We start from the raw sequence: 288,358 nt of genomic DNA, 5'->3' as shown, positions 1-288,358 counted from the left end.
AAATAAATAATTTGATAACTTACGAGTATCTTTTTCTTTCTTTTTATTCAATAATAATTCAAATAGCCCACCATGCTGATGAACCCAAAAAATATTTTGAATTTATTGTATTCTGCATTTAATGACCCAGCATATAATATCCAAAGTCAAATAACAGATGAAGAACGATCTTTTGTTTCGTATTTAACAGACCTAATAAAAGTTTCATCGAATACTAAAATTTTTGTTGAAAATTACGAAACTTTATGTTACTATGATGATAGCGTAGAAGCTAATGCTATAAGCGTGGAAGATGAAGTAGAAGAAGATTTCGATGACTATGAAGAAAAAGAAATTTCTGACCAATCAGAGGATGTCGATTTGGATTATAAACAACGAGCAGTTACTTTTTGGCGTAAAAGTAGTACTAAAAAAAGGAGAAGTTTTGATTCAGTAAAGAAAAATTTTAAGATGGTAAAACATGAGAGAATGCTGTACAGATGGGAAAAAGAAATAGAAGAAGGAGGATCCAGATTAGAAAAGTTACGCAATATTTCAAAATACGTTTTACAGCAATTCAATAATGCTACTGAAAATCGTTTACCTGTTCATGATATCGATTTAAAAAGATGGGGGTTATTGGCAAAAGAAAGTGTACAATTAGCTTCAAAATATTTTAAAGCGTCGCCAAAATGGGTGCATAATTTTAAAGTGAAACATGGAATAGTTTCAAGAAAAATTAATAAGTTTGTTACTACTGCACAGTTGACAAATCAATACGAATTGAAACAAGCAGCTTCTGAATTTGTAGACGAGGTATGGTCAGAAGTGGAAGCAAGAGGTAAAAAAAATATTTATAATTCTTCAAAATCAGGAAAACTAACATCTGATATTGTAACTGAATGGTTTAAAAACGTTTTTTTACTTGCAGCTGATACGGATAGTTTGTTAATTTTAGATTCTTGGACTGGACAAAATGAAAAAGTGTTTGAAAAATTGGATACAGGTATGAAAAATATTCAAATTAAAACTATATCTGCTGGAACTACGGGAATGATACAGCCTTTAGATGTCTATGGATTTAGACCTTGGAAAAATTTTGTAAAAAACTTTTCAGATATAGTTATGTTGTACAATTTTAGCATTAACTTACATTTACGTAATAACATTTTAAAATTACAATCTCTTACGCATAACCAGTTTTCTTCACCACGATTTACAAACATGTTCAAATATGGATGGTACAAAAGTGGTTACGTACTTGAAAAACCAAATAGTTGGCAAACCCCTGTTCAGTATTGTTTTCAACATACTGATGTTAAATGCCACTTTTGTATGCTATTTAGGATTGTCACATGTGCATGGTGCACCAAATGTCTTTGTATAAACCACTTTTTTGCTCTTGACAATGTCGATAAACCACACTATTGTAAGCAATACGTTAATTCCACATAAATATTAAAATAATAATAGTAATTTCATTATCAATATTTTATATTTTGTAACGAGTAGGCTCGTTAAGGGGTAGATGAGCGGAATTTGAAATAGCGCGCCATGCGCAAAAGACCCGCGCAGCGAGAAAGAGAGAGAGAGATAGCTACGACACGCGGGCTCGAGAGAGTACACGTGAGACCGGCAAGCGGATAGCACGCGTTCGAGGTTCCATTGTCTTTCTATCTCTTTTTTTTGTCGTTTCGTGTGCGTGAAGAAATCGGGTAAGGTGTAACAATTATCGCGAAGAGGAAGTGTGGTGATTGAGGTTGGTGTCCAGCGGCGGCTATCGCGTCAAAGTGATCGGATTGGGAGACACCATCCGAGCAAGGGAATCCGGCTCGTCGCGAATCGTCGCCCACAGTAAACAAGGATTAAACCATAGTTCGCCTGACTTCGACGACCTTGGGCGACGACCTTCGCGAGATTAAACTTGGATTATAAGGCGAAGCTGTCTGCAGCAGCGTTCGCTCGCGTAAGTCCACCTAGATATTGTAATATTTGCGTGAGGAAGACTGTGCAGGCTGCGCGCCGACCGAAATCGTATCACCCGTCTCTCTCTCGCGCGTACGTTTAAGGAGACCATGCGCCGCGAATCTCTCGGTCAATGCGGAATGCGCGCTAGTGTGTAAACAAATAACGAATAAAATCCGCTCTGATTGTATTGAGTAAGACGGCGAATTTATTCGACAATACCAGATTTTCTCTACGTTCCCTTCTCCTTCGCAACGTTTTCTGAGAATCTACAACCATCGCTCTTCTTTGTTGTTTCGTGCTTTCGCGCTCGTTTTCAGGCTGAGCGTCCAACACAGAGCTGGCCAAAAGAGGGAAATAGCGGTGACAGAAATCTTGTTAGCGGACGACGATTCATCTACGAAGAAATCAACAACCGTTACAATTTTAAATAATAGTACATTTTTTATTGTTTCGTGTTACTTTTGTCTTCACTAATTTTATGATATTTAAACGAACTCCACTTACTATAAAAAATCTTTTAAAATTCCAAACGGCCCTTTTCATGGCCAAATGATGTGTCGATAACCTCCACGCGGTGCACATTGGGTCACGCTAATGTCGACGGTTCTTCAAAAAGTAATTTCAAATCACAGTTACTGTTATTCTCAAAATATTTGAGGTCAAAAGATTTTTTTCAACTTTTTAAACCTTAAAAGAAATACAAAGATAATACAAGAAAAGTATAGTCGTTGTTACAAAAAAAAGCTTGTGAATGAACATTTTATTTGAAGAAGCTTACTTCCAACGAGTTGGCTGCGGTTTTATTTATTTCTATGAAATTTACAGGTTTTAACACATTTTTTATACAAAAGTTTTATTACAAAGTAAAATTTTGTTGACCTTTCTCTGGTTATGATCTTTATTTTCCTATAGAAAAGCAGCTGATGAAACTCGCTCTACCCAGGGCTAGGTGAGTTAGCCTGCTTAGGGGTTGATAGAGATGGTGTATAAGGGATATAGTGATTTGTGGGGATCGGTTATATCAGGTTATAAATGGGTTAGCCTATCCGGGTTGAGAAGTTAACTTTCTTGTGAAAAAATAATTAATCAAACTCGCTCTACCCAGAGTTAGGTGGGTTAGCCTGGTTAGGGGTTATTAGGGGTGGTTTCTACCCGTTAACAGTGGATTCGGCCAAAATAAAAAAACACGGGTTCAATATTTTTTAGTGCTCTAACGATGTGCCAAGTTTGGTTAAAATCGGTGAGTGACACTTGGGTAGGGTTACTTGTTAGTATCGACGTGACATGCCCACCCCTCGGAGTCCTTTGCTGATAAAGCAAGGGACTAGCGCTCTCCGAGCGCTGCTGTAATAGTTTTTGTTTGTGTTTCGTTATTTCTCTTTTTTTTATCATTTTATTACATATACATATTTTTTATTTATTGCTTGTGTGTGTTGTTTTACGTTTTTGTTTGTTGTGTGTAACGGTCCTATCTATGAGCTAGTTTATTATGTCACTGAATCACCGCAACCCGTCAAACGCATCTATCTGTTTGTGACGAGAGCAAGCAGTACGCTTGCTCCTCGTCTGCCCTCCTTCTCTCTCTCCCTCTTATCGCTCGGCATGGCGACGTGATCAGCGTTGGGCGCATATATGTATTGCGCCTAACCACTGGCCTTTTATGTTTTTTCCAGCCGCCGAAGATTGCCGAGCAAGATTGAGAGCGCCCGAAGAAGCAAGAGCGCAGCGACTATGAGGCAGAGAGAGACAGAAAGAGAGAGAGAGAGAGTTAGCGAGCATGCTAGAGTGCGCGCCTATGCACGCACTATGCAGGTTTGGGCCGGCGTGTGACGTGCGACCAATTGGCGCTTTTGTTGCACGCCGCCTAATAAGTGGGCTTGGTGGGAGAGCCCGGCGAGAGTGCGAACGCTGACCATGCGTCAAGTCGCGTGAGCTAGTTTCCGGGAGAAAGTTAAGGAGAGAAGTCGGAAGTAGCGAAGAAAAGAAGCAGCGCAAAGAGAGAAAAAGAAATACACGTGCAGCAGTGACCAGACCAGGGCGAGATGAGGTTACGTGTGGCGACAACACCTGCAGCAGGGCATTCAGTGTCACCCTCGCCACCGTGCACGGCACGACTTCCAGTGGGTTCACCACGGGCTACGCCGAGGAAGACGTCCAGCCAGCGGCCAGGTCAACTCTCCGTTGCCGGCTCATCGCCAAGGACAAAGGTCAGGTTATCTCTCTCCCGGTATTTCTCTCTCTCTCATGGTGATGCGCGGCCGCGTAGGAACGATAGGTAGCTAGGCAATCCCTTGCCGGCTACGCTCATCGTAACGCGGTAGTGAGGTTTCGGTGTATCTTTTCTTTTTTTTTTTTTACTTGTAAGGAGGCGAATGGTCAAGGCGATTTAGTCGCCGGGCAATTCGTCCTCCCGCGTTAGTTTAAGTTGTTCTGTACATGTGCGCGTGATGTAAACTTTATTATAACCGATTTTGTATTTGTTTGTCTGAATAGATTTAAGTTGTATGTTCTAATTAAGGAAAATCATTTATTCATTCGACCTATCCTCTTGTTCCCCGATTGTTAAAGAGCGAAAGTGCCTCTCTTACTCTCCCCTTAATAAATTGGTGACGTCAGTGTCGAATAAGGCGCTGCCCTCGTTACATGTTTACAGAAATTAGCTTATTAAACGGCGCCACCTCACCGATCATTCGATTGTGACGTCACAAAGTAATAGATATAGATATAATAATTATTGTTATTTGAAAAAAATATTTTAATTAGATGCAGTTTTGATATAACAAAGTATTTCTTATATAGATTTTAGTACGTAGATTTAGAATATAGTAATCCGAATTGCGTATAATTATTAAATAATAATGAATTTTAATATGCAAAGTTAATTTATTTATTACTCTATAAATATGAATTATTAGAAAAATGTAAATAGTCCATATTCAAAATGAATAACTAAGGAACATGAGTAAGAATTAGTTTCATTAATAACAGCTTAATAATAACTGTTATCAATAAATAAATAATTAATAATTTATTTAAACAATAAGTTGTATATAGAACGAAAGCGTTAATTTTATACTTAATAATGACAGCTTTATAATCTATAAATCTTAGATAATTAATCTAGTAATTGTTTTCTAATATTACAGAAAAAACCGTTAGAAATATGAAAATTTGTTATAATTCAAATGTTATTAACTAATTTGAATATTTCTTTTTAGAAATTACTTCTAAAATTAATAAACGATAAAGTTATGTAAAAATTTAATAATTCTCTATTTTAAATATTGTAATATTACATTAATTAACTTTATTAGTTAATAACTTTTGACGATACTATTTGTGATAATTGTAAATTGTACTAAATCAACCAATAACTAATTCTGTAAAGTTCACATGTGTTGAAAGTTCAGTATTGATGTTTATTTACTTGTAAATTAAGAAAATTCATTTCTCAAAATTCGAGAATGTTTCTCGAATATTCGAAAACTTCTCGAAGAGAACTCTCCTGCGAAAATAGGTAGGAAAATCTGTGTATAAATACGCCCACTATTGCACAGGCTGGTATTCACTTCTAGCCTTGCAAGGTGAGCGCATGAGATTGAATAAACTTGGCTAATAGCTAAATTCTTTCTCTCATTGTGATTATCTGAGCAAGACTTTCCCTTTCCTATAATTCGAGCTCAACTTACAGAACATTCGTACAATAAGAAACCAGAGCATAGTCTGACTTTCCTTGAAACCTTATTCACAATCGCATATATTTGATTTATCAATTTATTTTATTGACAATTAGATTAATTTTATTAGAAACGAATTCTTACTCATTAACGCAACTAAATACGAGAGTACGAATTATTATTTATAAGTTATACGAACACAACATGTGTCTCTCTTTCGCTGAAATCTAAACAGAATCTCCTTGCCGATACATTTGGCGCAAGGAGCATTATGGAGCATAAAGTGTTCAGGATGGATGCATTCGGCCTCCATGGCCAGTTGTTGGTTCGTCGGTGTGGCTGCCACACCTGCTCGGCAGTAAAAGCAGCCTCGCCAGTGTGCGGTATCCTATCCGCAGCGGCGGCACGGATGGAACGGAGCTCCCCCGAACCCCTTACCACTGTTGGTTTCTTTGAATAGAAAGCTTAGGTGTAAGTGCCCGTGTTGAGCTTCTCTAAAGATATACTCGGTTAGCTGGTGGTATCTCCAGTCTTCTTCTTCGTCGAATTGTGGTAACTTGGGATGCTCCATGGTCATCTAAGCTTCCCGGTTCTCCCACCGTTGCATCAATCGGTCCATAGTGGCTGTTGATGTCCTGACCTTCTGAATCTCTTCCAGGATCTGGTGCAGGACCAGTTTGCCCTTTTGTGTGGTGGGCCGAGTGCGGTGGTTGCGATGCCCTTCATGGTGCTGATGACTGATATCTATGATACTCGTATATCTGATATGACAGGAGGTATGTTTAGTTCTTTTAAACCGTTTTTTTAGAAAGTGGAGAGTCGTGGTTCAGTGTCTTTTCTTTCGGATTCTAGGAGTGGGATTACTTGTACGGCTATGGGTATGGAGTGAGGAGTGTCGTAATTAATCGGTGGCCTAAAATACTTTCCGTCAAGTAATGTCTGTGCAGATTATTCTTATTTGAGGGTTTAAGGGCTGATTCAGTTCTTGCATCGGTATATTTTCGAACCTATGGCCTTTGTCACTGTACACTCTATATGCGTAGAGTATGCAACTTACTGCTATTGCGGATGCGATAACGATTAAAATGGTTACTCCTAACGCTAAATACGCGTGTAATAGTTTCACACGGTCCGAGTGTTCGTATCTGTTCTGATTATTATTTATTTTTGGGCTTTTAATTATTATTTCGTTTGTAGTTATCAGAGAAATTTTTGGAATCACAAAATTTTCTGCCCTTAGTTTTTTCTTAGCCCACAAATCAATATGGTGGTCCGTTCTAAGTTCGCACAACTGGAGAATCTGTATTAATCCAGTACTATTCAAGAGAATGGTCTGTGTGCCATTACAATTTACGAGTACATCAAAAGAAGTATTGGGGGCCACAGTTTATAACAAAACATTATTTTGTAACGTCGGTATAAGGTAGTAGTCAGTTTCGGAGCTAGCCTCAAGTTAGAAAAATTTGACTCTTCCGGTGATGTTAACAGATTAAACTCGCAGGAATTATTGTTTGATTTGCGTATAGTTAGGTGCGGGCACAGGTAAAAGGAAAAAATACGTTTACACTTGATATCAATGAAATTTTCGCTTACAAAGGCGTGGGTAGTTTCTTCCTCTGTCACAGTCAGGTAATCACTTTGTTGTCTAATGAATTTAGCGACTCGGTTAGTTTCGTTAAGATACTGAAATACTAGTAGTGAATATAATTTGAAACTCTGCGTATTGCTGCTTGCGACAAGGGGAAAAATTACTTCGACAATGATGTTCTTACGAAAGTAAACTACATTAACTTCTGCAACTTGCTGTAGTGTTATGAAATTAATTTTTGACATATGTATTGGCAACTTTGAATTAGTAATTACCCTGATAGTTTTTATTGCGTTTAGCAAAAATTGCGGATTGAAAGAAAATTATTTGTTTTGCAGGATTTGACGTACTTCAGTTGATATGTAAATAAATTTATGTAACATGTCGTTAATTTCGGCTCAAATAAGACTAATGTGTGTAGAATATACTGGGCTCATTGCGCTAGTAATGAAATCTGCGCGAGTTTTTCTAAAAAGCAAAAGATTTGTTCTGATTGTAAATTATTTTCGCTGATATAAGATAAGTCATACTCGCCCATGTGTTCGGATAAATCACTTTTGCGCATATACAAAACATCTTAAAGGGCCTTATCGGCATGTTCGAGTAAAAGGCTGTCTGGCGATGCTAGGGAATCCCCCCCCCCCCGTTGGGTGTGTCAAAAGTGTACGCGTTGAGAGAGGTGCTGACTGCTTCGTTGATGTGTTGGAGTTTTTTTGTTTCTTCGTAGGCTGTGTATATAGAACTTTTGATGAAATCGTTTATCTCGATTGTCTTGCAAGCTGCAGATATTTTTTCCAGTGTTTGGGTGTAATTATAATGTGAGTTAAGTACTGAGTTGACGTCAAGAGCAGTGATAATATTCCATTTTTCTTGAATAAATCGTATGTTAGGTCCTTTTTCAAAAACGATTCCAGGTTGACTATCATATTGTTTTGTAGCTGGCTGGTTTTGGTATATAACAGTAGTTACTAGACTGATGAAAAGTACTCTGGGTAACAGCATTTTGCTAATTTTAGCTGGAATAGTTGTTGTTATTGAAATTTTTGTCTTGCGTTGACAGCAATTTTGTTGAAAAGCTCAATACATTCCCAATTGTCTATTTGGTCAAAAATGTTTATTAGTGTGATTGGGGAGGTGTTATTATTTCTACGGAGCAGGAATGGTACCACTCGTGGGAACGTGTCCGAAGGATCATTAATATTAAGTTTGAGTAGCTCGCTGAGCATTGTATTTTTATCTTGGACGTTGTGGTGATAACTAGTGGTGTAATGTGTTTGTGTACGCGCGTTTTATTTTGTGTATTTCTCAAAGATGCCTCTTATCTCTGATATATACTTCATGACTATGTGTAAGCAGTTAGAGTAGTGTTTGTGAAATTGTGTTAAAGAGCGAATGTTTTTTATTCGGAAAGGTAAAAGGCTGCTTATGAGGGGTGGTTTAGGAAATGAGTTGGGGTACTGTCGGACGACATGATGTATGCAGTCTGTGCATTTAATGCATCGTATGACGTATGGTGGTTTATGAGAGCCAATGATTTTAACGTAGACAAGGTTATATGATAATTGTTGTTGTATGGGTAGGGTTCTATGACAGTTCGTGCAAGTAGGTGAAAAGTTATTATTGACGTAATAAGTAACTTCTGCTTCCATTATGTTTGGCTTGTTTTGTAATGTGTTTTCAGTAGGAGGTACTTTGCTGGGGGGTAATTGTTCATTAGTGTTATTTTTGTGCATTTTTTGTGGAATTTTACGGAAGGAAACTGATAACAGGTGAGGTCTTTCGGTGTTTGTGATTATAGAGTTTGTTAGAAGTCGGTGGCTACTGCAATATCTTGTAGTTACTTGTCGGTATCCTAACAAAGAAAAATAATGCAAAACAGTTGTTTTTTGTGTGTAATGTTTAGTGCTGTCATTTTCTAAAAGACTCTGATATGGGGCGGATTGAATTTCTTTTGATGCGATTGATGTCTATTAGATTTTTTTATTTGTAAACGTATAAAAACGTAACGTCTGATTTGATGTTTGAGGTCCTTAATAAAAATGTAAATAGTTAATTTTTCTCTCTGAGTTTCGTTTTCTGTTACTTCAAATAAGAATATTTGCGCAGCCTTTCCCATGACAATGTATTTTTGTAAATATGCGTAATAAACACAGAATAACTGTGTCCAAATACCATTGCGGTTTCTTCCTGCATTTTTGTTGACACACTTAGTCTCTTTTTTTCTATTATTAAGTCTTCAAGTAATTTTTTTTTGGTTCTGTGATCCATGCTTTCAGACATATAGTTATTGTTGATTTTTATGTTTTGTTGATTAATGGTGGTTGATTAATTTCTGGTTCCCATAATACTGGATAGATCTGTCTCTGTGTGTATCTTAGTTTCTGGGTTAGTTGATTGATTTAAAGATAGCGGTTCGTTTTTCGAGCTGTGTTGCCGACGGGGCTTCCTTACCTTTCCTTACCTTTCTTAACTTTTCTTACCTTAAACTTGCTTAGCTTTTCTGTGTTTGTTTCTCTTTCAGATTCACTAGCTAGGTAATGTAGCAAGTTAGTTAAAGAGTTCCAGAATGCGCCAAGCAGGTGTATGTTAAAGCCATAGAGGGAATGAAGGGCATAACCATGTATAATGGTATCAAGGACAAATTTAGTTGCTCTAAAGATCATAAAGATGGCCAAAACAGCGGCGCTCGCTGATCCGAACGTAATGAATCGACTCCATAGCGATTCCCACGTGGAATTCGCAATACGGTTCAGAGTATCCTCGTCAAGTAGTTTAGATACGGATATTCCCGGAGCTAGATTGGATTTTCCAGCGAAACCGAGCGCGATTTGATTAAGGACCGCGTTCCGTTCTGTAGGGAACATAATAAACATACGAAGCTGTTTGATGTCGTTATATGTGTAGATTCTGCTTGTTCCCGTGTTTATGGAGCTATAATATTCCCAACTTTGCTTGGTCTGAGGTTTGATTACATGCGCAGCTTTTTGGCTAGTGACGTCGGGAATGACCTTAACCCATGTGTCACCGAATTTATACATTACTGACATTTTAGTATCGCAAGCAGTTTTGGTTCCGTATTGTTTTATTATATGCGTACGAGGTGTGATAAACATCGGAGTCTCACCGCGCGTGACCGGTAATTGTTGGTAGCACGTTTCGGCCTTTCTAGCCTTGACTTCTGCAGGTACGCACTTGATAATGTGTACTACTTCACCCGCCATCATGGCCATGTATCCGGGTTCTCTCATTAAATAATATGCTAAAAGGTCCGGTGATAAAATGGCAATATTTAATGCATTCTTAATAACTTTTCTTTCTAATTCGCATTGCTGTAGTAGTACGTCATGGTATAATTTTTGCAGATGATTTTTAATATGTTTTTCGACGAACAATATTTTAGAATTTACATAAGTGAAAAGATCCAGATCGTGCATATTTTTAACTTTGTTAGAAATGAAATGTTCAACGAGCCGATTTTCTAATATGAATAATCTCGGGTGTTCTGTTTTAATAATTTCAAAACTGCACTGTATCATTCTACCGAGGTCTTTGAAAGCAAAAGATATATCCTCAGAATCTAATACATAAAGTGGTCTTCGTTCATTGCCGATCTCTGTTACCTTAGTGACGGGTCCTGAATATAGATTAGTATACTTGCTGGGTTGGCATGCCTGAGACTCGGTTCGGTCCCAGAATGCGTATCCGAATATGCTATCAATGCAAGGGTCTTCGGTAAATCGACATGAAGTTCCAGATTCGAGTTTAATTTTATTTGTTTCATTATTTTATTTTATTTTATTATTATTTATAATTTTATTTTATTATTATTTATTATTATTTATTATTATTTATTATTATTTATTATTATTTATTATTATTTATTTATTATTATTTATTATTATTTATTTATTATTATTTATTATTATTTATTTATTATTACAGTTATTATCACTATTTTATTATTTAAAAAAACTATAATGGAATCAAGACAGTATGTTACGTATTAAAAACAGTCTTGAAGAAAACAGAAACCTAGTTTCTCTGAATTCATAAGATCGAATTTCGAACAACAAATTACAAGGACGCTTGAACAATGGAAGTTGACTAAGAAACAATTAATGGTTTCCTCGTCCAAACGCTTCTTTTTATTAAAATGACATTTTACCGTCACACATTTTTCAATATATGACAAAACTAAAGAATATCTCTCTCGAAAATAGACATTCTGTAACGGAATGCGTAAGGCCCTATCAGTCGGTAACGAACCGACATTACCGCCCGCAAAAGCAGGAGCCGCCGACCGGTTCCACTACCAAGCTGACTGTCTGAGCGTCGACACCTTCAAAACCTAACCTATTGATTCGCTCCCGCACTCGCGCAACAAGTGCTTTCCAGTCTACGACGGAATTCTTCGCCGACCCGTTACCCGGTCGATCTCTGCCAGCAGCAACCCAATCCACCCCCTCGTCGCCGGATCATCGCGGTAGACGATCACCGGCACCGAGCTTCCAGAAGTTGCGACTAGCGCATACGCGATTGCGGCTCTTTCGAGCGCCGTGAGACCCCCCTTTTTGTACACCGTAATCCGTCGTGTCCGCACCCTCGCCGAGGCACACGACGGGACTTGCGCCGAGAATGAAGAGAGAGTGTGCGCGCATGAGATCATTTGTAAGAGTAATCGAAGCTCTCCTCGTTCATTTGTCCGCGCTAGTGTTTGCGGCTCGACCTCAGGAATTCCCCTTTATTCTTCTTAGTGACAATATATAAGATATTCTACCCAATTGCCCTCGCGTTATTCTTTAGACTCCCGCTCCCTGAATGACATTTAGCCGTGCAGCAGAGCGGATGTAAAGTCGGAATCGGTAAGTGTTCCGACGTTATAACGGCATCCGTCTCTCGAGATATAACAAAATAGGCCCGTTATAACTGGCGCCCACGCGGTAGAATAATCGTAAAATTTCGGTTAAATCCAAGATCGAGTCGTCGCGTTTCAAACAGAGCCGCGAAACGTAAACAAGCGCGAAAGTAGGAGAGAATATAAAACATCTCTCCGGCAAAGGACAAACAGCGATGAGAACACCCGAGCACAATCGAGAGCGAAACAGAAACTCAAGGTACGCGTGCAAAGACGCGACAGCGGCGCGCACTTTCAGACGTGCGCGTAAAGCCACAGTCTATAGTGAAGACTCGTAGGTACTCTTATAAGCTAAAGGGTGCTTCTGCATTAGCGGTGATGCAGTGTGAGCATCAAAATTAAATAGTGAGTGCGGTATGCAAGTATGAATGATTTTTTTTTTTCTATATGAAAAATTATTTTCATAGAGTTTGCGATAAGAGTCTATAACCAGGTGTTACTAATTGTTAATGCTAAAAAGTCATTACTGTTTCAAACTCAATGTACTCAAAAATTTGTAAGGTCGAGCAACCTTTACTAATACTAACATAGGTTAATAACAAACAGTAACAACAAACAAAATATTAACAATTTAGTGTATATAAATCAAAAGAACGCAATTTCGTTCAACTGGTAATAAAATTACAATAAAGAATAAATTGTCGATATTTAGTTTTTTTAGGCATTAACTATATTGATACTTTAATTATAATTATTAACATATAATTATTATTTTTACCCAACATCACTCGAAAATTTTCAATAAACGTACTAACAATAAACCGTTGACTAACGTTCAGCGAATGATTACAAATAACAATAGTTAATTATTATTTATAACTAATTATACAAATTTTCACAACACCTGGTGAAATAAATTAATTAACCCATTAACGTCCAAAATGTCAAAATTTCTTGCACGTTTTCAAAGTGATTTTTTCCTATGTAATTGGCGTTGAAAAAATTCTTGAACCACATATTCTGATGTAAAATTGCATGCTCTTTCAGAATCCATTGCCAGAATCATGATAAAACTCACAGGAAAAGAGATATGCTCGATTGAAACATAAAAAACACCTAAATTTTCGAAAAAAAAAATTTTTAGGATTTTTTTTCGAAGTGTTACGGTGAAGATATCACCTTGCGACCGTGATCAAAGGTAATCATGGGATTTGAAGTTTAACAGGGAATTTTTTTGTTTACCTTGAACCATCGCTTCTTTACAAAATGGCGGAAAAAACGAATTTTTTTTTTTTCAATCTTCATCAACTTTTTTCTCAAAATCTATGGTCTTTAGAAAAAAATTCATAAAAACAAAAATGCCTTAGAATCGCTCGAGGAACATTCTCAAATTTTTTCAGAATTTTTTGAGACAATTTTTGATTTTTTCGGAAACTTGGGAAATGGAATTTTCAAAAATGTCTCCAAAAATTCTGAAAAAATTTTAGCATGTTTCTTGAGTGATTCTAAGACATTTTTGTTCTTATGAATTTTTTTCTAAAGTCCATAGATTTCGAGAAAAAAATTGATAAAGTTGAAAAAATAAAAATTCGTTTCGGCCGCTATGTTCACTTTATCAATTTTTTTCTCGAAATCTATGGACTTTAGAAAAAAATTCATAAGAACAAAAATGTCTTAGAATCACTCGAGAAACATTCTAAAATTTTTTCAGAATTTTTGGAGACATTTTTGAAAATTCCATTTCCCAAGTTTCCCGGAAAATCAAAAATTGTCTCAAAAAATTCTGAAAAAATTTGAGAATGTTCCTCGAGCGATTCTAAGGCATTTTTGTTTTTATGAATTTTTTTCTAAAGACCATAGATTTTGAGAAAAAAGTTGATGAAGATTGAAAAAAAAAAAATTCGTTTTTTCCGCCATTTTGTAAAGAAGCGATGGTTCAAGGTAAACAAAAAAATTTCCTGTTAAACTTCAAATCCCATGATTACCTTTGATCACGGTCGCAAGGTGATATCTTCACCGTAACACTTCGAAAAAAAATCCTAAAAATTTTTTTTTTCGAAAATTTAGGTGTTTTTTATGTTTCAATCGAGCATATCTCTTTTCCTGTGAGTTTTATCATGATTCTGGCAACGGATTCTGAAAGAGCATGCAATTTTACATCAGAATATGTGGTTCAAGAATTTTTCCAACGCCAATTACATAGGAAAAAATCACTTTGAAAACGTGCAAGAAATTTTGACATTTTGGACGTTAATGGGTTAATTCACCCCATTTTATTGCAACATTTTGTTCCTTTTATATTAAATATTCGTAAAACTCAGTGCAATTTATAGCAACAATTTAAAAAAAAAAGACATAGATAAATAGACTCTTATACGCAAAAGGCTTAAACGTCTCTAACGAATCTCGCGGTTAGTAATAAGAAACTGAGAGTCGTTCAACCCTAAAAAAGTAAAATAATAAAAACCATTATGGATGGAATAATCAACGCAACCGAAGTTTGGTTACTGGATTAGGACGAGAAAACCCTCAACGAGCGACTCCAACAACTGGAAATGCGAAGCGGCGGGAGAAGACTATGCAAAATAGACAGGTTTCAACAGTGGATGTTAGGTAATTATACTGCATCCGACTTCGTCGACGACGCAAACACGACAGAAGCGATGTCCAGGAGAGTCACTCTCCGACAAACGTTCTTCGAAGAACTAGAAAAGGAAGGCTCAACTGAAGCTTCACTTGATGGAACACTAACCCTGATAAAACAGTTGTTAGAAGACGAATAAATAGAGGAAAACTTGAACAAAACAACAGCACCACGAGTCGAGCAAAATGAAACACCGAACTCACCAAGCTTACAACAGATCACCAAAAGTATGCAACAATAAGCACATAACAGCACGGAAAACCACGAGGCGGACGAAGATATCGTCATATTGCACGACGACAACAACCGCCCGTTCCAAATCCTAAGAACATTCGGAGCCCTGATCAATACAATCAGTAGAAAGATTGACGAGCTCCAGAATAGCTACAACGGTATCAACAGGGAAATAATTAAGCTAAATTCGAATGGACCGAATCCCAACAAACCGCGTTCGACAGACTAAAAGCAATAATGATTTCAGCCTCAGTCTTATAACGCCCGACACATCTATAGCAAAATGCTATAGATTACCAAAAATACATAAAGTAAATGTGCCACTACAATCAATAATTTCATCAATTAATAGCCCTACTCAAAAATTAGCCAAATTCTTATACGAGGTTTGTTCAAAAAGTACCCGGAATTATCGTTTTTCCAAAAAAATATTTATTTATTCGTTTACATCTGTGACGTCGGGGTCACTCTCAGGTACGCTTGGAGCAAGCGTAAACTCAGGGTTGCTCTGATTTGGCTATCGTGTAACACACAAGCCGGGACGAGCAATATTGTTGCGTTGAGAAAACTGTATGCTAACGGGGAATGTAATAACCAAATGTTATTACGAACACACCAGACTCACGCTTAATGTGTTCTTAAGGGACTTTAATGGAAATTCACCAGACTCACGCTTAATGAATTTCCAAAAGAAAGGCGGATTACTTAAAGAAAGAAAAGGATAGCCAGGTTTAAGATTTTACTTACTTTTATTTTATCAATTTAGTTATTATTAATGTTGCGTTCTCTCTCTGCTCTTTGGCCTCTTTCTCTCTCTATATGCTCTGAATATACTTGGGTGATTTGATGCTTGCTCCGGGACTCGCTCACTGGTAAAAACTTCTTATTACGGACTTCCTGGTGCTCACTCCGCACTTACTCTATCTGAACTTGACTTCCTCTAACTTAACTGACTGAACTGAACTTAACTTCCTCTCCAGCCTTGTACAGAGCTTTTTATAAGCCGTGGGTGGTTGGGTGGAAATCCCTTTCCTCAGGCCCATGAAGCGATAACGGCTAAATTTTGTATTGGTCGGAAATTTTCTAATCATATCCAAAATTTCTTTATTGGTCTGTGGGCGTGAATTTTCAGAGAGAGAAAGGGCGGTCCCTTTTTAACTTGGGCCCTTTTCTCCAGAGATGGCTCTCGGAGTGCCACTTTTAAGAGCAAGAGTAACGCTATAGCTTATAATTACTTATACATAATTGTACTAAACTTAATTAATTATGACGAAACATAGTGACTATTATGAACATTCAGAAAAATTCAAACCTTTTACGATTTATTATAAAATACATTATTGTTCTATTTTATTGGTTATTCGGTGACAAAAAGGTGCGCATTATAATGGCTTACAAAATTGATGAAAATCTATTTAATATTACGGATATTTTCTTAAAAATCGGTGGGAAAAAAAAAATAGATTGCATTTTTATGGTCCCCTTCCATTATCGGCGTGTGATAACACTTCACGATGTATACGCGATGATCGTAGGCCCCTGTCAACACATACGTGTGGGACAAAGCAGGATAGAGCGTTGATTGTAAGCTTGAGTACGCAGGCTCGGGCCACTATCAAAGTTTATATTTCGAATGCGTTTTCATCGTGGGAAATCAGGAAGGTTCCCACTCCGTTCGTCATATTTAATAATTAAATATAAAAAAACTAAGTTACGGCTAGCCGTCACACCCCCACACTTAAACGATTGCTAGAGGAGTGCAACGAGGAAGAGCAATCGAAATTTTTATTCTAATTATAAAGATCTTGTCGTATCATGCTGTAATCAAGGTTTTATCATTATTTTTATTATTTTATTAATCTCGAAGATCTTACCCTAACATGGGAGGAACCCAAACGATGGTTTAACTGCTTGAGATTGTGATGCTGGAATCGAATTACTCTGGTTGTGTTGTGTTATTTCATTTTCTGTTGTATGTAGAGTCGGATATAACTCCTGTCCAGGAGCGGTGGCAATATTTGCTGGTGATTCTACATCCCTTTTCGCTTCTGTGGGTTTTGGTGCTAAATGTATCAGAAACGTAGTTAAACTGTTCCATATGGCCCCAATCAGATGAAAAGACCATCCATAAATGCTATGTAGAGTTATTCTATTGATGAGGACTTCTATTAATTTTTTTGTAGTTTGGACAATTAGTATAATTGCAAGTATACCGGCACTGAAAGTACCAAAGGTCATAAATTTCATCCACATTTTGCTCCAGGTATTGACTATTAACTGCTCCATTACATTCTCGTTCATTAACCTTCCAATTATTCCATTACTGTCTCTTATGGTGTGTCCACGAATTTCTCTGGTTACATCATTTATTACTGCAGGTTGCTCCAAGGGGAACAGGATTCTGTTCATTAAATCTTGTAGATCCTTTTCTGTATATATTCCGCTGGTGGCTAGTGAGGGAATATTCTGGTACTTCCAAGTTAATCCAGAAAAAGGCTTAAGAGTGGTGGGAGTTTTTGCTTCTACTGCTCTTGGTAAAAACTTATACCAGTCATCATTAAAGTAAAAAAATGTGGGTAGGAGAGCATTACAATCAACTACTGTCCCATAAGCCTTCAAAATATGTGTTTTTGGAGATAAAAATTTGGTATGGTTGTTATGGATTACTTTTAGTTCAGCATAACATTCGTCTCCTTGCGATACCTTCACATCAACGGGTATACACTTAACGATGTGTACTACCTCTCCTGCTGTCACAGCCATGTATCCGGGTCCTTTCATGAGATTATAGGCAAACTGATCGGGAGATTGACTAGCAATTGCAAGTGCATTTTTCATAATTTCTCTTTCTTGCTTACAGCGATGTACGACAACATCCTTGTACATACGACTTAATTGTACTTTTATGTGACGTTCTACATATACAAATTTAGAATTTACATACGCAAATATATCTAGGTTGTTCATTGATATTTTCTTACTTAGAAAAAATGCATTATTTTCGACAATATAAACAAATAATTTTGGGTGTTCAGTAACTATAATTTCGTAACCACATAGATTACGTTTAGATTTGGATATTAACGCAAAAGCAATGTCTTGTGTTACTAACGAGTATAATGTTTGTTCTATTTCACCTTCAATTTGATTAGCTGTTCCTTCATACAATATTTGATACCGATTAAATTTGCATACATCTTTAGGTACACTTTCCCAAAAAGTGTATCCTCCTTCAGAATCTACACAATGTTCACTACCTAAAATACATCTAACGCCACTACGTAATATTATTTGGTTATTATCTAAATCGACAGAAGCGGTATATTCTTGTAAAGTTACTTTTATTTTAGCTTGGACAACTACGGAATTCCAGCTTCCATAAGCATCGGAATAACTACCATAGGTACATTCTCCATTATGATCTACACTTCCTGCAAGTATAGCGGGTCTAACCGTGGTTTGATTAACTTTAATATCTCGAAATACATGTGAATTGTCAAAATAAAATGTACCGCTTTTGTGTAAATCATAACACGTTTGTTGGCTTACATCCATTAAATATTCTATTGCGCCATTCTCTATTATCGAATTATGTGAATGCATTCCACAATAATAAACAGTTCGGTCTACTTGGACTTTACATTGAATCACTTGAGCAGTTTCATAGTTATTTAACTGTAACAATTGAATGTACTTTCTTGTTGCGTTTATTTTTGTAGAAGGCATTTCACATTCTTCCACACTTAATAAAGATATAGTGGTTATATTAAGAGATCTTGCTCCGCAGTCGTATCCTATGATGGCTGTAACTGGATTAGTTATTGTTAAAAATATCAGTGATAACAGAGAAGAATGCATCATGTTTTCGGTTCTGTAATCAGAAAATATTTCATTATATGTTCCTTTTGATCTTTTGTTTGTTTCATAATATATATATATTTTGTTTTATGATTTATCTCATTTTATTTTATATTATATTATATTTTTCCTCTCTACCCCTTTTTCTATTTCGGCTTATTTTCTTTGGTTGATTTGTTTATATGTGAAATTCGGAGTCTATTTGAATGAACTATTTTTGTGCCCTTTTTAGTCTCTATTTTTACATTATGTTTTGGAAGAATACCAACTATTTTATAAGGCCCTGAGTAATGATCCCCGAATTTCCCTGGTTTAGGTCCGGATTTTAAGAAAACGTAATCACCTAAACTAAAGTCTTTTGGATTTATATGTCTATCGTAATATTTTTTTGATTTTTCTTTAGAGCTAACTAAATTTTCGTAAGCTAATTTTCGTATACTACATAAACGCGCAACTAAATCTATTATATATCCTTTATATGTAGGTAACGTATCGCTTTCACGAAGGGGATTATTTGAGGGCATTCGAGCTAAGCGGCCAAATACATTCATACGGCGTATGTTTGGTACTTTCTTGTACACAGGTATTGTAGTTTAGGATAGCTAGGTCGAGCCAATCATCCCAATCGTTGTCAAGATCGGTGTATTGCTTTAAGTACTCAATTAACACGTGATGAGATCTTTCTAGGGAACCGTTCGACTGAGGCATGAATGCTGTGGTTTTTAATTTCTTTATTTTGAATCACTTGGAAATACGCGTCATTAGCGAACTCAAAAAATTTCTGCCTTGATCAGTAAGCACAGCTTTCGGACATCCAAAAACACAAATGAATTTCTTAAGAAATGCATCCGCTATTGTTGATGATAAGGTGTCTGCTAATGGGACAGCTAGACAAAATTTACTTAATTGATCCTGTAAGGTTAAAATGTATTCGTTTCCTTTTATTGTTCTTTTTAGAGGGCCTACAATATCCATAGCAATTTTATCAAACACTGTAGCACATGTATCAGTTATTATCATAGGTTGTTTGGTTTGTAAACGAGTTAATTTCTTTAATTGACATTCTAGACACTGTTGGATTCGCCTTTGTATATCGTCTTTTAGATTTTCCCAATAATATTCTTGTCTAATCCGGTGAAAGGTTTTTGAAACGCCACGATGTCCTCCAATTGGGGATTTATGGAATTCATAAAAGATTCCGTCGCGTTGTTCTAAGGGTACATACTTTAACTTATCTGTACAAATTATTAATTTTATTCCACTATTTCTAAAGACACTATCTAATAAATACTCTATTTCTATCCAACTTAAATTTTCTACATGTTTACTCTGAGCAATACAGACTTCAGTTTGATTAGTATTAATTAGTAAGTCTCTTAATATTTTTAAAGTAATATGTATATAATCCTTAATATAAGTTAACGATTCTGGGCGGTCTCCTCGTATGCAGAGTCCAAATTGATGATAATTCTTCTTCTTCTTTTCTTTTGAGACTTCACCCACTTGTAAGATTACCTTAGTATTAATTTTCTTATTTTCTATTAATTTTCGAGCGCCTTCATCACAAGGTTGTCCATTGCTGCTTATAAAATAAGCAACATTGTCGTTGCGCACATGTATGGCTTCTTTAACCTTAACTATATTAGCGGTATCGTTGTTGTTATTTACGGACTCATCCGAACTATTATTCATTGAGTCCTCTTCGGAATCGGGATCTTGTATATTGTGAGGTAGATTCTGATTGGGTTGCACAGGTATTTTGGGTATAACTCGTGCCTCACCTTCAAGTTCACTATCGTCTAGATCACTTTCTACGTAATCAACTATCTCATTTCGAGTTCTTTCGGGGTAACGTTTTGAAACAACTTCGACAGATTCAGGTATAGGCAACTTCTCTACGGGAGGTGTTCTTGGGTGTGGGATAATATTTTTATTATCATTATTAATAGGAATTTTCCGGGGTCGTCCGCGTGGACGTTTTATTGGTTTGATTTCTTCAGTTTCCTTTTGAACAATCAAAGGATCAGATGACTGTTCCAATCGTTGTCTTTGCCTTCTAGTAACTACATTTATTTCGGGTATTTGATGAGTTTTGTCTGCTTCGGTGATTACAGATATGTAACTATTATTTTCTTGTGTTGGTATTTTCCGTCTTCTAAAAGGAATGTAAGTGTCTCCTATTTTTATTGTCTTTGTGTCAAAATTAACACTTGCTTTACTAGTAAAAAGGAAATCAGATCCTATTATACCTTCGCAATTTACAGGAAAGTCATTTTGTACAATATGGAATTTCATTGATATCTCAAATAATTTCAGTGTTATTGATCCTAAAGTTCTATAGGTTAAACCATTAATATCTATTAAGTCAATTTGATCGGTCTCATCACGAATTCCTAAAGCATACTTTTCCTTTATTAGACTCTGTTCAGATAAACTATTAATCATATACTGTGTCCATCCGTATTTTGGATTATATATATTCAATAAAGGAGGTTCCTCATCAACGAGTGGCGTATATAAATTATAAATTTTTCTATATTTTTTCATGTTACTATCACTAACAACAGGTTTTATTGCGTTACTTTCGTTTATGCTATTGTTATTATAGTTTATCTTCGTACTGGTGTTGTATAAAAAATTTTTACCTATGATTCCGTGATATGGCATTTGACAATTTGCAACAACATAAAATACTATTTCATTCCCGGCTATTGTTAACTTGACAAATCCACATTCTTGGTAATCATCTTCAGCAAAAATACTCTGCATGGGTAAGATATTGGACATTTGGATAGGTATATCGTCCGGTACACAACAGGATTTAAGGATATTGGTAGTGGAAGTAGAATCAATTAAGAATTGAACCTCTTCACTTGTCTGTTTGCTGATATAAGAGTAAACTAGATTTTTAATTTCTCTATCATTCTGACGTATATGTTTTACATTAATTGGTTCTATCGGATTCCGAGATAATGCATCGGCTGTCGCATTGGCTTTACCTGGGCGATAAATTATCTCATAGTCATATTCAGAAATTTGGAAACGCCATTTCAAAACCCTGGTATTGAGGTCGGCTGACTTAAACCAAACTAAAGGTTGGTGATCAGTAATAATGGTGATTTTCCTTCCGAAGACATATGATTTGAATGCTTTGATACTGTGAATAATTGCGAGTGCTTCTTTTTCGTAAACCTCGTAATTCAACTCCGGACCACGTAGTACTCGAGAGGTGTATGCGATAGGTTGGTCTGATCCAATAGTGCCTTGTGAAAGTATTCCTGCTATTGCAATTCCAGAGGCATCCGTACGGATTATGTAATCTTTATCAAGATTTGGGAATTGTAATAATGGAGCGCTACACAGCAACTCTTTAAGTTCACAAAATGAACTTTCGATTTTATCTGTCCATTCAAACACCGTATCTTTTTGCAAAAGTCTGGTCAAAGGTTTAGCAATTTTCGCAAAATCTTTAATGAATCTACGATAATAGCCACATAACCCTAAAAATTGACGTACAGCTTTAACCGACTTTGGTCTTGGGAATTCCTTAACTGCTTCAATTTTTTTCGGATCTGGTTCTAGACCATTTTCACTTATTATATGACCTAAGTAATTAACTCGTCGCATTAAAAATTTGCATTTTCCAATCTGCAATTTCAATCCTGCTTTTCGTAATCTTTCTACTAACATTCGGAATTTGCGATCATGTTCTTCAAGTGTATTTGCATATATAACTATATCGTCTAAATACACGAACAGATCTAACCCTTGAAGTCCGCGGAGCAACGTATCCATTAAACGTTGAAAAGTCGCGGGTGCATTCTTCAATCCGAATGGCATACGCACAAACTCATAGTGACCGAAAGGAGTACTGAAAGCCGTTTTATGCGCATCTTTTGGGTGCATCTTGATTTGGTAAAATCCCATGGCGAGATCAAGTACGGAATAGAATCTAGCACCTCCTACTTGGTCAAAAATTTGTGTAATGTTAGGTATTGGATACGAATCAGCGATTGTTTTTTCGTTCAATCCTCTCATGTCCAACACCATTCTTCCATTACTGTCTGTTGCCTTAGGTACGATCCATATGGGGATGTTGTATGGTGAAGTAGATTCTTGTATTATACCAGCTTTTAGTAATTTTTCGACATGATAGTTAATCTTATCCTTCATCGCGTGAGGAAATTGATACTGTCTACTATTTACTGGTACATCATCGATTGTTCTTATCTCATGCAAGACAAGATCGGTTCCCGGTAACTTGTCGCTAGGAAGATAGAACACATCTCGTACTTCCTTAATGAGATTAACAATGTAACATTTTTCAGTATCGTTCAGGTGACCTAAATCTAAATAATCTTCTATGTTTTTATTACTATCTTCGTTGGTTTCATCTAAGATTACGTCGGCTATCCCTAAATCATTATCTACATCTTCTATATCTAATTCTTCGTTAACGCTGTCTTGTGCAATACTATAAACGTGTCTGACGGCCGAATTAAACGGTACTCCAAAATCTAAGGGTATCAATTCGTTTAATATTCTGTCAAACTCATCAGGACTAAGCTGCACTTTATTGACTTGTGGTCTTGGCATGATTTTTCCGAGATCTCGTTCTAATAATAGAGGTACAACAAAGTTTTCTCCTCTAAAATTATTAAATCCAAAGTCTATGATGGCTTTAGCTTCTTCGAGAAATAAAGCGCCTAATATTCCTTCGTAAGTCATTCCAAAAGCATCATCGACTACATGAAAGATAGTGTAAGTGTCAAATATCCTTATTTCGGTTGTACCAAGAGTTGATATTATTTCTTTTCCTATTCCTCGGACTTGTGTTTTTTGCGTGTTATCAATTTCGTTTCCAGGTGACAGAAGACGTTTCTTTATTAGATTGACTTCGGACCCGGTGTCTATTAGGAAATATTCTTTGGTACTAGTTGCTGGATTTAAAACTTTGACTTTTGGAGAAATCTTTTGTATTGCATTTATACTAACTTCTTCTATTCCTTCTGTACTATGTAAATAACAAAAATTACTACATTGTACATTATTTTCTTGAAATCGTATGACATGATCTCCTACAATAAATTGTCGTGTTGCGAAATTTATTACAGAATTGCTTTCTGAAAAATATGTAGCCCCTAAAACTACTTCACAAGGTATTGGAAAATCATCTGGTACTAATTGAAATTCCGTCGGTAAACCAAATATTGATAGTGTAATTGTTCCTAATGTGATAAAGACCTCTGACCCTATTCCCTTTGACTGTTTGCATCTAGTACTATTTATATGTTCTGTGTAACTTTGAATCATTCCTATTTTCATTATATTAGCTTCTGAGCCTGTATCAATCATAATTTGAAATTTAATATCACCTAAGAAGTTTGCGTTAATTATTGGGACTTTGGCTGAAATTTTTGGTTCATTTGTTACGGTATAAGACTGAGCGATACTTCCGTCTCTTGTAATTGATGCGCTTGATTCGAATTGGTCCTCTGCATCGCGCTCTGATGAGAGGACTGCTGCCCGTTTCCCTGAAACTGATGGCGATATGGTTGTCTTTTTGGACAATTAGCGATATAATGGCCTGGTTGCTTGCAATAAAAACAATTAGTGTTTGGAGTAACACTATTACTATTATAGCATTCTTTTGCTGAATGGCCTGACTTGCGACAAACTTGGCAAATAACTTCTGTATCACGGTTGATGCTTAAGTTTTTGCGACACTCTTTCGCTGAGTGGCCAGGTTTATCACAAATTTGACAAATAACCTGATTTATCATTCTTATTTGTGTTCGAGTTCGGCAGTCTGCAGCTATATGGCCGTTTCTATTGCATATTTGACATTTGAGATGTGTTCGACAATCACTAGCAACGTGACCTTTCCTATTGCAAATTTGACATGTTGTAATATTATTCCTTAACTTGGAGAAGCATGAATTTTCTTCATGACCGACCTTTTTGCAGAAATTACATCGTTTATTATTACTTTCTCTAATTATACTATTGCAATTTAGGTCGTTGTGCCCTTCTTTATTGCAATTTTGACAGAGGGTTATTGATCTGAAAGAACGAGAATTATTAGAGGCTCGTGCTCGCAATGTTGATTGCAATTCCAGGTCTTTTTCGACTTTTATGGCATTCTTTAGCGCATTCTGGATAGTAGTGTCACTAGGTAAATTTAGCCGAATTTCGGGCTTTAGTCCTCTTCTAAAGCATTCAAATATGTTTTGTTCAATTATCTGTTTTTGTGTAGGCGTTAAAGATTCTAAATTCTCTTCTTTCTTTTTGGCTTCAATAATTTTACTACTTAACAGTCGTAACCTATTTCCAAAAGTTAATACCTTTTCCTCGTTTCTTTGAAACTCATTGCCTAATTCACCTAATAATTGATTTAGTGTTTGGATAGGACCGAATATGTCAGCTAAATGATTTAATAATTCATCTACAGTGGAAAATGTTAGTCCTACTACTGTAGCACGTGCTTCTCCTTCTAATTTCGATCTTAAGCGTTTGGTTAAATTTTCTTCTATGTTTGGCGGTATTATACTTAATGCCTCTTTGCATCCTTCTACAAATTGGGTCCATTGGTTTGGTCTTCCATCAAATGTTGGTACTACACTTAATGCATCATTTAACGATACTACATGTCCTGGTAATGCTTTGGTTTCGGCGTATATTTCTGCTTCGCTATTGATTTTCGGCGGCATTTTGTTATAATTAATAAAAGGGATCGGTAAATCAATAATAGAGTCGCTTAAGGTATGTGAAGTGGACGCAGTTTCGACTTGGTGTAAAGATCTGTTTCGATTAAAATCTGGATCTAAAGCAGGACTGTCTTGAATATCATTTAAGTCAGGGAGTGATTCTGTTGATCGCTTTAGATTTCCGCCAACTTTACTAATTGTCCAGCTGACACTCGAGGTTCTCGACTGGCTGCGTGTAAGTCGCTTATCCTTGCTTTCGCTCATTAATAAATGTACTTATATAACTTATATACTTAAATATGCATTTATATATGTCAGACAAAGGGAGAAGAGAAAAAAAAAAAATGAAATTTGTACTAGAAGGTATAAATTTATTTGGTGTTTTATTTTGCTAAATATTACAAGTACTTATATATTTTTACATAATTTTATGTTGACAAATTGTTAAGTAATTACAGCTTAATTAAGGAATTCTTATAATCTTTTATTAATCCGAAAAATTTGTCTATTCTAGATATCGGCTCACTAGCAGAGGATAAATTGGGAGAAGCCTTACAATTTACATTCTTTTTTGTTATAAGTGGTAAAGGCGGACTCAAAAGAGCTTTAGGGATAGAAGGAGGCTCTGAAGATTTCTTTTGTGTCTTAATTTTTTTAATCGCGCGCAAGGATCTTTGTAAAACTTCGTAAACCTCCGGGTTTACTTTTGTACCATCCTTCAGTATTTTAAGTTTTTCGTCACTTTTTGCAATTTTAATAACGGCGTCTTTAATATTATGCTTTTTTTTTAATTTTTGATTTTCGCAAAACGGTATTTTGTATTCCCTCCTAAATGTTTGTTGACAACGAACACACTTTTCCGGGATAACAAAATGTCGACATAAACATCTTCGAAATTGGGCGACCTTTTCTTCTAATGTTGTAGGCGAGTTACTTGATGAAGGTGCAGATTGTTTGGGTGGACCCTGTACCTCGTCTTTTGGTGTTGACCAAATCTCTATCGGACGAGCTAACTCTATTTTATTCTGCTTAGATATCTCTTTTAATCCATTTTCATACTTGTCCTTTGGCAATCCTAACTCGTGTTTTCGAATCTCTCTCCCGAGAGCTCTTCGTTGTGTTTTAGTTAGCCGTTTTCTAGTTGTTCTATATCCTAGTTCCACTAGAACAATATCGAAACAAAGACACCAAACTTATATTAATACTATATTTCAATAATTAGAATGATTTTAAAAAAAAGTCTGAACTTCATACTTTTACTAGAAATCTCAATCTAATTTATCGTAATAAAACCTTATCTATTTCTGTGTATAAACTAAGGATTATCGCGAATTATTTTACTTATAATTGTAAATTTTCAAATGACTTTGCTAATTTATCTACTTTATTTGCTAAAGCCCTTTTTGAAATCGTATTCCTATTAATTAATTTGTTATTAATTTTTACTTGCTTCCTAAGATTTTTAACTTGTTTCTTTAGGGCAGTATTTGTTTTTATTAAGTCTACACAAATATTTCCCAAACTAGCTATCTGTTCAATTCTATGCTTATTTTCTAATTCAAGTTTCGCGACACGTGCGCTAAGACTACGACCGTTATTATTTATTCTTGTGATATCGGAACTATGATTATTAACCCTATCAATTACGGATATTTGACTGTCCTTTAAATGTGTAATATCTTCGATTAATTCATCTACCGTGTCGACTACTTCGTTAGAAAAAGTATTAAAACTTACGAACGGTGGCATTACAACTAAAAGAAAGACCAAAAATCTTATCTATCTAAACAACGAAATTTTATTAAAACTTATTCGTTTGTAGAATTATGAAAACTGTATGTGAACGTTTTATTAAAATCTTATTTTTACAGATATATTGCGGCAATTCATTTCTTAGATATAAATTTTGATTCCTACAGAAAGATATTTATCTTTATTTTTACTTAAACTTTCTTAATTAAACCTTTCATTCTTTGATACTATTTGTTTTTAAAATTATTTATTTTACTTATAACAGGCAATTTTCTTATTTAAATTTTTCTAGTTTGCAAAATTATTTATTTCAAAATTTCTACTTTTATATTATTTTTCTCAGCAAGATTTCCTAAATTTCTTTTAAACACAATACTCTTTTATTTTTACTCCGAGTTTTATTTATTTATTTATTTTTAAGTTTTCTTCCGCAGGATTTCTAATTTCTCTAATTAATTTTTATTGCTAATGTATTTCTTTCCGACTCAGACAAGATTCGTAATATTATCTCAAAAAATTTTCCTGTATGTTATTTTCAATCTTTCTAAATTAACCTTTTTATTTTTAAATACAATTTTTAGAACAAAACATAAATTCAAAACCCTCTTTTTTCTATAATAAGCATTTATTCTTATTTCTCTCTTCAAGGCACAAAAGAAGACTTTTCTTTGGACAAATTTTCTATTCTGATTTATAATTTTACTTTCATAAAAAATGATTCTTCTCTGAAAATTTTTTCAAATTTCAAATATTTTTCAAACTCTTTTCTTAAACAACTTAATTTTCTTTATTTTTCTCTAACTCTTCTATTAATTTACTCATTCAAATTTCAATATTTTCTAAATTATTTCACTATTCTTTATTACAAAATAAATTCCCATTAATTTTCCCAAAATTTTCCTAAGTTCAATCCAAATAAACTCCAATTAATTTTCACTTTCAATTTAACCTATCTCCTTGTTTAACACAAAACTTATTTTCTATTTTCTCAATTAAATCAGTGATTTTCTGACTAATAAATTTGTATTCTTATTCAAAAAAAAAATTTTATTACTTTATTTTATTCTTCACAGATTTCAAATTCAATAAAATACTTTAAGTAGTATCTATTCTTAATTTTCTTTTACTCTAACTGATCACTGATATAATTTAAGAAAGGAAAACCCTAACAGTTTTCTTTGCAACAATTTAATCCCTCCGGGGCCTCCAAAATTTTTATGTGACGTCGGGGTCACTCTCAGGTACGCTTGGAGCAAGCGTAAACTCAGGGTTGCTCTGATTTGGCTATCGTGTAACACACAAGCCGGGACGAGCAATATTGTTGCGTTGAGAAAACTGTATGCTAACGGGGAATATAATAACCAAATGTTATTACGAACACACCAGACTCACGCTTAATGTGTTCTTAAGGGACTTTAATGGAAATTCACCAGACTCACGCTTAATGAATTTCCAAAAGAAAGGCGGATTACTTAAAGAAAGAAAAGGATAGCCAGGTTTAAGATTTTACTTACTTTTATTTTATCAATTTAGTTATTATTAATGTTGCGTTCTCTCTCTGCTCTTTGGCCTCTTTCTCTCTCTATATGCTCTGAATATACTTGGGTGATTTGATGCTTGCTCCGGGACTCGCTCACTGGTAAAAACTTCTTATTACGGACTTCCTGGTGCTCACTCCGCACTTACTCTATCTGAACTTGACTTCCTCTAACTTAACTGACTGAACTGAACTTAACTTCCTCTCCAGCCTTGTACAGAGCTTTTTATAAGCCGTGGGTGGTTGGGTGGAAATCCCTTTCCTCAGGCCCATGAAGCGATAACGGCTAAATTTTGTATTGGTCGGAAATTTTCTAATCATATCCAAAATTTCTTTATTGGTCTGTGGGCGTGAATTTTCAGAGAGAGAAAGGGCGGTCCCTTTTTAACTTGGGCCCTTTTCTCCAGAGATGGCTCTCGGAGTGCCACTTTTAAGAGCAAGAGTAACGCTATAGCTTATAATTACTTATACATAATTGTACTAAACTTAATTAATTATGACGAAACATAGTGACTATTATGAACATTCAGAAAAATTCAAACCTTTTACGATTTATTATAAAATACATTATTGTTCTATTTTATTGGTTATTCGGTGACAAAAAGGTGCGCATTATAATGGCTTACAAAATTGATGAAAATCTATTTAATATTACGGATATTTTCTTAAAAATCGGTGGGAAAAAAAAAATAGATTGCATTTTTATGGTCCCCTTCCATTATCGGCGTGTGATAACACTTCACGATGTATACGCGATGATCGTAGGCCCCTGTCAACACATACGTGTGGGACAAAGCAGGATAGAGCGTTGATTGTAAGCTTGAGTACGCAGGCTCGGGCCACTATCAAAGTTTATATTTCGAATGCGTTTTCATCGTGGGAAATCAGGAAGGTTCCCACTCCGTTCGTCATATTTAATAATTAAATATAAAAAAACTAAGTTACGGCTAGCCGTCACACATCAATGTGGTCTCCTTCAAAGTAATCCCCTCCAGATATAATACACTTATGCCAGCATTTTTTCCGATCTTCGAAGCACTCTTGATACTCACTTTTTGGTATGTCGTTGAGCACTCTAAGTGATTTGGCCTTTATTTCTTCAATCGAGGAAAAACGCCGTCCTTTCATGGGTCTCTTCAACTTTGGGAACAGGAAAAAGTCACATGGAGGCATATCTGGTGAATATGAAGATTGGGGCACGATTACGGTATTGTTTTTGGCCAAAAAATTACGAACAAGCAACGACGAGTGAGCAGGTGCGTTATCGTGATGCAAAAGCTCTTAATTGTTTTTCCATAAATCGGGGCGTGTTTTTCGGATTGCTTCACGCAAACGTCGCATGACTTCAAGGTAATACTCCTTATTAACCGTACGACCTTGTGATAAGAACTCATGATGCACCATGCCCCTGCAGTCAAAGAAAACTGTAAACAAAACCTTTACATTTGATCGAACTTGACGTGCTTTTTTCGCTCTTGGTGACGTCGAATGCTTCCAGGTGGACGATTGTGCTTTGGTTTCGACATCATAACCGTACACCCATGTTTCATCACCAGTTATGACCCTTTCAAGCAAACTTGGATCGTCGTTGACGTCGTTTAACAGCTCCTGAACGATGTTCATGTTTTGTTGGTCAAAGTTCAGTAGTTTTGGAATGAATTTTGCTGCCACCCGTTTCATGCCCAAAACATTTGAAAAAATGTTATGATATGAGCCAATTGATATGCCAACTTCATCAGCAACTTCTCTAATTGTGATTCGGCGATCATTCAGAACCATTTTTTCCACTTTTTTCACATTTTCATCGATTGTTGACGTGCTGGGTCGACCGGAGCGTTCGTCATCTTCAAAGTCTTCGCGGCCATCTTGGAAACGCTTATACCACTCGTAAACACTTGTTTTTTTCATAGCAGACGCACCATAGGCTTTTTGTAACATTTCACACACTTTGTTACACTTCATTTCATTTTTTACGCAAAATTTAATACAAATTCTTTGATCCATTTCTTTTAAAAAACGAAAATCGCCGAGCTCATAAAAACACGTCAAACCTTAGCGACTACCGCAGACAAAGTAAACAGTGAATATAGCTGAAAATTTTATCATACTTTAGGGGCATGGTAACCAACACAATAAAAAAAAAGTTTGACAATCGGACTCTCCAGACCCGCAACATTAAAAAATTCCGGAAAATTTTTGAACACACCTCGTATAGTGCTCTTAAAACAGTTATAAATAAACCTAACTCTCACATTTTAAACAGTGGACAGTTAAAACAGAAAATGAAAAATATTTTTATTCCAAACGATCGCGTTTTAATATCATTAGATATAAGTTCCTTATTCACGAACATATCTTGTGATTTAGTCTTGAAGAGATTAGACAAACGTTATGAACAAATTGGAAATTGTGAGATTCCAATGAAAGACATTCTGAGAGGTATACAATTTTCACTTAATAACACAAATTGTTTTTTTTTACAAAATTTATTATAAACCAATATTTGGAAGCCCGATGGGCTCCGCTATCTCTCCTTTATTGGCTGATATTGTAATGGAAGACTTAGAGAGATAATTGCTGAACGTGTTATGGAATAAATATCAAATTAATCCTGTTTTCTACGATAGATATGATGATGATACTTTGATGTGCGTTCCGAAAGGTAAAATTGATTTAGTTCTCGAGACGTTCAATTCTTATCGTAATATAATACAATTTACGTTTAAAATTGTAATGAATAATTTCATTCCATTTCTCGACTTAAAATTGATCAGAAATAATAATAAATTCATCAAAAAGTTAATATAGTTTCAAATTTAGTTGACCGAATGCTTTTACTTACTGACGAAAAATTTCGTTCACGAAATTTAAAAATAGATATTAATATCCTGAAAAAGAAAAATTATCCATCTGAATTCATTAAAACACACATACACAAACGGATTAGCAAATATAAAAAAGGGAAGAATAATTCTAAAAAATTAATAAATCAAAAACTACCTATAGTCGCTGTTCCAAATAATTGCAGCATCTTTAAAAAATGTTCTTCTGTGTTAAAAAAACATGACATTACTCCAATCTCTTTATTACAAAAACCATTATAAGAGTTCGTTCGTTTAGGAAAAGACAAATCTGATTTATTAGACATCATTGGTATTGTCTACAGTTTTAACTGGAAATAATGTTCAGCGGTCTACATAAGTTAAAGTAAGCGATTCTTAAAAATTAGATTAAATGAATACAAAAAAAAACTTTGACTCAGTTATAGTAATAGCTACACATAGAAGAACTCTCACACACGAATTTGACTTGGACAAAGCTAACATATTGGATTATGAAAAGAATTATAAGAAACACAGAATATCCGAAATGTTGCACATCGGCTTACATAAAAAAATTTTAAATGGAAAAGAGGATATACGATATCTTAGTCGTATCTATAAGACTTTATTAAGATCGATAAGGAAGGGATGATAGATGAAGAATATATATTTGTGTTGAAATACTTGATTTCTTACTGTATTGTAACGTGACTGGCTACGAGCTATTCGTTTTAGCCTATAATATCTTGACTACTAGAGAAATCAGGTACACATATGTACATAAAATTATATGTCATTAAAATTACATTTGTAACTTTATTGTTAATAATTTGTTGTTTTTCTGTTAGTAAAGCCTGAAGAGGTCAGCAAATGTGCTGACGAAACGTTGCTAAATATAATTTAAGTGAATATAATTTAAGTGAATTTCCAGCTCCTACTATTTCCCTTTTTTCCATTATTACAAATTTTATCATTTAAGAAAACTATAAGGGAATCAGCGTTACGCATTAAGTATAGTGTGGATTCATCTCTCAAATTCAACACTCAAAGAGTCATTTGTTAGTGGAAACCTTGGAAATCTGTAGGAAATTAATATCGACCCTTGAGAATTCTGGAGATCTTAATCTTTGAAAGTCTTGAGAGATAGCATGATTTGGACAGAAAATTTATTTTCCATCAACCCAAAGATCAGAAATACAAATCCATGAAAACTTGGGCCTTAAGCCACCCGCTACTACCCCGTTTGGCATAAAAGACCTCGCGTGCTCTACAAAGCTTTCTCTCCCTCTCTTTCTCGGTCCCTCTCTATCTCTATCTCTCTCTCTCTCTCTCTCTCTCTCTCTCTCTCTCTCTCTCTCTCTCTCTCTCTCTCTCTTGAAGACGCTCCAGTACAACACTACTAATAACTTAGCATAGAAGCAGAAGGAGGCAAGAAGTACTATCAGCAATCAGGAGAAAAATTTATTAAACCCTTCTCTCGTTTTTCCTATTTCCGAATCTATCTATCGGCTTGCGCAAGGATCACTAAGCTCTTAGGTATTTCTGTTTTTTTCTGATTTTATGTTTAGCCAGCACCAGGCATAATTGCGAAGAAACAGAGTAGCATTGAAACAGGAGATGCTATCCTCAATCCTGATTTTATATATCGGTACTTACCAGGTATAGAATTGCGGATAGAGAATATTAAAAGCACACACCATGGTCTCTATTTTATAACTAAAACTCACCTTGGTTCATACGCAAAAGCATAAACCAAAAGGAACACATGAGGATTACGTTTTATGACTCAGACTTTCTGAGCATAACGCACGCGGACGTAACAAACTTTTTGGAGGCCCTGAAGGAATTGTTATAAATAGAGATTTTTAGGGAATACATTTTTCTTTTAAAACGCAAAAGAAAAATATTTATGACTACAACAGTAGTCGATTCAATCAATCGAGACATTCGCGATTCGGTAGCATTCGCGATGCTAGAGCAAATGTCTAAGAGAGAGAGGGGGCGCGCGAGAGTTCAATTTTTCAGTTAAGCTTAAGCTGTTACTTATGAGAGAGTACCGTCAAATAGTTTTCTATTGTGTTCCTGCCGTTTTGCCGATCAAAAGTTGTTTTTCTGGTTTTTTTTTGATACATGTGCGAATGATCGCGAGTAGTTAATAAGGGCAGCAGTAATCACAACAGCAAGTGAACAGCAGCATTAAGCGCAGCAACAGCCAATTTGTACGGAGGAGAACCAGCGCAGCCCTTCCAGGGAAAGAATTCGTTTTTCTTCAATAATTACGGCTGATCACCATAATTGCACCACAGGGTAGGTGCACTTCTCTTTTTCTGCGAGACAAAATATTTACGAGAATATTTTGTCTATCGCGACCGTTTGTGTGTTCGCGCCAAGCGTTAGTTTTCGCGGTCAAATTTTGAATTCTCTCTCTCTCTCCCGTATTATTGTTACATATTGTAAATCCTATTCGCGTGCGAAAGTCTTTCGGCCAATCAAAGACTGTAGTTTATTAGACATAAACGATCTTGATTTTGTTCGTCGCATTTCGTTATTTCGTTTCCTTTTAACGTATCTGTCACCGGTTAAATTTATAAATAAAAACAATTAAAAGAGATCTTTTCGATTATTTCGATTCTCTCTTTTGGTTGTTACTAACTACAATTATTAGCATTGTCGGGTAGCGAAAGCCCATCGGCACCTTCCGCCGCGAAGCGAATGTGCCTTCCGCACCTTCCTCCTTCAAATAACTAATAGTGCGACGTTATTTAGGCTGATCTTTCATACGCAAATCGCGAAGTTGGGAATGAAATAAACGAACATGTTACGAGAGTGGTCCGATAAGTACTTAGCCTACAAAAGAAAAACGAAAATTTTGGAAAAGTGGCGTTTTATTTTTCAACATAGTCTCCTTTTAGTTCGATACACTTGGCCCAGCGATGCTCCAACTTCTTTAACCCGTCTGAAAAATACGTTTCCTCGAGGTCTGAAAAGTAGGCTTCCGTGGCAGCGATTACCTCCTCATTTGACTCAAATTTCTGCCCGGCGAGTTACTTTTTCAAGTTTGGAAACAAAAAGAAGTCGCACGGGGCTAAATCTGGAGAATACGGTGGATGGGGCAGCAGGTCGTAGCATAATTCGATCAATGTGGCCATGGTGACGGCGGAGGTGTGAGCCGGTGCGTTGTCATGGTGGAAGAGCTTTTTTTTCTTCACCAAATGGGGCTGTTTTTTCTCGACGTCGAATCGGCCCTATAATTCGGCTTAGTACAGCCCTGTGACCGTTTTGCTCCTCTACAGGTAGTCGATGTAGATCACACCTTGTGAATCCCAGAAAACGGTGGCCACCACCTTTCCGGCCGATGGGGCAGTCTTCGCCTTCTTCGGAGTATTTTCGCCGGGTAAAGTCCACTATTTCGACTGTTCCTTGGTCTCTGGTGTATACCAGTGGATCCATGTTTCGTCGACTGTCACGAAACGACGCAGAAACTCCTTCGGATTGCGCTTAAACAGCGTCAGACATTGCTCTGAAGTTGTCTCGCGGTTGCGCTTGTTGTCCGGAGTGAGCAAACGCGGCACCCATCGCGCCGACAGCTTTCTCATGCCCAAAATTTCATGTAGGGTATGACCCACGCGGTCTTTTGAGATGCCTACGATCTTAGCTATCTCGCGCACCTTCAATCGTCGATCTGCCAATACGAGATCGTGAATTTTTGTCACGTTATCCTCCGTGGTAGCCGTTTTCGGAGCACCTGGACGTGGCTCTTCAAAAATCGACGTGCGACCACGTTGAAACTCGTTAAACCAATTTTTGACGGTCGCCATCGAAGAGTCACCATACACAGCATCCATATGCTTTTTGATTTCGCTGCGCGATTTCCCTTCCAAGAACAAGAATCAAATCACCGACCGATACTGCTCTTTTTCCATTTTTCAAAATTTCTTTTGCGAGAGTGGCGCCATCGGGCGGTGAGGCTAAGTACTTATCGGACTACCGTCGTACATGAATAAAGATTTTTTAATAAATGACGCTAGAGACTCAGTGATAAGATCAAATTTTAAATCGGTCGAAAAATTATTAAATGATTCAGCTGATGTATTTGTGCCATCACAAACAGTTAATCAATTTTTAGGAGATCTTAGGAACAAATTTCAACGCGACAACGAAAAAGTTTTAAAATTTGTAAACCGTATAAGGTTACTAACTGCAAAAATTTTCGAAGCTAAAAGGGAAACAAGACAAAATCCTTCCAATACCTCCAAAAAATTTGGTTAGTAGGGCTGGCGAAAAAAAGAAGGTTAGCCGCGAGACTTAAAACGATAAGCAGCGCAAGTATTATAGCACTCTCTCTCCACTCTCGCTCTTTCGCCAGTCCCACTATCCAACTACTACCACATATTTACTCATCCCCAAATGCATGCGAGAATAAAAAATCTTTTCCAACTGTAGCCATAAAGGTGAAACAGAGACAAGTCTCGCATATTTTTGAGAGATCTGTAAGCAAATGTGCTTCCTTTAATTTAAAAGAAATTTAAAAAATTGAAAAGAAATTAATTAAAATAAAATAATTGTATTATGGATAGGATGCACATGTCCGTTGCAGCTCTCCATTTTCCTGAGATGTTCGCAATCTGGCTATTCCGGATGGCGCGGTTGTAAACTCGCTCTGATTATTATGGTACACTTCCAAATATCCGAAAATTGCCAGATGCGCGAGATGAATACTGTCGTTCACGAAGAAAATTTTCTTTTCTCAGCTGTACGCGATTGTTCGTGGCATCTGCACTCCATGTGCGTAGCACGAGAGTAGAGAGCAATAATTTATAACATTTTTTTTGGTTGCTGTAAAAGTGAAAGTTCATTTGGAGATGCGGTCCTTTGTCGCTTAATAGGTTTTTTCTTGCGGATGGGGAAAACCCAGAATATGAACATGTGTGGCAGTTCCAGCGGTGTGCGCGCGATGCAAAAAAAGGGTATGGTCGTCCAGTAATTGTCGTGCAGGTAAACGTTTGGAGGGAAATTCGACTCTATAACCCTTGCAGCTCTAATTGGCCCCACGAACAGGCCCAATGCTGGAGAAAACTCTCTGATCCTTCTTCAGGAAGGAGTAAGCAGTCAGTAATACTCGAGAACTTGATCCTTGCACCTCATTGCTTTCTCTTTCAGTTACCTAGTTACTCTCTCAGTTAACTTGCTGCCTTCATTTCTTTACTTCGTTGTGATAGCTAATAGTAATAGCCTTCACTGGTAACGAGTGTGCTGAATGTGAGTGCGAGTTTTTGGCTTCACATCACGTTCTGTGGACAACAGTTGCGTGTGAGCACAGTGTCGTGCTTTTTATTCTGTGGTAAGTGACTTGGCGAACCCGCGATCGCAACAAGGGCTACCAGCACCAGTTGGCCTAGCTGAGGATATGCGTGATATCCTCTGAAGCGTCTCCGATCCTGGGCAGCTTAAACAGCAGCAACTCGGCCCTACTCTTAGGGGTAGCATAGTGCTGGCCGTGCCCGTGATCAAGACGTTGGCACTGTGCTGCTCTAGGAAACGACCTTCCTTCTCGCACAAGGTGCAATTAGCGTCGTGTGGTAAGCGAGTATATTTAAATTGAATGGCCATTCACAGGCAAAGCGAGCCTGCCGAAATTTATTAATTGTAAATAAGTAGCGTAACTCTTTGTACAATTGTCAATTGTGTTTGCTCATATTTAGATGGCTTTTCCCTACTTATGACTGGAGTTTTTATGCCGGATAAATACGAGCCTAATTATACTTGATAAAAATCTAATAAAAATAAATAATGTTCTTTATTTATTCAATATTCACGCGGCATATCCGTATTAAATTTCATAAAACTTGATTTACATAAGACTTAGAAATTTTTTCTTATAGGTGATTTGAACTTCTGTGCTGATTATATTTAACTTGGAATTTCTACTAAAATAATTGTCCAACTTGTTCAGCGATTTATAATTCTAATTTACGAGCTAAGTGTGTGGCCTGTTTTTTCCTGGTTTCTTTTTATTTCGAGTCGCCGTTACATATATTGTAATGGGGTGTGAATTCCGTTTTAATTTCTTTGTCTCGCCCGATGCGCAGTCGGAATGCGCGCGGCAAGATCGAAATAATGAATTTTGTTAACTTACCGAAGAGTAGGAGAGGACGGGTATCAGTCAACCAACTTAATAATAGCAAAGATAACAGTAAATTAATGTTTCAATCATTCATGGGATAGTTTATTCATCATGTAATCTACAACGCATTTGGCCTGCACATTTACGCTTATACGGTATGCGCGACAATCTTACATACCGTCATTTCGTTTATAATCGTTCGTTTATTCGTTTGCATGCTCGCTATCGATATTCTTGTATTCACAGATGTAAGGGGAGAGCTAAGATGTTACGCACGGTAGCTTCTCGAAAACCATAACGCGAAACTTGTCAGCTTACCTTATATGATTATTCGCACGGTCAAGGGGAGTAGTTCGATGACGTCTTTTAGCGCGTGGCTTAGGTTGCCACTTGTCCAAATTATAGACGAGGCTCTCTCTGTCGTCCTGCTACTTCCATCGAACAGATTCTGCGGTCTCGTGGCTGGCCTTCGATGGCGTCTTGGCTAACCACTCGAACTCGCAGCAATAACAAAGATTATTAGTCGTCTAATGTTCACACTCCTTGTGGGGTTCACATGCACGTCGTTGCCGGTGCTAGAGGCACTCCTGGGTTCGGACACGCTATTCGCAACTTTCGGGTAACTGCTCAACTCTCGCGTTGATGCTCCTGGACTCCTGTACGTTGTTACCGGTGTCAAAGGCGCTCTCCCATTGATCCTTTTCTCTTCGCGCGCGTTCCTTCCCATTTCGGACCGAGTTCCCGTTTTCGACTTACCCGGGCCGGTAGGTTCTGCCCTCGCAGGCAGCCGCGCGATCGAAACGGTAGCGCAAACTGAACGTTTACCGTCATAATATATAGAAGTCAATCATCGACGTTACAAGTGCATTTGAAAGCTCTTTTCAAGAAAAAAACTTCTAAGTTTTGAATAATTTCGTTTTGGGAGGGCAAAAGCAATTGACCCGTACTGTACTTTGATAATTATTTTTTATTTTAACAATTCTTCGCAAAGTACCGAAAAATTTTTATTCATTTTCCATGTGACATAATTTTTTTTACGAATAATATTGCTAAAGTTATTGTCGCATCTTTCTTTGAAGATCGCGATAATTTCATTAGATTTTTCCAAACTTGATTTTAAGATTTCAGTTATTTCATCTTACCTAATATTATTCTATTTATCAATCTATCAACTTTATTGCAAAAATTATTTATTGTCTCAACAGTAGTTTTAAAATCGTTTTGCAATTTAATCTGATCTGCATGAAATGCATTTAATTCATTTATCACTAGTCTTTTCTAATTCTGCGTTCTTTTTTATTGTACAGTTTGTTCTTCGACAACTAATTATTCACTAAGTTCATTGAAAATTGCTTCTAAAGTGTATTCTGTAGAGTCTATAACGGGATGGATTAGCTGGTACAAAATGGGTTTATTAAAGAACAAACTCCCACGATGCAGAGCTAACCGCCGCTCCGTTAAATACGTATGAGTATACGTATATTCGCCTTTACGTTTGATACTTTCGTTCAGATGTCTCCTTTCCAACAGAGTTGAACTCACCTTAAGTCACCTGACTTGTGATACTCTATGTATCTTAGGTGTGAGTGACCTATTGTTTGTTCCAACTATCCCCTAAATGAAATCGGTTTAAAATTGAACCGGTGACGGATCCGTTAAATTAAAAGAAAACGAAATAACGTAATGCGGCGAATAAAATAAAAATCGTTTATGACTAGAAAACTACAGTCTTTGATGGGTAAGTCTTTGATTGGTCGAAAGACTTACGCACGCGAATAGGATTTGCAATGTGTAACAATAACACGGGGAGAGAGTGATAGAATTCAAAATTTTACCGCGGAAACTAACGCTCGGCGCGAATACAAAAACAGTCGCGATAGACAAAATACTCTCGTTAATATTTTGTCTCGCAGAAAAAGAGAGGTGCATCTACCCTGCGATGCAATTACGGTGATCAGCCGTAATTGTTGAAGAAATTTCTTGTCGTCCAGCGAATTCTTCCTGGAAAAGCTGCGCCGGTTCACCTCGCTACCAATCTGCTGTTGCTGCACTTAATGCTGCTGTTCGTTTGCTGCTGCTGTGATTATCTCTTACGATCACTCGCGCACGTATCAAAAATTCCAAGAAACAACTTTTGATTAGCAAAACGGCAGGAACACAATAGAAATCTATTTGGCGGTACTCTCTCACAAGCGAAAGCTGAGGCTTAACTGAAACTTTGAACTCTCGTGCGCCTTCTCTTTCTTTAGACGTTTGCTCTAGCATCGCCAGCAATGAGCATTCGATCAGCCATCCTAAACTTCTTTTTTTCTTATTCGTAACGCATCTAGGTCTGTTATAAACTTGTGGCTGTTCTATCATCATACCGTGTCCGAATTCCGCGTTTCAAGTTCGTTTTGTTTAAAAGAGGGAAAATAAGAAAATTCTTAATTGTACAATATATAGCTATTATGTGGTCATCAGTATATTAAATTGATGTTAGCCTCGGGAACTACTGATTATTTATTTTCGAGTACAATTCGATATGTAGCCTAGTAGTAAGAACAAATGAAAGAGGTATTTTAACAATTATAGTTTATATTCTCTATAACAGGCGGCCGTTTAGTCGCAAATCCTGGGTAATTGTAGTTACGAATACGACCAAACGGTGCTTTGTTAGCTGTATGCTTCAAGCACACCTACTCACCTCGCTCCGGTGTACGCATGCGCCGAGTTCTCTCAGTGATCCAACTTAGGTGCGCGAACTCTCCGCAAGGGGCGCTGATGCGCTTGCTTGCCAGCGCTCCGTCGGCCGCTGCAGACAACTCGGTCGACGAACAGCTCCTTCTATGCTTTCGCGATCCGTGCTGGATTACCGGCGCGTTCGAATCAAATGTAAACAATAACACCGACACCGGACAAAGGGTAGACGAAATAATAAGAACGTCTCTTATTGATTTCTAACCACTTGATTGAACCAAAACTAAACCTGTACAAGGGACGATTTGCCGAGAGTCTAACGCACGCTATATCGGCACAATAATTCGAATGGGGAGAGAGAGAGCAGATTTCGCGGACGTCGTGGAGTAATCGCACGCACGCTACTTATAAACTCATCGCGCACGCTGCGCGGGATCGCACGCAAAACGTAACAAAAAGTGCTGTGCACCTACCGCTGAATCGATGAGGATACGGTGGCCAACCGTATCCGACTATACTAAAAGTACGTGCTGCCTCCTCAACTGCCTCTTCAACCGCCTCTCGTTGCCGAAGCTACGCACCCGTAGATGTTGACGAGGTTGAGCTCTCTGCTGCCGGCGCCGCACACGTTGAGCAGTGTGCGCACTCGACACTCCACTCACTAATTATCCACTCGATCTCCTTGCTTATCACTCGGAAGAAAACACGCGGTCGCTTCGAACGTTAAACGCTGCGATGTCGCCGGACTGAAGGACACAGTCATATTGGCTCGCTACCTCTCCCCTCCATTCATTGCCCCTAACGCACCCTCTCTCTCCCTCTAACCCAAGCCGATCACGGCTATTACACTTAGCCTCGCTTGACAGTCTACGCGAGTCCTAACGATTTTCGGCAATCGTTGCATCTCATACTATTTGTTAAAGAATTGAGAAAAATGTAGACATGTCATAAATTGTCAAATCCTAATTAGTTTATTCTTATTTAAGCTCTGTAAGTCCATAGGTTATATGGTAAATTTAGTAAATTATAATTCTTGTTTGAAACAAGAAATGTTAAATTCTTTATTATAGCTAGACAATGTCTAAAGCGTACAGCTGAATTAAAATTTCAGGAGCAAATTGAACACAATATAAAGAGTTAACTTTATGTTACTGTTATCGTCAGCAGAATATTTTGACACTTAAGCATTTGGTTCAGACCAGTAATATTTAAATTAAAAAAGAATTAAAAACAATAAATATCAATCTATAAAATTTTAATAATTAAACATACTTTGACACTGTTTCACATTTACTTTCAAGATTTTCAGTGTTAGACTCTGTTTGGACCGAAGTCAACTCTTACCATACTGTTCAATTTGCTCTGGAAATTTCGATTCGGTATTACGCTCCAGATATAATTATCTTATATTTATTGACTCATTTATTGTCAGCTGTTCTAGCTATAATAAAGAAAATATTTCAAACAAGAATTATAATTTTCTAAATTTACCATATGACCAATATGAATTTACAGAGCTCAAATAAGAATAAACTAATTAGGATTTGATAATTTATAATATGTTTCCATTTTTCTTAATTCTTTATAAAATAGTATAAGAATATAAATTATATTTGTTACAATACCTCTTTCTTTGGACTTTTAATCTTACTACTAGGCTACATATCGAATTGTAAATATATAATCAGTACTTCCCGAGACATCAATTTAATATGCTGATGACCAAACAATAGCTATATATTATATAATTGAGAATTTTCTTATTCCTTAAGAACAAAAGAAACAAAAATTATTTCTCGAAATTTATTTGAAACTTTGAATATCAAGATGAAAATCCTTACATGATCAGACCACAATAAAACTGTATTTTCATTTTTTATTTTTACACAAAACTAATTCTAATTTTTCAAAAATTCTTTTCAATTATAAACAGAGCTTTTTTCTACAGAAAATTTTAGTGTGATTTTTTTTCTTTGATTTTACTAAATATTTTTCACTAGTACAATATATCCTAATCAAGTGATTTTTTTCTTCTTCTAAATATTTTTCATTGATAAATTCTACAATTAACAAGATTTTGTAGTTATGTTTAATTTTTGAATAATACAAAAAAAAATATTCTTTTCTTTTACAATACAAAATAGGATATGATTTATTTCTCTCTATTTTTCTCTCTCTCAAAAGGATTTTCAAAATTTCAAAGTAAGGCTAGTGACAAAATTCATATAATAAATGGAATTCATACAGACAGCAGGATTTCTAAAGAGTATTTTTAACCAACAACAATCCCCAACGGGTCCTCCAATGTTATGTCTTACTAAGTGTGAGACGGGAAAATCCTTTTTGGGTTGTGATTTCTTACTTTACCCGGGTAACGAAAGATTGGTGTTGATTATAAATACTTATTTTCCTTGAATCTAAAATTCAATAATCAAGCGCCAATCCTTTCAGAAGGCTCAGTGACTACTTGATAAAAGATTCCACTTAGACCTATAAAGATCCTAATGATCCAAGTTCTGAGCGATAAACTAATGTATCAAGTCTATCCAACTCGTTTTTAAACGAGAGAACCGAGCAATACGGAATTGGGAAGATGAATTGTGAAAGGGGAAGATATGTGAAAATAAATAATTGAAATAAAACTTACTTTTAGGTTTATTTTAGGTGGTGCAACGGTAGTCGATTTAATTAATCGAACCGTTCGCGATTCTGCTTCTCGCGCGTTAGTTCGAACTATTGAGAGAGAGAGGGGGCACGCGATCATTTGAATAAGTAGTTATGCCTCAGCTGTTTACGCGAGTTTACCGCCGATTTGTGTTTTGCACTTTGATTCGCAAAAATAATTAGTTTTCCGAACAAATACGTGTGTGGGTGCAACAGTAATATTGCAGCAGCAAGCAGCGGTGCAGAAGCAGCAGATTTGCAGTATATAAAGACGAATTGAGGCAGTGCAGCTGATTAAGCGAGGTGCAGCGGCAGTTGATAATTTTGCAACAACAATTACGGCTGATCACCGTAATTGCACCGCATGGTAGGTGCACCTTCCGTCATATTAAGCGAAACAAAATACATTCGGTATTTTGTCTATCCGTGATAGCGTTATATTTTTTGTATTCGCGTCGTGCGTTAGTTCGCGGTAGAATTCAAATCTACTCTCTCTCTCTCTCTCTCTCTTTCTCATCGAACATAATTAAATTGTAAAATCCTATTTTCGTGCGTCAGTCTTTCGGCTCAACAAAGACTGTAGTGATTTTTTATTAAATAAAGTCTGTTAAATTTATTCGCCGTTTTCGTCGTTTGATTTTCCTGGTAGTTTAAGTATTTGAAACAGGCTTAGGTTTTAATCCAATTACATCTAGGGGATTAAGAAGATTAAGAGTAAAGTCGCTCACATTTAAAACTCATCAAGTGTAGCAAGACACGTGACTTAAGGTGAGTTCAACTCCGATCGATAGAAGACAACTAGGATAAATCATCTGACGTTAAGGCGAATACACGTATTATCATACGTGTTTAACGGAGCGGCGGTTTGCTCTGCATCGTGGGAGTTTGTTCTTAAATAAATTTCCCATTTTCAGATTTATCTCCCCCGTTACAGTGGAGTCCTTTAAAAAAGATAATTCAACTAATTGTAAAATTTGAGCCTTGCACGCTCGCAAATTGAAACTAAAAAGTAAGTTTCCAAAAAAAAAGAAGAATCCTTGGACTTCTAGTGAGAGAGAGAGTAAGTCCTGCGAGCGTGGCACTTCTTGCTGCAGGTGGCATAGCAGTGGAAAACAGTTCGCGCCTTACTTAGCACATTCCCTCGGGATGCGCTCTCTTTCAAAATAAGGCCGCAAGGGGCTCTGAAGGATTTGAACATGAAAACTTCAAAACTGATTGGTGGAAAGGGTACTCCCCGTTCAGATGGTCGAAATGCCCTTGTCCTTAGATCAGGAAACGAACTATAATAGGTGCATTCTCGGTTTAATAAGATTAAGTTTTCCGCTGACCGGAAGTCTCTAGACCCATATGTGGGGTCCCTAGGTACCCCAAAAACGATGTTTAACTTTGAGAATTTTTTCCTCAGGGCTAAAAAACACGATCGACATTGAGCTTGCGGCATTCTACTCTACGTTCAGTCTAGTTTAGGTGTGATTTTTTTTAAAGTTATTCGATTATAAAAACTAACCTAAAAATTGGAAAAAACACTTTAACTCGCACTTACTTTTCGAAGGGGGCTGCAAGTAATTTTCTTTTTTTAGCTACGCTCATTGAACTTCAGAAATATTTAGCATTAATCAAAAAGTGAAATTTCAATCGGGGTCAATAAGTAAAATCGAGAAAACCCGGTTTTTAGTGATTTTTCGTTATTTATCGCTACTAGCGCTTCGCCGTTAAATTACACAGCAAAACTAACTTCACCGTTATATTCTACGTAAAAAAATACAAGAAAAACATGTACCATACATGCAACATTAGCCTACGTGCGACATCAAAAAACGACAATCAAACTCTCAAACTACCAATTCTAGGGTAATACGCATGGATACCCAAATATTGAGAGATAAAATGCTAATTTTCAAGTACGTTGTACGAGATGGGGTCAATAAGTCTTTACAAAATCCAAGAGATGGTGCTCGTCACGCTTAAATTATGATGTTTTTGACAAGCAATGCTACTAATTAGATATCGTACAAAGTTTCAGCTCGATTCATTAAGTCGTTTTTTTGTGAGCGTTGGTTGAAAAAATATTAATGGCTTATTTGAAAACAGTTTCGAACGGTGATGAAACATTTTCATTTAAAAGGCCTTACACCAAAAGAAATCATAGTTGAGTTGAACGCCGTTCATGGCAAGTCTGCCCCAGTGTTTAAGACTGTTTATAACTGGGTAAATGAATTTAAACGCGGCCGTACAACAACCAAAGATGAACCTCGTTCAGGACGCCCCGTAGATGTGAGTACGCCCGAACAGATCAACAAAATCCACGATATGGTGTTGAGTGATAGAAGAGTAAAATTGCGAGAATTAGTTGAGGCTTCAGGGGTATCAAAGGGTACAATCATTTTAATTTCGCATAAAAAATTGGGGATGAAAAAAATATCAGCAAGATGGGTGCCGCGTTTGCTCACTGTGGAAAACAAACGAACCCGCGTGGTCACCTCTGAGGCTTTTTTGACACTCATACGTCGTAATCCAGAATACTTTTGACGTCGACTTGTAACTATAGACGAAACATAGGTACACCATTACACTTCTGAAACTAAAGAACAATCAAAAAAATGGATTACCGCAGGAGAACCAGCCCCAAAAAAGGCAAAGACAGTAAAGTCGGTTGGCAAGATTATGGCCATAGTTTTCTGGGATGCGTATGGAATCATCTACATCGACTACTTGGAAAAGGGCCAGACGATCACTGGATAATATTATGGGTCATTATTAGGTGTGCTGAAAGAAAAAATCAGAGAAAAACGTCCTCACTTGAACAGAAAAAAATACTTCTTTCTTCAAGACAATGCTCGAGTTCACACGTGTGCAGTTTCGATGGCAAAAATTAACGATGTAAAGTTCGAATTAATTGATCATCGACCATATTCACCTGATTTGGCTCCCAGTGACTTTTTCTTATTTCCTAACCTAAAAAAATGGCTTGCCGAATAACGATTCATGTCGAATGAAGAAGTCATCGCCAAAACAAATGCCTGTTTTGAGGGTTTTCAGAAATCATATTTTTCTAATGGCTTTAAAAACTGGAAGGCCGTTTAATAAAATGGATGAACCTTCAAGGAGATTATGTTAAAAAATAAAAAAAAAAATTACATATGTAAAACTTCTTTTTCCTTCTTTTTGTAAAGACTTATTGATCCCCTCTCGTAAAATTGCCGACTGCTCTATATCTGAAGAGAGATTAAAAGTATTCACAGGTTATAATTTGGACAATATGCTCACCCTTCGTGATATGATGATAAATATGTGAGTTTCAGAAAATTGTAATATACTGCAAGCTTTAGTGATGTTTTTAATGAAATGAAGAACCAGGAATTCTGATCTCTGCATATCTGCTATATTAGAAATAAATAAAAAAATAGTACAAAAAATCCATTGCTTCTGTTCTTGAATGTTTCAGAGAACAGGTTCTACCAAAGCATTCCGGTAATTATTGTCATAGTAGAGTATTTTTATTAAGTCAAACATCACTTGTTTCAAACAGACTTCACAATTTAGAAAATAGACTTGCTTTGATATGTGACAGCACATACTTACGTCATAAAAAAAGTAATAATAACATTTACCAGCGGAAATCTTATTCTGGACAGAAAAAAACAGCACTTTGTAAACCATTTACAATTACTACTACTAATAGTTTTGTAGCCAAAGTGAAAGGACCATTCAATGCCACTGTTAATGATGCTCAAATTTTGAAAGAACTTATAGACTCTTCTGAAGGACTCAAAAATATCCTTAGAAAAGGTGATATTTTTATTTTGGATAGAGGCTTCTGCGATGTTGTATCGTATTTGAAAGACAAAAGTTATGCAGTACTGATGTCAGCTCTGAAAGGAAAAAAAACGACTGACTGTGGAAGAATCGAACGAATCTAGATTGGTAACTAAACTTAGATGGGTTGTTGATGCCGTGCATGGGATACTTGGTCAAAAGTTCAAACTACGACTCCATCAATTCCATAATTCCATGCTGCATAGTGCCGGCGTGTATTGCCAAATTGCTTGTTTTCTTAATAACGTATTTGAAAAACGTTTGAATTCTGATCAAGGAAAAGTAGATATGGTCATTGATAGGATTAACAACACAAAACACTTGACGGACAGCCTTGCAAAATTCATCGAAGAAAACAACTTAAACCAAAAATCTAGACCATTCATTACAACAGTATCAAGCGATTTGAATGACTTCTCAAATCTAACTATAGATGTGCTAGAGATACTCTTTACTGGGACATATCAATTGTCGCAGGCTGTTTGTTATTTGGCGGAAATGCTAGGAGAAAACGATTCATTGAGTTTCAAATATTCTAAAGAGCAAACTGGACTAAGTAGATTTAAAATGAAATGTAACAGCACAACCTACAAGTCTTATGTGGAATTCCAATAAAAAATTAATGCTCTTGTGGCTGTGCTAACGGTCGAAGAACCATTGGCTGCTGTTCACATGTGACAGCAATTATTTATTCATTGAGCTATGGAAGCTATCTGTCGACAATTCCTAGACCAGCCATGCAATTGTCAACTTTATTCGACTTTAAAAGTTTTTTACCTATTATTGAGGAAGACAGCGATAAAGATTGAATAGACTTTATTCTTAAAAACAGATGAATGAATTCTTATTTGTGTAAATATTGTCATATACTGAAAATAGATGATGAATTTATGAAAACATCGAGTAAAATTATACTTATTCCAATGTACATATTGAACTAAAGAAAATATTTTAATTTTCTACATCAGAAGCTATATAGACTGTGATAAACAAAGAATAGCAATAAATTACCTTGCTCGATAACGCTTGCTCGGTACATCAATGATGGTTTGTCTTCAACTTTTGATTATTGCTTTTAAAAATATTACTCCTAATTTATTTGGGATTATGACTGTTGCTACCTAATTCAGAAATTGTCATGATTAAATATAAGTCGTCCTTTGGAATGCACGCATAGAGCAAGCGCCCATTATGTAGAACTGTTTTATATTTGAAGCTTCGAGGGTAACCACGATGTACAGGTAATACTTTATTTCAACGATTTTCTTTATGTAGAACGTAATAACGCAATTGCTTTTGTTATAGAACTCGCCGGGGAAACTGTAAAAGTGAAAAATGGCGATTTTCGATGGTTTTTGTTTTGCGTCTAGCATTTTCTATGAAGTTTCTAGGGCTAAAAAATGTACGAGTATACCATTACATTCTACGAGAAAAATTACATCGAAAACATGTATCATACTTTTATTTTGATTGCTACGAGGGGGAGGGGTCAATAAGTCTTTACGAAAAGAAGGAAAAAACAGTTTTGCGTATGTAATTTTTTTTTTTATTTTTCAACATAATCTTGCAGGTCCATACATTTTATTAAACGGCCTTCCAGTTTTTTTAAGCCATCAGAAAATAGGCATTTGTGTCGGCGATGAATTCGACATGAATCGTTATTCGGCAAGCCATTTTTTGAGGTTAGGAAATAAGAAAAAGTCACTGGGAGCCAAATCAGGTGAATATGGTCGATGATCAATTAATTCGAACTTTAAATCGTTAATTTTTGCCATCTAAACTGCACACGTATGAACTCGAGCATTGTCTTGAAGAAAGAGGCATTTTATTTGTTCAAGTGAGGACATTTTTCTCTGATTTTTTCTTTCAGCTAACCTAACAATGACGCATAATATTGTCCAGTGATCATCTGGCCCTTTTCCAAGTAGTCGATGTAGATGATTCCATACAAATTAGAAAACCGTGGCCATAATCTTGCCAGCTGACTTTATTGTCTTTGCCTTCTTTGAGACTGGTTCTCCTGCGGTAATCCATTGTTTAGACTCTTCTTTGGTTTCAGGAGTGTAGTAGTATAATCATGTTTCGTCGTCAGAGTTACGAGTTGACGCCAAAAGTTTTCCGGATTACGACGTATGCGTGCCAAAAGAGCCTCAAAGGACACCACGCGGGTTCGTTTGTTTTCAACAGTGAGCAAACGCGGCACCCATCTTGTTGATATTTTTTTCATCCCCAATTTTTCATGCAAAATTGAAATGATTGAACCCTTTGATACCCCTGTGGCCTCAACTGATTCTCGCAATTTTAATCTTCTGTCACTCAACACAATATCGTGGATTTTGTTGACCATTTCGAGCGTACTCACTTCTACGGGGCGTCCTGAACGAGGTTCATCTTTGGTTGTTGTACGGCCACGTTTAAATTTATTTATCCAGTTATAAACAGTCTTAAACACTGGGGCAGACTTGCCATAAATGGCGTTCAACTCAACTATGATTTCTTTTGGTGTAAGGCCTTTCAAATGAAAATGTTTTATCACCACTCGAAACTCTGTTTTTTTCATTTTTCAAATAAGCCAATAACTATTTTTTCAACCAACGCTCACAAAAAACGACTTAATGAATCGAGCTGAAACTTTGTACGATATTTAGATAGTAGTATTGCTTGTCAAAAACATCATAATTTAAGCGTGACGAGCGCCATCTTTTTGATTTGGTAAAGATTGATTGACCTCCACCCCCCGTATCATGTAACCGAGTGTCAATTGAATCTGATACACGTTGAAAAATGTTTTGAATTCTGAAGACTCAATCATACACTAATTGTCACAAATAATTATTTCTGATAATATCTTCATAGAAGCGATCTTTGATCAAATGTATTCGATAGCACCGGTTTCTTCTTGGAATAAAAATTTTGCGTTTCACGAATAGTTGCATTCGGGCTTCAAAAGGTACATCTTGCAGATCTTCCTTTCCCTTGCATTTAAAACAATAATCATGAGTAGTAATTGTCCTTGGAAATGGCATAACTATTTCTTCTACTTCAATTTTTTCAATTGGTTCATAGACGCTAACAAATGAATCGGTGGTTTGTTGGCTGGAATAGTTAGATGTAAATTGAGAACTCCCAGGATCATTGTAGGTTTTTTGTGATGAAGATGTGCCCACATCCACATTTTGTGAACTTTCCACCGAGATACTCCACATTTGCTCTTCGATTTCACGTTTCTCCTGATTTTAGCCTGATTTAGAATTATCTGAAGTCGTTACTGAAGAAGTGGTTTCGAGTTTTGATGGATTTCATTGACTCTGAATCAACTCTTCTTTCTTTATAATACTTTTATTTAAGCGACATATTGAACGACATTTGGAATAAATACTATTTCCACTTTGCGCATGTAGGCCTTTCGATACGTCTTCAATTTGTTTGCGAATTTCGATTTTTAAATGAAATCTGTTCATGTGTCGCAAGCATTTATTGCACTTATTACATTTTGATTGATCTCTAGTTCTTTTAGGTATTTTGAGTGGGGATTGAGCATCGTCAGACAACATATTTAAAACCTGCAAATAAAAAAAAGTTTATTCTATTTCATGAAAATCATTAGGAATGCGGAGAGAATGAAAACGATGATTTTTCTCAAAAAACGTTTTCAATAAAATAACTAACAATTAATAGAAAAAATCATATGTATAATGTATAGATTTAGAATCATTAAATTTTTTTATTTTAACATTTAGTAATTTGCGAAAATGTATTATAACTGCTTTAAAAATAAAACCAATTAAAAGTAAATTATAGTTCAACAAAATCATTGCTAACATAACATTCAAAAGAACATCTTATGACGGTCTTGCTTTATAGGGCATATTCTGATTATGGAATATTTAAGAAGTAGATTTGAAAATGACGAAATAGATGAATATTAATTGAAAATGGAAGATTCAAAAACAACAATAATTATATTAAAATGATAAAAAATGCTTTATACAATTTATGCACGAGTTTAATATCATTTCTTTCGTTCGCTGGTACATAACAATTGGGATATGTTAGTTAAAGGTGTTTTAGTAATTCGAATAATTACTAATATTTAAAATAAATATTAATATAAAACTTTAATTATAAATTATCTTTTCTGAATAAAAACGATGTAGAACCCCAAAACCGTTTCATTACTGGGACGCTTACCTTATAAAAACTATTCATGCGATAATTTATGTCAAAATCGATTGTTGAAATAAGATCAATTTATTTCTAATTGATAAACAAAAGTTTGACGAAGATTTATCAAAGAACTTGTAACGAGGTGAATGCTCCGTTTTTATTCCGATAATTCGTTCGACGCGCAATCGTACTGACAAGGAAACCCCCCCAACCCGACCTCACCGATTTCAATAATCTTTTGATATGTTATAGTTCATCAAAAAATAAGACATACGTATTTTTTTTTATCGGCGGAAAAACACTTTGAGGGGGTGAAAACAACCCTCAAAGTTCACCCCCAAAAATATATTTTCCAATGTATCTCAGCATCTAATTGATATTTTACGACCAAACAAATTTCATATCACTTCTCATGTGAAAAGCAAACTAGCACATGCAATTCCGACCACAAGGGATGCAACCCTTATTTTTTTTATTTAAAATACTATCTATTTCATGGCTATTTTTATGAAAAAAATTAAAATAACCCGAAAAAAATTGGAAAAAATATTACCCTACATAAAATACAAAAATAAAGTTAATCTAGTCAAGCTTTTTTTCAAACTACCCCCTTAAAGTTGAAAAACCACCCCTAAAAAATTGTTTTCAATACATTACAGGTGGTGTTGATAATTTAGTGTAAAATACGTTAAGCATCATTTATACTGTACAAACACAACTATCTCGTGCAGTTTCGACCACAAGGGTTGCAACCCCTAATTTCTGTCATCGAAATTTTTACCTTCTTTGTACCTATTTTTGAAGAAAAGTTCATAATGAGCTTAAAAAAATTAGAAAAAATATTACCATGGATAGAATAAGAAAAAAAAATTTACCTGTTCAAACTTATTTTCAAAACCACCCTCAATGTTGAAAAACCATCCTAAAAAAAGTTTCTGACATATCGTTGCAATCTCTTCTAAATCAAATAAGCTATGATTCCATAGCTATTTTGTTGCTCTCTTTTAAATTTTTTACGTTCTATCGTTTATTAATTCTATCAAAAAATAAATAACTTTTATTATATAAAAAAACAAGTCAAGAATAATATAATATTATAAGTATACCTAGAAGATAAGTATAGTTTCTCGGATGCGCAAAAATTTTGGTATATGAATGATAGTATTATCAGAATTTTATTTACGTCCTACTATCAGCGTCTCTGACGATTGTCTGTTATTTTCATGATTGATAAATATGAGTAAGTAATTCTTCATCAGTAGCCAACACAACTTTCTTGTTGTTGGATGTATTGTATCGACTATTGAACTAACAGCATAATAAATAGTAATAAGAATATAAGATTATAAGTACAAATAATAATAAGATACTATTTCGTTAATTCGTATTTCGTAGTACCTGCTACGTAAGTATAACTATAAAATTATTTTTTATATACAAATAATTTTACGGCTTTTTAATATTTGTTATTAAAAAAATTGAAATTACACTGATTATGAGGATTTATTAATTAATGATGTTTATAATTATTGTTTACTTATTGATTTGTTTATTATTATTTTTTATTAATTAATATGTTTACTTTTTAATTTATTAATTAATTTTTTTCATGAATGTTTTCTATAAGTTTGTTTATCATTATTGTTTACTTATCAATTTGTTTATTTATTTGTTTTTATCCTAATTTGTTTATTTGTTATTCAGTTTATTTCTTATTCCCCAGCGATATCAGGAGAGACCTATACAGAGGAAAAATAAGGAAAAAAAGGGGACGGATGGATGGACGGACGCACGGAGAATTTCGCGTCTTCTGTTTAATATAATAGAAGATATATAAGATATATATATATATTTTTTTTTATTTCAGATTAAAAAATGAAAATTAACGCTCTGAACGTTTTAAATTTATTATTAGCTTACTTTCAAACTCTACAAATACCTGAAAGTGAGACAAATTATAAAGAGATTCAATTGTCGGAAAGAATTAAAAGCATTTTAATAGATTCCGTGAATGATTTCAATGAAGTAGATATGATCGTTGAAGATACATTCGATTTTCAAGAAGATTACAAAGATCATGCTGCAAAAATAGTAGAAGATGAAGTTCAACACCATTTTCCTGACGATTTCGAAGCACCCACCGACCATTGTACCAAAGACAATGAAGATGTCAGTTTTGAATATAAGCAAAGAGCCGTAGAATACTGGAGAAATGGCAAAAAAAAAATTTAAGTGTTGAAAGTGTACGTCAAAAATTTAAGAAAGTTTCATCTGTGAGTCAGTTGAAACGTTGGGCTCATACAGTCAACAAAGGTGGTACTTAAAGAGAAAAAATTGCAAGAATTTGTCAGTACACTTTTGATAATTTTAAAGCAGCAGTAGACGCTGGTTACATCATTCATGATCGTGACATACGTCGATGGGCATTGCAAGCTCAAAAGATTATAGGATCAGAAGATGTAAGATTCAAAGCTTCGGATAACTGGCTTTGTAAATTCAAGAAAGCTCATAGAATAGTATCCCGGAAAATAAATAAGTTTATAACCAAGAAAACACTAGAAAGTAATTCAGAACTAACGATTAAAGCAAATACTTTTATTGCTGATGTTAAAGCAGGCATAAGAATAATTGGAATTCATAATGTGTTTAATTCTGATCAGAGCGGATTCCAACTGGAAATGCACTCCGGAAGAACGCTAGCGGTTGAAGGAGAAAACCAGGTACAGTGTTTAGTACAGTTAGTTTCTTCAACAACCCACAGTTATACTATACAGCCACTCATATTAGCCGCAGGAGAATTACTGTCACTACTCTTTTTAGTTTTGAAGGAATCTAGCGGTGAGTTTGGACCCATTGTTGAAACCACTTTATTTAGACCCGAAAATGTTTACGTAGAAGCATCTAAATCTGGAAAGTTGACTACAGGTATACATAATCCCATCTAGTTACAATTAATGTCATTATAAATGATTTTACAAATAAGATTTTTGATTTTAGATCTCTTTAAAATATGGCTGCAAAAAGTATATTTCCCTAATGTAGGTTCCAATACGATGCTATTGCTTGACTCCTGGAGCGGTCATTGTGACAGTGCCATAGAAACTGTAACTCCACGTGATAAAATTATAAATTTTAAAAAAATACCGACTGGCACAACGGGAAAAATTCAGCCACTTGATGTTTTTGGATTTCGCATATGGAAGAACTTTGTCCGCCAATATTCAGATACCGTAATTTTGATGAATTATGATTTGGATTTACATAAAAGAAACAACATCATTAAACTTCAGTCGTTAGTCCACAATCAATTATCTTCACCAAGATATACTAATCTTTTTAAATATTCCTGGTTCAAGAGTGGTTACCTCACTAAAAAACCAGAAAATTTTGACAATCCTGTTGCTTACAGTTTTGGAGATTCCTGCAATATACATTGTGACATAGAAGGATGCAAAAATGTGGCTATTATACGTTGCGGTTGGTGCAAAAAATCATTATGTTTCGAGCACTTCTATGAAGAATATCATTATTGTAAGAAGTATGAACAATAAATCCGTCCTAATTTTTTTGATTGTTTTTAATTGGTAACTGAATGAATTATAGTAACGCATATAAAAATCAATTAAATATATATTACTTGGCAGTTTACAATTTTAGTCATAAGAAAGGAGAAAAACTCAACCAACAAAAACAATGGCAATGCTATCAACCCTCCTAATCACCGAATGGCGATGGTAATAAACCTCCCCCTAATAACCCTCCTAATATCCCCCAATGGCATTGCTTACAACCCCCCATTAACCTCCTAATAACTCCCCCCCCCCAATAAGACCCTCCCCCTAATAACCCCCTAATAACCCCAGTAGTTAGCAGGGTTGATAACGTTGCCATTATGTTATTCGGTGGGTTGCAAGCATTGCCATAAGGTTGCAAGGGGGCTCAGCTATGTCTTCGGGCTATTAGTGGGGGGCTAACGGCATTTTCATTGGAGGTTTTTAGGGGGTTATTAGGGGGGGTTGTAAGCATTCTGATAGTGCGGGTTAGTGCGGGAAATTGCCATTGGGATATAAGGGGAGTTTTAGAAATTGCTACTGGGTGATGGATCATTTTTCCGGACAGATTCGGAATCGGCGCAACAAAATACTTTGGAAAAACGTTGTCCCAGTTCTGGGTCTTGTTAGGTGATATAATCTTGAATTGGTACATATTTTTCGTATTCTATCCACGATAATAATTTTTCCAATTTTTTAAGCTCATTATGAACTTTTTTTCAAAAATAGGAATGGAGAAGGTAAAAATTTCGATGACATAAATTAGGGGTTGCAACCCTCGTGGTCGAAACTGCACGAGATAAATGTGTTTGTGCATTATAAGTGATGAGCAACGTATTTTACAGTAAATTATCAACAGGACCTGTAATGTATTGGAAACAATTTTTTGGGGGTGGTTTTTCGAAATTAGGGGTGGTTTTAAAAATGAGAAGTAAATTTTTTTTTCTTATTCTATCCATGGTAATATTTTTTCTAATTTTTTTAAGCTCATTATGAACTTTTCTTCAAAAATAGGTACAAAGAAGGTAAAAATTTCGATGACAGAAATTAGGGGTTGCAACCCTTGTGGTCGAAACTGCACGAGATAGTTGTGTTTGTACAGTATAAATGATGCTTAACGTATTTTACACTAAATTATCAACACCACCTGTAATGTATTGAAAACAATTTTTTAGGGGTGGTTTTTCAACTTTAAGGGAGTAGTTTGAAAAAAAGCTTGAATAGATTAACTTAATTTTTGTATTTTATGTAGGGTAATATTTTTTCCAATTTTTTTCGGGTTATTTTATTTTTTTTCATAAAAATAGCCATGAAATAGATAGTATTTTAAATAAAAAAAATAAGGGTTGCATCCCTTGTGGTCGGAATTGCATGTGCTAGTTTGCTTTTCACATGAGAAGTGATATGAAATTTGTTTGGTCGTAAAATATCAATTAGATGCTGAGATACATTGGAAAATATATTTTTGGGGGTGAACTTTGAGGGTTGTTTTCACCCCCTCAAAGTGTTTTTCCGCCGATAAAAAAAAATACGTATGTCTTATTTTTTGATGAACTATAACATATCAAAAGATTATTGAAATCGGTGAGGTCGGGTTGGGGGGGTTTCCTTGTGAGACGCGCGCGGTGATATTAAAATATTCAAATTCATTAATCGGAGAGCAGGAGGGGACGGAAATCAGTCAACCAACTTACTACTAGCAAGAAATGATAACAGTAAAATTATATACAGACTGGTTTATTTACCACGTAATCTACAACGCACTTGGCCCACGTATTTATGTTTACGCAGCGCGCGCGACAATAACATGCATCGTCGATTCATTTACAATCGTTCGCTTACTCATTTGCATGTTCGCTAACGATTTCCTTGTATTCGCCGGTGTGAGAGGAGAGCTAAGATATTATGCGCGGTCAGTTATTAAAAACAATAACGCGAAAGTGGCCAGCTTACCTTATGCGATTAGTCGCGCTGTCAAGGGGAACAGTTCAATATCGTAGTTTAGCATGTGGCTCAGGTTGCCACTATTCCGTTTAAACACGAGGCCCTCACTGTCGTCGTGCTACTTCCGTTGGACGGACTCAGCAACCTCGTGGCTGGCCTCCGATGGCGTCTCGGCTAGCCACTCAAATTCGCAGCAGCAACGAAGAACTATCAGCCGGTTAACGTTCACGCTCCTTGTAGCGTTCACACGTATGCACGTCGTGGCCAGTGATAGAGGCACTTCTAGATTCGGCCACGATATTCGCGACTTTCGGATAGCCGCACAACTCTAGCGCTAGTGCTCCTGGACTCCTGCACGCTGTTACCGGTGTCAGAGGCGCTCTCCCAGTGCTTCTTTTCTCTTTTTACGCGTTCCTTCCCATTTCGGACCGAGTTCCCGTTTTCGATTTGCCCGGGCCGGTCGGTGCTGCCCTCGCGAGCAGCCACGCGATCAAGACGGTAGCGCAAACCGGACGTTTACCGTCACAAATTATAGAATGTGAAAAAATTAGATACGTATATGCATGCATGTATGCAAGCATTTATACGCTCACACTAATAAAGGAACAATTGTTTCTGACTTTCATGACACAAAGCAAAAGTAACATAAAATATCATAATTTATGAATGTCATAAAAATAAAGAATTATTTCCAAAGAAGTAGATACCAAAAAGTAGGATAAAAAATCGTGTATGCATGATCTGATTTCCAAAGAAATTATTGAAGAATACATTCCTTATGATCTTCTTTTTATTTGAGAATTTAGTTAAGAATTTCACGATGCTTTTAGCGGAAAAATGGAAACTAACATTTTAAGTTCATACTGAATTTTTCTCAGTTTCGCAACCTCATCTTATCAGCTCAATTTCGAAATGTTCTATGCGAAAATGAATTTTACTAACGCAAAGAAAGCTTATTTCCTTTGATGAAGTAATTTACAAGCTACTTAAAAATGTTCGCCTAAATCTATCTTAAACTGTCATAGATCATGTAATATGCATATAGCTTGGAAAAGAATGGAAGGTCTCTTCGTTTTTTAACATTCCATGCAGAAATTTATTTTGAAATAAGTTTCATTGAAATATCTTTAAGTATATTTTATAAATCTTACTTCATCGAAGAAAAAAAATTTTCCAACAACCGTTTTGGTAAAATTAGAATATTCTGGAGTAACTCGAAGATGAAATTCAAACTTACAGCTGCATAATTCAGATAAGAATGATGCTACATAGATAATCTGTTTCCTTGCTCAAAATGTTTATTTCATGGAATAAACTAAATCATAAAAATATTAAAACTCTGCATATAAAAATTGATATTTTTTGCTTAAAAATTAGTAAAAAGAAAATTGAGACGATTGGATAACGATCCTCCTTAATATCTGAGATGTTTTTATTTACTTTTGATGATTCTTATTTACTATATTGCTGTTCCTTATTGATTTAAACATTATTTCAAAAGACCTACTATGATCTTGAATGTATTGTTTAGCGAAATCAAAATTAAAAATGTAAATAAAATATAATATCATAACATTAGGAAAAGTAAGATTATGGTAAAAGATATATAAAAAATATATATAAGTTATTGAAAAAGTTAATAATTAGTTTAGTCAGAGATAACAATTCAGTATAACTGTAATAAATAGCTGAACCTAGCAAAATACATAGTTTTTAATATATTAACTGAAAAGTAGATTCAGTTGACTATCAATTTCAAGATCCCTCGCATAAAACTTTAATATTCATTATTATATTTATAAGTGATTTCTTATACAACTTAGAACATTGCGATAGAAAAATTCAAAATTACTGACAAAAAATAATTAGCAACTTCTTTTATTGTAACATACTTCTTCTTTTTTGTGTAACATATTTTTTAGATACCTTTACTATTATTCGAAATGTGATTATAAATGTGAATAAATTTTGGATACGCAATATAATTATTCAAATATACAAGTATTCATAAAGATCATTTGAAATAATTTAATACCAATAACTTTTTAACAAGTTAGAGTATTTAATCAGTTACACCATTAGTAGTGAACAAAAGTATTTTATAAGATGAAAAAACAAACGGATAACTGTTTTATGAAATTCTCTTGATATGCAAATTAATTAATATTTTTTCTATAACATACAGTGCACAAATACAAATATAATTCCAGTGTTAATTAGAGTACACATATAAATATTGAATAATGAATTTGTTGTGAAAAATCTTTACCTGTATAGTTCGACTGACGACTACTGGGAAATTCTTGATAACTTATAGCTTTAAATCTTATTTAAACATTTTTACAAGATTGTGATAATATTATTTCGAAAGAAATAAAATTGACACAATTTTGATTTGCTTAAGCTTTTCCATGAATTGCTTTTGATTTGCTTAACCAAATCCACATGGAATCCATGTAAATTCACATGGATATCTAGCTGGATATCTATGTAGAAATCTATTCTGGATTTTCAGCTGGATTTTTTTAATAGGGTTTCAAACTAGCTATTGAGCTTACGAAAATCCAACAACCTGAAACAACTTAAATATTAATCATAATGATTATATCAAAAAACCATAGGTATTCAATACAAAAATTATCAAAAGGTAAGTTATTACTTAATACTTACCGAAACAAGTTTTGGTTTTCTCATTCTAAACATTAACAGCAACAGTAAAATGCTGCTTTTATTGCATGAATAAATAATTAACTAAGAACAATGAGTCGTTACAGAGGACATATTCTTTTTATAAGAATAAAAAACAGAGCGTGGTTACATTCTGTGTGTATGTCACGATCGTATTTCTCTTGTGTCAGAAATCATGCCACTTTGTTAGTGTCACAACTCAAAACCGTTTTATTGTGAACACCCTTACAAATACGAATGACTGATGCTTTCTGAAAGGACCTCCCTTACCCCAGCCTGCAAAGTGTAATGGACAGTGAAAAAAAAAATACCATTCGAAACATCTCTAATTGAACCCTCCAAAAATGCTCAATATTTTAATTGAACCCCTTCAGTTGTCCCAAAAAAAATTAAAAACTATGATGATTTTTTCGGTTTTTGCAACTGCGATATCTTTAGTAATACTTAATATTTTTGCAAAAGAAACAAGGCAAAAAATTGAACCTTTGCTCACTTTTTCAAAATTATTAATATATATGTCAAAAACAACAATCTAACTTTCTTGTATGTTCTTTTTAAATAGATTATTGGGTTATTGGGTTATTTGGAAAGAACATACAATAAAGTTAGATTGTTGTTTTTGACATATATATTAATAATTTTGAAAAAGTGAGAGGGGTGCAATTAAAACGAGCAAAGGTTCAATTTTTTACCTTGTTTCTTTTGCAAAAATATTAAGTATTACTAAAGATATCGCAGTTGCAAAAACCGAAAAAATCATCATAGTTTTTAATTTTTTTTGGGACAACTGAAGGGGTTCAATTAAAATATTGAGCATTTTTGGAGGGCTCAATTAGAGATGTTTCGAATGGTATTTTTTTTTTTCACTGTCCATTACACTTTGCTGGCTAGGGTAAGGGGGGTTCTGAAAGGTTGGCATACACACACAGTAAATTCGGACCGATGCGAAGACAGCCCGACACAAATAATATTTTATAAAAAAATGATCACATCTCACGTATGTCTAATTGTACTTCTAGAAAAAAATAATTATTTGTTATTGTACCATTATATTTCTCATAAAAATTAAAAATATCCTTATCGATAATTCACCTCCTATTTATTCAAATAAAAGACATAATTAAGCAAAAATAAATTCACAGAAAAATTGTACCTTCTGTAAACTAAATTGTAACATCAGTTCAATGCTATAAATTTGATTCTAAAAGAAATAATAGGACAATTACAAATTACCACTAATTGTTACAACTTACAAGGATGTCATCCGGAAATGCACTTTGTGCAGGCGTAGAGCTTTAAACAGCGGCAAAATTTTGAAACCAACAATATTACATACATAAATATATATAAATTCAATTGATGATTCAGTATAGAACTCATTTAACTTAAAAATAATTTTAAATCATTTAAAAATAATTTTCTTTCATCTAACTAATTATTTTTATGTCATAAACCTCGAAATTTATTGGCAAAGAGAAAGATAACAGCTATACCAATTTGATTTCATGCTAATGCTTACTTATTCCAGATATAGCAATTTCAGGACAACTGTACCTCATTCATCGAACATCCGACTTAATTGTACCGCAATTAGTTTTTCAAACAATTAATTTGTTGCTTACTATTTATCAATTATTAATGAAGAATTTTCGATGCAGATTCGAGGTTAGGTATGTACGTTGCGCCGACGCCGTCGGAAGCGGGGAAATTCAAAATATTGCAGGTGTAACTTTCAATGGGTTGAATTTTCGTTCAACTATCGATATTTGGAAATAACGTTGATAGAATCACTCGCGGACACTGTTTATTCAAATTGTATAGATCATTATCATATTATGTCTCCCGAAAATCATTGGCAAAGAGAAAGATAACAGCTATACCGATTTGATTTCATGATAATGCTTACTTTTTCCAGATATAGAAATTTAAGGACAACATCGAACATCCGAATTAATTGTACCGCAATTAGTTCTTCAAAGGAGTATCTTGCGCGCGGATACAGGAACTCTTAACTCTAACTAGTGTAAATTAAAAATTATCATCAAGATTATGAAGAGAGATTAATTTTATTTTTTAAATATTTTGAAATCAAAAGAAAGTAAAACGTTAAATAGGAAAATATATGATTGATTCTGGAAGCAAAAGTTACATGTTAAAAAAGAACGTTTATTTATTAATGTCTTCTCTAAAATAGTAATACAATTTACATTTCTCGTCAACTTCGTCACATGTATTAGCTCAAATCACAAATATTGCAAACATCAATTAAATAAACATAGATCATTCAATGCAAGATCGAAAACATCTAGTTTAGAGCTCCAACTTATTTCTGATGAGCTCGAAGTATCAGATCTTTCAAGTATAAGTACATATTAAAATACAAGAGCTTTCAAGTATAATTATGCTAATTTTATGTGGAACAGTTACGAATTGGAGGGCTTCAGAGAACAGAAGCGTTTGAAAAAGAATTGGAATTTTATTTAGGAAAAAGATGGAGGAAAATTTACATGCTAATTAGGTATTGTATTTAAATTAATTCAAAACTACTCAACACTTTTACATACATTTGCAAATGTTTCACAACTATTTGCATCACATTTTTCCAGGGAAAGTGTAGCTAGGTACCTATAAGACTTAAAGAAGTAGAAGACAAAGATTCATTACTGTTAATGGCATATATTTATCATCTTAATCACGAATTAAAACGTGAATCGCGCAACACAATAAATAGGATTGCTGATACTTTAGATGATTGATAACAGACTCAATATACTCATTTTTATGAATACTCATATCCAACTTATCCATTATCACATTTATTTTATCATTTAGCTGGATCTGAACAGCTGGATCTGTCATTGCTATGGTATTGAATCACATCTTCAATTGTTCATTCAGCAGTTTCTATTGTCTGCACTCGCTGTATAGAATTTTTATGTTGTCCGATAGAAGTTGCTGTTTAAAACTGTCTTAGCTTCCTTCGGTTGTTTTCATAATACTTGATAAGATATGCTATCTTTATTTGACTCAAAAATATATTGTTGATTAATACATCTTATGAATTATGTTCAACAGATAATTTTCTAGTTATCGTTACATATTACAGACAAAACCACCGTAGTTGTTTTACTTACATTTATCAAATAAATACTTTCTTAATCTTTATCAAAGGTTTACCGCTGCCATCAAAAATACTTGAAAATCATTGTTACTTACTGACTTAGGTTGACCAAAATATAATTTCTTTTCTTAATATATTTAGAAATGAAAATTATGAAAAATTAATATTAAACGAGTACAATTATTTTTGATTTTGCTTACAAAGAATACTTCGAAAACCCTTTAGAAAAATGTCAAGCTAACTTATCACCTCTTCTGACTTTCAAGCCAAACAAAATTAAAAAGCGAAATGTGTACACGGAATAAGAATGACCTATTTTGGATGGGTGATCAGATTGTCCATCACTGGGCAGCTGTGGACATGTCATTTTTGATCCTGCGACGATATGACGCGTCAGAATACTATATAAATATAAGAGATGGAAACTGGCATAAAAATTTCTGGAACGATTCTATTAAGTCTGAGTAATGAGTAACTCGTCTCCTGAACTTTACTCGCGTATTGGCAATATAATATATTTTATATTTTAATATTTTATAATTATCAAATAACAATAAGAAAAGCATGCTAAAAGAAGGTATAATATTAAAATAATGTTTATACACAAATAATAATTTTTTTATTTATTATATTTCTATCCTAAGCTCGTATGTAGTTTACATTAACAGAATTTTTAAAATCAACATAAAAACGTGCTCGTAGTCATTAACGTTCCATTTTATATCTAATTTTACAGAATTATAAATCATTCAAATTGACTATACATTATAGCACTAAACTGTAAATGTCTGTTTTGAACTTCGGAATGACTCAATGTCTTTTTAAATTTGTACAAATCATTTTTCATTTCCCAACTATTATTTTCTAATTTGTAGCAATATGCTACATAGTATTCTATTCCACCAGCCAAATACTCTATTGCACCATTTAATAAAAATAATTTTTTGCCAATAGTCAACTTCTTGGGAATGTCGTCTAATCTGGATGTGCACTTGTCAGAATCTTTGGAAAATATATTATTGTATGCATCATTAGTGTCTATGAACATGTAGCAATTTAAATTTTTGCTAAGAATGGCTGTATTTGATTTGCAATTTGTACAAAACAATTTCTTACCATCAAAATAAGAGGTGAGTCTTTCTTCCAAATTACTAAATTGATATTTTGTCACAATAGTTATATTCGGCAATGGAACACCAAAATGTTTATTTATTTCTTCCTTCTTGCAGACTGTACATCTCAAAATGTGCAAAATGGAATCATAATCTTTTATTAAATTGGACAACAATTCGCTCACATTTGCAGCATAGTTAATTATAGAAGTGAGTCCAACTTATTTTTCTTTATTTAGATTTGCTAAAATATAAGCTCTATTATCCTAATACAGCATACTTCATAACAGTATTAGCGTAGCAAAGATATTGAGTTGCTAAAGTTTCATTTTTACTTTTTTCTAAAAAATCTTTGAACATCTGAACATTTCTATATAAATTACTTAGTACTTCTGTTATAGAATCAAATGGACAGGTATTATATAATGTTAATAACGTACCATTAACAGACCTAGGCTTTAAACAATTTCCATTCTGCATAACAACTTTACTAGGACATTTCATACTAGGTCTTTGCATAATTAATTTTATTTCTAGTTCAGCTTTAACATATAGTCCTCTTGATTTAGTTTTTATTAGCATACTATCTTCGTTATTTTTGATTTCTTTTGTATTTTTATTATTTACATTTAAACTAACTTCATCAGCTTCAATATTTATAATAGAACTAGAAGAAATACAAATGTCTGTTTCAAAGTTTTCATACTCAATAACTGATGAATATGAATATTCCTCTACACTTTTAGAGTAGTCATGATCCCCAATTTCTGTCGATTTAATACTAATTTCTTTATTAACTTGATTATTGTGGCTATTATTTTGTTCTTCTCCTTTGATTTCACTAGTATTGATGTCATCTATAAATGACTCGAATGATTCTTCCATTTTTTTCTTGTGGGATGTTTTCCACATTTCAATTTCATTCAAGAATCTTGTGTCTATTTTATTAATATTTGTATTGTGCATTGGCAATTTTTTTTATCGATTACTGCTTGTGCAATGATAATATCGGAATTTATTTGCTTGCAATGATTCACAAATACTTTATCTGCCCTTGAAGTTCTATTATTATTTCTCAAATTGGCTTTTACGTCACCAAAATAGGTCTCCGACCGTGCAGACGTTGCAACCAATTTTTTTTGGCCAAAATATTGATTCATAACATTAGTTATGCATGGGAACATTTTGCATAGTTTACATAGTTTCTTGGCAAAATCCAGATGGAAATAAGAATTATCTTGCCACAATAAATCCTCCTGATCTGCTGTCTTGCTCAGATCAATATTTCTATCAATTGAATTGATAAAATTAGAAATAAGACTACTTCCTGGGTTATTGTGATCTGATTCTAATAAGTCTGGCAATTCATTTTTATCTAAACTTTTTAACTTTTCCTCCACTTTTTTCTCACATTCATAAAATTGTATTTTTTTAACAAGATAATGTAATGCTTCTTCACATTTTTTGTCATTCAATTGCCTTTTTGCAACAGTGAGCATCTTTATCAAAAATACTGAAAATTCTTCTAAATTATCAATAGTCGTCATGAAACCAATGCATCTTACGTATAATTGCTTTAACTTTGGAGCACTGGAGGAGAAGCAATCCCACCTGGACACCGCGCGTAACAAATGTGCAATATCAATTCTCAGTTGCGTATGTAAATTGAAGCAGCATTCTTTATTTAACAATATTGTTAAACAATAGTCGTTATATGTCGAAAACGGTATAGAATCAAACGACAAACTAACTGCATTGAGTAAGGCTCTACCCATATCCGTCACCAGATCTTTTGGAATTTTAGCTCCACTTCTGAGTCACTCCTGGAGCCAGTATGACAGAAAAGTATTGTCATTTTTCGCGGATATCACTTGTGCCAGTGGTACAATGATGTTATCCACATGTGTGACTATCACGGACAGAAAATTGTCTTGGCTGGGCCCATAAATTCTATCAATTTTCTTTGCAAATGATCCAGGTACATCGATGGAAATCCCATTTCCCAGTTGCAGCAGTTGGTTATGTTGTGCTACTTAATGGGGTGACCAATACATGTTATGAAATGGGTCATATCCAATTGCTCTAATAAATTTGCTTATCTTAACATTGTTTCCTAACTGATCAATAGATTGGAATAAGTTGATACCTCTTTTGATTCCTAGCTCTTCCATAACAATTTCTTGCTTAGCTTTTTGTAAAACTGATGTCTTATAAAGTAAGCAGGATTCAGGATCTCCAAATTTCATTGTCTTGTTGACCTCTTGTCTTCTCCACTGCTTAGGTTTAACTAATTTTAATTGCTCTTTGATCAATTTTCTGCGTTGACCAGCCAACTTCCTCTTCTGGTTGTAAGGAATGCCTCTGGTATCAATAGTCGTCACATGAAAAATAACGTTTTCTGTTTCTGTCGGTTCTTTTAAACATTTAATGATTATTTTTCCCAAACACTCTCTACACGCTCCAAAAATTGTAATATAAGAGATTGATACTCCCACAGCATGTCTCTTAAAATTATAAACGCATGGAAGAGCAATCACTTCATAAATTTTTAACACAAGAACATCTGGCCAACCACTTTGCAGAACTCCGACTTCTCTACCATTAGAATAAACTTTTTTTATAGGCCTTATCTTGCTCCACTCTTCAGTAGCCAAAAGTACATCAAACTCAATCTGATTCTTTTTTTTTAATATTTTATTTTTTTCAGGCATTTCACTTGTATATTCACTTTTTACGCTTTCATCACTCACTTCCTCAACTTCCTTAATTTCTACACTTTGTTCCTCACATATGTTGACGTGGAAATTTTTAATACGTCTATATTTTGACAGAATATTACTCCTATCATATTTCACTTGTACATATACATTTAAAGGACTAATTTTATCATTAACTGACTTGGCAAATTCTTTCCACACACTGTTATTTTTTTATTTTAATAAATTATTTTCATAAATATCGAATTTTAATAAACTATCCAATAATTACGTAAATTTGACTGCTGGCTTTGGCCAAACCATTGTATAAAAAATGTTCTTTAGCTATATTCTAATATAAATTAATAAGTAACAAACTAATATGTAGAAATAAAATGAAATTGTCTATAGCTCTTGGATCGTGTGTTGATATCTTTTGTTTCACCACATTTTCTAGTTTCAATAAAACATTTGACATTTGACCTCCCAGAGAGAGAGAGAGCAGATAATAGAAACAGCTGAATGAACAATTGAAGATGTGATTCAATACCATAGCAATGACAGATCCAGCTGTTCAGATCCAGCTAAATGATAAAATAAATATGATAATGGATAAGATGGATATGAGTATGGAGGTAAGAGCATTAATTGAGTATTTACACCCGTTGCATAGAAATAAATGTAAAATAAATATTGAAGAAATTTGTAAAGTTACATTTTGATCTTATAATAAATAATTATTCTTTTTCAGCTGTTTTATCACCAACATTCCTGAAGAAGAATGAAAAGGTCAGATTTGTATATTTATTCAAATAGAATTGGCTCATTGGTTCTATTTAGATTTCTATTGCACAGAAGAATATCCTAAATTAAAATCATGTGGGATAAAGCAGTTCACAGCTCCTGTATTTAGACATATTCCATTTTTTAAACCACATGCTAGTAGATAAGCAATGTATATTCTGGGACACAAATGAGCCGACAAAGGATGCCGCCAATGTATAAGGATACGTGTGTGTTCTGGGACACAAAGGAGCCGCCCGATGAAGGTGTCACGGTAGTGACACCTTTTAATTTATGATCAGACCCCGTGCTGAGTGTATAAAAGGCATTTGATGTACCTTTGACACCTTCCGCGTGCCAGTGGGCTCCAGGCTGAGTGTTTAAAGGGCATTTGCTGTTCGTTTGACACCTTGCGCGCGCCGCCAATGTATAAGGGATATGTGTATGTTCTGGGACACAAAGAGGCCGCCCGATGAAGGTGTCGCGATAGTGACACCTTTTAATCGCGATAAGGTGAGACCCCATGCTGAGTGTTTAAAGGGCATTTGATGTTCGTTTGACACCTCCCGCGTGCCAGTGGGCCCCTTCGACAGTGCCCCCCCCCCCTCACCAACCCACCCACCCACAGAGGTTATTAAGGTAGAATGCTGTAGAAGTCGGTAGGGTGTTTGGTAAACTATATGATGGTCTCTCTCTCTCTCTCTCTCGCTCTCCTTCGATAGTAGGGCGCTTATGCTGGCTGAGTGTGGACCCTCGGAGAGGGGGTAGCGTCTCAAGCTTGCTAGGCGCGTACACCGTATAGTGTGGATGCTGTTCTCTCTCTCTCGCTCTCCTTAGTAAGCTTATGCTGGCTGAGTGTGGGCTCTCGGAGAGGGGGTAGTGTCTTTAGCTTGCTAGGCGCAGCCACCACCCACCCACCCACCTCCTACCTTTCGTCTGACTACTCCCTCTTCAACCTACAGCGCCGAAACCGCTGCTTTCAGCGCCACAATAGTGCTTAAAAGCCGTGCTCTATTGGAAATGGCGCAGTCTTTCGAGACAGCCCGCTTCACTAGCTTTCTTGGCAGTGACAAGCAGTAGTAGTAGTAGTAGTACTAGTAGTAGTAGTAGTAGTAGTAGTACTAGTAGTAGTAGTAGTAGTACTAGTAGTAGTAGTAGTAGTAGTACTAGTAGTAGTAGTAGTAGTAGTAGTAGTACTAGTAGTAGTAGTAGTAGTAGTAGTACTAGTAGTAGTAGTAGTAGTAGTAGTACTAGTAGTAGTAGTAGTAGTAGTAGTAGTACTAGTAGTAGCAGTAGTAGTAGTAGTACTAGTAGTAGTAGTAGTAGTAGTAGTACTAGTAGTAGTAGTTGTACTAGTAGTAGTAGTAGTAGTAGTACTAGTAGTAGTACTAGTAGTTTTTTTTTTTTTTTTTTCGGGGGCGAGAGGAGAAATGCATTGACGCAAGAAGGCGGGACGGCCAACACTGTTGGGCTCGTGGCGAGCGCCACATTACCAACTAAAACTCCCCTCGTGGCTCATGGTTTAATCCACCTTGGTACTGCGTTAGCATTGCTTCAAGATGGGCCACTTTTAGGTCACTTACCGTCCTATCGTCCGGTGACCTACGCCTTATTGCGAGCATATGCTCGCTCGTACTTAACCGACATCCACGGTGGTGGGGGGGCTTATAGGCCCTCCCTGTCCCATCCCATCGTGGTCGAACGTCGGTTCTCCCCCTGCCGCAGCGGTGTGTCAGCTGCGGCCACGACTGCGTGCTCCAGACCTGTGCGGGGACACCCCGGTTGAGCGCGCCACCGCCCACTCCCTGGTCCGGGCTCTGGAGCTTAGTCACGGGGCCAGGTCCTGGGCGTCGAACAGCGCGCCCCGGGCGTCAATCTTCCATGCCTGTCCCTTTCTCCGGGAACAGACCAGCGCCGAACCGCTAATCCTGCTGCTGCTCCAGTCGTTTCGTTTTGAGGACACTCCTGACGAACGATTCGATCACCACCCACTGTTCCCGACCCTGGAGCATTGTCGGAACCACGTTTTCAGGTGTGATCCGTTCGCCAAGACTATCCTCCATCTCCCATTTACGCGCCGCCCAGCGGTCGCACGCGAAAAACGTGTGCTCCGCGGAGTCCATCAGCCCATGGCAGTACTGGCACCACGGGGATGCCACCCTACCCATACGGTGGAGATACTCCGCAAACGCGCCGTGCCCCGACAAGAGCTGCGTCACGTAGAACGACAGTTGCCCGTGCCGTCGTTCGAGCCAGGGCCGGATTTGGGGAATAAGGCGATGTGTCCATCGACCCCTCTCTCCCCCCGGTCCCACTCCTCCTGCCAGCTCAGCAGAGTTTCGGCTCTGTACTGAGTCTCTTCTTGCCGGGCCTCTCGGCATCTGTCGTGGAACCTCCGTTGCCTTTCTCGAGCGAGCCACACGGCGGGGATGACCCCCGCGATGACCATGACGGCGTCGACCGAGACCGTACGGTACGCCATGGCCACCCGTAGCGCTCCAATGCGCTGCACCGAGGTGAGGTGCCTCCTGCAGTTTTTTTTCTGCAGGGCCTGCGCCCAGATCTCCGCGCCATAGAGGAGTATCGAATCGGCGACCCCAACCAGCAGCCTCCTTTTGTCTTCCCTCGGTCCGGCCATATTGGGCATCATCCGGGTCAGCCCCGCGAGGAGCTTTGACGCTTTTTCCTGCGTCCTCCGGAGATGCTCGCCAAAGCCGAGCCGCGAGTCGATCCAGACGCCGAGGTACTTTGTGCACCGGACGCTGGTGACCGTCACTCCCTCGACGTTTACCCGCAGGTCGCCAAAATCTCTCCTCCCCGTAAGCACCACCACCTCGGTCTTTTGGTACGCAAGCGCAAGTCCATGCGCCCCGAGCCACCGCACGATCCTCCGTATGGCCCACTCGATTCTCCTTTTGAGGTCTTCCCTTGTCCTGGCTCTCACCACGAGCGCAATGTCGTCGGCGTAGCCCACCAAGCGGGTGCCGGGGGGCATCTCCAGTCGCAGGAGTCCGTCGTACAGGATGTTCCACAAGTCGGGACCGACCGCGGAACCCTGTGCCACGCCACACGTGACACGCCTCTCCTGGCGGCCCCCTGTAGTGTCGTACCGGAGCACCCGGTCTCGAAGATAGTCATCGAGGATTTTACACAGGTACTCCGGCACTTCGTGCTGCTGGAGGGAGCCCATTATGTCCCTCCATCTCGCCGAGTTAAACGCGTTTTGCACGTCCAGCGTGACCAGCGCGCACGCGTCCCGACTCTTATGTGGAGCACTCCATGCCTCGAGTACCTCCCGCTTGACCGCGTCGACCGCCATCACCGTGGACCTGCCATCGCGGAAACCGTACTGATTATCCGCCAGGCCCCTGCCAGCGCCCACGGCAGCCCGAAGCCTGCCGCGGATGAGCCTCTCGAAAATCTTCCCTGTGCAATCAGTCATGCACAGGGGTCTGAACGACGCCGGTGTGACGGGTGGTCCCTTGCCCTTGTCCAGAAGGACAAGGCGTTGGACTTTCCACCGCCCACTGAACATACCCATGCGCAAACATGCGTTGAACATGTCCAGCAGGATGTGCGGTTCCTCCCTCGCCACGATCTTTAATATTTCATTTGGGATCCCGTCCGGGCCCGGGGCTTTCCGGTTTGCGAGATCCCCCGTCGCCGCCAGTAGCTCCCTCCTCGTGAAAGGGGGGGCCTCCTCATCCACGACCAGCTCTCGAGTTCCCCGCTCAGGGTCGTCGGGGAAGAGAGAGTCTACGATTTTCCGCATATCTTCAGGGCCCATGGGTGCCACCGGTGCTGTCTTGCCAAGCCGCTTGGTAGCGATTTGGTATCCCAGCCCCCACGGATCCCTGTTGATATCCTCCCTCAGCTCCGACAGACACCGCTTCTTGCTGTCGCGAATGGCGGTTACGAGGCTCTTTCTTGCACTCTTGTACCGCCCTATCGCGGCCACTTCACGGCGTCTAGATCTTGTGGCCCTTCTGCGAAAACGGTGACATTCGTCCCGGAGCTCAGCGATTTCCGGCGTCCACCAGTACGCTGGCCGCTTAAAGGGCCTGACGGCCCTCCGTGGCATGCAGGCATCGCACCACCCCGTTATGAGGCCCATATTCCGCTCCACCAGCTCCTCGACCTCCTCTCTGCTGCTGAGCAGGTTCAAGTCGGCCGGGACCGGTGCCGCTGTCAGGGCCTCACGGAGCACCGCCGCGTCCAACTTCGCGACGTTCCAGCCTTTGATGGTTTTATGTCTGGCATGTTGTAACGCCTGTCTCTCGCAGATGCTGAACATAATGCTCTGGTGGTCACCGGCCGTATACCTTTCAGACACCCTCCAGTCGGTGACCTTACGGGCAATCGTCGGTGTCGCCAAGGTGACGTCGACGATCGATCCCCGCGTGCCCGCTCGTCGAAACGTGGGGGCGCTACCGTGATTGAGGACAATGAGGTCAAGCCTTGCGGCCATTTCCATCACTGCCCTCCCCCTGTAGTCGGTTACATCGGCACCCCAGTCAACGGCTTTGGAGTTGATGTCCCCGGCCACAACCATGTCTTCGCTAAGCCCGATGACGGCGTCTTCGAGCGACGCGAGTCTCTCTCTGAAGACTCCCCTCGAGATGTTCGGGGAGATGTAGCAGCTGACCCACGCTCTTTGGCCACACTTGATCCAGACGAAGCCCTCCCCGGCACCTTTATCGGTGACAAGGAGCTTGCCTCTGCTCTGGATCTTGATGGCCGCTGTCCCAGTCAGGTCTTGAAACCAGAAGGCGTGGTTTTCGTTCCTGTATTGCTCGCAAAGCAACAACAGGTCCGCGCCACACTCCCTGGCATTCTGGTCCAGCAGTTCCTGGGCCAACCGCGACCTCTGCAGGTTGGCCTGGAGAACGGCAATCATTTTTTGGCCGTACTTCTCCGTGCCGCCGCCGCGTAGGCCGCGCACTTGGCGCTACCGCGGAAGTGGGACGCCTCCTGTGGCGGCTCCATCGCCAGGCAGAGGCAGCAATTCGGCGCTTCTTGGCAGTCACTGGACTTGTGTCCAGGGCTGCCGCATCTCCAACATAGTTTGGACCGGTCTGGCCCCGCGCAATTTGCCGAGCCGTGACCGTATCCGAGGCACTTAAAACACCTCATGGGTGTCTGCCTGATTCGCATCGAGCAATGAATCCACCCGATACGAATCTTTTTCTTTGCGACAAGGGCTCGCGCCAGTCGCGAGTTCAGCGTGACTCTCACAGTCCGCTTCCCTCTCAGCATATTCGGCGCGAGCCAAATGTCCATCCCACGAGGCGATTCCTCGCCTAACTCCTTCCTGATTGCCGCCTCCACTTCCTCCTTAGAGGAGGTTGGAAGCACCTCCAGCACCTCTACGGTCAGGTGCGGCTCCAACGACTTTACCGCCGCCTCTCCTTCCAGAGCTTGTTGTACTGCCTCCTGGAATTTGAGGCGGACAGTCGGGTCAGAGTTGCCCCCAAGTTCCACCAGCACTCCCCCTTTCTGGGTTTGCCTGATGGAGCGGACTCTCACGCCCAACCTGTCGAGGTCCACACCCTCCGTCATCCTCTTCAACACCTCCGTGTAGGTCTTGCCGGTTGCAGGAACTGCGAGCACCGCGTCCGGCTTGATCCTCACGGAGGCGCTCTTCTTCTTTTTCCTATTGTTTTTTCCTCCTGGGGCTGCCCGGTTACTCGGGTGGTTATTCCTAGGAGGGGCGTCCTTCTTTACCTTTTTCGCCTTCTTCTTTGTCGGCACTGTCGTCCAGCCCGGCTCGTCTTCCTGTTGCGAGGCCGTGTCCGATGGTGGCTCCTTCATGTCCATTGACGTTGACGTGCCAGCCTCGGACGGCATTGCGCCTTGGTTCCGCCGCGCCGCCACCCTGGCCTCCTCCTGCTTCTGCTTCTTGGGCTTCGGTCTAGCCGAGGGTGCCGCGCTGTCCTTCGGACTCGGCGTCTCCTGCCGACACCTTTTGATCTGCGCTGCGTCCCTGTTGGCCCTACTGTGCAGTCGTGCAGACAGCACCTCTACGATGGCCCTTGTCTCCTCTATGCCATCTTTAATCTCCTTCTTGGTGTTCCCGTGCTTACAAATGAGCTTAGTGAGAACACCAAGAATGTTGGAAAGCTTTCCAACGAGCTCAGCTTGGGAGTCGGACTCCAGAGTTTCCTCTTCCCTGTCTCTGGGCTCCGTTTCCTCCGTGCTCTCCTCGACGCCGGGTTTGATCTTACTCCCGGTATGATTTTTCCTACCTGTTGTTGCCTGCGGAGCTTGGTGTTTTTGTCCTGCAGGGGTGGGTGGGAGACCCAATGCACCTTGCGCTCTAGGTGCGTTTTCTTCATTATTTTCCTCTTCCATGTTTTTTCTTTTTCCTCCCAAAACCTACTTCGTGTATAGTGTGTTGTGTCATGTATGTCAGAAAACCTCCAGTAAACTGGAGGCCCTTTCGGCTCCCGCCGTCCACCCCCGCAGTATTCCCTCACCCCCGCGGGGCAGTGGCCTCGGCATAGTACTAGTAGTAGTAGTAGTAGTAGTACTAGTGGTAATAGTAGTAGTAGTACTAGTGGTAGTAGTAGTAGTAGTACTAGTGGTAGTAGTAGTAGTAGTACTAGTAGTAGTAGTAGTAGTACTAGTAGTAGTAGTAGTAGTAGTAGTAGTAGTACTAGTGGTAGTAGTAGTAGTAGTACTAGTGGTAGTAGTAGTAGTAGTAGTAGTAGTACTAGTAGTAGTAGTAGTAGTATTACTAGTTATCCTACGTGCATTTTCATTACAATGGCTTCTATTTCTTATTTTGAAAATACAGTACGCGATTTATGGAAAACCTATTACAACTCAGACGCTAATAAGGATGATTTTATTAGATGGAAAAATATAATAATTACCGCTTTGAATTCTCTTGAAGAATATATGTTACGGCCTAGCTTAAGTAGAGCAATACGACAGAGATGTCAAACATGCGCTACTCATTTGAATTCAATCGAAATTAATTTAAATAATTCCATAAAAGTCGGAGGAAATATTAATTCATTACGAGTCATTCCAAACCAAATAGAAGGGGACGGAGTTATTTGGCAAGAAATAAATTCAGCATTTGAAAAACATATCATTACTGCATTCATAGCCAACCAAGAACATACAGATATAAAGTCATTCTTAAAAGCAGCAAATAAACTATTACAACTACAAATACCAAAATATCTTTCAATTCATAATGCTCTAAAAATAAATATAGAAATGTCAGCTTAATTTACCGTAATAAAAGATAATGTAGAGGACATTTAAGTAAAGTATTTTAACACCGAAAATGTTTCTATTTATAGAACGACAGATCTTAAATTATGGTTTACAGAAAATATTGAAGATGTTATACTTAAAAATTAAGAAGAATTTCAAGAAAAAGATTCCGGTTGGACATTAAAAACTATCATCGGTATTACTGTTAATATAAATAAATGTAATCCTTTCAAACCTGGCTCATATATTCAACTACCAAAACAAATAGCAGATAAAAAAGCAATTATCAACGTTCAAAATACAGATAATGAATGTTTTAAATAGGCTGTGCTTGCCTGTCTTCATCCAGCTAGATTTCATAGCGAAAGAGTTCAAAATTATATGCCCGTTGCGAATGAATTGAAATTCGATGATATAAACTTTCCGGTTGAGGTAAAGAATATTCCTAAATTTGAAAAATTAAATAGTATTTCAATGAATCTATACATACTAAAAAAATACGGTTTTAAATTCGAAGTCTCGCCATATTATATATCAACTTTAAAACAAGATAAACATGTAAATCTTTTGTTACTACAAAGCGATTATATAGATGAGAATGAAACAAAAAATCTAATAGATCAAATAATAATTAAAATTCCACTATGTATGGATTAAAAACTTATCTGCTCTTGTTAGAAGTCAAGTAACGAAACATACTGCACAAATTTATCTCTGTGAACGCTGTCTCCACTATTTTAATAATAAAGAAAAATTGAATATTCATGAGACAGATTGTTCAAAATTAAATAAATATAGAGTTAATCTACCTAATCATTATTATCGAAAAGAAATGGTTCCGTTTATTATATATGCTGATTTAGAGTGCTTATTGAAACCAGTAAATAATGGACGATCCTTCCAAGATCATGAAGCCTTTAGTGTGGGGCTTTATATAAATTGTAGTTATGATGATTCCAAATCAGTCTTTAAGATGTATAGAAAAAAACTGAATGAAGAACAATCACCCGCACAATGGATTATCAAACAATTTCAGATTTTGTTAGATGATATGAATCGAATATATAAGAATTTAATAGAAATGAATCTTTCATGGCGTAATCAAATGGATTTCAAGAGGAGCAAAATGTGTCATATTTGTAGAAAATATTTTCAACATGATGAAACAAGAGTTAGAGATCATTGTCATTTGACGGGCCGATTTAGAGTTACTCTCCTGTGGATCGGCTATATAACAAATTCTTTTGTCATTCACGTTGTAATGTCCGTCTTTAGTGATATTATACCCTATACCAGGAGGACCACGATTACCCTCCTTCTTTTTCAATATACGTCCAAACACATCAACACTCATTTTATTACTGAGGAATATTTAGGATTCTCTTAATATATATAGCCAGCTTCACGAAATTCTTCAATGATTGAATGAATTTCATTAATATGGCTAGGATTACCAGCGGTTTTTACGGCGATAAGCAATCTCAATCGATCAACGAGCTCGTTAGGATCATCCCAATATACATAATCAAATAATGTTCCTTATCTTGTTATTTTATAGTTAGGAAAAAGACCTCTTCCATCAATAGTCAATTTTCGCTGCTTAGCACTACCACTTAAAGATAAATTTGGACCAATATACTTTTTGAATTTATTTACACGCTAATTGCGATATTCTCCATTTGTTTCATATCTCTTACGATGAGCGTTAGTGATTTCAAGAATTTTTATATAATTTTCAATATCCAATGAACTGATTAATTTAGAATTAGGTTCTTTACGAAAGAGAAGTTCCATTAATCCAGGCGTCTTGCTGAATGCTTTATCATTCACAGTCACATTATCGTTTTGGAAGGAAATTGGAGAATTGCCTATGATATATGTATTTTCATGCAAGTGAACGCCAAATGTCTTGTCTAAATTACTTTTCTGTTGCGGTTCATGCAATAGTCGAATATAGTTTCCTACAATCGAGTCATCCAATAGCTGTTTTTGTTGTTTTGTAGTTACATTTGAACTAACATTGTCTAAATTTATTGCAGTTCTATCAAGTGTTGATTCACTAGTCTTACTAAATTCGTCTTCATCACCATCATCAGTAGCATCAGCAATAGACATAGCGGATTCAAATGTAGAATCAAGCGGATGTAATGTAGAATTTAAGTCATTAACAGTACTATTGAAATATCGAGATTTATAGGGAGTGTCAGCTGTTGTTTTTGACTTGAAAACTTTATCGAACGTAATTTTCTTCTCCTTGTTCATTTCCTGTTCAGGATTATCGTTAGTTTTATCAATAGCTACCTCCACAAGTTTCTTCAATGGATCAACCATAGGTTTAAAAGTTTCATTCAATGTATTTTCAAAATTAGCCATGTTGACGCTGGCAATTTCTAAAGTTAAATAATCTTCATTCGTTCACTCCGCTATATTTATAGCAAAAGAATCGAATCCTTTTCTATACCGTCCATGATTGATTGGTCTATCTCTATCAATAACTATAAATCCATGATTATCGTCTCTCCAACATTTTGAACAAATTGCTTTAAACTTCTCAAAAGTCATATCTGAGTTAACATGATCGTTGTAAATATGTTTAATATTTACGTCATCTTGTCGAAACAAAACTAGTAAATTCACATTATCTTGAATGAGATGCTTCGGTATACGAGCGTATGATTGACAGAGATAGAAACTATCTACTTTTTTATGTCTTCCCATACAGAAGAATGCTCTCACGTTGTCCTGCTTTTCAGTGGCTATATCGTCAAAAATCATAATGGAATTTGCATTAGCTTTATCCGGTGAAACAACTGCGTCATGCTCGCTGAATGCATAATACTGTATACCATCAATCGGTTCCAATAAGTCTTTTAAAAACTTATACTTTGGTTGATTGAGGGACTTTGAATAAACATAAATGTTTTCAAATCTAAGTCCATTAGGATGTGTGATTAGTGTTAGAAAACAGTTAGTTTTCTCACAATTACTAGGACCACAGAAAACTGCTCGTATACTGTCAGGCAGTAGTTCACCATGTCTTTTTTCTCGTTTTTCCGTCTCAACCACATTATCAAAATTTATGACTTGCAACTTAAGTGGTTGCTCTTTGAAGTCCATATTGTTTTCTAATCACCGATCGAACGACGAATGAGACTACTAACTATAAAAAGACTGTTTATATATTTTTTAGTTTCATTAAGACTTTGTCTTCTGATGAGGTATGATCATTTGTCACAAAAGAAAGACTGGTGGTGCTGGCTTATTGTTAGTGAATAAGATCATTAATAACTTACCATTCGAAGCTCATTTACCTGGTTATCAGTATTGCGGGCCGGGAACTAAATTAAAAAAATGACTTGCTCGTGGTGATCCTGGAAAAAATCCGCTAGACGCTGCTTGTAAAGATCACGATATTGCTTATTCTCAGAATCGAGAGAACATTGAGGCGAGAAACGAAGCCGACAAAATTCTAGCTAAACAGACCTGGGATAGAGTGCAAGCGAAAGATAGTAGTTTTGGTGAGAAAGTTGCTGCGTTTGCTGTAGCCAACATAATGAAAGTTAAAACTAAACTTGGTATGGGTGTTAAAATTTTAAAACGTGGAAAGAAACGAGGTAAGGGATTAAAAAATCGCCAACAACAACAACAGCGACGAAAGACACATGTAAAAAGTAAAAATCTATCAATTGCATTGAAAAAAATTATTAACGCTACCTCGAGAAGTGTTGTACCTAGTAATAAATCACTCTTAGTCATTCGTTAGGCTATAAAAGGCGCTAAAGAAGCTGTGAAGAAGGCTGGAGGAAAAAGAAAAATAAATATTCCTCGTATTCTATCAATTCCTCGTAAAGTGGGTGGAGCTCTTCCTTTTTTAATTCCATTATTTGCCGCTTTGAGTGCCACTGGAACTTTAGCTGGAGGAGCTGCTTCAATATCATAAGCCGTTAACAGTGCTAAGGCTGCTCAAAATTAATTGAAAGAAGCTCATAGACACAATAAAACTATGGAAGCTATTGCTATTGGTAAACGACTTTATTTGAAACCACATCGTAAAGGTTATGGTCTTCATCTGAAACCATATTCAAGTAGAAAAGGTTTAAAAAAAAAAAGCTCGAAATAACTTTACCTAATCGAGCACTGACAGATCATGATATAAGAAAATATATTAAAATACTAAAAATTGCAAATTTTCAAAGTGTTTTTATGCGTGATGCTCTACCGACCGATGGACCTCGATATCATTAGACAGCTATTGTAAATTTGGATAATAAACGGGGGCCAGGTACTCATTGGGTAGCATATAAAAAGAAAGGCGATGAGGTTATGTATTTTGATAGTTGTGGTAATCTACAGCCGCCTATAGATCTATTGCTTTATCTCAAAGTTAATAGAATCATGTATAATTATATTAGATATCAAGATTTTAATACATATAATTGCGGCCATCTTTGTCTCAAATTTCTTTTAAACAAACTATAGAAAAGACAACTAGTATAAAAAATACTCATTCGACAAATGACTATCATTTGATATGAATCTGTCATGGAGAATACACTAACATTGAGTATCTCGGGAACATCATCCGTTCTCGAATCATATTATTTTCCACCGATCGAATTGATAGAAAACAAAAAATACGTTCTTGGTCTAGTTGAGCAATTGACATTTAATTCAATACCAAACAATGACGTTGGTTATAATAAATTTTACATTGAAGGTCTAGAAGCTATCACTTTACCGACTGGTAGTTACGAAATAGAAGGTATTGAAAGCTTTCTCATAGACGCATCAGCACCTAAAGGTATATCGTTTAGCCTAAAACCAAATAATAATACTTTACGTAGTGTCATTCAGTGCAGTCAAAAAATACATTTTGAACCAGAAGATTCTATTGGATCAATTTTAGGCTTCACTAAACGCACGCTCGTTGAAAATGAAACACATAGTTCTGACTTACCCGTCACTATACTCAAAGTCAATGCTTTACGTGTAGAGTGTAACATTACTACAGGCTCTTACATAAACGACCGCAAAGTACATACTATACATGAATATTTCCCAGCAGTCCCACCTGGATATAAGATTATAGAAGTTACTTCTCACGTCATTTACCTTCCAATCGCTGTGAGGAGCATTGATCATTTTCAAATTCGTATAGTTGATCAATACAGAAACCTAGTTAACTTTCGAGGAGAAGTCATCACAGTGCGAGTACATATAAAGACCATATCTTAGTAATGGGTATCATTTACAATATGAAGAGCGGCCGAGGCTATATTAAAAGACAAAAATGTCGAAGAGCAACCATTCAACAGCGAGCTATCAGACCGCTCACACCTCAGAACATTCAATTCCTGAAAAGCTTGAGACTAGAAGTTGTCGAAAATCGTGGAAGAAAATATTGTGCATATTAGTGTGTTGTATAAAATAACAACAACAATATGGAGGGAATTCTAGACATTCATTCAGCTGTCGCTTTCGATGAGTCTATAGCTCATTATGAAGTTCATGCGCATCAGCCTTATTCATTATCATATTTCAATAATAGCGATGAAATTTATATATCAATTCAACATCAAGATTTTTCTCTGTTTCCATCGCGCAGTATGATTCATATTTGTGGTAGGCTGACCAAGCCGGACGGTACTACGCCAGTGGAGAACACTTTATTAGTCAACAACGCCCTCTGTCATTTGTTCGAGGAAATACGATATGAAATAAATGTTATTGAAATTGATAAAGTGAAAAATGTAGGCTTAACATCTCTCATGAAAAATTGGCTTTCACTCAATCCATGTCAGAGCTCTATCGCTGAAAATGCCGGATGGAATGGTGATAACAATGAAGTTTTAATATGTAATGCTCTAGGTTTTTTTGATGTTACTATACCTCTTAATATGTTGATGGGCTTTGCTGAAGATTATCGGAAAATTGTAGTCAATGTCAAGCATGAACTTATTCTCACAAGATCAAGAGATGATTTGAATGCTATTTTGTGTGCTCCAATAGGGAATCCTGCTGCTTCAGAAAAAACAAAAATTACTTTAATTAAGGTTGAATGGTTGATGCCATATGTGATGGTTGCAGACAAAGAAAAAATCAAATTACTCAATCAGATCGGACGAGATCGTGCAATTACAATGAGTTATCGTACTTGGGAAATGTATGAGTATCCAAAATTACCATGTACATCAAAGCATGTTTGAAGTGTTAAGACTTCCAATCAATTGGAAAAGCCTCGCTTTGTTATTTTAGCTTTTCAAACTGATCGTAAAAGTTCGGCGAGTGTTAATTCTAGTAATTTTGATCATTGTAATATTAGTAACGTGAAGCTATTCCTCAATTCACAATGCTATCCGTATGGAAATCTCAATTTGAATATCAATCAAAATCAATATGCTGTTCTCTACGATATGTATACTAATTTTCAAAACGCTTATTATGGTAAAGAAAACGAGCCGTTACTCAATAAAAAAGATTTCATTAATAAAGTGTCGCTAGTAGTTATAGACTGCTCCAAACAAAATGAAACATTAAAAAGTGCGCCAGTCGATGTTCGCCTAGAATTTGAAACTCGGACTGATTTTCCTGAAGATACTGCAGCCTACTGCTTAATATTACACGATCGTATTGTACAATATAACCTAATTAGTGGTGATGTTAAAAAATTAGTTTGAAATTAACAAGACATTATGTAATCAATGTATACAATGCTTTTTAATAAAAAAGAAAATAAATTATATATATTGTTGGAATTTAATAAAAACTACCTATAACCACACTATATAGTGACTATGACGCCCTGTACTTTCGATTGGTGAGGTATGGTGACTATGGCGCCCTCTACTTTCGAATAGTGAGGTATAGGCTTTATATAGAACAAACACGTGCCTCTTATAACGGTTTTGGGAACTAGTAGAGTTCACATTAACTTCAGCATCTTTTCAAATGGATTTCGTAATAGATTTTCAAGGCTTTCAAAGTCTAAACGAGACTTTTGTTTGTAAAGAACTCGCATATCTACCATTAGATGTAGATACTGTTCCAACTGTGTTTTTCTTCGAACCACCATATCATTGGTTTCAACTTTCTTTCAAGTGTCGAAAAGTGAATCATTTCTTAAAAACGTGTCATCATGGTTTATTATGAAGATCCGGTCTTATTCCATACAAAAATTTAGCACGTGTACTAAACAATCATTTAAATAATTCTAGAAATATTTATGTAAAAGGATTAAAAAAGAAACAATGGTTACAAAAAATTTTACCTGAAAATTAAGTATTTTTATTTATAAATTTTTTTTGTTAGAAATTAAAATCATTATTAATTAAAAACTTTTTTTCCTTTTTTAGAAAAATTTTAGAACTTGAAAGCGAGATGAGATGTCCACCAATGAGCGCATTATCTTACCCATTAGAAACAATATGTACATATCATTACAATAAACCAGCTAACTTTGTATGTGCCGTTACAAATGCACAAAGATTGTTTTTTTGGATAAAAGCTAGACTGAAGCAATCTGAAATGGAAGGTATTGATGAAGTTGACAATATTAATATAAAAATTCAAATCAATATTTCAATATAGCGGTGTCAACTACTGAAAATAAAGATTATAGACAGACTGTATTATATTCAATGTATAGTTGAATGAACAATAAATTAATAATTAAACGAAAATTCTATTAGTTTTATTAATTAATATTCGAATAAAATTAACTGTGAGGTTGAAAGGTTCCCGAAATCTAATGAAAATACTATAGCGCTTGCTTAGAGAGAGAGAGAGAGAGCAACATATAGCTTAGCAAGCTATATGCTACCCTCTCTCCAAGGGCCCAAATACCCTACTATTAAAGGAGAGCGAGAGAGAGAGAGAGAGAGAGAGAGAGCAGCATCCATACTATACAGCGTATGCGTCTAGCAAGCTAGAGACGCTATCCCCCTTTTCAAGGGCTATATGGCGCACGCTCCTAGCAAGCAGCTAGAGACGCTACCCCCTCTCCAAGAGCTATACGGTGTACGCTCCTAGCAAGCAGGTAGAGACGCTACTCCCTCTACTAGGACATGCATCTAGTTAGCATGTTTACTGTTGAAGGAGAGTGAGAGAGGAAGGGAGGGAGGGAGAGAGAGTGAGAGATATTTTTTTTTAATTTAAATCAATTTATTTAATTTTATTAAATTACATTAAATTTAATTAAATTAAAAAAATTTTTTAATTTAAATCAATTTATTTAATTTTATTAAATTACATTAAATTTAATTAAATTAAAAAAATTTTTTAATTTCTTAATTATTTTTCCTACCACATGGTTTGGTAGGTCGTGTAGGTTTCCTGTTAAAACAAGAAAATACACTAGGGACCGGGATTATTTTAATAGATTTTACCTTAGATACCACTTTCTGCGAGCTCGTGGGATTAGCGGTAGGTAAAATCATGCTGCTGCTGCTGCTGCTGCTGCTGGTAGCGATGATTGCCAGTGGAAGGGCATTTTCGATGCTACTCATGGGGTGTCTATCCACAGTGTCAGTAGCAACATTCATCTAAAAAATAATATTCATTTTTTTAAATTTAGTTATTAAATAAAAAATGTATTTATCTATAATAATAACTAATTTTACCTTAAGAAATTTCTTCTTTGGTGGAAGAGATGTAAACGCTGCTAACGGAACAGCGTTTACACATCTTTTTTTGGCTGCTTTTACGGCTGTTGTTTCGCTCGCAGCCCTCGCAGCCTTTTCGGCTGCAGACTTTGCAGCCCTCGCCGTCTTCTCGGCCGCAGCTTTAGCAGCCCTTTCAGCCCTTTCAGCTGAATATTTTGCAGCTTTTGCTGTCCTTTCAGCCGTGGCCCTTTCGAGCTCAGCGACCCTCTCGCTTGCGGCCCTTTCGAGCTCAGCGGCCCTCTCGCTTACGGCCCTTTCAGCTGCAGCTTCTTCAGCTGCAGCTTTTTTGGCTGCAGCTCTTTCGGCCGCAGCTCTTTCGACCGCAGCTCTTTCGGCCGCAGCTCTTTCGGCCGCAGCCCTTTCTATCCTCTCAATATCGCTCTGTAACTAAGAAAAATATATATATACTTATTTAAATATACTTATTTAAATATAATTATTTATATATATTCTTTGCAACGATTGCCGAAAATCGTTTGACTCGCGTAGGTTACGAAGCGGCTGAGCGTAGCAGCCGCGATCGGTTTGAGAGAGAGAGGGCGCGTAGGGGCAATGACCGGGAGGGGAAGGTTTGCTAGTCAGCATGACTGTGACCTTCAGTCAAGCTACATCATAGCTATTGTGTTCGAGCCGCCAACGTACAGGATAATTTCAAGTGAGATCCAGAGAAGTTTGGTGCGGTATTTGAAAGTGCCGAGGTAGAAGCGTGCATCGCGCGTCGGGTGCATAGACAGTGGACAACAACAATTGGTGGAGCGAGCTGTGTGTCCGCGTCGTGCAAGGTGTGTGACACCGTCTCCGAGGACTGTCGCTGAGAGCTGAGCGCCGAGTGCGAGCATCACTTTACGAGGGCGACCCTAGCTCCAACGTGCCTAGCCTCTGCGAATCCTGCAGCCACGCAACGACGACAGCAGAGCAACAGACGCGGAGGCAGCTCGTCAACAATAAATTAGACGGGTGCGGTTGGCCACCGTATCCCCATCGGTCTCGTGGTAGGTGTTTACCTCTGTTTATCGGTATTGGCGTGCGATCCCGCACAGCGTATGCGGCGATATTGGATAAAACGTGCGAGCGATTAGTCCGCGGCGATCGCGATTTTCTCTCTCTCTCTCCCCACGATTATATTGTCGGGTGAATCAGTGTGCGCCAGTCTCTCGGCAACTCCCTCCCGTGTATTAGATTAAATTCAATAAAGTGGTCAGTGGTTATTCTTACTAAGATATTGTTTTGACTTTCCTTTGTCTGAGCCGTGTTATTGTTTACGTTCAATTCGAACGCGCCGGTAAAATAGCACGGATCGCATAGGTATCGTGAGAAGCGACTTGCTAACCGAGTTATCAGGAGCGGCCGACGGAGCGCTGCTACGCAAGCACATCAGCGTCTCCAAGCGGAGAGTTCGAGAACCCAACTCCGATTGGTAAGGGAACTCTGCGCAGGCGCACTCTCGGACAAGGTGAGTTAATGTGCTTCTAGCACATAGATAACAAGGCGTCGTTTAACCAATCGGATAGATACATTCAAGAGGAATTACAGGTTAAACGGCAGCCTGTTACAACTTACCTTTATAACTACTTCTAATAAATGTTGAATATGTCGCCTATGCGACGGCTCCGTCACGATTATATTTAGCTGAAAAGAAAAAAGAAAAAGATTAAAAATAAATATATTTGATATTATATAAAAAATACTTACCACTCTTAAAATCGCAATCAATAAACAATAACATATGCTAGTTGGTAAACTAGCTAGCAGGATCGGCGGAGTCTAAAAAAATAAATAATTTATTATAAAAATTATCTTAAATAATTAATAGAATATATACATAAAATACTTACATTAACCATGAAAATAATCATGGCATTTACTGTACTTATTATTTGTACACTGTCCATTTTTTTAATTTTTTTATAAAAACCAAAAAAACAGTTACTAAAAAATACTAAATGCTTCGTCGATGTATTCTTCTTGAGCACTACCGAACGATTGACTCCGGAAAAGATTCTCGGAAAAATCAGGATGATTCCTACTCTCCAAAAGAAACTCTAGTCAAATTGATAAAAATCTTTAAAGGAAGAAGAACATTGATTTCGCTTTAGACGCTTAGCATGTTGGAGGATGTTAACGCAACTAAACAAGGCTAACTCAAAAACCTTATCTCTAAGGCAAAAAAAAGGCAATAAAATGACTAACAGACAATTCGTCATTAAGATTACTCTATCTCCAATCACCTGCTGCGTAATACATACTTTTGAACGCATCTTCATTGAAAAAGGAACATCGAATGCGTTTTAACCCTCAGCACGAGGTAAAGCGTTATTGGAGAGAGTGCAAGCTGGTGTGCGTGGTCGAAAGTTTCCTAAATTATATGTGGCCCTGAAAAAGGATAGTGCTCGCTGCTAGAACGCATCTTCATTTAAAAAGGAACATCGGTTGTGCTTTAGACTCTTAGCAACAACTTCTACAGCAACCTACCTTAACAACCTCTGTAGGTGGGTGGCGAGTGGGTGAATGGGGGGGGGGGGGGCACTGTCGAAGGGTCCACTGGCTTCTGTCTCAGGACATACGCATATACTTTATGCATTGGCGACGCATCTTCAATGCATACGCTACATCGATTACCTTTTAGGTACTCAGCGGGAGGTGTCAAAGGTACATCAAATACCTTTTAGAGAGAGAGGACATACGAGATATAACATATACTATCGGGCGAGTGAGAGAGAGAGAGAGAGAGAACAGCATCCACATTATACGGCGTACGCGCCTAATAAGCTAGAGACGCTACCCCTTCTCCGAGGGTCCGCACTCAGCCAGCATAAGCGCCCTACTATCGAAGGAGAGCGAGAGAGAGGGATAGAGAGAGAGAGAGAGAAAACAGCATCCGCACTATACGGTGTACGCGCCTAGCAAGCTAGAGACGCTACCCCCTTTCCGAGGGTCCACACTCAGTCAGCATAAGCGCCCTACTATCGAAGGAGAGCGAGATAGAGAGAGAGAGAGAGAGAGAGAGAGAGAGAAAGAGAGAGAGTCCATCATATAGTTTACCAAACACCCTACCGACTTCTACAGCATCCTACCTTAACCACCTCTGTGGGTGGGTGGGTGGGTGAGGGGGGGGGGGGCACCGTCGAAGGGGCCCACTGGCACGTGGGAGGTGTCAAACGAACATCAAATGCCCTTTAAACACTCAGCATGGGGTCTCACTTTATCGCGATTAAAAGGTGTCACTATCGCGACACATTCATCGGGCGGCCTCTTTGTGTCCCAGAACATACACATATCCCTTATACATTGGCGGCGCGCGCGAGGTGTCAAACGAACATCAAATGCCCTTTAAACACTCAGCATGGAGTCCACTGGCACGCGGAAGGTGTCAAAGGTACATCAAATGCCTTTTAGACACTCAGTATGGGGTTTGACCATAAATTAATAGGTGTCATTACCGTGACATCTTCATCGGGCGGCTCCTTTGTGTCCCAGTACATACACGTATCCTTATACATTGGCGGCATTCTTTGTCGGCTTCTTTGTGTCCCAGAACATACATTGCTTATCTACTCATGCTAATCACGTTGAAGCAATTATAGATTAACGGTGTGAATATAACCAAATTTGCCAACGCACATTTGGCCGTGTTTAGAGCAATAGTTTTAAACGAGGATTTGACCAAAGTTTTGCTTGTTCAACGTTATTGGGCTAAAAGTAGCAGGGGCTTTCCTAAAAGAAAAATGAATGAGGATGAAAGCCCTTCTCATTGTGCTGTTCGTGAAGTTTTAGAAGAAACGGGCTTTGACATCACTAATTGAATTAATAAAAATGAGTATATTGAGTCTGTTATCAATGACCAACTTAACACGTAAAGAATTCAAGAGTGTAGAATGGTTTGATTTGGATAATTTACCTAATAATAGAAAGGATATGACACCAAAGGTGAAAATAAGAGTGGGACCAAGTACATTTTTCATAGTTTGCCCTTTCATCAAGTAAGTATATAAATGAAAATGTTTGAATGGTGGTTCGATTCACTCATACCTGATTATAATTATTTTGTAGGCGCATGAAAGGTTGGGCCCAAGAAAAACTTCAAAAAGAAAAAAGTGCATCAACAACTCCGGTACTAAAAATAAACTATAACAAAGGTACATTTTCTAAACTCTCATTTACGTATGAGGATTAAATTTCTATTGATTTTAATTCAATTTCGCTATAAATCTCTATTTGTAGAACGATGGAATAGATATAAAATATCAAGGCCAAGGTAATACGGCTCCTGTGCAAAATCGCCAAAGAGCTCACAACTATAAAAATACATCTACTAAAGGAGGACCATTCAAACGCACCTTGATTGGTGAACAAAACAGAGAGCAGTCTCCAGCATCTCTAGCAAAACAATTGATAGAAAGCTCATTAAAGCACAAGTCTAACGCTTTCTTAAAAAATGCAACAAATTTGGCAGTTAAGCATCCAGAAAACATTAGTAAGTAAAAAGTGTATTCTAATGGTAGAGAAGTCGAAGTTCTGCAAAGTGGTTGGCCAGATCAAAAAATAACAGTGTGTGGAAAGAAATTTCCAAGTCAGTTAATGATAAAATTAGTCCTTTAAATGTATATGTACAAGTGAAATATGATAGGAGTAATATTCTGTCAAAATATAGACGTATTAAAAATTTCCACGTCAACATATGTGAGGAACAAAGTGTAGAAATTAAGGAAGTTGAGGAAGTGAGTGATGAAAGCGTAAAAAGTGAATATACAAGTGAAATGCCTGAAAAAAATAAAATATTAAAAAAAAAGAATCAGATTGAGTTTGATGTACTTTTGGCTACTGAAGAGTGGAGCAAGATAAGGCCTATAAAAAAAGTTTATTCTAATGGTAGAGAAGTCGGAGTTCTGCAAAGTGGTTGGCCAGATGTTCTTGTGTTAAAAATTTATGAAGTGATTGCTCTTCCATGCGTTTATAATTTTAAGAGACATGCTGTGGGAGTATCAATCTCTTATATTACAATTTTTGGAGCGTGTAGAGAGTGTTTGGGAAAAATAATCATTAAATGTTTAAAAGAACCGACAGAAACAGAAAACGTTATTTTTCATGTGACGACTATTGATACCAGAGGCATTCCTTACAACCAGAAGAGGAAGTTGGCTGGTCAACGCAGAAAATTGATCAAAGAGCAATTAAAATTAGTTAAACCTAAGCAGTGGAGAAGACAAGAGGTCAACAAGACAATGAAATTTGGAGATCCTGAATCCTGCTTACTTTATAAGACATCAGTTTTACAAAAAGCTAAGCAAGAAATTGTTATGGAAGAGCTAGGAATCAAAAGAGGTATCAACTTATTCCAATCTATTGATCAGTTAGGAAACAATGTTAAGATAAGCAAATTTATTAGAGCAATTGGATATGACCCATTTCATAACATGTATTGGTCACCCCATTAAGTAGCACAACATAACCAACTGCTGCAACTGGGAAATGGGATTTCCATCGATGTACCTGGATCATTTGCAAAGAAAATTGATAGAATTTATGGGCCCAGCCAAGACAATTTTCTGTCCGTGATAGTCACACATGTGGATAACATCATTGTACCACTGGCACAAGTGATATCCGCGAAAAATGACAATACTTTTCTGTCATACTGGCTCCAGGAGTGACTCAGAAGTGGAGCTAAAATTCCAAAAGATCTGGTGACGGATATGGGTAGAGCCTTACTCAATGCAGTTAGTTTGTCGTTTGATTCTATACCGTTTTCGACATATAACGACTATTGTTTAACAATATTGTTAAATAAAGAATGCTGCTTCAATTTACATACGCAACTGAGAATTGATATTGCACATTTGTTACGCGCGGTGTCCAGGTGGGATTGCTTCTCCTCCAGTGCTCCAAAGTTAAAGCAATTATACGTAAGATGCATTGGTTTCATGACGACTATTGATAATTTAGAAGAATTTTCAGTATTTTTGATAAAGATGCTCACTGTTGCAAAAAGGCAATTGAATGACAAAAAATGTGAAGAAGCATTACATTATCTTGTTAAAAAAATACAATTTTATGAATGTGAGAAAAAAGTGGAGGAAAAGTTAAAAAGTTTAGATAAAAATGAATTGCCAGACTTATTAGAATCAGATCACAATAACCCAGGAAGTAGTCTTATTTCTAATTTTATCAATTCAATTGATAGAAATATTGATCTGAGCAAGACAGCAGATCAGGAGGATTTATTGTGGCAAGATAATTCTTATTTCCATCTGGATTTTGCCAAGAAACTATGTAAACTATGCAAAATGTTCCCATGCATAACTAATGTTATGAATCAATATTTTGGCCAAAAAAAATTGGTTGCAACGTCTGCACGGTCGGAGACCTATTTTGGTGACGTAAAAGCCAATTTGAGAAATAATAATAGAACTTCAAGGGCAGATAAAGTATTTGTGAATCATTGCAAGCAAATAAATTCCGATATTATCATTGCACAAGCAGTAATCGATAAAAAAAATTGCCAATGCACAATACAAATATTAATAAAATAGACACAAGATTCTTGAATGAAATTGAAATGTGGAAAACATCCCACAAGAAAAAAATGGAAGAATCATTCGAGTCATTTATAGATGACATCAATACTAGTGAAATCAAAGGAGAAGAACAAAATAATAGCCACAATAATCAAGTTAATAAAGAAATTAGTATTAAATCGACAGAAATTGGGGATCATGACTACTCTAAAAGTGTAGAGGAATATTCATATTCATCAGTTATTGAGTATGAAAACTTTGAAACAGACATTTGTATTTCTTCTAGTTCTATTATAAATATTGAAGCTGATGAAGTTAGTTTAAATGTAAATAATAAAAATACAAAAGAAATCAAAAATAACGAAGATAGTATGCTAATAAAAACTAAATCAAGAGGACTATATGTTAAAGCTGAACTAGAAATAAAATTAATTATGCAAAGACCTAGTATGAAATGTCCTAGTAAAGTTGTTATGCAGAATGGAAATTGTTTAAAGCCTAGGTCTGTTAATGGTACGTTATTAACATTATATAATACCTGTCCATTTGATTCTATAACAGAAGTACTAAGTAATTTATATAGAAATGTTCAGATGTTCAAAGATTTTTTAGAAAAAAGTAAAAATGAAACTTTAGCAACTCAATATCTTTGCTACGCTAATACTGTTATGAAGTATGCTGTATTAGGATAATAGAGCTTATATTTTAGCAAATCTAAATAAAGAAAAATAAGTTGGACTCACTTCTATAATTAACTATGCTGCAAATGTGAGCGAATTGTTGTCCAATTTAATAAAAGATTATGATTCCATTTTGCACATTTTGAGATGTACAGTCTGCAAGAAGGAAGAAATAAATAAACATTTTGGTGTTCCATTGCCGAATATAACTATTGTGACAAAATATCAATTTAGTAATTTGGAAGAAAGACTCACCTCTTATTTTGATGATAAGAAATTGTTTTGTACAAATTGCAAATCAAATACAGCCATTCTTAGCAAAAATTTAAATTGCTACATGTTCATAGACACTGATGATGCATACAATAATATATTTTCCAAAGATTCTGACAAGTGCACATCCAGATTAGACGACATTCCCAAGAAGTTGACTATTGGCAAAAAATTATTTTTATTAAATGGTGCAATAGAGTATTTGGCTGGTGGAATTGAACACTATGTAGCATATTGCTACAAATTAGAAAATAATAGTTGGGAAATGAAAAATGATTTGTACAAATTTAAAAAGACATTGAGTCATTCCGAAGTTCAAAACAGACATTTACAGTTTAGTGCTATAATGTATAGTCAATTTGAATGATTTATAATTCTGTAAAATTAGATATAAAATGGAACGTTAATGACTACGAGCACGTTTTTATGTTGATTTTAAAAATTCTGTTAATGTAAACTACATACGAGCTTAGGATAGAAATATAATAAATAAAAAAATTATTATTTGTGTATAAACATTATTTTAATATTATACCTTCTTTTAGCATGCTTTTCTTATTGTTATTTGATAATTATAAAATATTAAAATATAAAATATATTATATTGCCGATACGCGAGTAAAGTTCAGGAGACGAGTTACTCATTACTCAGACTTAGTAGAATCGTTCCAGAAATTTTTATGCCAGTTTCCATCTCTTATATTTATTGTAACGGGGTAAGTACTGTTTAATTATTTTTATTGAGGCGGTCGCGTAAATACGTTCGTAATCACCTATATCAAACAGGGAAGTCGGAGAGCAAGGGGAAACAGGTGTCAGTCAACCAACTATCTACGGGTCTACAGGAGTCGAATCAATACGGAATAAACACGTCGAAAAAACTTGTTAACATCACGAACGAAAACTCTTTATTATCTTTCAAATGCTACACTAGAATTGGCCCGCGTGTGTATGTTTACATCGGCGCCCGCTCAACAACAACGTGCAGTGTCGGGACGCTCGCTGCTCTTTGTCCGTAGAGCTATTACATGCACGCTTCGCATCGGATACGGAAGATTAATTAACATGCATGCAATCGCGGTCGCGAGATTAAGCTGGCCAGCTTACCTTTATTTTGCAGACGCACGAAGACGAAGGGAATAATTCGCACTGCGGGAAAGTCTGATCGTTCTTTTTGTCGCGGATTGCGAATTCGCGCGCACGTGGTTTCGCCCTCGATGGCGAAACCTCACACACACACGCTCCCGATGCCGCAGGTAACGATGCTCTTCAACTGGCTCAGGTCTGCACGCCGTGTAGCTCGATGACAATTACTCGGGACTCTCTGGTACACGCATCGGCAATTGGTTCGCGAACCTCGACTTTTCTAGCTTCCGCACCGATAGCTAGTTCTCCACTGGTTCGTTTTCAATCGCGCGCCGAATTCCGTCATTACATTTTTCGTCTACCGGTAAGTGCTGCCCCCGCAGGCAGCTACTAGGTTAGGTAATTAGCGCTAATTTGACGTTTACCGTCACATTATATAGTATTCTGACGCGTCATATCGTCACAGGATCAAAAATGACATGTCCACAGCTGCCCAGTGATGGACAATCTGGTCACCCATCCAAAATAGGTCATTCTTATACCGTGTACACATTTCGCGTTTCAATTTTGTTTGGCTTGAAAGTCAGAAGAGGTGATAAATTAGCTTGATATTTTTCTAAAGGGTTTTCGAAGTATTCTTTGTAAGCAAAATCAAAAACAGTTGTACTCGTTTAATATTAATTTTTCATAATTTTCATTTCTAAATATATTAAGAAAAGAAATTATATTTTGGTCAACCTAAGTCAGTAAGTAACAATGATTTTCAAGTATTTTTGATGGCAGCGGTAAGCCTTTGATGAAGATTAAGAAAGTATTTATTTGATAAATGTAAGTAAAACAACCACGGTGGTTTTGTCTGTGATATGTAACGATAACTAGAAAATTACCTGTTGAACATAATTCATAAGATGTATTAATCAACAATATATTTTTGAGTTAAATAAAGATAGCATATCTTATCAAGTATTATGAAAACAACCGAAGAAAGCTAAGACAGTTTTAAACAGCAACTTCTATCGGACAACATAACAATTCTATACAGCGAGTGCAGACAATAGAAACTGCTGAATGAACAATTGAAGATGTGATTCAATACCATAGCAATGACAGATCCAGCTGTTCAGATCCAGCTAAATGATAAAATAAATGTGATAATGGATAAGTTGGATATGAGTATTCATAAAAATGAGTATATTGAGTCTGTTATCAATCATCTAAAGTATCAGTAATCCTATTTATTGTGTTGCGCGATTCACGTTTTAATTCGTGATTAAGATGATAAATACATGCCATTAACAGTAATGAATCTTTGTCTTCTACTTCTTTAAGTCTTATTAGGTACCTAGCTACACTTTCCCTGGAAAAATGTGATGCAAATAGTTGTGAAACATTTGCAAATGTATGTAAAAGTGTTGAGTAGTTTTGAATTAATTTAAATACAATACCTAATTAGCATGTAAATTTTCATCCATCTTTTTCCTAAATAAAATTCCAATTCTTTTTCAAACGCCTCTGTTCTCTGAAGCCCTTTAATTCGTAACTGCCCCACATAAAATTAGCATAACTATATTTGAAAGCTCTTGTATTTTAATATGTACTTATACTTGAAAGACCTGATGCTTCGAGCTCATCAGAAATAAGTTGGAGCTCTAAACTAGATGTTTTCGATCTTGCATTGAATGATCTATGTTTATTTAATTGATGTTTGCAATATTTGTGATTTGAGCTAATACATGTAACGAAGTTGACGAGAAATGTAAATTGTATTACTATTTTAGAGAAGACATTAATAAATAAACGTTCTTTTTTAACATGTAACTTTTGTTTCCAGAATCAATCATATATTTTCTTATTTAACGTTTTACTTTCTTTTGATTTCAAAATATTTAAAAAATAAAATTAATCTCTCTTCATCATCTTAATTTATTTATTTATTTATTTATTCATTTATGTCCAGAGTAAATATACATTAATAATAATTAATAATATACATATACATTACATTACATGTAATCCAGCAGAGGAATTTCTTCCTGTACGCTGGTCTGGCATGTTTAATAAATTAATACTAATACTTAAAACTAATTAATAATTTGTATAAAGATATTCTTGATTTGTTGTTCTAATCCCATGTTCTATTTAGCATCTGGCTGTAGTGAAATATCCTGTTGTTGCATTCTTGGTTCTTCTGTAGATGACACGTTCTATGCTTGTTAATCTTGCTGGACATGTTAGTCCTACTGCGCAAGTTTCTCTATAGTGTGGAAAAATTTCTTTGTGTTGTCTGCTCGAGACACATTTGCAAGTTGAGGTGAACACTATGTCATCGACAACTACAATGTCTAGGTGTTGTGGTTGATATTCTAGAGGTGATGCTGAGTTCCTGAAAATTTGTGTTCCTTGCATACCTCTGTCAAAGTTTAACAGGGTTTTATTGTTGCCTAGATAGTTTATGTCTCCATAGGTCATTCTGATACAATTTGGTTGTTCTATCAGTTTTCCAGGGGCTGGCATCGGTTTTCTTGACAGTGCTCTATAATTATTTTCATTTGCCATCTCATCAATGGCATCGAAAACTGTTTCTATGGACATTTTGTTATTACTGTTTATGTTATGTTCTTCGAGTGTGGACTTGGTAAATTTTATTCTGTTAATTTGTGTAGCTGTCGTTGTTTTCATATTATTCAAGAGGCTGTTAGCTAGCTTTGTGATCCTGTTGATGTCTTGTGTTGATCCTTTCAGCATTTTTTCATAGTTATACTGAGTGATTCTTTTGTGTGATCTTTTATGAGATAAATTGCAATTGTTATTTGCACAAATAAATGTTCTAATATCTAGTATTAATTTGTTGTGGTCTACTGCATCCTCATGGACTTCCGATGTCGGATACAGAGTACCATAGAGATCAATTAATTGTTTTATATTTTTGCAGTTTAATCTATTTGCCATATTGGGTTTCCTTTGATCCATTTTTTAAGTTTGTTTTTCCTAGTTGTCGTGTTGCTAATTGTTTTCAAGTCATTAGGTAGTTTATTGTATAACATAATTGCTCTTACATAACTGTTTTTTATGCTGATAGTTAGTGTTCTTTTTGGGTGTTGGATTGAGGCGAATCTTGTTTTTCTTTCTTTTCCAATATATTTGTCCTTAAAAGTATCGTAGTGGAATAGTAGAGATTCCAATGAAAAGCATTGATCTAAGTTAAGTGGGTATTTATGTGTCACAAATTGGTTTTTATAGATTATTTTTAGTAGTCTGTTTTGTAAGTTTTGTATTACTTTAATTCGACCTGTGTACGCTCCTCCCCATGCTATAATTCCATAGGTCATTATGCTGTGAAAGAGTGCGTAGTAGATCATTTTTAATGTACTAGTATTCATTATTTTTGATAGCTTATATAGGACAAATGTTAGATATTTTGTTTTTTGGTAAAGGATTTGTAGATGTAAATCCCATTTCATATTACTGTCAAAAGTAACTCCAAGATATTTTGTGTTTTCAACTCGGTGTATTGGATGTCCTAAGATTTCAATTTTCAGGTTTTTTGGCGTACTGTCATGATAATTTCCAAATTCCATGTACGTTGTCTTGTCTATATTCAAAGATAGTTTATTAAGAGCAAGCCAAATTCCCACTATTTTTAGATAACTGTTCATATTAGTTTCAGCTTCTTTCCAATTATTACCTTTTGCTATGATTGCTGTATCGTCTGCAAAAGATAGAATGGATTTTTCTGGTAGAATCGTTAGTAGATCATTTATGTATAGTAGGAAAAGTAGCGTACCCAGTATAGTTCCTTGAGGAACACCCATTTTTACTATTTGTTTATCGCTACTTGCATTATTTACCTTCACACATTGTTTTCTATTTGTTAGGTAGCTTTTGATAAGGTTATAGGCACTACCCCTAATACCATAGTTGTACAATTTTTGTAACAGTATCTTGTAGTCAACTGTGTCGAAGGCTTTGGCAAGATCCAGAAAAGTTATTACTATAGGTTTACTTGCATCTAATTGTTCATAAATGTTGTTTGAAATATAATTTAGTGCATGTTTTGTGCTTCTGTTTTTTCGAAAGCCAAATTGATTTGTGGAAAGTAAATTACAGTTGTCAATGAAAGATTGAATTCTTCTATGTATTATTTTTTCAAAGATTTTAGCTATGTTGGAGATTAGAGAAATAGGTCTGTAGTTATTTGCTAAATGTTTTTCTTTTGATTTGTGGATTGGTATAATATCCGCTTCTTTTAAAGCATCAGGCCAAGTTTCATTAATAATTCACTTATTTATAGCAAGTGCAAGTGGTTCAGATACGTAGTGGATTAAGATTTTAATAATAATGAATTAATTCCATCAACTCCTCCTTTTTTGTTTTTTAGTCTTCTAATTATTTTTTTTACTTCTTGTTCATTTGTAAAATTTAAAAATATTGTTTTCGGGTTTATTTTTGGGAGGTTCAGCGTTGCATTTTGCGGTTGTATTATATTATTTCTAAGTTCCGTTCCGATTTCACAAAAAAATGTGTTCATTTTGTTTGCAATTTCTTCTGGATTGGTGATTCTATTATTTTTGTCCGTGATGTAATCAATAGTTTTGTTATTCTGAGTATTTCTCCCTAGTTTGTTGTTGACAACTGACCATAATTTCTTAGGATCATGTTGCACCATTTCTATGATTTTTTTATCGTAATTTTCTTTTGCTATTATAATTATCTTATCTAAAATTTTGATAAAATTTTTATAGTTATTTTTTGTTGTTGTATCGTGAGGATTATATTTCCATTCAAGATATAGGTTTTCTTTAGTTTTACATGAGTTTATTATGCCTTTGGTGATCCATTTTTTTCTTGGCTTCAAGCTATTAATAGTTTTGTTAGTGACATTTTTCTTTTCTGCCTGTTTAAGGCAATATTGTATTTTCATGATTAAGTTATTGATAGATTGATTTGTATCATTAGTTTCACTATTTTCATTACAGTTTATAGTTTGAGCTATATGTTGAAGTTTCGGTAATTAATTTGTTTTTTATTATGTGAGTGATTTATGCTTTTTGTTTGGTTCTGCAACGCCATTATTAGTGGATAATGGTCATTGAACGGGGTGTTGACGTTGAAAGTTTTGTATGCCTTATTTTCCATTTTTATAAAGAAATTATCTATGCATGTTCCACTGTTGTTGTTGTCCAGCGAAGGTCTGGTAATCGTATTAAATCCTGGATGGTGCCCTATTGAAAAAATCCAGCTGGAAATCCAGGCTGGATTTCCACATGGATATCCAGGTAGATTTCCAGGTGGATTCATATGGATTTCATATGGATTTCATATGGATTTCCAGGCTGGATTTCCATATGGATTCCAGATGGATTTTTTTGAAAATCCAGGTGGATTTATCAATCTGGATTTGACGTGAAGTAAAATTTCAAATAATAAATAAATAACGTATTGGTTATCAGTATATAAAATTTTACTAATAGGTTCTATGGAGGATGAATTATAAAAAAAAAAAAAAAAAAAGTGTCTTGACCAAGGCTTGAACCCGGGATCTTTATATTATCAGACTTGTCCTTTACCACTTTGCTATCGATGACTGTTGGGATGCATTCGTTTTCTTTCCTATATCATGTGCAACTTGAAAGTTGCGAATAAGCCATATTTCTACTTATTGTATTGTTCATCTCTGATTATATGCATGAGTTTCAAATTAAGGACGTCGTCTGGTCCATTTCAAATAATGACAGAATTTACTGAAACTCAAACTGATCATCGTTTGAAGTCTTCTGTACTCACACCAGTTTTTTTGGGACATATAGTATAGTACTACATAAAGAGAAATATGATGTTTAACATGTGCTCTTATGAGACGGCATCGAAATTATGCGTAAAATAATAAGTGCACTTATGGGGCAGTGTCAAAACTATAAGAAAAAAATGTAAGCTGCTAACGCCGAGACAGCGATGATGACTTAAGAGAGCCTTCTTATAATAAGGAAAAAAAAGTAAAAATAATGAGCGTTAGACTCGCAGGGTACTTCGGTTGTGGCTCTCGTGGTTTACCTGTCTGAGTTGTAGCGCTGTTACAGATTACGGTTTTCTTTCTAAAGGAAAAAAATTAAAATAATAAGCCTAAAACTCGCAGGGTATAGGGTTAGAAAAGAAAAGCACTAATCTGAAACAACGCTACAACTAAGAGAGGTCAAACTCGAGAGCCAAAATCCAAGTACCCTGAACCCTGCAAGTTTTAAGCTACATATTTTTTCTCACGCTCCCGGTGAAATATAAAATTTTACGCTCGATATTCTTACACGCATTTTCCATTAAGAAAAAAAAATAGAGCCGACGCTACACCTACGCCGGCTATTTCCGGGAGCCGATACCAAACTACCCTGGACCCGCCGAGTTTTACGCTCATAATTTTCTATTTTTTCCTGTAGAAAAAAAAACATTAATTTGAAACAACGCAACGACTCAGAGAGGTAAACCACGACAGTCATAACCCAAAAATCTTGTACCCTGCGAGTTTTACGCTCATGATTTTTACTTTTTTCTTAAAAAAAAACACTAATCTAAAACACCGCTGTAATTTAGACATGCAAACCACGAGAGCCAAAATCCAAGAACCCTGTACCCTGCGAGTTTGGTGCTCATATTTTTTTTATATTATACCTAATATTTCGTAAGTATATGTTATATTTTCTGTAGGTATTTCTATGAAAGCAAATAATTTTTGAATAAATAGAGCTAAATTTCTTAAAATTTTGTTGTTGATCTTGATCAACAATTAAAAGCCGAGATCAAATTCTTCAGAGTGAACAAAATTTGTTCAAGAAGAAAGAAAAACTCGTGTAAAAGTCTGGAGCATAAAACTCGGCGGGTCCAGGGTGGTTTGGTTTCGGCTCCCGGAAATAGCCGGCGTAGGTGTAGCGACGGCTCTATTTTTTTTTTTCTCAATGGAAAATGCGTGTAAGAATATCGAGCGTAAAATTTAATTTTTCACCGGGAGCGTGAGAAAAAATATGTAGCGTAAAACTTGCAGGGTTCAGGGTACTTGGATTTTGGCTCTTGAGTTTGACCTCTCTCTGTTGTAGCGTTATTTCGGATTAGTGTTTTTCTTTTCTAACCCTATACACTGCGAGTTTTAGGCTCATTATTTTAATTTTTTTCCTTTGGAAAGAAAACCGTAATCTGTAACAGCTCTACAACTCTGACAGGTAAACCACGAGAGCCTGCGAGAACCGAAGTAACCTGCGAGTATAACGCTCATTATTTTTACTTTTTTTTCCTTATTTTAAGAAGGCTCTCTTAAGTCATCATCGCAGTCTCGGCGTTAGCAGCTTACCTTTTTTTCTTATAGTTTTGACGCTGCCCCATAAGTGCACTTATTTTTTTACGCATAATTTCGATGCCGTCTCATAAGAGCATATGTTAAACATCATATTTCTCTTTATGTAGTACTATACTATATGTCCCAAAAAACTGGTGTGAGTACAGAAGACTTCAAACTATGATCATTTTGAGTTTCAGTAAATTCTGTCATTATATGAAATGGACCAGACGACGTCCTTAATTTGAAACTCATGCAAATAATCAGAGATGAACAATACAATGAGTAGAAATATGGCTTATTCGCAACTTTCAAGTTGCACGTGATATAGGAAAGAAAGAGAATGCATCCCTACAGTCATCGATAGCAAAGTGGTAAAGGACAAGTCTGATAATATAAAGATCCCAGGTTCGAGCCTTGGTCAAGACACTTTTTTTTTGTTGTTTTTTTTATAATTCATCCTCCATAGAATCTATTAGTAGAATTTTATACACTGATAACCAATACGTTATTTATTCATTTTTTGAAATTGTACTTCACGTCAAATCCACATTGATAAATCCACTTGGATTTCCAAAAAAATCCATCTGGAATTCATATGGAAATCTAGCTTGGAAATCCATATGAAATCCATATGGAATCCATATGAATCCACCTGGAAATCCACCTGGATATCCATATGGAAATCCAGCCTGGATTTCCAGCTGGATTTTTTCAATAGGGCGTCCTTTTTCCATTAACATTTGCAAGAATTCTTGATCCCAAGGATCTTGGCTTAAAATGTCGCAGTTGAAATCGCCTATTAGTATTGAATTTTTTTTCTTTATGTGTTGAGTTATGTATGTTTTGATCGATTGTATGAATTGTGGTTTGTGTAGGTCATGTGATCTGTATATAGCTGCTAACAGTATAGTTTTTTCATTTTCTAACTGTATTGTAGTTTGTAAAATTTTTAAATTTTGTATTTGAATTATTTCTGTTGATTCAATTATGTCGTCTCTGATATAGGTCACCACGCCATCAGCCTTATTAATACTATTGTTGTTATAGTACATACTGTATCCTTGAATATTGAAGACTAGGAAATGTTGTAAATTCCATGTTTCAGTACATATTATAACACTTGGTTTTTTTTTGTAGGTTGTTTATAAATGTTAGAAGTTTAGTGTAATTGGCATTCAAACTTCTGATATTGACACAGATAATAATTTCCTTTTCTGTTATTATGTGCTCATTTAATTCGTCAGTGTTATTAATAATAATTTCGTTGCTAATATTTTCATCGATGGGATGCATTTTTATTTGTATTTCGTATTATTGTTACCATGTAAGTTGAGCGAGGATATGGAGGCTAATGACGCTAATGATGCGCCGCTTGATAGAGCAGGACGCGCGTTAATTGTTGGTTTTTCTGCAGCCGGGCGTTCTATTTTTCCGAAGTAGCGTTGGTGCGTTGGCATTATCGGATAGTCTGTCATTTCAATGTATTTGTTTATTTTTGCTTTTAAAATTTCACAAGATTGGCTGTCAATTGCACTGTGTTTAGTATCAAATTTAGTTTTGTATTTAGTATTGTGGTATGTGCAATTAGGACATGTTTGTGTTTTATTGTTGCATTGCCTACCAGTATGATTACCACCGCATTTGTAACACGTGGCTTCATTTTTACATCTGCTTCCACTATGTCCAAACCTAGCACAGTTATAACAAGGGCTTGTATTTATAATGTCATAGACTTTGCAGTTTTGGCAACCAACAAAAAGTCTGCTTTTATTCTCTCTAATGTGTTTGTACAAATTAGCTGATACCTCCATTATAACTGTCGTAGTTTGCAATTTCAGTCGTGATGTCGCCGTCAAGCGGTGCGGAAGCACAACCGCCCGACGCATCACTACAAAAACAATTCAAGTGTCATCCGAATACAAAAGTAGGTGCAGTTGTGTGTTTAGTGTGTGGAAACTTTTATCATACAAGTGAAATTGTGGCAAAAATATATGCAGGAAATGCAATTAAATTGATAAATAGTTCATTCATAATATGCCAGGAACATCCAAATTTTGCACTAACCTCAAACTTACCATATGGTAACTTGAGTGAACAAGCAAGCGCTTTCATAGCACACTTCAAACTTGTAAGTAGAGAGGAAATAAAACAAGAAATACTAAATGAGCTCGTGCATGAGAAACAAATAATGAATGAAAACGATGAACATAGGGATTTAACACAAGTAAGTGAATTAGATGAAATACAACAACTAAAAGCTGAAAATAACTTATTGAAAGAACTCTACAAAGAAACAAAGGAAAAAAATGAATTACTAAATGAATTACTCATCAAAGAAAAGCAAAATAGGAATTAGTTATTAACAAAAGAAAAGAAAAATAAACCAAATAACATATTTAAAAATTCATATGCAGAAACATTGAGTTTACCAAAGCCTAAGCCAAAAAAGGTACCAAGATTTATTGTCAAACGAACTAATAAAAATGATACCACTAATTTAGAAAAAACCGTAGCTCATTATGTGATCAAAGATAAAACAATACAAACAAAAAAAATTAAAACAGTAAATAACGATACTGTCATAATTAACTGCATGAATGAAGAGAGTATTAACACTATAGAAAAAACATTACACAAAAAAATACACACGTTTGCTAAAATTGAAAAAGAGCAAATTAGGAAACCAACAGTTAAAGTTACTGGCATCAGCAAATCTTTCACTCAAAATATGCGAGACATTGAGTCAGATATAAACCAAAGAAATTTCCACAATTATGATGACAAAGGTAAAGTAATACACTCATACACAAATGAGAAATTGCAAACTACGACAGTTATAATGATAATCTTGATGATAATTTTTAATTTACAGTAGTTAGAGTTAAGAGTTCCTGTATCCGCGCGCAAGATACTCCTTTGAAGAACTAATTGCGGTACAATTAAGTCGGATGTTCGATGAATGAAGTACAGTTGTCCTTAAATTGCTATATCTGGAAAAAATAAGCATTATCATGAAATCAAATCGGTATAGTTGTTATCTTTCTCTTTGCCAATGATTTTCGGGAGACATAATATGATAATGATAGATACAATTTGAATAAACAGTGTCCGCGAGTGATTCTATCAACGTTATTTCCAAATATCGATAGTTGAACGAAAATTCAACCCATTGAAAGTTACACCTGCAATATTTTGAATTTCCCCGCTTCCGACGGCGTCGGCGCAACGTACATACCTAACCTCGAATCTGCATAGAAAATTCTTCATTAATAATTGATAAATAGTAAGCAACAAATTAATTGTTTGAAAAACTAATTGCGGTACAATTAAGTCGGATGTTCGATGAATGAGGTACAGTTGTCCTGAAATTGCTATATCTGGAAAAAGTAAGCATTAGCATGAAATCAAATTGGTATAGCTGTTATCTTTCTCTTTGCCAATAAATTTCGAGGTTTATGATATAAAAATAATTAGTTAGATGAAAGAAAATTATTTTTTCTGACGAGTTAAATGAGTTCTATACTGAATCATCAATTGAATTTATATATATTTATGTATGTAATATTGTTGGTTTCAAAATTTTTCTGCTGTTTAAAGCTCTACGCGTGCGCAAAGTGCATTTCCGGATGACATCCTTTTGTAAGTTATAACAATTAGTGGTAATTTGTAATTGTCCTATTATTTCTTTTAGAATCAAATTTATAGAATTGTACTGATGGTACAATTTAGTTTACAGAAGGTACAATTTTTCTGTGAATTTATTTTTGCTTAATTATGTCTTTTATTTGAATAAATAGGAGGTGAATTATCGATAAGGATATTTTTTATTTTTTATGAGAAATATAATGGTACAATAACAAATAATTATTTTTTCGAGAAGTACAATTAGACATACGTGAGATGTGATCATTTTTTTCTATAAAATGTTATTTTTGTCGGGCTGTCTTCGCATCGGTTAAATTCGGAGAATGGATAGAGTAATTTTTCCATATGATTGCTCATAAAAACTTGTAACGGGGATTCAGACTTCCCCGAGGAGGGTGTTTCTAGGTAGCTACTCAGCTTGTTGGTAGCTCGCTATGGGGTCATGCGGGACTCAGCCCAGTGGCTCAGCTATGCCACCTGAAGGCATCCTTGCCTTCGGCCCGCGGAGAGCGTTGCACATCAGGTAGTAGCAGACAGTGGGAGTCAGCGCATGTATAGTGCAGGAAAGGAGGATGCCGAAAGGAAAGACACAGTGGTTAGCAGAAATAGCGTTTACTAAAACGAAGGCAATAACAAAAGCATACAAGTAACATGCGCCGTGAGAGAGACAAGCTGGAAGTGAGCAAGAGAGAGACTTATGATTGAGCAGGCATTTACACGTCGGCTTCGCAGTAGCCTCGGACTTGTTTCTGATGCACGCGGATATTCAGCCACGAGGCAGCTCCTTCGGCCTGATCAACGGTTGTCAGCACACACGCACGCGCACGCAGTTCGCAGGATGCACTTGGTGCCTCGATCTTTCACTCAATTGCGCACACTTTGCACTCTCGGTCTTTATCGACGGAAAACACTGGCGGCGCAGCACAGGGCACCTACCGGTCGCACGATGACGGCCAGGCTTGCGTTCCTCGCGAAGGCGGGCAGCTAATTGTTTCTCGCACGATGAAGAGGTCCCCCTCTCTCTCGTTGGCTATTCGGCAGCGACGCATCTCAGCCAATTAGGCAAACGCGCGCAACACTCGTGCGTCCACGCACTCACGCATATACGCGGTTCTCTCTCTCTGCTCGGCGCTCTCTCACTTACCTCGCGCAGCCTCAGCAACTGCGGCTATAGGAAAAATGCATAGGAAAAATACATAAGTTATCAATAAATTATAATCGGCTTAAGGGAAGAGAGAGACATAACGAGACTCGACTTGTTATAAACTGCATTAATTTTATTATTATTGTTCTTTAGTTCGTCCACAACTTTCTCGTAAAAATAATCGAAGCATCTACTTTTGAATAAGGATACGAGCCAGAACTAAATTGTAAATGTTCAAAAGAATCAATTTTTTTTGAATATTTACAATTTACTCTGAAATGAGATTCAAAAATGTATCCTTGTTGGTATAGATAAATGATTATTGATTTTTTGTCGAACTTTTTGTTATTTGTTGTAAAATGGAGAAATTGTCATAATTAAATATAAGTCGTACTTTGGAATGTACGCTGTGGAACAAGCCACTCGTTATGTAGAACTTAACAATTTTCTGTATGAAGAATGTAATAACGCAATTGCTTTTGCCATAGAACTAGTCAGGGAAACTGTAAAAGTGAAAAATCACGAATTTCGATGGTTTTTGTTTTGCGTCTAACATTTTCTATGAAGCTTCTAGGGTTAAAAAATTGATTCCATTACATTCTACGGGAAAAATTACATCGAAAACATGTATCATACTTATATTTTGATTGCTACAACGTACTTGAAAATTAGCATTTTATCTCTCAATCTATGGGTACCCATACGTAACACCCCAGAATTGGTAGTTTAAGAGTTTGATTGTCGTTTTTTGACGTCGCACGTGGGCTAATGTTGCATATATGGTACATGTTTTCGTTGTATTTTTTTACGCAGAATACAACGGTGAAGTTAGTTTCGCTGTGCAATTGAACGGTGAAGCGCTGGTAGCGATATATAATGAAAAATCACTAAAAAACCGGGTTTTCTCGATTTTTCTTATTGACTCGGGTTGAAATTCCACTTTCTGATTAATGCTTAATATTTCTGAAGTTGAATGAGTGTAGCTAAAAAAAGAAAATTATTTGCAGCTCACTTCGACAAAAAGGAAGAGCGAGTAAAGTGTTTTTTCCAATTTTTAGGATAGTTTTTATAATCGAATAACTTTAAAAAAAATCACACCTAAACTGGACTGAACGTAGAGTAGAATACCGCAATGCCGGTATCGATAGCGGTTTTTAGCCCTGAGGAAAAAATTCTCAAAGCTAAACATCGTTTTTGGGGTACCTCGGGATCTCAGATGGGTCTAGGGACTTCCGGTCGGCGGAAAACTTAATCTTTTTAAACCCAGAATGCCCCTATATAATTCGTTTCCCGATCCGAGGACAAGGGCATTTCGACCATCGTAACGGGGGTACCCTTTTCCCGCAATAGAGAAGCGTACAATTTTCTTAAGATGGAGTTGCTCATGCCAAATTACGTATAAAGGTACTATTGTTTAAATTTTGAGCCTGCGAGGACTTAACATATTTTTATTACTTAATTATTATCTATTATAAGTTATTTAATATATATAAATAACAACCTGAGAGTTATATTTCATTCTCAAATGTTATTTATTTACAACTTTAAATATCTAAAATAAAATGGAACTTAAATAAAACGTAGCTTAAATTTTAAATCGTACGACTTAATTTTTATCTAACTGCACAAACTACTCAATAAAATAAAATAATTTTCTTACTTTATTACGACTAAACTAAACGGAAAAGTGAAAACTCGGTGGGAAATGCATAAGAGGAGTTTTCTCTTTTTTTCTGCGTTCTGCATAGGGTTTGGGCGTCGGCAACTCATGCTGTTAGTACAAGAACATCCTAAGCATATGGACGCACATAACAAAGTCGTAAAATTTTTTCTAATAGCAGACTATTTGGTCAGCTTGTCTTCTCTTGGAATTTGAAGGAACCTTGAGAAGAGAAACTTTCCAACGTATTTCCGTTTCTCCAAATTTTACAGTTTGATGCATTTGAATCGTAATAAAATAAAATAATAGTGTAAAATAATATTATTAATTATCCGACGTTACAATACTTACAAATTTAAACTTATAAATAGAAATAATTCTAATATTCATACTATCGGAGATATATATAATTAGAATAAAAATTTGATTTGCTCATTAAAATATTATTTTGAAAAGGTCAAGGTCATTATATGGATAAATTTTCATCTTGATTTTGACCTTGAGGGTATCCATCAATGATATTTCAAGGTCAACTTTGTTTTTTAAATAGGAACCCCTATTTTGGACAACGGCTATCGAAAAAGTGGGGTATTTTTAATTAAAAAGGTATTTAGGTTATGGATTATAAAATCATTGGGTCGTAAGGTCATTGGATCATGAAGATTCAACCTTCAGTTTTGAGGATGGCAATCGAGAGAGCGGGAAATTTTACGTTTAATATTGTACTGAGGTTTTGGGTCAATGAAGACCTATATATATATATAATAGATAAAACGAAAATAGATAAAATCTCATTTTTCTTATGTTAAAGAAACGAAAAAAAAATTTGTTCCATTTCTTTATTTTGACTTTATTCGTGTAACGGTCCTATCTATGAGCTATGTTCTTACATCACTGAATCATTGCAAGCCACTAAACTCGTCAATCTGTTTACATCAATTAGCACATTAAACGGCACCACCTCACATATTATTTGATTGTCTTCGTACCAGAGTAAAATTTCATGATCATATAAGGAACGGGACGTTACCTACTGGCTTATGACATAATAGTATGATGGGAGCTGGCCGATGACGGCGGTGCCGTCAGGATACGATGATAGAGCTGGCGATAAATTGATAGTGGGGAATGAATCTGTCAATTAATAATCGTCATGATGCGATAGGAGCTGGCTCATAACGTAATGATACGATGGGAGCTGTTCTATGACGTAACCGGTACGTGTGGGAGGTGGCGGCGACATGAGAATATGGTATAAGTCGGTCGGTGATATGATTGATACGGCGGTGGTGGGGGAGGGGAGATGGCGATGACGTTAGGATACTATGATGGGAGCTGATGATAAATTGATAGTGGGTGTTAATCTGACAATTAATAATTCCCGCGTGACGTTCGCGATGGCATAGCGTAGTATGAGTCTATGGGGGCCTATAGGTTTAGAGTGTAACGGTCCTATTTATGAGCTAGTTTATTATTTCACTGAATCACTGCAACCCGTTAAACTCATCTATCTGTTTACATCAATTAGCATCTTAAACGGCGCCACCTCACCTATTATTTGATTGTCTTAGTATAAGAGTCTAATCTCATGATCATACGAGGTGTGTTCAAAAAGTAAGGTGACTTTTCAAATTTCACGGGCAACGTACTTTCGATTGTCGATTTTTTTGATTTGTTGTGTTGGTACACTCTTCCCGAACATCTGTACCAAATTTCAAGTGTATAGCATTTTTTGTTTGGTTGTGAGAGGCGTAAAGGTTATAAGTGTTTTGTGTGCTCGGCGATTTCTTTCTATCGAAAAATATGGATCAAAGGATTTGCATCAAATTTTGTGTAAAAAATAAAATAAAGTGCTCCGAAACACTTGAAATGTTGACGGTGGCATACGGTGAAACTGTTCTGAGTAAAAAAAAATGTTTACAAGTGGTACAAACTCTTCCAAGATGGCCGGGAAGATGCCAATGACGAGCCTCGCTCTGGACACCCAAGCACGTCAACAACTGATGAAAACGTTCAAGCAGTGAAGAAAATTGTTCTGGAAAATCGTCAAATCACTATAAGAGAAGTTGCTGAGGATGTTGATATATCGCTTGGCTCGTGCCATGAAATTTTTTCTAACGTTTTGGGCATGAGACGTGTGTCAGCGAAGTTTGTTCCGAAATTGCTAAATTTTGACCAAAAGAATCGTCGCATGAGCATCGCTCAAGAACTGTTGAATGACGTCAACGACGACCCAGATTTACTCAAAAGGGTCATAACTGGTAATGGGTATAATCATGGGTATATGGTTATGATATCGAAACCAAAGTCCAATCGTCCCAATGGAAGAGCCCAGATGAGCCAAGACCGGAAAAAGCACGCCAAGTTCGATCAAATGTCAAAGTTTTGCTCACTGTTTTCTTCGATTACCATGGCGTGGTGCATCAGGAGTTCTTACCATATGGACGTACGGTCAATAAACAGTATTATCTTGAAGTTATGCGCCGATTGTGAGAAGCAATATGGAGAAAACGCCCAGAATTGTGGAAAAACAATTCATGGCTTTTGCATCACGATAATGCCCCTGCTCACTCATCTTTGCTTATGAGAGATTTTTTGGTCAAAAACAACACCACAATCATGCCTCAGCCACCATATTCACCGGATTTGGCCCCATGTGACTTTTTCTTGTTCCCAAAACTAAAGAGACCTATGAAAGGATGGAGATTTGCAACGATTGAATAGATAAAGACTGCATCGCTGGAAGAGCTCAAGGCTATACCGAAAAGTGCTTATGAGAAGTGCTTTGAGGATTGGAAAAATCGTTGGCATAAGTGTATTGCATCTGAGTGGGGTTATTTTGAAGGGGACAACATAAATATTGATAAATAAATAAATATTTTTTCTTAAAAATACAAAGTCACCTTACTTTTTGAACACACCTCGTATAAGGAGCGTGACGTCACATACTTATAGATATAGATATAATAGTTTTTGTTAATTGAATAAAATATGTCAATTAAGAGTAATTTTGACGAAACAAAGCATTTTTTATATAGATTTTAGAACATATATTTAGATTATAATAATTTTAATTCCGTTTAATCATTAAATGATATTAAATTTAATATGCAAAGTTAATTTGTTTATTACATTGTAAATATTAATTATTAGAAAAATGCGAATACTCTAAATTCATAATGAACATCTTAAAAACATGAGTAGGAATTGGTTTCATTGATAACAGTTTAATTATAACTGTTATCAATAAAAAAATAAATAATTAATAATTTATTTAAACATAAAGTTGTATATAGATCGAAAGCGTTAATTCTGTACATAATATTGACAGCTTTATAATTTATAAATCTTAAATAATTAATCTAGTAATTATAAGATTATAGAAAAAATCGTTACAAATATGAAAATTTATTATAATTCAAATGCTATTAACTAATTTGAGTATTACTTTTTAGAAATTACTTCTAAAATTGATAAACTATTAATTTATGTAAAATTTTATTATTGTTTTATTGTAAATATTGTGATATTACATTAATTAACTTTATTAGTTAATAACTTCTGACGATACTATTTGTGATAATTGTAAATCGTACTAAAATGATCAATATCTACTTTTATATAGTTTACATGTTTTAAAATTTCACTATTACTGTTTATTTACTTGTTAATTTGGAAAATTCATTTTTCAAAATTGACTAAACAACTCGAGGAGAGCTGTCCTGCCAAAATAGGCGGGAAATTCTGTGTATAAATACATTGATTTTTGCACAGGCTAGCATTCACTCCTAGCCTTGCAAAGTGAGCGCATGAGATTGAATAAACTTGGCTAATACTTAAGTTCTTTCTCTCAAGTGATTAACTGAACAAATCCTCTCTTTTCTATTATAATTAGTTCTCGACTCATAGAACACTTCACGCTATAAGAAACTTGGGCTGAATTACATTCTTCTATAAGAAAGACTTAAGCTCTGCTTATGAGACACTTTACACCATAAGAAACTAGGGTAGTCTATCTTTCCTTGAAATCTCACTCATATAATTATATGTATTATTTATTGTTTTATTTCAAAGTTAATATTTAGAAGCATTTTGAAAATCGAAACAAATTCTTACTCATTAACGCGGCACACCACGAGAGTACGAACAATAATCTTTCTATAATAAAATTAGAAGGTGATACGAACATCACAGTACACCGTGCGCGGTCTTTCGTACAACATATACCATCCGCTATCTTCCGTGAATCGTACACGGTGTGCCGTTTTCAGTGCACCGTACACCCTATACTGTATATCTTCTGCCATCTTCCATGGACCATATATCGTGTGCCGTCTTCCATGCATCGTATACAGTTCGCAATCTCGAAAATTACTCAAGAGTATATCTCGAACGATTAAAAACTACTCTAAAATGTCACGTTATGTTATATGCCAAGATTTAATTTCTTGATATGTGAAATGCTTGGATATTCTTTTATAAATTAGATTAACTTGGCTAATACCTAAATTCTTTCTCTCAATGTGATTAACTGAGCAAATCCTCTTTCTTCCTATTGTAATTCATGCTTGACTCATAGAACACTTCGAGATGTGAGTAACTTGGGCTGAATTATATCCTTTATAAGAAAGACTTTAGCTCTGCTTATGGAACAATTCACACCATAAGAAACTAGGGCAAAATCTGTCTTTTTCTTGAAATTTTACTTATATACTTGTATACATTATTTGTTGATTTATTTCATATTAATAATTAGAGTAAAATTGAAAGAAACGAATTCTTACTCATTAACGCTACAAGACCACGAGAATAAGAATTATTAAATAAATTATAAATGATACGAACATCACATTTCCGTATTTTGAGGAATAAAACAAAACTTTACTCTCTATGACATTTTTCCTTAAAACTAATAGAATTTAAGATATTGATTTTTTTAAAAAATGGCTAACTCTGGTGAAAATGATCGCATGATACGAGGGTGGTCCGACAAGTACTTAGCCTACAAAAGAAAACGAAAATTTTGGAAAAGTGGCGTTTTATTTTTCAAAATAGTCTCCTTTTAGTTCGATACACTTAGCCCAGCGATGCTCCAACTTTTTTAACCCGTCTGAAAAATACGTTTCCTCGAGGTCTAAAAAGTAGGCTTCCGTGGCAGCGATTACCTCTTCATTCGACTCAAATTTCTGCCCGGCGAGTGACTTTTTCAAGTTTGGAAACAAAAAGAAGTCGCACGGGGCTAAATCTGGAGAATACGGTGGATGAGGCAGCAGTTCGTAGCCTAATTCGACCAATTTGGCCATGGCGACGGCGGACGTGTGAGCCGGTGCGTTGTCATGGTGGAAGAGCACTTTTTTCTTCGCCAAATGGGGCCGTTTTTTCTGCAATTCGACGTCGAATCGGCCCAATAATTCGGCAAAGTATAGCCCTGTGACCGTTTTGCCCCTCTCCAGGTAGTCGATGTAGATCACACCTTGTGAATCCCAGAAAACGGTGGCCATCACCTTTCCGGCCGATGGGGCAGTCTTCGCCTTCTTCGGAGCACTTTCGCCGGGTAAAGTCCACTGTTTTGACTGTTCCTTCATCTCTGGTGTATACCAGTGGATCCATGTTTCGTCGACTGTCACAAAACGACGCAGAAACTCTTTCGCATTGCGCTTAAACAACGTCAGACATTGCTCTGAACTTGTCTCACGGTTGCGCTTATTATCCGGAGTGAGCAAACGCGGCACCCATCGCGCCGACAGCTTTCTCATGCCCAAAATTTCATGCAGGACATAACCCACGCGGTCTTTTGAGATGCCTACGATCTTAGCTATCTCGCGCACCTTCCATCGTCGATCTGCCAATACGAGATCGTGAATTTTTGTCACGTTATCCTCCGTGGTAGCCGTTTTCGGAGCACCTGGAGGTGGCTCTTCAAAAATCGACGTGCGACCACGTTGAAACTCGTTAAACCAGATTTTCCTTCCAAAAACAAGAATCGAATCACCGACCGATACTGCTCTTTTTCCATTTTTCAAAAATCAACGGACACACTTGCTTTCACACGCTCTCAAAAATATACTACAATTCCGATCTGGCTGAAATCTTGACAGTAACCATCGAGAAGGTTGTACTACGTGTAGAATATTTCTTTTGCGAGAGTGGCGCCATCGGACGGTGAGGCTAAGTACATATCGGACAACCCTCGTAATCCGCCGGTGGTCATCGTAAAGGAAAAAAGACTAGCTTTTGACTTTTGTTAATACATTTGTTTTCTATTACTTGTTCTAAACTAACATTGATTTGAATCGAGGTCAAAACAACCGAAAATTTGCTAATCTGTTTTTTATCGTAAAAAAACACAGTTTTTAATTTTTTCAACTTTTCTTACATGTTAAATGAAAGTTATTACAACAATCTTCAAAATACTTTTCGATTTTTTTCTTAGGATAATTTCCGATTGAGATACAAAACTTTCAAGTTTGTCTGATTTTGATATAGGTATTGTAACGGTCCTGTCTGATTTGTCTCCTATTTTCCTCTGCAAAAGGGCAACCCGTCACACACGAGACAATTAGAGAAAATCGGTAATTGAGCGTAGGCGCTTTTCACACCTATATGCAAATGTGTTAGGGCAACTCTGCGAAAACATTACCATATAAGGAGCGTGACGTCACGACGGTGGGAAAATTTATTGTTTACAACAGAAAAACGTCAATTATAAAGTTTTTTAAACGAACAAAAGTATTTCTTAGTTAAATTTGATGCGCTGATTCTGAATTTCATGTTAATATAACTCTCAAATCGTTATTTTGTTAGTCAAATCTAATCTATAAGTTAACATTGTTAGTTATTTTGCAATAAAGAATGATATTGTTATTTCGAGCATACGATTACAATCTCGATGTATTGAAACAGAAAAGCAAGAATTTGACACTTTGATAACTAATTACCCATTGAGTTATCAATAAATAAACAATTTATAATTTTTTTAAACAATTAAAATAACACGGTTAGATAGCAAATCGATCATAAGTATCTGTAAAATTGATGATTATGATTGTTACTAATTTGCTGATTTTTAAACCGCTAAAAAAGAAAATTGCAAATCTGTTTTTTAATTATTATTCAAAATTAGAGAGCAGCATTAATCATCTTTTATATGGATAACAATCTTCTAACCACAAGCGATTTTTTCATGTAAAAATTTCCCATAATTTTATTGTAAAAACGGCGTAATTTGATTATTAAATTGTATAACTTATAACTCTGAGAGGCGATTTTTCCTCGAGATAAAATTTATATTAAAAAATTCATCTTTTCTAGCTTAATTTTTTAAATCGCATAATTACAATTTCGATCGAGCCATTTTGCAATAAAACATGTACAAAGTTTGCGTCAAAGACAAAAATAGCGTTGTAAGGGCTACCAAGCGTAGAAAGGAGCCCATTTCGCATGTATAAATTCGCTCGTTGCTGCGGCAAAAGCACTCACTTTCCTACCTTGCTTAGCAGCGCGAGCACTGTGTAGAAATAAAGCCTCAGCTATTTCCTGAGACGAATTTCTTTTCAGTGGTTAGCCTGTTGAACTCCTTTCCTACTGATCTCTAAGAGCTCAACTCATGAGACTATTTCTCTCATGAGAAAAAAACAGTCTTAGAGATCTTCCCTCCTGAAACATATCTATTGTTGAGAAGTCAAATTGAGTAGTAATCGCGGCGCTGTCGGGCCTCTCCCCGATAGATGCGATTGCTATCAATTGCACTTCGAAGCAGCTCATCGAGTTGGTAAGCCTCGTGGTTTGCCACTCGAAAGATTTTCTTTTGATTATTTAGATTGCGCGCGTATTAACTTCTTGCTTTTCTCGGAGACGTTATTGCGAATTTAATGTAAAGAGTCCGAACTAGTATTTTAATAACGCGAGATACACTCAAACGTTACATTTGGCGCCCGAACAGAGACTCTTTAGAAGTTTGTTAACAGCTTTCGAGCGAAAGATCCTTGATTTGTCGCGTGCGTATTCGAATCTTTATAATGACGAATAGCCGAAAATTGAAGTTAGCGAAACGCAAAAATGCTGTGTTGAGGAAAGAAGTGCAGGAATTGCGAGAACGAATTAGTTTATTGGAATCGCGATTCGAAACGGTATGTCATGTAACGGCGACCAACATTCGCACCTTACACGAGGACCTGTTGTTTGTACACAATATGTGTACGTTCATGGTCGATTCGTTGCCCGTTCCAGCAGCGTAATGACTAGCGTTTGATATAAACAAGCTTTACTTCTTACTCTATTATTCAAATATATTCATGTAGTTAGAAAATATAGCATAGTCTTTCATCGGTTTATTGTTAATTAAATTTGAGTAATTAAGGCACGATCTCTTATGTTTTGACTCTCTCAATATTTCTTTGATCAAGGCGACGTTTTAAGCTAATTACCAAAATGTCGGGAAATAAACGACGCTCTATTTTCACGTCAACTGAAATCACTTCAGAAGCGATCCTAAACGAGTTGAATAATGATGTTCTGGATGATGATTTGAACGGTCATGATAAGAAAACTCGAGAATGGGAAAAAGCGGTTGTAGGGGAGTTAAAACAACTAGATTGTGAACAAACGAAACTATTTCATGATTTCTCTACCATGTCTAAAACAATCAACAAACTTTGCAATAAAGTCGAAAGACTAACATGCAAAGTAAATGAACAAGAGACATTGATCTCTACATTAAAATCGAATTTGAATGACTCAAATGCAGTTATCGAACAATTGAAAGAACGTTGCGATGAAAACTTAAATGATATTATCCGCACTAAGGATAATATTATTGACGAAATGAAAGATAACATTTCAGAGCTTAGAGTAGAAGTAGAGAAATCAATAGCAAATGAAAACAGTAAACATACGGTCAACGAGACGATAATAGAGACTTTCAAACAGCCCACGTTGACGTGTCCAAAGTTTGATGACAGCTACAAATATCGTCCCATTAAATATCTGAATGATTTTAAAAAATATTTACAAGCAAGCAATTGTAATACGGCTCAGTTGCTCTGTTTAATTTCCCAATCAATAGCCGGTGTGAATTCTGCTTGGTATGATCTAGTACAACGGGAAATCAATAATTTTAATGATTTTGAACGCTTGTTTAGAGAATAATTTTGGAATGCAGAAATCCGTAGAAACATTATGCGGGAAATTGAATTTGGAAAATATTACCCTAGTGGTAAAATATCTAGGTATAACTATGCAATTCGCAAAATAAATTTAGCTTATGATATTAACGAAAGCTTAGAGGAGGAAGAACTCATCGATAAACTCTCACGTCATTTTGATAAGGATGTACGCTTACTAGTGCAAGCTAAAAGCGTACGCAAAGTATCTGAATTTATTAGAATCCTCTCTTCATTTGATAACGACGATTATTTGAGTAATCGTAACTCATCCAAAGAGAACGCTAATGAACACCAAGTCAATAGCATTTCAATCAATTCCCCGGTTCAAAAATCTCAAAGTAAACGGCGAGAGCGCAAGCCCAAAGCTTCCCTTGAGAAGATCAGTGAAGACTCAGTAAAACTACTTGAAAACACTGCATCCTCGGGAAACGAGCGTTGCTTCTCGTAACTCGGATAAGAAAGAAAAATCTCAGCGAGTAGCAACGGTAAAAATTTACGATTCGAGCAAAGATTCGAAAGAAAGATCACTATGCACTATATTTGATGTTCCCCGGGATGAGATTAAGGATGAGCTCGAAAACAATGAAGATAACATTCATATCAGAAAATGCCCTGAAATTAAAGTTATCATAGAAGGCATTTCGGTTAACGCGTTGATTGACTCGGGTAGCGAGATTTCAGCAATCTCCGATGAATTTTACAATCAAAATGCATCTATTTTTAAACTAAAACCGACCTTGCCTATTAGTGGACATGTAATTAAAGTGGCCACTGGACAAAAAACGGTTAAGTTGAAAAAGCAAAGTTATTTAAATGTTAGATTAGGTGACCTTTACGTAGATCTAACCTTTCTCATTATTCCACATTTAGTAAAAGATTGCATCATTGGCTATGATACTATGAGAAGTATAAGGATGAAAATGGATACTGAGCAGGAGAGTGTAACTTTTCAAATAAATAATATAGTCGGTTGTTTGAAATATAATGAAACGTCTTTAGATAAAAAGACATATCAGAGCCTGTCGATTTGGCATGAGTATGACCAGAATTTTAGCGAAGAAGCATCCTTGTTCGGAAATCTGACCCAAAACCACATAGACGTAGGAGCCGCAAAAGACAACGATACGAATCTAACGTGGACGGAGATTAACGAAAAAATTAGCGTATGCCCAAGCTTAACTGAGAGTCAGAAAAACGAATTAGCAGCATTGGTATATGAATTCAAAGACGTATTCCGCAAAAAACCCGGACTATTGAAAATTTACACTCATAAGTTAGTACTCCAGGACGAAAAACCTTACTTTTCTAAACAGTATCCGGTGCCTTTGAAACATCGCGAGAACGTGAGAACTGCAATCAAAGAAATGTTGAGAGATGGTATCATCCGTAGGTCAAAAAGCAACTTTATAAATCCAGTTGTTATCAGCGTGAAGAAAGATGGATCCGTTCGATTCTGTCTCGACGCTAGACAACTGAACAAAAAACTGATAAAAGATTATGAAACTCCATTACGTATGGAAGACATTTTTCAGCAATGTTTTGGAATTAACTATATGTCGAGCTTTGATTTAACGAGTAGCTTTTGGCAAGTCCCGTTGGACGAAAAGAGTAAGAAGTATACAGCCTTTATAATTGAAGGAAATAGATACGAATTTAACGTCGTACCTTTTGGAACGTTCACTAGCACAGCTGCTCTGGTAAGGGCTTTGAATCTATCCATTGGCGATTTAAAACAATTTGTAATCCCGTTTGTAGACGACATTCTTTGTATCTCAAAAACATTCGCAGAACATATGTATCACCTCCGTGCGTTATTCACTTGTTGCCGTAGGGACAATTATAATTTGAAATTTTCAAAATCGAAGCTAGTGCAAAACGAGATGGAATTTTTAGGTCATGTCATTACACCCTCGGGCATCAAGCCCCAAAGGAAAAAATTACAGCTTCTAAAAGAATTCAAAGCTCCTAAAAATCTGAAAAGCTTGCAAAGCTTCCTCGGTTTTGTCAATTTTTATACAAAATTCGCTAAGAATTATGCGGCCGTCTGTAGACCTCTAATGGATTTGTTGCGGAAAAGCAGTGGTTACCAATGACTACCTGAGCACCAAGTGGCTTTTGAGGAAATAAAAAAGTTATTCATTGAAAATATCACTCTGATATATCCAGATCCTGAAAAAACATATATCCTAACCACTGATGCCAGTTACCATACTGTAGCTGCAGCTCTCTCGCAACTGAATCAGGAAGGCGAAGAAGAAGTCATAACTTTCATTTCGCGAACATTAAAAGGAGCTGAGCTGAATTATTTTACTACCGAGAAGGAGCTTTTAGCTATCGCATGGTCTTGTTCAAAATTAGATATATATTTAAGAGGCGCGAAAAAAATTGTGGTTCGCACGGATCACGAAGCCCTTAAATTTTTGTCTACTTGTAAGTTCACTAACTCGCGATTGATGCGTTGGTGCCTATTCCTACAAGACTACAACTTGACGTGCGAGTATTTGCCGGGAAGTCAGAATAAAGCAGCAGACTTTTTATTCAGATATATACTAAACGATAGCGACGATGAAGAAGGCGTGATTAGTATAGCCAGTTTGATGAAAAAACCATCACAAGCTCTTATAAAAAACTTTATCAATCTTCAATATCTTCAAGAACAGGACGCTTTCAGTAATAGGATCAAGAAACGAGGAAGTTTCCACAACCGATTCGTGGTCCAGCAGAATTTAGTGTTCAAAAGGGACAAAAGTAAAACCAAACTTGTACTCCCAGAACACATGATTAATGACTTAATAACTGAACTTCACGAAATGTACGGGCATGTAGGATGTCGGAAAATCTTCAAAATGATAGAAGAAGACTTCTATATCCCAAAAGTACGGAAAAAAGTTAGCAGCATAATTAAACGCTGTGACTTGTGCCAACGTACCAAGTACTACAATCAGAAGATAGATACAGTAATGCAACCAATTCTAGTGAATGAACCTGGAGAACTATTGTCGATTGATTTTTATGGTCCTCTGCCAACTTCAACTGGAGGAGTCAAGTACATTTTGACTACCATTGATGTTTTTAGTAAATACGTCATAATGTATCCTATGAGACGTGCTACTACCCATACAACCATCAAAAAGATCTTTGCAGATTATGTGCCAAAATACTACTATGGGCAAAAAGTAAGGTGAATTTGTTTGTAAAATGAAAAATCTTTATTTATTCTTCTACATCAATGTCATCCCCTTCAAAGTAATCCCCTCCCGATAAAATACACTTATGCCAACGTTTTTTCCAATCCTCGAAACATGCCAAATAGTCCCTTTCCGGTATAGCCATCAGCGCCTTCTTCGATTCAGCTCTTATCTCCTCAATCGACTCGAAACGCGTTCCTCGGAGTGGTCTCTTGAGTTTTAGGAATAGCCAGAAGTCACACGGAGCCAAATCAGGCGAATACGGTGGTTGCGCAACGATATGCATCGAATTTTTGTCGAATTTTTTGCAAGAAATTGAGCGTTTTCGGTACCAAACGAGATTTGACTTTTCGTAGGCCCAAATGGTCTTTCAAAATTGTTTTCACAGATCCTTCTGATATTCCGATCATATCAGTAAGGTCTCTAACAGTCAACCGACGATTTTCGAGCACTAATTCCTTCACTTTATTGACGTGTTGGTCATCTGTTGACGTCGATGGTCGTCCGGAGCGCTCCAAGTCATCAACACGTTCTCGACCCTCTTTGAAGTCTTTGTACCACTTATAAACATTTTTCTGCGACATGGTAGAATCACCAAAGGCCTTCCGCAACATCCTCAACGTTTCCGCAGCCGGAATTTCATTCCGCAAACAAAATTTGATGGCACTTCTTTGCTCAATTAAATCAGACATTGTAAAAATCGAAACATGCACTCTTGGTCGTTTGGTAAACACAAGCGTAAATATATTACTGATGATGACATTGGCATGAAATTTGTCCCAGATGTCATTCGCAGTCCTACCAACTCAAGAAAAAAAGAACTAGCCCGAAATGTTAAGCCCGCGAAGTTTAAATTGAAAATTCACCTTACTTTTTGCCCACAGTAGTATGGGAAACCAAAATCAATCATTAGCGATCATGGTACTCAATTCACATCAAAGAATTGGAAAGAAAAACTGGTATCTACGAACATAAATCTGATATTCTCCAGTATACGCCATCCGCAAAGTAACTCAGTAGAGCGTATACATAGAGAGTTGGGACGCTTCTTAAGAGCGTATGCCCATGAAAATCCAAAAGGCTGGGCCTCGTTAGTCCCAAAAATACAAGATATAATGAATTCTGTTTACCATAATACAACCGAATATACACCTATGGAAATCCACCTAGGAAGGAAACCAGATCGCTTTTGGCATCGCTGTTTTTCCCCAAATAATTCAACAGTATCTAACAGAATCACTAATATCCGCGAAAAGGTTCATGAAAAGCTAAGCAAAAGAGCTCTAGAACACAACATGAATTCCGAACATAAACCATACAAAATAAACGACATTGTGTTACTAAAAAGTCACAATGCGACATATAAATCCGAAGAACGCTTCAAAAAATTTATGAGGCTATACGAAGGACCATATTTAGTGCAATCAATCATAGGTATGGATACATACGTACTCCGTCACAAGAATGGAAAAATTCGGGGAAAATTTCACACCTCGTTATTAAAGCCGTATCACTGTTAGTCGCCAGAGGTCGATTCAATATATGCAAATAGATTCTCCGAACTCATGCCTATATACTAGTCTTCACCGAGAAGAGTTCCGAACAATTTTTGGCCATGGCCTCTTTAATGAAACATAAGAGCAACCAGACCGATCTCTCGGATTTGAGGGACTTTATTCCTCATCCGCAGGGTCGGCCCTTTATGCCCTCTTCCAACCTGGTATCTTGGCTGGAGTGCAAGAGAACGCAAACTCCAGCCAGGTTCCCCTAGGTGGACTCCCCTATGGTGAAGCCACCAAAACCAAGGGTGAAGGAAGCCCCTATCCCTTTTCTGCCCTCCATCGTTCCCCGACCTGCCAACACCGAGCCTGTTGCGGAAGAAAAAAAGGCTTCCAAACAACAGCTCCGCAGGGTGAGGAAACGCATCGCCAAGCTAGGGGCAAGGATAGCAGAAAAAGAGGAGGAGATTAAGCGGCTAAGGGAGGAAGCAACCACCAGCGCCAAGAATAAAAATAAATTGTAAATAAATGAAAAAAAAAAAAAAAAAACAACAACAAATCAGGCATCATTAATCACATTAGAATGGCTCGTTCAATTCGCCATTCTAATGGGGGGGGGGGCTATGTAACGGTCCTGTCTGATTTGTCTCCTATTTTCCTCTGCAAAACGGCAACCCGTCACACACGAGACAATTAGAGAAAATCGGTAATTGAGCGTAGGCGCTTTTCACACCTATATGCAAATGTGTTAGGGCAACTCTGCGAAAACATTACCATATAAGGAGCGTGACGTCACGACGGTGGGAAAATTTATTGTTTACAACAGAAAAACGTCAATTATAAAGTTTTTTAAACGAACAAAAGTATTTCTTAGTTAAATTTGATGCGCTGATTCTGAATTTCATGTTAATATAACTCTCAAATCGTTATTTTGTTAGTCAAATCTAATCTATAAGTTAACATTGTTAGTTATTTTGCAATAAACAATGATATTGTTATTTCGAGCATACGATTACAATCTCGATGTATTGAAACAGAAAAGCAAGAATTTGACACTTTGATAACTAATTACCCATTGAGTTATCAATAAATAAACAATTTATAATTTTTTTAAACAATTAAAATAACACGGTTAGATAGCAAATCGATCATAAGTATCTGTAAAATTGATGATTATGATTGTTACTAATTTGCTGATTTTTAAACCGCTAAAAAAGAAAATTGCAAATCTGTTTTTTAATTATTATTCAAAATTAGAGAGCAACATTAATCATCTTTTATATGGATAACAATCTTCTAACCACAAGCGATTCTTTCATGTAAAAATTTCCCATAATTTTATTGTAAAAACGGCGGAATTTGAATATTAAATTGTATAACTTATAACTCTGAGAGGCGATTTTTCCTCGAGATGAAATTTATATTAAAAAATTCATCTTTTCTAGCTTAATTTTTTAAATCGCATAATTACAATTTCGATCGAGCCATTTTGCAATAAAACATGTACAAAGTTTGCGTCAAAGACAAAAATAGCGTTGTAAGGGCTACCAAGCGTAGAAAGGAGCCCATTTCACATGTATAAATTCGCTCGTTGCTGCGGCAAAAGCACTCACTTTCCTACCTTGCTTAGCAGCGCGAGCACTGTATAGAAATAAAGCCTCAGCTATTTCCTGAGACGAATTTCTTTTCAGTGGTTAGCCTGTTGAACTCCTTTCCTACTGATCTCTAAGAGCTCAACTCATGAGACTATTTCTCTCATGAGAAAAAAGCAGCCTTAGAGATCTTCCCTCCTGAAACATATCTATTGTTGAGAAGTCAAATTGAGTAGTAATCGCGGCGCTGTCGGGCCTCTCCCCGATAGATGCGATTGCTATCAATTGCACTTCGAAGCAGCTTATCGAGTTGGCAAGCCTTGTGGTTTGCTACTCGAAAGATTTTCTTTTGATTATTTAGATTGCGCGCGTGTCAACTTCTTGCTTTTCTCGGAGACGTTATTACGAATTTAATGTAAAGAGTCCGAACTAGTATTTTAATAACGCGAGATACACTCAAACGTTACAGTATGGCGAAAGCGATTGTTAGGCACTGTAAATATATTTTTAAATGTTAAATTTTGCACTCTTTCAATTGCCATTGTTCAAAATAGGGTTTTCTATTTAAAAAACAAAGTTTACCTTGAAATATAATTGCAGGACGTTCAAGGTCAAATTCAAGGTCACCAATCAATTCCTTGTGAAAATTTACCTAGAGAATAAATTCAACCTTTTCAGAATAATAGTTTACTAGTCAAATTTTTAGGGTGTTTAGTTACTTTTTGGATTCGCTTTATGATTGTAATATGAAAATTGAAAATCAAATCTATGATATATTATAACAATTTGGAATGGCATTAAGGAAAGATAGTCTCAGTCTTAGTTCCTTATGGTACGAAGTATTCTATGAGTCGAGTGCAAATTGTAATAGAAGAAGAAATGCTTGCATAACTAATCAAAAAAGAAAACCAACTCAGGTATAAGCCAGGTTTATGCGATCTTAAGCTCTCACTGTGCAAAGCTAGGAGAGAATCTACCTAGCCTGTGCAAAATCGAGCCTATTTATACACAGATCTTCAGGAGTCATTTACGCTGGATAGCTCTTTTTACGCTCTTTTCGCAAATGTGCAAAATCGTTTTCTCTTATTTACAACAACATTAATAACGCTATAAAAAAATTAAATAGTGCAAAAAATACAGAGTGTAATATAAGTAATTTAAGCATAATTCGAAATTATCGTAAAAACCGTAGTTAACAGTTATTCACCAACAAAGTTAGTTAATATAATAGTGTTTTATAATAGTATAATAGTATACTATAATATATATAGTATACTATCATAGTATAATAGTATAACACTAATTTTGTTGTTTGGATAACTGCATTTAAATCACTGCTTGATCGTGTGAGAATTAGTTCATGTTTCATGTTTACCAATACTTTGCGATAATCTTAAGCAAATCCGACAATGAAGTTTGAAAGAATAGTGACATCAAAATATCCTTCGTCGTTGATTATTTTCTGATCATTTTCTGTTATTCATCTCATAAAAAATTTAGTAGAACCAAGCAAGAATTTTGCGAGTAAAAATCCTCCTCCTCTTCCTCCTCCTCCTCCTGAAGTTTTTTTAGTTAAAAAGACAGAGTTTTTTAAGAAAACACCACAACATGAAAATAATTATTTTGGTGCTGTTAGTGATGATTATGAAAAGCTATAGTCTAGCAGTGAAGATACTGATGATACAGTTACGCACAACAATACACAAATTTATCACAGTTTATCTGAACTAAGCAAGGATGAGAGCTTGCCTGTCGATAAGTACATAAATGCTTTGGATAAAGGTGACTCTAGTTTTTTTGGATTTGATTTATGGTGTGTGCAAAGAAAAAAGTGGAACTTATGTGCTTGGTAACTCCACAGTGACTTTTAATGAGTATACCGTAAGCGTTAATGATTTCAAGTATCCGAAAACAAATTAATGGAGTTTAATGGAGTTACTTGTGACAAAGTAGCCTGATAGAAGTATAATAATGCAAGATGATCTCAAGAGATATCGAGAAATTTTGGACGTCAACGACGACCCAGATTTACTCAAAAGGGTCATAACTGGTGACGAATCATGGGTATATGGTTTGTAACAAGCCGGCTCGTTACAGGGAAAAATCCGCTGAATAGAGAGCCAGCGCGTGCCATGCGCGGGCCAGCTGCGCAGAAAACCGCGCGCGAGCGGAGATAAGAGAGAGAGGACGGTGAGGGGTGGGGGTAGGTAGGAAGGAGATTCACGTGTGAACTGACTTATCGAGAGGATCAGGATAGAAAAAGGGAAAGTGAGAATTAGAAGAGAAGAGAGTGCTAGGAGGAGAACTAAGTGCACCAAGAGTGGGTGCCGTCGCCCAAGTCATAAAAGCTTCAACGAGTGCCGAAGAGATCCAGCCATTACGAATAGAGGGACATGTGGCCGAGAGTCGAGATACCAACCCGTCGAGCGGGATTGGAGGAGCTACTTCCTCCCCCAGGGTCCGACGTGCGATACAGGAAGATCCTCAGAACATGGCAGGGAAGTGCAGCCGAAGGTCGTCGGACGACACAGAGGCGTTGACCAGCGGGGTGTTGGCCAACACTAGTCCAGACGACAACAAAGGGCAGACTTCCGCAGCCATAGGATCGACCGACGGGAAACACGAAGGCAACCAGCGAGGGAGAGCTTATACACCCGAAGATGAGACGAGATGGTACGTGCCCATTAATATTGCAGATTACCGAATCAGAGCTTTATACGATTCAGGTGCATCTTGTACAACAATGGGCACGTTAGGAATCATGATTGCTGCTCAACTGGGGTTAGAGCTACAGGCGCGCAACGCAGGTACTTGCCGCCTGCCGGATGGCTAAACCGTGGCTGTATTACTAAAGAAGTCATGTTCGCATGCCCTGGACCGTAGGTGGAGTGACAAAGGACATCAGAGTGGCTATAATTCCGGATCTGAAGGACGAATGCTACGTCGGTGTCAACTTCATCAAGGCGTTTAAGATAATGGTGGATCCAGAGGAGGACGTGCTATTCATGAAGGATGAAGAAGTCAGAGTCCCATTAGAATTAGCAAGGTTGGAGGGCCAAAGTTCCACAGCCGTGGTGGGCATCACGGAAGCAACGGATGCCTAGCGTGAGGAAATTAGAGGAATGGTCTCGAAGATAATGCCGGACCGGAAAGTTCTGGGTTGTATCACCGGCGCAGAGCATGTGATTAACGTCGGGGATACTAGACCAATTAAGCAAAGGTATTATCCAGTATCGCCAAAGGTAGAACAAGAAATGCACCGACTGGTGAAGGAAATGTTGATCGCGGGGGTGATCGAGCCGTCCAAGAGTGGATGGTCCAGCCCCGTAGTAATGGTCAGGAAGTCGGACGGTTCGTGGCGATTTTGCGTAGATATGCGTCAAGTGAACGCAGTGACGGAACCCGATGCCTACCCAATCCCTTTTATGCAAGACATACTGCGGCGATTGAGAAACGCAAGGTTTATCTCGACGCTGGACCTCAACTCGGCCTACCACAAGATCAACTTGAGAGAGGAGAGTCGACCATTGACGGCCTTCACGGTGCCAGGGATGGGCCACTTCCAGTTCGTCAGAATGTCTTTCGGCTTATCCTATGCCGGAGCCACCTTTCAGCGGGCAATTGACTCAGTGATAGGGCCGGAGATGGCCACCTTTGCCTTTGCGTACCTCGATGACATCATCATAGTGTCAGCCACGTTTGAGGAACACAAAGAACACCTCAAACGAGTATTAGAGGCCTTAAGGAGCGCGGGGATTTCCGTGAACTTGGAAAAAAGCGCCTTTTGCAAGACGGAAGTGCGATATTTGGGCGTGTTAGTGAACCGGGACGGCGTCAGGCCCGACCCTGAGAAGACGCGCCCTATATTGGAGTTCGCAACACCCAGGAATGTGAAGAAGCTGCGTAGTTTCATGGGCATGGCCGTCCTGACCCAGATCGTGGACGGGCAAGAGCGGGTGATTGAGTTTGCTAGTCACACCCTCACCCGGGCTGAGCGTCATTTCTCGGTGTCCGAACGGGAATGTCTCGGAGTAGTATGGGCCATCGAGAAGTTCCGGCAGTACGTGGAAGGCTATCATTTCAAAGTGATAACTGACCATAGTTGCTTGAAGTGGCTGCGGAATATGAAGAATCCCACGAGTCACCTAGCAAGATGGGCCCTGAAGCTGCAGGGGTATGTTTTCGATGTGGAACATCGGAGAGGGGCCCTCCACCACGTGCCCGACTGTCTGTCACGAATGTATGAACCCGAGGAGGAAGAAGAAACGATGATCAGCGCGGTGTCATGGTCCGAAGAGGTAAAGGACGAATGGCTGCTGGCCAAGAAGCAAGAAATACTGGATGAGCCGGAAGCGCATCCGACATGGAAGGTCGTGGGCGGTAATGTCTACACTTACCGCCCAGGCGGATCACTTGGAGAACTAATCGACGACGCTGATGACTGGAAGATAGTGGTACCTAAGGAACATCGAAAGAAAGTGTTAGAGGAATGTCACGACGCCCCCACAGCCTGCCATCTCGGGCGTGACAAAACGATTGCCAGAGTAAGGAGGCTGTACTACTGGCCTACGCTGATCGACGACACATCGCGTCATGTGCGTAACTGCGTGATATGTCAGCAGTGTAAGGTCGAACAACGCTCACCGTATGGGCTGATGGGGAGGCGACAAGTTAGCAAGCCGTGGCAAATCGTCGCCGGAGATATCACTGGACCTTTTCCCCGCAGTGCGAAGGGGTTTGAGTATATCTTAGTCTTCGTCGATTTATTCACAAGATGGGTCGAGTGTATCCCTATTCGGAAGGCTATTGCCAAGACAATCGTGCGAGAATTTCACGAGAGGATCTTGGCTCGCTTCGGGGCGCCAGAGATATTCCTCTCAGACAATGTCACCGAGTTCAAGAATAAGTTAGTCGATGAGTATCTGCACGAACAAGGGATTCAGCACGATCTGACGCCCGTGTATTGCCCACGAGCCAACCCGACCGAAAGATATAACAGGACCCTGAAGACGATGATAAGGTCATTCATCGAAGACGACCATAAGAACTGGGATGACAAGATAAGCGAACTGATGTTCGCTCTTAACACCGCAATACACAGCACAACTAGGGCGAGCCCTGCCATACTCAACTATGGACGGCAACCTTTGCCGCCCGCTACCCTTCGGCGAGAACAGGAACAGTTAAGCCAGTGGCGGCTCGAGGATCAGGCTCGTCATGAATGGGCTGACCACATGGGCCTGTTGCCCGGGTTGCTAGAGACAGCGGCCGAGAACTCGCAACGAGAGCAGGCCCGACAGGACAGATCGTATGACACGAAGCGTCGGAGAACCCCGTTCGAAGTAGGAGATTGGGTATGGCGAGTCAATCGAGTGCTGTCATCAGCCGCTAAGGGAATCACGGCGAAGCTGGCCCCGCCATACGCGGGACCATACGTCATATCCGAGAAGTTGGGCACGAACACCTTCCGCTTAGCAAACCATCAAGAGGAGTTGGAAGGGGCGGTACACGCGAAAGATCTCAAACCTTTCTATCAAGGCCCCGAAGACGACCAGGAGGAAGAAGAACAACCACCGATGGAAAACGTGGCGAAAGAGCGACCCGCCCCAGGCGTGCGAGCGGCCGAGCGACGGCAGCGAGGGCGAAGATGCGACGATCACAGGTGCGGGCCTGTCCGATGGCGAAGAAAACGATCCGGTACGCGCGGACAGGAAGGCCTCATCCCCACGACGTGGGCGAGGGCGACCTCGCAAAGTAGCACTGCCAGGAGCAACCGCGAAACCCAGCGTCCGAGGGAGGGGCCGGCCAAAGAAATCGGTGACGACGGTGCGTCGAGAGATAGGTCGCGTTGCGAAGCGAGTCGACCTTGACGCGAATGTTGCGACGCGCACAAGGGGGCGGCCCCGAAAATCATAACTATTCTGCGAGCGAGCGTTTCGTACCATTTCATTTCCCCCCTCATCCTTCATCACCATCACTTCACCATGTTACAGTATGGAGCAGATCATCAAGGACACCGTGCAGTATTTTGTGGGGATGATCGCAATGTTCGACATCCCCGAAGACATAAAGGAGCTGCTCGACATCGCGGTCATCGCCCTGGGGCGACGCCTCACCGAAGCTGCAGAAACTCAGGAAGTTCAGCGCAGCCGTTCAAGAGCTAGCAGATACTCTGATGGATCAAAAGATAGGGAGAACCATCAGGGACTGCCTTGGGCACGCAGGGGCGAAATTCCTCGTGGAGGTCCAGCGTGCCCAGAGGGACGGCCGTCTGCTACGCCCGCTCAAAAGCGAGCTCCGCTGCTTCCCGGCTATTCTGACTGAGGTAGAGGAGGCACCACCAAACTGGTCGGTGAGGGCGACCACGTCCTTCGGAGGTCCTCCCCCTTCAATGAAAACATTGGAGGACGAATTATTTGGACGCTTCTTGCCCATGGGCTCTGGGCGACCCATCGCCAACCGGGATCGCCCCTCACCTCAACTCCGGGACATCGGGACTAATACTGAGGCGCCCCGAAGATGGAACGTGGGCGTGCAGGTCGGAGGAGCCGCCGGCGCCCGAACTCGAAACTCAGCTGTCAACACCGACAGGACCAGCGCACCCAAGAGGATCGAGGTGGCCACCAACACCGTGGAGGCGATGACACTCAACGCCGCCACTATGACTGACCTAGTCGATTTTGGGTCCAGCGGAAGAGGAGATGAGACCGCACCAGCTGGTCTCATGGAGTCCGCCCCATCCAAACACCTCTTAGCAGCGCCACGGGGACAATGAGAAGCGGTCATCCAAATGGCCGCGCGCACCTTGGCAGAAACGCCCTGGCCATCACGGTGATACCCGTTGTTGGCACGTCCCTATAACAGGGACGACTGTCCAACAACGTGCCTGGAGTGGCCGCAAGGATATCCAGCCGAGGCGAAAGAGCGCTCCCTAGCGTTCGCGCTGAGCGAGGTCGGCAGCGCATGGAACTTCGTGCGCCTGGTCACCCTCAGTGTACTCTCCCAGTTCGGGGATTTTATCCGAGGCCCCGGAACCGAGAGATTCGCGGAGGAATGGCTGGAGAAGTGTGCGCGTTGGCAGGCCTACGTGAGAGCCGTCCGCTACGCGCGCGAGTCACGAGTGCCCCCATACCATCCGGGGGCCGACTCGCACTTCCCTACAGCCGAGTCGCCGGAGACAGAAGAGGGCGCGAGACAGCCTCCACCGCTCGCGCCCAGATACCGGGGAGAAAGACTCTTCCGATCATCCTCCGCGACCAACATCTCGATGGAGGCTACATCGTCGGGAGCCCATAGCACGATAAACGTGGCTGTGGGCAACAGCGGCGGTATTGGGCCCTCTGGGCAGTGCGGTTCCGCAAAATCAAGCGGTCCAAGAGGAACTATGACCCGGCCCGCCAGCCCAACCCCAATGAACGGGACCCACGCGGGATAAGAGGCGGCGAGTCCCGATCGGCGGTCGAGGGATGCTCAGTGTGCGGGTATCCAGGCGTCACGAGGTCTAGCCGGTGCCCAAGGATACGGGACCATCGACGATACCGAGAGTGACATGAAAATAAAGACGTGAACGAAACCAGCATTTATCCCTCATTTATCCCTCCACCCATCCACTCCTTGCTTTCATCAAGCGATTTTCCCCTTTTCGGTTTAGTTCGGCACGTGAAAAGTATTTCCGCCTAGGGGGCAGTTGTAACGAGCCGGCTCGTTACAGGGAAAAATCCGCTGAATAGAGAGCCAGCGCGTGCCATGCGCGGGCCAGCTGCGCAGAAAACCACGCGCGAGCGGAGAGAAGAGAGAGAGGACGGTGAGGGGTGGGGGTAGGTAGGAAGGAGATTCACGTGTGAACTGGCTTATCGAGAGGATCAGGATAGAAAAAGGGAAAGTGAGAATTAGAAGAGAAGAGAGTGCTAGGAAGAGAACTAAGTGCACCAAGAGTGGGTGCCGTCGCCCAAGTCATAAAAGCTTCAACGAGTGCCGAAGGAATTCGAGGAGAGAGAACGAAGCACCCTGGGTAACGAAAGTCAGCGCACGGGGCCGGCAACCGAAGAGTTGACAGAGGTTGTGTGCGGGACTACAACGAGAAGGAGTGAGTAATCCCACCGGCGTACGGTTATCTGCGAGAAGATTACGTTTTATTAAGCGTGCGAGGATCGGTCCGTTTATACCTCTCTCTCTCTCTCTTTCTCTCGCGGCGAAACATAGCGTATCGTCGTTGCGCGACGCAGCGACGCGTCATCCGGCAAAGCTCTCGGCCTCTTTCTCTACGGGATGTAACCAAACCGAATAAAGGGTGTCTGCAACTAATCGGCCGCCTTGTTTACTGACGTGGGCAGAAGCACACGTACCTCCTCTGCCCAGCTATCCGAACCTACCGACTCCCCCGCGCAAGCAGTACGTGGAGCACGTGTCCGACGAAGCAGTCGACACCACAGCCGGGAGGTAAGTCTTCCTTCAACGAAGCGGCGGTTAGCTTCGCAACGTGGGAGTGCCGGTAACTTATCTTGTTAACGAGCACCGATTTATTATTTAGATAAATCATAACCGTTACAGGTTATGATATCGAAACCAAAGTCCAATCGTCCCAATGGAAGAGCCCAGATGAGCCAAGACCGGAAGAAGCACGCCAAGTTCGATCAAATGTCAAAGTTTTGCTCACTGTTTTCTTCGATTACCATGGCGTGGTGCATCAGGAGTTCTTACCATATGGACGTACGGTCAATAAACAGTATTATCTTGAAGTTATGCGCCGATTGTGAGAAGCAATATGGAGAAAACGCCCAGAATTTTGGAAAAACAATTCATGGCTTTTGCATCACGATAATGCCCCTACTCACTCATCTTTGCTTATGAGAGATTTTTTGGCCAGAAACAACACCACAATCATGCCTCAGCCACCATATTCACTGGATTTGGCCCCATGTGACTTTTTCATGTTCCCATAACTAAAGAGACCTATGAAAGGACGGAGATTTGCAACGATTGAAGAGATAAAGACTGCATCGCTGGAAGAGCTCAAGGCTATACCGAAAAGTGCTTATGAGAAGTGCTTTGAGTATTGGAAAAACCGTTGGCATAAGTGAATTGTATCTGAGGGGGGTTACTTTGAAGGGGACAACATAAATATTAATAAATAAATAAATATTTTTTCTTAAAAATACAAAGTCACCTTACTTTTTGAACACACCTCGTATTTCTATGCCACATTCAAAGCAGCGTACCCGATTAATCTGTCCTGAATAATAGAAGTCAACTGCGGCTAGATCGGCTGGTTGCACATACTCGCAAGACCATCAACCGGTGAAGCTATCCATCCTCGTTTGTTCAAATCTAGAAAAAAAATATATCTGATGAAAAGAATTTGAATAAATTAATTTCAAATAACAATAGTTACCTGTAGTCCATCACTTACTCGCTCATAATCGTTGCAGAATATCACTTTTTCACAGGATAACGTTGCGTTACAGAAAGCTCTTACCACTTCTTTTTAATACTAACACGCTGGATGCGAATAGTCAAATGCGACTGTCACTGAGTTTCAGTCCATTTTTATACCGTGAGAAGCAGATGTACTAGATGAAAATTAGCCCCACCCGCCCCCCCCCTTCTCCCACTTCCCTGATTTCCTATTCATTCAAAATAATCGACTATATAAGGCAACACATTTTTAGTAAACGCTTTAGTCCATTATTAGAATTTGATGACACTACAAGTATTTAAAAAATTATCGGTGGTTGATCTTTAAAGATTAAACTATCAATATAACGTGCATTGCCATACGTCTTCCCGACAGTAGTAAAAGTTCCAATGCAAATGATAAGAAAACAAAACCATCTTTGCAATGGAAATCATACACTGAAAATTATTCAACCAACACCAAATCTATACCAAAGTCAGAAGGATATAAAAAACTTTAAACCATCTACATACAACATGTTGTTCTCTTTATTTGAACAAATAAATTGAAATTTTTTTATAATATATAAACTTATTCTTTCATGATAGTCATATCCTTATACCCTTCCATTTGAAGAACGATCGATTCAATCTCTAACAGAAAAAAGATATTCGGATATTTAATTATATTTAGATATTTAATTATATTTAAATATTTAATTATATTTAAATATTTTATTTTATTTAAAATATTTAATTGTATTTAAATATTTAATTGTATTCAAATATTTAATTATATTTAAATAAATAATTCTTAAAAATAAGACAATATTTATCATTAATTACAATAATAATATTAATAAAAAAATATATATCAATACTACGGGGGGGGGGGCGGATCGAACTCACGCTAATCATGCGTTCGCCCGACTACGCTATGCCGCTTGAAGCGTAGCCATTCTTTCAGAGAGTACTAGTCACTATGCGCGTTTTGTATTCTTAATATCTATCATCTCTAATAAATATTCATATTATGTAATATAATTAAATCTATAAAAATTGGTAAAGATTGTTTCAAAAAATTTAATTTGTGGCTATGTATATGTAATTAGAATTTTTTATAAAAATATGACAGACTTTTAACGAAACGGTAATTAAAAAATACCTACCTTATACTTACCTATTGTCTTTGCTACAAACTGTATAGGAACAAGAAATAGCGTATATAACTTAATTTAAAAAATATCTACCTTATACTTACCTATTGACTTTGCTGTAAATTGGATTGGAAAAAAGAAAAAACACTAGACAAAGTTTTTCATAATTTTTTTGATTTAGCACTGAAAAGTGCTGTTTTATATTTCAATTGAACGTTGGAATAGCTGTGCGATCGTCTTGAAAAATAGTCCTCAAAAAAAGAGCCGTTGAAGTCGTTGCAGCTATACCATCCATGGCCTGTTCGTTGATTTTTACGACTGGTCTGCTGTATGCGAAAAGCCGTTGAACTGATGTTTATGTCTTGCCTGCTGCGTGAAAAGCGCACGACCAAGTATACATTAATATACCCACGCACAAATCCCCTTAGACTTAGCTACTCCTAAAACTAATTATATTCGACTTATGCACGCGACAAAATCAGTGCTCTTACTTAACCCCCACCCTCGACTAGTGGACTAATGATCGATGCGCGCTCAAATTTGGTAAAAATGAATATAATATCTCTCAGTTCGCTTCGTTTCATCAGTGTACGTTTTTTAAGAGTTTGAACGACAAGTGTAAGTGTAAGAATATGTAGTGCGGGGATATAAACAAATTTTTTTTTTTAGCCGAACGTGATCAGTGAAGGGAAGTTCTCGACCGAGATATTGAAGCTCTGAGAGAAGACTTCCCTATAAATGAAGATCTCGATTTTGTGGAGCAAGAGATCATCGACGCGCTACGGACACCTGTAAGAGGACCAAATGAAGAGCCGTCAATTCATTCGGCAAATACAATAATAATGTCCCTAACACCGCCACAAATATTTGGGTAAGTTTATTCATTGATTTAATTATTTTTTAATTACTTTCAATTATTATTCATTATTTAATTATTTCTTGAATTTCTCACTATTTTTCTAGACTATTTTTAATATGAATTTTACAAGGTAAGTCGACGATTGTGTGCGAACTATTTTGCGTTATTGTACGCAGTATAGTATGGTACAGTGTATCCATATATCAATTTTCATGTATGTTATTGTACACAACAGTTTACATGCAAAAAATAATGATATACTGTACAATACTTTATTACGCACAATGGCGCAAAATAGTTTGCGCACAATCGTCAATTTACCTTGTAAATTTCATATTAAAAATAGTGTAAGAGAAATAGTGAGAAATGATCGAAAAAGAAAACGGTTGATGTCTGTAATAGAAAAAAGTAACGGATATGCGCTAGACAAAACAAAATTGAGGAATTTAGGAGCGGTCGAGATAAGACTGAGAAAAGAAATTAAACGGTTTTTTTCGATTTACGAACGAAAAAAAAGGAATTAAAGATTTTCTTTCGAGAAAATATTATATAGAATTATGTATAATTATTAATTATTTATTTTTTATTCACAGCCGTCCACGTCAACCACCACGTACATCACCGGAATGTGTGAAACTATCTCCAGACGTGTAAGTGTGCGCGCGCGCGTATGTGTGTGCGTGTGTGTGTGTAAAATACTTAATTATTTATTTTTTATTTACAACCGTCCGCGTCAATCACCACGTCCATCACCGAAATGTATAGTGTAAGTGGGTGGGTGGGTGGGTGGGTGGGTGGGTGGGTGTGTGTGTGTGTGTAATACTTTATATTATACTTTTTACAGATCTGATAGCGAGATTGTGTGCCAGGTACACCAACCAAAACCGGATCATGAATATCAAGCTAGTCACTCCACCAATACCATGCATCGACTTTGTCAGCCCAAGGCCAATCTCCACGACGCAGAAGAAAGCTGTGCCGTGGATACAATCACCTATATGTGCTGCTAGACGATTGAAGTACCGCATAAAGCGGGAAGAATTAATCAAAGGTATTAATATAATAATTATTTTATTAATTGAAATTAATTCCAATATTTTTTTCCAGCAGGTTGTAACGAGCGGGCTCGTTAAGAAATAGATGAGCGATATTTGAAATAGCGCACCATGCGTAAAAGACCCGCGCAGCGAGAAAGAGAGAGAGAGATAGCTACGACACGCGGGCTCTAGAGAGTACACGTGAGACCGGCAAGCGGATAACACACGCTCGGAATCCTTTGGTTTTTTCGGTGTAGAAAAATTGAGTGACATATCGGTCCCGCGGATTGAGAATTCGAGAAGCGTGAGTACAGTGACCGAGGAAGGAATCCAGCAAAGATCCACATGTGAGGACGAGCGAATTGAAGACCGCCATCCGAATAGTGAGAGCCGGCTCGTCGCCCACAATCCGTGAGGGTCGACTCATAGGCCTCCCAACCTCGACGACCCTGGGCGACGGCCTCTGTGTAACCAGGCTCGAGATAAAAAGTGAAGCTGTCTGCAGCAGCGTTCATTTGCGTAAGTCTCCTCCCTTGTTTTTGGGATTGCGAGCGAGAATTCCGGCAAGCGAGCACATGTAAGCAGCGCCGGCTGCGTGCCGGCCAAGTTTGTACTTTCTGTCTCTCTCTCGCGCGTACGTTCGGTTAGGTTGCGCATCGTGAATCTCTCGATCAACATGAGTAGCCGCGCCCTTGTAATTGTAAATAGCGAATAAATCCGGCGGAAATGTATTACCAAGCCGACATATTTATTCGATAATCCTGACCATTCTCTACGTTCCCTTCTCCTACGCAACGTTTTCTAAGAACCTTTGACCATCGCTTTTCTTTGTTGTTTCGTGCTTTCGCGCTCATTTTCAGGTTGCGCGTCCAGCACAGAGCTAGCCAAAAGAGGAAAACAGCGGTGACATATAGATTTTGCTAACGGACGACGATTTACTTTTGAAGAAATCAACAACCGTTACAAGGTATAGTGAGGCAGCTGTTTGACGATAGCCCTCCGAAAAGAAACAGCCCATTGCCACTGTTCGCTCCCTCCAAGAGAAGGAAAATTGTATACGAACTGGATGAAACAACGGCAATGCTGTTGGACAACGACGACGACGAAGACTCGTTATAAATATATATAAATTATGTAATTTAATTGTTATAAATAACATTTAATTTTATCAATTTAATTTCATTAATAAAAAAATTTTATAAAAGAAAAAACAATGTGTATATTTACGATTACCCCCCCCCCCCCTCTAGCCCACTATTTCATGAATTAATAATAATAAATTAATAATAATTAAATTAATAATAAATTAATAATAATAAATTAATGATAATTAAATTAATAATAAATTAATGATAATTAAATTAATAATAAATTAATGATAATTAAATTAATAATAAAGTAATACAAAATTAATTAATAATATATAAAAATGCACTCATCAAGACAGGCAAGCACGGCAATGGTATATCTCTTGGACAAGCACAGACATTCGGATTTGCAGTAAGTATCAATACATTGCACACACACACACACGCACAAATACACACGATAAAGCGTGATCTTAAAACACGTGCACACATACGGATGAAGTCGCGGCGGGGGTCACCGTAGTCCACTCGCTTTTTGGTTGTGCGTACCTAATATACCCAATAAGAAATATCAAGAGCTATAAGCAGCCGTGGCTCACTTGCAAGAGGACTCACTTGTAGGACGCGAGATCGATTCCCCGTAGTGTCTGCTCATTTTTTTCACTATATCTATGCATTACACGTAAATCATTAGCGTCAAATTAATTAAATGCAATTAATTTCATAAATTTATTTCAATATTTAAAACGCATTCTATATTGGGCGGGCGGAGGAAGGGCGGGGGAGGGGGGCTCTTGCGCATGATCTAACAGTACTGATCTAATAGCTCATACGCCTCAGATTACAGAGGGGACGGTGGCGCAGGCGCCTGATCTCATAGATCTTAGGAGGAGAGGGGGAGCCTGATCTAAGAGTGCTGCAGATCGCAGGAGGAGAGGGGGCGCCTGATCTAAGAGTGCTGCAGGACGAGAGGGGGCGCCTCATCTAAGAGTGCTGATCTCATAGATCATGCACTTCAGATCACTGATCTGAGGCCCCCCATGATCTGAGGCCCCCCTGATCTGTGGCCTGCCTACTAACTACATACAAATTTTTTATTCTTCTATTGTTTTCTCAATGATAATCGTTACAAAAGACACCCTTCTTTATACTAATTAATAGGCATAAATTCGCCAGTTTGGTGGAATGCCGTACGTGATACAGTGAAAAATCGCGAAAATGGTCCAGGATCTCATAGATAGGACCGTTACAAATTTGATCTTTTCAAATACATCATTAACAATGGAGGTTGTAAATAAATAGTATGTTTAGTTTGGGGAAAAACGTTTAATCAGAAATTTATTGAAATAATTACTATTGGGAAAGTAATCATATTTCTATCTTTATTGTTGTCTTTCTTAAATTATTTTTATATTCATTACCATACATTTTATATTTTTAGATTATATATATCGAAGGAACAGTTATCAGGTGTGTTTCTCAAACTTATTATTAAGAAGTAAACAAACTGGTACTGATATATAGTCATAGAATAACTTGGTGACTATCAGGCAGCTGCAGCAAATGAAATTCAGGCTGTTGTTGTAAAGAAAGTAACTTTTGGTGATGCTTGAAAAACTCAAGGATTTCTTCGTAAGTATATTTTTTATGATATTTTTTTATTCATTCAAGTAATATAACAATGTATATTCTGGGCCACCCTGCGGGGTGTTCCAGTGGCCTACTACATACGTATGTTCTGAGCTAGTTTGCGGAAGGTCTAGTGGTATAGGCCACTCTGCTGGGGGTGGGCTTCATGTTAATTAGTTATAATTATTAATAATTAATTATATTTTTTTAGAAAGGAAGGGTTAGGATATTTTATTTATATATTAAATTATTTATAGTTTATTTATTTACAACTTATATGTTACATTACTTTACATCTCTTATATTACTATTTGTGTCTCGTATCCAGTTTGTGTAGATGATTATGTATGTGTGTGTGTATGTGTGTGTGTATGTGTGTGTGCGCGCATGCGTGTGTGTGTGTGTATATGTTGTGTAAATATGTGCCTTTGTAGGTGTGTCTGCAACTCTTGTGGCCCCGTCTTCTACGCCTGTCTGTTCCTCTTTTCTTCTCATCTTTCTTCTGATTACTCTTCTCTTCCTCTTTCTCTCTCCAAGATCTGCCTTTTCCTCTCTTCTGTTTTTCTCTTTCTTGCATATTTTCTTTTGCCTTTTCACCTTTGCCTTTGCTTTTGCTCTCATTCTTGCTAATCATTTCCTCTATCTTTCTCCTTATTAAGGCATTGACACCTTTTTCTTGTTTCCTATTGCTCCCTCTACCTTTCCTTTCCTCAACCTCACTTATTTTTCCTTAGTATCTTATAATTTGCCTTTTTCTTTCTCTTCTTCGAATCTTCTTCTTTTCTATTTTGCTCCGTCCTCCAATACTGCTTTCTCTCGCTTATGTAGTTGCTGTTACTTGTGTCTTGTGTGTGTGTGCATGTGTATGTTTATGATTGCGCGTATGTTTGTGTTCTGTGTGTGTGTGTGTAGATATGTCTGCGACTTGCTTCTCTGTCTTCTGTTTCCGTCTCTCCTTAGGGTCTTGTAGCTTCGTCTTCTTGCTTTTCTTTTTCTTTCTTCTCTTCATTTCTTCTTCTTTTCCATTTCAACTCCATCATCCACGCTATCTTTTCTTTGCTTCCTATTATTATTTTTTCCCATTCTTCCCCTTCCATTCTGCTTTTTTCACATTTTTCTACCATGTGCTTCCAATTTTCTTCCTCTTTCATACACATTCTGCATTTCTTATTTTCTTCTTTTTCCCAATACTTGCTTCCTCTCGTTTCATTACCTAGCCTAAACCTTTCCCTTATTTGCAGGCCTTTTATTCTTCCCTCTCCTTGATTTCCTTTAACCTATACCTTTTCATTTCTTCTTTCAGCTCTTTCCACTCGTTTATGTATCTTGATTTTTCTAGCTTTTCTTCTAGTTCTTCTTCAGCTCATCTCTTATTTCTTCCCAAAACTCTTCCCTTTTTTCATCTCCCTCTTCTCTCTCTCTGTAAATTTTACTTTTTTCCAGCCTTTCCTCTCTCTCCTCCTTCTTACCCTTTTTATCTTTTTCATTTCTTTCCCTTTTCTTTAATTCTCTCCATGCTTCTTTTCTTATTGAGCCATCTATTTCTTCTCTTATTTTGTTTTCATACTTCATTGCTCTTTCTAATGCTGTTTCTTTCATTTCTTGTCTTCCTGTTTCCCATCGTATTAGGTAACTTGGCGTGTTTCTATCTAATCCTAAAACCCACTTTATGTATTTTAGTTGTAGTCTTTCTATTTCCTCATATCTCTTCCATCCCCAGATTTCTGCTCCATACATAATCACGCTTTTCGCCAGAGCATCGAACAGGTTCATCCTTAGCTCCCAGTTTTCTCTAAATAGCTTTTCTCCTAGCCCCCATAACTTTCCGAGTCCCATATTTATTTTCCCTTCTATCTTCTTTATCTGCTTTTTATTTCCGTTATTTCTGCTTATCACATATCCCAAGTAGTTGTACTCTTTCATCATCTCTATCTTCTCATCTTCCCATTCGAATTCTTCTTCCTTCCCCCTTCCTCCTCCTCTCCTGCATTTCATCATCTTTGATTTTCCTACATTTAACTTTAATCCCCTTTCTTTCAGGTATCTTTTTAATTTTTTCAGCATTACTTTCATTCCACTTTCACTCTTTGCCATCATCACTATATCATCTGCGTATCCTAATGTCCATATTTTCTTCCTTCCTATCACTACCCCTCCTGCCTGCACCTGCTTGATCTTCCCTTCCAGGTCGGCGAAGGCAAGACTAAATAGCGTGGTACTCAAAGGGTACCCTTGTCTTACGCCTTTGTAAGTCTCAAACTCCCCAATTATTTCTCCTCCAATTTTTACCTTACTCCCTGTTTTCTTGTATATTTCTTCTATTCTTTTCCTAATTTTTCTATTTATCCCTTTCTCTTTCATTGTTTCCCATATTTTCTTCCTCTTTATTTTATCAAAAGCGGCCTTCATGTCTGCAAAGAATACGAACAGTTTTCCTCCTTTTTCCCTTATTTCCTTCCCTATTATTGTTTTTAATATAAATATCGCGTCCATTGTTCCTCTTTTCTTCCTAAATCCCATCTGCGTATCACTTAGCATTTCTTTAGCTTCTAGTTCTCTTTCCAGCTTTTTTCTCAGTATTTCCGCATATATTTTATATCCCGTGTCCATCAGCGTTATTCCTCTATAGTTTCCTACTTCTTCTTTCCTCCCTTTCTTATACAAGGTGTCAAATAAATAACGGAACAAGGCTGTAGCTTTTTAGGTACAGATTATTAGACCAAGGTCAAGGTCATTCCTTTAGTAACTTTCAACGCGGAATCCGATGGTGACCTTGGATTTGACCTTGAGATTGACCTTCAAGGTTATTTCAAGGTCAACTTTGTTTTTTTAAATGGGAACCTCTATTTTTGACAAAGGCGATCGAAAGAGCGGAAAATTTTACGTCCAAAACGGTATTTTTAAATTTTTTTTCATGGCCTTGAGAAGGTCGATTTAAGGTCAAATGCTTGAAAAACTGCCTAAAAGCGTTTTTTTAATTTTTAAGATATCGAAAAATGACCTCTACAAAATTTGTTCAGAACAGAGTGGGCCACCCAATGCTCCAAAAACCTTTGACCTTTAACCTCATTTTGAAGGTCATTTCAAGGTCGAAGTGTTTTTTGTAATGGAAACCCCTATTTTTGACCCCGGATTCGCATATAGCGCGAAATCAGAAAGAAACATTCAAAACGCAATGAGTGGAAAAAACTTATCCGGCAAAAAAACTGTACCTATGTCTCTGCTTGCTCCTCATTTAAAACAACTTGACTTTCGGTTTGGATAACCCGTTACTTTATTATTCAAACAATCAAAGGTCAAAGATAAGGTCACTGTAACATGCTCTCAGTAGAATCTAATAAATTTAGCCCGAAACATTTTGTAAATGTTTCGCGAATAATATTGGATCTAAATTTCACATGACCTTAGTGATGAACGTCGTGGATCAATCGAAACTCAACATAATATCTTATCCAAACGTCGGATTTCGCGCTATGTGCTAATCCGGGGTCAAAAAGAGGGGTTTCCATTACAAAAAACACTTCGACCTTGAAATGACCTTCAAAATGAGGTTAAAGGTCAAAGGTTTTTGGTGCATTGGGTGGCCCACTCTGTTCTCAACAAATTTTGTAGAGGTCATTTTTCGATATCTTAAAAATTAAAAAAACGCTTTTAGGCAGTTTTTCAAGCATTTGACCTTAAATCGACCTTCTCAAGGCCATGAAAAAAAATTTAAAAATACTGTTTTGAACGTAAAATTTTCCGCTCTTTCGATTGCCGTTGTCAAAAATAGGGGTTCCCATTTAAAAAAACAAAGTTGACCTTGAAATAACCTTGAAGGTCAATCTCAAGATCAAATCCAAGGTCACCATCGGATTCAGCGTTGAAAGTTACTAAAGGAATGACCTTGACCTTGGTCTAATAATCTGTACCTAAAAAGCTACAGACTTGTTCCGTTACTTATTTGACACCTTGTATATTGGTACTATTATTCCCTTTCTCCATTCTTCCGGATAACCTTCTCCGTTCCATATTCCATTTAAGCATTTTGTCATATCTTTTATCAAGCCTTCCGTGCCCTCCACCCAAGCTTCATTTGCTATACCATCTTCTCCTGTCGCCTTTTTCTTTTTCATTTTTCTTATTACCTCTTTTACTTCTCTTTCTTTGATTTCTTCACCTTCCTCTCCTTCGCTGTCTTCAGTTTCTTCCCCTTTACTTTCTTCCTGTTCTTTCTCTCCCAGTTGTTCCTTGAAGTGCTTTATCCATTCTTCTTTTCCTATATTTTCAACCAATACTTTTCTTCCTATTGCTATTCACTTTATCCCAGAATTTTCTTCTCGTCTTATCTGTTCTTATTTCTTCTGCCAATCTTTTCCCTTCCTCTTCTTTTGCTTTTCTTATTTCCTCTCTGTATTCTCTCTTTGCTTCTAAATATTTGCTTCTGTCTCCATCCCCCTTTCTTACCTTATTTAACTCTGCCATCACCCTATCCCTTTTTGCCTTAGATTCTTTTCTCCACCAGCTTTTTTTAATCTTTTTTTTCCTTATCTGCTTTTTTACAACTGCGTTCTTCACTCTATTTTTTATATCTTTCCATTTATCTGTTCCCTCTATTGCATCTATCCATCTCTGATACTCCCTTATACCTTCTTCACTCCAGTCGTCTATCATTCTTTCTTCCTCTTCTTTTCTTTCTTCCGCTATTTTGTCTCCCAAATCCACCTCTATTGGTAAGTGGTCCGACTTTACCCTCTCCTTTATTTGAACATTTTTTATCGCCTTATCACCTTCCTCGTTACCTACTACATAGTCTATCGTTGACATTCCTCTCGCTCCTATATATGTTATTTCTCCCTCTTCATCTCCTTTTTTTCTCCCATTCGTTATCACTAAGCCCATTTCTCCTAGCCATTTTATCATTTCTTCTCCCTCTGCGTTTAACACTTTATCCTTGGCGTTAATTTCTTCTAGTTTTTCTTCTGTCTCCCATTCCCTTCCTTCGGTTCCTGTTCTTGCGTTGAAGAGTCCTCCTATAATTATTGTTTTTCCTCTGTTCTCTTCTATCTCTTCACTTAGGTATTCATAGTTTTCCTTCTTCTCATGTTGCATATACACCGATGCTATCATGTATTCCTTCCCTCCGATCTTTATTTCTCCTACTATTACCTCACTTGTCCTTTCTTTCTTCCATTCAACCTTATTCATCCCTTTCCTCTCTCTTACCGCCATTATTCCTCCCCCTATTTCTCTCCCCCTTCTTCCTTCTCTTCTTGAGAAACTAACTACTACTCTATACTGTACCCTTTCAGTTGTTTCTCCACACCAGTTCTTGCCCCTTGCCTCTTCACCCAGGTTTCTGTTAGCCCTATTATGTCGAATTCCCTAACACATTCCCAGTCGTCTTCCTCCATGCTCCTCACCCCCGCCATGTTCCAGAATAGTATTTTTACTGCCTTCCTTCCCCCTCTCTCCCTTCTCTTCTCTCTCCCTCCTTTATCCCTATTGCTTTCGAAACCCTTCCACCCCTTTTCCTACCGTTTTTCCCTCTCTCTCGCTCCACCACCATTCTTCTTCCTCTGATTTCACCCCGTTATGCCACATCTTTACCTCTTTACCTTTACTTCTAATTTCTTTCGCTTTCTTTCTTACTTCCTCTCTTATCCTTCTCTGCTTCCACGTCCAGTCCTGATCTATGTATATCTTTTTCTGTGCCAAATTCTTTTTCTTCTTCATAATTCCTTCTTTTTGTTCCCATGACGCGCATCTAATTTGCCACATGTTTTTTCTTCTTTCTCTCCGCTCATCTCTCTCCGCTGTTCCTCCTATTCTTCTCAGATTCACTATCTCTCCTTTCATTTCTAGTACCTCCCTTAACCAGACCTCTGCCTCTCCCTTCTTTTCCCATCTTAACTCACCCTCTAAGTCTGTTACTATTATATTGTTTATCCTACTTTCTCTATCCATTTTTTCTCTCATATGCTCTAATTCTTCCTTATTGCCTACTTCTGTTCCTCTTTGTTCTTTCTTGTTTCCTTGTTTCCTCCTTCTATGCTTTCTTTTAGTTTCACGCATTCCTCTTCCAACTGGTCCATCTTCTCTCCCCATTTTTCCTGCAGTTTCTTTTCTCTACGTTCTGCTTTTTCTCTTTCTTCTTTCATCTCTTTCTTTCTTTCTTCTCTCTCTCTCTCTTGTTCTTTCCTAACTTTTCCTATTTCGTTCTCCCACCTTTCTTCTCTTCTTTTCCCCTCTGCCTCCATTCTTTCCATTTTTCCCATTATTTCTTTAAACATTTCTGTCCATTCTTTCCTTTCCTCCTCCCATACCTCTCTTAATTACCTTATGTCTGTCCGTATCTTTTCCATTATTTCTTCTGCACCACTACTTTTTCCCCCTTCTCTCATCGTGTTGTCCAGTCCTTCTCCCCCCTCCCCGTCTATCTCGCTTCCCTCGCTCTCACTCTTGCATCTCTTTGCCTCCCTCATTTCTCCTCTAATATTCTCCCTCAGCCCCTCCCCGCTCTCTCTCCCCCTCGCCACCTTTACTCTTTTCTTCTTTTCCTCCTCTGGGCCTTTCTTATCCAACCTTCCACCTTTATCTCTTAATATTTCTGTTGTCACAAATCTTTCCATCCTATCTCGTACGCCTTAATTCGATTCTCTATAACTACCCGTGATCCCACCTTTATTCCCTGTCTTACCTTTTCTGTCTCTGCCTTTACTTCTTACCGCCCCTCCTCTCTGCCTCTCTTTCCCGCTTTCTGATTTTCTCTCTTAACCTCAACTTTTATTTTTTTTCTTTATTCCTTTCTCTCTGCTTTTTCCTGCTCCTCTCCTGGCCTCTCTCTCTCCTCTCCACTCCTCCTCCACCTCCACGCTCTTTTCACCTCTATTTCTCTCCTCAAACACTTTTCCTCTTTGACTTTCTCGCCAAAACTCGCGCTCACATCCAAGACACGTCGACACTTCCCTCAAGTGAAATCTAACCTCAAATTATTTATATATTGATAATTATTTATCAATCTGCTGGGGAGGAGGGTTATTTCTTAATATTATTAGTTTATGTGAATGTTAATTTTAAAATTTTATTGTATGCGGATAATTATATATATTTTTATATTGAGGAAGGAACAGTTAGACTAATTTATTTAAATATTAATTTTGCAACGGTAGTCTATTCGATCAATCGATACGTTCGCGATTTGGTAGCACTCGCGATGCTAGAGCGAACGTCTAAGAGAGAGAGGGGGCGCGCGATGGTTCAAAGTTTCAGTTAAGCCTCAGCTGTTGCTTGTGAGAGAGTACCGCCAAATTATTTTCCACTGTGTTTTGCCGTTTTGCTAATCAAAAGTAGTTTCCCTGGATTTATGGTACGTGCGTGAGTGATCACAGACAATAGAAGCAACATCAAAACGCAGCAGCAACGGATAGCAGCATTAATTGCAGAAGTAACTTTCATGACCGAGGCAGTGCAGCTGATTCCAGAGAAGCACTAACATTTGATTTGCTTCAACAATGACGACTGATCACCGTAATTGCACCGCAGGGTAAGTGCACCTCCCTTTTTCTGCGCGACAAAATACTAACGAGAGTATTTTGTCTATCACGACTGTTTTTGTATTCGCGCCGAGCGTTCGTTTTCGCAGTAGAATTTTGAATTCTCTCTCACTCTCTCTCCACGTATTAATGTAACAAATAGTTAATCCTTTTCACGTGCGTAAGTCTTTCGACCCATCAAAGACTGTAGTTTATTAGACATTGATTTTACGTTATTTCATTTTCTTTTAGTTTTGATTTTACGTTATTTCGTTTTCTTTTAGTTTTGATTTTACGTTATTTCGTTTTCTTTTAGTTTAATGGATTTATCACCGGTTAAATTTTAAAACGATTTCATCTAGGGGATTAGTTGAAATAAACATTAGGTCACTCACACCTGAGATAAATCGAATGTCACAAGTCATATGACTTAAGGTGAAGTCAACTCGGTTGGAAAGATGACATCGGAACGAAAGTATCAAACGTAAAGGCGAATACACGTATACTCATACGTGTTTAACGGAGGGGCGGTTAGCTCTGCATCGTGGGAGCTTGTTCTATACTAAACCCTATTTGTACTAACTAATCTACCCCGTTACAATTTATATATTAATAATTATTTAAATTGATAAATTATATATTGAATGAAAGATGTGGTGGGGTAATTACAAAAATTCACGGACGGGTTGGGGAATCGACCCGACGACCTATGAATCGATAGGCTAGTGCTCTACCATCAGAGTCATTGCCACATACATTATATAGTCTTTATTATGTATATTAGCTACACGCATTTCCTATAAGACCCTTGTGCATGTTGATGTGTTAAAAAAATAAGGTGACTTTGTATTTTTAAGAAAAACTATTTATTTATTTATCAATATTTATGTTGCCCCTTCAAAGTAATACCCCTCAGATACAATATACTTATGCCAACGGTTTTTCCAATCCTCAAAGCACTTCTCATAAGCACTTTTCGGTATAGCCTTGAGCTCTTCCAGCGATGCAGTCTTTATCTCTTCAATCGTTGCAAATCTCCGTCCTTTCATAGGTCTCTTTAGTTTTGGGAACAAGAAAAAGTCACATGGGGCCAAATTCGGTGAATATGGTGGCTAAGGCATGATTGTGGTGTTGTTTTTGGCAAAAAAATCTCTCACAAGCAAAGATGAGTGAGCAGGGGCATTATCGTGATGCAAAAGCCATGAATTGTTTTTCCACAATTCTGGGCGTTTTCTCCGTATTGCTTCTCGCAAACGGCGCATAACTTCAAGATAATACTGTTTATTGACCGTACGTCCATATGGTAAGAACTCCTGATGCACCATGCCATGGTAATCGAAGAAAACAATGAGCAAAACTTTGACATTTGATCGAACTTGGCGTGCTTTTTCGGTCTTGGCTCATCTGGGCTCTTCCATTGGGATGATTGGACTTTGGTTTCGATATGATAACCATATACCCATGATTCGTCACCAGTTATGACCCTTTTGAGTAAATCTGGGTCGTCGTTGACGTCATTCAACAGTTCTTGAGCGATGCTCATGCGACGGTTCTTTTGGTCAAAATTTTGCAATTTCGGAAGAAACTTCGCTGACCCACGTCTCATGCCCAAAACGTTAGAAAAAATTTCATGGCACGAGCCAAGCGATATACCAACATCCTCAGCAACTTCTCTGATAGTGATTCCACGATTTTCCAGAACAATTTTCTTCCCTGCTTGAACGTTTTCATCAGTTGTTGACGTGCTTGGGCGTCCAGAGCGAGGCTCGTCATTGGCATCTTCCCGGCCATCTTGGAAGAGTTTGTACCACATGTAAACATTTTTTTTACTCAGAACAGTTTCACCGTATCCCACCGTCAACATTTCAAGTGTTTCGGAGCACTTTATTTTATTTTTTACACAAAATTTGATGCAAATCCTTTGATCCATACTTTTCGATAGCAAGAAATCGCTGAGCACGCAAAACACTTATAACCTTTACGCTTCTCACAACCAAACAAAAAATGTTATACACTTTAACTTGGTACAGATGTTCGGGAAGAGTGTACCAACATAACAAAACAAAAAAATCGATAAGCGAAAGTACGTTGCCCGTGAAATTTGAAAAGTCACCTTCATTTTTTCTATAGAGTTAATTCAATATACAAGGTGGACCATTTTGATCTACGCATCCGAATTTCTCGGAAAGTAAGCGAAATAGGAAAAAACGGTTCAGACAAAAGTTGTATGGGACAAAGAGGGTCACGCAATGGTGCTAACGTCTTTCATCTTGGACTTGACCTTCAAGGTCATTTCAAGGTTAAATTCCATAATATCCTGCGTTTTCAGGAATATTGCGGGTAGGGTGTTTTTTCTAATGAAAATGTCTATTTTTCACGCCGGATTTAGAAAGAGCAGAAAATTTTTTGTCCGAAACGGTATTTCAACATTTCTTGTCATGACTTTCGGAAGGTCACTTATATCGAGTTTATTTCTAAACTCGTTACGTCTCTCTCTCCTTTCATATAATCCATATCATTTATATAAATTATGTCAGTATCCTTCATATGCAGTCATATAGGTATTCGACCTAGCAGTAGCCGACACAGCCAAAAAGTGAGAGAGAGAGAGAGCAACAGATTCGCGTTAGAGAGAAAGAGAGAGAGAGAGAGAGCGATATGCCTTAACATATACGTCGCTCTGAGGGCGTCTTGACCGGTCAGGACGCGCGCGACTGAGACTAAAGTAAGAGAAGGGACACCGTGCGCAACAATTAGCTGTTAGATTCAAGCCAAGAACACGTGTCGATTGACGCGCTGCTTTTTAGGCCTTGCCGATTTCGCGTGGCTTTTCCGTGAAGAAGGATATTGATTTTGGCTTTGCCATCGATGTCGGCTTCCGACAGCCTCTAGGTGGATAGAGTGTACGTGTGCGGTGTGCTGAGAGTACAACCAACGTAGGTTTGACGCGAGGATAACGAATCGTTGTCGCATCAAAGAATTTCGACGCACGAGCGTTTGAAGAAGGCATGGCCGAAGAAAATGTAAGTACCTCCTCATACTTTGTCTCTCTCTCTCGGTTTGCTTGCTTTCTCTCTCTCTCTTGCCGTGTGCTGCTTTATTAAACCGCATTGTTATAATTCTACATTTGTACTATTTATAATTTCATTTATATGAACAGCAGTTATACTAATTACGCATACTTTTGTCTCGCCTGACTCTTGTTTCTTTAAGTGGTAATTCCCTACGTATCCATTATTCGCGATTTTTCTTACATCTACTCATGAGGCTAAGCTTATAATAATCCATAATAATTTCCTCTCTATAACGCATTGAATTTTATAAACCGTTATACACTTCAACGTTAAATGTTAAAAAATCCTGTTATTGTTATTTGCGCGATTGCGTATTCTGATAGAATAATTGTCGTTTATGTACTTTGATCAGGAGGGGCATTAAGTTCTTTGATCCACTGATTACTTTGACCTTTAACGCGATCATCAAGGTTATTTGAAGGACACAGTTTTTTAATGGAAACCCTTATTTTTGACTCTGTAATCAGAAAAAATTACGCTGACAATGATACTTCAAGTTTATTTTGTCTTGAATGGATCTACTAAAGAAGGTTAATGCAAGATTACATAACATAATTATTCTATCTTTATAGTTATCCAGAAACAAAGACGTGGACATAATAGGATTATATTCCCTTTAGGATGCTTGATTAAAGTGAGTCCTCTTGTCTCTTCCCGTTTTAACCATGAAGCAAATATTCAAAGTTACCTCCATTTGCTTACATCGCTTTTCAAAAACAACATTCTTTGGGAAGTCCCACAAATAAAGATCTAGAAATTTTAAATCAGGTGAATTAGGAGGCCAATTAACTGGTCCTCCTCTACCGATCCACTTTTCATGGTAAGTTTGATTCAATAATTCTCAGACAATTAGTGCAAAGTGTGGTGCTGCATTATTTTGCTGGAACAACATTCTTCGTCTAACTTCTAAATCAATCTAAATAAAATAAGAAAAGTTATCATATTTAGTTTTGCCCCTACTCATTGTAGAGTTTTATTTTGAAACTTAATTTTTTCATAGTTACGTTATTTTTTGTCTACTCATTATTGGAATAAATTATTTATAATAATATTTACTGGCTGGATCAGACATTTATTTACCTACCCACACAGCATGAAGTATTTCATTGAAAACTTCAATGAAATTTTTTAGAGAAACCTTGCAAAAAAATTGCAGAAACGTTTCCTAAACAGTTTAGAAACGTTTCCATGAAATGTTTCATGTAAACTTTCTGAAATACTGCACCAATATTTATATGAAATATTCCGTGGCAACTTTCAAAACATTTCACAGAAACTTTGCGGAAACCTTGCAAAAACATTTCTCGAAATGTTTCTGCACTGTTTCTTTTATACTGTGTAGCAACATTCCATGAAAATTTTCAGATACGATATATTGCAAAGGAATATTCCTGAAAGGTTTCATTAAAATTTTGCGATAACATTTCAAGAAACAATTCTGAAGGATTCGTGCAACGGACATAAAAATATTGCAGAAACCTTTCATTGAAATATTTCGGCCACCTTTCGAACCTTTTGTGACGGCAGGCCGTATGATTCCAAAAAAAGGAATAATTTTTTTCTTAGTATTAAAACAGACGACGGAGTAAAAACCGTTTCCCATGAGCTGTGAGAACCGAGTTGACTATCGTAGGGAAATTTTCCTTAACAGTCTCGAAACAGCAATAAAAATCTAAAGTCCAAATTCATGTAAGCGTGCATTCCTTTTTTTTATTACGCTCTTCTGCCCCACGCACCCTTGCACTTGCATACAAAGTGCATGCAGCCTCAGAACATGTGGTCGCCGCGATGCCGATAAGAGAAGAGGGTCATAAAACCGTGTCTGCATCCTGTTCTCATTATGACTAACGAATTTTTCTCTTTCAAGCTAAAGATTAAGCATTAGAAATGTTAATATAATTTTTTTTGAATTTGTATACGGCCGATTCCATTTCAACTCAGGCAGGTATGTAGCACACGTTAGCGAGAGGTAGCCATAAATATACTGACAGCGAAGGAAACTCTTTGCGGTTATCTATACCATTGAGTGGTGTAATTATATGTATATATTGATATGTGTATACGAGTATATAAAGAACTATCGCACGAAAATGGAATTTTATCTTATGAAAATAGTCTTGCTTTAATGTGGTATACAGATGGTATTCAGATTTTTAAATCATCGAAATACAGCATTTGGGCTTTTTATTTAATTATTTTAAATCTTTCTTTCGAAGAACGTTACAGAATTCAAAATATGATTTTAGCTGCTTTGTGGTTCGGAGATAAAAAGCCTGATCCTAATTTATTTCTAAACCCGTTAAAAAAACCGTTGAAAAATTTGTTTAAAGGCGTAAATATGTACGTGAAAGATTTGAATGATATAATAACATTTCGAGGAATCATTATTTGCGGTACAGTAGATTTACCAGCTAAATCTCTATTTCTACAAATGAATCAATATAAATATCAATATGGTAAATTTGGCTGTAAAGTATGCACTGATGAAGGCGAAACAGTTGATCGTAGACGCGTTTATAAGCATACGAACAATTTTAAAATTAGGACAGAAGCTGATACTCTTGAACATGCACAAGAAGCGTTAGATAGAAAAGTAGCAGTTTTCGGTGTGAAAGGACCAACTGTAATAAGTAAAATTTGCTATAACTTTATTACTTCCACAATCGTCGATATTATGTACTGTCTTTTTCAAGGTCAAACGAAAAAAATGTTAGAATTGTGGTTCGATCCTAAGTACAAAAATGAAAATTTTTCGATTTACGTATTTGTAGATGTAGTTGATTACAGATTATGTTCTATAAAGCCACCCTGCATGTACAACGACGACCTAGGCCTATAAAAACACATCTTAGTTATTGGAAATCATCAAATTTGAAAGATTGGCTACTTTATTACGCTCTACGTACTTTAAATGGCATTTTACCCACTCAATATTACGATCATTTTAAATTATTAGTATTCGTTTCATACGTTTTATGTCAAGAGAAAATTACAAGCAGCGCGTTACGTTTAGCTGAGACAGCCATAAACAAATTTTCTTTGCAATTCGAATATTTACGAGGTGTGTTCAAAAAGTAAAGTGACTTTGTATTTTTAAGAAAAACTATTTATTTATTTATCAATATTTATGTTGTCCCCTTCAAAGTAATCCCCCTCAGATACAATACACTTATGCCAATGGTTTTTCCAATCCACAAAGCACTTCTCATAAGCACTTTTCGGTATAGCCTTGAGCTCTTCCAGCGATGCAGTCTTTATCTCTTCAATCGTTGCAAATCTCCGTCCTTTTATAGGTCTCTTTAGTTTTGGGAACAAGAAAAAGTCACATGGGGCCAAATTCGGTGAATATGGTGGCTAAGGCATGATTGTGGTGTTGTTTTTGGCCAAAAAAATCTCTCACAAGCAAAGATGAGTGAGCAGGGGCATTATCGTGATGCAAAAGCCATGAATTGTTTTTCCACAATTCTGGGCGTTTTCTTCGTATTGCTTCTCGCAAACGGCGCATAACTTCAAGATAATACTGTTTATTGACCGTACGTCCATATGGTAAGAACTCCTGATGCACCATGCCATGGTAATCGAAGAAAACAATGAGCAAAACTTTGACATTTGATCGAACTTGGCGTGCTTTTTCGGTCTTGGCTCATCTGGGCTCTTCCATTGGGATGATTGGACTTTGGTTTCGATATGATAACCATATACCCATGATTCGTCACCAGTTATGACCCTTTTGAGTAAATCTGGGTCGTCGTTGACGTCATTCAATAGTTCTTGAGCGATGCTCATGCGACGGTTCTTTTGGTCAAAATTTTGCAATTTCGGAAGAAACTTCGCTGACCCACGTCTCATGCCCAAAACGTTAGAAAAAATTTCATGGCACGAGCCAAGCGATATACCAACATCCTCAGCAACTTCTCTGATAGTGATTCCACGATTTTCCAGAACAATTTTCTTCCCTGCTTGAACGTTTTCATCAGTTGTTGACGTGCTTGGGCGTCCAGAGCGAGGCTCGTCATTGGCATCTTCCCGGCCATCTTGGAAGAATTTGTACCACTTGTAAACATTTTTTTTACTCAGAACAGTTTCACCGTATCCCACCGTCAACATTTCAAGTGTTTCGGAGCACTTTATTTTATTTTTTACACAAAATTTGATGCAAATCCTTTGATCCATACTTTTCGATAGCAGACCGATTCCATTTCAACTCAGGCAGGTATGTAGCACTCATGTCACCAAATGCTACGAAACTCAAAGGACTTTTTTTAGATATAGAATGAGCCGGAAAACTTTTATTTTTACCTCCATATTGTTAAAATTGCATATTTTATGCACTTGAGAAGTAAGCTATGCAAATCATTCGATTTCTAGAAAAATTGTATTTTTATTTTGTAAATCTTTTATATCTCGCTCAATTTTTGAACTTTTTTCACCGCTCCGGTTCCATTTGGTAGCTTTTTACCCCCAATTCAAACCCTTTTTCCAAAAATAAAAAACATACATAAACAAAAAAGTTTATGCACTTTTTTAAAAAAACAAAAAATGCATTTATCTCGAAAACCCCATTTTTTTCTGGGCTGAAAAAATCCACATGATTCTTCGTCCCTCGAGATAACTAATCCCATTATCAGGTAAGTGCATACATTTTTTTAAAAACATAAAAAAAATAAAAATGAAAAAAAAATTTTTTTTTCAATAAATACTTAAAATTAGTGTATAAAATGAAATCGTACCACTTTAATTTTCTCGGAAATAGAATTTCTTATGTATAAATTATAGTAATGATACTAGTATATTAGATGGCGCGCTTTTCACCGCAATCTAACCTTTTGTTTTAATCAATTATGAGTTATCACACACATTTCTTTTATTCTCTCTACGTGCAGTATTTTAAATTGTGATAGTGATTAATCATTTGTGCTAATCCGCGCAGTCAAACATTTTCCAGTCGACATTTCTACTCTATCATCCACAAAAATGAATATCTTTTCTAAAGATCGCATAAAATGCCCAGATATTCTGAATAGACTTACGAAAAGCGTATACAGTAGTAGTAGAACTAAGTTTCGACCATTAAAAGAATTGGCAGCATCAATGAAATTGTTATATCATGAAAAAATATTTTTGGAAACTGATAATGTGTGTGGTAACTGTTATGCATTCATCTCAAAAATGTTGGCTAAATTTTATGCAGATGAGGAAAATAGCGATGTTAAAAATGTCGAAAGTGACTCTTCTAGCTCCGATATTAATGAAACAGTATTAAATGATGTAAATTTTGAACCAACTACTCCAGAGGACGTAGATAAAATGAACGAAGATATTTCATTCAATTTTCCACAAATGATGTCACCTTTAAAATTAAAAAGAAACATCAATCAATCCTGTTTAACGTCTTATGTAAACAGGAAAACAAGTGAAATAGTTTCTGCATATTCGGAAGCCACCAGTACAAAGTTACGCAAATTATATGATATTGTAGAAACAAAAAACGAGTCTATTTAAACACCCCACATAACAAAGATTAGATTATGAATTATAAAATAGCTCTGGAAAATTGTTCATCCTATTTGGAAAAAATTCGCCTATTGACACTACTACCGTCTTGTTATTCAAAAAGTGACATACTGCTTCTTTTTCCTGGAGTTACGAAACATATGATTGAAAAGGCAAAAAAACTTGTAACCGAAAAAGGAATTTATACAAAACCAGATGTTTATGTAGGACATTCTGTAGATGAAAATCACGTAAAAATAGCAACTGAATATTTTTTGAATGATGACTTGAATTGCTCAATCCAGAGTCCCAATAAAAACGACGTAATATCCGTGAAGATTAATGGTGATAAAGAGAAGAAAGTCAAGCGTTTTATGACTCGAAGCATAAAGGAAACTTACTCATTGTGTAAAAAAGAAAATCCAGATTTAAAGTTAGGAAAATCGAAATTCTACACGCTGAAACCAAAGCATGTCATGACAAATCCTATGAAGGACTTTTGCCTTTGCATCTATTGCGCCAATTTTGAATTATATTTGAGAGCATTGATTGCGTTTCGAGAAAAGAGTTGTACAGACTTGGACAATGTTCGTAATGAAGTTATATCAGCTTTGTTGTGTTCCGTTCCGAACGAAGCATGTCGTTTTCAAGAATGTAAGTCGTGTCCACGGGATAAATGTATTACTTTAGCATCCTTGAATTTGCAAGATACTGATGCTTCAGAAGAAATTTATTTTGCTCAGTGGGTGAAAAGAGAACTGATAAAAAAAGTGGTTACAGTATCTACTTTCATCAAAGAGTTAGCTAAATGTGCTTTATCTACAAGTGTTCACATACACGTTCGCGACATTCAAAGAAATGTTGTCAAAGTAATGAAACAAAAAATCTTGACATCTCGAAATTTACTCATGCACGTTGACTTTGCTGAAAATTGGACAGTTATACTCAATCATGCAGTTCAAGGTAATCATTGGATAAATAAACAAGTTTCTATTTTTACCGTTGTGTGCTACTTTGGTGATGGAGTGAGAAGTTTTGCTGTCGTGTCCGAAGACAGTAAGCATGATTCAGCGCACGCTTTATTAGCTATGAACAAAGTCGTTGAATATTTGGAAAACTCTATTGGTACTTTTGAGAGTATAACCGTTTTATCTGATGGAGCTGCTGCCCATTTCAAAAATCGTTTCCAGCTTCATGAACTGAAAAAGTCTTTGCGTAATAAAAATTGGATATTCTTGGCCACAGGGCATGGGAAAGGTGCGGTTGACGGTATAGGTGGATTAGTAAAACACTATGCAACTATCCACAATTTGAAAAGTGATTCAACCAATGTCATTCAAAATGCAAATGGATTTGTTACGACTGTGCAAAATTACACAACAGCTATAAAGTTGATATTGTTAAGCAGTAAGCGGTTAGAAGATTTTAAGCAGAAAAAATTGGCGGAATGGAAAAAAGCTAAGAAAGAGGCAGGGATTCAAAAGTGCCACATGTGGAGATGCATTGTCAGCGAGAATGGAAGGGACAGTTACATCGCTCGTACTGGCAATCATCCCTTTAAAAAACTCAAACATTCTAAAAGCTCGAAAGGACCAAAGGTGCTTGCAGGTAAACTTAGCAACAAAAAACGTGGTAGACAGTCGAAAAAATCATGTAAGAACAAAAAAAAGTAATAAAAAATATTAATACATGATACAAATTCGACTCCGAGTTTTTTTTTCATTTTTATTTTTTTTATGTTTTTAAAAAAATTTATGCACATACCTGATAATGGGATTAGTTATCTCGAGGGACGAAGAATCATGTGGATTTTTTTCAGCCCAGAAAAAAATGGGGTTTTCGAGATAAATGCATTTTTTGTTTTTTTAGAAAAGTGCATAAACTTTTTTGTTTATGCATATTTTTTATTTTTGGAAAAAGGGTTTGAATTGGGGGTAAAAAGCTACCAAATGGAACCGGAGCGGTGAAAAAAGTTCAAAAATTGAGCGAGATATAAAAGATTTACAAAATAAAAATACAATTTTTCTAGAAATCGAATGATTTGCATAGCTTACTTCTCAAGTGCATAAAATATGCAATTTTAACAATATGGAGGTAAAAATAAAAGTTTTCCGGCTCATTCTATATCTAAAAAAAGTCCTTTGAGTTTCGTAGCATTTGGTGACATGAGTGCTACATACCTGCCTGAGTTGAAATGGAATCGGCCATAAATGTTAATAAAAGGTTGTAAAATAAAAATTTATTTATAAGGTTTTCATGCAAAAAACATTAAAAAAATTAATTAATTTTACAAAACGAAACATTACAGTTCCTTTAATCACTTGTATCTTGTATTTCTCGTCTCTCGATCTATTATAATAACTTAGAAATATTTAGAATCAAAATAAAAACTGAACTGTTGGCAATATTTTTCAAATCAAATGTCAATATATTAGCAATACGTTGGCGCAAGGTTTGTAATACTTTTGTAACTTGTTGCCGAAATGTTGCTAAGTGGTCTGAAGCACCCTATTGCTAATATGTTGCCAATACCTGATCCAAAATCTTGGCAACATATTGCCCATAGGTGTGGGAAATATATTGGCAATATATTGCCCATAGGTCAAATTATTATGCGGGACTCAATAGATTAGTGCAGTTGTGACACACCCAATTTTCCGAATTGAACTTTTTACAATATCAAATTTAGAAGTAATTACGATGATTCTCACTGTGCGAATTACAGCCGAAACTGTAAAATTCTTAAAACCAAAATTAAAAAATTTATAGAAATGACAGATTACCCAATATAACCTGAATATCAAAGATTTTTTAATAAATTAAAGCGCAACAATTCAGAACGCGAGGTGACGAATTTGCGACTCAGAAATAACAGCAGTTAATTAACAGAAAATCGCCTTTTTATCTACACCAAGCTCAACTTGTAACAATAAAATAATCAAAACGAAATACCGGAGACCGACAATGTAATTATCACGAATGAAATAAATGCCAACAACACAGTCACTTTAAATAAATTGTTAAAAACAGAAAATGATGTAATACTTTGCGTAAATATACGAAGCTTAAACGCTAATTACAATAAACTATTAACTTTCCTTAATAGTTTAGAAAAAAACCGAATATTATAGTATGCATAGAATCATGGAATCTTGATTATCGTCAGTAATATAAATTTCAATATAAATGGTTATGTTATGCACTACAATAATAGTAAATTGAATAAATCAGATGGAGTTGTAGTCTATATAAGCAATGAAATTACAGAAATCACTGAAACCATCTAAATCAACAAGCTAAAAATTGAAAAAATAAGAAAAATTGTATTTTAGTTGGCGATTTCAATTATGACACACTAAGTCAAGAGTTACTGGACCAAGAATTTCTACAACTTTTACTAGAAAATGGATACTGCCCAGGATATAACTCCATAACCCGACGTTCTATTGTTGATAATAGTAAGGGCTTATGTATAGATAATTTTTTCATAAAACTAGAAAATATGAACTATAATATCAATCTACTTAGCATACCTTTTAATGATCATTATCCAATTTTAATGACATTAACCCTTAACTTGCACACCTCATTTTGGCCACGTAACTGCTCGGTAGGGTAAATCTACCCCAGCTCGAAAAACATCGAATAAATCAGAGAATTTTAGATATTTTGCTATGAAAATTTTTTCTAGTATATTTCAAACCTTTTACTACAAAAAAAATATTCAGGTTAAGAATTTTTAATATTACACATAGTGAAAAAAATTGTTGAAAAAATAAATAAATAAATTTTATTTATTGTTAAAAATTGTCTGGGGTAAATCTACCCCACATAGCAGTTAAGGGTTAAAATCTATTAAAAAAGATTTAAAGCAGATTAATAACAGTTTAAAAAGAAATTATCATAAATCAATAAATTTTACAGAAGCAATAAATTAGTCAAAGATAATAATTATAAAATATCCTAACCAAACTATCATGAAACTGGTAAGAAACATTCAATTATGTATTAATGCAGCAAATTATAGTACCAATAACAATAATAATAGTAAACAGCCGAGAAATGTCTGGATAAATAATGCACTCATTCATTTTTGTAAAACAAAAGAAAAATTCTATAACATCTGGAAAAATGATCCCAATATTCTAGTAAAAAAAGAAAATTATAAGAAATATGTTAAACATCATACCAGATAATTAATAAAGCAACAGAAAATTTTGACACAATAAAAATTAACTTCAATACCAACAACCTACCAAATCTATGGATAATACTAAATAACAAATTAGGAAAAAACACTAAAAAACTAATAATATAGATTTCATTACTGATAACAATATTAAAATTTCAGACACCCAAAAAATAGCCGACAAAATGAATGAATTACTCTGCAACGTGGAAAAAGACTTAAGTAATAAAATCAATACACCTAACAATAAAAACATAGAAATGCCACAGATGAACAACAAAACTATATTTTTAAAAACAACAAATATATAGGAATACAAGAAATAATCCATTAAATGAAAAACAAAAGAGGTGGTGTTGACGTTATAAATTCAAAAGTACTTAAAACTTTAAGAAGTTTCATCTTAGCACCCCTTGTCCACATAATACTAGCATAGAAAAAGAAAAATGGCCAGACGCACTTAAAGAAGCGAAGATAATTTCCCTTTACAAAGCCAAAAACAACATATAACAACAAATTACAGACCTATATCACTTATATGGAACTTAGCTAAAGTTTTTGAAAAATTAATGCACACAAGAATAATTAGTTTCGTAAATTATTGCAATCTAACTGTTCGGAATGAGGAAAGGGAATGAGTAATGGTTTAAATAATTTATCGTTGAAATTTGTTTGAAACAATTTTGATCAGGAACACCTGAAGTCTCACACTTACTCAGACGATAAACGACGCGAAAAACAAATACAAAAATTCAGACACAAATACAAAACTTTCACACGCGTGCAGAGGCGACTTGCCTACTCGAGAGCACAAGAAATTCTGCCCGAGGAACCCTTACTCAGGTCATTTATTGGCCTTTAGCCCTCCTCCCTCCAATCAATTATTCACTTGGGACTCAAGAGGCGTGCTTTTCGGAAAATCGCGTGCTACCAACATGCCCGTTTGCATCCCCCTCTATTAACTCTTCTCTATGCCAATCAGCCTCGGCGCCCCTGTGGCTCTCCGATCCGCATGTGGAATCACTCGAAGTGAAACCCCCTTTCGGGAGTGACAGCCTCGGAAAACCTTGTCTTCTGATCTGCATTAATGACGTAGTGGCCGTGGGTCTGCACGTATGCGCCCACGCACACGTAGAAGGTATCGGAGAGGGAAAATAAATAAGCACAAACGGCATCTCAGTATTGTCGCTGCATTCGTTGGTAAATTGGTCAATCATTAAGATAAAAATAAAAAAAAAATTTCTTTTAACAACTATGTTGAATCTTCATTTTCTCAAACACGCGGCTTACAAGACTACGCATAAAATTAGGCTAATAAAACATCATTTATTACATTGCAAATTATGCTAAACACACTTATTCCGTTCCACGGTTCGGTCGTGAATATCTTACTTTTAAAACGCTCGAACGGTTTACAGATGTCGCATAAAAACTCGGACGTGCCTAAATTCGAGATCAGGGCAATTAAAATCATCGGACGATGGACGAGCAAACAGCCGAAAACAAGAAACCAAAACGTGTTCTCGCTGTGTCTAGCAATGTCCCGTCGGCAGGCATGTTCGCTATATGCGATCATCGGCCTTTTACCCGCGCGTTATTTCTTCGTTGTTCTGAACATTCACCTCCTCAGTCAAAAATGATATCAATTTTTGACTTCATCAGTTCCGAATATTAAAATAAGTTTATTTGTTCGCCGAATAAGAGAACTTGAACCGACGCGTTCTTCATCGTTCTGAACACTAATTTCTAACAAACAATATGGGTTCCAGAAAAATAAAAGTACAAAAGATGCACTTTACTGCATAACGAATATTATATACAATCAACTCGATCCAAGAGATCCTATCATTATCAACTACCTGGACTTATCAAAAGCATTTGATACAGTAGATCATACCATACTGCTAAATAAATTATACGACTATGGAATACGAGGAAAAACTTATAATCTTATTATAAGTTACCTAACCAACAGAAAACAAATTATGAAAATAAATAACCGCATTAGTAAATCAGAAACAGTATACATGGAAGTATAACAAAGAAAAGTAGGACCCCTACTTTTCCCACTCTATATAAATGATACTCTTTTGAATATATAAGAAAATTCAATCCTATCTTTTGCAGATGATACAGCAGTTATCGCATCTGGTAGGAGTTGGATAGAAGTTGAAAGAAAGATGAATAATCAACTTCAAAGAGTAAGTGACTAGTTAGCCTTAAAATTAATAATCATTAAACATTGACAAAACATCCTAACTTCAATTTAGAAATCACTGTAATAGCACACACAAAAACTTGTAACGGTCGTATCTATAAGCTCTTCTCTTATTTTTACTGGATTACTGCAACCCGCTAAGCTCGTCAATCTATTTACATCAATTAGCATATTAAACGGCGCCATCACACATATTATTTGATTGTCTTAGTACCAGAGTCAAATTTCATGACCATATAAGGAGCGTGACGTCACATACTTATAGATATAGATATAATGGTTTTTGTTATTTTATTAAAATATGATAATTAAGAGTTTTGATGAAACGAAGCATTTTTTATATAAATATTGGACATACATTTAGATATAATAATAGTATATACATTTAGATTATAAATATAAATATAATATATTTATACCTTACGTATTATTACTTATTATTTATTATTATTTATTATTATTTATTTTATCGCGTACCCCTTACCATTCATGCAGGATATATTGAGACGTTTGCGAAACACACGCTATATCTCCATGCTCGATCTTACAAGGAAAGGTACCCAACCCGAACTCACCGATTTCGATGATTTTGATAAGAGACACGTATTTTTTTTATCGGCTAATTTTCACTTTTAAGGGGTAAAAACCTCCCCTAAACTTAACCCCCAAAAAGCGTTTTTTTTAATATCTCGGCTTAAAATTAATATTTTTCAGTGAAACAAATTGGAGGTTATTTCTTACAAAAGCAGCAAGTATTTCATGGTGATTTGAAGAGTAAGGGTAGCATTCCCTATTTTTTAGGGGTTGAAAACATATATTTTTTGGCATAATTTTATAATAAAAAAGTTTAAAGCGACTAAAAAAAACTGGAAAAAATGTTTAAACATCCATAATTTATTTATTTATTTATTGAAGTTCAGACGAGCCAAGGCTCATATACAAATAAAGAATACAACTTAGTTGCATACAAAATTATTATAGTAAGGGCACTGGTACGTGCATAACAAATATATAGTATAAATTCAATGCTGTTATTACAATGTAAAGCAATTTATATAATTAGACAACAATATATTACAAGAGAGTACGGTCTCTAATATCGAAGTAGTAAAGAACAAAAAACCTTAGTCGGTATACTGTAATAATTTACGCTTAGCCTCAGGCTTAAACAAGCTAATCGAAGGCAGGGATCTCAACTCATGCGATAATAGATTCCAAGATCTTAGCAATCTTGGGATGGATGAATAGAATAAGTAGTTATCACTAAAATTAGACTCGGAGACCTCCCTATGATCACGGAGGTGATATCCCAGCACTCGAGAATTAAACTTAGCACTGATCTCTAGACAGTCTATATACTCATTCTTCAATTTGAATGCGAGTATACCATCATGATATAAACGACGTGACTCAAGAGTTGGTAACGAAAATTCCTTCATACAGTCGGTATAAATGTGTTTCGTAAAATCGAATGGAAATTTCGCACGAAAGCAAAGTACACGGAGCAGTTTGTGTTGAACTTTTTCAATGGCACATGACATCTCACTAGTGTATGGTGACCAGATAACAGAGCCATATATTAAGCCATATATAATAACAAAATTTAGTTGACGTCTTTCGGTGTTTTAATAAATATTACCCCTAAGGGGAGTAAACCACCCCTAACATAAAATAACTGTAAATATGTAATTCGATACATAATATTTCGTAGAAATTTTGTATATAAAGGTTTTTGAGGTCGCTGATTACAAATCTGTTATCAGATTTTGAAAATTCAAAATAGCGGAACCAATGTGGTGGACGAAAATGTCGAAAAAAAATTTTAACTTTCATAAAAACTTGTTTACAAATGTGTGATCTTTGTAGCCTGTACGTGTGAACTAAAGAGCCTTAAATTCTAAATCCCTAAACAATAAATAGGCTAGATGCATGTGCTTTTTAACCAAACGACTCCAAATCCCTAACCTCCAGACATGCCGAAGGCCTATACTTTACCGTAGACACGAGTATAAACATATTACAGATATTTTATTCAATCATTTTGTATGTAACAAATAACGTCTCGTTTTATGTTTCAATCAAACATTATTTATGTTTCTGGTTTTATAAATTAACATAATTTCAAAAGTAATTTCATAAATTATAAAGTATTTCATAAATTATAAAGTATTTCATAAATTTCATAATTATATAATTTTATAAATTCCAAAAGTTCACACTTTTTTGCAAATAAAAAAACATAGGTTAATAAAATTAATTTATCAACCTCTTTTGCGTTTTGTAATAAATTTTAATGTTGTCAAACTTTGAAGTTTTTCATTGTTACAATTTTTCGTAAGCCAAAAGTTTTTTAGATGAATTCTCGAAGTAATGATTATTCTATTGTAACGGAGAATTCCGGCCGTACCCGTTTAGGTTGCTCGCGACCGTCTGTACAAATTATTTATTCGGGGATTCGGGAAGCAAAAGACGTTCCCACGACTGAATAACGCGTCGAGCATAAACACGTTAAACGCACAGATTCGAAGTCGGGATGAGGAGTGATACAGCGGCGAATAAACACAACAGCGGATTAATACGCTAGTCTTTTAATTGTCAACAAACGATTACAATACGGCAACCTCGGACTTACACACTACGAGCGGCACAATAACAAACGCGAACGCGAAGGTGAATCGGTGGCTGGTCAGCCTGCCGATTCCTTTATAAAAACTAGATATTATAACAAATGCCCGACAAACACTTTTCGCTGATAGGCTATCAACGGGTAGCCAGCAGGTCTGTTGTGCTACCAGCCATAGACTGACGCCCAAACATGCAAGAGAGAGAGAATCAAGAGAAAAATACGGCACCGACCTCAACCTACAGCCTCTCTGACAGCTAGAGCGCTCTTTAGTGTGACGTCACTGGTGTGCTCCTCGCTGACCGTCTCGCTGATACTTGTTGTCGTCGCTATTTGTCTTCTCGCTCGTCCTCTCGCTTGCTCCACAATATAGCTGCCTCAATCCGTATCTCCCAGGAATTGCTGTTGCCGTTGTTTCTGCCGCCTCCTCGTTGCTCGGCGCTGCAGCACGTCAAATTCCTCGCGCGCTCACCCGCGCACCTCGCCGGTTACCCACACGCACCGGTGCCGGGTATCTTTCGGGACACGGCTGGGCGCGACCTAGCTTCACGCTCTATTACTCGTCCGCGCACCGGGCGTGTCTCCGAAACAAACAAAACGTCGGCGAAGTCGCGAGGCCAACTTGAAAAACCGTGACCTTTCGGTTTATCTGCGCGCGCGACTTCCTCTGCTCATTACTTAGCAGAGACTCCCTAATTTTCCGCGGCGATCCGCAATTCGAGCGCTCTCTCTCTCTCTCTCTCTCTTTCTCTCTTCTTCTGCGCCATTTACATCGCTCCAGTCGTCAGCTCAGCCCGTGTTCAGCACCTCGCAAACAAAAGGTCCAAGCATGAGTGTGTGTGCCAAACGTACACACTCTCAGCCTGGCGCGGCGCACGGACATTTGCGATAGCCAAACGGACGAGATCGGCCTAGCCGAGATTCTCCGTCACACTATCTATAGTAAAATATTTAGAGTCTGGAATTCCTTAATAATACTACTTGATACGATTTAATGAATTTCTCAAAAAATCTAAATTCAAAAATAAATATTATTCTCAATATTATTATTATTATTTTTCATTATCATTGCTTTTATTTTTTTTTTTTTTTTTTTTACAAGGAGTTGCGGAATCCTTTTTGCGGATTCCCCTTAGTCTTTCTGACTAAGAGGTTATGTGGGGCTCCCCGAAAAAAATAGGCCTACCCACTAAACCGCCATCTCCTTGGTTTTCTTCCCCTAGCTAGGGACTATGTTGATATTACTGCTGACTGGAGGTTCTGTCTGTGTTCGTCCGTTCGTGTCGTTCCTCCGTATCTCGTTACGTCGCGTCACTTCGTCTGCTCAGTCATCTGTCAGGCAGCCGTCCGCGTTCTTACGTCTCAGTATAGTTTCCGTATAAGTAGCAACTAAGCGCCACCATTCGAGTTCATGCAGCTTGAGAGCCACGATGTTATCGGGGGTGATGCTGCCGACCGTTTCTTCCAATTCCTGTCTGAGTCTTGTCCAGCGGTCACACGCGAAAAACGTGTGTTCCGCGTCGTCTCGTTCGTGTCCACAGTACTTACAATTAGGTGTTCGTAGTCTATTCATATTGTAGAGGTACCGTCGGAAGTACCCGTGGCCCGTCAAGAGCTGGGTGACGTAGAAATTTACATCCCTAAATTTCCTTCCAAGCCACAGCCTCAAATCCCGTATCAATCGTTTCGTCCAGTTACCACCTCGTTCCTCTGTCCATCGACGTTGCCAAATGTCAATTGTCCTGTCGCGCTCAGCGATTGTCGCGTTCTTTCGTCCTATGTCCACGCTGCTCCCGTAGATCCTTTTGCGTTCAAAGACCAGAAGATCCACGGGTATTATGCCAGCCACCACCAAAACAGCCCGCGCAGAGACTGTTCGGTAGGAGCAAGCGATTCGCAGTGCGCCCTGTCTCTGTACCATCATCATCGTCTTACAGTATTTTTTTGTCTTCAGGGAGTCTGCCCATATTTCCGCGCCGTATAGAAGAATCGAGTGAGCTGTCGCCATTAACAGTGTCGTTTTCCCGATCTCGGTCCCGTCGTACTTGCCATCAAGCGATTCGAGGATGCTATCCTCTCTGCCGCTTTCCGGGTTGTTTTCTGTATATGAGGCCAGAAGGTTGGTATCGAGGGTTACCCCAAGGTACTTGACTTCCCTCTTGGTCTCCATCTCGCATGTCCCCACCCTCATGTGCAATATCGTCTGTATGCGTCTTCTCGTGAGAAACATCAGTTCCGTTTTTTCTGTTGCGAGTTGTAGTCCGTGGTCTGTCATCCATCGTCCGACTCGTCTCATGGTCTGGTTCAACGCCAGCTGCGCCAACTCGGGGGACCTCTCCGTTATCACCGCCGTCACATCATCAGTGTAGGCGACGAGGGATTATTATTATTATTATTATTATTATTATTATTATTATTATTATTATTATTATTATTATTATTATTATTATTATTATTATTATTATTATTATTATTATTATTATTATTATTATTATTATTATTATTATTATTATTATTATTATTATTATTATTATTATTATTATTATTATTATTATTATATTACTATGATAATTTTTGTTATTGGTAAAAATACATGAAAGAATATTAATACTCGAACCTCATTTGCAATTAAAGAACACGTTGTTATTAAAAGGGAATTGTATATACATTCATTAGTTTAATGAATGTTATCATACATTCAATTATAATTCCACAGATAAAATGTCTTTCACTTATAAAAGTTGTTGAAAATATGTGCGAATCAGTATATTCTTTTTTTAGATTGTTTTCATCGTGTGTTTACCTCAGCTGCCTGTGTTATTTTTTCGTATAGAATGTACGAATAGTATGTCTTTTTTGTTTATCAGTGGTATCATACAGTTGTAGAAAATTTTCTTTAGTAATTTTATATAGATTTACATTATTCAATTTCAAAGTGAATAAAAGTTTCTATAAATTTTAAAAGTAAAAGATAATTAGTTTAAAAGTGATTATTTTTAAAATACATAAGTATTTTATTCACTTTTTGAACATCTTTTCAGTAATTATTACGTTTCATATAAAATGAATAAATAAACTATCGTATTTTTGCTTCTTCAATATAAACTCAATACCGCTCAAGGGGCTCGTCTAGAAAAAATACTGTTTTGTTTCGTCTTGTTTCGAAAATTTATTGTAACGAAAAAAAAAACTTGATTTCTAACTTTATTGTGACTTGACTGTGCTGCGATCTATTCGTTTTAGCCTATAATAATTTGACTACGAGAGAAATCAGGTATACACATATACATATAATTATATACTATTAAAATTACTTGTGCAAACTATATTATTAATAATTTGTTGTTTTTCTATTAATAAAGCCTGAAGAGGTCAGCAAATGTGCTGACAAAACGTTGCTGAATATAATTAAAATTAAGTGATTTTCTATCTATCACTATTTCCCTTCTTTCCATCATTACAAAATTGATCAATTTAACAAAGAATATTTTCTTTTAGTGAAAACATAAAAGTATTCTTTTGTATTCTTTCAAAAACAATTTGTACGATTTAAATATCTTAATTTTTTTCATCTCAAGAATGGAAAAACCGTTTTTCAAAAATCGAAAATTCACTATAAATTAAAAACGTGTTGATAAAATCAAAATGGATTCTTTTCACGCATTTGGAATAGAAAAACAAAAGTGGATTCCAAATTTTATCGATATCCGATGGACAGTTCAAAAATGGTTTACGTACACACACACACACACACACATACACACATCCATACGGGAATTTTCTAAAAACATGTTTTTTGAACTTCAAACGAAGTTTTTTATGAAGCTGAAAATTTTACTATTACAAAGCTTCTTCTAGGAGAAAGCAAAATTTTAAGACGATTGCTTTTACGATTTTCAAGATATCTTGGTCACCGAAAAATAACTCTGAAAAAGACAGGTTTCCTTAACATGGCTATAATTCCCTTAATTTACAATATTTTTCAATGCCAGAATTCATGAAAGTTTTTCAATATATCTACTTTGGAACCAACAATTTGCTGTAAGCAAAAAGACAGTTTTAATTTCTCAAAAAGATCCACGAAAATCGCGTGATTTTTCGTCTTGCAACTAGGCATAAACCATCATTAGTATGTTACGCATTAAGGGCGGAAAGAAGGCGATTACAGACGAGTGTGAAAGTTGTCACCCTAGCGAAGTGAGGGTGGCAATCACTCATTATGATCGTCTTTTTTCCACCCATTATGCACACCACATTTTTTGTCTAATCTACACCGTAAGTGTGTTATTACATACATGTAAATGCGAGTGGAAATTATAGCACTATTTTCTGCTTTGCGGAAAAGAGAGCTCTAGGATGGAATGTAAGCCCTACGATGGAAATTTTTTCCTTTTCTGCACTTTTTCGCCCGTAAGTTTATTTTCTGTCCACGGGCTCATTCCTCCGCCTTTGAGCGGCAAAGTGCTATTGTCCGCCTGATTTACATGCATATAACAGCATACTTTCGGTGGAGGCAGGGCAAAAAGATATTTTCAATATGTATGTAACCATGGTACATGTATGTAATAAAGTTTTTTAGCAAACTCAAAGAGTTTTTTTATAACATGTGAATAAAAACTACCATTTTCGGCGCCTATAAAGTGAACCAAAAATAGAGTTTTCTGAACATCACAAAGTGGAACGAGAATTCTTCTCCAATGCATAAATTAATGATTTTATTCAATTTACATTCACTTGTTTTATTCTAGTAGAAATGTAGCAGTCGTGCCTTACATGCAAAAACACAGCTTGTATAACTTTTACCGCTTGTTTTTATTTCAGATTGAAAAATGAAAATTAATCCATTAAACGTTCTAAATTTATTATTAGCATACTCTCAAGCGTTAAATATACCAGATATTGTTACGAATTATCATGAAACCGAGTTGGCCGAAAAAATAAAAGAAATTTTAATAGATGAAACACATGATTTCAACGATGTAGAAATGATTACTGATGACTCTTTGGATTTTCAGGAAGAGTATAAAGACCATAATGCGGAAATAATTGAAGATGAAGTGCAACATCATTTTCCTGATCTCGATATAACACCAACAAATCAATGTACAGCAGATAATGAAGAACTCGATTTTGAATACAAAAAAAGAGCTGTAGATTTTTGGAGAAGTAGCAAAACGAAGCAAAATTTAAGTCTCAAAACAGTGCAAAACAGATTCAAAAAACTATCATCTATTAGTCAGCTACGTCGTTGGGCTCATTCAATTAATAAAGGTGGCACATATATAGAAAAAGTAGTACAAATTTGTCAGTATACCCTGGATAATTTTAAAGTAGCTCTCGACAATGGTTCAATTATCCATGATGAAGATATAATTCGATGGGCCTTATAAGCTAAAAAAGAAATTGGTTTTAATGATATTAGATTCAAAGCTTCTAAACATTGGTTACTCAAATTTAAGCAAGCACACAGAATAGTTTCTAGGAAAATAAATAAGTTCATAACAAGAAAAACGCTAGAAAGTAGTGCAGAACTTACGGCTAAAGCTGAAGCATTTATCGATGACGTTAAATAGTATATACCAAAGATTGGACTCGAAAATTTGTATAATTTAGATCAGAGCGGATTTTAGCTAGAAATGCATTCTGGAAGAACATTAGCAGTAGAAGGAGAAAAGCAAGTGCAATGTCTAGTATAGTCAATTTCAGCAACAACGCATAGTTATACTATACAGCCACTAATATCAGTTACTGGACAACTGTTGTCATCGCTATTTATAGTTTTAAAGGAACTAAGTGGCAAGTTTGGCCCTATTGTAGAACAAAACATGTTTAGACCAGAAAACGTGTACGTCGAAGCATCCTAATCTGGAAAATTAACAACAAGTAAGGGAACTAATAACAATTTTTACATTGTAATATCATTGTTCAGTCAATTAGTAAGTCGTTTAATTGCAGATCACTTGAAATCTGGTTGGAAAAAATATTTTATCCCCATGTAGGCCATCACTTAATATTATTAGTTGTTTCTTGGAGTGGTCATTGTGACAAAGTTATAGAAGAAATGATGCCACAAAATAAAGTTATTAACATAAAAATAATTCCAACTGGAACTACAGGAAAAATACAACCACTTGATGTCTATGGATTCCGTATTTTGTCCGAACATTTTCTGATAATGTAATGTTAACGGATCATGATATAAATTTACATGTGACAAATAATATAAGTAAACTTCAATCATTGGTTCACAACCAACTGTCTTCACCGAGATAGATAGATTTGTTTAAATATTCCTGGTATAAAAGTGGTTACGTCAATGAAAAACCAAATAAATTTGATAATCCTATAGATTTCAGTTTTGGAAAGTCTTGTGCAACACATTGTGAAATAGAAGGGTGCACAAACATTGCAATTGTACGATGTGGTTGGTGCAAAATTGCATTGTGCTTTAAACACTTTTATGAGGACTACCATTATTGTAAAAATTTCGTAAAATAATATATTTTATGCTCAATACAAAAAATGCACTATGGCAAAAGATAAAAGATTGTAGATTATTATTATTATACTCTAATATTATAAACAAAAATACATTATAAGTTAAATTTACAATAAAGAAATTACAATAACATTCTGATAACAATTTCTACGGAAATTATAAAACTACTTCACACACAGAAATTTCTTGTTTACAAATTTAGGAATTTGAAGTGGTTTGGTTATACAGCACAGGCATCTAGTCTATTTGTTGTTTAGGGGTTTAGGGCTTTAGGCTCTTTAGTTCACATGTACAGACTACAAAGATCACACATTTGAAAACAAATTTTTATGAAAGTTAAAATTTTTTTTTCGACATTTTCGTCCACCACAATGGTTTCGCCATTTTGAATTTTCAAAATCTGATATTAGATTTGTAAAGAGCGATCTCAGAAACCCCTATATACAAATTTTCTATAAGATATTGTGGATTGAAGTATACTTATAATTATTTTGTGTTAGGGGTGGTTTATCCACCTTTAGGGATAGTATCTATGAAAAATCCAAAAAACTTAATTTGTTTATTATAGATGTTTACAAATTTTTTCCAATTTTGTTAGTCGTTTAAAACTGTTTTATTATATAAATTTTTTTTTTCGATATTTCCGTCCGCCATATTGATTTCGCTATTTTAAATAATAATATGCAACGGTAGTCGATTTAATTAATCGATCCGTTCGCGATTCTGCTTCTCGCGCGTTAGTTCGAACAATTAAGAGAGAGAGGGGGCGCGCGATCTTTTAAATAAGCAGTTACGCCTCAGCTGTGATCGTATCGATACCGCCGATTTTGTGTTGCACTTAGTTTTCGCCGATAATAAGTTTTCTGGGACTAATACGTGCGTGTGTGCAACAATGGCATTGCAGCAGCAAGCAGCAGGACAATACAGCAGCAGATTGCAGCAAATCAGACGCAGTGTAAGGTAGCGTAGCTGATTAATCGAGGGGCAGCGGCAGTTGATATTTTGCATCAATAATTACGGCTGATCACCGTAATTGTATCGCATGGTAGGTGCACCTTCCGTCATTATATGCGATACAAAATACGAGTACATTCGGTATTTTGTTTAATCATGTTAGCGTTATTTTTTTTGTATTCGCGTCAAGCGTTAGTTCGCGGTAGAATTCGAATTCTTCCTCTCTCTTTCTCACCGAACATAGTTAATTGTAAAATCCTATTCGCGTGCGTTAGTCTTTCGGCCCTTCAAAGACTGTAGTGATTTTTATTAATTAAAGTCTGTTAAATTTATTCGCCGTTTTCGTCATTAAATTTTCCTAGTAGCTTAAGTAATTGAAAAAGGCTTAAGTTTTAATCTGATTACATCTAGGGGATTAAGAAGATTAGGAGTAAAGTCGTTCACACTTAAAACTCATCGAGTGTCACAAGACACGTGACTTAAGGTGAGTTCAACTCCGTTTGATATAAGACAACTAAGATAAATCATCTGACGTTAAGGCGAATACACGTACTATCATACGTGTTTAACGGAGCGGCGGTTTGCTTTGCATCGTGGGAGTTTGTTCTTAAATAAATTTCCCAATTTTCAGATAACCTCCCCCGTTACAAATAAAATAATAATAAAATTAATAATAATAAGAAAATAAAAAAATTAATTTTCAAAATCTGATAATAGATTTGTAATCAGCGACCTCGAGAACCTCTATATACAAACTTTCTACGAAATATTATGTATCGAATTACATATTTACAGTAATTTTATGTTAGGGGTGGTTTACCCCCCTTAGGGGTAATATTTAAAAAAAAACACCGAAAGACGTCAATTAAATTTTGTTATTATGGATGTTTAAACATTTTTTCCAGTTTTTTTTAGTCGCTTTAAACTTTTTTATTATAAAATTATGCCAAAAAATATATGTTTTCAACCCCTAAAAAATAGGAGATGCTACCCTTACTCTTCAAATCACCATGAAATACTTGCTGCTTTTGTAAGAAATAACCTCCAATTTGTTTCACTGAAAAATATTAATTTTAAGCCAAGATATTGAAAAAAACGCTTTTTGGGGGTTAAGTTTAGGGGAGGTTTTTACCCCTTAAAAGTGAAAATTAGCCGATAAAAAAAATACGTGTCTCTTATTTTTTTATGTTCTACAATATGTATCAAAATCATCAAAATCGGTGAGTTCGGGTTGGGTACCTTTCCTTGTTAGTACCAGAGTCAAATTTCCTGACCATATAAGGAGCGTGACGTCATATACTTATAGATATAGATATAATGGTTTTTGTTATTTTATTAAAATATGTTATGTGACGGTAAACGTCAAATTAGCGCTGACTATTTAGCTTAATTGCTGCCTGTGAGGGCAGCACCTGCCGGGGGGACAAAATAGGTAACGAAGGAATTCGGCACACGAGCAGACGGAACGCGCGCGACAGAATTTGAACCAGTGAAGCACCGACCATCATAGTGTCTACCCGCTTTTCGTTAACGTTACCGCAGATCTACGTGCCTTTGACGATTACTCGCCGTAATAGCGATATTCAACTGAGAGCCAGTGGTCCAGGACTGCAGCCGCCAAGGAGCCTTCCAGCTACCAACTCGAGGCCCAGCCGAGTGTGTGTTTGTGAGTTTTCGCCATCGAGGGCGAAACCATTGTGTGCGCGCATTCGCGACCCGCGAGCAGAACAATAAAAACAATAAAAACTGTTCCGCTCTGTGCGAGATATTTGTGTTCTCCGATCGCCGACAAATAAGGTAAGCTGGCCAGCTTAATTTCGCGATCGCGATCATATGAATAATAATTTGATGCTAACATTCGATGCGTGCATGCAACGGCTCTAATAACAAAGAGCAGCGAGCGTACCGGCAAAGCGTGTTGTCGACGAGCGAGCGTTCATGTAAACAAACGCGCGGGCCGACCTTTTGTGAATTTTGAGGAATAATAAAGGATACCATTCATATTACTAACAAGTGTTTTTCGATCCGCTTTTACCTCATAGCTTCCACTCATTTTAGTATAGGTTATTAACAATTATTGGTTGACTGACGCATACTTTCTCGTGCTCTCCCGGATAAGTAGTGAGCATTGACAATTACGCGTGTCCTTTTAATATAATCGCGCGAATATAATAATTAAACGGTTTTACCCCGTTACAGTTAATTAAGTGTTTTGATGAAACAAAGAATTTTTTACATAGATTTAGGATATAGATTTAGATTATAATAATTTTAATTGCGTTTAGTTATTAAATTATATTGAATTTTAATTTGCAAAGTTAATTTGATTATTATATTGTCAATATTAATTACCAGAATAACGCGGATACTCTAAATTCGTGATGAACATCATAGAAACATGAGTAAGAATTGGTTTCATTGATACCAGTTTAATTATTACTGTTATCAGTAAATCAATAAGTAATAATTTATTTAAACATAAAGTTGTATCTAGATTGAAAGTGTTAATTTTGTACCTAATAATGACAGCTTTATAATTTATTAATCTTAATTAATTAATCTAGTAATTACATTATAAGATTTTAGAAAAAATCGTTACAAATACGAAAATTTATTATAATTTAAATGTTATTAACTAATTATTTATTTCTTTTTAGAAAATACTTCTACTAGTGTTAAACTCTTAATCTATGTCAAATTTTATTATTATTTTATTTTAAATAAAATTGTTATTGTTATCACATTAATTAACTTTATTAGTTAATAACTTTTGACGATACTTTTTGCGATAATTGGAAATTATACTAAAATTCTCAATATCTACTTTTGTAAAGTTTACATGTTTTGAAAATTTATCATTACTCTTTGTTCCGTACGACCGAGTATAATTTAACCGTGGTTTGCTTGCAACGAAATCAAGATGCTTGTGTCAAAATCGAAACTCGTGCTGACGATGACGTGTGCATGAAAGTCTTAATTTTCATAGTGTTTCTATTTCAAATTTCTCTCTTTGTTCCATGATTCATAGCCGATATACGATACAACTTGTATACGCATACAAAATCCGATAAAGCCTTCGCTCTCGAATCTACGACCGTACAATCAAGTGTCGCCGAGCCGACATTCGAAAAATTCTTCGGAGAAGAAAAATAAATTGCAACGAAATGTACGCGATTATGCCATCTTTTAATATTGTCTCTGCGCCTTTTTTAGATTAAGTTTGGCTTGTAAAATGGCAGGCTTTTTCCTCTCAGACGGTGAGGTTTTTTATGCCGGCCATTTATGTAAGTTTAGTTTAATTTTGAACCGTTTCACGTTTTCTCTGCGATTATAACTTGAAACCTTCGTAGTATTAACCTGTTAACCGGGGAAATCCCTTTCTAATTACGCATCATATAACGGGCGCGTCCTTTTCCACTAAGACGTGTATGAATGACGTATTACCATAGTAGTAATAAAATATACGTCCCGCCCGTTCCAGGGCGCAATATAAATATCGAGGACTGTAACGGGGTATTTCGTTCGGCGTGCTGACAAAAATCTCACCCGTTAAAGAAAGGATGTTCCCAGCGGCCTCGATCAGCTCGTTCGGACAGCCTCGATCTTCTGACCTTTCGCCCTAGAGCCCGTGAAAACCCACACGTGGAGAACACGTGCGGCGATCCGGGTTGCCCAATGACTCAAGGTCGGGCAGGTTCTGTCATGGGCGTCAGGAGAGGAAAACCAAAGGGGATTCGAAAGAAGAACTCTCAGCCAATTGTCGCAAGATTTGCAGTTTTATTCTTGTTTGTCGCGCTCAATCTTACAATGGTAATGCTATGGCCGAGAGATTCTGTCGGGTATCTCGCGCTCGCGATGAGAGAGAGAAAGACGCGCACTATCTAGCTTCGCTTTCCGGTCGCGCGCATTTACATTTAATGTCGGAGACTTACGCTGCGGGAATGAGTCACTGCTGACAAGGTATCCTCGACGGTGTCCACGGGTCGCGTTGGTTCCTAGCCCTTCCTCGCAACACACCTTTCAGTCGAGGTTTTCCCTGCCCGAGTTCGCAGTTGCCCGCGATCCCCGACTGTTGCCTCAAATCGCTCTGGGCAACTGGCAGTAATGGGCAGCGAATGACCTTTCTCTGAGCCGTGATTCCCAGCGACCTTGGAACCACCGGGCCTTCGTATGATATCGGTCGAGAAGCTCCTTAAATTTCCAATGCAATCACTCGTCACTCTTGTTTTTCTTGCCCGCAGGTCCGGACTCGACTGCTACACGCATTCCTCCTTCGCGCCTCCCGCACGCCGGCCGGCGGCCTAATCGCTTTCATTCACCTTCCCCTTTTTCCTACTGTCACATGCTATGCGCGCCTAACATGCGCTGGCCGGTGCCCTAATCTCTCTCCTCCTTTCCGCTTTTTCGTTCGTTCGCCTCGCGGGCGCCTTCCGCATCTCCTCCTCTGATTTGTCCTCGCGGGTCGGTTTTTACGTCGCCCCACGCGATGGGAGCGCTTAGACTCTACCATTAACGAGCGACACTCGTTACAGGACGTATTCATATGTCCTACCCGTACTTATTGTTGTAATTAATGTATATATACTCTGGTAAATAAATAAATAAACAATAAATAATTTAATTAAGCACTGTATCTCACTAGATATTGAATTAAAATTGAATAAATATCAATATCTATGTAAATGGCTTTAACACAAACTATAATATTAATGCACACAATGAATGAACAACATTGATGATAAAAGAAATTGTTAATGAAAATTATAATAATTAAATAGGAAGCCAAAAAATATAGATTTTAAAATTGATTCAAAGATATCAATTAAAAATAACAAAATAAATAATTTTTTTCATTTAAAACATGAAAATGTTAAATAATTAAGAAAGTTAAAATTTATTTAGAAAGTAGAGGAAAAACGATACTTGTAGAGTCATCTCTCAAGATTGGGCCCGTATCTTTAGATTCATGTCCTCGGTTTTCTCCATGCCCCCGCACCAATTAGGGCCCGAAAAAACGGAGAAAAGTGGAAAGATCTCAGTCAGCCCATTAGAAAACTGCTGCTATTTGCACTCTTCTCAATTTTGAGGGATCGAGAGAAGCATTTTTCTCCCAACCATCCCAGGCTTTATAAGAGCGTGCGCGAGCGAAAAAAAGTCAGTCTATCGCCTACCGAAATCTCTCAAAAAAAATCCAATGTTATATCAGCCCAATAAAAAAACAAAGTAAGTTCGAAATTCACGATAAATTTTTTTTTCTTCTCATTTCTATATTTTTCCTTAGTTAATCGACACACATTCAGTTCATCTTAGCAGGATATTGCGGCATAATCCGAATATTCTGCCATAAGACAAGCGCACCATTTTGAATAGAAAAATCTTTTTTTGAAGTGAATATATCAGCATGGTCTGAGATATTCATTATCACATACAAGACCCGATTCCATTGAATCACGGTACTCGCTGGAAGTCTTGTAGTAGAGAAATTAATATTATCGGGATTTGAGAAATTAGTAGCTCTCATCTCTCCAATTTGCTCGTCCCGGTTCAAGCGTCGTTGCGCAAACCAAATAGAGCACTTGAGATTGCGTCCGCCTCAAACGTACCTGAGAGAGTGATCCGAAAGTCACAATGAAATCATATTGTCCTGTTTCTTAAAATTTATTCATACAAGGATTTAAATATGTCATAAACATCTAACAATAGATTTTTTAAGAGAAAACTCTTACCTTTGCATGCAGATGCGAATCAAGTATCTTTCAGGGTTAAAATATTTCTGGAATTTGCTCCATACCAGGTTATATTATCGCAGAACTTCTGGTTGAACTCAAAGCTTTCCTCCATGCATTTTGCCGCCGATATTATTGAGTTATATCCGCCAATGTAAGCTAAATAATTAACCTACAACGAAGAAATATGTATATAAAATTCCCATTGTAGCAGATAATATTTTGTTCCAAATAACGTATTCATGTACTCACCACATGGTCGTACATCTCATCAGTAACGTTATCAAAGGCTTAATTTCATCTACTATACGAAAGAAAGGATATCCAGATCGGTTCATAAAGGTAGTCCTGTCTTGAGTTTTAGACTCTCTTACTGTCTTCAAGATCTCGCTAAGATATAAGTAGGTAAACGAGAGGGGCCTCAACTCAGAGGGGTATCAGCTCACTGAGTTGAAGCGTGTGCATGTTCACCTCACCTCCCCCGCCCCCTCCCGATCGGTCCGTGCGCTGGCGATTCCCCCCCCCCCCTACTGAGTTATACCGGTGCGTTCTACGCACTCCCTCCACCCCTACTAGGTTGATCTGATGTGGCGTGCGTTCTTCCCCCTCTCCTACTGATTTGATTTCTATGCGCGCGTCACCTCTCCCTCCTCCTACTGAGTTATACCGGTGCGTTCTACGCACTCCCCCTCCCCTACTGAGTTGATCTGATGTGGCTTGATCTGATGTGGCGTGCGTTCTCTGCAGCACTTCCCCCTCTCCCACTGATTTGATTCCTATGCGCGCATCACCTCCCCCTCCTCCTACTGAGTTATACCGGTGCGTTCTACGCACTTCCCCTCCCCTACTGAGTTGATCTGATGTGGCTTGATCTGATGTGGCGTGCGTTCTCTGCAGCACTTCCCCCTCTCCCACTGATTTGATTCCTATGCACTGCGCGCGCGTTCTGTGTTACGCGTTTTGATTTTTTTATTGTGTGTGTGTATGTGTGTGTGTGCGCACATGTGTGCGCGTGTGTTAAAAATTTTTAGATTTATCTGAAAAAAAACGGACGGATCGGGGGATCGAACGCGCGTCCTCCGGATCCGCAGGCCGATGCTCTACCGCTAGAACTACAGCCACTGTTACCGCGGGCAATACCGTATTGTGTATACTAGCTACACACACGATTGATATGTGGGGGGCGGCGGTAGCGCCGACGGCTGCTGCTGCTGCTGCTGGGGAGGGCCCAAGCGCTAATACATACAAATGATAATAAATTTTAATAAATATACTAATTATAATTAGTATATAACGAATAATAATTTTTTTATGTTCGATGTGTGCGCGCGGGCGCGCGTGTGTGTGCGTGCATGCGTGTCTCATCTACCGAAGATGGTATAATAGATAAAACGTGCAAGTACCTGCTTACTTTCTTTTATTTGTAGACTTCGTGGTTGTAAGCTACTATAAATAGCACAGTGTAAGAATTATCGAATCTTTCATCAACCAGCATTCACATAAAATGGATCGCTACTCTAAAGTAAAGTACTCTCGTCTTCCACAGGAAGACCCGGACGAAAAGAAGAACAAAGAATCATCTACATGGAAACAAAGTATTTCCAAATTTTCGAGCAATACTAAAAATTTTCCTGAACAAAAAGGCTATCAGCAGTTCAATAACGAAAAGAAGAAATAATCATATTCATACATGTCATCATTGTACACCACCGCAACTAATAAATAAACATTTTTTTGTCTAAATTCTATGTTGTATAAATTTTTTTGTTGATAAAAAAATACAAAATTTATTATAAAAAGATGAACTGCTGCTGCTGCTGCTGTCATCGTCAGAGTCAGCGAAGAATTTCGCTTTTTTTTGGATGGTTTAATAAAAAATAAAAGAATATTTTTTTGTATCAATTGAAACAAAAATTTTTTTATATATCTTATCTTACATATATCTTATTCTACATGTTCTTAAAAAAATACATATTATTCTACAAAGTATTTACTTAAAAACAAAATCACTATAGAAATCCTTCAACGACTTCATCGCTCTCTTCCCAATCCATACAACAGCCATCAATATAAAACTTTTTCATTATTTTAACGTTTTGATGTGCACATGTCGTTACGTATTTGCCGTTATGATTAGGGCACACGGTAACTAATTTTAATTTTTCGAAAGGCGAATAGCCCCAATCATTCAAATCGAAAACTTTGAGGCCATATCGTTCTAACCACTCTTTTTTCAAATCTCCGGAAACAAAAATTTTTGTGGCATCTTTGACTGTATCTGTGATGCTGAATTTATGCTCTTCGTATTTATAATCGCCAGAGTTCCATGTTAATCCATGATAGTAGAGTTCTAACCAGAGATTTTCTCGCTTACATTTCTCCGTTAGCCTTCGCCATGGAAAGGAAGGTTTGAACAAGCGTACGAGCGGTTCTTCGTTGTAGTTAAGTGGGAGTATCGCTAACTCTTTCACGGCATAAGTTTTGCCAGGCATCATGAAGCCTTGCATATCCACTACGTACTCCATTGCGATAGAAAGCTACTACTGAGCTGCTTAAGGAAAGAGTCAATTCTTTAATACCCTTCCCCCTCTCCTAAATAAGTTTCTTCACATCTCCATTTATCGGATTATACTGAACGATGCGATCGTGTAGAATAAGACAATACGCTGTAGTTCTTTCGGGAATATTTTCTCTGGTTTCGAACTCCAAGCGCACATCTACTGGAGCAGTCTTTAATGATTCGTTTTGTTTCGAACAGTCAATCACTACGAGTGGCATGTAATTTTTATATTCGAGTTTTTTGAGCATCGGTTCGGCATCCTTACCGTAGTATACGTTTTGAAAATTGGCATACATATCGTACAACATTGCGTACTGGATTTTACTGAAATCAATGTTGAGATTACCGTATGGATAGCACTGAGAGTTGACGTACAGTTTTACATTTCTGATGTTACAATGATCAAATATACTAGCGTTAGAGTTTGGTTCATTTTTTCGATTGGTTTGGAAGGCTAAGATAACGTAGCGTGGTTTCTCCAACTGATTTGTCGTTTTAACTGTCCAGACGTGATTTGTGTTTGCAGGCAGCGCTGGATATTCGTACAGTTCCCAACTACGAAAACTCATTGAAATACTTCGTTCGCTTTTTAGAAAGTCGAGTAGACGTATTTTCTTTGCATTCGATGCAGTCACACAGGGCATAAGCCATTCGAGACGTGTTACATTAATCTTGAATTCTTCGTAAGCTTCAACGTTGGCCACGGTCTTCTTCGTTTGATAAACTGCATTTAAATCAGTACTCGATCTTACGAGAATTAATTTATGTTTCATATTCACTAGCACTTTGCGATAGTCCTCAGCGAATCGAAGTATGAAGCTCAGAGGAATCAAAATGTTAAAGTCGCCATTCGCATTAGTTATATTACGGTCCTCTTGTTCGAAGGTATTTATCCATCCGGCATTTTCGGCAATCAAGGTTTGACTTGGAGTGAGAGATAACCAGTTCTTCATAACAGTTGTGAGACCAACGTTCTTACATTTATCTATTTCTATAGCATTCAGCTCATACCTAATTTCTTCAAACATGTGACAAATGGCATTATTAACAAAATCAGTATTCGTTAACAAAGTGTTATTGTTGCTGCGTAATCGTCCACAAATGTGTAACGAGCTGCGAGATGGTAAAAGGCACAAGTCTTGATGTTGAATTGATATACGAATCTCGTCACTATTTTTGAACGATGAATTGGTGTAAGGTTGATGAGTGTGGATCTCGTAATGAGCCAAAGATTCATCGAAGACGACAGGTGACTGTATTTCTAGAATGTTCTCCATTGTTTCGTTGAAAGCAGCAGCAAAAAGAAAAAATTAGGCAATTTATTTTCCACCTGGAATTACTCTTAACCAAAGACTTTTTAGGAACTTTATGCTTTGACGTGTTAAAGCTTTCGCTTTCCGATGACGATTGATGACTGGAGTTCGTCGTGTTGACGTTTTCAATTTCTGTCGACGACTGATGATGGGTTTGCATTTTTCAATGCTTATATAGTCCCTACCACTCTTTGAATCGTAAACAATTCCCATTATACGCTTTTGAGGTGTAATCTGATGGTTATAACTTCACCGCGAAAATTAATTAAATTTCCGTCTTGATCGACGATGCGTAATTGTAAATAATCTATAGACTTTTTCGTAACTGGAAGATAAATCACGCGAGAGGGAATTTCAATAATTTTATATCCAGGCGGTACTGCTGGAAAAAATTCGTGAATATCGTGAACGGTGTTTCTGTTCAAGTAAGCTCCAGCGGTTATATTACACTCGACTCTCACAGCATTCACTCTGAGAAGACTAACGGGAAGATCAGAGTTGTGAGAATCGTTTGCCTCTAATGTACGTTGTGAAAAACCCAACAATCGTCCGATAGAATTCTGCGGACGAAAATCGATAAGTTCGGAACACTTGATTGTACAATGCAAGGTGTTGTTGTTTGGTTTCAAATTAAATATTATATTATTATTATTATCAGTACGGAGAGGCTGCACAGCTTTGCGAAGAAATTTATCAATGTCGTCGATCTCGTAGGTCCCGACAGGTATGTCGATAATTTGATTTGCGACGTAAAATTTATTATTATGTACGTCGATATTAGGTATCGAGTTGAACGTTAGAAACTCGACTAAGCCCAACTTGTAATGTTTATGCTGTGATAGTTCGATTGGTGGGAAATAGTGCGCTTCCAACAGTGAAGAATTACCCGAGAGCGTCAGAGTTAACGAATCCTCCATGACTGTGTGAACATGACTACCGATATTTTCACGTTGCCTTTACTTTTATACCCTCGCACAAAAACTGTAAGCAAAGATGACCGCATACGTGAGAATTGAAATCTTGATATCTTTTCGTATTATATTTGATCTCGATATCGCCAAGATACATCATCAAATCAATAGGTGGTCTAAGATCTCCAAAGCTATCGAAATATGTGGCGTTTTTTCCGATTTTGCGATAAGCCACCCAGTGCGTTCCTGTTCCTTCAACGCCATCAAGATTGACTATAGCTGATTCGTGATAATATGGTCCAGAACTCGGTAAGTCATTTCTCATGAAGACTCCGCGAAAATTTGGTATACTCAAAACTTTTGCATACTTCATTAAGTCGGCATTTGTGAGGGCTCTATCCGGTACATTTATTTCGAACTTTTTTTTTTTTCAAACCTGATCCCAGATAAGGTTTGAGATAAAGTCCATAGCCTTTTTTATAAGGTTTGAGATACAGGCCTTTTCCCAGAGTAATGGTCTCCATCGTTTTGTTGTGTCTCTTGTTCTCTTCCAATTGTTGTTTTGCAGACTTTGCATCGTTCACGGCTTTTGCGATTCCCGCGGCGCTACCAGCTAGAGCGCCAGTTGCACTCAAGCCTGCAAAAAGTGGTATGAGGAAGGGCAAAGCTCCACCCATCTTAGTTGATATTGGCAGAATTCGTGGAACATTGATGTTTGCTTTTCCACCAGCTTTTTTAACGGTTGTACGAGCTTTTTTCAAAGCAGAACCGATGACTTTGCGCGCACATTTACCCTTGGACCATTTGAATGTGGCCGCTTTGATCACGCTTTTCGAATTAACTAACTTTTTCGTTTTCTTGCGTCCTTTCGTCTAGGTTTTCTTTCTTCTCTTCGCGAGACCCATACCAAACTTTGATTTTAATTTCATGGCGTTAGATATAGCGTAAGCAGCTGCTTTCTCATCAAAACTAGAATCCTTAGCGAAGACTCTTTTGATCGCTTTTTCAGCTAAAATTTTGTCTGCGATATTTCTAGCCTGGATATTTTCTCGATTTTTCGAGTACGCTATACGTGTTGCTTGCAAGCTGCGTCGAGAGGATTGATTCCTGGATCGCCGCGAGCTAAACGTGTCTGTAACTGAGTTCCTGGTCCACAATATTGATAGCCTGGAATATGGAGTTCAAATGGAAATTTATTAATGATATTATTGACGAATCCTCGTCCTTTCTTTGCTTTTTGACGTTTGCATATGATCATCCCTCGACAAAGTCCAACACACGACTAACGTTTTAAACTATAAAAACAGGTATATATATAGCCATGTGGTCAGTTATCGTTCGAAGTCTGTCTCGTGAGTATGAATTTCAAGAAACAAACTGTGAAACTTCCCGTAGAAAATTTTGACGTCATCGTGCGGGAGGATAAGCAACCAAAGCGTCACGGAGATTTACTGCCGAATAGCATCAGAGCTATTTTTTGCGGTCCGTCCAACTGTGGCAAGACCAACAGTCTTTTGGCGCTTATCACACACCCCAATGGCGTTAGATTCGAAAATGTTTACGTGTACTCGAAATCGCTCGATCAGCCAAAGTATAAATTATTGGAAGAGATGTTAAAGCCGATAGACGGAGTGAAGTATTTTCCGTTCAAGGAGCACGAATCCGTGATCGATCCCGAGCATGCATTGCCTAATTCAATTATGATATTCAACGACATCGCCTGTGAGAAACAGGACAATGTACGCGCTTTCTTTTGTATGGGCAGACATAGGAGCGTCGACTGTTTCTATCTCTCGCAAACGTACGCGCGTATTCCTAAGCATCTCGTGAGAGATAACGTCAATTTATTGGCAATTTTTCGACAAGACGAAGCAAATATGAAACATATATACGACGATCATGTGAATTCAGATATGACTTACAATCAATTTAAAGAACTTTGTGCAAAATGCTGGTTGGATGATAAATATGGGTTTTTAGTGATCGACAAAGACAGAGCTATAAACTGTGGAAGATATCGAAAGGGCTTTGATTGTTTTGTTAAAATATATCACGATAGTAATGCGGTACACAGTCTCTCGATGATCATCGAAGCGTTAACATGGCTGATCATCAAAGGGAAAAACATGTGCTTTCTCAACTCGTAAAAGCGCAAGACGAGATAAGAGGAAAATATAGTTTATTGAAGCATAACCGAGAGTATACCGACGAAGTCTTGAATAAGACATTCAAACCAATAGTCGATCCTCTTAAAGTCATAATAAGTGAGAAGGAACAAAAAAAAATCTTCCCCCCGAAACTCCCGTTACAGTTATTAAAAAGCCGAAATTTCTAAACAAAAAAAAAATTAAAACACGAAATTAATTCGGCTGATAGTGTTGACAAGTACGAAACCGCTCAGTCTAGTAGCGGAGATAGCGATGCTACTGTCACGCACAATACTACACAGTTTTATAACAGTTTATCCGACGAACCGAGCGAGGATGAGCATTTAGCTGGCGACAAGTACACGAATGCATTGGATAAAAGTGATTCGAATTTTGTGGACTTGATTTATGGAGTACGTAAAGAACGAAATGGATCATACACGCTTGGTAAATCTACGGTGATTTTTGACAAAGATAACGTAGACGTCGATGATTTCAAGTATCCAAAAACACAGGGTTTGATGGAGTTACTGGTTGCAAAGCAACCTGATCAAAGTTTAATCACTTCCAATGATCTCAAGAGCTACAAAGAAATCTTGGAGATTTCTAATATTCATAGGAAGAAAAATAATCCAAACGAGGCTATACGAGCGCACAATAGTAATAAATTCAATAACATAATTGGTCCGTTATTTGGTTTGACTAAAAAAAATACAAAAGGAGGCGAGGGGCTGCTACAGACGACTGATACGTCTTTGCCTACCTATAAGATTGCTCGAAACAATACTTCTATGGATTACGTATACTGGGATGATCCGAATGAGCTCGTTGATCGTCTTCGATTGTTATTGGCTGAGCAATCAGCTGGTAACAATAATCAAATCAACGAAATTCATTCGATAATCGAAGAATTACGCGAGGGTGGATATATATACTAAGAGCACACCTATCGTTCGAGCATTATCAAAATGAACGTCGACGTATTCGGACGTAAATATAAAAGCAAGGAGTTCACGGTCTTCGCGGTCCGCCCGGTATTGGGTTCAAGCTCACGAGCGAGTACCATTACGATGTAGAGAATAAAAGATTGGAAAATCTTGCTCCTCCGCGGAAGGCTAAAGATGCTATAAATTGGGAAACTGCGGAAAACATCGTTCAGATTGCAATCAAATCTACGAGAGACGTGATCGCACGATTAAGGAGTGATCTTGAGGATTTGGATGCAATTATCAAAGAGGAATTACCACGAATAAAGTAAAGTGTTGAAAATTTAGAAATCAGTCGATTAGATGGAAGCGGTGGTGGAGGAGTTGCACAAACCAACGAGACGTAATTATCCAAGACAAAAGTACGACGTTTGAGGTATCGATGAGACGTGGCAAGCCGATCTCGTCGATATGCAGGCCTATTCTAGACAAAATCGCGGCTATAATTGGCTTCTCACGATAATTTATAATTTTTCCAAGCACGCGTGGACTGTGCCAGTGAAAAGGAAAACCGGTCGCGATGTGACAGCGGCCATGAAATCTATTTTAGCGAAAGGTAGACGGCCAAAGAATCTTCATACGGATAGAGGCAAGGAATTCTATAATGCAGATTTTCAAGCTCTCGTGAAAAAATATAATATCAATCTGTATTCTACCAATAGTTCGCTCAAAGCTTCGATATGCGAACGATTTAATCGCACGTTGAAGAACGCTATGTGGAAAAAGTTTAGTCTCCGTGGGAACTACAAATGGTTCGACGTACTACCGGAGCTCACAACTGCTTACAATAATCGCAAACACAAAACTATTGGTATAAAACCTATCCAAGTTACAGCGGCGAATCAAGCTCAAGTTTTAAAAAAATTTATACAATACGTGGGAAGAAGAAGAGAAAGAAGAAAGCCAAAGTTCAAAGTTGGCGACAAAGTCAGAGTGAGCAAAGCGAAGCAAATATTTGAAAAGGGATATACACCAAATTGGTCAACGGAAATATTTACAATTGTGCGCGTGGCACCAACAAATCCAACTACTTATCATTTGAAAGATTATCAAAATAAGCCTATCCTAGGTGGCTTCTACGAACAGGAACTTTAGAAAACCAAATATCCCGACATCTATCTAGTGGAAAAGGTTATTAAGAGGCGTGGTAATCGAGTTTTTGTAAAGTGGTTAGGATTTGATGATTCGCACAATAGTTGGATAAATAGAACCGTATTGTAGAGAAAAAAAAGAAAAACTATGTAGATTGAAGAATTATTAAATAAACACACACACATATTTTGATTTAAAAAAAATATAAAGGAAGTTTATTCTCTTCTTTTTTTTTCTTGTTATGCGTACATAGATATACATATATTTATGCAGTTGTAAATTCTATACAACCATTACCCTTATGGCTGAGAAATAATTTAAGTTTATTAGCGTAATCCGACATATCGTTGAACAGCTTTTCATTCACGATCAGTGCACTCGATACCTTGTTTGGTAGAAACAGCTGAAACTCCTCGTTCACTTCGGCTACGATTTTTGCACCGTATCGTGTTTCAACTTGTTTGAGTCTGGTGATCATATACTTGGATTCTGTGTCCAATTCACGAATCTTCATAGTGGGTTTGAATTGATTACAAGCTAAATTATTCAGCTGCGCGAGATCCATCTGTAGAAAAAAAACAATGATATTTAAACTCAGTTGACTTAAAACAAAACACACACACACACAAAATCACAATTACCTCGTGTAATTTGTTTATTTTTTTCTAATTTTATCGACAAACCGAGCTTCCAGTAACTTTCTTTTCCTCGGTGCAAGTTGACTAAGAATGAAATTCGAAGACTGCTGCTGTTGCTGCTACTGCTGCTGCTGCTCGCTACTCGTCGTCAACGTTGCTGGTAACTTTGTCTCGATGAGAATGAGTTGCGAAGCCTCGGGTGTCGATTGATATAACCCGTCCCCCACTCCGCTCTTTTTCGTCGACGGCGACTCGACAGCGGCGGCGGCGGCGGCCGGCGGCTCGGCGGCGTCGGCCGGCGGCTCGATGGCGGTGGTTGGCAGCTCGACGGCGGTGGTTGGCAGCTCGACGGTGTCGGCCGGCGGCTCGACGGCGTCGGCTGGCGTCTCGATGGTAGTGGTGGTGGTGGTGGCGGCGGCGGCGGCGATGGCGGCCGCGGCGTCGGCGGCGGCAGCAGCGACCGTTGGCTCGACTGCGATCATTCCCAACGCCTCTGTCCGCCCCTCCCTCTCCACCAATGGAATGCCGTAATGGCCCCAAGGAAGCGTATCGGTGGTTCCGGGCAGCAAGAAGCGTTTATCGTCGTGCGCGCTGAGCGTGATCTTTGTTTGTCTCTCGCTGTACAACTGATGATGACGCGATCTGATGGACTTTTGCTGTCGGCTCAAAATCACATTTTCTCGGAGACATTTGACGTAGTCAGCGAACGTAATCGTGGTATTCAGCACCCAATTCTTGATCCCCTTTGCCTTCTTTATCGCATCTCTATTCCGAACTCTCACGCTGTACATTTTGCTTCTGAGTCCCACGAACTCGAGCATGATCATTCCGGCGTTCTCGTCCTTCATCTTGCCGACCACCCTCTTATTGGCTTTGGGAATCGCGAAGCGATTCGGCTCTGGAAAATCCGACGTATCAAATTCGCGAATATCACGATGCATGACCTCGTACATGTCTACATTGGTGATCTCGTACACGAGACTGTCCGTGTCGGTGTATAGAAGCTTGCAACGCTCCTCGCCAACGGCGGCACCGCGCATGTAGTCGTAGTGGAATCGATACACGAGCATCTTGGACAAGTCGAGAACAGCGAGACCTGTGTAAATGGGTTTTCTCACGGTGATTTCCGTACGCAACAGTTGAATCGCCACCAGTTCGTCGTCGAAAATGTCGCTACTGTGGAAATTTGGTCGAGCTATCAGAGCCTCGGCATCGTATCGCCCCTCCCACTTGTTCACCAACTTCACGTCGATGCGTTTCTTCTCGTTTTCCATGGTCTTGCCGTACACCGCATTGTTGAACAGTTTGTACAGCATTTTTTCGAATTCGTTTGCCGCTCGCTTACGCAACTCGCTATTCAAATCGATGTACGTCTTGAGCCATGGACTCTGTTTAAACTATAAAACCCAATGTATCTTCGCGAGGTGCAAGCCATGCCCTATTGCTTGTTTTAGAGCTCTGTAGTGGATTACGTAACGCTCCTTATTATGGAGAGTCGTCATGAGCTTTTTCTGTTTGGATCCCGGAGCGGCTTTGTGCTCCGGACAAAATGGCATATCTCTGTGCGCATCGTGAATTTCTTCTGGATACTCCAAATCCACCTCGAGTATGTAACTGAAGGCTGAGTCATCGGGAATATCGAAGGAAAAGTTGGCGGCGGCATCAATGTCGCAACATTCGAAATCGCCGAGTGGAAGTGGCTTGGTCATACTCCAACCGTAAAGGTTATTGACGTCAAAATACATCAAATATTTGTCATCTTTCTGTGGATCGTAGTTGTCGTCGTCGTCGTCGTCGTCCATGTATAGATTGTTCACGACAGCGTACCTATTACAACACTGGCTAACTCCACTGCGAATGCCGCGCTCGACAAACATGAGCATGTCGATATCCGTCAAGAGCTCCAACCTTACACCCGTATACTTCAACATGGCGTCCCAACTCAATCCGGGCGTCGTATAGTAGTGGGCCGGATCCAAACGATACGCCGTTCAATACTTGGCTCTGAAATTTTCAAAAACTTCGGCCAACAAGAGAACGTCCGTCTTGAGATACAAATCCGAATAGTTGCCGAGATCGGCGATGTCGAACGTTCTCCAAACGTTCTCCGCGTGACTGTACTCCTCGTCGCTGATATCCGAATCGTACAGACTGCTGTAAAAATCTTGCTTTCGTGGAAGCGTCGTCGTCTCCTCGAGTTTTGTAAACGACGACACATAGTCATACGGAAATACACCTTTTCTCTTGAGTAGGGCAATCTGCGGCCGTGTGTAACCGTCATCTTGCTGAAAATGTCGCTCTAGAATATCGTGTTTTTCCAAGTACGACGATAGTTTGTCGAGCGAAGACGTCATAAATCGAAACGAATCGACGAAACGCAGCTTTATATCGGTACCTTACACGTACTTCGTAAAAGATATGTATTTTTCCTTGGTTTGAGGAATGAGGCTCACTCGACCGGGAAATTCGTTCGCGATTTCCCGGATAAATAGATTCGCATCGTATCCGCTGAGATTGTGAAAAAAAACGGGTATAGTTCGCGATTCTTGATAAGCAATGTTACACGTGCTGTGAGCAGCTCCACGATACTTTCCCGTAAAGTGACAATGATCGCGAACTTTTCTGTCTTTTTTTTTTCATTCTCGACAAAAGGCCTATTACATATATGACATAGCGTAGCACGAAGAAAGCTAAATGTCTCTTGGAACGTTAAATTTTCCATAGGCTGCGGGCTTCTGTACAACTCTTGCAGATACTTGGCCAAATCGTGAAGATTGCGAACGAACCACTGGGCCGGACCAACGTCATCGACGGTTTTCTGTCTGTAGCTTCGATAACGCGAAAGAGAGTCATCGTAGCTACACTTGACGAAAAAGGCAACGCTTTGCGGTTTGTGACGTTGATAGATCCGCTCGTCGTTGGACACTGCTTCCAAGAGACTCTCAAAATCGGCGTAGACGACGAACGGTACCGCGCACTCATTTTTAAAGTTTTCAAATTGTAAATATTTATCCTTGACACTGGGAAGCACAATTTTACAAATATTCACATTTTTACAGTCGACCTCGTGCGTTTTCAATCTCTCTTCAGTTAGAAAATAGTGCAAGCAACGATCGCATATGTACGACTTACATTTGCGAAATGACAACTGTCGATACATCAATCGAGATAAGTCTTTTATCCAAACGTAGTGCACTTTGTATGGTATACCGCAACGTTCCATTTGCTGCTGCTGTTGCTGCTGCTGCTGCTTTTCGTTCACATCGATATAATAATTTTCCACTAGAAGAAGATTCACGTGCCTGTCTTTTTTCTCATTGGTCAAATGTTGCGGTAACACATCGTAGGACCCATTATTCAAATTTAAAAAGTACACGTTCACTGAAACGTTGTTTTGCTTTTCAAATTTCACGACTTCTTTCGGGCGTACCGGAAATGATAGATCTTTAAAATTATATTTATCTTGATGAGCAGTATAGGCAGTGACACGGCATGCATTCCTTGCGACTGGATGTAACGCCGAAAGGATGGCCCATTTGAAGCATTCGTTGTCGTTGTTCCGCACGTTCACACAGGCTCTCTTTCTTTTAATAGGCTTGGGCAATTCAACGTAAGAACCAGCTCTCATAGGATTGTACTTGCTGATATTTACGGTTAAGTTTAATATAACGCGAAGAGACCAGCCCGAGTCTTGCTCTTGAAATTCTTCCGTGCTCTTACTGATTGGTTGTAAAACGTTTTCGACGAACCACTCGTCTATGTCTGTGGTTAGGTATATCGGCGCCATCTTCGTATTGAAATGCTTCACATCGAGCTTTTCATCGCAATTATTCTTTTCGACTGCATACTCGGCATCCAGTACGGCATTAACTTTTAAAGAACTATGTTTCTTCAAGGTCTCCTTAATTTGAGCATGGAATAATGGTTTGGCATGCCTCAAAAACTCATTCAAATCCAGATGTTTCAGATTGGTTATCACACCAGTCTTTATTCTGCCTTTGAACGCACTATTGATATCGTTCCAGTGAACTGTTGAGTCTTGAGCTAGATTAACAACAGCCGGGGTAGTGGTAGTAGTAATAGAAGTAGTAGTAGTAGTAGTACTAGCCGGTTCGAGACCTTCACCAACTACATCCAAAATAACGAGAGGTTCGTATATGGATTGTTCGCTATACTTACTCACCACAGGTTCGGCAATCGATGAGGTGGCAATAGGGGGCTATGCCAACAGCCTACTCTTGTATTCGTTTAGCAGATGTAAAACGCTTCTAATCATGCACATAGCTGCCTGCAGCTTCTGTCTGCCAGACACGATCAAGCTAGGCGAACGAGAAAGCTCATCGGCTTTGCGCAAAGCCAATGAACCCAGTGTCAACCATCTTTCGATGTCTTCGTCACTAGCATAACCTGCATTCGCCAGACGATGTGCGCGCAAGAGCAACAAAGCTGTGTTCTTGAAATACTCAGCCATGATGCTAGTTACTCAACTGAGCAGATTTGACAAATCCATCGCGTTCTATTCATTACTCGTCAATGCTGATTGGTTGGAAAAAGTATAGAGGGGGGTGAACGATTGTGATTGATCGAAAAATTATAGTGGGACATCAACAAGTGCAAGCTCAGTATAAAAAGACATTCATTCGTCTGTATTGACGCAGTCGTCGACGTCGATTCCTCAGTTACTACGATGGATTTTGTTGTAGACGTACAGGGCTTCAAAACTACCTTAAACGAATTCGTATTCAAGGAGATTGCTGTTTGTCCTCTGGAAGAAGATCCAACTCCATCGGTGCTTCTGTTTTTCTGTTTAAACTACCTTACCCATGGGAGTGGTTATTAAAGAAAAATCAGTGTGAAAACCGGTGGTTAGCGAGAAATTTTCACGGTATTCCGTGAGAATCTGGCGATTTACCGTACGACGATCTTGGAAAAATAATGAAAAAAACAGTTTTTGGAGCAACTATTTTTGTCAAAGGTCTTGAAAAAACAAAATGGTTGAGAAATTTGTTGACCAATGCATAGTAAGTGTCTTTTCGTCGCGTATCATCTTAAAGAGAAAAAATGATATCTAATGATTTTTTACAGAACGACTGTGGTTAACGTTGAAGATTTGGGTTGTCCATCACTCAAGAATCTTTCAAACGATAGCATTTCCGTATGCAGTAACCACAACGCGTATCTATCAAATCCACCGTGTGCCTTTAAAAATGCGCTGGCTATCAGTAGATGGATGCTCGCTCGCAAAAGTCATGATATGTAATTTGATTTTTTTTATATCTAAGTTTGAAAATAAATTTAAAAAATTAACGTATTGATCATTCCTTGTTTTTTACTCACTTATAATATATAAATTTTAGAAATGTGTATTATTATATATATAAGAAACAAAAAAAATTTAACATTAAAATACAAAAAAAATATTAGATTAAAAGAGAAAAAAAGTACACAAACATTTTTTAAAAATAATAGGAACTTTATTAAAACCAAACAAGAACAAATTTACGCAAAATAAGCACGAACGCGTTTGGTAATAGTTTGACGACATATTGGACAATCGTCAATTCTTGATGCACATTCCATGCATACAGTGATATGTCCACAAGGTAAAAAAAGTACAGCGACCCTAGCATCCAAACATATCTTACATCTGGTAATTTCAAGTTGACGCAAAATATTGCCTATATCTCGCTGCGACTTTTCAACCCTTTCGCGAATTTTATTCATTTTTGCATTTTGTTTATCGATACTCTTCTTATAACCGCGTACAAATTCTTCGCAAACCGATACCATACCAACAGTTGCATTTGCTATGGTTTTCGAAGCACATTTCTCCGTCAAATGTAAATCGGAAAAAAGCTTTGTAATAAGACTCTCAATCGATAACGATAACGCAGGCTCGTCTATACTCGAAGGTGGGCTAGTTGTTGCGCACGCTGTTGCTGCCCGATACTCGAGCTTATACGGTCCACAAACATCTTTACTTTTTCTTCGAGGAGGAGGAAGTACCGGTACGGGGCTCGATCCGATCGGCACATTGCCGCAACTTCTGTTACGAATGAAAAGGCAGCCACCATCCCAGCGCTTATGTTCCGACATAGGGTCGTCACCTTCTTCCCAACAACAGACTTCCATACCACATTCAAAACAACGCACTTGATCGATCTGCCCGGATAATAAAAGCCGGCCGCAGCAAGATCTGCTGGTCGTACGTGTGCGCATGTTCATTGAGACGTGAAGCTATCCAGCCTCGCTTGCTCAAATCTGCACAAATAAAAAAATATTAAAAAAATATATAAAGTATGTTTTATAAACAATAAAACAAATAATTACCTATAGTCAATTTTGTTGGAGCTCATTGTAGAATGTTCGTTTCACCTTTTTTTTCTTTCGCACTTTACACTAGTTCACTCTCGATGCGAATGCGACTGATGATAAGATGCAGCTCATTTTTATAACGGACGATTGAGATTTCCCCGCTCCATCCTCCATTAAAAAAATTCCATACATGCCATACGTGCCATACATTCCATTCACTCCATACATTCCATAAAAAAAAAAAATTCATTTAATTTTTATGAGTTATACATACACGCGTGCGCGCGCGTGTGCGCGTAGGCGTATGTAAAGCATACAACTTGTGGAGAATTGACTCAACGGCCTGTGTGAGTGACGTCATTTAAAACTGTCGCATATACGCACTGATTTTTTAGAGACATTTGTTGTTGTTGTTTTTAATGACGATATTTCAATTATTTTTAATTAAGAAGAAATTACCTGTCCTTTCTGTTAAATTTAATTGTTGACAATTTACATATAAATAATTAATTGTCTACATCTAATACTCTATAAGAAAAAATTAGTAACATTATTTATCGAATTTTTTTCTCGTAATAATCTTTCGGTAATAGACATACAGGAGAATCGAACCTAGCCTCCTTCGCATTTATATGACAGTGCTCTACCGTCTGAGTCATTGTCGCTCTTTCTAAAGATAGTGCATACTAACTGTATATTACTTTATGATTTAGGAAAAAAATTATCATTTTTTTTAATATTATTTTGTACGCTGAATTAAACGAACTATTTTTAATTTTGTATTGTGACGGTAAACATCAAATTAGCGCTGATTATTTAACTTAATTGCTGCCTGTGAGGGCAGCACCTGCCGGGGGGACAAAATACGTAACGAAGGAATTCGGCACGCGAGCAGACGGAACGCGCGCGATTGAAATCGAACTAGTGAAGCATTGACCGTTGTTGTGTCCGCCCGCTTTCGATATTACAACTGCCGATTCACGTGCCCTTGACGACTACACGCAAGATCAGCGATATCCGAGAGTGCCAGATAGCCGTGACAGCTACCACCGAGGTGCCAGACACCCGCCAGCTCGAGACCAGGACGAGAGAGAGAGTGTGCGAGGTTTCGCCATCGAGGGCGAAACCAGTGTGTGCGCGCATCCGCGACCCGCGAGCAAAACAATAGAAAAACTGTTCCGTGCTGTGCGATTTGTCGCTGTGTTCTCTGATCGCCTGCAAATATAAGGTAAGCTGGCCAGCTTAATTTCGCGGTCGCGATCGTATGAATAATAATTTAATTCTAATATTTGATGCGTGCATGTAACGGCTCTAATAACAAAGAGCAGCGAGCGTACCGGCAAAGCGTGTTGTCGATGAGCGAGCGTCAACGTAAACAACTGCGCGGGCCGACCTTCTGTAGAGTATAAGGAATAATAAAAGATCTAGTTCATTATACTAACAAGTGTTTTCTTTTGATTCGCTTATATCTCATAGCTTCCACTCACTTTCCTTCGATAAGAGAACTTACTGGTTGACTGGCGCCTGTCTTTGCATGCTCTCCGATTTACGTACCGAGCATAATTAACTGCGCGCGTCCTTTTAGTGTATTCGCGCGCACAAAATAATTAAACGGTTTTACCCCGTTACAGTATATTTTAAATATTATATTGATTAACTAATTAAAAAAAATACTTTTAACTAATTAAAAAAATAATTAAAAACTAATTTTTTAACTAATTAAAAAAATACTTACCTTATACTTACCTGCTCGTTTGCTGAAAATGGAGGGGGTAAGAATAAAGAAAAACGCAAGGTTAAATTTATTCGTAATTTCAAATTGTTATTGTTTTTAGTACTTACCTTTGCGGCTACGATATATTTGCACATACGTTTGAATAGCACTTAAAAGTGCTGATTTATTAAAAAATTATATAAGTTTTTTATTAAACAAATAGTTAGTCTATGTTATATTTAACCATACGTTTGAATAGCACTTAAAAGTACTGAATTATAGAAAAATAATATAAGTTTTTTATTGAAAATTTAGCACTGAAAAGTGCTGTTTTTAAATTTATCTGATCTGATCATGATATCGATTAACTGTCGGGATTGTACAGCTTCGTCAACTTGAAAAAAAGTGGCCCAAAAAAGGGCCGATCGTTCGTTCGCTGCAACTTATCACTACCAACGGCTTGCCACCACCTACTCTTCGTCCATTGCGTGAGAAAAAAAGAGCGTACGCGCTATCGCGATCCTATATTAATACACATTGGCGTCTTTTCTCCGCACTAATCACATTTTCTTTAGCTACTTCCACCACTAATTATGATCGTCTTATGCGCGCGACAAAATTAGTGCTATCGCGTAGTCTCGCGTCCCTACTCCCAAATCTTCGACCAATGACCGAAACGCGGCAAGTGTTTCAAAAATGAATAAAATTCGAACGCCTTGCAACGATACGTCATTGTGATTTTTTTTGTCGTGAAGTTAAGTTCAGTGAAGAAAAATGCAGCGTGAAAACGATAGTGCAGTGAGTGATGAATTGTTGGAACAATTGTTTTCGCCGGACGATGTGTCGTGGCAAGAGGCAATTATGCAAGCCATAGAAGCACTTGGTGAGGACGTCGATCTTCACGAAGATGACGAAATCTTTGGAATAAATAATTTACCAGCACATGAAGCAGCGGTGGATGAAGTCGTCGAGGAGCCGCGAACACCTTCGCCGAGGAGGAACGGCGACGACATCCAGCGGCAACAATACGGATGCCGCTGACACCTCCACCAACGATATTATTATTGTAAGTATCATTCTTTTCATTCTCTTTTACTCTCTCTCTCTCTCATTCTGTTTTTATAATATAATAACAAAATTATTAAAATGTAAATAGATATGTTCTTATTATTATAAAATTTTATATATAATTAATACCATTATACTAATAACACAATTATATTTAAATTTTATTAATTTATCAATATAATGGTATTAGTTATACATAAATTTTTTATAATAATAAGAGCATATATGTTCTTTACATTAAAAAAAGAGGTTCTGTTCATTTTTTCATTGAATAATATTGTATTATTCATTATATAATATGTATGTACGTGTGTATATGAGAGAGAGAGTATTTCCAATTTTAAATTTAATGTCCCTTTCTCTCACGTAGTTAGAATTTCTTGTTTTGTTTTTGGATCGCGTTCTTTTTTTACGATGTCTGGTTTTCGTCGTCGTAGTCGTTATCGCTGTTACTCTCATAGTTTTTATTATACATGTGTTTCCTATTACAGCAGGCATATATAGATAGATATATGAATTGATTTTTTTTTCAATTAAAGAATCTTTTTTTGCAGGTCTGATGACGATGACGACGACGACGTGGAGATGGTCTGCGAGGTGATTGTCGCGCGTCGACCACCACCACCATCATCACGACACGTGACACACGTCGACCTGGTGACGCCTCGAGCAGCACCTGTGATCATCGACATCACAACGCCACAACAGCCGCTCTTGGTGAACTTAGTTTCACCAGAGATACAAGAGACGCCCTGCTGCCAACGAGAACAGGTATGATTTTTTTCTCTTTTCTTTTTTTCTAATCGGCGGTAGTATGTTCAAAGTTTTTTTCATTTTTTTGTTGCAGGTCGACGACAACAACAACAACAACATGCCAGTATGCGAGGGCTGGAAGTGCGTATACTGCGCCGCTGGTCGCTGCAGTCGGCAGCCGCAGTGGGTGGAATCACCACCGCAGCGCGGCAGCAGGCGGCACGTAGATCGAAATGGGCTGATCAGACACGTGGTGCGCAGATTATTTACATCGAGGTCGTGCAGTCCCGAAGGTTCCCCCGCTGTGCGCCAGCCTTCTAGATCGCCGTCGCCAGGTCCCTTGAGTAGGCCCGCGAGATCGCCTGTAACGGCACTCATGCAGGATCTCCACATCACGGGGAAAAAGCGCCTGTGCGTCATGGACGAAACGGTCGACGGCGCCCAGCGCTATAAAGTTGCTAAGTTATTTCCCGCTGATCACGACGACGACGACGACGATGACGACGACGACGACGACGACGACGACGACGAAGACGACGACGAAGACGACGACGACGATGATGGTGACGATAACTAAGCGTCGGTTTTTTTATAAATTTTTGTACATTTTTTATATTTTTTTGTATTTTTATGAACATTTTTTTATATTTTCTTGTATTTTTTTATATAATAAATAATTATTAATAATATGTCTTTTTTATTTCACCGATCAGACACACACACACACGCGCGCACATCGAACATAAAAAATTATTCGTTATATACCAATTATAATAAATATTTATGTATATTATTTATTATAATTAGTATATTTATTAAAATTTATTATCATTCGTATGTATTAGCGCTTGGGCCCTCCCCAGCAGCAGCAGGAGCAGCAGCCGTCGGCGCCACCGCCGCCGCCGCCAACCACATATCAATCGTGTGTGTAGCTAGTAAACACAATACGGTATTGCCCGCGGTAACAGTGGCTGTAGCTCTAGCGGTAGAGTATCGGCCTGCGGATCCGGATCCCGGCAGTGCATAGGAATCAAATCAGTGGGAGAGGGGGAAGTGCTGCAGAGAACGCACGCCACATCAGATCAAGCCACATCAGATCAACTCAGTGGGGGAGGGGGAGTGCGTAGAACCCATCGGTATAACTCAGTAGGAGGAGGGGGAGGTGATGCGCGCATAGGAATCAAATCAGTAGGAGAGGGGGAAGAACGCACGCCACATCAGATCAACTCAGTAGGGGAGGGGGGAGTGCGTAGAACGCACCGGTATAACTCAGTAGGAGGGGGGGAGTCGCCAGCGCACGGACCGATCGGGAGGGGGGGCGGGAGGTGAGGTGAACATGCACACGCTTCAACTCAGTGAGCTGATACCCCTCTGAGTTGAGGCCCCTCTCGTTTACCTACTGATATAATAAAGAATAAGAAATATTAAATAATGAGTAGATTATCATGAATGTAATATATATGCTCAGAATAATATGCTGTTAGTTTTTTTCAACGGCTGCCAAACGATCATTACTAAATCTAATAATAAAAAAGTGATATTTTTATAAATTCTTTCATAAATCGGAATAAAACAAAGAATTATTAAATATTGAACATACCACAATACAGTCTTTGCTTGGATTAGATTTTCGCTTGAAATTGATAATACTTTATTAAGTTCTATTAGTTCCAATTGAAATATTAATGTTTAATTTAAGTTAATTAATTTTTTCCAAAATTTGCATTAATGCCAGATTCTGTATTTCATCTTACTAGTTTTCTAAAAAAGAGTCTAGCAAATATAGTTTTATATGGGTACATTTAAAAATATGTCAACCTTTCAACTGCCTATATATTTTTTCGATATTTAAAATTCAAATTATAAGAATAAAATAATAATAAATATCTTGTTATAAACTTACAAGAGTAACAACTATTTAAAATTATAGATAGAAAATTTGCTATGTTACATTTTATTACTCATATTATAATTTAAAAGTAGAAAAAATGTACTCATATGTTCATAACATTTGTGGTTAAAAGTTTGAATGTCAAAGATCTGGCAAAAAATATATGCTCATAGATGTTAATAAATGTACTTACTTGTATCCAGGATGAACTCACTGCTTGACAAGATGGTAGATAATAAAAGCAGTCTTGTTGATGTCAGTTCTGGTGTAAATATTTATGAATATCTTCTTGTTTGTGTAATAGGTGTATATTCAGGTACACGAGAGAATGATTTTTGTTATATTAATTGCGTATGAATCAGTATGAGTGTTTGGTCTGCTCTTTAGTTTTCGTTTATGTATGTTTTTTGCTTGAGATTTGAGTGAATGATTTGCGTTGATTTATTGATTTCTAAGACTGTCCGACTGTGGCTGTTGTATCGATTGATGTTTGAGTGAATGATTTTATATGGATGTTTGGTGTGTAATTCTGTGCGGATACTGGAGTGAATAATGTTCTAGTAGTGTTTGAAGTAGTAGTGTGATGTGCTATTTATGGTGTGTTAAGTGAATGAGTATGTGTAATTCTTTCTGTTTTCTATTGCGTCTTTGATGTCTACATTCCTTGGCTGGTAGACCGCTTTAAAATGTTGGGTCCAAAAGATGTTTTATTTAATGTTGGTGCTATTTGTAGTTTCATGTTTATTGCCAACATTTTCTTGTATATCAGCAGAAACGATTTTTGGATTCAACCGACCAAAATGTTTTGAACTCGTACGCTTGCTTATCTTAAAATGCAAAAATAACAAATCCAATAACAGAAAAAATGAGCAATTTTTTAAATTATATCAAGAGTTATAAGTAGAAAGATACAAATGAGAAAAGAAACGATGAAAAATTAGAGAAGTTATATCCAAATATAAGATTTCATATCTGATGAATAAAATTTTCGAATTGAATAAAATCTCGACAACAATAAAACATGCTGAAATATTATAGACGTAGGTATTCCTTGCTTATACGGCATTCTAAAAACTTTACTTTGTACTTCGTCTAAACCAATTGATTTGCTTTTAGATGACAAATTCAAGCATAGGAAAACGCCAACTAAGTTAGAATTACAAGGCAAACTCAAAATTTTTTCGATATTCTTGAAAAGCTTCCCGAGAAGACAACAATCTTTAGTTGTCAATTTGATGCTATTTTCTATAATACATATAGAATCATTTTTCAAGATAACTGTATTATCTTACTATGGAAGAGATAAATGAATATCACTTACAACTTTTCTATAATAACTAGAATGAACATTTTTCCCGACATGCTTCTTCGAATTCACTAAAGATTCTCTAAATGTCTCATTGCTATCTGTTGTAAGTTTTGAATTGGTTTTCTACAATATTTTCTATAATATGTCATATAATTCTTATAAATAAATGCAGAGTAGTTATTTAATACTCAGAAATTTCGTACATTATCGGAAAGATGAGTCAAAGCATAAATGTTATATGATAAAAATTCTATACCATAGACAGTAGTAGCAGTCTATACATCTTGATGCATTCTTCAGCAAAATCAATCGAATCGGTTATACGGGTATTCTGTTCGAATAGTATACGAAGGAGGAGTAAGAAGCTTCATAGCTACATGAAATAATAGAAAATGTTTGTAAACAGCCGAGTTCATAAAACCATAAAACAAAACAGAGACACTATTTGTCGATTCTCGGTAGCTTTGAATTTATGATGTTTAGGAATATTAACAGGCTTTCGAGCAAAATTTTGAGGACGATACATTTTTACTTGTTTAAATCTTTTCCCTAATAGTTTAAGTTGATCCGAAGAAGTTTTGGCTGACGTGATGAACCTGCTATCTGCAATACCTTAAAAAATTTTCTCCATGATACCAAGACAAACTAAGCACACATAATCGAAAACGGTTTTTTGAAACGAAATTAAACGGGAGAACATCCAGGGGAGATGTTATACTTACGAGGCTGCATCAATAAGTCCTTAGAAAAAGATAGAAAAACAATTATTTTTTGGTAGATTTTTTTTTATTTTTCACATAATCTTTTCTTTTCGCTCAATATACTTTTCCAGACGTCTTCTACATTTTTTTAAGTAATCAGAAAAAAATCATTTTGGGAGTTCCTCAAAATAGCCATTTGCTTGTGTTATAACCTCCTCGTTCGAGATGAATCGTTATCCGGCAAGCCACTTTTTTAAGTTTAGGAATAAAAAAAGGTCATTCAACATCATATCGTGGATTTTATTGATCATTTTTGGAGTACTTATGTCTACAGGACGTATTGAACAATGTTCATCTGCAGTCGATGTACGGCCACGTTTAAATTCATATACCCAATTGTAAATAGTTGCAAACACGGGAACAGATACACCATGAAATGCATCTAACTCAGCTTTGATTTTTTTCTGCGTACGCCCTTTTAAATAAAAATGTTTTATCACTGCTTTGAACTCATTTTTTTCCATTATTAATAAGAAACAAAAGCTGTTCATTTTAACGACGATAAAAATGGAACTACTCGATTGATCTTGCTGAAACTTCGGCAACACTCTATTTAATAGTGACGCTTGCTTGTGTAACATAAGTTGAAATGCTTTGATTGCCATCTCTTAGATTTTCTAATGACTTAGTAACCCACTGTCGTAACACATCACATTCTCAAGCAACATACAGAAAAATGACTACCATTTCTTAAAAAAATATCACTGAAGTAATAAATTGTTTCGCTTTAGGAATTCAGAGCAGGGTTTGAAAAATTTCAAGGCTTGTAGCATGGCTAAAGGTATGTTTGATTAAATACGGAGTGACGAGGGTTTGATTTAATAAAACTTTACTTGATCGAAGTCGAAATGAGCATACTTTGATGAATTTAAAAGAAAAAAGTTTGGTGGATTTCAGGACTTGCGATTTGGCTAAAGATTTACTTGATTGATTTGGAGTGAGCAGGTTTTGATGTATTTGAAGGCTTTTAATTTGGTTCAAGATATGCTCGATTGAGTTTGAGTGAACTTGGTTTAGTAGATTTGAAGGCTTGTGATTTAGCTGATGTTTGAGTTGACTGAACTTGGAGAGAACTAAGTTTGGTAGATTTAGAGGCTTGAGATTTGGCGGAAGCTTTGTTTCATTTTATTTAGATTGAGCAGGTTTTAATGAATTTCAAGATCCATGGAAAGAAAAACACATATTTAATACTATTTTAGAAATTAAACTAGCAAGTGAAGCTAATTGTCTATTTGGAAAACTCTTTAGTGTAAAGCTAATTTCTCATGTTTAACTGAAGAGGCCCATGAAAGGTCGACGCTACGCTATGATTGAGGAGATAAAAGTGGTATCAAAGAAGGAGCTGAACAAGATCACAAAAAATGATTATTTTAAGTGCTTCGAAGATTGGAAAAAATGTTGATACAAGGGTGTTATATTCGAGGGGGATTAGTTTGATGGAAATAAAATAGATATTCATGAATAAATAAATAATTTTTGAAAATATACAAGATTCGCGATACTTTTTGAACAGACGTCGTATGATGAATATTTTTTTGCACTTCAAGGTGTGTATGTGTGTGTATGTGTGTGTGCGCACGCGCACATGTGTGTCATCTATCGCAGATGGTTTAATAAAAAAAGTGCAACTACCTGTGAATACCAAGATGAAATCATAAATTCTTTTTATTTACTAAAATACTAAATTTATTACAAAAACTATTATTAAATTTTAAATTCATTATACAATACGAAGGCCGTTTGAAAAGTCCGTGCAAAAATAAAAACTGCTTGATTTTTTTTAATAAATCTTTTTTATTTTTCAACATAGTCTCCTTTTAGGCTTATACACTTCATCTAACGCTGCTCTAGTTTGTTAATCCCTTCCAAATAATAGGATCTGTCCAAGTCTGTAAAATAGGCATTCGTTTCTGCAATCACTTCCTCGTTTGAATAAAATCTTTTCCCCGCCAGCCATTTTTTCGAATTAGGGAACAAATAGTATCCGACTGAGCCAAGTCTGGAGAATAAGGGGGATGTGAAACTAGTTGAAACCCTATCTCCATCAGTTTTGTGGCCATAACTGCTGAGGCGTGAGCTGGCGCATTGTCGTGGTGGAAGAGGACTTTTTTGTGGGCCAATCGAGGACGTTTCTCTAGCAACTCAGTTTTCAAACGATCCAATAACGATGAATAATATTCGCCTGTAATGGTTTTACCATTTTCCAGATAGTCCATGAAGATTATTCCTTGCGAATCCCAAAAGACAGTCGCCATAACCTTCCCGGCCGAAGGAATTGTCTTCGCCTTTTTCGGAGCAGATTTCCCCTTGGTAACCCATTGTTTAGACTGTTCTTTGATCTCAGGAGTGTAGTGATGTATCCATGTTTCATAATGTGCATTGCACCCTCCTCTTAATAGTCTATAGCTGTGTATAGTAGAGGGAGTATGCATTCTAGCAGTATGCGCATTCCGTGTAGCGTAGATGCTGCTCTCTCGAAACAGCCTTTAACTATGTATAGTAGAGGGAGTATGCATTCTAGTAGCATGCGCTTACCGTATAGCGTGGATTCTCTCTCTCTCTCTCTCGCTATCTTAATAGGCTATAGCTACATATCATAGAGGCAAGGAGGTATACCCGCGCGCGAAAGTGTGAAACAATTGAAGACGTATTTGTAATAATGATTATTTATTAATTTCAACTTAGTTATACATTAAATATAGAACACTTTCAAACAAAGGAATTGATTGTACATTGAAAGCCTTGTATATCTAAAACATCTTGAAGTATAGAATATTATTATACAAACACTTGTTTTCGGACTTTATCTGTACTAAAGCAGATGTGACGATTTATATTTATGAATTCAAATTAAATAAAACCTTTTCCGGGTTTTATTCGAAAACCAACATGGCCTTCCTAGCAGTGTGGTATAAAAAGAATTAGAAATTGCATGTTTAAAATATTTATAATATTATATAAATAAATAAATAAATTGATAGTATAAAACTAGTGTAGTTATAGTAGATAGTTTGGAGATGAAAGCGGGGCGCTACTCTCTATCTGGAGATGAAGGGGACCGCGATGCTACTCTCTTTTTCTCTCTCTCTCGCAGAAGAAATACGGTTTACCAAGTGGTCGCTAATGCCATTAAGGTGCTACTGCTACTCAAGTTTATAACTGGAGACTGCTACCACGGTCTTTGGACTACCCTAGTCTTAAGATGTTGCATGCTTCCTCATCCCAAATCCCGTAGTTAGATAGGCTATAGCTCTCTCTCTTTATCTAAGCAAGAACAATAGTAGTCTCATTTGATTTCGAGAACCTTTCAAGCCTATAGTTAATTTCGTTCGAATATTATTTATTAGAACTCAGAATTTTCATTTAATTATTAATTTATTGATCAATTATACATTGAATACAGAACAATCTATCTATAATCTTTATTTTCAGTAGTCCACATAGCTATTTCAAAATATTTAGATAAATTTTTATATGTATTGCTATTAACTTCATCGATGCCTTCGAGTTCAGATTGCGTCTGTCTATCTTTAATCCAAGTAAACAATTTTTGTACATTTGCATATACAAAGTTAGCTCGATTACCGTAATGATATATATACAACGTTTTTAATGGCAAAGGCAATTTTCTCAATGGTGGACATCTCATGTAGATTTTAAGATCCAAAATTTTCTATAAAAGGAAAAAAATTTCTGATTAATAATTATTTTTATTTCTGACTATTTCTCATTTTGAAAATACAGTACGTGATTTATGGAAAGCCTATTACAACTTACAACGGATGGCAGGGAGGTGTCCGTCACCGATTTTCTTTAAACTTTGCATACGATTAGAGTATCGAAAAATATTGGACACGTATTTTTTTGTAGTGGCCCATACGGTAATTTAGGTGGTAAAAACAGGGTTGCCAATTATAATTATCTACATACGCTTGAAGTGCATAAGTTGACGAGACGCTAAATTCAAATTATCATATCTCGGTGAAAGAAAAAGATATCTGAACGATTCAAAATTCATTTTGAAGGGAAAGACTCATACTTTAAGATATATTAATTAGTTTGACCGAAAAAAATTATCTTATGATCTTACATAACCTCAAATATGTGTAAAAGTCGTGTTTTTTGCACTTGAAAAGATTTACAGTGTTTCTTTTGTAATGTTTTTCATTCTTTCAAATGGGAAACTCAGTTTTTTGGGTTCAATTCCGAAAATTGGCCCAAATCTGGCTCAAGTTGAAAATTTCAAATGGAAACTACTGTTGTTTATGGCAGATTCGAATTATAGGGGAAATTACACGTTCAAACCTGATATCAAATTTTACCGAAAAAATTTGTATTTTGAGTCCCAAAGTGGCAATAAAAAAACATTTTATTATATATTTTGTTTATTATAAATATTATTTATTTATTTTTTTTAATAATTACATTCATATACATATTAACATATATAAAATACAACTTTCTATTTATCCCGTACATATGTTTGATATTTTTGAGAATTATTTTATATAATTATAGTATATAATTCTTACAATAATGATACTCTGTAAAAAAATGATTGAAGCATAACTTTTTTTTTACACCAACTACAAATTATAATTGCAATGTTATCTTCGTAGGTACATACAGGTTCTTCTTTTATGGCAAAGCAAAATTCAACAGGATTATCAAATTTTGGAGGTCTTATAACCACTTTTGAACCATGCATACTTAAAAGTATTATGATACCTCGGAGAAGATAACTGATTATGTACGAGGGATTGCATTTTTATGATAAAATTTCTTTCGTGTAAATTGATATTCTATTGCATTAAAATAATAAAATCAGATAGCTTTCTTACAAAATTCTTCCAGAATCGACAACTATAAACATCCAAAGGCTGAATTTTACCTGTAGTGCCAGGCGGTATTGTCATTACCATTAAACTTACTTGTTCCAGTACAACTTCTTGTACGGTATTATTACATTGCCCACTCCAAGAGTCTAAAAGTAAGACCGATGAATTCCTAGTATTTTTTAAAAATACTTCTTGCATCCACGTCTGAAGCAGTTGCTTAGAAAGCTTTCCAGATGTAGAAGCTCGTATTAATACATTTTCTGGTGTAAATAATGTCTGTCTAACTCGAGGCCCAAAGTCTCCACTTGCTTCTTTCAATACTAAAAATAAAGGTGAAAGCAAATTTTACCCTCTGCTGATATAACAGGTTGAATAGTGTAGCTGTGTGTTAAGGAAGACAGTGATTGTGCTATGCTTTGAATTTCTTTCAGTCCTCTATAATTTAATGTTCACCACTGTGAATCTCCAAATTAAATCCGCTCTGATCAGAATTATATACATTGCTTACACCGTATCTTGTAAGCAATTGTTTAATTTCAACTCTAAAAGTTTCACATTGATTTTCAATTTCATCAATATTTTTCAATGAATCTGTTGTAACAAATTTAGTGATTTTTCGAGATACTATATTATGTTTTTTTTAAATTGCCAGATCCACTAATTCGATGCTTTGAACAAAGGCATAGCTATTTCAGCTTTTTTTTTTGTAAAGCCCATTTTTTCAAATCAATATCATGTACAGTCATCTTCGATATCACAGCTTCATTAAAATTATTAAAAACATATTCTGATATCTTGAATAATTTATCATATCTACTACCTCCTGCTTCAACTTGCTGTTTCCATCGTCGTAATTGTCGCTCGCTAGTTACTTGTTTGTATTTGTGCTTTACAGTATTAAATGAATACGGCTTACCTTTTCCACTCAACCAAAACTTTACTGCTTCTTCTTTATATTTAAAGTCAATTTTGTCTTGCTCACATGGATTATTTAATTCTTCTAGCAAATCCTCAGATTCTTCGTTTTCCATGTACTCAATAGCCTCTGGATAAATTTCATTTTCATCGCAAAAATACAATGTCGTTTCTTCTTGAACATCAACATCAGAATTTTCTGCATGCTGTCTAATTATTTTCTCCAGTATGTTATGCAATTGCATTTCTTCGTCACTGATTAAAAACTTTGGTTCGCCATTATTGCTCCGATCAAATGTCATTTAAAGTAAGGTTGTTATAACTTTTGCATCAACAGGCATTTTTTAAATATATATAGTATCCAATATGTACGAGTAGTGAAAAGTCTGATTTGAAAAGTCACGCAATCAAATTCTGAGCACAGAATTTTCGATGATAGTAAAACTAATTATTTTCAAGTAGTCTTAACAATTTTATGAACAATCTTTTATATGAATTGTATATCTAAATGCATTGGCACTTACTGAATATATACAGGTGTTATGTGATACAAGTACAATTTTAAACTAAACTCGACCTTTCATAAAACGTGTTTTTATATTTTTCCTTATGAGCAAAATAAAATAATATTATAAAGATAACAAAAACCGAACAACATTGTCAAAAATATCCAGTGGTTAACTATTGCGGCATTGCTTCCGCATATTAGTATCAATTGTAACAGGCTGTCATGTAGTCGGTAATCTCCTAAAAGTGCCCGTACTCTAACTATATGAAGCCTTGTTATCTATGCGCTCGATGCGCATTAACCTACCTTGCCTAGGAGTGCGCCTGCGCAGAGTCTCTTCAAAGTTCCGAGTTGGGTTCCCCCAACTCGCCGCTTGGCGGCGCTGTCGCTCGTACTATTAGCGCTCGAGCGGCCACCACCGGAACCTAGGACGTCGACTCGCGTCTAGTGATTCTCACGCGATTCGTGCTTCGCAACCGGCGAATTCGAATCGGAATGTAAACAAATATGCGCGACCTCCGGACAAAGGGAAACACAATAACGGAAACTCGTTCGAATAAAGACCAAGGGATGATTTATTAACTGAAATCAATTACACAGGGATTTGGCCGAGAGACTGACGCGCGCACGCGTGAATGACAATACACGCTTTTTGAGAGAGAGAGAAAAAACCGCGATGCCGCGAACTACCTGCTCGCACGCAAAACAATACGCTCCTCGCGCTCGCTGCGCGGATTCGCACGCAAAACCGTGATCACAGTTGACAAAAGGGGAAGGTGCACCTACCGCAATACCGCAGGGGATACGGTGGCCAACCGTATCCAAAAGGCGAGGGCGGAAACGCCGCTACTCCGCTCTGCCTCTGAAGCTGTTGCCGGTGTTGTTGTTGCCGCTACTCCTGCTGCTGTTATTGCTGTTGCTGCAGTTACTGTTGTAGCTGCTGCTGCAACTATCACTGCTGCTGCTGCTGCTGCTGCTGCCGCTGCACCTCACCCACGCACACTCACCAAGAACAATGTCAATGTCCAAACGAAAATCGAACGGCACGGAGAATATGGAGGTTAGGCACACGGGATGACTGAGTGACACAGTCGTACTGGCGCTCGGATCCTCCCCTCCCGGTCGTTGCCCCTTACGCGCTCTCTCTCTCTCGCGAACCGAACGCGGCTCACCTCGCTTAACCGCTAATTCCATCGCGCGAGTCAAACGATTTTCGGTAATCGTTGCAGCCCCCTCCTAGCTTCGAACTACCGGATCGAACTACCCTATTGACTCGCGACCCCAAGGATAGGATTGGGGAAGGAGAGGAACCAACACATCCTATTCTCAACAAATACTTTATTTGCCCATCCCGGGCCACCACCCCCCCACGTCATTTGCCGGAGCCCCCTGGCGCCTTATGCCTTGGGTAGCGCCAGTGCTCCGACTTGTTGGGGCACTTCGACGTGGTCGTGATCCCGGGATGGCCGCAGATATAGCAGCCTCTTCCCGGTCGCCTGACGAGGCTGGGCTCCGCCCCATGGCCCTGGCTTCCTGTCGGTTGTTGGGGCGGCGTGGCTGCTGACGCCGGGGCGGCGATGAATGTAACGCCGCCCACCGTGGCGGATGTGCGTCCCCCCTCGGTTCGCACCACCACGGTAGGGTCGGAAACCGACCCGTCCACGCGGACCACGAATTCCTGCCCGGCGTCTCGCACCCTGTCGGAGACCGGGTAGTATTTCTGTTTACAGGGTCGAGCGTCTCCGATGTCTATCTCATGCTCGACCCCCACAGCACAGCCTAAACACTCGCCTCCGTCTGGAATTAATCCATCGACGAGGCTAGCCACTTCTTGACGCTGTGCTTCCGTGGCTTCTACCAGGCCTACGGGTGCGAGGCACGACGTACCAGTGACGCTTGCCACTTCTAACGGTACCGCCACTTTGGCTTTCGCCAAGTACAGCTGGTCCGTGTCAGGGTTCAGGTTGGCGCTGAATTCCCTCACGAAGTTCGCGCCGACGTAGCAGTCATCCGACAGCAATGGCGTTATAGCGACCCTTACATCTTTTGTGGTTCCCCCTACTGTGAAGGGGAAAATCACATGACCCAAGATGGGACATGGGCGACCGTCAGCGAGCTTCGCTTCTCCCGCTCGCGTGACGTCCATGCCCAGCCCCATATCAGATGCCAACCTAAGCCCGAGTTGACCCATTACCGTTGATGAGGCCCCGGTGTCGTAGAGTGCCCTTAATTTATAGGCACCTATTCCCACCTGAAGCCACCACCTGGTCTCATCCTCCGGTCTGTACCTGCGGGGAGCTTTCGCCGCCTCTCTCCCCTCTGTGAACGGGAGGCTTTCACGGCTCTTCTTGCCTTGGGCAGCCGCTACTCGCGTCGACGTGCTCTCGCCCGCAGGTGTCTGGGTCGCCGGCGTATCCTCCGGAGCGTCAGGTGGTCTCCTGGAGCTTTTGGGTCTGGTGGTCTCCTCTCCGGCCCACTCAAACCCCTGCTCCACCACCTGAATCCGGCCTCCGTACCCTTCGAGGATACAAAATGCCCGGTTACCCAGATCAGGCATCGGTTCGGTCGCTGTCGCTTCTAACGCCGCTGCACTGCTGGATCTCGTGGGGTCCGATACCCCTGTCGAGACCTCCTTGAACCCTGAGGTCGTTGACGGGCCCCTGCCACGTTCAAACGACCTGCGACGAGAGGTCACCTTTACTGGGGACGCGGAGGGGACCTCCGTCCTCCGCTTCCCTGCCCGTTTCCCTTGTTGCAATCCGGGCAGTACCTTCTGGTAAAGCCCAGTTTGCCACAAGACGAGCACTTGATGGGTTGGGAGTAATCTATCTTCCTCCGCTGACCCTCTCGTCGCTGGCCAGGAGACCCTGGGGGGGTTTTATTCCTCCCCTTCTCTTGTGGCCGGCCTCTCGGCCGCCTGGGAGAGTTAGCCTTCCTCTCCTTAAAGTACCGGTCCATATCGCGCCGCAGGGTCGCAATTTGCGACGACAGATCCTCAATGGGGTCTGTTGCCTGCGTTGCAGCGATGGTGGGCCGGTCCTCGGGTCTCTTGGCCGGGGTTTTAACCGGCGACTCGGGTTGCCGCTGCTCCCTACCCCGAGACTTGCTGGATATGGCCGCCGTTCGGGGTCCTGCCCGGGGCGGTGGTGCCTTAGCTGACACCCCCATGTGCTCGGGGTATAACGTGGACGTTGGCTCCAACCTGGTCCTCGGGCGCTCGTCGTCCCGCAAAGCGGTTTCGATCTCGGTCGCCCGGGCGTGAAACTCGTCCACGTTGGAGAACGCGTTCCTTCGCAGTTGCATCCGGATGGCGGGTAGGAGATTTGCATATAACAAATCTAACTGCCTCTGCTCTGGCAACGGCGGACGCAGCTGGGCTAACATGAAGAGAAGGTGGCAGGCATATTCTCGTACCAGCTCTCCTTTCTCCTGGTACCGAGCTTGGGCCTCTTGCAGCAACCTCTGTTGCTGAAGCTCACTCGACCCAAACCAACGTCGAGCGCCTGCCACGAAGTCGGCGTAGTTTCTCCATTTAAGCTTGTTAAGCTCGTACCAGGTCCTCGCAACGCCTTCGAGGAGCTCTGATACCGAGCACAAGATTTCGCCGTCCGTTAGCCCAGACCCCGCGCGTAGATCTTCTAGCCTAGACAAGAAGGTATCTACGCACTCTGAAGCCGTACCAGAGTATCGCAGCTTCCACCCTCTCACAATCCTACCCGCGTCCCGAGTCGCATAGTACCCCGACGCCGCGTTGGCGTCGTACCAGGCAGATCCTTCAGGGATCATCTGCTCTTCTTCAGCGTCGGAGTCTCTTGGACCTCTTCTCGGTGGCTGCTCCGTCCTTGAAGGCACCTGCCTTTGGGGAGCCGCTCGAGGTTCGCCAGGGGTCGGTCGCTGGGGTTCCGGGGTACTACCTGGTACCCTTGGGTCGTAGTGGCACGTATACGTGGACTGGAAGTCCACGGTCCTCCGGGGCCGCTCTGGTATGACCGTTCGTCGGTTGGTGGGGTCCCTGCTTCTAAACTGCTGGAACTCCACCTGCAGAGCGGTCAACTGGTCGCTCCACCGAGCGCATACCTGGTCGTGCTTTTCCAGCATCTCCAATATGCGGTTTATCCCGACCCGGTTGCACTCGATTTCCTCCTTTAGTCGCTCGGTCACGCAGCGCTCTTCCTCTTCTTCTGGAGGTTGTAGCTCCGCGTTCTCGAAGCGACGGGCTCTTCGCCTATCCGGCGATCCGGTGGAGCCCTTGTGCTCACTACCGACCCCCTCCGTGGGCCCCTTGACCTCGCCGGTCCCCCCTTCCTCTGCGGGCTCTCGCTCCCCCATCTCGCTCTGGCTCTCCTCTTCCAAGTTCTCGTAGACGGCGAGAGTCCGCGTCAGGTTCGCCTCCACCGCCTCATCCCTATATAGCAGCATGAGTGGGTGGGCGACAAGATCCTCGGCGTCGGCTGCTTCCAACTCCCGTCGCTTGGTTTCCAGCCACCTCTCTCGGCTCCGTCGCCTGCGTTGTGTGGCCTCCCTATCCAACGCCGCTCCTTGGAAGTCTAGGTCGATGTACTCGCCTAGCAACCAATATGCTAATCGGACTGCCTGCATCAGCCTGGGACCATCTGTGCGCAACTCCAGTTGCGTCAGGTATCTGTCCAGCTGTGTCGAAGGCAGTTCCGAAGCCCACCGAGTTATCGCGTCGGCGGTATCCTCCATAACGCTTATGTTAGGGCGTAGGTGACGGTTGAGGTTAGTTTTCGTACTCGACCGCTACCGCCTCCTATCGCCCAAGGCGCGAGCGGGGTGTTGCGATTTTTATCGCCAACTACCCAGTTACGCCTTTATTTACAAGGCAACAATACGCGTGGCTTGTGGGTGTGTGCAGGTATCGCGCGGTCTAAGGAAGTACTAACTTCCGCTTCGCAGCTACCTGCCTATAGGTGGAGGCTAACTGTTTGTTAGGTCCACCGGGTTAGTTGGTCTAACCCTACACACACCCTAATTGCGCGCTCTGCTGGTACTGTCGCTCGGTGACTAACCCCCACTTTACTACTTTAATGTGTAATGAAACACTTAAAAAAGCAAAAAGTTAACCTAAATACAATTAGTCACCTTTTGTTTTCAAGTTAGAGCGACTACGGATGTCTCTTCGACCCCTGGGGTTAGTGTGCTCTCGGCTCACAAAAGCAGTTATTATTGGGTCGGAGAGGCGTCTTTCCCCTACCGCAGAGCACGTACCGAACGAGCCACGCGTTATTTTACCCGCTCGCACCTTATTACGCACGCGCGCAAACGTCTCTCTCTCGCGCGCGTTGCTCTCTTTTTTTCGTGCAAATTCTCTCGTGTGTGAGTCCTAATTCTAGTTGGGCGCCATGTAACAGGCTGTCATGTAGTCGGTAATCTCCTAAAAGTGCCCGTACTCTAACTATATGAAGCCTTGTTATCTATGCGCTCGATGCGCATTAACCTACCTTGCCTAGGAGTGCGCCTGCGCAGAGTCTCTTCAAAGTTCCGAGTTGGGTTCCCCCAACTCGCCGCTTGGCGGCGCTGTCGCTCGTACTATTAGCGCTCGAGCGGCCACCACCGGAACCTAGGACGTCGACTCGCGTCTAGTGATTCTCACGTGATTCGTGCTTCGCAACCGGCGAATTCGAATCGGAATGTAAACAAATATGCGCGACCTCCGGACAAAGGGAAACACAATAACGGAAACTCGTTCGAATAAAGACCAAGGGATGATTTATTAACTGAAATCAATTACACAGGGATTTGGCCGAGAGACTGACGCGCGCACGCGTGAATGACAATACACGCTTTTTGAGAGAGAGAGAAAAAACCGCGATGCCGCGAACTACCTGCTCGCACGCAAAACAATACGCTCCTCGCGCTCGCTGCGCGGATTCGCACGCAAAACCGTGATCACAGTTGACAAAAGGGGAAGGTGCACCTACCGCAATACCGCAGGGGATACGGTGGCCAACCGTATCCAAAAGGCGAGGGCGGAAACGCCGCTACTCCGCTCTGCCTCTGAAGCTGTTGCCGGTGTTGTTGTTGCCGCTACTCCTGCTGCTGTTATTGCTGTTGCTGCAGTTACTGTTGTAGCTGCTGCTGCAACTATCACTGCTGCTGCTGCTGCTGCTGCTGCCGCTGCACCTCACCCACGCACACTCACCAAGAACAATGTCAATGTCCAAACGAAAATCGAACGGCACGGAGAATATGGAGGTTAGGCACACGGGATGACTGAGTGACACAGTCGTACTGGCGCTCGGATCCTCCCCTCCCGGTCGTTGCCCCTTACGCGCTCTCTCTCTCTCGCGAACCGAACGCGGCTCACCTCGCTTAACCGCTAATTCCATCGCGCGAGTCAAACGATTTTCGGTAATCGTTGCACAATATGATTAATCAATCGCGGTTTCCGCATTTGCAGTGGTCAATAAAAGAATAACAACAAAGTGTCTGCAATATTTTTATTACTATTATTGTTATATATATAATTAATGCTGTCAAAATACAAAATTATTTATTTGGTGATAAGATTTTATATTCATATGCACATCAATGTAATACATGGATTATAGGTATACAATACGATGAGGACCATAAGAAAATCAATAACAATTCATAATAATACATCCCTAATAATAACAATATAATAATAATAATAATAACTGAAATCATAATAAACTGTTAACTGGTTGATAATAGTTTTTTCAGAAAAATTTTTAACTAAAATAAAATTATTTTTTGAGCCAGAAAAACTGCGTAAAAATCATTTTTCAAAAAAATTTGCATAATATTTATAATAAACAATAGAAAAAATTAAGAAACAAAAACAAGCGAAGTTTGTGAAATTCAAAAAGTCCCCAAAACCACTGGTTTTTATTTTTGGTGCCACTTTAGGACTCAAAATACAAGTTTTTTCGATAAAATTTGATATCACGTTTGAACGTGTAATTTCCCCCATAATTCGAATCTGCCATAAGCAACAGTAGTTTCCATTTGAAATTTTCAAGTTGAGTCAGATTTGGGCCAGTTTTTGGAATTGGACCCAAAAAACTGAGTTTCCCATTTGAAAGAACGAAAAACATTACAAAAGAAACACTGTAAATCTTTTCAAGTGCAAAAAACACGACTTTTACACATATTTGAGGTTATGTAAGATCATAATAAAAAAATACGTGTCTAATATTTTTTGATCCTCTAATCGTATGCAAAGTTTAAAGAAAATCGGTGACGGACACATCCCTGCCTTCCCTTGTTAGATGCACACAAAAATGATTTTATTAGATGGAAAGATATAGTAATTACTGCTTTGAATTTTCTTGAAGAATATATGTTGAGGCCTAACTTAAATAGAGCAATACGACAGAGATGTCAAACTTGCGCTTTTCATTTGAATTCAATTGAAATCAACTTGAATAATTATATAAAAATCGGCGGAAATGTTAACCCATTATGAGTCGTTCCAAACCAAATTCAAGGGGATGGAGTTATTTGGCGTGAGATAAATTCTGCATTTGGAAAACGTATCATTACTGCATTCATAGCCAATCAAGATCATACAGATAGAAAGTCATTCTTAAAAGCAGCAAATAAACTCTTATAATTACAAATATCAAAATATATTACAACTCATAATGCTCTAAAAATAAATATAGAACCGTCAGCTTAATTTGCTGTAATAAAAGATAATATTGAGGACATTCAATAAAGTATTTCAAAACTGAAAAAGTTTCTGTTTACAGAACGACAAATCTTGAAATATTGTTTATAAAAAACATGAAAAATCTTATACTTAAAAATTTAGAAGAATTGCAAGAAAAAGATTACGGTTGGACATCAGAAACTATCATTGGCATTACTGTTAATATAAATAAATTTAATCCTTTCAAACCAGTCTTATATATTCGACTACCAAAACAGATAGCACATAAAAAAGGGTGTGTCAATGTTCAAAATACAGATAATGAATGTTTTATATAGGATATACTTGCCTGTCTTCATCCAGCTAGATTTCATAGTGAAAGAGTTTATAATTATATGCCCTTTGCGAATGAATTTAAATTCGAACGAATAAGCTTCCCTGTTGAAAAATATTGCTAAATTTGAAAAATTCAATAATATTTCAATAAACCTATGCCTACTAAAAAAAGACGGATTCAAATTCGAAGTCTCGCCCTATCATATATCAACTTTAAAACAAGACAAGCATGTCAATTTTGTTACTACAAAGTAATTATATTGATAAGAATGAAATTGAAAAATCTAATAGTTCAAATAACAAAACATACTATACAAATTTATCTAAGTGAATGTTGCCTCCACTATTTCAATAAAAAAGTAAAATTGAATATTCATGAAATAGATTGTTCAAAATTAAATAAATATAGAGTTAATTTACCTAATTTTCCTCTTCTTAAATTTAATATCACCATCGAAAAGAAATGGTTCCATTTATTATACGTATATGTTGATTTAGAATGTTTATTGAAACCAGTAAATGATGGACGAACCTTCCAAGATCATGAAGCCTTTAGTGTAAGACTTTATATAAAATGAGGTTGCGATGATTCTAAATCAATCTTCAAGATGTATAGAAAAAAATTAAATGAATAACAATCACCAGCACAATGGATTATAGAACAATTTAAGGTTTTGCTACACGAAATAGATAAAGTATACAAGAATGCTATAGAAATGAATCTTTTATGGCGTATTGAAATACATTTTAAAGTGATCAAAGTATGTCATATTTGTAGAAAATGTTTCTAACATGATGAAACAAGAGTTAGAGATCATTTTCATTTGACAGGTAGATTTAGAGGTGCGGCACATATAGGCTGTAATTTAAATTATAAAAATGCTTATTTTATACCAGTCATCTTCTACAATCTTACTAGCTATGATTATCATTTTATTATAAAAGAAATAGCTACTAACTTTGATTTTGAAGGAAATGTAAATATTATAGCTGAAAATAAGGAAAGATATATAGTGTGATGTTCGTATCACTTATTAATAATAATTCGTACCCTCGTATCTAGTTCCTACGCGCCTGATGTAGACGAATGATTTCACATTATTCTGTTGTTTACTTCACAATTCAAAGAACTGTCTTCTAAATGATCTCTGTTTCTACTACTTCACGAATCAATTTGACATTTGCAGATAAATTAATAATGAACGTGGATGTGATGTTTGTATCACTTATAAATAATAATTCGTACTCTCGTATCTAGTTGCGTTAATGATTAAGAATTCGTTTCTAGTAGATCTACTCTAACTATCAATAAAATAAATTGATAAATCAAATATATGCGTATATGAATAAGGTTTCAAAGAAAGTCAGACTATGCCCTAGTTTCTTATGGTGCGAATTGTCCCATAAGCAGAGTTAAAGTCTTCCTTGGAGAAGTTATAAATCGGCCCAAGTTTCTTATAGCACGAGATGTTCTATAAGTTGAGCTCGAATTATAGGAAAGGAAAGTCTTGCTCAGTTAATTACAATGAGAGAAAGAACTTAGGTATTAGCCAAGTTTATTCAATCTCATGCCCTCACCTTGCAAAGCTAGAAGTGAATACCAGCCTGTGCAATAGTGGGCGTATTTATTCACAGATTTTCCCGCCTATTTTCGCAATAGAGTTCTCTTCGAGAAGTTTTCGAAACATTCGCGAATTTTGAGAAATGAATTTTCTTAATTTATAAGTAAATAAACATCAATACTGAACTTTCAACACATGTGAACTTTATAGAATTAGTTATTTGTCGATTTAGTGCAATTTACAATTATCACAAATAGTTATTAACTAATAAAGCTAATTAATGCAATATTACAATATTTACAATAGAAAATTATTAAATTTTTACATAACTTTATTGTTTATTAATTTTAGAATTAATTTCTAAAAAGAAATATTCAAATTAGTTAATAACATTTGAATTATAACAAATTTTCATATTTGTAACGGTTTTTTCTGTAATCTTATAACGCAATTACTAGATTAATTATCTAAGATTTATAAATTACAAAGCTTTCATTATTAAGTATAAAATTAACGCTTTCGTTCAATATACAACTTATTGTTTAAATAAATTATTAATTATTTATTTATTATGTGACGGTAAACGTCTTATTAGCGCTATCAGCCCAACCATGCGGCTGCTAGCGAGGGCAGCACCTGCCGGTCGGGGCGAAATGTATTGAGGGAATTCGGCACGAGACGAGACGGAACGCGCGCGTATGAAAACGAACCAGTCGAGGATTAGCTATCGATATCGCCTGATAGAGTTGAGGATTAGCTGTCAATACCTCCAAGCGCCATTTACCACGAAATAAAGTTTTTCCCGAGTTTTTCCGGTGCTTCGAGACGAGCTGGTTAGGAGAGACAGAAGCTGTGCCTTCACCTGACGGAAACGAGTGCGTGCAAGTGTGCGTGAGTGAGGAGTTTCGCGATCGAGGGCGAAAGCGACAGCGAGAGTCGATTGACCACAGAAGCGGACTTCTCCGAGACACATTTACGAACTGTTTTCGCGTTCATCGTGCGACTGCTAATAAGGTAAGCTGGCCAGCTTAATTTCGCGATCGCAACGTAATTGACGATAACTAATCTCTCGTACATCATCAGAAGCGTGCATGTATTAACTCGGCGAACAAAGAGCGGCGAGCAATCCGACGCTGCATGTTATTGTCGCGGGCGCTCTTTGTAAACATAAACACGCGTATTATATTATAAATACGCGAATACAGTGTAGAATTAAGAGGCAATAAACAATCTCGCTTGTGATATTGATTGTAATTCTGATATTATCATTTTGTGTTAGTAGAAAGTTGGTTGACTGACACCCGTTTCCTCCTGCTCTCCGATTTTCGAATTTAAAAGTGTAGATAATCCCACGCGCTCTTCGATGCGATCGCGCGCATAATTAAATAAACGGATAGCTACCCCGTTACAATTAATAACAGTTATTATTAAGCTGTTATTAATGAAACAAATTCTTACTCATGTTCTTTATATATTTATTTTGAGTATGGACTATTTACATTTTTCTAATAATTCATATTTATAGTGTAATAAATAAATTGATTTTGCATATTAAAATTCCTTATTATTTAATAATTTAACGCAATCCGTATTACTATGTTCTAAATCTACGTACTAAAATCTATATAAGAAATACTTTTATATCAAAATTACATCTAATTAACATATTTTTCTCAAATAACAAAAATTATTATATCTATATCTATTACTTTGTGACGTCACGCTTCTTGTTTGGTTATATAATTATACTCTTGTACTAAGACAATCGAATAATCGGTGAGGTGGTGCCGTTTAAGGTGCTAATTTATGTAAACAGATAGATGCGTTTGACAGGTTGCGGTGATTCAGTGACATAATAAACTAGCTCATAGATAGGACCGTTATAATAGCTTTCACAAAACACGTGAATTGTAGTACCATTAATTTTTGATTTATTGATTCGTTTCGTTTTATTCCATTATCTCTCGAAAAACTAGCTACAGATTTAACCAAACTGAATAGCGTAAAGCATAAATTCAAGAAAGATAAATATACGAAAATATAAATAAAAATAACTGAAGAGAAAAGGCGTTCTTACATATGAGTATATTAATAGTTTTTGTTATAAATAACTGAACACGGAAGTTAGTTTGTATGGATTTATTGTAAGAGAATTGAGTGTTACATGGGCGTCCTGTTAGAGTGAGCGTCACATGTAGAGTGAGTCCGCGGTGACGCCGCGCACCGCAACATACAAATGCCAAGCGTCCGCAAGATCTCTCATACGCTCTCTTATGCAACTTCATTATTCTTAACACTCCCACTTGAGAGTTGCATAAACAATTATCATTACTTATTCTAAAGAACATTTAGGATGATTGCCGATCAATTTCTTTAAAAATTCAAAGGTCTTCACCGGCAGTGCCTTAGTTAAGATATCAGCCTCTTGGTTTGCTGAACATACTCGTATATTAAACCGTCAATGAGTTGTCATTGTAATATTGTTTGATGAATTTATATTTAACATCCATGTGTTTTGTATGGCAAAGATATCTTTCATCCTTGATTAACTGAATAGCGCTTTGATTATCGACGAACAGTACAGGCGGTTCTAAGGCTTTATTAAAAATACATTTGATAAAACGCTCTGTCCAAATAATTTCTTGTGTCGCATTACAAGCCACCAAGAACTCTGATTCGGTAGTGAATATAGCAATCGAGTTTTGTTTGTGTGATCTCCACGTTATAACAGAGTCACCTAATTTCCTGGTAATTCGATCGCTTGCATAGTGTGCATCGCTATAAGCTACAATTTTTGAATAATTATTGTTAATTTTATAAATTAAACCATGAGTTAATGTGTCTTTGATATATTTTATCACATGCTTTATTGCATTCCAATGCATCTTTGTCGGATTTTCCTCGTGTAGACTGAGCATTCCCACTGCAAAGGCGATTTCAAGGCGAGTTATATTTGCGAGAAACATTAAACAGCCGATAGATTCTTTATAAGAAACATTAACGGTACTATTCTTCTTCCCTTTTTCAAAAATTAAAGCAATAGTATTCGGATCGATCGGTATATTGACGCAGTTTGATTTTTCCATCAAAAGATCTTTGATGTATATGTATGGAGTCATCAAGTAAACGATTTCAATTCAATTTCCATTTCAATTCCTTAGAATGTTTTCATATCACTAAAAGTGACTTTAAAATAGCTATTAATGTGTTTTAGTAAGGCAAATATTTTATCTTTATTTTTACATGCTACGGCTCCATCGTCAACATAAAGAATAAGAATTATGTTTTCACTTGAATTTCTGGTCGTAAAAACACATGTATCTGCGTCATTTGCATAAAAATTAAATTTCTTTAAACACTCAACAAATTTGGTGTTCCAACAATGAGCTGATTGCTTTAAGCCGTACAGACTTTTTTGTAATAAACAAACTCTACTTGAACCGTCATCAAAACCGTTGGACTGTCTCATGAAAATTGTTTCTTTAAATTCGCCGTTTAAAAATGCTGTTTTCACATCGAATTGAATTACATGTATGTTTTCTGCGGTTGAAATAGCGAAAAAAATTCTAATTGAATTATAGCGAGCCACAGGGCTTAAGACGTCTTTGTAATCGATGCCTTATCTTTGCAAGAAACCCTTAATAATTAGTCTCCTTCGCAATTTATTTGTTTGTTATCAAGTCCTGTTTTTCTTTGAATACCTATTTATTCGATAGTATTTTTGCATTTGGAGGTGCTTCGACTAAACTCCAAGTTTTGTTTTTTGTTGAGGCCTGCATTTCATTTTTCATTGCTAAAAACTAAGCATTTAATTTTTCACATTCTAAAGCTTGTTTGTAGCTTTTTGGTTCGCTATAATATGCAAGAAATAATTCGTCAATATTTTCGAAATCAAAGATAAAATTATTTATAGTGTTACCGCGATCAGACGGTTGAATATTGTTACGATTATGCAGATTGTAACGAGGTATATTAGCTCCCACTGCTTAGGGCTCATCATTGTCTCCGATGTTCAAATTCTCATGTATAATGTTTTGATTCTCGTTGACCTCATTTTCTACATCAAAATTATTTTGCATATTATTTACATTCCTATTTGCGTCATTTTCCATAACATCAAGATTTTCACTTTCAGGGAGTTCGTTCTGAACTTTGTTTTCATTTTAAAATTGTTATCATTCACATTGTTTGGGTCTTGTTCATCCTCGTTTGACATTTCATTTGATACAGTCGAAATTTTTAAGGTATAAAATTCGTAATTTTTTGTTTTTTCAATTTCAGAGCAGGCAGACAATTTTGTTAGTACATGGATCATAAATTTTATATCCTGTTCTGCGATCGTCATATCCAACAAGAATTTGCCTAATTTAGATTTTACATCCCACTTTTTTCTTTTAGATTTATCAATGTAACTTTATATTTCACAACCGAAAACTTTAAAATACGTGATCGGGGCTTTACGTCCATGCCAAATTTCGAACGGAGATTTGTCAAGCGTTGTTTTGCAACTTCTATTGAGTACATAAGCAGCTGTGTTTACAGCTTCAGCCCACAGTTTTTTGGGAAGTCTTTTCGTATGCAGCATCACACGTGCTGCTTCAACAAGCGTACGGTTTTCGCGCTCGGCCTTGCCTTTTTGTTGTGGAGTGTATGCTACAGTTCGTTGATGTTTGATACCATTTTTGAATAAGATATTACTCAAATCTTTGTTTAAAAATTCTAGACCATTATCTATTCTCAAAATATCAATTTTTTTATTGGTTTCTTTTTCAAAATGTTGCAAATAATTTATAAAGCAATCTTCAACTTCATTCTTATTTTTTAAAAAGTATATAGTTTCATATTTTGAAAAATCACCTTTAAACAGTAATAATATTTTGAATTGCCGATGGATTTTTCTTCCATTGGACCACAAAAATCTGAATATATAAATTCACCTACACGCGTTGTTTGATTTTCACTAGTTGGAAAAGGATTTCGACGCATTTTTCCAAGCTTACAAGGATCACAAAATAGAGTCGTTTCTTTTACTTCAATGTTATTGTTTTTACGGAACTTTTTAACATGCGCAAAATTTTGATATTCTAAACGCTCATGCCATAATTGTAGAGAATTTTTGTCAAAAGCAACGTTTTCTTTACCTTTTGCTACAGGAGAGCTTTCGAATCCGTGAACTTTAATTTTCATGATAAAAGTATTTTCATTTTCAGCTTTTTAGTAATCATACTATTACATTAATGATTTGATAAATTATGTAGGAAAAAAGTTTTACTCATTTATGTATAAAATTTTAATTATATAATGCAACGGTAGTCGATTCGATCTATCGATCCGTTCGCGATTCGGTAGCACTCGCGATGCTAGAGCGAATGACTAAGAGAGAGAGGGGACGCGAGAGAGTTCAAAGTTTTAGTTTAGCCTCAGCTTTTACTTGAGAGAGTACCGCCAAATTAGTTTCACTGTGTTTCGCCGTTTTGCCAATAAAAAGTTATTTTCTGGGATATTCGAAACGTGCGTGAGTGAGTGTAGAAGCAGCATTACAGCAGCAGTAACTAAAGCAGCAAGGAAAACAAAAAAGTTTGATAGCGAGGTGAACCAGCGAAGCCTTACTAAGGAGAAAACCGTTGGCAGAAAAGAATTTCTTCAACAATTACGGCTGAACATCGTAATTCCACCGCAGGGTAGATGCACCTTCCATTTTATGCGCGACAAAACATTCACGAGAATATTTTGTCTATCGCGACTGTTATTTTTGTATTCGCGCCGAGTGTTAGTTTTCGCGGCAGAGTTTTGAATTCTCTCTCTCCCTCTCTCCCCGTATTACTGTTAATCATTGTAAATCCTATTCGCGTCCGTTAGTCTTACGGCCCGTCAAGGGCTCCAGTTTATTAGAATTAAACGTTATTAATTTTATTCGCCGCATTACGTAATTTCGTTTCCTATTAGTTTAACGGATCTATCATCGATTAAATTTTAAATCGATTTCATCTAAGGGATCAGTTGGAATAAGCATTATGTCACTCACACCTAAAATAGATCGAGTGTCACAAGTCAGGTGGTTTAAGGTGAGTTCAACTCTGTTGGAAAGAATACAACTAAACGAAAGTATCAAACGTAAAGGCGAATACACGTATAATCATAAGTGTTTAACGGGGCGGCGGTTAGCTCTGCATCGTGGGAGTTTGTGCTTTAATAAATTCCTATTGTACTAGCTAATCCACCCCGTTACAATAAATAAAATATAATTATACAGTTTTATTAAATTATGTATACAAAATTTTATTAATTTCCCAATTTATTAATATATATATATTTTTTACTATTATAACTACAAAAGAATGAAATTTTAAAATAGAATATAGTACTGCTTAACATTGACCGCCAAACTTATACATGCCTTAATACGTAACGCATTCCCTCCTCTTAAAAAGATTCTTTTTTTACTTTCTAATTGAAATTCGAGAGACGGAGAGAGATTAGATTAGATTGGTTCGTTTATTGCGCCAATGAGGTGGAATTCCGTCTGGCAGTTTAGAAATGTACAAATCAAACATAACAAAATTTATAAAATGACAGAAGAAGAGATGCAAGAATAAATATTAACGCATTTGACTATTTAAAGAAGATAAGTTTAGATAAATGCGTGAATTGAATGTATGGTGAGCAGCGAGTTTACAATGGTAATAATAGTAAGGTGACTCAGAAATTTATATAAAGATAAAAATAGAATGAAATATGTAACATATTATGATGTTCATATCACTTATTATTTATATCATAGTTCGTACTCTCTTGATCTGTCGCGTTAATGAGTAAGAATTGATTTCTTTTCAATATGATTCCAATTATTACTATGAAATAAAGTAATAAATAATATATATATTTATATGAGTGAGATTTCAAGGAAAAGATAGACTTTACCCTAGTTTCTTATGGTGCGAATTGTCCCATAAGCGAAGCTTAAGTCTTTCTTATAAAGGATGTAATTCAGCCCAAGTTTCTCATAGCGCGAAGTGTTCTATGAGTCGAGCACGAATTACAATAAGAAAAGAGAGGACTTGCTCAGTTAATCACTATGACAGAAAGAACTTAGGTATTAGCCAAGATTATTCAATCTCACGCGCTCACTTTGCAAGGCTAGGAGTGAATGCTAGCCTGTGCAAAAATCAGCGTATTTATACACAGATTTTCCCACCTATTTTCGCAGGACATCTTTTTTCGAGTTATTTACGCAATTGTGAGAACTTATTTTTCCAAATTTACAGGAGAATATACAGTAATAATAAATTTTCAAAACATGTAAACTTTACAAAAGTAGATATTGATTATATTAGTATAATTTATAATTATCGCAAAAAGTATCGTCAAAAGTTATTAACTAATAAAGTTAATTAATGTGATAGCACAATATTTACAATAAAACAATAATAAAATTTTACATAAATTAATAGTTTATCAATAATAGAAGTAATTTATAAAAAGAACTACTCAAATTAGTTAATAACATTCGAATTATTGTAACGAAAGCTCTTGAGCTTATTATAGCAATTGAGACGGGAAGGGGAGAATAGGCAAAGAAAACAAAGTGGTTAATGAATTATACGCACAAAACACAGATTCGCATTTTAACAAATCTAATTAATTCAAATAAAAGTTACATTACACTCAAACTTCGCAATACCGCACATTAACAAATCGTATAAGAATAAGTCGCATTACACAAACTCTTAATCTAATAAACACAATGACGTTCTTAACACCTATTACAAAAGAGAACATGTTAACTAACTAATCGCGCTTACAAATCTATACAATACAACGTGCGTCGCCCGGCAGATGACCGCCTTGAAGACGAACCGACTTAGGCTACTTAGCTAAAAGAAAAAGTCGCCAGGCGAGGGATCACCTGGACAATTTATCTTTGAGCGATTTATTACCCCGACCGTAATTAGGGCAGGTAGCCAGCGTGTGCACGCCTTGCTACCCACCTAATATTTTAATTTACGCACAGTGCCGTCGTTGAAGAGAGAGAGAGAAAGAGAGAAATTAATTTGCGAACTTGACCTTTGATGCTGGAACGGGAGTCCTGGCTGCGCCCTGCGCACGATATTGCAGGTCGTCGCTGGGCAACTCCTACCGGCTTCCCAAGTAGCATCCCGAGCAGATACAGGAACAAGTCGTCTCTCCTCTCGGTTTTCTTCTCGGCCCCTTAGTCCTCGGCTGCACTTTTGACATTTTCACCGCTGGCCGTCTACCGTCTTGCTCCGATCGACTCGGAAAACCTTCTGACTCTGCCCTCGACTTACTACCGTCTGTGTCGCTCGTTTTTCCTCGCGATCTACAGCTTCTTCGTCATTCTTTTTCTCTCCCCACTTGACCTACTATTAGGCGGCACGCGACCAATACGCTAATTGGTTCGAAACGCGAGCCTGCCTAATGTTGCGTAGGGCACGCACGCCCCCGACTATTTCTCTCTCTCTCTCTAACACCTCTATACTCTCTGTCGCCAGCGTAACAGCTTCAAGCCTGCTCGGCTCCGCTCGGTAATCTCCGTTAGCTGAAACAGAGACCATACGTTAAACGCATTCTTAAATGCGCCCAACGCTGGAATTTGGGAAAATTCCGACGAGAGCAAGCGCAACGCACATTATAATAAATTTTCATATTTGTAACGGTTTTTTCTAAAATCTCATAATGCAATTACTAAATTAATTAATTAAGATTAATAAATTATAAAGTTGTCATTATTATGTACAAAATTTACTCTTTCAACCTATATACAACTTTATGTTTAATTAAATTCTTAATTATTTATTTATTGATAACAGTAATAATTAAACTGTTATCAATGAAACCAATTCTTACTCATGTTTCTAAGATGTTCATCACGAATTTAGAGTATTTACATTACTCTGATAATTAATATTTACAATGTAATAAATAAATTAACTTTGCATATTAAAATTCAATATGATTTAATAATTAAACGCAATTAAAATTATTATAATCTAAATTTATGCCGTAAAATCTATTGTAACGGGGTTGCTTACCGTTTAATTATCTTAATTACAGTGATCGCGTAAACGCGTTCGTTATCACCTGTATCAAAGAAGAAAGTCATAGAGCAAGAGGAAACGGGTGTCAGTCAACCCATAAATCTATGAATATATGAGAAGTGGAGTTATTACGGAATAAACACGCTGAGAGCATTTGTTAATATCACGAACAGAACCTTTTATTATCTATTAAATGCTACATTAGATCGGCCCGCGTGTTTATGTTGACATCGACGCTCGCTCAACGACAACATGTAATGTCGGGATGCTCGCTGCTCTTTGTTCGTAGAGCTACTGCATGCACGCTTCGGACGAATAATTAATCGAGCAGCAATCGTATCGCGACCGCGAAATTAAGCTGGCCAGCTTACCTTTATATTGCAGACGTACGAAGTGGACGATAGTGAGTCGCACTGCGAGAAAACTGTTTGTGTTTGTGTCGCGGGTCGCGAATTCGCCCACACGTGGTTTCGCCCTCGATGGCGAAACCTCACACACACACTGTCGATCTCGCGGAGGACGACGCTTTCCGTCGGCTCAGGTCTGCCCCTTTGGTAGCTGCACGGCGCCTCGGCAACAGCGATCACTGGTATGGGCGTTCTGCTTTCGGTTTTTGGTCTTTGCGGCTCGCGAATCGGTAGTCACTAGCGGAAATCGGACAAGCGTGATGATGGATGAACCCTCACTGGTTCGTTTTCAATCGCGCGCGTTCCGTCTGCTCGCGCGCCCAATTCCTTCGTTTCATTTTTCGTCTCCCCGGTCAGTGCTGCCCCCGCGAGCAGCAATTAGGTTATATTATTAGCGCTAATTCGACGTTTACCGTCACACTATATAAAAAATACTTTGTTTGATCAAAATTGTGTCTAGAACGGAGTGCCGTGCCGAAAGTGGAAATATTAAGCGCGCGCAGTCTTATCTTAACATTTGGTTCCATTTTTGGAGCGGGTGACTACAGTCACCCGTCGTGTGCGGGTGTCGTTTTGTGGCGGGTGACTATAGTCACCCGTAGTAGTGAAAGGGTTAATTAACATATTTTAATAAAATAACAAAAACTATTATATCTATATCTATAAGTATGTGACGTCACTCTCCTTATATGGTCATGAATTTAACTCTGGTACTAAGACAATCAAATAATATGTGAGGTGGCGCCGTTTAATATGCTAATAGATGAAAACAGATTGATGAGTTTAGCGGGTTGCAGTGATACAGTGAAATAAGAAAATAGCTCATAGATAGCACGGTTACAATATAATAAAGTAAAAATATATAAGAAAAAAATATAATGAAAATAATAGATAAAACAACAACAATAACAATAATAAAAAATGAAAAATAATAAAAACAATAAAAAAATTATAAAATTACGATGATAACTATTTTACAAAAAATTTGGCTAAAAACAGCTAAATTTGGTTAGTTATTTAATGAACCAAAGGTCATTAAAGGGGTATTTATGGGAGGTTCGATAATTTTGGGAGAACGCGGCTGGATTAACCTTGTTTGGTATGCAAGTGTAATCAGACAATGTCGGCACTCGCATTAAGTTTTCGCGAGTCGCCCTCTCAATCCATGACCTAGCCTCATAATTTAAAAACAGGTGACGTGTTCAATCCTTGAAGTCAGAGATCCGTTCAGTGGAGAACAGGGTTACGCTCAATGAATTGAGTATCCTCTGTGCAAGGATCGCAAATGAACGGTTCCAGGCCTCAGTTCGAGGCGCTTTGTATTCAAATGCCGATGGTGGATGGCGACTCGATCGCCGGATAATGACACTAACAAGCAGGAAAGATAGGTTTTTAGCTAGGTAGTGTGGCAATTTTCTAGACACTACAGAGTAGGCATCAACGGCGAGGGCTCAATACCTATTCGGTGTAAGTGATAGCTGGCTTAGGGCTAATCTATGGTGGATAATGTGGCTGTTTAAGATAGTGAAGGTATGTATGGAATCTATCCTATTACGAAGCGTACACAGACGTTTTGGGCCACTTGTAGCTTAGATGAGTGCTCTCCATCGATCTGAATGCAGACCACTGAGAGATAGTCAAAATGTGTAAAAATGAGCTGCTCGACAAGAACTTTTCTAAGGATAGTCGACTGAGATTTCCTGTGGAATCGGAGTGAAACCAGAAAGCCATATGCCCTCCTCGTCACGTTTCTGACATCAGCCTGCTGCGATGACAGTGAAGGTAGATCTGCGTCTCGTCGGCATACAGAATATAATTCATGAAAGAGAGGACAGAGGGCAGGTTTGAGATATAAATTGCAAATAGCAATGCTTCCAGAATACTACCCTGCGGCACTCCAGCAACAGCCCTGAGCCAGTCCGATACCCTACCGTTCTCCTCCACAACGGCCTGAAATCTATCTGACATCTCAGTCAGATAGCTAAAAAACCATCTCACTACAGTATAGGACAGACACAGGTTCCTGAGCTTGATTATCAGACGACTATGGGGGATAACGTCAAAAGCCTTAGAAAAATTCAGCAAGACTAGGATTGTAATTTACGTTCCTTAATGGCCCTGCAGATGTCATCAAGGACATCTAGGAGTGCAGTCTGAGTGTGTGAAACCTTACGAAACCAGCCTGCCGTGGCTCACGCAGCTTGCAGCGGTCGAGATAGGACGATAATTGAGCATGAAGGAGCCTTTCAAGCACCTTTGATACCTCGGATAACCTTGCTATCGGTCTGATGTCCGATAGAAGAGTGGATGAAAGTATTTTGGCAAGAGAGGTGATGAGAGACCGTTTCCAGGAGGTTGGATAAACGTTGCACGATAATGATTTGTTGACAAGCCTTACTAGTTCTTACGGAGGACAGCCTGCTTGAGATACAGGAGTTTTTTGCTGAGTCGAGGGCATTTGAGACGTCATTTCGAAGTCACTGACCGAGCGGGAGGAGGATACCAGTTTATAGGCAGCGTCACGCCTTTTCATGAGAGTGATAATGATCGGAGTTACCCTGGGTTTACGCCTAGAAGATAACTTGATGCACCTGAGAGGGGCTACCGCTTCGAAGGACTTTATGAGGACTTCAGTAAGAGAGTGTACCGAGTCGTCAAGGGAATGGAAGTCAGCATCCATCGGCGGGTCCGACGAGCGCTCCGATCATATTGGAGATCTGTCGACCAGACACGAAAGAAAACTGCTATGGGTCTCATTCAAGGACACTTCGTCCATCCGATTTAACCAGTGGGACGTAATGAATCTGGTGACGTACTTATTCGTGTTAAAGCGATCGGTGAGCGTGATAAAATCTTGGCCAGCAATAAAGGGAGTATCGGATTTTCCAAAGCTCTGGATGGCATTTGGGTTTTTCACTATGAAAAGGTCAAGTATAGTATGGGAAGGGGGATCAATGTCAAGACAGTGATGTGTGGGATCAGTAGATACGATGTGAAGGTTGTGTAAATTGACGAGAGATCTCAAAGCTCGAGCATCGGGCAGAGAGCTAGAATTCAGGTCGGCGTTAAAATCGCCAGAAATAATGACATTTCCGTACAGGAGAAGGTAAGTGACCAGGCAGTTAAAGTAATGTGTGGGAGAGCATGCAGAAGGACGTCTGTATACCACCGCCATCAAAAGCTTGGTCTTGTCGGACTTTATTTCGCCAAGGATGAGATTAGGTGTGTTATCAAAGACTGGATCTGAAGTGGCTAGAATACTAAATTTAAGGTGAGATTTGACGTATAGGTCCACTCCGCCACCCCGCTTTCCAATTCGGTCAAGCCTGAAGAAATTGAAATCGGAGAGAGAGAAGTGTAAGTCAGAGATGTCAGGTGAAAGGAAGGTTTCAGTAATGGCTATGACGTCAAAATAAGTAGAATGGGCTTGTGTTTCGAGAAGAGTAAAGTGATAGGGGAAATTTAGTCTATTTATATTAATATGACCGACAACAATGAAAGCAGAGAGCGGGGAATGGTCCTGGGTTAGCTGGCATCATGGACCAGAAACTGGTGTAAATGAATTTGGCACCGCATCAGATAGCTGAGCTACAAAAATAAACGCTGTCGGGCTAAAACAACCGTCGGTTGTGTTAAGTTGCGGAGCGGAGTATTTTGGGACGACGGCAGTGGGTCGTTATTTGGCAACCTGGGGCGCGAAATTGAGGTTGAGCGGCGCGTGTGTTCGAGTGCCGATCGGGGTGGCAACCACTGATATGGTATCAGAGCGCCGAGCAGACGAAACAGGAAGCTGGTCGGGAGGCAAAAACGTACAGCCATCAAGGTCGCTCTCCAACATTATGAGGATAGGAGTGGTACGCGTGTTTTCCCACATGTGGATGACTATGCCCGAGATGAAAGGGCGCGCGAAACCCAGTTCGCGACTATGTGCAAGCGCCTTCAACAATAGATTGTGGATGGGCTGGGATAACAGCTGGCGAAAGAAGACGAGATTACCAAAACTACACTTAACGACGTCCTTCGCCGTCTTCCCAGCGAGCTTTCCAGAGCACTCCAAAATAATGTTACGCACTACCGTTGAGTCGATGCGCACGACGAAAGCGGACATAGTAGCGTGCGTCTGAGCCTGCAGGGCAGTCTCGGTTGGGTTTGGACGTGAGCGAGTGGCAATCCATTTCCTGGTGGCCGCTATGAGACCCCGAGCGTTTGGGTAGCCAATAGCTTTAAAGATTGTTTCGGCAGCATCCTCCGACCAACCCTGGAACTTCAGCGTAAGGCCCAGAATAAGGAGCTTGGAGCGATCCTTGAGACCCATTAGAGATTTAAGGCTCTTCACCTTGTCGGCGACACGATCGACTTTGGTCAGGATAGAAGTCTAGGTGGCTCTAATCTCGTTGCGAAACTCGGTAAATTCGTTATTTACGAAACCGGAAAACTGTGCTGGCGATTGGTCACCCATGGTAGGAGCCATACTATCGAGCAAGAGGATTTGGTCCGCACTAGGGAAGAAACAGTGGGAAGGGCAACCAATCGGGCAGTGTTTAAGGAAACACTCCGCGATTCCACGTTCAACGTCTTCGATGGGAAAAGCTCATAAGGTGACGCTTGTCTTTTTCGACCTGGGGCTTCGACGAGAGGAAAGGTGCCAGCTGGAGCAGAGTCGATTTGAGTGGAAATAGGGGATGGTAAAAACACGCCACCGGTTTGACGAGGGTTAGCCAAGACCGCAGACTCAAAAGAGCAGGTACGGCAATTAAAAATCGCGAGATCAGGGTTTGAGGTTATATCAGTACGGTGCCGATGGAAAAATCTAGCACAAGCTTAGCACTGCGAGATATTGTCACCCCGGTAACTCAGTGCTTTACCACACTCGGCGCATAAAGACAAGATCATTTGATAAAAGTGAGTAGTGTAGAAATTAAGAACGAATTATGACAAATAATAGAAATTCATAGATTGTGTCAAATTTTACCCATTTCTCCTCCTCGAGTCTCAAAACTTCACAATAAAACTGTAATACAAGAGGTAATTTGTAGAGGATAGACTGATACGGCAAATTGAAACATTAAGAATTTCGTGCGGAAATTTGAGTCACAGACCAGTCATAAACAGGAGCTGAGAAAAGTCAGAAATTAAAAGATTTGAAAATTAGCGTCTCACTGGCACCAACTCTGTTAAAAATCAAAATTGGCGGGAGATTCGGGAGTAAAATGCTGCCAATTACAGAAGGCGGAAAAGGGATTCGCAAATTAACATAAAAAGACTATTACACAAAACAAAACAAGTAGTACATACGCAAATGAAATGAGAAAATGTACTTGAAAAAGAAAAAAACAATGACTGATGAAAACGAACACATGAATTACATTTAAAATAAAATTAATTGTAGAAAAGAATACTATTTGACATTGTTGATAAAATAAAATTAAAATTAAAATTGTCTAGCATGTAGATAGCGATAGATGCAAAATACAACAAAAATTAAAATTACAGTAAACAAAACAAGATAAAGTAAAATAAAAATAAAAATAAAATAGCCATCGCGATAACTAAACGCAAGACAATTCAAATGATGAGAAGTAATGCAGCAAAAAATAACACCGGCAGTGAGGAGTTTCTCCGAGTAGATTATAATGTGTGGAGTAACGGTAAAATTGTTGACATGTACTTAGCAGCAAAAGTTTAGATGTATTGCAATCAGTAAGGTGTGCAGTGTGTAATGTGTAGAGTGTAGGCTGTGTTGTTGTAAGCGTTGTTAGCAGAGGTGTGTAGCTCGAAACTCGTCAAAGTTGGTGATTTGGTGAAGATTCCGTTATAACCAGGTGAGCGAACAATTCAGCCACTGGACAAAAAATTGACTAAAATCCAAGAATTTTTAGCAGGAAGCGCAGAGGCCAGCTGGACGAACTCGCCTGCAAAAGTATGTCTCTCGAGGAAGTGGCAAGAGTAAAAGAAATATTACCAAAAGAAGAGCGCCTTAAAAACCAGTGTGCCGCTATACACCGAGAGAGAGAGAGTAGAAGAAAATGAAAATAGGTACTTACAATATTGACGGTAGAGGTGACAGCGGCATCCGGATAGTCGCAGCTTGGTGTATGTCATCTCTCTTCGGTGACGGTTTTCGAGGCTGTTCGGCGACTTCATCCATTGCTGCTTTATTTGGTGTAGGTAGTAGCAGTTCGAAGACATCATATTCGATATCTTCAATTGCTACGATGGGTTGATTGAGAGCGTCTTGCCACGGTACAGCGTCCGGCGAAAATAATTGTTCCAAATCTTTAAGCACTACGCTATCGTCTTCACGCTGCATTTTCTTCACTTCACTGACTTAGCACGACAAAAAAAATCAGAATAACGTACCGTTGCGAGACGATCGAATTTTTATTCACTTCCACAAACACTCGCCGCGCATCGGTCATTGGTCGAAAATTAGAAGTGGGAGAATACGCGACTGCTCTAATTTTGTCGCGTGCGTAAGACGATCATAATTAATGGTTGGAGTAGCTAAAACAACAGCGATTAGTGCGGAGAAGAGACGCGAATGTGTATTAATACAGGATCGCGATAGAACGAGCGCTTTTCTTCGCGCAATAAGCAAGACATTCAAGCCAGTCAGTAGCAACGGACGAATCGTAAATGGTAGCAAGCCGTTGGTAGTAGCAAGTTACAGCGAACGATCGGTCCATTTCAGGGTCACCTTTTTCAAGTTAGCGAAGCTATTCATATAATTCCGACAGTTAATTATTATCATCGATTAATATAAATTTATAACAGCACTTTTTAGTGCTAAATTTCAATTATAAACAAACTATTTGTTCAATAAAAAAACATATACTTTTTAAAAATCAGCACTTTTAAGTGCTATTCAAACGTATGTGCAAATATATATAGGCAAAGGTAAGGACTATAAAAAACAAACGTTTGAAGAAAAAAAAAATAATTCAAAATTACGAATGAATTCAGCATTGTGTTTTTCTTTATTCCTATCCCATTTTCAGTGAAATGAGCAGGTATGTATAAGGTAAGTATTTTTTAATTAATTAAAAAATTTACTATATTATAATAGTTAATTTAATTCAGTGTACAAAATAATACTAAAAATAATAATTTTGTCCTAAATCATAAAGCAATATATAGTTAGTACGAACTATCTTTAGAAAAAGAGACAATAGCTCAAACGGTATAACGTTGTCGTATAGATGCATGGAAGCTAGGTTCGATTCTCCTGTTTGTCTATTTTTTTTTTATTGTTTTCTTTTATTTTATTTTGTCCTTAGATGAAATTCAATGATAAGTCGCATATTTTTTCTAAAAGGTTTTTTATCTTTTTTACAAGAAAAACGTTAAAAATTGTTAGTACTATAATTCAAAATTACAAAAAAAATTTTCTCTAAAATCAATGCACATATCTGACAATTTTGCATGATATCGTATGTATAAATCGTTGAGTTGTATGCTTTACACACATACAGATATACGTGTGCGCACAGCTATGTATATCTCATGACAAATTAAATGAATTCTTTTATGGAATGTATGGCATGTATGGAATATATGGCATGTATGGCATATATGGAATTTTTTCAATGGAGTGTAACGGGGTTAATACTGTCTTTTTATTTTAAGCGCGCGATTGCATAGAAAAGCGCACGTGATTATCTGAATGTTCAAACACGAAAATCGGAATGGGTGTCAGTCAACCAACTATCTACTAACATGAAATAAATACGTCGAAAATACTGTTAATATCACATACGGGATTGTTTATTTCCTCTAAATTCTATACTGTGTTCGGCCCGCGTGTTTATGTTTACAAGACGCGCGCGCGACAATAACATGCAGTGTCGGATCGTTCGCCGCTCTTTGTTCGCCGAGTTATTACATGCATGTTTCTTATTATGTACGAGAGATTAGTTATCGTCAATTACGTAGCGATCGCGAAATTAAGCTGGCCAGCTTACCTTGTTAGCAGTTGTACGGTAGCACGAAAGTAAAAACGCTCGCACCCTAGTTGCGGAAATGTCAGTCTTTGCTGCGAGGTATCTCGCGTTTTCAGTTTCGCCCTCGATGGCGAAACTGCTCACTCACGCACATTAGCACGCACTCAGCTCCGTCAGGCTATGTCACAGCTCCTCTCTTTTTGTCTCTGCACTCCGGAAAAACTCGGGAAAAACTCTGGTCCTTCTTAGTAGCAGCTGAGTGTGCGGGTTCTAATCTTCCACTGGTTCATTTTTATACAGGCGCGTTCTGTCCCGTCGCTTGCCGAATTCCCTCAATACATTTCGCCCCAACCAGCAGGTGCTGCCCTCGCCGGCAGCCACATGGTTGGGCTGTTAGCGCTAATACTACGTTTACCATCACAGCCCCCTTCCAGTCTGGACCTATGGGGTCCTCGACGATAACATTATTAGCGCTGTTTCTTTTGAGGTGAAGAGGGGAAAGGATAATAAAAGGTCATATTCTCTGTGATATTTTGAGCAACTTTATTGCGTATTGGTGTGGGTGTGGCCCTGCCCACGGGGGCAGGGATCTTCAACCTGGCTGGTCACTGGCCATCTCCCGTCCTTTTGTGTTCAGCGAGGGGTGCCCGCGTGCCTCCCATTCCAGCCTCTCCTGGACCAGATCGACGTGCTGCCTGACACGAGGACACCAGTCTGTGCGGATCACCCCAGGGTAGTGGCATACGTTGCACCCCTCCCACTGTGCGCGGGAGAGGGTGTCACGAGGGAGGCCTCGCTCTCTGGGGGTCAACGGCAACCCGTCCCGCCGGTTCGGGGTGGACCACAGCGGCCTTTCGACCGTGGGGTCCTTTCCCGTTAATACGACGCGTATACGGCTCGCTGGAGGGTGTTGAGAGTCGTCCAGCCTTGCTCGACCTCCCTAAAACCCTCCACTATGTCCTCCCAGGTTCGTTCACCAGGCGAGGATGCCTGGCTAGTAAACCTGGGGTGCCAGATCGCATCGGTGAAGGCCCCCTCCGTCTGCGTTCCTACGGAGGTAGGTGGGGCCTTCCTGGGGATTGCCCCCGCTGGTGGTCCGGGTAGTGGCGTTGATTCGGCGCGCACGACACCCTGTACTGATGAGCGACGCGGGACTCTTCGTCGTCGACCTCCTCGATAATCACAGATGACGAGCTCACGTGAGCTCGCATCCGTGATTGCTCCTCCTCTTCTTTCTCCTCTCCGAGGATGTCCAGAGCGGCGTGCACTACCCCCTCGACGGCAGGACCTAGGTCCAGCCTAATGACGGCGACTGCTGCCTCTTCGATTTGTTCGAAGGTGATCTTCATCCTGTAACAGTCACATGTGTCAGTATCTATGACCCTTTCCTCGGGTATCGAAGGTGGGCGCCTGTTCGGCTGCCCAGAGCCTTCGTCGCCGGGATTGAGGGTGGGATCCTTTGCGTCGGTCTCCCAGGTCCTTCGTTTGCAGGGCCTCATGCATCTACGGTCGGTGTTCTCGGCGGTCTATCCCTCTTCCTTTTCCCGACAATGGGAGGGGAGATACGTGGATTCTGTCGATACGGTGTAGTGTGTGTGGTTAGTGCATTCTTGCGAGGTCTCCCTCGTGGGCGCTTCACCGCATTAGTTGAGGGGGTGGTTATTGGGATCTTGTCGAAGGGATCGGAAGGGGCGTGACGAGGTGGGCTCGAAGTTGTCGCGTTATCATTCCGGAATGTGTTATCCGTAGTGTCGGCACACCCGTTTCCGCGTATCGTCGCGTCGCTCGCAGTAGGCGAGGCGTTCGTCGTCATCTCACTGTCGGGTTTCTCCTTCCGGCAAGGTATCCTCCTATCCATAGTAGGGTTGGAGGTCTTTGGCGTGAACCAATTCTGTGACCTCTTCCTGCTGGTTGGCAAGGCGGTACGAGTTGACTCCGAGTACTTTCGTGATAATAAAGGGATCTATGAACTTTGGCTCTAACTTCGCGGAAATACGCTGCGTCGCACTGGACAGTACGCGATTCTTCTTCCATACCCAGTCCCCTTCTTTAAACCCGGGGGTCCTGTGCTTGGCGATATAATATCTCGCCTGCCTCAAGGACTCGTCCGAAGCGCTTTCGCGAGCTTTTTGAATAACGAAGCGGTTATTCTGCATATGCTCGTTCCATTGTCCGATTCGGAGCAAACGTTCGGGGCTTCCGGTTGCCTGCCGTAGTTGAGCATGGCAGGGCTGGTTCCCGTGGAACTGTGGACAGTAGTGTTCAACGCGAACGCGAGTTCAGGTAACGCTCGATCCCATTCCTTGTGATTCCCTCGCACGTACGAGGTTATCATCGTATTCAAAGTTCTGTTCACTCTTTCCGTAGGGTTAGCCTGTGGGGTATAGGTCGGCGGAAAGGTCCGGTTTACCCCTTGGTCTTTCTGGTACCTGTCTACCAGCTGGTTGCGGAACTCCGTGTTATTATAGGACAGGAAGATCTTAGGCGTAGCGAAGCGCAGGATTACTCGTTCCTGGAGTTCCTTTGCGATCGTCTTACCGTTGGCACTACGTATAGGTATGCACTCGACCCATCGTGTGAATAAGTCGATGAATTTCAACACGTATTCGTGCCCTCGAGGGCTCCTCGGAAAGGGTCCGGCGATGTCGCCCGCTACCACTTGCCAAGGCGTGGACAACATCCGATTCTGCATGAGCCCGCGCGGCAGTCGTTATTCGACCTTACACTGCTGACAAACCTGACACTTATGGACGTAACCCTTGACGTCCGCGTACATCCCTGGCTAATAGTAGGACTGGGCGACGCGGGCGAAGGTCTTCTCGCGTCCGAAATGTTCGGCAGTCTCAAGGTCGTGGGTCTCGAACAGGACAGCCTTGCGGTCTTCCGGTGGCACGACAAGCTTCTATGCGTCCTCGTACCCATCTTCGCCTTGGTAGTCGCAGCTCGGCTTCTGGTGATACATTACCTTGCCAACTACTTTCCAGTCCGGGTAGTCTTCCGCGTACCAGGCGTCGTCCCCTGACTTTGGTTGGTCTATTACGCCAACCTCAGCCTTCGTGGGCGCGTGATAGCACGTCGGGCAACACGTTGTCCGCCCCCTTTCGATACTCGATCTCGAAAGTATGCCCTTGTAGTTGCAAGGCCCATCGGGCTAGACGTCCAATCGGGTTCTTCAGATTATACAGCCACTTCAGACTGTTATGGTCCGTTACCACCTTGAATCGGTACGCCTCTATGTATGGGCGGAACTTCTGTATGGCCCATACGACAGCCAAGCACTCGTGCTCCGTGGCAGAGTAAGTTTGCCTCGTTGGGTTAAGGACTCTGCTAGCCTACTCGATGATCCGGTCTCCGTCTCCTACTCTTTGAATCAGGACGGCACTGATTCCCGTAGCGCTAGCACCTGTTTCCAGCCCGTAATGCCCGTCGGGTTCCGGTAACCCGAGGCATGGTGCGGATATCATGAGTGCCTTAAGTTTAGCGAAGGCTTGTTCTTGGTTTGATCCCCACACGTATTCGCTCTTGTTCCCCGTCAATTTCGTTAACGGTTGAGCGTGTGTGGCGAAGTTACTTAAGAATCGGCGGTACCATGAAGCAACCCCCAGGAAGGTGCGCAGCTGCCGCACGTTTCCTGGTCGTGATTACTCCACGATAGAGCGTACCTTTTCAGGGTCGGGCCTGATACCCTCGCGGTTAATCAACAAACCCAGGTATTTGGCCTCAGGCTTGCAGAAGACGCTCTTCTCTCGATTAATCGAGAGGCCAATTCTACACAACCTATCCAACACGGTTTTAAGATGTTGTAGGTGATCTTCGAATTTGGACGATACTACGATGATATCGTCCAAATAGGCAAAGGCGAAATCGCCAAGCTCGAGTCCGATCACGCTATCTATCAACCGTTGAAAGGTGGCGCCGGCATACGAGAGACCAAATGGCATTCGCACGAACTTGAAATGTCCCAGTCCGGGCACGGTAAAGGCAGTGATGGGTCGAGAATCGGTCTTGAGTGGTATTTGGTGATACGCGCTACTGAGGTCGAGTGTGGAGATATAGCGCGCGTTTCGTAAGCGCCTCAATATATCTTGCATAAACGGTAGGCGGTACGCATTTGGCTCGGTGATCTTGTTGACTTTCCTGAAGTCTATACAAAATCGATATGAGCCATCCTTCTTGCGTATCATAACCACTGGGCTCGATCAGCCACTGTCCGCTAGCTCGATCACCCCTTGGTCTAACATCTCCCTTACCAGTCTATGCATTTCTTGCTCGACCTTGTGTGATACCGGATAGTAGCGCTGTTTGATCGGTTTCGTATCACCGACCCGAATCTCGTGTTCAATGCCTGCCACACATCCCATTCCCACGGGGGCCTGCGATAAGGCCTCGCCAATGGTCCTCTGCAATATCGCCTGTTGAGAGGCTGCCACCTCGGCTAGTCCGATCGTAGCTAATCTTGGACCAGCCTCCAAGCTAGCTACCTCTAGCTTCTTGGTTTGTGATTTCTTGAACAGCAACGTATTATCGTCTGGGTCAAGTACCGCTCTAAACAGTCTAACAAAATTTACTCCTAGGATACATTCATCGACGAAGGTTGGGAGGATAGCTACCCTCGTCGGCATCGTCACGTCCTCCACGGTGGACGGCAACATGACGTGACCAACGATCGTTAACTTACGACCATCTGGTAGTCCTGCCGTACCCGCGTGGGTGGTATTTAACCTGATGCCTAGCACAGACACTATCTGCAGAGCATTACTTCCTATTGCATATATCGGGGTTTAAAGTTTAAGCAAACCCTATGATATACATTGATATACATTGATTTCAATAATGAGATGCTTACACAAGCAAAAAAACAAATTTGATAAAATGCTATAAAAATTGTTCAACAATGCAGTATACGGTAAGACTATGGAAAACGAAAAGAGACGCATTGATGTTAAGTTGGTAAATAAGTGGGAAAGGCGATACGGTGCCGAAGTTCTGATAGCTCGACCAAATTTCCATAGTATTGACATTTTTTACGACAATCTGGTTGCGATTCAACTATTGTGGACGAAAATCACAGTGAGAAAACCCATTTACATAGATTTTGCTGTTCTCAAGTTGTACAAGACTCTCATGTATCGATTCCACTACGAATACATGGCCAGTGCTGTTGGTGAATGTTGCAAGTTTCTGTACACCGACACGGACAATCTAGTGTATAAGATCACCAATGTAGACATGTATGACGTCATTCATCAAGATCTTCACGAATTCGATACATCGAATTTTCCAGAACCAAATTAGTTCAATATTCCAAGAGCCAATAAGAAAGTGAGATAAAAAGAAAATAAAATGAATAAAAAGATATAAATAAAATGTAAGATAAAAGAAAGAAAAAAGAAGAAAACGCTAAAATGTTCATGCTCGAGTTTTTGGGATTCAGAAGCAAAATGTATAGCGTCAGAGTTCAGAATAAAAATTCAATAAAGAAGGCAAAAGGGATAATGAATTCTTTGTTGGGTAATATGATTACATTCGAGGATTATGTCAAATGTCTCCGAGAAAATGTTATTCTAAGCCGACAGCAAAACTTTATCAGACCATGTCATCACCAGTTATACAGCGAGAGACAAACATAGATCATACTCAGTGCGCATGACGATAAACGCTTCTTGCTACTTGGAACTACTTGCTCATTACAGCATGTTATCAGTGGAAAGGGAGGGAGGATAGAAGCGTTGGGAATGGTCGCAATCGAGCCGCTAACGCCGCTGCAGTCGAGCCGCTGATAACGACTAGAGTGACAACGGATTATATCAATTAAAATCTGAGGCCGCAGAGCTCATTCTCATCGAGAAAAAGTTACCTGCAACGATAAGTATAAGCAGCAGCAGCAGTTTTCTAATTTCATTCTTAGTCATCTTTTTTCAAGGAAAAATAAATTACTGAAAGCTCGTTTTGTCGATAAAATTAAGAATAAAGTTCTGTGATTGAAAATACTCAAGGTAATTGTGATTTGGTGTATTTTTTGTTTAAAGTCAACTGAGTTTAAATATCATTTTTTCTACAGATCGATCTTGCGCAGCTGAATAATATAGCTTGTCATCAATTCAAATCCACTGAGAAGATTCATGAATTGGAGACAGAATCCAAGTATATGATCACCAGACTGAAACAAATTGATACACGATTCGGTGCAAAAGTCGTAGTTGAACGACGAGTTTCAGCTGTTTGTACCAAACAAGATATTAACTGCATTCATCCTGAATGAAAAGCTGTTGAACGATATGGCAGATTACGCTAATAAACTGAAATTATTTCCTACAAAGGTGATGACTGTAGATGAGAATTTACTACTGCATAAATAAATAAATGTACATATAAAAAAAATACGCTATTTTTATATTTTTCAAATCAAATGCTTGTTAATTCATTAATTCTTCAATGTACATAGTTTCCTTTTTACAATTCGGTTCTATTTATCTAACTATGGGAATCATCCAATCCTAACCACTTTACCAAACTTTGATTACCACGCTTTTAATAACTTTTCCTACTAAAGAGATATCAGGACCATTAGTTTTCTGAAGTTACTGTTCGTAGAAGCTACCTAGAATAGGCTGATTTTGATAATCATTCAAATGATAAAGTTGGATTTGTCGATGCCACGCACACAATTGTAAATATTTGCATTGACCAATTTGGTGTATATCCTTTTCCAAATATTTACTTCGCTTTGCTCACTCTAACTTTCTAACCAACTGAACTTTGACTTTCTTTTTCTTCTTCTTCTTCTTTCAACGTGTTGTACAAAATTTTTTAATACTTGTGTTTGATTCGCCGCTGTAACTTGGATAGGTTTTATAGCAATAGTTCTGTGTTTGCGATTATTGTAAGCAGCTGTGAGCTCTGGTAGTATTTCGACCCATTTGTAGCTCCCACGGAGACTAAACTTTTTCCACATAACGTTCGTCAACGAGCGATTAAATCGTTTGCATATCGAAGCTTTGAGTGAACTATAGGCAGAGTATAGATTGATATTATATTTTTTCACGAGAGCTTGAAAATCTGCATTATAGAAATCCTTGCCTCTATCCGTATGAAGATTCTATGGAAGTCTATCTTTCGATAAAATAGATTTCATGGCCATTGTGACATCGCTACCGTTTTTTTTTCACTGGCACAGTCCATGTGACCTTGGAAAAATTATGAATTATCTTGAGAAACCATTTGTAGTCGCGATTTTGCTAAGAATAGGCCTGCATATCGACGAGATCGGCTTGCCACGTCTCATCTATACTTTGAATGTCGTATTTTCATTTTGGATAATTACGTCTCGTTGGTTTGTGCAACTCCTCCACCATCGCTGCTTTCATCTAATCAACTGTTTTCTAAATTCGTGGTAATTCTTCTTTGATAATTGCATCAAAATCCTCAAGATCACTCCTCACACGTGCGATCATGTCTCTCGTAGATTTCATTTCCATCTGAATAATCATTTCCACAGTTTTCAAATTTATAGCATCTCTAGCCTGTTACGGAGGAGCAAGATTTTCCAATCTTTTATTCTCTAGATCGGAATGGTACTCACTCGTGAGCTTGAACTCAATACCGAGCAGACCTCGAAGACCGTTGACTCCTTGTTCTTTAAATTTACGTACGAATATGTCGACGTTCATTTTGATAATGCTCAAACGATAAGTATGCTCTCAGCATATATATATATATATATATGTATATATATATATATCCAACCTCGCGTAATTCTTCGATTATTGAATGAATTCCGTTGATATGATTATTGTTACCAGTTGATTGTTCAGTCACTAACAATCGAAGACGATCGGCGAGCTTATTCGAATCATCCCAGTATACGTAATACATATAAGTATTATTTCGTGCAACCTTGTAGATAGGTAAAGATATACCAGTCTGTAGCCGCAGCCCTCCTTTTGTCTTTTTAGTCAAACTGAAGAACGGACCAATTATGTTATTGAATTTGTTCCTATTATGTCCTCGTATAGCCTTGTTTGGATTTTTTTTTTCTTATGAGTACTAAATAATTCCAAGATGTCTTTGTAGCTCATGAGATGATTAAAACTGATTAAACTTTGAATAGGTTGCTTTGCTACCAGTAACTCCATTAAACCCTGTATTTTTAGACACTTGAAACCATCGACGTCAACGTTTCTTTTGTCAAAAATCACCATAGATTTATCGAGCGAGTATGACCCGTTTCGTTCCTTATGTACGCCATAAATCAAGTCCACAAAATTAGAATCACTTTTATTTAATGTGTTCGTGTACTTATTGCTAGCTAAACGCTCATATAAACTTTTATAAATATGTGTAGTATTGTGCGTAACAGTAACGTCGCTATTTTCGCCACTAACTGAGCGGTGTCTTAGTTATCGACGCTATGAGCAGAATAATTGATTTTATATTTTGATTTTTTTTGTTTAGATTTTTCGGATTTGTAACTAGAATAAAAGCTTCCATAAAATTTTCCTTCTCACTTATTAAATTTTTGATTGGATCCATTTTGCCTCTTATGGCTTTAAGCGAATCGACTATTGGTTTGAATGTCTTATTGAAGACTTCGTCGGTATAATCTCGGGTATGCTTCAGTAAACTGTATTTTTGTCTTATTGCGTCTTGCGTTTTTATTATTTGAGAAAGCACATGTTTTTTCTCGTTGATAATTAGTCATATTGACGCTTCAACGATTGTCGCAAGACTCTACATTGTATTACGATCGTGATATATTTATAACAAAACAATCAAAACCCTTTCGATATCTTTCACAGTTTATAGCTCTATCTTTGTTTATCACTAAATACCCATGTTTATCATCGAACCAGCATTGTGCATAAAGTTCTTTAAATTGATTGTAAGTCATATCAAAATTTACATGATCGTCATATATATGTGTCCTATTTGCTTTGTCTTGTAGAAAAACTGCCAATAAATTGACGTTACCTCTCATGAGATGTTTAGGAATACATACGTACGTTTGCAAGAGACAGAAATAGTTGACGCTTCTATATCAGCCCATACAAAAGAAAGCACGTACGTTATCTTGTTTCTCACAGACGATGTAGTCGAATATCATTATCGAATTAGGTAGTGCGTACTCGGGATCAATTACGCATTGAGATGAGCGATAAACTCCAAAAGACTGTTGGTCTTACCACAGTTGGACGGACCACAAAAAATAGCTCTGATGCTATTTGTTAGTACGCTTTGGTTGATTATCTTCCCGCACGATGACGTCATAAGTTTCTACGGAAAGTTGCACAGTTTGTTCTTAAAAATTTATACTCACGAGACAAAGTTCAAACGATAACTGGCCACACGGCTATATATACACCTGCTTCCATAGATTCAAACATTAGTTGTGTGTTGGCCTTGATCAAGTGATGTACATATGCATACGAGAAAGAGCAAAGAAAGGACGAGGATTGTTCAATGATATCATCAATAAATTTCCATTTCAGCTCAATGTTCCAGGCTATCAATATTGTGAAGCAGGAACTAAGTTACAGACACGTTTAGCTCACGGTGATCCAGGTATCAATCCTCTCGATGTAGCTTGCAAGGAACACGATATAGTGTACTAGAAAAGTCTAGAAAATATGCAGGCTACAAATATTGCAGATAAAGTTTTATCTGAAAAAGCGTTTAATAGAGTCTTGACTAAAGATTCTAGTTTTGGTGAGAAAGCTGCTTACGCTGTATCTAACGCCATGAAATAAAAACCAAACTTTGGTATGGGTCATAAGAAGAGAAAATAGACCCAGCCAAAAGGACGCAAGAAAACAAGACGCACGAAAGGACAGAAAGACAAGAAAACAGACGCAAGAAAAGACAAATCTAATTTATTAGATAACACTGGTATTGTCTACAGTTTTAACTGCAAACGATGTTCAGCGGTCTATATAGGTGAAAGTAAGCCTTCCTTAAAAATTAGATTAAATGAACACAAAAAAACATTGACTCAGATACAGTAATAGCTACAAAAAGAAGAACTCTCTCACACAAATTTGACTAGGACGAAGCTAAGATATTGGACCATGAAAAGAATTATAAGAAACGCAGAATATCCGAAATATTACACATCGGCTTACATAAAAACACTTTAAATAGAAAAGAGGATATACAATATCTTACAAGGGAACCACCTCAACCCGACCTCACCGATTTGAATGATTTTGGGATATGTTGTAGTACTTGAAAAAAAATTAGATACATGTTTTTTTTTATCGGCCCATAAGGGCTTTTAAGGGGTGAAATCCATCCTGAAAATCAACCCCTAAAATCAGTTTTCTTAATATTTCTCAGCATCAAATGAATATTTTTCAGTAAACTCAACGTTAAAAAATTTCTTATAAAAAGGCGCTTTTAAAGACATAACATTCATCCCGAAGGGTTGCATCCCCTTTTTAATAGGGGTAAATACACTATTTATTGTATTGTTTTACGACATGTAATATAGTAAATCAGCTCGAGTGATTTAAAAATCGCACTGATAATGACAAAATACCAAAATTAAATTAACGTGTTTCCGGATTTAAAAAAAATATATTTAAGGGGTGTTTCACCCCCTAGAAACCACCTCCGTTAAACTATCAGCAGGTTAATCCACCTAACCCTGGGATAAACAAGTTTAGTCGCTTGTTATTTCTTGAAATAATTTTGTGACGAGAGCAAGCAGTACGCTTGCTCCTCGTCTGCCCTCCTTCTCTCTCTCCCTCTTATCGCTCGGCATGGCGACGTGGTCAGCGTTCGGCGCATATATTTATTGCGCCTAACCCCTGGCCTTTATGTTTTTCCAGCCGCCGAAGATTGCCGAGCAAGGTTGAGAGCGCCCGAAGAAGCAAGAGCGCAGCAACTATGAGACAGAGAGAGAGAGAGAGAAAGTTAGCGAGCATGCTAGAGTGCGCGTCTATGCACGCACTATGCAGGTTTGGGCCGGCGTGTGACGCGCGACCAATTAGCGCTTTTGTCGCACGCCGCCTAATGAGTGGGCTTGGTGGGAGAGCCCGGCGAGAGCGCGAACGCTGACCATGCGTCAAGTCGCGTGAGGCAGTTCCCGGAAGAAAGTTAAGGAGAGAAGTTGGAAGTGGCAGCGCAATGAGAGAAAAAGAAGTACACGTGCAGGAGTGACCAGACCAGGGCGAGCCGAGGCAACGTGTGGCGGCAACACCTGCAGCAGGGCATTCATTGTCGCTCTCGCCGCCATGCACGGCATGACTTCCAGGGGGTTCACCACGGGCTACGCCGAGGAAGACGCCCAGCCAGCGGCCAGGTCAACTCCCCGTTGCCGGCTCATCGCCAAGGACAAAGGTCAGGTTATCTCTCTCTCCCGGTATTTCTCTCTCTCATGGTGATGCGCGGCCGCGTAGGAACGATAGGTAGCCAGGCGATCACTTGCCGGCTACGCTCATCGTAATGCGATAGAGAGGTTTCGACGTATTCTTTCCTTTGTAAGGAGGTAAATGGTCAAGGCGATTTAGTCGCCGGGCCATTCATCCTCCCGCGTTGGTTTAAGTTGTTCTGTACATGTGCGCGTCATGCAAACTTTAGTATAACCGATTTTGTATTTGTTTATCTGAATAGATTTAAGTTGTATGTTCCAAGTAAGGAAAATTATTTATTCGTTCGACCTATCCTCTCGTTCCCCGATTGTTAAAGAGCGAAAGTGCCTCTCTTACTCTCCCCTTAATAAATTGGTGACGTCAGTGCCGAATAAGGCGCTGCCCCCGTTACAATTTAATCCTATGCATGAGCGAGCCACCTCAACTAACCAACCTGCCTCTAACCCACCAAACTTCCATAAACCATCCTTACTAAACCACATGTAGGCTAAACCACATAATCCTGTGAAAAGCAACTTTAGTCGTTTCTTATTTCTTGAAATAATTGAATTTTACACCATAAACGAGTTATCCCAGATGTACGAGGGTGGTCCGATAAGTACTTAGCCTACAAAAGAAAAACGAAAATTTTGGAAAAGTGGCGTTTTATTTTTCAACATAGTCTCCTTTTAGTTCGATACACTTGACCTATAGATGCTCCAACTTCTTTAACCTGTCTGAAAAATACGTTTCCTCGAGGTCTGAAAAGTAGGCTTCCGTGGCAGCAATTACCTCCTCATTCGACTCAAATTTCTACCCGGCGAGTGACTTTTTCAAGTTTGGAAACAATGGAAGAAGTCGCACGGGGCTAAATCTGGAGAATACGGTGGATGAGGCAGCAGTTCGTAGCCTAATTCGGCCAATTTGGCCATGGCGACGGCGGAGGTGTGAGCCGGTGCGTTGTCTTGGTGGAAGAGCACTTTTTTCTTCGCAAAATGGGATCGTTTTTTCTGCAATTCGACGTCGAATCGGCCCAATAATTCGACATAGTACAGCCCTGTGACCGTTTTGCCCCTCTCCAGGTAGTCGATGTAGATCACACCTTGTGAATCCCAGAAAACGGTGGCCATCACCTTTCCGGACGATGGGGCAGTCTTCGCCTTCTTCGGAGCACTTTCGCCGGGTAAAGTCCACTGTTTCGACTGTTCCTTGGTCCCTGGTGTATACCAGTGGATCCATGTTTCGTCGTCTGTCACGAAACGACGCAGAAACTCCTTCGGACTGCGCTTAAACAGCGTTAGACATTGCTCTGAAGTTGTCTCACGGTTGCGCTTTTTGTCCGGAGTGAGCAAACGCGGCATCCATCGCGCCGACAACTTTCTCATGCCCAAAATTTCATGCAGTACGTGACTCACGCAGTCTTTTGAGATGCTTACGATCTTAGCTATCTCGCGCATCTTCAATCGTCGATCTTCCAGTACGAGATCGTGAATTTTTGTCACGTTATCCTCCGTGGTAGCCGTTTTCGGAGCACCTGGACGTGGTTCTTCAAAAATCGATGTGCGACCACGTTGAAACTCGTTAAACCAATTTTTGGTGGTCACTATCGAAGGAGAAGAGTCACCGTACACAGCATCCAAGCGCTTTTTGATTTCGCTGCGCGATTTCCCTTCCAAAAACAAGAATCGAATCACCGACCGATACTGCTCTTTTTCCATTTTTCAAAAATTAACGGACACACTTGCTTTCACACGCTCTCAAAAATAAACTACAACTCCGATCTGGCTGAAATCTTGACAGTAACCCTCGAGAAGGTTGTACTACGTGATAGAATATTTCTTTTGCGAGAGTGGCGCCATCGGGCGGTGAGGCTAAGTACTTATCAGACCACCCTCGTATTTCCCTTCTTTCCATTATTACAAATTTTATGATTTTTTTTTATTGTGTTGGTATTGGTATATTAATATTTTTATTTTATTGGTCCCTCACACATGCTCACAGTTTCAGCTGGCTTGTATGTTTACTTTTCTTTGCGAGATAGAAAAGTTCGACGTGTTTTTTGTGCTCGAAGATTTTCTGCTGTCGAAAACAATGGATCAAAGAGATTGCATAAATTTTTGTGTAAAAAATGGAATTAAGTGCTCCAAAATACTTGGAATATTAACAGTGGCATACAGTGGGTCTACTTTGAGTCAAAAAAATGTTTACAAGTAGTGTAAGCTCTTTGAAGATGGCTGAGAAGACACTGACGACGTCGGCATCTCTGTTGGCTCATGCCATGCAATTTTTTCCGAAATTTTGGGCATGAAACATTTAGCAGCAAAATTTGTTCCGAAACTGTTTAATTTTGAACAAAAGGATCGTCGAAGGAGCATCATTCAAGAGATGTTAAACGACGTCAATGATGATCCTGATATGCTCAAAATTATGATTATGACGTCGGAACTAAAGCCTAATCGTCCCAATGGAAGACTCCAGAAGAACTAAGACGAAATAAAACAGGTAAAGTTCGATCAAATGTCAAAGTTTTACTCACTATTTTCTTTAATTATCGTGGCGTAGTACATCAAGAGTACTTAACACAAGGTCGAACGATCAATATAGAATATGAACTTGAAGTTATGCGCCGTTTACGAGCAATACGAAAAAAACGTCCGGAATTGTTGGAAAACAATTCATGGAATTTGCATCACGATAATGCACCTGCTTACTCGTCGTTGCTTGTGTCGAACTTTTTGGCCAAAAACGAAACCACAATCATGCCTCAGGGACCACATTCACCGGATATGGCCCCCCTGTGACTTTTTACTATTTCAAAAGTTCAAGAAACCCATGAAAGGACGAAGGTTTGGAACGTTTGACGAGATAAACAAAAATCGCTGGAAGAACTCAAGATTATACCAGAAAGTGCTTACCAGAAGTGCTTCGAGGATCGGAAAAAACGTTGCTACAAGTATATTATATTTAAAGGGGATTACTTTGAAGGGGACAACATAAATATTGATGAATAAATAAATATTTTTTCATAAAAATAAAAATTCACCTCACTTTTTGAATACACCTCGTCTAACATTAAGTTTGAAACCAATCAACTACACCTTGCATTGTACAATCAATTGTTCTGAACCTATGGATTTTCGTCCGCAGAATTCTATTGGACGATTGTTGGATTTTTCACAACGTATATTAGAAGCAAACGTTTGTCACAACTTTGATCTTCTCGTCAGTATTCTCAAGGTGAACACTGTGAGAGTCCAGTGTATTATAACTGCTGGCGCTTACTTGTACGGAAACACTGTTCACGATATTCACGAATTTTTTCCAGCAGTACCACCTGGATATAAAATTATTGAAATTTTCTCTCACGTGATTTATCTTACAATCACGAAAAAGTCTGTAGACTATTTACAATTACGCATCGTCGATCAAGACGGAAATTTAATTAAATTTCCTTGTGAAGTTATAACCATCGGATTACACCTCAAAAGCGTATGATGGGGATTATTTACGATTCAAAGAGTGGTAAGGGCTACATAAGCTCTGAAAAATGCAAACACATCATCAGTTGTCAACTGAAATTGAAAACGTCAACACGGCCAACTCCAGTCAATAATTGTCATCGGAAAGCGAAAGCTTCAACACATCGAAGTATAAATTTCCCAAACAGTCTTGGGTTAAGAATAGGTCTTGGTGGAAAATAAATTGCCTCATTTTTTGCCGCTTTCAACGAAATAATGGGGAACATTCTAGAAATACAGTCATCAGTCGTCTTCGATGAATCTTTGGCTCATCACGAGATCCACGCTCATCAACCTTATAACCAATCATCGTTTAAAAATAGTGACGAGATTTGGATATCAATTCAACATGAAGACTTGTCTTTTATCATTCTGTAACTCGCCACACATTTGTGGACAATTACGTAGGAAAAATAACACTTTATTAGCGAATACTAATTTTGTGAATAATGCTATTTGTCACATGTTTGAAGAAATTTGGTATGAGCTGAACGCAATAGAAATGGATTAATGTAAGAACGTTGATCTCAGTTATCAAGAACCGGTTATCTCTCACTCCAAGTCAAACTTTGATTGCCAAAATATCAGGTAAATAAATATAGGACGAGAAAACCGTAAAATAACTTATGTGAATGGCGATTTTGACATTTTGATTACTCTAAGCTTCATACTTGGATTAGCTGAGGACTATTTCAAAGTGCTAGTGAATATCAATCATGTAAATATAGTTTATCGAACGAAGATCGTCAACGATGTTGAAGCTTACAAAGAATTCAAGATTGATGTAACACGTCTCGAATGGCTTATGCCCTATGTGAATGCATGGAATGCAAAGAAAATACATCTACTCGAGTTTCTAAAAAGCGAATAAAATATTTTAATGAGTTGTCGTAGTTTGGAACTGTGCGAATATCCAGCGCTGCCATACACAAATCACGTTTGGACAGTTAAAACGACAAATCAGCTCGAGAAACCACGCTACGTCACTTTAGCCTTCCAAACTAATCGAAAAAATGAACCAAACTCTCACGCTTATATATTTAATCATTGTAACATCAGAAATGTAAAACTGTACCTCAAGATATCAATATGGCCAACTTAACATTGATTTTGGTAAAAACCAGTATGCAATGTTGTACCATGTGTAAACCAATTTTCAAAACATATACTACGGTAAAGATGTCGAACTGATGCTCAAAAAACTCGAATATAAATAATACATGCCACTCATATTGATTAACTGTACAAGATAAAATGAGTTATTGAAGACTGCTCCATTAGGTGTACACTTGGTGTTCAAAACCAGAGAAAATTTTCCCGAAGGAAATACAGCATATTGTCTTATTCTATACGATCGCATCGTTCAGTATAACCCGATAAATGGAGATGTGAAGAAACTTATTTAGGAAGGGGAGGGATATTAAAGAATTGACTCTTTCCTTAAGCAGCTAAGTAGTAGGTTTTTATCACAATGGATTACGTAGTGGATATGCAAGATTTCACGATGCCAGACAAAACGTATACCTTAAAGGAGCTAGCGATCTTCTGCTTAACTGCAACGAAGAACCACTCGTACGATTATTCAAACTTCCCTTTCCACGGCGAAGACTAACTGAAAAATGTAAGCGTCATAACCTTTGGATGGAATTCTACTATCGTGGATTATATAGAACTCTATTCATCATCACAAATACACTCAAAGATGCCACAAAAATTTTCTTTTCCGGAGATCTGAAAAAAGAGTGGTTAGAACGTTATTGCCTTCATGTTTTCGATTTGAATGACTGGGACTATTTATCTTATGAAAAATTAAAATCAGTTACCGTGTGCCCTAATCATAACGGCAAATACGTAATGACATGTGCTCATCAAAACGTTAAATCAATGAAAAAGTTTTACATCGTTGGTTGTTGTATAAATTGGGAAGAGAGCGATGCAGTGGTTGAAGGATTTCTATAGTGATTTTTTTAAGTAGATAATTTGTAGAATAACATGTATTTTAAAGAAAATTTAGAATAAGATATATTTTTATCTATAAAACAATTCTTTATCAATTGCTAAAGATACAAAATAAATATTCTTTTTATTTTATTAAACCATCCAAAAAAGTGAAATTAAGTAGCAGCAGTAGCAGCAGTTCATCATTTTATAATAAATTTTGTATTTTTATCAATAAAAATAAAATTTATACAACATAGACTTTTGATGAAAAAAAATTTTTATTTATTGTAGTTGAAATGGAGTATAATGACGATATGTGTACATATGATTATTTGTCCTTATTTCCGTTATTGAACTGCTGACAGTCTTTTTGTCCAGGAATATTATTAGTATTGTTCGAAAATTTGGAAATAGTTTGTTTCCATGTCGATAATTGTTTGTTCTTCTTTTCATCTGGTTCTTCTTGTGGAAGACGAGAGTACTTTAGTTTAGGGTATTATTATTTTATATATTATTTTATTATTTTATTGGTATATATTATTTTATTGGAATACTGGTTGATGAATGATTCGATGATTCTTATGCTGAGATTTATAATAGCTTACAACCACAAAAAATAAAAGAAAATAAGCAGGATTTTATGTTGCATCTTTTTTTCATCTTGATCTTCACAGGTACTTGTACTTTTTTTTGTATTAAACCATCTTCGATAGGTGAAACACACACATTGATCTACAAAAAAAATCATCATATACTATTTCTAATAAAATAATCTATATAAATAATCTATATAAATAGCATTATTATATATATAAATATATTAGTGCTTGGGATCCTATACCAATCATGTAACCAATATAATAGCCAATAAGAATTGTCTGTGGTACTAGTGACAGTGACTCTAACGGTAAAGCATCGGCCTGCGGAACCAGAGGACGCGGGTTCGATCCCTCGAGCTGTTTGTTCTTTTTTTTAATAAAATTTACTTTATTACGTCTAACAATTTAACACACAGATACGCACACATACACACACTAAAATGAAAGCGTAGAACATAGAACTTACGGGCATCAGCTTAGGGAGCACATCGGCTCAGTAGGGCTGTGAGGGAGTGGGAGCACAATGAACCGAAAGTATGGAACATAGAACGCACGGGTATTAGCTCAGTAAGGGGAGGGGAGGAGGTGAGTCGGGACTGCCAAAGTCAAAATGCACGGACATCAGCTCACTGAGCTGATGCCCCGTGAGCTGAAGCCTCTCTAATTTAATTACTGACCATTTTAGACGGAGCTGCAAAACTTTAAATTTGAAATGATTTTTTTTTCTTGGCCAGAAACTTATGCACACTTCACTGTATGTTAAATAAAATAGAAATTTAATTCAAAATAGAGAAAGGCGGTTGTGGTGGCTCAAAAACCAAAGTAGTAGGAATAGGTTTTTAAAAAGCATCAAGTCTCAAAGAGCTTCATTCTGTCTCAAGAATCGAGTAGTAGCTGTTATAGCAGTAATAGTAGTAATAGAAGACGTAACATTCTCTATCCTTTTACCTGTAGCAAGATAAATTTTGAAATGTTGAATAACATTGGAATGAAGCTCTTCGATGTACTTCTTGAAAAGAGTCATCATAAATTTTATGAATATCAGAATTACTTAATAATATACAGGAGGCAAGATGAATCTCGAATTATTCTTGAATTAGATTGTGAGTTCCAAATTATTCTACCACACAGAATTTCAAGAGCAATAATTCATCATTATGATTTTTTTATTGATCTATCCGAAAGAGTTCAAAGATATGCATTATTTATACAATATCATGGATGTGATCGATTTCAATTTATTATTTACATGTATTTTTTATATCTTTTTATATGTCAATAAAGATTATATTATATAAATTTCTTTTATGGAAAGGTAAATGAGTCATGAGTATTTATATTCTATTAAAGCAGGTTTCGATTTGTCTTAATAGACTCACGAGTGATGAAGATAAAATGGAAATACCTCACAGGTAAGAGCCAAGGTTGGGGCTCTTATCCTTAAAATAAAGAAAACAATGTAATATATAAATGAAAGAAAACACTATTTATTTCAATAAAAGCTAGATATACGAGGTGTGATCAAAAAGTAAGGTGAATTTTGAAATTTAGCGGGCTACGTCCGTTCGATCTTCGACTTTTTTATTTGGTTATGTCGGTACACTCGTCTAGAATATACGTTCCAAATTTCAGCTTTGTAGTATGTTTGGTTTGTTTGTGAGAGGCATCAAGATTAGAAGTGTTTTGCGTGCTCCACGATTTCCTGCTGTCTAAAAACATGGATCAAAGAGTTTGCATTAAATTTTGTGTGAAAAATGGAATCAAATGTTCCAAAACACTTGAAATGCTGAAAGTGGTATACGGTGAGTCTACTTTAAGCCAAAAAAATGTTTACAAGTGGTATAAACTCTTCCAAGAAGGCCGAGAAGACACCGACGACGAACCTCGTTCTGGACGCCCCAGCACATCAACAACTGATGAGAATGTTGAAGAAGTGAAGAAAATAGTGTTGGGAAATCGTCGAATTACCATTAGAGAAATTGCTGATGATATTGGCATCTCATTTGGTTCGTGCCAATCAATTTTGACGAGTGTTTTAGACATGAGACGTGTGTCAGCGAAGTTTGTTCCGAAATTGCTCAATTTCGACCAAAAGAAACGTCGCATGAGCATCGCCCAAGAGCTACTGAATGAAGTCAACGATGATCCAGATTTACTCAACAGGGTTATAACAGGTGACGAAACGGGTATACGGTTATGACGTCGAGACTAAGACTCAATCGTCCCAGTGGAGGCATTCTGGATCACCAAGACCAAAAAAAGCACGCCAAGTTCGATCAAATGTAAAGGTTTTGCTTACAGTTTTCTTTGACTGCAGGGGCGTGGTGCATCATGAGTTCTTGCCACAGGGTAGAACAGTAAATATGGAATATTACCTGCAAGTTATGCGCAATTTGCGCGAAACAATCCGCCAGAAACGTCCGAATTTGTGGAAAAATAAAAATTGGCTTTTGCACCATGATAACGCCCCTGCTAACACATCGTTGCTTGTGCGCGAATTTTTGGCTAAAACCAACACAGTAACGATGCCACAGGCACCGTATTTCCCAGATCTGGCCCCCTGTGACTTCTTCTTGTTCCCAAAACTGAAGAGGCCCATGAAAGGACGGCGTTTTGCCACGATTGAGGAGATAAAGACGGCATCGAAGGATGAACTAAACAAGATCACAAAAAATGATTTTTTGAAATGCTTTGAGGATTGGAAAAAGCGTTGACACAGGTGCATTATATCCGAGGGGGATTACTTTGAAGGAGATAAAATAAAAATTGATTAATAAATAAATATTTTTTGAGAAAAATAAAAATTCACCTTACTTTTTGATCACACCTCGTATATAAATTTATATTTGAAATTCATTGATTTATAGTCTCCTTATTTATCCATAAATTGTGAGTATTAACTATAAAAGCCAAGCCATTGTCCAAAGACTTCATTATCCCGTCTTCTGAGAATTTTTCTACAAAATAGATATCAGGATATATAGCTTATAACGGGGTTTTTGCTCAACGCCAATCCCGATATAATATATAATGAATATATATATATATATATATATATGTGTGTGTATATTGATGATGAGTAGAGTGAGTTGCGGGCTACGACAGGGCTACTCGAAGCCCGGTCGATCAGATATCCCGCTTATAAGGCTTTCCTGCCTATAGGCCCGCGGAGGCGTCGTAAGTCCTTGTAGTGCTGTGAATCGCCAAGTAGGTATAACATAGTCGCTGAAGCGAGGAATCGCAGAAGGATAGGATGAAGAGAGTCAGACGCGCATAAATAATATAATGACAAATAAAATAGAAATAGATATAATTAAACAAGGAACAGAAAGAACAAGAACATAATGAAAGCAGACAGTGGGAGAGAGATAAGCGTTGTGATGCACAGAGAGAGATTTGGTAATCGAACAAGTACTTACATATCGATGCGGCTCGAGAAGCCACGAAGAAGCTACGTTGACAACGCGTTCGCTCGCATACTCGCCGAATTGGCCGGAATATTGTCGTGCAGCGGCTCGAATGGTGGATGGCAATCGTGTCAGCTCGCACGGTGCACACACTATCACACAGTCTCACAGTAAAAAAAAGTACACCAAATACCTGTCCATGAGCACTGCACTATCATGTAAAAATGTCGAAGGCCGACAATACAAAAGAATGACACGGCATGCTGTCGCAGCATGCTGCAGCAGCATGAATCAGCCTCTGCCGCTCATTCCCACCGAGCCGCGCACACGAATACTGCTAGCTATAGTGTTTTATTGCTATGTCCGAACGGAATTCTCGAGAGCGAAATCTTAATCGTAAAATATAATTATAACATAATGGAACGTCACGTAACAGATATATTCTCTAAGACTTTGTTCTTATTATTTTCTTGTAAATGTATAATTGCTTCTCGATACAGTTGTAATTCTGACCTCATTATATTTAGTGATTTTTCAGATTATTTATTGCAATGGTAAGCGTAATAACGTCAGCTTCTCTAGTTTTTCGCCACGTTCATTTATTTACGTCCAAACATATTATAACGAGCCGCATTCTCGTTATGTCTCTCTCTCCCTGCAGCCAGTTTATTTATTAATCATATTTATACCATACCATGCATTATAATAATTTGTAATTTGTAGCGCAGTTGAAATGTCAGCGAACAAAGTAAGAGTCGAGCCCTACGATCTATACTATCGATAGTCCTTAGCGCGGATGTCGCGGAGAGACCGCGATCGCGAAGGGGAGAGAGAAAGAGAGCGCGCAATGAGTTAGTTGGCATGCGAGCAGAGACAAGTGCGGACGCTAACATAGTTTGACAGCAACATCTTTTCTTTTGCGTTACGAGGGACTACGAAGGAGTAAGCGAACACGCAGTGGCGATTGTACGAGTCCGAAGATCGCCAGTGATAAGCGAAGACACGTAGTTGACGCTAACAGGAATTCCGTCAGCTATAAGCCTAAGAAGCGAGAACACCCGCGTGAGTGTAGGACAGGAGTAAGCGTGGTCACGATCTATTGTACGTGCGTTTCTGCCGTTCTGATAACCGACGACAACTATTGTAAGTACCTACTCGATTCTTCTCTCTCTCTTTGGCTCTCTCTCTCCTATTGCTTGCTAACCGCATTCGTTGCTCTAGCCTTTCGCCCGACCTACGCACCCTGTCATTTTGCTCGGCATTGCGTCTTGCCTCAAGCCGCTTTAAGCGAATCCGTTGTCCGATCTTGCTCGGTCACTGACAAGATCGGCGCGTTGCGTTTTGTTGTCGCCTTGTTCGCTGCCGCTCACATTTCGTCAACACGCGTGCTTCTATGTACTCGCGAGTGCCTAAATATACGATTCATTTCTACTAAAATCCGCAGTGTCTTATTCCGATACACCTGCCTTATTGCATAACTACTTCGTAGCGAGACTCTTTAGGTTGTCTCTCGCCAAGTGACCTGTAACTCACGACACTCTCCGCGGGCCGAATTTCTACGTAGGGAAGGAGGCAAGCTGATGCAGCTGGACCCAAGCACTGTTCGCGCTGGCGTACAGGGTCGCCTTGGATAGCGCACTTCGCTTCATTAAAATATTAATCCGCGAGAATTAATTATTTATATAGCTGATTTAGCCCGAAAAGAGCTCGAGCTAAAACCCCGTTATAATATTAACATTAATTTCATTACTGAAGAATATTTAGGACTCTCTTAATATATATAATCAGTTTCACGTAATTCTTCAATGATTGAATGAATTTCATTAACATGACTAGGACCGCCAGCGTTTGTTCGGCGATGAGCAATCTTAATCGATCAACGAGCTCGTTTGGATCACCGCAATATATATAATCAAATAATTTTCCTTTTCTTGCTATTTTATAGTTAGGAAAAATACCTCCTCCATCAATAGTCGATTTTCGCTTCTTAGCGGTATCGCTCAAAGATAAATTTAGACCAGTACAACTTTTTGAATTTATTTACTTACTTATTGCGATATTCTCCATTTTCTTCATATCTTTTACAATGAGCGTTAGTGATTTAAAGAATTTTTATATAATTTTCAATATCCGATAAACCGATTAATTTAGAATCAGGTTCCTGTATGAAAGAGAAGTTCCATGAAATCAGGCGTCTTGCTGTATGCAATATCATTTACAGTCACATTATCGTTTTCGAAGGAAATTGGAGAATTGCCTATGACATACTATACGTATTTTCTTGAAAGCGAAAACAAAATCTCTTGTCTAAATTACTTCTCTGTTGAAGTTCTTGCAATAGTAGAACACTTTCTTACAATCGAATGATCCAATAGCTGTTTTTGTTGTTTTGTAGTTACATTTAAACTAATTTTGTCTAAATTTATTGCAGTTTTATCAAGTGATGATTCAGCAGTTTTATTAAATTCATTTTCTTCATCAATAGAAATAGCGGTTTTAAATGTAGTATCAAGCGGTTGCAATGTAGAATTTAATTCATTAACAATAGTATTAAAATATCGAGATTTATAGAGAGTGTCAGCTGGTGTTTTTAACTTGAAAACTTGATCTCTTTTTTCGTTCCCTGTTCAATAGTAGAGTTAGTTTTATCAATAGATACCTCTACAAATTTATTCAATGGATCAACCATAGTTTTAAAAGTTTCATTCAATGTATTTTCTAAATCAGCTTTGTCACATTTTATTAGTTGGTACTTACGTCTGACGGTATCACGAACCTCAGATAATTGCTCAAGCATCTACTTTTCTTTTTCAAAATTAGCCATGTGGATGTTTGTAATTTTAAAAGTTAAATAATCTTTATTCGCTCATACCGCTATATTTATAGCAAAAGAATCAAATCCCTTTCAATATCATCCATGATTGATTGGTCTGTCTCTGCCGATAACTAAAAATTCATCATTATTGTTTCTCCAACATTTTTAACAAATTGCTTTAAACTTCTCAAAAGATATATCTGAGTGAAGATGATCATTGTAAATATGTTTAATATTCACGTCATCTTCTTGAAACAATACTAGTAAATTGACATTATTTCCAATGAAATGCTTTGATATGCGAGCGTATGATTGACAGAGATAAAAACTATCTACTATTTTTTCTTCCCATACAGAAGAATGCTCTCACGTTATCCTACTCTTTCAGAGGCTATATCGTCATTAATCGTCACTAATCAAATTAATCGTCACTAATCAAATAATCGTCACTAATCAAAAATTATAATAGAATTTGGTAAGCTTTATCGGGTGAAACGACTGTCTCATGCTCGCTGAATCCACGATACTGTATACCATTAATTGGTTCTAATAAATCTTTTAAAAATTTATACTTTTGTTGATTAAGAAACTTTGAATAAACCTAAACGTTTTCAAATCTAACTGCATTAGGATGAATAACTACTGTTAACAAACAGTTTATGTTACTAGGGGTACAGAAAACTATTCGTATACTGTCAGGTAATAATTTGCTATATCTTTTTTTTCGTTTTTCCGTCTCTACCACACTATCAGAATTTATAACTTACAACTTAAGCTGTTGCTCTCTAAAGTCCATATTATTTACAAGTCACCAATCGAACAATGAATGAGTTTACTGGCTATAAAAATACTACTTATATATTTTTAGTTTCATTAAAACTTTGTTTTCTAAAAAGGTATGGTCATTTGTCGTAAAAGAAAGACTGGTGGTGGTTTAGTGAATAAGATCATCAATAACTTACCATTAGAAGCTCATTTGCCTGGTTATCAGTATTGCGGACCGGAAACTAAATTAAACAAAACGACTTTGTCGTGGTGATCCTGGAAAAAATCCGCTAGACGCTGCTTGTAAAGATCACGATATTGCTTATTCTCAGAATCGAGAGAACATTGAGGCGAGAAACGAAGCCGACAAAATTCTAGCTAAACAGGCCTGGGGTAGAGTGCTAGCGAAAGATAGTAGTTTTGGTGAAAAAGTTGCTGCGTTTGCTGTAGCTAACATAATGAAAGTTAAAAGTAAACTTGGTATGGGTATTGAAATGATAAAACGAGAAATGAAACGAGGCAAGGGATTAAAAAATCGTCAACATCAACGATGATGAAAGACACATGTAAAAAGTAAAAATCTATCAATTGTATTAAAATAATTATTAGCGTTTACTCGAGAAGTGTTGTGCCTAGTAATAGATCACTCTTCTTCATTCATTCAGAAAAAAGGAATAAGAAAGAAAAATGAATAAATAAAAAACTCTTCTTCATTCATTCAGAAAAATGAAGAAGAGTGATCTATTACTAGGCACAATACCACAAAGGCGCTAAAGAAGCTGTAAAGAAAGCTGGAGATATAAGAAAAATAAATATGCCCCGTATTCTACCGATTTCTAGTAAAGTAGGTGGAGCTCTCCCTTTTTTAACTTTTATTTGCCCCTTCGAGCGCCACTGGAGCTCTAGCTGGAGGAGCTGCTTCAATAGCAAAAGCCGTTAATAGTGCGAAGGCCGCTCAAAATCAATTGAAAGAAACGTATAGACACAATAAAATTATGAAATCTATTGCTATTGATAAAGGATATTATTTGAAATTATTTGAAATAATATTCATTATCATATTTCAATAATAGCGATGAAATCTATATAGCAATTCAACATCAAGATTTATCTTTACTTTCATCACACAGTATGATTGATATTTGTGGACATCATGAGATGATTTGAATGCTATCTTAAACAAACCAATAAAAAATCCTACTGCTTCAGAAAAATAAAAAATTATTTTAACTAAGGTTGAATGGTTGATGCCATATGTGATGGTTATCGACAAAGAAAAAATCAAATTACTCAATCAGATTGGACGAGATCGTGCAATTACAATGAGTTATCGTACTTAAGAAATGTACAAGTATCCAAAATTACCTCGTACATCATAGCATATTTGGAGTCTTAAAACTTCCAATCAATTAAAAAAGCCTCGCTTTGTTATTTCTATGCTGTTCTCTACGATATGTAAGTTATTTTTAAAACGCCTACTACGGTAAAGTAAACGAGCCGTTACTCAATAAAAATGATTTCATTAATAAAGTACTGCTAATAGTTATAGACTGCTTCAAACAAAATGAAATATTAAAAAGCGCGCCAGTCGACGTACGCCTAGAATTTGAAACTCAGACCGATTTTCCTGAAGATACTGCTGCCTATTACTTAATATTACACGACCGCTTAGTACACTATAGTCCCATTAGTTAAAAAGTTAGTTTAAAATTAACAAGACATTATGTAATCAATGTATACAATGCTTTTCAATAAATAGAAATAAAATATATATATTGTTGGAATTTAATACAAACTACCCATAATCATACTAAGGGTAGTCCGATAAGTACTTAGCCTCACCGCCCGATGGCGCCACTCTCGCAAAAGAAATATTCCAACACGTAGTACAACCTTCTCGATGGTTACTGTCAAGATTTCAGCTGGATCGGAGTTGTAGTTTATTTTTGAGAGCGTATGAAAGCAAGTGTGTCCGTTGATTTTTGAAAAATGGAAAAAGAGCAGTATCGGTCGGTGATTCGATTCTTGTTTTTGGAAGGAAAATCGCGCAGCGAAATCAAAAAGCGCTTAGATGTTGTGTACGGTGACTCTTCTGCTTCGATGGCGACCGTCAAAAATTGGTTTAACGAGTTTCAACGTGGTCGCACGTCGATTTTTGAAGAGACACGTCCAGGTGCTCCGAAAAAGGCTACCACGGAGGATAACGTTACAAAAATTCACGATCTCGTATGGGCAGATCAACGATTGAAGGTGCGCGAGATAGCTAAGATCATAAGCATCTCACAAGACTGCGTGAGTCACGTCCTGCATGAAATTTTGGGCATGAGAAAGCTGTCGGCGCGATGGGTGCCGCGTTTGCTCACTCCGGACAAAAAGCGCAACCGTGAGACAACTTCAGAGCAATGTCTGACGCTGTTTAAGCGCAGTCCGAAGGAGTTTCTGCGTCGTTTCGTGACAGTCGACGAAACATGGATCCACTGGTATACACCAGAGACCAAGAACAGTCGAAACAGTGGACTTTACCCGGCGAAAGTGCTCCGAAGAAGGCGAAGACTGCCCCATCGTCCGGAAAGGTGATTGCCACCGTTTTCTGGGATTCACAAGGTGTGATCTACATCGACTACCTGGAGAGGGGCAAAACGGTCACAGGGCTGTACTATGCCGAATTACTGGGCCGATTTGACGTCGAATTGCAGAAAAAACGGCCCCATTTGGCGAAGAAAAAAGTGCTCTTCCACCATGACAACGCACCGGCTCATACCTCCGCCGTCGCCATGGCTAAATTGGTCGAATTAGGCTACGAACTGCTGCCCCATCCACCGTATTCTCCAGATTTAGCCCCGTGCGACTTCTTCCATTGTTTCCATACTTGAAAAAGTCACTCGCCGGGCAGAAATTTGAGTCGAATGAGGAGGTAATCGCTGCCACGGTAGCCTACTTTTCAGATCTCGAGGAAACGTATTTTTCAGACGGGTTAAGGAAGTTGGAGCATCGCTAGGTCAAGTTTATCGAACTAAAAGGAGACTATGTTGAAAACTAAAACGCCACTTTTCCAAAATTTTCGTTTTTCTTTTGTAGGCTGAGTACTTATCGGACCACCCTATAACTCTCTTTTATACATTTACTAAAAAGCACGTACAGCTAAGAATGAAAGTCATTTGTTCTACGATAGTCATGGCAAAAAAAAATTATTTTCCACCAGCTGAACTAATACCTCTATGATGAAATAAACTTTATATATTTGATCTAGTAAAGTTACTGACATTCAACTCGAGTATTAAGATTGGACTAAGGTATATTAATATACCGAAATGTTAGACAAATTTATATATTTATTATATTTTAATTATATTTTGATTATATTTTAATTATACGCGCTCTCCATTACCGCTACCAAGCCACGCTGAATCAGAATAAGAGAGAGAGAGAAGAGAAAGAGAGAGAGAGGGAGAGAGAGAAATTACAAGGATGATTTTATAAGTAAGATGATGGCGCTGTAGGTAGCAGTGTAAGTGCTATAGCCTATGGAGGAGAGAACAAAATGGAAAAGGGCGGGGGGTTATGGCAACTGTGATGTCCTCTACTTTCGAATGGTGGTAAGGTATGGGCTTTATATAGAACAAATTCATACATGTACTCTCATAACGACTTTGGTGTCTCGTACAGTTCACATTAACTTCTTCATCTTTTCAAATGGATTACGTATTAGATATTCAAGGCTTTCAAGTCAAACGCGATTTTGTATGTAAAGAACTCGCCTATTTACCATTATATATTGATACTATTCCAACTGTGCTTTTCTTTGAACCACCGCATCATAGGCTTAAATTTCATATCATATATCGTAAAGTGAATAAAATGTTAGAAATGTTTCATCATGGCATATTATGGAGATCTGACATTATACCATATAAAATTTTACCATGTGTATTGAACAATCATTTACATAATTTTAGAAACATTTAGGTAAAAGGATTGTAAAAAAAAGCAATGCCTACAAAAAATATTACCTAAAAAATAAGTATAAAAAATTATTTTTTATGAGATAGTCAGAAATTAAAATCATCATTAATCAGAAACTTTTTTTCTTTTATAGAAAATTTTGGATTTTAAAAGTGATATGAGATGTCCACCAATGAAAGAGTTGCCTTTACCATTAAAAACGTTGTGTATATATCATTTTGGTAATCGAGCTAACTTTGCATGTGCCGTTATAAATATAAAAAAATTGTTTCCTTGGATTAAAGATAGACAGACGCAATCTGAACTCGAAGGCATCGATGAAGTTGATAGTATTACATATAAAAATTCATCTAAATATTTCGAAATAGCTATGTGGACTACTGAAAATAAAGATTATAGACAGACTATTCTGTATTCAATGTATTGAATGATAAATTAATAATTAAATGAAAATTCTATGAGTTCTACTAATTAATATTCGAATAAAATTAACTTCAGAGTTGAAAGGTTCCTGAAATTAAATGAGACTACTACAGTGCTTGCTTAGATAGATAGATAGAGAGAGCTATAGTCTATCTAACTATGGGATTTGGAATGAGGAAGTATGCAACATCTCGAGATTGGAGCAGTCCAAAGACTAAGGTAGCAGTCTCTAGTTCTGAGCTAGGGTAGCAGTAGCGCCTTAAATACATTAGCGACCACCTGGTAGATCGTATTCCTTCTGTGAGAGAGAGAAAGAGAGAGTAGCGTCGCGGTCCCCTTTCATTTCCAGATAGAGATTAGCGTTCCGCTTCCATCTCCAAGCTATCTACTATAACTACACACTAGTTTTATACTATTAATTAATTAATTAATTAATTTATTTATATAATATTATAAATATTTTAAACATAAAATTAAAAATTTTTTTTTACTACACGGCTAGGAAGGCCGTGTTGGCCTTCGAATAAAACCCGGGAAAGGTTTTATATAATTTGAATTCATAAATATAAATTGTCACATCTGCTTTAGCACAGATAAAGTCCGAAAACAAGTGTTTGTATAATAATATTCTATACTTCAAGATGGATTGTGTTTTAGACATACAAGGCTTTCAATGTCCAATTGATTCATTCGTTTGAAAGTGTTTTATATTCAATGTGTAACTAAACTGAAATTAATAAATAATTACACAGGCACACAAAAAATAAAAAGTGGTCTGTATCAAAAACAACACACATATATTCCCATGTATTTTGCCACGCTGAATCCGAATCCGCAGTCAGTTTGACCCCAGCACGTCAGGATCAAGGTCATTTGAAGGTCAAACTCGAATAAAAGTAGTATAAAAAAATGTAACTAGTATTTCTATGGTTTCGAGGGTCGCTGAACATAAATCCGTCATCCCCTTGACCCAAGCACGCCAGGTTCAACGTCATTTCAAGGTCAAACATAGATATTGCACGAAAAGTTGAATTCTGACTACAGATTTTGAAAGTACGGAAAAAATTACGTTCAGAGACAATTTTTTCAATTTTTTTTATCGTGAATCCAGCGGTCATTTCGAGGTCATTGTATTTTGATCCCATGAAAATCAGTATGACCATTTTGAAAAAACAGAAGTACGTCTTCAATGAATAAAAAAACTCTTTCCATACGTTTTGACGGTTGCTGAATCCAAATCCGTGATCTCCGTGACCCAAGCACATCAGGTTCAAGGTCATCTGGAGGTCAAACTCAAGAAAACGTAGTTTAAAAAAATGTAACTAGTATTTCTATGGTTTTGAGGGTCGCTGACTCCAAATCCAAAATTAGAATTGCTCCGACTACTCGAGTTTGGTGTGCAAAGTGATAGAATTTATACTTCTCTTCTCTTGTAACGGACCCTTTTATCTTCAAAAGATCTATGCAGCGATTTTCTTTTTCTTTTTTCCGTTTCTGACTCGTTTTCCCTTTTAAGCATCCAGCAAAAATCTGCCATCATATTTACATCTCATCTTCCTTGATACCGGCGTTCCATCTCTTTGATATCTTGATGAAACCGTTCACCCTGTTATTCGCTATAGCCTGAAAGCGTAAGATTTTATATCACACCTACGTTTTTCGTGTGCCGGAACCCAGGGCACCTCCACGCGTTGACGGCGGGAAACGGCTTTTTTTCTTTTTTTTGTTTTCCGGCAAAGCTCTGGGGTGAAAGCACGATGCCGTCATGGCCGGCACACGAGAAGGTACGATGCAGGGTTTCGGATGCCCAGTATCGGCGGTTGGTCAGGGTGAGCAAGCGGGCCCGCAAGCGTCGTCATCAAGTGACCGCAAGTCTAGTAGAATAGAATCTACTTTTCATAGGTGTGATGAAAAAACAGATGATTTCTGTTATGTTTGTGGAAAATTTGAAATGCCAAAATATCGAAGGCTGTTATCAGATAGGTTTATAACTATTTACGAAGAATGTTTTAATTTAAAGGTTGTCAGCCAAAATACAGTCTGGGTACCTCATATGATTTGCAATTGTTGCAGAACAATATTATCACGATGGGAGAAATGTCGGACTCGTAGTCAGCTCAAATTTTCACAGCCTATGATATGGTCTGAACCTTTATGTCGAGACGATTGCTATTTCTGTATGACCAAGACTTTTAGCTTTAACGCAACTACAAAAAATAAAATCGTGTACGCTGAAGTAGCATCAGTAAAAAAGCCAATACCGTTAGAAGAGGAAGCTACTGACCAAGAACCTATGGAAGTTGATACATCACTTGCACCAAAGGAAATGGAAGTTGTTGAATCCTCAGATGAGGAAAGTGACAGTCAAAGTGATAGCAAAGAAGATGAATATTTACCAAGCGTTGTCTCGAATAATACCCCCGAAACTTTCAATCAAAAAGAGTTGAATGATCTCGTAAGAGATTTGGGATTACCCAAAGATGGAGCCGAGTATCTGGCCGCAGTATTGAAAAAGAAGAATTTGTTGTCCAAGGGGACCAAGGCTTATGTTTATCGGAATAGAGAAGAGAAGTTTCGTAAGTTCTTTGCCAAAGATTCAGAGAACTCGATGACATTCTGTACAGATGTGAGAGGATTAATGAATGAATTGAAACCTAATATTTATAAAGATGAAGAGTGGAGGTTATTTATTGACTCTTCTAAACGAAGCCTCAAAGCTGTACTTTTGAACAATGGAAACTCTTTTGCGCCTATTCCGATAGCTCATTCAACGAAGTTGAAGGAAACATACCAGAATTTGGAAGTTGTATTAGAAAAAATCAATTACTCGGATCACAAATGGAAAGTGTGCGGTGACCTTAAAATTTCAACTCTGATTCTGGGTCAGCAGTCAGGTTTTACAAAATATCCCTGTTTCTTGTGTCTGTTGGATAGTAGAGATAGAAAGCATCACTATGTACAGAAAGAGTGGCCAAAAAGAACTGATTTCAATCCAGGCGTACAAAACGTTCTCCGGGATCCTTTAATAGATCCTTCAAAAATTTTGCTCCCACCCCTTCATATCAAACTTGGTCTTATGAAGCAATTCGTCAAAGCTCTGAACAAGGATGGAAAATGTTTTGAATACTTAGGACAGAAGTTTCCAGGCATAAGTGATGCCAAACTAAAAGAAGGTGTTTTTGATGGACCCAAATCCGCACTTTATTCAGAGATAACGACTTTATCACAACGATGACCCCTGTAGAATTGGCTGCATGGTCAAGTTTCCAGAGAGTAGCAGAAAATTTCTTCGGGAATCAGAGAAGTGAAGATTACGAAACTTTGGTGGAAAATTTATTAAATAGCTACAAAGAATTAGGATGCTTAATGAATTTAAAATTGCACTTTCTACATTCTCATCTTGATTACTTCCCAGAAAATCTCGGAGACTATAGCGAAGAACAGGGTGAACGGTTTCATCAAGATATCAAAGAGATGGAACGCCGGTATCAAGGAAGATGGGATGTAAATATGATGGCAGATTTTTGCTGGATGCTTAAAAGGGAAAACGAGTCAGAAACGGAAAAAAGAAAAAGAAAACCGCTGCATAGATCTTTTGAAGATAAAAGGGTCCGTTACAAGAGAAGAGAAGTATAAATTCTATCACTTTGCAAACCAAACTCGAGTAGTCGGAGCAATTCTAATTTTGGATTTGGAGTCAGCGACCCTCAAAACCATAGAAATAGTAGTTACATTTTTTTAAACTACGTTTTCTTGAGTTTGACCTCCAGATGACCTTGAACCTGATGTGCTTAGGTCACGGAGATCACGGATTTGGATTCAGCAACCGTCAAAACGTATGGAAAGAGTTTTTTTATTCATTGAAGACGTACTTCTGTTTTTTCAAAATGGTCATGCTGATTTTCATGGGATCAAAATACAATGACCTCGAAATGACCGCTGGATTCACGATAAAAAAAATTGAAAAAATTGTCTCTGAACGTAATTTTTTCCGTACTTTCAAAATCTGTAGTCAGAATTCAACTTTTCGTGCAATGTCTATGTTTGACCTTGAAATGACCTTGAACCTGGCGTGCTTGGGTCAAGGGGATGTCGGATTTATGTTCAGCGACCCTCGAAACCATAGAAATACTAGTTACATTTTTTTATACTACTTTTATTCGAGTTTGACCTTCAAATGACCTTGATCCTGACGTGCTGGGGTCAAACTGACTGCGGATTCGGATTTAGCGTGGCAAAATACATGGGAATATATGTGTGTTGTTTTTGATACAGACCACTTTTTATTTTTTGTGTGCCTGTGTTATTATTACAAATACGTCTTCAATTGTTTCATATACTTGCGCACTCGTATACCCCCTTCCCTCTATGATATGTAGCTATAGCCTATTAATAGAGCAAGAGAGCATCCACGCTATACGGTGAGCGTATGCTACTAAAATGCATAATTCCTCTACTATACATAGCTAAAGGCTGTTAAGAGAGAACAGCATCTACGCTACACGGAATGCGCACGCTGCTAGAATGCATACTCCCTCTACTATACACAGCTATAGACTATTCTGAGAGGGGGGGTGCACTCTGCTAGAACACATCGAAAGGGCCCACTGGCAGACAGACAGGTGTCACATTACCGCGAAAACGCAACATCTTCATCAGGCGGCCTCTTTATATCTCTGGGCATCCACATATTCCTTATACATTGGAACTGCTGAAATAATTTCATCTTCAACGAAAAAGGTACATCAATTGCGTTTTAGACGGTCAGCATGAGATATCGCGTTATCGCGATAACAGAGATGTGTCGCAGTATCGCGATAACGTGTCACCTTTATCAGGCGGCCTTTTTTTTGTGACCCAGGACATAGACATATCCCCTATACATTGGCGGCTCCTTTGTGTCCCAGGACATACGTCTCCTCGCACATTGCTTATCTACTGGCGGTTGCAATCACGACGCTCTCAGGAAGCTCGATTATGGTCCGCTTAGCAAAAAAATAGATGATGCACATAGTGCACCATATGGCCAGCCGCGAGGCTGGCCAGGTCACTTTGTGCAAAAATCTTTTGTCAATGCAGCGGATAGTAATTGTCTTCCTCAACAGAGAACGGAGACTTCTCAAACAAACAATTCGTTATTTTGGGAGAGAACGCCGTAAACTTCTCTTTTCTGTACGGGCATATGCAAATGCAAATGCTGAAGTACAAAATGCGTCACCGATTGCCCTCGACAAACAACTAATGCTAGTCGACCCGAAGTGAATGCAATGTGTATTTGAACGAAGACTTGCAATCACAAATGCGGATGTGTGTACCTTCATGTGGTGGGGCTGAAAACGCTGTTTCTGGAAAGAAACAGTAGGCAAAACATACAACGCTTATCCCTATTTGAGCATCGAACATCGGAATTAAACTCCGAAGCTCGATGTTTTTTGAACGCGAATTAGAATACCCGATTTAGCCTAATGTTGGAAATTGATTCGAATGAGTGGCATGACTGGCACGAATATTGAAAACTGCCTGGGGAGTCGCCTTGTCGGCTAGGCAAGACCCCGCCCCTAACCCAAGTCAGAAAATATCAATCGAAAGAGCAGAGATCAATATCAGCGAGTCATAAAAGCCTTCCATAGAAAGCGAAATTCAAGACTTAGGCGAAAATCGGGGTACAACTTTCCTTTCGAATAACGGATACCCACCAGCGTGAGCGGGTACAACCGAAACGCAATGGGGAGACGCGCCATGGCACGCCGAAACGATGGACCTGTGAGTTGTGGGAGAAATCCCTTAATACAGGAACGCAGGGTAGGATGATCTTCGAACGCGAGCCCAGGAGGAGAGGTTTAGCTGGTTGATCGTCTTAGGAATTTCCTCTGGCTGTCCTGGCTGAGTCTCTCTTCTGACATCCCAATTTGGGTTAGCCTCTGCGGGATAGTGGTACCAGGTCAAGCAAATCTCGTAAGATTTGTATGCTGCGTGCTTCCGACACGGCAGACGTCGGGGCAACTAGAGTCTCGTCGCGCCCAAACCGAGGGTCAAGCCTTTAGTTCCGCTCTCCTTGAGCGTCGAACAGTGAAAAGATCGATACTCCTTTCGAGGAGGTCGCCGCCTTAGATCAAAAAGGCTCCGACTCGCTGTGTGCGTCAGGGATGTCGTAGCAAACTTGACTTCCGGATCTCCAAAGTGTTTGAAAGCGAAGGAGTGAAAGACAGTGGGCTATGCCAACCTATTGGCGCCCAGAGAGAGGGGTGGTAATGTTTGAATACGCTATGCTACCCTCAAAACGGAAAAGTTTGAACCAATGCAAACACTCACTGCTTATCTACTGTCATGGAGATCGCACATCAACCGGGTCGCAGCGAAAGTCAGGAGGACTCTGTATAGCCTACGCTTTATTAGACCATGCACTACAGAGCTACTTTGGCGTAAATTGGTGGAGTCGATGGTTAAGCTCACCTGAATTACTGCACTGTGATGTATCTGGGTACCCCAGCGGAGCAGCGGGAACGACTCTAGAGACTGAGCAACGCATGTGTGAGATACATCTTTGGTATCCCGCGTGATATCTCGGTCTCTCCATTTAGGCTAAAAACAAGTTAGGCTGACTTCGTGCGGACGTGCGGTTGATGTATTTTGCATCCTTACTCATGTACAAGTGCCTGCGTATGCACGAACCTGGCTACCTGGCAGAGCTCTTTAAAGAGCATAAATCAAAGTATTCAGACAGGTCAGGGCAGACGGAACTGACATTTGTTAAAGTAAAAACGGAGACGGCTCGCAAGTCTTTCCAGGTGATGGGATTCCTATCTTTGGAACACCCTTTCCTCGGATCAGAGGCATGCGCCGTCACTTGGCAGCTTTAAAAGAAGGACGCGCGAACACTTTGCTATATTTAGCACGTAGGACACAGAGCTCCCACTGGAGCATTTATTTATTTATTTATTTGTAAAAGTACTTGTAATATTTATATATTTGTAATGTAACATATTTATTTGTATAAATTATGTGTTCGATGGCAAAAACTAGTCTTAAATGAATTTTTGGCTACATTACTAGTTTTAAGACATATTCGAGCTAGTCTGTTGCGACAATACTAACAATTTTCTCTGGAATATTAATTACAAACATACTAGTCAAAATCTAGTCCGTCTAGTTATAAGTCTGTCTATTCTATGTCACTCGCTTGCAGACTTTCAAATTTATTGACTGAGGAAATATCTCAAATCTTGTGATAATTTTATGATAACGTGTGATACGGTATGATTGTAAAAATAACGTAATTATTGAACATATTAACATATACTATATATAAATTGTATTTAATATTTTGCTGCTATAACGAATAAAAAGGTATCGATCAATCAATTAATCCTTCTAATACCTCTGGGAGTATCACAGATTAAGCTTTCAGTGTTGAGCGTATCCGCTTGGTATAATCAATAATTATTATCTTATAAAAATAATATTGCTTATAAACAGATTAATACGATTACAAGTTCATCTATATACATTGAATTGACAGTAATAACTTTAACCAATGTTACACCTCAAATAAATTTATATACATATTATCGAACTTTAAATGTTACACTAACTGAAAGAAAGTGGTAAAATATATTTTTAAATATTGAATACAATAGATCTACGTTATTCATGGGACGTTTTAGTTCAGCACACAAAAAATTCTCCAACATAGACTTAATTTTCAATACACCTAAAATAACGGACAAAATAAAAATACAAGTTGAAGACGATCTATATATATATATATATATATATATTGTAACGGGGAATTAGCCCGGTTTATCCCGTTGACATAAAAGATATAAGTATATATCTAATGCACACTAGGTGCGTCGTCAGGAATGCGTCTGAGTCGTTCACTGTGACGACGGCTCAGACAACGTGGATACGTTGCGTTGGCTGAAAAGACGCGAAATAAGACGTAGCGCAAGTAGAATGGACACAGAGGGACTAGGTAAACGGGTAGAATTAACTCACAGATGCGCAATAAACATATATTCAACGAAATTTCTCATACAGAGATAACGGTCCGCGAGAGAGGGAGAGAGAGCATGTATCGTGCTAAACGATAGAGAGATAGCTATAGAGCGGGTACCTACAAATATTGCGTCCTTGCTAGTCATAACTATATCCAAAACGTCGGCTCCGCCGAATGCGTCCTCGCTAGTAGCAACTCGTGCACCGCACTCGCCACAATCACTATGTGCACAAGGTTCACGCACGACAAAGAATACGAGGTGTGTTCAAAAAATACCCGGAATTTTGAAATTTCGCGGGTCTGGAGAGTCCGATCGTCAAATTTTTTTTTTATTGTGTTGATATACATGCCCCTGAAGTATGATAAAATTTTCAACTATATTCACTGTTTACTTTGTCTGCGGTAGTTGCTAAGGTTTGACGTGTTTTTATGAGCTCGGCGATTTTCGTTTTTTAAAAGAAATGGATCAAAGAGTTTGTATTAAATTTTGCGTAAAAAATGAAATAAAGTGTAACAAAGTGTGTAAAATGTTACAAAAAGCCTATGGTGAGTCTGCTATGAAAAAAACAAGTGTTTACGAGTGGTATAAACGTTTCCAAGATGGCAACGAAGACGTTGGAGATAACGAACTTCCGGTCGACCCAGCACGTCAACAATCGATGAAAATGTGAAAAAAGTGAAAAAAATGGTTCTGAAGTTGGCATATCAATTGGCTCATATCGTAACATTTTTTCAAATGTTTTGGGCATGAAACGGGTGGCAGCAAAATTCATTCCAAAACTACTAAACTTTGACCAAAAAAACATCGCTCAGGAGCTGTTAAACAACGTCAACGACGATCCAAGTTTGCTTGAAAGGGTCATAACTGGTGATGAAACATGGGTGTACGGTTATGATGTCGAAACCAAAGCACAATCGTCCACCTGGAAGCATTCTACGTCACCAAGAGCGAAAAAAGCACGTCAAGTTCGATCAAATGTGAAAGTTTTGCTTACAGTTTTCTTTGACTGCAGGAGCGTGGTGCATCATGAGTTCTTATCACAAGGTCGTACGGTTAATAAGGAGTATTACATTGAAGTTATGAGACGTTTGCGTGAAGCAATCCGAAAAAAACGCCCCGATTTATGGAAATACAATTCATGGCTTTTGCATCACGATAACGCACCTGCTCACTCGTCGTTGCTTGTTCGTAATTTTTTGGCCAAAAACAATACCGTAGTCGTGCCCCAACCTCCATATTCACCAGATATGGCTCCGTGTGACTTTTTCCTGTTCCCAAAGTTGAAGAGACCCATGAAAGGACGGCGTTTTTCCTCGATTGAAGAAATAATGGCCGAATCGCTGCGAGTGCTCAAGGATATACCAAAAAGTGAATATCAAGAGTGCTTCGAAGATTGGAAAAAACGCTGGCATAAGTGTATTATATCTGGTGGGGATTACTTTGAAGGGGACCACGTTGATGTAAACGAATAAATAAATATTTTTTTGGAAAAACGATAATTCCGGGTACTTTTTGAACACACCTCGTATACAACTTCTTCTCCTTTCCTCTGCGATTACTGTCAATGCGTTGTCGCCGAAAATCCTGAGTTGTCGAGCCCTTTGTTCTGTCTCCGTCCGTTCTCTTTCGAAGCTCTCCCCTGAGTTCCTCAACTCGCGGGCCCCACTAACTCTCCACGCGCACGTCTGTGTCAACCAATCAGCGTTCGCAGAAACAAGCCTGCGTCGCGTGCACGTGTATCTCTCTCACAGTCTAACTCACGCGTGTTAGAATTCCATCGCGTATGTGCCTCTCTCTCTTCCTATTCTCACTTATCTAACACTAGTAATCGTGAACAATAATTAATTGATCCGAATACAGCTGTAAATGTTATTCAATAAGGCATAATCTCAAATGTAACATATTAATATTAATACATAGAAAAGTAATTAACTAATAAGAAGAGAGAGACATAACGAGTCAACATTCTTACTCGTTATAATATATATATATATATAGAGAGAGAGAGAGAGAGACAGAGAGAGAGGCAGAGAGAGAGAGAGAGAGAGAGAGAGAGACAGAGAGAGAGAGATATATAAGCTTTATTGAGCCGTGGGGTATAACCCCGTAGGCTAGGCATAATACAAAGCAGATACAATAAGTTAGAGCGTAGTAATAGGCGATAAGATTATACAGCTAAATATTAATTTAAGATGAACATAGGTTAAGCATAATAAGTAAAGAGTATGAGTGTGAGATTATGACGCGTATATAGAAATAAAAATGATACAATATTCGCATAAGGTGGAGAAGATAGAGATAAATTGATTTAGAACAGGTTAGGAGACGAAATAAGGTGAGATCACAAGTCGAGGCGTACAAGATGAAGTAGGATGAGTTTAAAGTGACTAGTTGTGAACAGGCAAATATAATACAATACATTATGCTCAAGAGGCCAGAACAGGCGCTAAGTAAGATCACCGGCCAAAAAGAGTAACTGGAACCAGCGAACAAGTTAATAAACGTGGTGGTCAAGTAAATTCAATTTGAGAATGAATTCATGAAGCCTAGAGAAATGGAAAAGTGACAGTGAAAGTAAACTATGGATCAAAAGTGGAAGTAGGGTGGGTGTTACATCGAGGAGTTGAATGGGAGAAAATTGCAGACCAGGTAACGACCAGGTGATAGGAGGTACTCTGATGATGAAGTAAAGGCGGAGACGTTGAAAGGAAGAGGGATAGAAGGGAGTTTCAGGAGCAAGGGAAGATGTGTGAGGTGTTCGGCGTTCACCCTGTGGCGAAAAAGGAGTCACCATAAAGTAGCCATACAACCAGCGCTTGAGATCAGCATAGCGAGTAATATCGAACTCGCTGATGGCCAGCTGGTTGAGGAGATAAATGCCATAAGCCGCCGCCAAGAACCTCTAAGCCTCTGTTCTTGGAGCGGGATAGGAGAAAACAATGGGGAGATTACGGGAGGAGTGCTTAAGATTGAGAGGATTTGGGGCTTTGATATATGTTGTAAGGTAGCTCGGGTATTGACAGCATACAGTTTTGTATGTGCGAAGGATGAAAGAGATGTTGCGCTGACTCTCAAGAGATAGCCAGCCCAGACGCAATCTATGAAAGGTGACATGGGAGTCAAAACTTGGTGTGGGAATGAATAGTATGAAGCCTGTGATGAATCGGACACAAACATTAAAAGCTGTTTGAAGGGCCAGGGTTCTGGATTTATCAATTTTCATGAAGGCTATGGAGGCATAAGTTAAATGGGGAAAGATCAACGTTTGTACCAGGTATTTCCTTGTCTCAATGGTGAGTGACCTCCTATAGAATTTCACGGAATTTAGGCCAAGGTGAACTCTCTTAACAATATCGGAAATGTGAGGTTTCCATTGAATAGTTGAGGTGATAGTAAGTCCAAGGCTTTTGACCGATGATGAGAATAGTATCTCAACATCATCAACCTTGAGCCTGGACAATGAGTTTAGGTTAATAGAGAGGACTTGAGTTGGAGATCGTTTGCTCACGCCCAGTCCGCTACCGCCTGAGCATCCAATTGGACCTTCGCAAGCCCCTCAACAATCTGGGAAGGGACGCAGTGATGGTAAATCTGGGTATCATCGGCATAAATTAAGTGCTTGTAGAAAAAAGCACTCGTGGGAGGTCATTAATGAAGATGGCGAACAATAGCGGACCAAAGACGCTTCTGTGCGGGACATCCGTCTGAGCACGTCCCCACTGAGAAACGGAGTCCTCAAGGTCAATGACAGCCTGCACCCTGTCGACTAGGTAGCTGAAGAACCATCATAGGACGGAGTCACCAACGTGACAAGCTCTGATCTTAGCAATAAGCAAGTCATGAGGAATTCCATGGCCTTTGAAAAATCAAAGAGGATAAGGATGGTAATTTGTCTTCTATCAATGGCAAACCTCATGTCATCAAGGATATTCACCAGGACGGTCTCAGTGGAGTGTCCCTTACGGAAACCAACCTGTTTATGGTCTAGAAGATCATTAGCTTCTAAATGATCAGAGAATTGTCGGTGCAGTATGCGTTCAAAAATTTTTGAGGGTTCAGACAACTGCGCAATGGGCCTATTATCAGAAGGGGACTGGGGTGATCTGATCTTGGAAAGAGGACGAATAAGGGTGCGCTTCCACATAGCAGGGAAAGAGTATATTTCAATAGACTTGTTAAATAATTCGATAAGGTTACAGGCTACGGTGTCAAGTCCAAGGAGAAGCATCTCTCCCGTGAGTCCATCACAACCTTTGCCTCTATAACGCAACGCCTTGATCTTGCTCTCAACATCAGATTGTATAAATTTTGAAAAAACAAAAGGAGGAAAATAAAAGGTGATATGCAGGGGAGAACTACAGATATTGGCAAACGTAGTAAGGGTCAGGGCTGAAGATCTGTTGACAACTGTGGCAAAGTGTTTGTTGAGTTCGTCAGCTGAGAAAAAAAGCAGTAGTGACGGCAAGAGCCGATTTGTTAAGTCGATATTATGGAGGGTCCTCCACTTGGATTTTGAGCTATTGGCATGCTCAATGTTATTGCGGATGTGGGTATTTTTCTCTGTATCAAGCTCGTTTGAAATAGCAGTTCCTAGGGATTGATATTGTTGAAGGGTCAAGGATGAGTTGGAGGCTCGAAAGCATTTGTAGGCTGCGTCACGGATCCGCATTTGGGAACGTAGCTTATCAGTTACCCAGGGCTTTTTTTTCGCGGAGATGGTGACCAGACGAGAAGGAGCAGGCTCTTCAAAAGCACCACAAACCACCAGGGTGAAAGTTTGCTTGAGTTGATCAACTGAGGGAGTGTCTCGACGAAATAAATCACCCCGATAGCCTGGGGAGACCGAGAACTTACTGATGATGAGGGAATTAAGGACCGCTTTATCAACACGATGGAGAGAGCGGGAGGCAAAGGTTTATGGTTTTTCTTGAGGCGAGGAAAACAGTACGGAAAGAATACAAGTTGAGGGATTTGTTATGAAAAGGTCTAGCGTTGTATGTGTAGCGACATCACTTTCAGTGATAGGATGGTGTGTAGACTGAGTAGAAACAACCCTAAGTGCGTGTATATCAATCAAGTCACGCAATAGCAGGACGTGAGGAAGATCTGAGGTAAGATCAGAGTTGACGTCGCCAGTGATTATAACGTCATTGAAGAGAGGAAGAAATTATGAGATAGTGTTAAAGAAGAATGATGGGATTTTAGCAAATGGACCGCGGTAAACAACTGTGAATAATAGTTTTAAGTGGCTTTTATTGTGGCTTTCGGCTATCATGAATTCTGGTGAGTTGTTATATGTAGGATCGGAGATAGCAAGTAATTTTACTGTGAGACTATTGCGCGAATAGAAGCCAACTCCACCACCCTCCTTGTCCTCACAATCCAGTCGGAAAAAATTATAATCAGCTAAAGCGAGGTAGTCATCAGAGATGATGTTACAGAGTTTAGTTTCAGAAATGGCAATAATGTCACATGCACTTGTATGTGCCTGTGCTTCAAGGAAAGAGAAGTGCCACGGCACGTTCAGACCGTTTATATTGATGTGCGTAACGGTGAGGGAAAATCGAGAGGGGATGGAGGTGGTAGCAGGATTATTCACAGGGACCGTTGAATGTCATGAGGTTTGAGCTGAGTTAAGGGTTGGCGACTGGGAGGAATAGGCAGATGCAGCTAAGGTGACACTCGGTGGATTTGCAAGTGGTCGGGAATGAAGATCAGAGCGAGGAGATCGGAGAACGCGGTGGGCACCGCCAAGAGGTACGAATGGTGCGGCCGTAGGGTTAAGGGGATCACAAGCTCCCGCCGAGCGTGCGACAGGTTAGCGAGGTGCCAATCTCGGCAGACCACGCAGATCAGCTTCAGAGACGATGGGAATGAGCTCCGACTGCGGCGTGGCGCGGTAAAAAACCCGCAAGTTTCGAACCACAGGCCACGTATATCCGAGATCCTCATACACTCTTCTGGTCTTAGATAAAAGCTCAAAATCAGGCTTAGGGTAGATTGCTCGCAGTAGGACTCGTAAGTCGCCCCCACAGCCAAAGATCGTCTGCGCAGTATGTTCCTTGAGCCTAGACGAATACTTCATGATTCTGTCTCGAGAGGATGGTGAATCCAGCAAGAAGGTGAACAATTTCCGTTGAGCACTTTGGCTCAAGTAAGAGGATGATTGCGGCTGATTTGTCGGCGCAGCAGAGCAAGCAGAGGCTGAGGGATTCCACTCCCTCGTTGCAATAATCGCAAGTAGGTTGTGCTCTCCACCAAAACCCAGCGCAATGAGGGCAGAAGTAGCGGCCTGGAAGAGGGAACCTTGAGATTCAGCCGGCAACCCATGGACCAAGATTTCAGGCTCTTCAACTACTGCAAAGTGAACGTCACGCTAGCGAAATTCTTCCTGCATTTTGGTCTACAGTCCGCAAAGCTTCTCAAAGCGCTCAGAGTTGAGTTGCACTTCCTTCGTATGCGCTCCGCTTTAAGCTGCGACTCCCTACGGAACCACTCAGGTGCCTCAGACATTGCCGAGTAATTGGTGTTCCGATCTGTAATCGGAGGCAACTCAGATCTATGAACCTTGGTGATCGGCAGCAGTGATGGCTGAGTTGGTGAGGCAAGACGTTTCCTGCAAGTGCGATGATAGAGGGGAGTGTCCTGTGGGCGTAATGAAAATATCCAAGGCAGTATTGGCTAGATGTGTATCGTGATTCAACGAGTGGTTGAGACAACAGTTAAATTCTGCAGAATTGTGATTGACTGGTCTTGAATTGGGTGAAATACAGAGGTTATGGTAAAGGGAATTACAGGAGTTACAGAGGAGGAGTTGATCAGGTCGTCGCACGATCAATCCGCACTTGGCACACACGCGACTTGACATAAAAAGGCACGATAAGTTTAGAAAAGTATAGAATTGCTTATGATAGTTTAACAGTTCGCGCGCAAATTCAAGTGGCCTAGGAACGCGCGCAAATGACGCAGTGGCGCGCGCAACTTACCAGCTATGATAAACTCGGTAAAGTGACCTCTACTGAGGAAAAGCGAATTATTATAGAGGGTGTGGCGGGAAGATCAAAATGCGCGCGAAAGTGGTGCTCGCAATAATGAGGAACGCGAAATAGAAATTAAGGGAAAATTGGCGCGGAAAATTCATAAGATGACGTAACCCGACTTACATGTACGTTAACAACTTAAGATTAAAAATGAGTAATTATAAAAGTGATTATGAAGATGAAAATGTGAATTACGCTAAATGAATCGAAGTAAGATTTAGTCTTAAAATTAAGATGATCGATTACAGATTCGCAACAGTAATAACATATAATAGAGAAAATGAACAATACAGAGTAGTGACAAGATGTAGACAATGCAAAATATTCCTCACTTAACCGACAAGAAAATAAATAGTTGCTCTAGGGATGATGTTCGTCGATGGTAGAGATAAGACGGCCAGATTGATGGTGAGGTGTCCTGGTGCAGTTGTGTTACGGCAATTGATCCAATTAATCGAATGACGTACATGGTGTTGATTTTGCTTCAGGTGGAGGAGGTTAAGTGATGCTGGTTGCACAAGTAATGCAAATTCCAGGGCAAAATGCAAATAATTATGCATAAAACATCGTACACTTGTTAGCCCCGTGGAAGATGCACTATCTGGAACAGTTTGCTCGAAAGTGTGATGCCAAATGGTTAGATAAACCGTATTTGTTGAAAAGTTATTGAAAAGATGCTGTAATGCCTACCAGAGAGAGAGAGAGAGAGAGAGAGAGACAAACAATATTTCAAATAAAATAATAACGGACTAGATTGCAATATACAATGAAGTAGATCAGAATATATATATTTTATACTCTGAAAATTATGACAAATAAACGGCAAGTGAAAAATACTCTATGTTTATTGAAATGCTAACCGAAGCTACAAGAATACATATTCCTGTCAGGAAGAATGTTAGCAATAATACTCATAAAAGTCCAATCTACTGGTGAAACTCTGAATGAGACCAAGTGTTACGATTATGAAAGGCTGCCTACAAAAAGTACCTTCTTTTTTATAATTCTGAAAACTGAATTAATTTTAAAAAGTATAGAGCTTTAATCAGAAAAACATAAAAAAATAAAAAGAAAGAGCTATCAACAGTTTGCTTCATCAATAAATTTGTTTTCTAATAGTAAACATGTATGGAATAAAATTAAAATTCTTACAAATAAATAGGTAAAAAAACCAATGCACAATTCTAAGAATTATCAAAATAATAATCAAAATGTTAAACTACAAAAATTATGTTCCCCCTGGTGCTCTATAAATCTAACTAAACTACTACGATGACAAAATAATACAATCTTATCCTCGATATGAACATACGCTGAATAAAATCTAGCTTTAAAGTATAAGAATATTAAATTTAATCCTAGATGGGATAGTAATGATGGGATTGATAATGAAGTTCTACAAAGATTACCTGAATAATATTAATTCATACTTCTAGATATATTTAATGAAATGTATTTCACCAACGACTATCCAATGAAGTGGAAAAAATCATGTCTATTTTGTCAAAAAAAGCGGTAGTACCAAAGTGTGACCTATAAGTTTGACATCTTACATGTGTAATTTATTTGTTTGAATCCATACTTAAAAACTGGTTGCAATATTAGGTTAAAACACAAAACATTTTACCCAAAAGCCAAAGTAAATTCCGAAAAGGACATTGTACGAGGGTCGTTTAAAAAGTCCGTGCAAAAATAAAAACTACTTGATTTTTTTAATAAATCGTTTTTATTTTTCAACATAATCTCCTTTTAGGCTTATACACTTCATCCAACGCTGCTCTAGTTTGTTAATCCCTTCCAAATAATAGAATTTGTCCAAGTCTATAAAATAGGCATTCGTTTCTGCAATCACCACCTCATTTGAATAAAATCTTTTCCCCGCCAGCCATTGTTTTTTTTTCATATTAGGGAACAAATAGTAGTGCGACGGAGCAAAGTCTGGAGAATAGGGGGATGTGCAACGAGTTGGAACCCTATCTCCATCAGTTTTGCGGCCATAACTGCTGAGCCGTGAGCTGGCACATTGTCGTGGTGGAAGAGGACTTTTTTGTGGGCCAATCGTGGATGTTTCTCGAGCAACTCGGTTTTCAAACGATCCAATAACGATGAATAATATTCGCCTGTAATGGTTGCAGCTGCAAACCATTCTTACAACACTTCACACGATCTCGTTTTTGGTCAATCGTGAGCAATCGCGGCACCCATCTAGCGGATAGCTTTTTCATGTCCACTTTTTTTGCAAAATATTATGTACCCGTTCGCTCGAGATGCCTACAGTACTAGCAATCTCATATACCTTCACTCTTCTGTCAGCCATCACCATATCATGGATTTTATCAATGATTTCTTAAGTGGTAACCTCAATAGGGCGTCCAGAACGTTCAGCGTCTTTTGTGCTCATATGGCCACTCCGAAAATTTTGAAACCACTTATAAACCATTTTAATCAAAGGTGCACAATGACCATAATGTTTATCAAGCTATTGTTTAATCTCCTGAGGTGTTTTGCTTTTGAAAAAGTAATGTTTAATCAATACACGAAATTCTTTTTCGTCCATTTTTTTACAACCACTCGATTTCTTTGATTGAAACGAATGTAAAACGTAAAGTAATTGGCCTATCTGGCTAAAATTTGGTGTGTGCTCTTCCAAGATATGTCACTAACTAAAAATAACCCTGATACGCACTAGTAGCGCCATTTCTCTGACTTTGCACGGACTTTTCAAACGACCCTCATACTGTAGTTACAAAACATTAGAAGAAAGCAGAATTGCATTAGAGAACGTTAGAGATATGGTTCACAACAACCTGCTTGAATTGAGACTAGAAATATCTCGCTCTAAAATAAATTTATAAAAGAAAGAAATACAACGAGGATAGAATATATTACAATAAAAACGAAGGATAATGATGTACGAAAAAGAGATAAGATACGCCTTCTTGGAATTATTTTGAATACTAACATCAATTTTGGTGAACATACTACTTTTGTACAAAACAGCTATCTAAAATCAAGATTAAAATACTTAAATTTCTAAGGGAGACGTGATGGGGAGTCGACCTAAGTACCATACACTTCTTCTACTGTATAAAAGTTGTGATGTTTTCAAAAAAATGTTTCGACAACATTTTGAGAATACTTCTTGCTGGCTGGGTTAATACTATAGATTTAATTTAAATCGTATTCGGGGGTTATACCCGACTTTATATTTCCTAGTCTTTTTCGTTGGGGCTCGAATTTAATGAATTTGCAGTAATGAAAGGATATAGGAGATAATTATGAAAAATGAAGTAAACGTTCCTCCCAAAATAAGTCATTTATTCAATTTAATTATAAGTAATTGTAAGCATAGCGTATACGCTGGTTGGTTCGAACGATGCATTCAAATATAGAATTTAATGTATTTATTTCCGAATCGCCTCAGTTCAGTCATTCGTTGCATTTATTTTTTGAATGCAAAAGATATAAAGTATAAATGATGTCAATCTAATAGTCCTGTAGATATATTTTCATTATATGTATATTATGCCCTGTTCAAGCCGGCGCAAGCTTATTATTCTCTTTATTAATAAGTGCTGTAACGGGGATTTAGGCTACCCCGTTAAGGGTGATGCTGTGTAACTGCTCGACTTGCGGGTAACTCGCTCGGGGAACGCGTGTGATTCAGCCCAGCGGCTCAGACAAGCCCCTCGAAGGCATCCTGGCCTTCGGCCCGCGGAGAGCGTCGTAGATCAGGTAGCAGCGGACGGTATAAGCCGGCGTGCGCGTAACGCGGGAGGGAGGAAGTGCCGTGAGGAAAGACGCAGTAATTAACAGAATGGATATTTATTAATATTAAGATAATAGTGAAAGCATACAAATAGCAGTCGCAGTGAGAGAGGCAAGCGAGAAGCAAGCAAGAGAGAGAGAACCTTAAGATCGAACTGGCACTTACATGACAAATCGCAGTGGCGTCGGCTTTATGCTTAACACGCGCAGGTGTTCGGCCTCGAGGCAGCTCACTTGGGCTCACCGGCTAGGATCGGCAAACACACACTCACGCACGCACCCACGATCACCCGCACGCTTCGTCTTTATCAGTAGAGAAACTCGGGCTGTGCAGCACAAAGCACTTCTTCTTTGGGTCGATCGCTGAACTTGCTTCCTCTCGCCAAGGCGGGCAGCCGATTCTGTCTTCGCACGCGGTCGTGGTCCCCCTCTCTCGCGCTAGCTATTCGGCAGCGGCGCGTCACAGCCAATTAGGCAACGCGCGCGACACTCAGGCGTCCACGCTTACACGCGTACTCGCGGATCTCTCTCTCTCTCTCTCTACTCGGTGCTCCCTGACTTACCTCGTGCCGCGACCACAGCTACGGCAAGGCGAAAATACATAAGGAAAAGAGTACATGGATTGTCAATGGATTAAGGTCAACTTAAGGGGAGAGAGAGATATAACGGGCCTCGGCTCGTTATAGTGCTTTCTGTTGAAAATAGATGGAAAAAAGTTACGCGTATGTGTATTGAAATATTTTTGATAAAATAATGATAACTGTTAAAATGTAAAAGTATCGGTATAGTACATGCATATGTAGATATGTATATACTGTATATGCATATCTACATTGCAACGTTAGTCGATGCGATTAATCGATCCGTTCGTGACTCGGTACACTCGTGATGCTAGTACGAACGACTATGAGAGAGGGAGGGCGCGCGAGAGTTTGAAAAGTTCAGTTAAGCCTCAACTGCTTTTGTGAGCGTACCGCCAATTAGTTTGCATAGTGTTTTGCCGTTTTGCTACAAAGTTTTCCTGGATTGTTTTTGGATACATGTGCGAGCACTAGTGAGGAAGCTAAGCAGCAGCAGCAATATTACAGCAGCAGCAAGCAAAGCAGCAGATTTTCAGTGGGGCAGCGCAGTTGATTAATCAGAAGGAAACTGTTAGCAGAAAAAGGTTTCTCTTCAAGGATTACGGTTGATCACCGTAATTGCACCGCAGGGTAGATGCACCTCTCTTTTATTGCGCGACAAAATACTAGCGAAAGTATTTTGTCTATCGCGATGGTTATTTTTTATATTCACGGCGAGCGTTAGTTTTCACGGCAAAGTTCGAATTCTCTCTCTCTCACCGTATTATTATTAATCATTGTAAATCCTATTCGCGTGCGTTAGTCTTTTGGCCCGTAAAAGACTGTAGTTTATTGGAATAAAAGATTATTAATTTTATTCACCGTATTACGTCATTTCGTTTCCTAATAGTTTAATACATCTATCACGGATTAAATTTTAATCCGATTTCATCTAGGGGATTAGTGGGATTAAGCATTAGGTCACTCACACCTAAGATAGATCGAGTGTCACAAGTTAGGTCACTTAAGGTGAGCTCAACTCGGCTGGAAAGAAGACACTGAAACGAAAATATCAAACGTAAAGGCGAATACTCGTGTAACTATAATACGTGTTTAACGGAGCGGCAGTTAGCTCTGCATTGTAGGAGTTTGTTCTTAAATAAACCCATTTTGTTCTAGCTACCCACCCCATTGCAACATATATATGCATTTATATTGTTGCTATTCTGAAAGTTGTGAAAATTGCTGCTACAGATAATTTATATCATTACTGAAGCGAAAAAATATTTCGACATTTAAAACATATTTTGTTCAGTAGACTTCACACTAGTTAATTATTTTATATTAAAATAATAATAATAATTTGTATAAAATATTATTTTACATCATCAAACTATTTTTATTTTTAAGTGACTTATTTTTATCAAAGAATACATTAGCGTTAGCGTTTGATCAGTTTATCATTTAAGCTGAACTATGACTTCCAAGTTTTGTGATCTACACAGTTCCAATTCGGGTGAGTAAATTTTTATGTAATATATTATGATATACTACTTTATAATCCTAAAATTCATAGCAGAGATATTATATATTAATGATACTTCTGTTATTTATCCATTTACATTATATTCTTTGTAGCTTGAAATTTCATCTCTTATAATTAATTTGTGACTATTATTTCGAATACAATTTATATATGTCACATTGTAGCAAATCTTTTACATGCACATAGTTAGTATATTCTCTTAATATTTAGTGGATTTTATTTTTCATTTGTAAAGGGAGTGCTGATTTTTCTATAGAAATTCACCTGCAACTTTATTTACAAATTATTTGTGCGGGTATCTGGGAGAAGAAATTGCTCTAGCTACTTAGTTACCTACCGGGAGTATAAATTACAACGTTTCTGCGCGAGAGAGCTTGGGATGCGAAAGAGAAGGATTCGACACCAGAGATCACGCTGACAAATAATTTCAACAAATTTATTGCCGGCCCATTTCAGCGCAATAAAAGAAAGAATAATAAATAAAAGAAAAAAAAATAATATAAAAGAAACAAAATTAAAGGCTCGGCGACATCACGCCTATTACGGCGATCCGGCGACGTCCTCGGAGAAGTGCTTAACCGATGCAATCCGGTACGAATGCTCTCCCGTTCAACGATGTACTTCTCCAGTCGGTTTCGAGAACCATAAGTTATTTAGCTGTTGCACTGATACTTACCGCTGAGCAACAGGTCACTTCGAAATCGATGAACCACGCGGAAGTCGCACGTGCGCATAGTAATGGGGAAGAGAGAAAGAGAGAGAGAGGGCCACGTGCCCTTATGATTGTTGCTTGTGCGGTAGCTCCAATGATTATGCTCCTATATTTGCTGTTATTGCTGTTGCAAAACCGCAACAAAATTGTACATATCAACTGCTTACGCATATCACACATAAGGCCAACGGAATAATTGTTTTGTAAAATTTAATAGACCGTTGCGCCAATTGTATGTTCTGACTAACAAGGGAAGGCAGGGAGGTGTCCGTCACCGATTTTCTTTAAACTTTGCATACGATTAGAGTATCAAAAAATATTAGACACGTATTTTTTTTTAGCGGCCCATACGGTAATTTAGGTGGTAAAAACAGGGTTGCCAATTATAATTATCTACATAGGCTTGAAGTGCATAAGTTGGCGAGACGCTAAATTCAAATTATCATATCTCGGTGAAAGAAAAAGATATCGAAACGATTCAAAATTCATTTTGAAGGGAAAGACTCATACTTTAAGATATATTAATTAGTTTGACCAAAAAAAATTATCTTATGATCTTACATAACCTCAAATATGTGTAAAAGTCGTGTTTTTTGCACTTGAAAAGATTTACAGTGTTTCTTTTGTAATGTTTTTCGTTCTTTCAAATGGGAAACTCAGTTTTTTGGGTCCAATTCCAAAAACTGGCCCAAATCTGGCTCAACTTGAAAATTTCAAATGGAAACTACTGTTGCTTATGGCAGATTCAACATGCTATTAAAGCCAAAAATCAAAACTTTATATGCATGTAATGTTAAGAGTTCAGATGAAGATTATGTTTTAATCAAAACTGCTAGCAGACATCTCTGGTTAATTTCCACGACTCATTAAAAATTAAATGCACAGACAAATTAGTATCTATTCTAAAGCTTTCTTCTGGCATAGTTGAACTCCCAAGGTCATGTAACATATGGGTTGTCGGAAAAATCTATAGAGGCGCGGCTGGTAATAAAGTAATAAAAAATATAATTATTCCGCCAATTCGACTAACTCTTTTAAAAGTAGACCAGTTGTTAGCGAGTATCGTTAAGATTGAGATAAAACTAATTAGTACCTTAGCAACAAAGGTAGAAACAAAAATAGTCGACTTATCACCTTGGAACTTTATATGCGTCGGCGTTGCAAGTTTATGTTTAATTACAAGCTCTTTAATTGTATAGATTATGTACCGTTATTTCAACAAAAAACAAAGTGGAAAAGACACTGCGATGAGTAAAACATATATACCAATGTCGAGATTAGATACCAGATTTAGATACGATTTTTCATGGTCACCGTTTTTCGAATGTCTCCTAAGAAGGTTCATATTTACGAAAATATGTTACCAACTCTATCTAAAACAGCCAAGGATGTAGAAGTGGCTGAAGATTTATCAGAACAATTATTTATTGAAAGTTCTGAATCGATAATTAACAAAGAATAAGTACTAACCTTAAACAAATAGGTATGTCTGTTGTCAAAGGAGTCAGCTGGCTAGTTGCAGTTTTTGTCATAATATTAAAGATTAGCAATTATTATAAGCTTAATAACGCGGAAAAATATTCAATTCTGCAAATTATAGCGTAGGGAACGTCGCCTATAGTACTAGGCCAGGCGTGTGTAATAAAAGTTTTCCTAGTGTGACTAGAGTAGGTCGTCAATTATAAAATGGTAATTATCCAGGAATATAAAAGCAAAAAAAAGAGGAGTAGGGAATTAGAAAAGATAAGTGCTAAAACAAACAGAGGTAAAGAAATTCGTTAATCTACGAGGGTGGTCGGATAAGTACAACGATTACCGCCTCATTCGACTCAAATTTCTGCCCGGCAAGTGACTTTTTCAAGTTTGGAAACAAAAAGAAGTCGCACGGGGCTAAATCTGGAGAATACGGTGGATGGAGCAGCAGTTCGTAGCCTAATTCGACCAATTTGGCCATGGCGACGGCGGAGGTGTGAGCCGGTGCGTTGTCATGGTGGAAGAGCACTTTTTTCTTCGCCAAATGGCGCCGTTTCTTCTGTAATTCGACGTCGAATCGGCCTAATAATTCGGCATAGTACAGACCTGTGACCGTTTTGCCCCTCTCCAGGTAGTCGATGTAGATCACACCTTGTGAATCCCAGAAAACGGTGGCCATCACCTTTCCGGACGATGGAGCAGTCTTCGCCTTCTTCGGAGCACTTTCACCGAGTAAAGTCCACTGTTTCGACTGTTCCTTGGTCTCTGGTGTATACCAGTGGATCCATGTTTCGTCGACTGTCACGAAACGACGCAGAAACTCCTTCGGATTGCGCTTAAACAGCGTCAGACATTGCTCTGAAGTTGTCTCACGGTTGCGCTTGTTGTCCGAAGTGAGCAAACGCGGCACTCATCGCGCCGACAGCTTTCTCATGCCCAAAATTTCATGTAGGACATGACCCACGCGGTCTTTTGAGATGGCTACGATCTTAGCTATCTCGCGCACCTTCAATCGTCGATCTGCCAATACGAGATCGTGAATTTTTGTCACGTTATCCTCCGTGGTAGCCGTTTTCGGAGCACCTGGACGTGGCTCTTCAAAAATCGACGTGCGACCACGTTGAAACTCGTTAAACCAATTTTTGATGGTCGCCATCGAAGGAGAAGTGTCACCGTACACAGCATCCAAGCGCTTTTTGATTTCGCTGCGCGATTTCCCTTCCAAAAACAAGAATCGAATCACCGACCGATACTGCTCTTTTTCCATTTTTCAAAAATCAACGGACACACTTGCTTACACACGCTCTCAAAAATAAACTACAACTCCGATCCGGCTGAAATCTTGACAATAACCATCGCGAAGGTTGTACTACGTGATAGAATATTACTTTTGCGAGAGTGGCGCCATCGGCTGGTGAGGCTAAGTACTTATCTGACCACCCTCGTATATGAAACAATAGAGCAAGCAATTGAAATAGTTCAGTGAGAAAGATGTACGCTGAGTTTGTGAGCATCAAGTTGATAAGTGAAAGAAGATATTGTCACGATTTTCTCTTTGACGAAGAAGGTGTTGTACAACGAAACCCTCTAGGATTGTTTGAGATCAGTGAAAATTTCTGTAAGATACTTGAGCCGTTCCATATCTGTCGCTGAGGAGTTCGCCGCTGGCTGAACGAAACCATTAGTGAATATGGGTATAAAGTATAACTCTTCCAGCCAACCAATACTTATGAAGTGATTGGGAAACTACTGTACACCAACTCATCGGAGTTCCAAGAACTGTCTAAAAAGGGTGCAATGAAGATAGGGTACCACTTGCTAGGTTCGGTAATACCCGGACTTACAGTGGCGCAATAACAAGCCAGTGGAAGACGCTTTGTGTTAAGAAGCAGAACGAGCTTTTACAACAGCCAGAGCACTCCACAGTACCGAAAGGTAGTACATACTGGAACCAAGATTCACTTCACTGCCCGTCTCAAGCAGTCACTGAATGTACTAACACATTCATTCTGCATCTGTTTAAGATCGACTATGGTAGTTTTAATATGGAAGATTGAATCACCTTTGGATATTGTGCCGTATGCCATGTGCCGTTATTGGCAGTACGTGAGTGTCGTTATTACAAAGTATTGCATTTAGGTAAACAATATTAAGACATGTTGGTTCGATTTATAACGTGTTCCTTTGCGGAACATCGCAAATCACTGGGAAATGAGGACGAAATGTGGGCGTTTCATCAAGGTGGTACCGAATTAATCCAGGCAAAGAGTAGGGAGGTGGATGGATACCGGGAGAACAGTAGCTATTGAGTAGATATGTAGTAAATAAAATATTTTTTTTATATGTATATATATAATTTTTCCTTAAATTACTGTGGTTTTTCATTAATTAATTACTATAACTCGCCGGTAGGGCTCCTGCGGAAACAGTTGTCAAGGACCGCGCTGAGCTGATGGCACATGGCTCTCGAATAAATTAGCTAGTCATATAATGTATCTAGTAGTAGTAAAAGAGTGAAAGTAAAATTTTTATGACCAGATTAATGATTAAGTGCCTGGTATGAAAGGTGAGCCAGAATAAAAAGGGAGCTAATTGTCAGTGAGATGTCGTAGTATCAACTAGGTCATTTGTCAGTAAAACTGCAAGCCACAGTTCAACATGTTCCTGAGAAAAGTTTTGGAAAAGTTAGAGTCTACCCTCGGAGAAGACCATGGATTTGTCATCACTGAAGACAGAATAATGAGTGACCCATTAAATTTATATAATCATAGCCCCGAACCCTACGAAGGTGTGATGTTGCCGGAGATGTATCGACGTGGCATCGTCATGTGGTTGAACAGTGAAGCATTTAAAATGGGGCGGCCGTCCAGAATAGGTAATCCAACAAACCAAGGTCAAATTTTGGGTCAGATGTGTTACAAAAACTGTACGGACTATTGAAGAGCATCGGAACTTTCCGCTCGAATGATGAAAAATAACGATCACGATAGACAAAATACTCTCGCTAGTATGTTGTCACGCAATAAAAGGGAGGTACGCCTAGCCTACGGTGGAATTACGGTGATTAGCCGTAATTGTTTATCCAGCAAATCGACTGTTGGTGCTCCTCAAATATCAGAATCCACTGCGCTGCCCCACTGAAAATCTGCTGCTTTGCTTGCTGCTGCTGTAATATTGCTGCTGCTGCTTAGCTTCCTCACTAGTGCTCGCACATGTATCCAAAAACAATCCAGGAAAACTTTGCAGCAAAACGGCAAAACACTATGCAAACTAATTGACGGTACTCTCGCAAAAGCAGCTGAGGCTTAACTGAACTTTTCAAACTCTCGCCCGCCCTCCCTCTCTCGTAGTCGTTCGTACTAGCATCACGAGTGTATCGAATTGCGAACGGATCGATTAATCGAATTGAGTACCGTTGCAATTTATTTATTTATTTATTTATTTATTTAATGGTAAACTTAACTAAAAATTCATTATTGAAAATTTGTTTGAGACTTTTGATCATAATTAAATATAAAAAATAAAGAATATAAAAAATAAAAAAATAACTAGCGTGTTAAAGAATGAAAAAAAAAATTTGTTCCAGATCATAGTTTTAACTTTATTTTGTATTTTTTACCAGAAAATGAAACAACTTTTGTCTTTAAAGTTTTTTTATTTAATGCATAGCAATCGAGATATGAGCTGATGAAAAAAAAAACGATTTTTTTTATAAAAAAACTATATTTCTTCATAAAAATATGAGTTCTGTCTAAAAAATACGTTCCAATCTCTTATATATTTTGTGGATGATGAATATATTAGAGTAATAAACATTATTGATATTATTGAATTTGAATCAACAATGCCAAAGGATTCGTCGGATTTTCAGTCTTAGGTTGTATATCATGCTAAAACCATTGATGACACAGATGAACGATGCATTAAAATTTTCAAATAAGAAGTGAGTATCATTTGTAAGCTTTAATAGTTTATGGTTAATTCTTTTCAAAAAGTTGTTTGCCTCATGCTTCAACGTAGCTTCTAATTTAAATTTAATAACGAAATTATTATCAATGTTATAACGGGGTTTAAGTCCGGTTTACCCCGTGAATATAAAAAAAAACAATAAATGGAGAACGATCGAACAAACGAAGTCTGAAGTTTCCTGGACTTAGTTGTCCTCCCAAGTTCGGTGCTCGTCACGCCGGTGACAGGACGGCCGGATCAGCGCAGATTCGTAGTGTTGGCTAAGAAACGCGAAAGTCAGAAATTCAAAAGCGGTTGTCGGCGTAAAAAGGTAGGACGTTCGAAAAAAGTAGCGGGTATCTTTAATCAATAAAATTTAACACATACGGTCGAAAGGAGGGCGAGAGCACGCTGAGTGAACGGATATATATATATAGAGAGAGAGAAAGTAAACCATCAAGCCGGTACTTACAATACAGGTACCTGAACTCTAGGTTCGCCGACGACTTATACAGTTTACGTTGACGCGTATGCGCGAACAATAGGGCACCACGTGCACTATACAGCTCAGTCTCCTTTTGTGATGGTGTCTAGTACAACGATGTTCCGCACTACCGGCTGTAGCCCACGTGTTCAAATCATCCGCAGAGCCAGGCGACGTCGCAATTCCTCCCTGAACAGAGACACGCACTCCAAAGGCGAAGAAAAAGGGCGACAGGCCACAGTTAAGGTCCAAGGAAAAAAGGTAGTTAGAACAAGGGACTCTGTCTGCTCACTCGCGTGTCTAGACAGCTTCTACTCGCGCCGCAAGTTCAACTACTCGATTTCGTCTTAATGAGCCAATCAGTGCGCGCGGTCACTCGCTAAGGCGCGACTATGTTTCTCTCTCTCTCTCTCTCTTCGCGCCTTGCTGTCGCGCACGGAAGTATCCCTGCGTACTTGCATCTCTCTCTCTCACCTCACTTACCTTATATCACAACAGAAGTGTAATTACATATGTAAATATATATAATAAATGAATATAAATATAATAAATTCATAAATACATAGAATAGGTTCAGAGAAATATGTTACATTTACTTATCGTTACTAAGGAGAGAGAGACATAACGAGTCAGCAATTTCACTCGTTATAATGTATTTGAATTAATAATTCTTACGTCTAAGATTTTCAAGTATGTGCATCATTTATTGATGAGTACAATAAATGGTCACATGAATTAGTCATCTTTAAAAATGACAATAATGCCCAGGACATTATTCCATATGAATACATAAAGAAATTTTGTAATGATCCTCCAAAACATTCAAAAGATTTTGATATAAACTAGCCATATTAGGAAGAAAATCATTATCGTCTAGATATACACTGCTGTGTAAATTTGTCTATTTGGTCGTAAGTTATAATTTTTATTTTCAACAACTCAAAATATGTGTTAAAAATAACAACAATCTACTTTTTTCATTTATTAAGATCAAGACACATTTAAATTTATGAAAAAATATTCTACTAAGAGATTAAAACTTACTAATTTCAATGACAGTTCAATAGAAGCTTGTAACAGATCAGAAACATCAAATGATACGAGTATATTAAATATACAAAAATAATTTGTTTGTAATGAAGACAATAATAAATAGTAGAAGACAATAAGAAAAATATTTCAATATAATATACTTTTTGTTCTACCATTACTAATTATTAATTACTATTTAACAAAAAGATTTAGTAAATGAAATTAATTTTTTTTCGAGAAAAAAAGAAAATAATATAAGTAAAATATATGTAAATTTTTTGCGA

The sequence above is a fragment of the Phymastichus coffea genome, unplaced genomic scaffold (assembly GCF_024137745.1).
Source record: "Phymastichus coffea isolate CEN01 unplaced genomic scaffold, Cenicafe_Pcof_1.1 PCOF00009, whole genome shotgun sequence".
In the NCBI taxonomy this organism is placed as follows: Eukaryota; Metazoa; Arthropoda; class Insecta; order Hymenoptera; family Eulophidae; genus Phymastichus; species Phymastichus coffea.
Note: the sequence above shows the minus strand (reverse complement) of the source record.